This window comes from Pseudophryne corroboree, chromosome 6 (genome assembly GCF_028390025.1).
Source record: "Pseudophryne corroboree isolate aPseCor3 chromosome 6, aPseCor3.hap2, whole genome shotgun sequence".
In the NCBI taxonomy this organism is placed as follows: Eukaryota; Metazoa; Chordata; class Amphibia; order Anura; family Myobatrachidae; genus Pseudophryne; species Pseudophryne corroboree.
The window spans coordinates 67126140-67414497 of NC_086449.1; the positions used below are offsets into that span (position 1 = coordinate 67126140).

General features: G+C 44.4%; 3 protein-coding genes and 3 pseudogenes across 6 annotated transcripts; 2 read left to right on the forward strand and 4 right to left on the reverse strand.

Moving 5' to 3' along the window:
• The first annotated feature begins 15598 nt into the window (after positions 1–15598).
• LOC134934296 (oocyte zinc finger protein XlCOF7.1-like) lies at positions 15599–133544 on the forward strand. The gene is made up of 2 exons (XM_063929760.1): positions 15599–16657; positions 132614–133544. The coding sequence occupies exons 1-2, from the start codon at positions 15771–15773 to the stop codon at positions 133542–133544; spliced, it is 1818 nt and encodes a 605-aa protein (XP_063785830.1). The 5' UTR covers positions 15599–15770.
• Positions 80909–81495, reverse strand: LOC134933480 (gastrula zinc finger protein XlCGF71.1-like). Its single transcript, XM_063928719.1, has one exon. The coding sequence runs from the start codon at positions 81452–81454 to the stop codon at positions 80909–80911; it is 546 nt and encodes a 181-aa protein (XP_063784789.1). The 5' UTR covers positions 81455–81495.
• Positions 129875–129993, reverse strand: LOC134939188 (5S ribosomal RNA; annotated as a pseudogene).
• An 18988-nt stretch (positions 133545–152532) lies between the features above and the next one.
• On the reverse strand, positions 152533–152652 carry LOC134937893 (5S ribosomal RNA; annotated as a pseudogene).
• An 8447-nt stretch (positions 152653–161099) lies between these two features.
• On the forward strand, positions 161100–161219 carry LOC134937894 (5S ribosomal RNA; annotated as a pseudogene).
• A 38137-nt stretch (positions 161220–199356) lies between these two features.
• On the reverse strand, positions 199357–257768 carry LOC134936154 (zinc finger protein 300-like). 4 transcript variants are annotated; one of them, XM_063931073.1, is made up of 3 exons: positions 257610–257768; positions 229348–229636; positions 199357–204934 (listed from the first exon to the last, which is right to left on the reverse strand). In XM_063931073.1, exon 3 carries the CDS (start codon positions 204791–204793, stop codon positions 203843–203845), a length of 951 nt encoding a protein of 316 aa, XP_063787143.1. In that variant the 5' UTR covers positions 204794–204934; positions 229348–229636; positions 257610–257768; the 3' UTR covers positions 199357–203842. The 4 variants fall into 4 exon arrangements, with proteins under 4 accessions (XP_063787143.1, XP_063787142.1, XP_063787145.1 ...); XM_063931072.1 differs by lacking the exon at positions 229348–229636; XM_063931075.1 differs by lacking the exons at positions 229348–229636; positions 257610–257768 and adding an exon at positions 257536–257556.
• Between the last annotated feature and the right edge of the window lie 30590 nt (positions 257769–288358).

Here is a 288358-nt window from a genome sequence, read left to right on the forward strand (position 1 = left end):
GCTGAAATAGATCAAATGAGTAAAAAATTCTTACAAAGAGGATATTCTTTAAGGGATCTTGATATTGCTAAAACTAAGGTGATTAATCTATCACATACAAATTTGACTTCTATAAAAATGAAATGGTGTGAGAAAACAATTCCATTTGTTACGAAGTTTAATACCTCCAGCAAGTTTGTAAATACCACCACAAAAAGGCTGTGGCCTTTGGTGAACACAGCAAGAGATTCCATCATTATTGGGGATGAAAACCATGATGTGCCCATAAAAGAGGAAAGAATTTGAAAGATTGGTTGGTTCATAATGACATCAGTGAGAGAACTGATACTAATGAGGGTCAACACTTTTTGAGGAAAAAACCAGGTTGCTATCGCTGCACAGGATGCACCACATGTAGCTATCTGGAAGTGGATGGTTATAATGTGTATCCACGCTCTTGGAAAAAGATGCCAATACATCACATTTTGTCTTGTATGAGCAAATATGTAATTTATTATATAAAATGTCCCTGCAGTCTTCTGTATGTTGGCAAGACGGTGTGCACATTCAGAGAACGGATGACCCAACATCGCCCTGCCATTACAAAATCTTTAGCTGGACAAGATATAGATCAATCTGTGGCTCGCCACTTTAGGGAGAAGAGACACTCTCTGGCAACTTTATTGTATACAATAATAGATCATGTTCCAATTATGAAGCGTGGAGGAGTTCGAGAAAAATAGACTACTTCAGGTGGAATCCTATTGGATCCACACATTGAACACCTTAAGCCCATTGGGGCACAACGAGACCATCTCTCTGTCCTGCTTTTTGTAATAAGATGATCTTTTGTCTATATTTGTTCTAACTTTTTTCTTTCAGTTGCCGGCATGTGTTGATTTCTGTCTATATTTGTTCTAATTTGTTTCTTTCAGTTGATGGCATGTGCATCTTATGATTAGATTGCAGTTGGACAAACATGGAAGTACCAGATGTGATAGCAGTTAGCTGATGGTTCATCTTTCACTCTAGACTGGTCATGTGGTTAAGGCTTTTGAAGGCTAATGGGGTCTGATTAAGCTATATGAGGTCGTGCCTTCTTCTATTTTTCCTCTATGTTTACACACACTCTATGGGTTTAGGATGCAGGACCTTGGCGGTGGTTCTATTATACGTTAACAGCCAGGAGGTATCCGTCAGTGATCTGATGGAATGAGTGTATCCTGAATGCTTATGGGTATGTTTAAAGATGAATCTTGGGATCTTTCCTACTTGAGCTAATGCTCTCTGGACACAGGTAGGAAGTTAGTAAACAAAGATCTGATTTGGGACTTGATCTATGTATCATGAGATAAATGAGAAAAATAATTAAATATAAATGCGCTTTCTTAAGTACAGTATGTCCTGGTTATTTCTCTGTATTGCGGCATCATGGAGCGGCAATTTTAATTAGTTATCAGTTTTTGTCAATTTGATTTATTGTTTTGTAAATGTTTTTTCACTGTGGTTTTATTTTTCGCTGGGGATCGCTGTAACACCATGATACTGTTCTGTAATTGTTGGCTGTAGTGGCTTTACGTTTTGTTATGCTGTTGCCTAGTAACCCTGTTACACGAGTGAGGCCACCTCCCGGGGCTAGTCCACCTGAACTATGACACGGCTGGCCGCGCCCAGCGCTGAACAGCGCAGTGACGTTTTGTTTAAGAGTTTGCTATGGCAACGGACGCAGCTATGTGACGTCATCAGGAGGGGACGGACTGGCTGGCAGGCACACATGCGAAAATGGAGGGCTAAGGCGTGCATAAAAGGCATTTCTGTCTTTTGGTATGTATGTGGTTCTTGAAAAAGGTGATAAACCGAAACGTTGAACTGAACTGACTCAGACAGTCCTTCATTTGTGTACAGCAAGTCCCGTGAGTGCCACCTTATACACACCGGATAGATTGGGGTTCAGAAGACCCGGAGGGCACCAGGGGAAGTAAAGTGTTTGCAATGGAGTGCCGGCATTTGTGATTACATATATATATATATATATATATATATATATATATATATTTGTAATAGGCTAGCGGTGATTAATTGTCAAATTCCTACTGATATGTAGAACAGATCTTTCTACTAAAACTCTGCCTGGACAATAGGTGGCTCCTAAATAAAAGGTCCCTTTGGTGACATAACAGGAGGCCCGGGGCTGCTGTGATCTACTTAGAATACAAGGTGTTACCCCTGCCAGGGTGTAATTAGCATTTCCCATTGTAGTAAGTGACAATATGAATATTTACATCTCATTTACAAGACAAGGAGCTGGGCACGAGAAGCTGATGTGCTGAATGACTATATACTAATGTTATGAGACCCTAATTTACATGTCACCTCTCAGCATAAGAATTCCTTCTGGCTATCCTGGGAACTACTGGGGAGAGATGGAGGAGGAGTGACTATAAATAGGGTGTATCAGGCCACTGATAGCTGATGGAGGAGCTGCTGGATGAGTTGCTGGTTGGAGAGACAGATAGAAGAGTAATATAGATACAGATGGAAGAATCTCCAGAGTAAGGTAATTATATTATACATAATAATATATACTGATACCTTCACAAACATTTGTAGATATTATTTTGTAGATATTGTCTTGTTATATATCGTAGCAAGATTTACATTAGCAATAGCTAGTATAACAATATAATTATATTTAAAAGATAATCTACTGCAAACTATTTTCTATATTTTATATCATATATTTGAATTTATATCATAAATATTGAATTGCAAAAGAAAAACTAAAATAACAGATATTACACTGTATATTATATGATTGTACTTTATCCTGTAGGTAATATTGTAGTTAGATGTTCCTGAAACAATATAAATGTGGACGTATATTATTAGCTCCTATGGTTGTCAACTAAATTGTATGAGTCAGATAATTAGGGGCAGGAGTAATTTTGTTGTCTAATAATGGTGGTCATTCCGAGTTGTTCGCTCGGTAAATTTCATCGCATCGCAGCGATTTTCCGCTTAGTGCGCATGCGCAATGTCCGCACTGCGACTGCGCCAAGTAAATTTGCTTAGAAGTTAGTATTTTTACTCACGGCTTTTTCATCGCTCAGGCGATCGTAGTGTGATTGACAGGAAATGGGTGTTTCTGGGCGGAAACAGGCCGTTTTATGGGTGTGTGGGAAAAAACGCTACCGTTTCCGGAAAAAACGCGGGAGTGGCTGGAGAAACGGAGGAGTGTCTGGGCGAACGCTGGGTGTGTTTGTGACGTCAAACCAGGAACGACAAGCACTGAACTGATCGCAGATGCCGAGTAAGTGTGGAGCTACTCTGAAACTGCTAAGAAGTTTGTAATCGCAATATTGCAAATCTTTCGTTCGCAATTTTAAGATGCTAAGATTCTCTCCCAGTAGGCGGCGGCTTAGCGTGTGCAAAGCTGCTAAAATCGCCTTGCGAGCGAACAACTCGGAATGACCACCAATGTTACAAACCTAAATAAACCTTTTTGCTGAGCAATTGCTGATACAGGGCCCCATTCACGTTGGATCGCAGTGTGCAATCCATCCAATATTTTTTCGCTGAAAAGATGTGGGCGCCTGCACAGCGCCCGTCCTGCGCATGCGCCTACATTTTCTAAGGGGGGCCTCAGAAAATCTGATTGCCTCTGCCAGTCAATCAGGCAGAGTCAGTCAGGGAGGAGATGGAATGTTGCAAGGGCGGGGCTGGACAAACGGTGGGCGGTGACATCACATGCAGCCACTGCAATGGCTAAGATGGTGCCGGATTTACTGCAGGCGCAGCTAAGCTACATTAGTTTCTGCTTGTTGAACTGGGGGAGCTTCCGGTCAGCATGTGCGGCGGCCTTGCCCAGAGATGGGCAGTCCCCAGCATGTGGTCCAAAGGATAGCAAATTCTGCTGATTAGCAGAATTTGCTATCCTTACTGAATGAGGCCCACAGTATGTATTCCCTAAATTTGGGGTCATACTGCATGTGTAACATAGCAATATATTCTCTATCAGTACTATAGTATCATTTATGTATGATATATCTATGTATATTCTAGAGATGAGCGGGTTCAGTTCTCAGAGAACCAAACCTTACCGGACTTCACGCTCCGAGCCCGGATCCGAGTCAGTGCCAGATACAATGCCCCACAGTGCCGGATACATGCCCCACAGTGCCGGATACATTGCACCACCGTGCCAGATACATTGCCCCACCGTGCCAGTTACATGCCCCACCATGCCAGTTACATGCCACACAGTGCCAGTTACATTGATCCACAGTGCCAGTTACATTGCCCCACAGTGCCAGATACATTTCCTCACAGTGCCAGTTACATTGCCCCACAGTGCCAGATACATGCCCCACAGTGCCAGTTACATGCCCCACAGTGCCAGTTACATTGCCCCACTGTGCCAGTTGCAAGCCCCACTGTGCCAGTTACATGCCCCACTGTGCCAGATACATTCCCTACAGTGCCAGTTACATTGCCCCACTGTGCCAGTTACATGCCCCACTGTGCCAGTTACATGCCCCACTGTGCCAGATACATGCCCCATAGTGCCTGATACATGCCCCACTGTACCAGTTACATGCCCCACTGTGCTCTCTCTCCCCCCCCCCCCCCCGGTCACTCACCGCTTGCTCTGATATGTGAGAGGAGGAGAGCGCAGCGCAGCGCCTCTCCTTCCCCTCACCGCTCCGGCGGCTGTGTGGTGCCTGTTTGCTAGCCAATCAGAGCTCGCGGACCGGCAGCCAATCAGGAGCCGGTCCACAAGCTCTGATTGGCTAACACCGCCGGAGACCGGACACAGCAGCGCTGCTGGGCTTTCAGCGGCGGTGAGGGGAGGGAGAGATGGTGCGCTCTCCTCCCCTCACATTTCGTCTTGACGGGGGCGAGTGGGGCATGATGCCCTGGCCGCTGGCGGCGCCCCCCTCTCCTGGGCCTGCCAAGGCACCCAGGGCATGTGCCCCACTCGCCCTACCCGAGATACGCCTCTGCCAGTGATCCTGCCATATATGTCCAGCTGTACTGCTGTATATGTCCAGTGGTACTGCAGTATAAATCCAGCGATCCTACCGTATAATTCCAGCAATCCTGCCATATAATTTCAGTAATCCTGCCATATAATTCCAGTGATCCTGCCGTATAATTCCAGTGATCCTGCCGTCTAATTCCAGTGATCCTGCCGTCTAATTCCAGTGATCCTGCCGTATAATTTCAGTGATCCTGCCGTATAATTTCAGTGATCCTGCCGTATAATTTCAGTGATCCTGCCGTATAATTTCAGTGATCCTGCCGTATAATTCCAGTGATCCTGCCGTATAATTCCAGTGATCCTGCCATATAATTCCATATAAATCCATATAATTCACACTCCGAGCCCGGATCCGAGTCAGGTTCGGGTTTTCCCACCTGACTCGAAAACCAGAACGAGGCAAAACGTCATCATCCCGCTGTCGGATTCTCGCAGGGTTTGGATTCCATTCAAGAACCCGCGCGTACCCGCCATTTTCACTCCGGCATTGGAGAGTGTAGACAGAGGACGTGTCTCCATTCTCTGTTTCCTCAGTATCCGTGTCTTGTGCTGCATCTGCCCAGTCACAGTGGCTGTGTCCTCTGCTGCCATATGTCCAGTGCTTCTGTGTAGGGTGCTGTGTTGTGCTGCATCAGTTCAGTGGTGGTGTATTGTGCTGCATCAGTCCAGTCATAGTGGTGGTGTCCTCTGCTGTCATATGTCCAGTGCTGCTGTATAATAAGTCCCTTCCAGTGTCGCTGTGTGGTCCTGCATCAGACCAGTTGTAGTGTCCTGTGCATCAGTCAGTACAGTGACCAGTCACAGTGGTGTCCTCTGCTGCCATATGTCCAGCGCTGCTGTATAAATCCAGTCCATTGCAGTGGTGCCGTGTTGTCCTGCATCAGTCCAGTGATTGTTTCCCTGTGCTGCCATATATATCCAGTGGTACTGCCGTATATGTCCAGTGTTACTGCCGTATGTGTCCAGTAATCAGAGGCATAGCTAGGGTTTTCAGAGCCCAGGGCAAGATGGAAAATGGCGCCACCCCCCCACCTAAAAAAAAAAAAGACTGCAAAAGAAGCATGTGCGCGTCAAAGGCGCGCATGGTGAAAAAATGGGCATGGCCACACACCAGAAGGGGTGTGGCCACTCATCAGAAGTGGTGTGGCCACTGAAAATGGCCCACAGTGCCAGTTACATTGCCCCACAGTGCCAGATACAATGCCCCACAGTGCCGGATATATGCCCCACAGTGCCAGTTACATTGCCCCACAGTGCCAGATATAATGCCCCACAGTGCCAGTTACATTGCCCCACAGTGCCAGATAAAATGCCCCACAGTGCCAGATACATGCCCCACAGTGCCAGATACATGCCCCACAGTGCCAGTTACATTGCCCCACAGTGCCAGATACAATGCCCCACAGTGCCGAATATATGCCCCACAGTGCCAGTTACATTGCCCCACAGTGCCAGATACAATGACCCACAGTGCCAGACACAATGCCCCACAGTGCAAGTTACATTGCCCCACAGTGTCGGATACAATGCCCCACAGTGCCGGATACATGCCCCACAGTGCCAGATACATTGCACCACCGTGCTAGATACATTGCCCCACCGTGCCAGTTACATGCCCCACCGTGCCAGTTACATGCCCCACAGTGCCAGTTACATTGGTCCACAGTGCCAGTTACATTGCCCCACAGTGCCAGATACAATGCCCCACAGTGCCAGATACAATGCCCCACAGTGCCAGTTACATTACCCCACAGTGCCAGATACAATGCCCCACAGTGCCAGATACATGCCCCACAGTGCCAGATACATGCCCCACAGTGCCAGTTACATTGCCCCACAGTGCCAGATACAATGCCCCACAGTGCCAGACACAATGCCCCACAGTGCCAGTTACATTGCCCCACAGTGCCGGATACAATGCCCCACAGTGCCGGATACATGCCCCACAGTGCCAGATACATTGCACCACCGTGCCAGATACATTGCCTTACCGTGCCAATTACATGCCCCACAGTGCCAGTTACATGCCCCACAGTGCCAGTTACATTGGTCCACAGTGCCAGTTACATTGCCCCAAAGTGCCAGATACAATGCCCCACAGTGCCGGATATATGCCCCACAGTGCCAGTTACATTGCCCCACAGTGCCAGATACAATGACCCACAGTGCCAGTTACATTGCCCCACAGTGCCAGATACAATGCCCCACAGTGCCAGATACATGCCCCACAGTGCCAGATACATGCCCCACAGTGCCAGTTACATTGCCCCACAGTGCCAGATACAATGCCCCACAGTGCCAGACACAATGCCCCACAGTGCAAGTTACATTGCCCCACAGTGTCGGATACAATGCCCCACAGTGACGGATACATGCCCCACAGTGCCAGATACATTGCACCACCGTGCTAGATACATTGCCCCACCGTGCCAGTTACATGCCCCACCGTGCCAGTTACATGCCCCACAGTGCCAGTTACATTGGTCCACAGTGCCAGTTACATTGCCCCAAAGTGCCGTGATACAATGCCCCACAGTGCCGGATATATGCCCCACAGTGCCAGTTACATTGCCCCACAGTGCCAGATACAATGCCCCACAGTGCCAGTTACATTGCCCCACAGTGCCAGTTACATTGCCCCACAGTGCCAGTTACATTGCCCCACAGTGCCATATACAATGCCCCACAGTGCCAGATACAATGCCCCACAGTGCCAGTTACATTGCCCCACAGTGCCAGTTACATTGCCCCACAGTGCCAGATACAATGCCCCACAGTGCCAGATACAATGCCCCACAGTGCCAGTTACATTACCCCACAGTGCCAGATACAATGCCCCACAGTGCCAGACACAATGCCCCACAGTGCCAGTTACATTGCCCCACAGTGCCGGATACAATGCCCCACAGTGCCGGATACATGCCCCACAGTGCCAGATACATTGCACCACCGTGCCAGATACATTGCCTTACCGTGCCAGTTACATGCCCCACAGTGCCAGTTACATGCCCCACAGTGCCAGTTACATTGGTCCACAGTGCCAGTTACATTGCCCCAAAGTGCCAGATACAATGCCCCACAGTGCCGGATATATGCCCCACAGTGCCAGTTACATTGCCCCACAGTGCCAGATACAATGCCCCACAGTGTCAGTTACATTGCCCCACAGAGCCAGATGCAATGCCCCACAGTGCCGGATACATGCCCCACAGTGCCAGATACATTGCACCACTGTGCCAGATACAAGCCCCACTGTGCCAGTTACATGCCCCACTGTGCCAGATACATGCCCTACAGTGCCAGTTACATTGCCCCACTGTGCCAGTTACATGCCCCACTGTGCCAGTTACATGCCCCACTGTGCCAGATACATGACCCACACTGTGCCCGATACATGCCCCACTGTACCAGTTACATGCCCCACTGTGCTCTCTCTCCCCCCCGGTCACTCACCGCTTGCTCTGATATGTGAGAGGAGGAGAGCGCAGCGCAGCGCCTTCCCCTCACCGCTCCGGCGGCTGTGTGGCGCCGGTTCGCTAGCCAATCAGAGCTCCCGGACCGGCAGCCAATCAGGAGCCGGTCCACAAGCTCTGATTGGCTAACGCCACCGGAGACCGGACACAGCAGCGCTGCTGGGCTTTCAGCGGCGGTGAGGGGAGGGAGAGACGGTGCGCTCTCCTCCCCTCACATTTCGGCTTGACGGGGGCGAGTGGGGCATGATGCCCTGGCCGCTGGCGGCGCCCCCTCTCCTGGGCCTGCCAAGGCGCCCAGGGCACGTGCCCCACTCGCCCTACCCGAGATACGCCTCTGCCAGTGATCCTGCCATATATGTCCAGCTGTACTGCTGTATATGTCCAGTGGTACTGCAGTATAAATCCAGCGATCCTACCGTATAATTCCAGCAATCCTGCCATATAATTTCAGCAATCCTGCCATATAATTCCAGTGATCCTGCCGTATAATTCCAGTGATCCTGCCGTCTAATTCCAGTGATCCTGCCGTATAATTCCAGTAATTCTGCTGTATAATTCCAGTAATCCTGCCGTATAATTCCAGTGATCCTGCCGTATAATTCCAGTGATCCTGCCGTATAATTCCAGTGATCCTGCCGTATAATGTCAGTGATCCTGCCGTATAATTCCAGTGATCCTGCCGTATAATTCCAGTGATCCTGCCGTATAATTCCAGTGATCCTGCCGTATAATTCCAGTGATCCTGCCGTATAATGTCAGTGATCCTGCCGTATAATTCCAGTGATCCTGCCGTATAATTCCAGTGATCCTGACATATAATTCCATATAAATCCATATAATTCCATATTAATCCAGTCCAGTGGTGCTGCCATATAAATTCAGTGGTGCTGTCCTGTGCTGTATATTATTTACTCTAAATATAGGGGTTATTAATATTTAATCCAAATAATTTTTACAGGGTTTGCCCCGTGAGGTGTAGGGGTACGCTCTCCTGTGCCGCATATTGTTTTATATAACTCCAGAAAAATAATGGAGAACAAAAATTTGGAGGATAAAATAGGGAAAGATCAAGAACCACTTCCTCCTAGTGCTGAAGCTGCTGCCACTAGTCATGACATAGAGGATGAAATGCCATCAATGTCGTCTGCCAAGGCCGATGCCCAATGTGATAGTAGAGGGCATGTAAAATCCAAAAAGCCAAAGATCAGTAAAAAGACCCAAGAAAATAAATTTAAATGGTCTGAGGAGAAACGTAAACTTCCCAATATGCCATTTACGACATGGAGCGGCTAAGGCCCTGGCCTAAGTATATGAATAGTGGTTCAGCTTCACATGACGATGGAAGCACTCATCCTCCCGGTAGAAAAATGACAAGAGTTAAGATGGAAAAAGCACAGAAAAGAACTGTGCATTCTGAGATGGTATCACAAATACCCAAGGAGAGTCCAAGTGTGTCAGCAGTTGCGATGCCTGACCTTCCCAACACTGGATGGGAAGAGGTGGCTCCTTCCACCATTTGCATGCCCCTTACAAGTGCTGGAAGGAGCACCCACAGTCCAGTTTCTGATATTCAAATTGAAGATGACACCGTTGAAGTACACCAGGATGAGGATATGGGTGTTGCTCGTGCTGAGGAGGAAGTTGATGAGGAGGATTCTAGTGGTGATGTGGTTTGTTTAAATGAGGCACCTTGGGAGACACCTTTTGTCTGTGGAATGTTGTCATTGTAATGCCTGTGCAAAATACCAAAAAAGCAACTTCTTCATTGTGCCATTATTTCTCCACAAATCCGGACAACAGGTGTCAAGATGTGTGTTGCCTCTGTCAATCTGTAATAAGTAGAGGTAAGAATGTTAACCACCTAGGAACATCTTCCCTTATACGTCACCTGCAGCGCATTCATCAGAAGCCAGTGTCAAGTTGTGAAACTTTGGGTAAGAGCGTAAGCAGTCCACTGCTGCCTAAATCCCATCCTCTTGTACCCAAGCTCCTGCAAGCCACACTACCAACTTCCTCAATGTCAACTTCCTCCTCAGTCAGGAACATCAGCAGTCCTGCAGGCCATGTCCCTGGCAAGATTGAGGAGTCCTCTGCTAAACAGGATTCCTCCGGAGGATTCTTGAGTGGTATGCCTACTGTTGCTGCTGCCGCTGCTGTTGTTGCTGCTGGGAGTCGATCATCATCCCAGAGGGGATGCCGGAAGACCGCTTGTACTACTTCAAGTAAGCAATTGACTGTCCAACAGTCCTTTGTGATGAAGATGAAATATGACAACAGTCATCCTTTTGTAAAGCAGATAACTGAAGCCTTGACAGCTATGTTGGTGTTAGACGTGCATCCAGTATCCGCCATTAGTTCAGTGGGACTTAGAGAATTGTTTGAGGTACTGTGTCCCCGATATTAAAACCCATCTAGGTTCCACTTCTCTAGGCAGGCGATACTGAGAATGTACAGAGACGTCAGAAAAAGTGTCTTCAGTGTCCTTCAAAATGCAGTTGTACCCACTGTCCACTAAACCACTGACATGTGGACTAGTGGAACAGGGCAGACTAAGGACTATATGACTTTGACAGCCCACTGGGTAGATGTATGGCCTCCCGCAGCAACAACGGCAGCGGCAACAGTAGCAGCATCTCGCAAACGCCAATTAATTCCTAGGCAGGCTACGCTATGTATCATCGCTTTCTGTAAGAGGCACACCTCTGACAACCTCTTACGGAAACTGAGGGAGATCATCGCACAATGGCCTACCCCAATTGGATTCTCCTTGGGATTTGTGATATCGGACAACACCACCAATATTGTGCGTGCATTACATCTGGGCAAATTCCAGCATGTCCCATACTTTGCACATACAATTAATTTGGTGGTGCAGAATTTTTTTTTAAATGACAGGGACATGCAGGGGATGCTGTCGGTGGCCCAAAAAATTGCGGGCCACTTTCGGCATTCAGCCACCGCATGCCGAAGACACGCCTGAACCTGCCCTGCCATCAACTGAAGCAAGAGGTGGTAACAAGGTGGAATTCAATACTCTAGGGACCTCATTCCGAGTTGTTCGCTCGTTCTTTTTCATCGCATCGCATCGATTTTCCGCAAACTGCACATGCGCAATGTTCGCACTGCGACTACGCCAAGTAAATTTGCTATGGAGTTTGTTCTTTTACTCATGGCTTAACGAAGAAATTTCTTCGTTCTGGAGATCGCAGTGTGATTGACAGGAAGTGGGTGGTTCTGGGCGGAAACTGGCCGTTTTAGGGGAGTGTTTGGAAAAACGTTGCCGTTTTGGGGTAAAAATGCAGGAGTGGCTGGAGAAACGGGGGAGTGTCTGGGCGAATGCTGGGTGTGTTTGTGACGTCAAACCAGGAACGACAAGCACTGAACTGATCGCACTGGCAGAGTAAGTCTCGAGCTACTTAGAAACTGCAAAGAAAAATCTTTTCGCTATATTGCAAATACTTCGTTCGCACTTCTGCTAAGCTAAGATACACTCCAGAGGGTGGCGGCTTAGCGTGTGCACTGCTGCGAAAAGCAGCTAGCGAGCGAACAACTCGGAATGAGGGCCTATATGCTTCAGAGGGTGGAGGAGCCATTCAAGCCTATACATCCACCTACGATATAGGCAAAGGAGGGGGAATGCACCTGACTCAAGCGCAGTGGAGAGTGATTTCCGTCTTGTGCAAGGTTCTCCAACCCTTCGAACTTGCCACACGTTAAGTCAGTTCAGACACTGCCAGCTTGAGTCAGGTCATTCCCCTCATCAGGCTTTTGCAATAGCAGCTGAAGAAATTGAGGGATGAGCTAAGACAGAGCAATTCCGCTAAGTATCTGGGACTTGTGGATGGAGCCCTTCATTCGCTTTACCAGGATTCAAGGGTGGTCAATCTGTTAAATCAGAGCACTACATTTTGGCCACCGTGCTCGATCCTAGGTTTAAAGCCTACATTGTATCTCTCTTTCCAGCAGACGTAAGTCTGCAGAGGTTCAAAGACCTGCTGGTGAGAAAATTGTCAACTCAAGTGGAACGTGTCCCATCCACAGCTCCTCCTTTAGTTTCTTCCGCAACTTGGGCTGCGAGGAAAAGGATAAGATTTCTGAGCCCACGCGCTGACGGTGATGCTGGGCAGTCAGGGGCGAGTGCTGACATCTGGTCCGGACTGAAGGACCTGCCAACGATTATTGACATGTCTACTGACACTGCATATGATTCTGTCATCATTGAAACAATGATGGAGGATTATATGAGTGACAGCATCAAGTAGGCATGTCAGACAGTCCGTACATATACTGGCAGGAAAATTAGGCAATTTGGATGCCCTTGCACAAACTGGCTTTATTTTACCTAAGTTGCCCCCCCCCTCCAGTGTGTACTCCGAAAGAGTGTTTTGTGCAGCCGGTAACCTTGTCAGCGATCGGCGTAGGAGGTTACTTCCACAAAATGTGGAGAAGATGATGTTCATCAAAATGAATTATAAATTCCTCCAGGATGACCTTTACCAGCAATTGCCTCCAGAAAGTACACAGGGACCTGTGATGGGGGATTCCAGTGGGGACAAATTAATACTCTGTAAGGAGGAGGATGTACACAGGGAAAGGGGTGAGGAATTGGAGGATGAGGTCGACATCTTGCCTCTGTAGAGCCAGTTTGTGCAAGGAGAGATTGATTGCTTCTATTTTGGTGGGGGCCCAAACAAACCAGTCATTTCAGCCACAGTCGTGTGGCAGACCCTGTCACTGAAATTATTGGTTTGTTAAAGTGTGCATGTCCTGTTTATACAACATAAGCGTGGTCTTGCACCTCTTTTTCTTCTTTGCAAAATGTGCTGTTTGGGGACGAGTTTTTTAAAGAGCCATCCTGTCTGACACTGCCGTACAACTCCAGGAGTACTGCTGTATAAGTCCAGGAGTACTGCCGTATAAGTCCATTCCAGTGGTGCTGTCTTGTGCTGCATCAGTTCAGTGGTGGTGTCTTGTGCTGCCACAAGTCCAGTGGTGGTGTCCTGTGCTGTATATTATTCACTCCAAATAAAAGGGTCATATACATTACTTATATTATTATCCAAATTATTTTTACAGGGTTTGCCCTGTGTGGTGTAGGGGTACGCTCACCTGTGCTGCATATCATTATAATAGCTTCAAATAAAAGGGTTATTTATTTTCCAAATTAATTTTACAGGCTTTGACGTGTGTGTGTTTGGTTTAGGGGTACACTATCCTGTGCCACCAATATTGTGCATGTATTACATCTGGGCAAATTCCAGCATGTCCCATGTTGTTTGTGCCACACACTTGTGTCGCTTAGCTTAGTCATACAGCTACCTCATTGCACCTCTTTTACTTCTTTGCATGATGTGCTGTTTGGGGCCTAGTTTTTTAAAGTGCTATCCTGTCTGCAACTGCAGTGCCACTCCTAGATGGGCCAGGTGTTTGTGCCACACACTTGTGTCGCTTAGCTTAGTCATACAGCCACCTCGGTGCAACATTTAGGCCTAGAAACAATATTGTGAGGTGTTCAGAATAGACTGGAAATGAGTTGAAATTAATGTTATTGAGGTTAATAATACCATAGGATCAAAATTACCCCCAAATTCTGTGATTTTAGCTGTTTTTATATTTTTTTCAAATATCATCCAGATCCAAAACAAAAACACAAAAGGGTGGTTTTGGCATTACCAAGCCAAAACCAAAACACGAATGCGAAATTAGAACCAAAACACAAAATACAAAAAGTGCCCGCCGCACATCTCTAGTATATTCTATCAGTAATGTGAGGCTAAGTGGATAATATATATGTATTTATCTTTTGTCAGTACAATGAGTTCATGCATGTTATCTATCTATCTATCTATCTATCTACATCTTTATATACTACACTGAAGCAGAGTAATACGTATGAAAGTACAGTATGAAGGAGCTGCCACCTAGAAACCATTTATATATACTAACCTGCTGCACAGAGTAATATGTAAGATACTATGAAGGAGCTGCCACCTAGATACCCCTTTATATATACTAACCTGATGCACAGAGTAATATGTAAGAGACTAGGAAGGAGCTGCCACCTAGAAACCATTTATATATACTAACCTGCTGCACAGAGTAATTTGTAAGACACTATGAAGGAGCTGCCACGTAGATACCCCTTTAGATATACTAACCTGCTGCACAGAGTAATATGTAAGAAAGATACAATGAAGGAGCTGCCACCTAGATACTCCTTTTATATATACTAACCTGATGCACAGAGTAATATGTAAGATACTATGAAGGAGCTGCCAACTAGATACCCCTTTATATATACACTAACCTGATGCACAGAGTAATTTTTAAGATACTATGATATAGCTGCCACCTAGTGGCCCCTTTATATACTAACCTGATGCACAGAGTAATATGTAAGTTAATATGAAGGAGCTGCCATCTAGCATACCGTTTTTTTTCTAAGAAAATTTTTGGGAATAGCTGGCTGTAGATTAGAGGGATGTGTATCATTAGATCGACAGTGTCTAGGTCGACAATGTTTAGGTCAACTACTACAGGTCAACAATCACTAGGTCGATAGGGTTGGAAGGTCAACATATTTTCTAGGTCAACAGGTCAAAAGGTCGACAAGAGGGTTTTTTTGTGTCGTTTTCTCCGTACAGTGACCGGGAAGCCCAATTAGTGCACCGTGTCCCCTCGCATGGCTCGCTTTGCTCACCTTGCTTTGGGCAAGGTGCCTCGCACTGCTACCACTTCGCTCGGCACAGATTACCATTCCAATCGTAGTCCACGTGGATTGTTAAGTATGAAAAAGTTCAAAAAAAGAAAAATGTGAAAAACTCATGTCGACCTTTTGACCTGTCGACCTAGCACATGTCGACCTAGAGGCCCTGTCGACCTTCCAACCCTGTCGACCTAGTGACTGTTGACCTATAGTGGTCGATCTAAACATTGTCGACCTAGACAGTTTCGATCTTCAGACCCAATTAGAGTTGTCATTTCTAACCAGCAAGTCCTTCAGGAATTTGTCTTGAAAATGATTTTGGAATTTTTAGAAAATTGTAAAACATGATCCCATGACACAATTGGAAACAACTAATCTAACTTTTCTTTCCCACAGGACAAATAAGGAGCAGGATTCCCACTAAGAATATTAGAAGACATCGAGGAAAGGGACATTGTTCTCTGATCAAGTCAAATAATACATAATTGTTTCTTACAACTCTGGAGGATTCAAAAAACTATTTCCTTCTTCTGAAAACTTCTACAGCTATTTGTTTCTCATTTAATACATCATGAGTCCCACAGGAGATAAATCATTTGCATGTTCTGAATGCAGCAAATGTTTTTCAAGGAAGTCACGTCTTACTATACATCAGAGGAGTCACACAGGAGAGAAGCCATTTAAATGCTCTGAATGTAGCATGTGTTTTTTTACAAAGCAGCAACTTGTTAGACATCTGATGTATCATACAGGAGAGAAACCATTTACATGTTCTGAATGCAGAAAATATTTTTCCTATAAGTCACAACTTGTTATACATCAGAGGAGTCACACAGGAGAGAAGCCATTTAAATGCTCTGAATGCAGCAAGTGTTTTACAGAGAAGTGTCAACTTCTTAATCATCAGAGGAGTCACACTGGAGAGACACCATTTACATGTTCTGAATGTAGCATGTGTTTTTTTACAAAGCCGCAACTTGTTAGACATCTGATGTATCATACAGGAGAGAAGCCATTTAAATGCTCTGAATGTGGCAAGTGTTTTACTGAGAAGATGAGACTTGTTAGACATCAGAGGATTCACACAGGAGAGAAACCATTTATATGTTATGAATGCAGCAAGTGTTTTTCCAGCAAGCACCACCTTGTTAGTCATCAGAGGAATCACACAGGAGAGAAGCCATTTACATGTTGTGAATGCAGTAAGTGTTTTAAAACTAAGCAACAACTTGTTAATCATCAGATAATTCACACAGGAGAGAAACCATATAAATGCTCTGAGTGCAGCAAGTGTTTTAGCCGAATAACACATCTTGTCTGTCATCAGAAGATTCACACAGGAGAGAAGCCATTTAAATGCTCTGAATGTAGCAAATGTTTTAGTGAAAAGTATTATCTTGTTAGACATCAGAGGATTCACACAGGAGAGAAGCCATTTACATGTTCTGAATGCAGCAAGTGTTTTGCTGGAAAGACAACACTTGTTAAACACATGAGGAGACACTCTGAGGGCCTGAATGTAAAATGTATTTCTTAAATAAATTAACTTGTATCACTTATACGCTTATCACTGTTATGTTTACAAGTGTTTTTTCTGAATGTAACTTGTATTTCATATAAATCAAACATGTTAAAAACTAGAGGAGAAACGTCTATAGTTGATCCTCTGCACCTATGTAATGTAATATACAATATGTATGATGAAACCCCAAAAAACTTCCTGAAATGATTATTTATTTGTAAATATCATTTGTCACTATTCTGGCATAAGGAGGTGCAACTACTGACACCTAATATAATAGTATACAGCAAACTAGAGAGAGAGTATCAGTTGTCCTGGTGTGTTCCACGGTATAAACCATAAAACAAATTTTAAGTTTTTATTATGTAGCAAAGAAAAATACAAACATTTGTGCAGTCTCATTCGTCTTGAGGAAGTCTCCGTTGCTAGGAGACGAAACGCGTTGACGCCCCTTTCTACGAGTGCAGTGCAGTGGATATCAGTTACTCCACAGACGGGCTCCTACCATCTCGGTCCTGCTATTCCGGTTCCGTCCACATCTAAGCCAAGTGACCTACAGTAATTATACCTCCGCAGTGAGGTTAAAGGGAGTCCAGCTGCTAACGGCACTTCTACATCAGAATCCCGCTGCGACAAGCTGGATATAGACGGATCTCCGCTGTGAGACCAGTGCGGCGCCAGCCATCAGCGGTTTTGCCGTTCCATGCTGTTACCGATAGCCATACGGATCAGGTCCCTTGCTGGGAAACTCCCTACATGTCATCATCTGACGGTCAACTGACGGCTATTATTACGGAGAATAAACATTCCAACAAGTCTGTCTTTTAATTACCATTGTGGCAGCAACTACCAATCTTTACATTCTCCCCGTGCAAATGCATACAGGACTCTGCATTACATCTCAGGAATCAGCACGAGGGTAACTATTATTACTTGCTTTGCTTCTAATAATTTTATTGTGGAGCCATCTGTGGACATTTTATTTGATTCCACACTGGGACGCCAGTGTTAGAATCGATTGTTGCTCTTTGTATAGAGCCTCTTTCACTTAAGATATCCGATCTGCATTTTAGATACAGTGTATGCTGTTTAAACAGCACGTTTATAAAAGTTAGATACAGTGTTTCTATTTACACTTGCAAGAGGTGAAATACCTCCGGTTTTTATACTGCTATATATATATATATATATGTATTGTTTGTCTTATTTACTTTGTTTTGTGTCATTTAACTGTTTTATAAAATATTTTTCACTATAAAAAAGGTCAAGTTTCATTGAGTCAATCATTCTCCTTGCTAGACTGCACTTAATTAATCAATCAATCAATTCAAAGTGATTTTTGGTGCGCAGAGCATTTCTTTCTCCTTTGTATTTCAATTAGTTGTTCAGCCTAACCAGCTGTTTTTGCTCAGCAGCCCTAGAGATCACAATTTTCACTGATTACCATCTGGTAAATTACTACCATACATTATTTTAGCGCCAGATATATATACAGTTTGAGATTTATCTCTAGCTGTAGGTATATAACAGTCTCAGAGAAGAAACAAGGGATACAACGGAACAAGTCAATAAAAAAATAAACATAGACTACTGTATCCTGAAATAGAGAGAGCGCAGTATAAAGAGCATACAAATCCAGTATCTGAATAAACTCAGAGCAGAAACAGCAACAAAAACCGCAGGGATTCAGATACGTAATTAAGCAATATATCAGACATGCACAAATTGCACATATTATACGTCCCTAAAGTAGAGAACACAAACTTAAGAAAAGTACAAGAGAGAAGGTGCTAGAAGGGGAAGAGTGGGAGGGACATAGGGTACGGAGTCAGAGTCGGCAAATACATACACAGACTGTTTTGTGACAGGCGTACAACAGGCTGAGACCAGTAATGCGACAGGGCTCACAATATGTGAATGAAAACAAACGCTATTTGGACAGACAAGGAACTCTAAGGTGCAGTGGCAATCCGACGCATTAAGGACCAGTTAATGGAATCAAATAAGGATAACACATGCTGTTGGCGAGAGCAGTCCAAAGCTTCTATGATTGGGCCCCATTTTTTATAGAAGCTTATAACATTACATTCAACATTAGGTAAGGTGGACTGGCGATACATGTATAAAGTATGAATAAGGCGAGAACGAAGAGTATCAAGCCTAGGAGGGGATTTAATAATCCAATTAGTAAGAATCAGCTTTCCCCCAATGTTAGAATTACATATAACAGTGGAATAAGGTGTTTATTTTCTGATGGAATGCCCCAATCTGAAAAATGTAGACCAAGCATTGCTAACATCAACCTGAGATGAAACGTGGAATTAATGAACCATAAAACCTTGAACCAGAATTTCTTTATTTTGGGGCAGCTCCAAAAATAATGTAAGAATAAAGCATTGGAAGTTCCGCATTTCAGACATTTCCCAGATTCAGAAGGGACCACGGGGGTCATTCCGACCCATTCACACGCAGCGGTTTATCGCTGCGGTGTGAACGGGTGCGGAATGCGAATGCGCGGTGGCATGTGCGACGTTGCCCGGCAACAGGGGTCACCGGGTTACGTCGCGTCTTGAGAAGAAAGCAGTCACAGAGCGGATCGCAAAAAAGATGGAAAGGAAGAAGGCAGACCTGGGTGTCTCCACAGTGTTTGCAGCCATTTTCGGGGAGTGGATTGGAAAACGCAGGCATGTCCATAAGAACGGAGGGCGGATGTCTGACGTCAAAGCCGGCTCCTGCGTCGCTGAGATCGGCGCACAGAGTAAGTATGTCCAGGGCTGGTCTACTTGTGCTTGACATTTTTTAAGCTTATCAGGGCTGCACAAGTGATCGCAGCCCTGTTAAGCACAAATACACTCCCCCATAGGCGTGTGCTATTTGATCGCAGCAGCAGCAAAAAGTTGCTGGCTGCGATCAACTCGGAATGACCACCCATATGTTTTCTCTGCCCGGGTGTGATGTAGGCTCTGTGTGTAAATTTAATATGCATCTCCTGTAGCTGTGTTGAGTGGAGCGCTCTGAGAATATTTGTAAAATTAACCGTCAACTCCTTGTACATTATGGAAGAAAGTTAACCAGCTTCCCAACTCTTAACAGTCCGGGACCATAGTTTTGTTTCGAACCCTGATAAAATATCCCAATAAAGAGAAGAAGTCCTATAAGGTGAAAGCATTACCAAGGCGACAATATGTGTGATAGGGTCAATATCCAGGGTCGGGTAATGGGAGGGAGATAAGGAAAGGACATAATGTCTCAATTGTAGGTACATAAAGAAGTCTACACGCAGGACTTGGTACTTGTCAATTAAATCAGAGAAAGACAGAAATACACCCCCTGGGTCGAAGACATCTTTAATTAATGCAATGCCCTTTTGCTGCCATTGAAGGAACCGCACATTGTCTAAAGCCGCTGGAAAACATGGATTGCCACAAAAAGGTATAAATTTGGAGTGAGCCGGATTCCTCTTAAGGGATTTGCTTACAGACCACCATCCAAAGTAGACATCCCAAAAGAGAGGATTAGTACGAGCTGAGGAGAGCTTTAGGGGTATGAAGTAGAGCACGGAGATCATATGGAGCGCAAAGTGATTGCTCTAAAGTAAAATTAGCGTAGGTAGAGCGGGAGAGTAGCCAGTCTAATACATATCGAAATGCCACGGCTTTGGTAAAAGCAGATATATCTGGCACAGCCAGACCACCTGCATTTTTGCGTAATTTCAGTTTGGCCAAAGCCACGCGAGGCCTCTTACCGGTCCACAGGAATCTGGCAAAAAGTTTTTCACAGTAGCGGAGATCTAGCCCCGTCGGAGTGTATGGTAGCATCTGGATAAGGTAAGATAGCTTAGGAAAAATAATGTTTTTCAGCACAGCGACCCTTCCCATGAGGGATAAGGGCAAAGTTGACCAGGTAGTTAATTGAGTATCAATGTTTTGGAGTATGGGGTAAAATTAAGGGCATAGATGTCGGACAGAGAGGGTGGAATGTAGATGCCCAAATATTTCAATTTGGACATATTATATTTAAATGTAGACAGGACAGATGAAGAGGAAGAAGAAGATAACAGAATAGATGCAGAAGAGGTCAGAGAGAGGAGCTCAGACTTTTCATAATTAATTTTAAACCCTGAAAAGAGGCCAAACGAATTAATGGAATGAAGAATAGCTGGAATGGAGGTGAGGAGGTCAGAAGGGAACAGCATTATATCATCCACAAATAGCGCAACCTTGAGAGAGTGATGGGCTACCTGAATACCGTGGAATTCAGGAAGGGTGTGAAGAGCTATTACTAGAAGTTCAATTGCCAATGCAAATAAAAGTGGGGAGAGAGGACAGCTCTGTCTGGTGCCTCTACCTAAGGGTATAGGGGCTGACAGGTAACCATTACAAATAATTTGGGAATGGGAGTTATTATATAATATACGCAGGAGAGAGATTAATTGATCAGAGAATCCAAATTTACTAAGGGTGGTAAACAGGTGATCCCAGGAAACCAGATCAAATGCTTTCTCAGCGTCAAGCGATAGCAAGTACGAAGCGGTAGGGTCAGGAGTGGAACTCAGCCAATAGGAAGCAGCAATAACCTTACAGATGTTAGCTGAGGAATGCCTGCCGACTATGAAGCCCATCTGCAGTGCCGTAACTAGGGGGGGGGGGGCTAAGGGGGCATGTGTCCCGGGTGCAGGATTTGAGGGGGCGCCAAGAATTACAGAGGAGCAGGTTTTTTTTTGTTTCGTTTTTTTACCGGCAGTGCTGTGCTGCTCCAGTGAGACAGCAGACAGCTCCCAGGGCAAAGTATCTGACTGACCTGTTTGCCCGCAGCTGGGTCCGACGCTGTGTGGGTGAGCTCCAGTTCCTGGGATCTCTCCTATGTTGGCTACTGTCTTAAACTCTCTTCTTTGCCATGCAATGCTGTGACTAGCATGCGGTGCACCATACAAGCTACTATAGAAGCGCACTGTGCACCCAGTTAGCAGTATCAACCTACGCTTTGCCTCCCAGATGGGGGGATTTGGTGTAGCTTATAGCAGGGTGTAGTGCAGTGATGTAGTGTACCATATAGGGTATGTAGTGTGGTCATGTATTGCAGTATATAGGGGCATGTAGTGCACCGATGTGGTGTAGCATATAAGGGGATGTAGTGTAGTGATGTAGTGTAGCATATAGGGTATGTAGTGGAGTGCATAGGGGCATGTAGTGTAGTGATGTAGTTCAGCGTGTAGTGGATGTAGCATAGTGATGTAGTGCAGTGGATAGGGGAGTAGCGCAGTGATAAAGTGTTATGACATACTGCAATGTATGGGGACACACAGAAGAGCATGTAATTGAACACGCTGGCAGGGCATGTGACGCATAGTGCATTTGAGGCACATAGGGAAATATTGTCCAGTAGTATCCCCTTTTTTCAAAACATTTGATAATCTGATTATTTTAGTCTGATAGGGTTTGTTTGGCTTTTTTTTATGTGTTTGTGTGTGTGTGTGTGTGTGTGTGTGGGGGGGGGATAGGGGGGCTCCAAATTACTGCCTTGCCCCGGGTGATGAAAATTTTAGTTTCGGCCCTGCCGTGTGGTCTGAATGAACAACTCCAGGTAGCAGAAACTTTATCCTGTCCGCTAGGAGCTTTGTGAACAATTTATAGTCCACGTTGAGTAGAGATATGGGTCTGTAAGAACCAGGCAGGTGGGGGTTCCTGTCCGGCTTTGGCAGTAGGTAGACAACAGCATCTGTAAAGTATTTGGGCATAGATGAGGCGACAAGGAGAGCGTTAAAAACCGAGACCAATGGATCTATGAGTTTTGGGAGAAGAATTTTATAAATTTCCCCCGAGAATCTATCCGGGCCAGGGGACTTCACAGGCTTGAGATGTTTTATAGCTGCTTCTATTTGCTGGGACGTAAATGGTTTCTCGTGAGTCAGCCGGAATGGAAGGGGCGTCAATAGACTTCCAAAAGGAATACTCACCAGAGGTATCCCTAGACGGCTGGGTGTATATGTCTTTATAAAAATCCTGAAACAAGGAAGCAATATCTTTACCAGTGGAGGCGTAAGAGCTATCCGGTCGCTGGAAAGAATGTATAAGGGAGGCGGGGAGCAGAGGATTTTACTAAATTGGAGAGTAAGCGGACGGTTTTGTTACCAAATCTATACAATTTGTGATCTTTGTAAAACGTATGTCTATCACCCATAGAGGCGAGAAGGCCATCAAATTTGTGTTTAGCTAATACAAAACTAGATTTATTACTGGGAGTTGGGGTGGACTTATAAATTTGGTATGCCACCGTCAGTTGAGACTGCAGCAGCTTATATGAGGAACCACGTTCTTTTTGAGCCTGGGAGACGTATTGGATTATATGGTCCCTAATCACGGCCTTAGAGGTCTGCCAAAAAAGAATAGGGTCAGATTCCAGTACAGAGAGGTTGTCAAGTCTGAACTCCTCCAAGAACAGCTCATGCTTATTGCGGAAACCCAAGGAAGAGGCAAAATATGAGGGGAAGTGCCAGAGTTTATAGGAGCCTTGGTCTAAAGATGAAGAAAAGGACACCCAGGTAAGAGAATGGTCAGAGAGGAACATCGGCTCAATGCAAGCAGTAATTATATTAGGAAAAATAGAATCTGATACGAGAATATAGTCAATTCGTGAAAGCGAACCATGAGCAGCAGAAGGACATGTATAATCTCTTTCAACGGGGTGTAAGGCTCTCCATGCGTCAGTTAGCAGTGGTTGTTGAGCGATAAAAGGAATGCCGACCCTAGGAGGTGGCCTCCTGCAGGTAGAAGAATTGTAGTTCATGAATGGGGATGAAACTATATTAAAGTCACCCCCCAAAAGTAACCAGTTAGACATAAAGTGGGCCAATTTACGTAGTATCATGCAAAAAAAAGGGAACAGAATGGGAATTAAAGGCATAAATGTTATAGAAAGTATATCGAGAAGCAGAGAGGGTAAGGTCTACCAGTAAGTATCTACCATCAGGGTCAATATCAGTGTGTAGTTCTTCAATAGGGAGACTTCCTCACCAAAAGAACAACACCCCTAGCCTTAGAAGTATAGGGGGCAGCGCAAGGACCTTCCAACCAAGAGTGCACAATTTCAGTGTTTCTGGAAGTAATGAGTCTCCTGCAGTAATACTAAATCTAATACTAAGCTTCTTACGTTTAACTGGGGAGTGAATACACCCCACATTCTAAGAACCCACCTTAATCGATGCCATATATCACAAAATATACATAGTGGATAGGTGACTCAGACTCTGTATCAATCAAACCGAGGCAACACAAGGGGGGTGGAAAGAAGGGGGAAAAGAGAAAAACATTTAAGAAGGAGCATGAAACATACTCCAACAATTCTAAGAGAAAGAACTTCACGGTTCATATATTTGAAACAAGACAGGTTGCAGTTTCCTGAAAGACGGAGCTCCCAGCCGAAGCCACCCTATCCAAAAGCATGGGAGAGGGAGTAATAGTCCCTCTTAAAACCAAACCAGTGACCATCATGTATATAACAGAAACAAATAAAAATAAAAAAATAAAAAGAAGGTAGTCATGTCAACCCCTGAAAAAGGACAGAGACAGTGCAACAATACAGCCCAACAAAACAGCATAAAAACATGTGGCATAATAAACATTGAAATAAAAACAAAAATCAAGGCATGGGCGATACTTCACCACAATGGAGTAAGTCCCAATGGTAACAACAGCAAACGGTGGTGAGGAACTAGGAAGCAATCAAGTCCGGGCGCATCTCTCCGACAAAGAAGTGCAGTAGGAGTATGGAGTCAGTGAAAACCTACCGCAGCAGATTGTATGAAACCTCAAATAGGCCGGGATAGGCCAGGGTGATAGGAGTAGGAGACATCTTCAGGTGTCGTCCTCCGCCTGGGGATGCGATTGGTCCCGCACAAATGCTATGGCATCAGCGGCCGAAATATAATCCTTGAAGGATGTACCATTAAAAATCCTCAGATGCGCAGGGTAAAGGAGGGCGAACTTCCTCCCCTCCTGAGCCAATTGCGAGCATATTGAGGTGAAAGCTTTATGAAGCCTTGTCAATTCAGTGGAATAATGGAGCCATTCCACGTGAGATCCCTCTTCTGACGAGAGGCGGACCAGATGGTTTCCTTGTGTATATAGTTCAGGCATTTGAACAATACGACCCAAGGCCGAGATGAGTAAGAGTCACGCAGCTGCCCCCTCCGGCGGGCCCGTTCAATCACAAGATCCGAGCAAACATCTTGGATGTCAAGTAATTCAGGCAAGGTCTGCTTCAAAAAATGGTAGAGAGCTGGCCCTTTAAGGGATTCTGGCAGCCCCACTACCCTTAAGTTGTTCCTCCATGATCAATTCTCCAAGTCATCCAATTTAGCCCAAACCTGCATGTCAGATTGTTTCAGATGCGCAGTTAAATCCTGCATAGAGGAAATGGCCTGGAAGTTTTCCCCAGCTGTTTGTTCCACTGCCAAGACCCGTTTGGCCAGTTGCTTGCTCTGACTCTTAATGTCTGCAACAGCCTGTCTGTAATAGGCTGCACTGTCTCCCTCACAGTTTGTACCACATCAGCATAGGTAAGGGAGGAAGAGGGGGAAGCAGCAGGGGGGTGATGTAAATTAGCAGGGGTTGCAGAGGGTGGCTTGACCTTAGAGGAAGCAGCAGGGGGCAGTTGCACCTGTGGGAGGCTGATGGTGGATATCTCTGCACCAGTGTCCGTCCCAGCAACCATCTTGTGTGTATTGCTGCGATCCACATCCGGGTGTGGGCACAATTGTTTTCCAGGCATCGGGCTGGACAGAAATTTGTCCATAAGGTGCCACTGTATGAGAGGGTGTAATTAAATAGTGCCACCTGTCCCCGCCTCAGGGTAGAATTACCTTGCAGCCAGTGGGGTGATGAGATGTCCCTGAGAAGGCGCAGTCAGGCCTCAGGTGTGGCGGGCGGTACGGCCGTGGAGCGGGAGACGTCAGGGCTGTGCAGGTCGATAGCTTGTTGGGTCCGGAAGATCAGGACGCTGAGCAGCATGAAGCAGATGGCAGGGCAGGCCGCGGTGGAGATGCCGCTGTAACCAGTGGGTTGGCGAGTGAGGAGACTCCTCCGGGCAAGCGTCAGGCAGGGTCTGGGTGCGGCAGGCGGCACTGCTCGTGGCGCGGGTGACGGAAGTCTAGGAAAAGACACCCACACAGTGCCCGGGAGCTGCCGCGGCTTTGTGGATGGTCACTGGGTTGGTAGGGTGGGCCAGGGGGGCCTTAGCAGGGTAAATCAGGCAGTCGTCACCGGAGCTGAGGCGAGAGCCACCTCACATAAACCGCTCTGGAACCGGAACTCTAAACCATAACTTTATATTGTGTTTTCATAAAAGCAGGATAATCCACAAAAAAAATCTGTAAAATATTAGAATAGAAAATATAGTATGGGAATTATTATTATTATTATTATTATTATTATTATTAATAAATTATAATTATTATAGTTCTATATGCTTATATAGTGTTCTCAGAGCACAGTATGCCATAATGTAGTGCCATTCACTTCAAAATATGCTAAATTTTTGTGCCAAAGTATAGTGCCCCAAAATAGCAATGCCACAATGTATAGAGCCCAGTTCTCAATGTGTAAAATACTGTAGTAGTGCAACCCAGTCCTCTGTATGCCACCAAGCAGTGCACCTAGTGCTCTGTATGCCACCAAGTAGTGCATCCCAGTTCTCTGTATGCCACCAAGTAGTGCATCCCAGTTCTCTGTATGCCACCAAGTAGTGCATCCCAGTTCTCTGTATGCCACCAAGCAGTGCATCCCAGTTCTCTGTATGCCACCATGTATGTAGTAGTGCATTCCAGTTCTCTGTATGCCACCAAGTAGTGAAACCCAGTTCTCTGTATGTAACTATGTAGTAGTGTATTCCAGTTCAATGTATGCCACCAAGTAGTGCAACACAGTCTTCTGTTTGCCACCAAGTAGTGCTTCCCAGTTCTCTGTATGCCACCAAGTAGTGCAACCCAGTCCTCTGTATGCCACCAAGTAGTGCATCCCAGTTCAGTCTAATACACTGCAGTTTCTTTAGTTCTCAGTATGCTTTGTAGGGCCCGAGTTCACAGTAAACTATTTAGACTTGCCCATGCTCACAATATGCCACATAGTAGTGCCCTAATTCATAGAATGCTGCCAGATAGTTCCACCCCCTTTACAATATGGCAAATTATTTTGCCAACTAGTTTATATTATGTCACACTATAGTGCCCAAGGTAAAAATGCCATAATATAGTGCCTCCAGTTCTCATTATGTCACATAGTAGTGCCCCTGTTCACAGTATGCCACAATGTAGTACTCAAAGTACCTGATAACTACCCTTAGCCATGTCAATAAAATTTCCAACCACCAGCCCAACGCAGGAAACATCCTTGTTCACCCTTCTGAGACACCAATGCTACAGGGGCATTGTTCTGCCAAAGCATGCAGTTCACACTGTTTGTGAGCAGGATTCTGCATTAAAGGATGACATTCTTGGCTTTTGGAAGAGGTCTAGGGAATCCTTTGTGAATATGGTGACACATTTGAATTCCTTGAATAGTCCCATTAGGTTCACTTGGAACATCCAGACTAACTAGATACAATTTCTTGATATACTGATTTTTAAAAATAGAGGTTCCCTTGGCACAATTATGTAACGGTAGAGCACTGACAGAAAAGCATTGCTATTCGCCACTAGCCACCACACGAAGGCATTAGAAGAAGGCCTCCCAGTCCCTCAATTTGTTTGAGATTGTGCAATAATAGAGATGAAGTGAGAGCTGATTAACAATTGGAGGAAATGGCTAATAGATTTGCTGAAGAAGGCCATACTGCCAGGGTGATAAAAAGATGCTTAAGTAGGGCTCGACATATTTGTACAAGGGAAAGAGCCAGTGAAGCGACTACTAGAGATGATCATTTTGTTATCACCACCCATCTTGATATAAAGGCTTCTAATTTTGCCAGGTCGTAGAAGATGAATTGGCAAATTATGCGCTCAGCTGGTGCCCTAAAATCTATTGCCAAACAGCCGTTGGTAGCTTTTAAACATGGTCTTAATTCGGAAGGACATGCTGATGGAGCCATTGAAGGACTTTCAAAAATGGTCTGGAAATTCATGGTTACATAAAAAATGCCCTGGTTGTTTCAGATGTCTTGGGTGTACCACCTGCAATAGCATGTTATCTGCTAAAGAATTTGCACATTCGCATACTGGCAAGAAGATTCCTGTAAATCATTGGATCGCGTGCACTTCAGCTTTTGTTACATTTTTTAAGTGCCTGTGTGGCCTGTATTGTCACAACGGGTGGAGTTGGTGAATCCGGTTGCTGACCAGAGCTGGGTTACTGGACAGAGTCCAAAAAATTGGAGTCGGGCTGGCTGAATAAGGTTTCTGTGCATGTAGGTGCATGGTGGTGAGAGTGGTTAGTGGAAGTATATCCTTGTCCAGGAAGAGGTAGGGGTGAGGAGAACCACAAAAGCAGGTAACCGTCTGAACCAGGAAGGCCACAAAGGAACCGGGTTATCATTACCTAGGGGACTGCAAGGCAGGGCAAACTGGAGCGGGCAGTTTGGAAAGGCTGGAGGCAGAGACAGGTCTGGATGCTACCAGAGTGCAGGATACTAGAGGCAAAAGCAAGACTGAATACTACCGAAGTGCTGGGAATCAGGATAGGTAGAGTTCAGGAGCACAGATAATTACTACTAAGACTGGCTGTAGTAGCAGATACACTGGCAATTGGATTCCCTTCTGAGCCTCCCTTTATACCAGTTGCCTCCACCTGATTGGTTACAGGTTCACAGGCATCCAGCAAGACAGGAGAATCCCAACTAGGGACCGGATTGGCTACCAGAGTCACATGAGGTGCAAGCTCCTTGTGAGTGGTCAGAACCTGGTCAGCTGACCTGATCCAAGATGGCCACGCCCAGCTCCCAGCATGGACAGTGCTGCAGACCAGTGAACTCTGCCTCATAGCCCTGCACACACTGTTCCAGGAACCTGCAGGCCGTGCAGAGTACCTGATGCAGCGCCACAGAGCCGTGCCTCTGCCGGAGGACCCCCGCCAGAGCGCCTGGAGACGTAGGGCCACAGCTGCTCGTGATTCTCCCTGGGACCCCATGACATATATTATGTTAGAAAGACATCAACGAACTTCTGTGAGCAAATAGCGATCCATCGCTGCTTGATACAGCAAGCTATTGACTGTGGATCAAGTGACAAGCCTGTCGCCCATCATTTCATGGTTAATGGCCATCAGGTTTCCACAATAAAATGTATGTTGATTGACCATGTACCTGCATTGGAACGTGGTGGTGACAGAGACTGGGCTTTACTGCATAAAGAGGCAAAGTGGAATTTTGATTTGGGTACAGCTGTGCCAAGAGGACTGAACAAGTATATTAATTAAAATTTCTATGAAAAATATAGAAATAGACCTGTTGGTACCTTACACATGGAGTAGTATATTTAACAGAGCCCAATATTTGCAACCATTGCTCCTCAAACAGTTCCCAGATCCACCTCCCATTTAAGTCTAACAGAATCCAAAAGATGAGGATTTACATGCAAATTCAAAGTGGAATACACCTTAGAGTTATGACCCCTATCACCCAAACGAAGAAGTAGTGTTTTAATTGGAGAGACAGACATGGGGGAGGGTGGATCTTCCCAACTGTGCATACATGGCATGTAGCAATTGGAGATACCGGAAATAAGAAGAGTTGGGAATATTATAATCAGTACTTATTTGTTGTACTTAAAGAACTCTCGTTCAAACAGTTGATCCAGAGAGGTGACCCCTTTCATTATCCAAAGGTTTTAATGAGATAAGATTAACAGGTCTGGAAAGGAATTATTGAACCATAGGGGGGGAATCTGTGACTAAGTCATCCCCATTATATATTGAATGGGCAAAGTGCCACACCAGCAGTCCTTGACATAGCAAAGGAGGTAACAGAGAAACAGAAGAAATTGCAATAGGGTGAAAGAAGGACCCATCTGCTCGGCTACAAAGCCTGATAAAGTAGATGCAACATAAATATGACCCCAACTGGAGAGGTGAACTAATTGTGAGGTCATAAAATAAATACGAGAATTTGGAAGACTCAAGCCCCCATCAAATTTAGATTTGACTAAGGCTTTAAATGCTACCCTGGGTGGACAATGATCCCAGATAAATAAGGAGAAGACACTAACTATTGCTGAAAAAAACTTTCTTAGGTATGTATCCCCGGGGTTCCCGTTGCCATAAATAAAAGCATCTGGGTTGAACAGACATTTTAAAAAGATTAATCTGACCCATAACAGTAAGAGGAAGCATTTTCCAGGAAAGCATTCAGTTTTTAAAATCAGAAGTCATTGGGGTATATTTACTAAGATTCGTAATTTCCGAAAATAGGTCAAAGTTCAATCACGAATGACATCGGCAGTGTAAAACTGCAACTTTTTGAATTGATTACGACTAATTTACTAAGCTGTCGTATTCGTGTTTTTCTTTTCTTCCGATGTCGATGTCATTCGTGTTTATTTACCTAATTTAACGGCAGTGATTAGCAAAACACTGCCGTTTTTTTTTTACAATCAATCTCGGCCGGATTTGTGTGATCCGTGCTGGGGTTTTTTTTTTTTTTTTTTTTAAAGTAAACAATGTAATTTTTTAAAAAAAAATGCGTGGGGTCCCCCCTCCTAAGCATAACCAGCCTCGGGCTCTTTGAGCCGATCCTGGTTGCAGAAATATGTGGGGAAAAATGACAGGGGTTCCCCCATATTTAAGCAACCAGCATCGGGCTCTGCGCCTGGTCCTGGTCCCAAAAATACGGGGGACAAAAAGAGTAGGGGTCCCCCGTATTTTTAAAACCAGCACCGGGCTCCACTAGCTCGACAGATAATGCCACAGCCGGGGGTCACTTTTATACAGCGCCCTGCGGCCGTGGCATCAAAAATCCAACTAGTCACCCCTGGCCGGGGTACCCTGGGGGAGTGGGAACCCCTTCAATCAAGGGGTCCCCCCCCCCAGCCACCCAAGGGCCAGGGGTGAAGCCCGAGGCTGTCCACCCCCATCCAATGGGCTGCGGATGGGAGGGCTGATAGCCTTTGTTGTAAAATAAAAGATATTGTTTTTAGTAGCAGTACTACAAGTCCCAGCAAGCCTCCCCCGCATGCTGGTACTTGGAGAACCACAAGTACCAGCATGCGGCGGAAAAACGGGCCCGCTGGTACCTGTAGTACTACCACTAAAAAAATACCCAAAAAAACACAAGACACACACACCGTGAAAGTATAATTTTATTACATACATACACACATACATACATACATACATACTTACCTTATGTTCCCACGCAGGTCGGTCCTCTTCTCCAGTAGAATCCAAGGGGTACCTGTTGAATAAATTATACTCACGAGATCCAGGGGTCCAGGCTCCTCGGCAAATCCAGGGATAATCCACGTACTTGAATAAAACAAAAAAACGGTTGCCCGACCACGAACTGAAAGGTGACCCATGTTTGCACATGGGTCACCTTCCCACGAATGCCAGAAACCCACTTTGCCTTCTGGCTAAGTGGGTTTCTTCAGCCAATCAGGGAGTGCCACGTTGTAGCACTCTCCTGATCAGCTGTGTGCTCCTGTCTTCACTGACAGGCGGCACACGGCAGTGTTACAATGTAGCGCCTATGCGCTACATTGTAACCAATGATGGGAACTTTCTGCCCTGCGGTTGACCTAAAGTGACGTCACCGCTGAGCAGAAAGTTCCCATCATTGGTTACAATGTAGCGCATAGGCGCTACATTGTAACACTGCCGCGTGCTGCCTGTCAGTGAGGACAGCAGCACACAGCTGATCAGGAGAGTGCTACAACGTCGCACTCCCTGATTGGCTGAAGAAACCCACTTAGCCAGAAGGCAAAGTGGGTTTCTGGCATTCGTGGGAAGGTGACCCATGTGCAAACATGGGTCACCTTTCAGTTCGTGGTCGGGCAACCGTTTTTTTGTTTTATTCAAGTACGTGGATTATCCCTGGATTTGCCGAGGAGCCTGGACCACTGGATCTGGTGAGTAGAATTTCTTCAACAGGTACCCCTTGGATTCTACTGGAGAAGAGGACCGACCTGCGTGGGAACATAAGGTAAGTATGTATGTATGTGTGTATGTATGTAATAAAATTATACTTTCACGGTGTGTGTGTCTTGTGTTTTTTTGGGTATTTTTTTAGTGGTAGTACTACAGGTACCAGCGGGCCCGTTTTTCCGCCGCATGCTGGTACTTGTGGTTCTCCAAGTACAAGCATGCGGGGGAGGCTTGCTGGGACTTGTAGTACTGCTACTAAAAACAATATCTTTTATTTTACAACAAAGGCTATCAGCCCTCCCATCCGCAGCCCATTGGATGGGGGGGGACAGCCTCGGGCTTCACCCCTGGCCCTTGGGTGGCTGGGGGGGGGGACCCCTTGATTGAAGGGGTCCCCACTCCCCCAGGGTACCCCGGCCAGGGGTGACTAGTTGGATTTTTGATGCCACGGCCGCAGGGCGCTGTATAAAAGTGACCCCCGGCTGTGGCATTATCTGTCCAGCTAGTGGAGCCCGGTGCTGGTTTTAAAAATACGGGGGACCCCTACTCTTTTTGTCCCCCGTATTTTTGGGACCAGGACCAGGCGCAGAGCCCGATGCTGGTTGCTTAAATATGGGGGAACCCCTGTCATTTTTTTCCCCATATTTCTGCAACCAGGATCGGCTCAAAGAGCCCGAGGCTGGTTATGCTTAGGAGGGGGGACCCCACGCAATTTTTTTTAACAACAAAAAACACTTTCCCACCCCTTCCCATTGATATACATGCACGGATCTCATGGATCCCTGCATGCATCTCAAATCACGGATAAAAAAAGCAGGTCTGTTTTTTTTTAGGACTTTTTTGCGAATTGTAATTTTTCACGGCAGTGTTTTGTGTTTTTTTGCTTAGTAAATGACCGAGATTCGTATCTAAACAGGCGTAATTTGACCGATGGTGTATTCATTCGTAATTTTTTACCTGAACTAGCAAAAAATTACGAATGCCCTCATCACTGCCGTGATTAGTGTTTAGTAAATGACCGAGATTGACCGAGATGACACTTTGATGAAAAAACGGCATCTCGGTCAAAATCGGGAGCTTAGTAAATATACCCCATTGGGTCTATATTTTGAACCACATAATCGGTCGCACATGGTGTGATCCATAAACCCAGATACAGATGGAGCCTCCATTATTCAGGCTCCATCTGTGACTAGGTGCAGCCATCTGGCGCACCTAGTCACTGTGAGTGTCTTCGTACAATATTGTCATGTCTGTTATTGGGTGTAGTATGGTATGCCGGCGGCCGGGCTCCCGGCAACCAGCATACCGGCGCCGGAAGCCCGACCGCCGGCATACCGACACCGTGGCGAGCGCAAAGGAGCCCCTTGCGAGCTCGCTGCGCTCGCCACGCTATGGGCACGGTGGCGCGCTAGGCTATTTTATTCTCCCTCCAGGGGGGTCGTGGACCCCCACGAGGGAGAATATATGCCGGGTGTCGGGATTCCGTCACCGGTGTACTTTGCGCCGGGATCCCGACATTCGGCAAACTGAAGACCACCCCTGTTATTGTGTGCTGTTTGTATTATAGGTCACCATGTCTACGGGCGAGGGATGGTGACGAAATTGGTGGGCGTTGTCATACCGGAACCCGCGCTGCGCAGTGATTACACATGGTGTTGTAAGATATTTAAGGAGTCTTTTTATTGCTTTTCATATATCCTGATGACGAATAATAAACATTTTAAAAATTGATATAACACCTGCCTTTGGCTCCTGATATATATCTGAGTGTCGCCTCTATCTGCTATAGTTGGACCTTTGCCAAAGGGACCTAGGAGGGCACCGGAGCAAGCTGATTATTGTGAATGGGAGTGCTGCTTCAACTTTATATTATATATATATATATATATATATATATATATATATACACGGGTGTAGTAGTATATGCCGGCGGCCGGGCTCCCGGCGACCAGCATACCGGCGCCGGAATCCCGACCGCCGGCATACCGACAGCTGGGTGACCGCAAATGAGCCCCTTCCGGGGTCGCTGCGCTCGTTACGCTGCGGGCACGGTGGCGCGCTACGTGTGCCACGCTATTTATTCTCCCTCCAGGGGGGTCGTGGACCCCCAAGAGGGAGAATAACTGTCGGTATGCCGGCGGTCGGGATTCCGGTGCCGGGATGCTGGACGTTGGGAGCCCGGCTGCCGGCATACAGAAGACCACCCATCAGGGCCGGTGCTAGGGTGTTCGGCGCCCCCCCTGCAAACTATAAATTTGCGCCCTCCCATATTCATTTGGCGCGCGCCGGGAAAAGGGGTGTAGTCTCACAAGTAAGGGTCATAGCCACACAATAGTACCCCCATTCAAAATTACGCCACAATGTAGCACAATCTTATTCATCTTATACGTAATGCCCCACCCATAGTAGTAGCATCCTTATATGTAATGCCCCCCCAGTAGTAGTAGCGTCCTTATACATAGTGCACCCCCAGTAGTAGTAGCATCCTTATGCAAAATGCCCCCCCAGTAGTAGTAGCGTCCTTATGCATAATGCCCCCCAGTAGTAGTAGCATCCTTATGCAAAATGCCCCCCCAGTAGTAGTAGCATCCTTATACATAATGCCCCTCCAGTAGTAGTAGCGTCTTTATACGTAGTGCACCCCCAGTAGAAGAAGCGTCCTTATACGTAATTCCCCCTAGTAGTAGTAGCGTCCTTATACGTAATGCCCCCTCCAGTTGTAGTAGCGTCCTTATACCTAATGCACCCCCAGTAGTAGTAGCATCCTTATGCGTAATGCCCCCCCAGTAGTAGTAGCATCCTTATACATAATGACACCCCCAGTAGTAGAAGCGTCCTTATACGTAATTCCCCCTAGTAGTAGTAGCGTCCTTATACGTAATGCCCCCTCCAGTTGTAGTAGCGTCCTTATACGTAGTGCACCCCCAGTAGTAGAAGCGTCCTTATACGTAATGCGCCCCCAGTAGTGGTACCGTCCTTATACATAATGCCCCCCTCAGTAGTAGCATCCTTATACGTAATGCCCTCTCCAAGTAGTAGTATTGTTATACGTAATGCCCCCCTTGTAATAGTAGCGTCCTATACATAATGCCCCCAAGTACCCAAGTAGTAGTATCGTCCTTATACATAATGACCCCCCAGTAGTAGCGTCGTTACACACAATGGCCCACATTAGTAGCGTCGTTACACGTAATGCCCCCCTGTAGTAGTAGCATCCTTAAAGCACACATAAACGCACACAGACATACCACACACACCAGGGACGTGCAGTCAGGGGAGGCAGTGCCTCCCCTGTCATAATGATTAAAATAATAAAAAGAAGATATTTATAACAGAGTCTGTTCTCAATATCTTTTTTCATTATTTTAATAATTATCCCCCCCTGTGGCTGCTGTCAGTGCCCCAGATGTGATTGGCCCAGCGGATCCAGTGCTGGATCCGCTGTCCAATCACTAGCGTAGTGAGCCCCCTTCCCGGCTGCAGCAGGCACCGTGGGCTGTGTGGGCGCCCGCTGCAGCCAGCGCCGCTACTATGGGAGAGACGTCATGAGTCATGACGTCTCTCCCATAGTACAGAAGAGACGAGCCGGCGGACGGAGACGGAGGACAGCGCTGCAGGAGCGGTAAGTATGTGTGTGTGTGTTTTTTTTTTTTTATGTGTTTGTGTTGGGGGCAGCAAGAGGGGCACAGCAACTGGGGGGCACAACAACAAGGGGCACAGCAAGAGGGGCACAGCAACTGGGGGGCACAACAACAAGGGGCACAGCGACTGGGGGCACAGCGACTGGGGGCACAACTACAAGGGGCACAGCAAGAGGGGCACAGCAACTGGGGGGCACAACAACAAGGGGCACAGCAACAGGGGCACAGCAACTGGGGGCACAACTACAAGGGGCACAACTACAAGGGGCACAGCAACAGGGGCACAGCAACTGGGGGGCGCAACAACAAGGGGCACAGCAACAGGGGCACAGCAACAGGGGGGCACAACAACAAGGGGCACAGCAACAGGGGCACAGCAATTGGGGGCGCAACAACAAGGGGCACAGCAACTGGGGGGCGCAACAACAAGGGGCACAGCAACAGGGGCACAGCTATAAGGGGCACAAGTACAAGGTGCACAGCAACTGGGGGGCACAGCCACAAGGGGCAAAGGTACAGGGGGCACAGCGACTGGGGGCACAACTACAGGGGTCACAACTACTCGGGGCACTGCTACAGGGGACAAAGCTACTAGGGGTACAGCTACTAGGCTCACAACTATTGGGGGAGCCTGCTCCATCATCCCAGTTAGCAGCAGCACTCTCCCCTGTCTGTGCTAACGTCTTCCCGCGTCAGCGAGTGCATAATATTCATTAATTTCTCTCTCTCCTCCTGTGGATTACTTTGTTTGTAAGTATAATTTTCATTTTCTCTGACGTCCTAGTGGATGCTGGGAACTCCGTAAGGACCATGGGGAATAGCGGCTCCGCAGGAGACTGGGCACAAAAGTAAAAGCTTTAGGACTACCTGGTGTGCACTGGCTCCTCCCCCTATGACCCTCCTCCAAGCCTCAGTTAGATTTTTGTGCCCGAACGAGAAGGGTGCATACTAGGTGGCTCTCCTGAGCTGCTTAGAGTAAAAGTTTAAATTAGGTTTTTTATTTTCAGTGAGTCCTGCTGGCAACAGGCTCACTGCATCGAGGGACTAAGGGGAGAAGAAGCGAACTCACCTGCGTGCAGAGTGGATTGGGCTTCTTAGGCTACTGGACATTAGCTCCAGAGGGACGATCACAGGCCCAGCCATGGATGGGTCCCAGAGCCGCGCCGCCGGCCCCCTTACAGAGCCAGATGACGGAAGAGGTCCGGGAAATCGGCGGCAGAAGACGTCCTGTCTTCAATAAGGTAGCGCACAGCACCGCAGCTGTGCGCCATTGCTCTCAGCACACTTCACACTCCGGTCACTGAGGGTGCAGGGCGCTGGGTGGGGGCGCCCTGAGACGCAATAAAAACACCTTAGAGGGCGAAAAATACATCACATATAGCTCCTGGGCTATATGGATGCATTTAACTCCTGCCTGTTTTTCCTTAAAAAAGCGGGAGAAAGGCCGCCGAGAAGGGGGCGGAGCCTATCTCCTCAGCACACAAGCGCCATTTTCCCTCACAGCTCCGCCGGAAGGACGTCTCCCTGACTCTCCCCTGCAGTCCTGCACTACAGAAACAGGGTAAAACAAGAGAGGGGGGGCACTAATTTGGCAAATATTCAAATACAGCAGCTATATAAGGGAAAAACACTTATATAAGGTTATCCCTGTGTATATATATATAGCGCTCTGGTGTGTGCTGGCAAACTCTCCCTCTGTCTCCCCAAAGGGCTAGTGGGGTCCTGTCCTCTATCAGAGCATTCCCTGTGTGTGTGTGCTGTGTGTCGGTACGTTGTGTCGACATGTATGAGGAGGAAAATGGTATGGAGGCGGAGCAATTGCCTGTAATAGTGATGTCACCCCCTAGGGAGTCAACACCTGACTGGATGGTCTTATGGAAGGAATTACGTGATAGCGTCAGCACTTTACAAAAGACTGTTGACGACATGAGACAGCCGGCAAGTCAGTTAGTGCCTATCCAGGCGTCTCAAACACCGTCAGGGGCTCTAAAGCGCCCGTTACCTCAGATGGTCGACACAGACCCAGACACGGACACTGATTCCAGTGTCGACGGTGAGGAAACAAACGTATTTTCCAGTAGGGCCACACGTTACATGATCACGGCAATGAAGGAGGCTTTGAACATTTCTGATACTACAAGTACCACAAAAAAGGGTATTATGTGGGGTGTGAAAAAACTAACCGTAGTTTTTCCTGAATCAGATGAATTAAATGAGGTGTGTGATGAAGCGTGGGTTTCCCCCGATAAAAAACTGCTAATTTCTAAAAAATTATTGGCATTATACCCTTTCCCGCCAGAGGTTAGGGCGCGTTGGGAAACACCCCCTAGGGTAGATAAGGCGCTCTCACGCTTATCAAAACAAGTGGCGTTACCGTCTCCTGATACGGCCGCCCTCAAGGAGCCAGCTGATAGGAAGCTGGAAAATATCCTAAAAAGTATATACACACATACTGGTGTTATACTGCGACCAGCAATCGCCTCAGCCTGGATGTGCAGTGCTGGGGTGGCTTGGTCGGATTCCCTGACTGAAAATATTGATACCCTGGACAGGGACAGTATATTATTGACTATAGAGCATTTAAAGGATGCATTTCTATATATGCGAGATGCACAGAGGGATATTTGCACTCTGGCATCAAGAGTAAGTGCGCTGTCCATTTCTGCCAGAAGAGGGTTATGGACGCGACAGTGGTCAGGTGATGCGGATTCCAAACGGCATATGGAAGTATTGCCGTATAAAGGGGAGGAGTTATTTGGGGTCGGTCTATCGGACCTAGTGGCCACGGCAACGGCTGGGAAATCCACCTTTTTACCCCAGGTCACCTCTCAGCAGAAAAAGACACCGTCTTTTCAGGCTCAGTCCTTTCGTCCCCATAAGGGCAAGCGGGCAAAAGGCCACTCATATCTGCCCCGGGGCAGAGGAAGGGGAAAAAGACTGCAGCAGGCAGCCTCTTCCCAGGAACAGAAGCCCTCCCTCGCTTCTGCCAAGTCCTCAGCATGACGCTGGGGCCTTACATGCGGACTCAGGTACGGTGGGGGGTCGTCTCAAGAATTTCAGTGCGCAGTGGGCTCACTCGCAAGTGGACCCCTGGATCCTGCAGGTAGTATCTCAGGGGTACAAATTGGAATTCGAGACGTCTCCCCCTCGCCGGTTCCTGAAGTCTGCTTTACCAACGTCTCCCCCCGACAGGGAGGCGGTATTGGAAGCCATTCACAGGCTGTATTCCCAGCAGGTGATAATCAAGGTACCCCTTCTACAACAGGGAAAGGGGTATTATTCCACGCTGTTTGTGGTACCGAAGCCGGACGGCTCGGTGAGACCTATTTTAAATCTGAAATCCTTGAACACTTACATACAAAGGTTCGAATTCAAGATGGAGTCACTCAGAGCAGTGATAGCGAACCTGGAAGAAGGGGACTATATGGTGTCTCTGGACATCAAGGATGCTTACCTCCATGTCCCAATTTGCCCTTCTCACCAAGGGTACCTCAGGTTTGTGGTACAGAACTGTCACTATCAGTTTCAGACGCAGTGGCGGTTCTTGCCACGGGCAAGCGGTACTTTTGCCCGGGGCGCCGCCTTCTGGAGGGCGCCGGCGCCATCCGGAGGGCGCCGCACCAGGGCAAGAACCGCCACTGTGCCCCCCGCAGTGCCCTGCTGTGCCCCCCGCTTTGAAGGGAACCAGACGCATAGCGTCTAGTTTCCCTTCATTGAGAGGACCTTAGTTGTGCGGTGCGCGATGACGTCATCGCGCACCGCACAGCAAAGGTCCTCTCCATGAAGGGAAACTAGACGCTACGGTCTAGTTTCTCTTCGTCTAGAGGACCTTTGCTGTGCGATGCGCGATGACGTCATCGCGCACCGCACAGCATAGTGGCACAGACACTAGGGGGTCATAATTGACCTCTAGTGTCTATGCTGTTCTATGGAAGAGACGTAATAACGTCTCTCCCATAGATCGAAGAGAGGAGAGCAGAAGATCGGCGCCGCCGGCGGAGGGGGTCTGGATCAGGAACGGGGATGGTAAGTATTATTTTTATTTATTTGTATTTTTCTTTCAGCGCGTTGACCACGCCCCCAATTGAAGCCACGCCCCCCATATGTTGCCCGGGGCGCCACAAACCATAGAACCGGCCCTGTTCAGATGCTGCCGTTTGGATTGTCCACGGCACCCCGGGTCTTTACCAAGGTAATGGCCAAAATGATGATTCTTCTTCGAAGAAAAGGCGTCTTAATTATCCCTTACTTGGACGATCTCCTGATAAGGGCAAGGTCCAGGGAACAGTTAGAGGTCGGAGTAGCACTATCTCAAGTAGTACTACGACAGCACGGGTGGATTCTAAATATTCCAAAATCGCAGCTGATTCCGACGACACGTCTGCTGTTCCTAGGGATGATTCTGGACACAGTCCAGAAAAAGGTGTTTCTCCCGGAGGAGAAAGCCAGGGAGTTATCCGAGCTAGTCAGGAACCTCCTAAAACCAGGCCAAGTGTCAGTGCATCAATGCACAAGGGTCCTGGGAAAAATGGTGGCTTCTTACGAAGCGATTCCATTCGGCAGATTCCACGCAAGAACTTTTCAGTGGGATCTGCTGGACAAATGGTCCGGATCGCATCTTCAGATGCATCAGCGGATAACCCTGTCTCCAAGGACAAGGGTGTTTCTCCTGTGGTGGTTGCAGAGTGCTCATCTTCTAGAGGGCCGCAGATTCGGCATTCAGGACTGGGTCCTGGTGACCACGGATGCCAGCCTGAGAGGCTGGGGAGCAGTCACACAGGGAAGAAATTTCCAGGGCTTGTGGTCAAGCATGGAAACGTCATTTCACATAAATATCCTGGAACTAAGGGCCATTTACAATGCCCTAAGTCAAGCAAGGCCTCTGCTTCAGGGTCAGCCGGTGTTGATCCAATCGGACAACATCACGGCAGTCGCCCACGTAAACAGACAGGGCGGCACAAGAAGCAGGAGGGCAATGGCAGAAGCTGCAAGGATTCTTCGCTGGGCGGAAAATCATGTGATAGCACTGTCAGCAGTGTTCATTCCGGGAGTGGACAACTGGGAAGCAGACTTCCTCAGCAGACACGACCTCCACCCGGGGGAGTGGGGACTTCACTCAGAAGTCTTCCGCATGATTGTGAACCGTTGGGAAAAACCAAAGGTGGACATGATGGCGTCCCGCCTCAACAAAAAACTAGACGGATATTGCGCCAGGTCAAGGGACCCTCAGGCAATAGCTGTGGACGCTCTGGTAACACCGTGGGTGTACCAGTCAGTGTATGTGTTCCCTCCTCTGCCTCTCATACCCAAAGTACTGTGAATCATAAGAAGGAGAGGAGTAAAAACTATACTCGTGGCTCCGGATTGGCCAAGAAGGACTTGGTACCCGGAACTTCAAGAGATGCTCACGGAGGACCCGTGGCCTCTACCTCTAAGAAAGGACCTGCTCCAGCAGGGACCTTGTCTGTTCCAAGACTTACCGCGGCTGCGTTTGACGGCATGGCGGTTGAACGCCGGATCCTGAAGGGAAAAGGCATTCCGGATGAAGTCATCCCTACCCTGATCAAAGCCAGGAAGGATGTAACCGTGCAACATTATCACCGTATTTGGCGTAAATATGTTGCGTGGTGTGAGGCCAGGAAGGCCCCTACAGAGGAATTTCAACTGGGTCGTTTCCTGCATTTCCTGCAAACAGGACTGTCTATGGGCCTGAAATTAGGGTCAATTAAGGTTCAAATTTCGGCCCTGTCAATTTTCTTCCAGAAAGAACTGGCTTCAGTTCCTGAAGTTCAGACGTTTGTCAAGGGGGTACTGCATATACAGCCTCCTTTTGTGCCTCCAGTGGCACCTTGGGATCTCAATGTAGTTTTGGGGTTCCTAAAATCACATTGGTTTGAACCACTCACCACTGTGGACTTAAAATATCTCACATGGAAAGTGGTAATGCTGGTAGCCCTGGCTTCAGCCAGGCGTGTCTCAGAATTAGCGGCTTTATCCTATAAAAGCCCTTACCTGATATTTCATACAGATAGGGCGGAATTGAGGACTCGTCCTCAATTTCTCCCTAAGGTGGTTTCAGCGTTTCACTTGAACCAGCCTATTGTGGTACCTGCGGCTACTAGGGACTTGGAGGACTCCAAGTTGCTGGACGTAGTCAGGGCCCTGAAAATATATGTTTCCAGGACGGCTGGAGTCAGGAAATCTGACTCGCTGTTTATCCTGTATGCACCCAACAAGCTGGGTGCTCCTGCTTCTAAGCAGACTATTGCTCGTTGGATTTGTAGTACAATTCAGCTTGCACATTCTGTGGCAGGCCTGCCACAGCCAAAATCTGTAAAAGCCCATTCCACAAGGAAAGTGGGTTCATCTTGGGCGGCTGCCCGAGGGGTCTCGGCTTTACAACTTTGCCGAGCAGCTACTTGGTCAGGGGCAAACACGTTTGCTAAATTCTACAAATTTGATACCCTGGCTGAGGAGGACCTGGAGTTCTCTCATTCGGTGCTGCAGAGTCATCCGCACTCTCCCGCCCGTTTGGGAGCTTTGGTATAATCCCCATGGTCCTTACGGAGTTCCCAGCATCCACTAGGACGTCAGAGAAAATAAGAATTTACTTACCGATAATTCTATTTCTCGTAGTCCGTAGTGGATGCTGGGCGCCCATCCCAAGTGCGGATTGTTCTGCAATACTTGTACATAGTTATTGTTACAAAAATCGGGTTATTATTGTTGTGAGCCATCTTTTCAGAGGCTCCTCTGTTATCATGCTGTTAACTGGGTTCAGATCACAGGTTGTACGGTGTGATTGGTGTGGCTGGTATGAGTCTTACCCGGGATTCAAAATCCTTCCTTATTGTGTACGCTCGTCCGGGCACAGTATCCTAACTGAGGCTTGGAGGAGGGTCATAGGGGCAGGAGCCAGTGCACACCAGGTAGTCCTAAAGCTTTTACTTTTGTGCCCAGTCTCCTGCGGAGCCGCTATTCCCCATGGTCCTTACAAAGTTCCCAGCATCCACTACGGACTACGAGAAATAGAATTATCGGTAAGTAAATTCTTATTTTTACAGGTACCGGCCCTATTGGATTCTACTGGACAAGTGAACGTGACCGGCGTGGGATGTAGGTAAGTAATCTCTCATTTTTACAGGAACCACCTATTGGATTCTACATGGACAAGTGGACGTGACCGGCGTGGGATGTAGGTAAGTATGTGTGAGTGTGTAAGTGTGTCTTAATAAATTTTTACTTTCACGGTGTGTGTGTTGTGTTTTTATTTGGGTATTTTTTTTGTTGTAGAACTACAGGTACCAGCGGGCCCATTATTTCCCCGCATGCTGGCACTTGAGGTTCTCCAAGTACCAGCAAGCAGGGGAGGCTTGCTGGGCCTTGTAGTTCCACAACAAAAACCAATATTCTTTTTTATACACACTTATGGCTCCCACCGCCCAGGGGTGCTGGGGACAGCCTCGGGCTTCACCCCTGGGTGCCTGGAGGGGGGGACCTCTTGATTTAAGGGGTCCCCACTCCTCCAGGGAACCCCGGCCAGGGGTGACTAGTTGGGGGGTAATGCCACGGCCGCAGGGACCTACATAAATGTGTCCCCCGGCTGTGGCATTATGTCCCTGGCTAGTGGAGGCCGGTGCTGGTTTTAAAAATACGGGGGACCCCTACATCTTTTGTCCCCCGTATTTTTGGAACCAGGACCGGTCTAAGAGCCCGGTGCTGGTTGTCTAAATACGGGGAACCCCTGTCCACTGTTTTCCCAGTATTTAAACAACCAGGACCGGCTCAAAGAGCCCGAGGCTGGTTATACTTAGGAAGGGGGACCTCACGCATTTTTTTTTTTACATTTTTTAACCCATTCAGATCCTTCTCCATTAAGTTAATGGAAGCTCTGGACAACAAAATTGCATTCATGTCCTCCTCCCACTCCCTTCCCAAACAATATTTTTAATTTTTTTCTATAAAAATGTACAATATATCACAAGTATGATGAGCAGGCAGGCAGCGGGCATTGGCGGCATCGGACTGAGGTGCAAATTAGGGGAGGGCTGGGTCAGTTGATGGTGGGCTAGTTTGTAAGCCATTGGCGGTGGCAGCAGGCATCGGCTCAGTGGCAGTAGCGGGCATTGGCTCATGGGCGGTAGGGGTCATCGGCAGGATTCGGCGGACATTATGGCTGTAGTGCCTCACCAGCCTCTGACCTCACCGCACGCCACTGACACACACACACACACACACACACAGACACAATACACACACACACACATTTCCCTCTCACACTTCACTTACCTAAGCCAGTCTCCATACACTACAGCAGCCTGGTCCGTGTAGCTCAGCCCCTCCTTTCCTTTTTAGCCCGCCCCTTCCATCCGCTTAGCTCCGCCCCCTTCTGTACCGTGCACAGCGCTGTCCTGTCACACAGGTGAGGGAAGGGGAGGGAGGGGAGGGAGGAGGATTTTCATGCTGCAGGTGCCGCAGCCAGTGCCTGTCATACAGTGACAGGCACAGCAGCAGCAGCAGGGGGCACAAAACGGCGCAGCAGGGAAGGAATGCAGAGCAGGGGGAGCGCCTCTCCGTCCCAGCGCCTCCCTGTACTGCATCCCTTCGCTGAGCGGGTAGCGCCGGGCCTGCCACCCATATATACACACATACATACATACATACATACATACATACACATTATATATATACAATGGGATGAATACCAATTCACAACGTTATTGCATTACCTTGACGAAGGACGCATGTCTGAAACACGTTAAGCGTGGCTCTGGATCTCCTTGGCTAGTAACGTTGCTGTACTGTTTACCTGGATGGTTTTCAAGTGTCCGTACCTGTCAACCCATCCTCTCTTTTATTACATCTGGACTTTGAAGGATCCAGCACGCTGCTGTTCAGCCTCTGTGGTTACATGCTGTTTTTATCATTGCTGTTGTAAGTGCATCTTGTATTAAATGTGTTTTTTATTTGAGACACTCTGCACTATTTTGTTCTATATTTTTCTTCCATATATCGCTGTGGAAAGCACCTGCACCATTCATCTTTAAATCAGGTGGCTCATCTGGACTGATTTGTGGTTATACTACATGCCTGATCATATTCTCGTTATTGTAAGTGCAAACTTGCAAATAAAAGAGTGTGCTATTTGTGAAAACTTGTTGCACTATTTCCTTGTTCTTTTTTGTCTATATTATATATATATATTTCTATACATTTTACAGTAGGAAGGCACCGGGGCAACTGTTTAAACATTGGGAGTGCCGACCATACCAGTCTTGTATGTATGTATATGTGTATATATACACACACATATACATATATATATATACACACACACAAATATAAAATTCAGCACTCACCATAGCAAGCTCACTTGTCCTCACAACATCAATAAATAAATGATGGGGGTTTAGTTAGTGAATTGGCCAATGCACGGAAGTCTGCAAACTGCTCGCCAAAGTACCCCACCTTCATGCAGGTCCTACACTATCACAAAGCCTTAAAAATTAAAACCTGGCAACTGTATCACACATAATATAAATATAAACATAACATAATATAAATATAAATACACTGCACCCTGCTTCTGGGGTGGCGAGTGCTGTGGTTTTCTATATATGTATATATATATATATATATATATATATATATAAATATAATCGAGATATCCAATGATTCTAGGACTCCAATTCATTTAGGTGATATAAATCTATTATTTGTGGTGTTGTTCCATTGGTGTTAAAATGTGGTACTACCCTTTGCGCTGGGAAGTGTGTATTGTTTTCATTTCTATTACTGTCATTTAGGTATTCTGGGTGTATACCTTAAACACAGTATTCTAGCTGCATGTGTGGTTAAACTGCGCATTGTCTTAAATATTTTTTCTTCTTGGACACACCACAAGCTGCAAAATCTTTGTGGACTCAAATATAAGTCATCGTCGTGTGGGACTGATCTCATTTTGTTTTATCAGCAGACTTATCCTTTTGTTAATTCATATTCAGGGGGTGATTCAGAGCTGATCGTAGATGTGCTAAAATGAGCACATCTACTATCAGATTCTCTGACATGCGAGGAGATGCCCAGCACAGTGGCCAGGAGATGTAAAATGCTGTCTCTGGTTATAGAGCAACATAGTAAAAAAAAATTAGCGTCCGCTTATGACTCTGCTCTTGACAGACTTCTTTAAGGCTAGACAAGCTTATTTAGATGCTTAACATGCGTATGATGCGTTATGAATGGAACCAGCCCAATTTACTTATCATGTTGAACGTAGTAGATATTATCACGGTTGCAATAAATCTGGGAAGTTGCTTGCCAATCTGGTGCATTCCCATGCTTCCCCATCCCACATGTTACAGCTCTGGTTACTTACACATCAGGAATTTCAAAAATATTCCAAAATTATCAAATATTGTACAATGATTCTCCAGTTGAAGGCATGACATTTTTTCTCCAAATGGATTTGCCTGTGCTTACTGATGATGAAAGGGACTCTTTGACTGCCCCGGTGACTGACTTGGAACTGTCTCCCCTTATTATATCATTGACCAAAGGCAAATCGCCTGGCCCAGATGGCTTCGGGGCGGAATATTATCAAATGTTTCAGACACATTTATTACCACACCTTCTTACATTATTTAATTATATGCTTTCAGGTCAAAAGCCTCACCCTAATTTTGCTCAGGCTAGGATTGTTGTACAGGTTGAGTATCCCATATCCAAATATTCTGAAATACGGAATATTCCGAAATACGGACTTTTTTGAGTGAGAGTGAGATAGTGAAATCTTTGTTTTTTGATAGCTCAATGTACACAAACTTTGTTTAATACACAAAATTATTACAAATATACAAGTATTAAATGACCTTCAGGCTGTGTATAAGGTGCATATGAAACATAAATGAATTGTGTGAATGTACACACATTTTGTTTAATGCACAAAGTTATAAAAAATATTGGCTAAAATGACCTTCAGGCTGTGTATATAAGGTGTATATGTAACATATGTCACGATCCGGGTATCTGGACGCCATTTCTTACCCATCAGATGCCTCCTAAGGCTGGCTCAGCGCTCCAGGACCGGATCCCATCTGTTATCCTGATGTGTACATTCCTGTATCCTCTCCTGTCGCTCTGGGACGCTGTCACAGTAGACGCCATATTACACCTGGCATGGCGTCACCCGCGGCCTCCGCCGCCGTCCCTGAACTTCTGCATGCAGAGTGTCTGAGTGGCGATTACGTCAGCCGCGGCCTCCGCTGTGTCCGCGTGGTTGGATGTGCATCTGTCAGCCTGGCGCCTCCTGTCTCCGGTGGCCGGCGCCGCCATTACTGTTTTCATTACCACATGGATTGCAAACCAAACTTCCCTCCAAGTGTCTGCATGGGCGCAGCCATCTTGGATTCTGTCAGCTGATCATTTCCACCAATCTGTTCTCAGTATTGATAATCTGCATAATTGCCTAGCCAATCCCTTCCTTGCTGCAGGTATAAATACACTGTGCCTGAGCAAGGAAGGCGTCAGTGCTTTGGTTGTCAAACCTAGTTCCTGTTTGTCTCTCTCCTGTGATTGTCTTCCAGGTTCCAGCTCCTGTCTCAAGACTTCCACCATAGAGACCCGCACCAGCATTCCACCTGCGGTGTAGCCTGACTCTCCAATCCATTGTGGATTCATCTGTTTCCAGCTACAACATTACCTGCTTCCAGCTCAGCTTCCAGCAGAGTACAGCTTCCCTTAAAGGGCCGGTGTCCTTTCTACACTTTACCACTCTCCACCGGTATTATTATTTCTCCGCTCTCAAGTTCTACATTTCAGTTCATATTTCATCGCTCCCAAGTTAATTTATTATTTAACTGGTTCCAGCCAGTATCCACTCCGTGCTAACAACAGTCTGGTTCCAGCCAGTATCCACAGCAGCTGTTTTATCTTCAGCAACCCAGCTTTTCCTGGAACACCAGCTGGCACAATCCTGGGTTATCTCCATTGCTACAGTCGGGCCTGGTAAGGACTTTCCATCTAGAAGATCATAAGAACTATCTCACACTACCAGTGCCCTGTGGCTCCTGCCATCCTGTAGTACCCAGGAACTGTATTTATTCTTTGCTGACTTTTACGTTTTCTTTTACTGCTGCTGTGTTGCGGAGTTGTCATAATAAACATCATTGACTTTTATCCAAGTTGTCGTGGTCACGCCTTCGGGCAGTTATTATTCATGTTACTTACATGTCCAGGGGTCTGATACAACCTCCCAGGTTCCGGTACATCTCAGCCCCTACAACTGAGGCTGCCTCCCGTCAGCTCAGGCCCTCAGTTGTGACAGTAAGCACTGACCTAATGAATCCAGCCGGAGACCAGGATCAAGCGGCCAGGCCGATGCAAGAACTGGCAGCCCGACTAGAACATCAGGAGGCTGCACAGGGCCACATCATCCGCTGTCTCCAGGATCTCTCTACTCGGCTGGATGGGATTCAGACAACTCTCCGTGGATCAGGCGCGTCTGGTGCGTCAACCACAGTGACTCCAGCTATAACCCCACCCACCTTACCCATTTCTGCTCCACGTCTTCATCTTCCAACTCCAGCAAAATTTGACGGATCTCCAAGATTCTGCAGGGGATTTCTCAACCAGTGTGAGATTCAGTTTGAGCTACAACCTGGCAATTTTCCCAGTGACCGTACAAAAATTGCCTACATTATTTCTCTTCTCAGTGGCTCAGCCCTTGATTGGGCATCACCGTTATGGGAGAGGTCCGACACCCTGCTATCTTCCTACACTGCCTTCGTGTCAACATTCAGGCGCATCTTCGACGAGCCAGGCCGGGTAACCTCAGCTTCATCCGAGATTCTCCGTTTACGCCAGGGGTCACGTACTGTAGGACAATATCTGATACAGTTCCAGATCCTGGCATCCGAACTGGCATGGAACGACGAGGCCCTGTATGCTGCATTCTGGCATGGCTTATCTGAGCGTATTAAAGATGAGTTAGCTACCAGAGACTTACCTTCTAAGTTAGATGAGCTAATCTCACTCTGCACGAAAGTTGATTTACGTTTCAGAGAGAGAGCAACTGAGCGTGGAAGATCATCTGCTCCAAAATCTTCTGCTCCTCCTCCTCGTCAACTGTCACCATCTAAAGATGAGCCCATGCAACTTGGCCGTTCCCGTTTAACTCCTGCTGAGCGCCGAAGACGTCTCTCCGAGTCTCTCTGTCTCTATTGTGCAGCTCCGTCTCACACCATTAATGCCTGTCCCAAACGTCCGGGAAACTCCAAATCCTAGCTCGCCAAGGAGAGGGCCGGCTAGGAGTAATGATCTCCTCTCCATCTCCTCAAGATTGTAATCTCCCAGTCTCGCTTCAAGTTGCTCAACGTTATCGGAACGTCATTTCCCTCCTTGATTCCGGAGCAGCTGGGAACTTTATTACCGAAGCCTATGTTAAACGGTGGTCCCTACCCACCGAGAGACTTCCTTCGTCCATTTCTTTAACTGCCGTGGATGGCAGCAAAATTTTTGATGCCGTTATTTCTTTAAGGACTCTACCAGTTCGTCTGAGAGTGGGAGTTCTTCATTCCGAACTTATTTCTTTTTTAGTGATTCCAAGAGCCACACATCCTGTGGTCCTGGGCCTTCCATGGCTCCGTCTTCACAATCCTACAATTGATTGGACGACTACGCAAATCCTGGCATGGGGTTCCTCCTGTGCTGAGACATGTTTGTTTAAAGTATTGCCTGTCTGTTCTTCCTCCCCCAGGTCGTCTGATGTTCCACCTCCTCCATATCAAGATTTCACGGATGTGTTCAGTAAAGCTTCTGCTGATATCCTTCCTCCTCATAGAGAATGGGACTGTCCGATTGATCTCGTTCCAGGGAAGGTTCCACCTCGAGGCCGAACTTATCCGTTGTCTCTGCCTGAGACGCATTCTATGGAGGAATATATTAAAGAGAACCTAGCAAAGGGGTTCATTCGACCTTCTTCTTCTCCAGCCGGCGCAGGCTTCTTTTTTGTAAAAAAGAAAGATGGTGGTCTGCGGCCGTGCATCGACTACAGAGGTTTGAACGACATTACCATCAAGAACCGTTATCCTTTACCCCTGATTACTGAGCTCTTTGACAGAGTTAGCGGAGCTACCATCTTTACAAAGCTGGACTTGCGAGGTGCATACAATCTCATCCGGATCCGTGAGGGTGACGAGTGGAAGACCGCCTTTAACACCCGTGACGGACATTATGAGTACCTCGTCATGCCCTTCGGATTGAGCAATGCCCCAGCTGTCTTCCAGCATTTTGTCAATGAGATCTTCAGAGACATTCTATACCGTCATGTCGTGGTCTATCTAGACGATATCCTCATTTTTACCAACGATTTAGAGGAACATCGTTTTTGGGTTAAAGAGGTTCTGTCCCGTCTCCGTGTCAATCATCTCTATTGCAAATTAGAAAAATGCGTCTTTGAAGTCAAGTCCATTCCGTTTCTAGGGTACATTGTGTCCGGTTCCGGACTAGAGATGGATCCTGAGAAACTACAAGCAATCCAAAATTGGCCGGTACCCTTAACCCTCAAAGGGGTCCAGAGGTTCTTAGGGTTCGCCAACTATTACCGAAAGTTTATACGAGACTTTTCCACCATTGTGGCGCCTATTACTGCTTTCACTAAGAAGGGTGCTAACCCGTCCAAGTGGTCTGAAGAAGCCATGCAAGCATTTCATCTTTTAAAACAAAGGTTCATCTCTGCGCCTGTTCTGAAACAGCCTGACATCGACTCTCCTTTCATCTTAGAGGTGGATGCCTCCTCCGTTGGAGTAGGAGCGGTGTTATCTCAGAGGGCTAAAGATGGCCATTTACACCCTTGCAGTTTCTTCTCCCGGAAGTTCTCCCCAGCTGAGCGCAACTATGCCATTGGCGACCAGGAGTTGCTAGCCATCAAGCTCGCTCTAGAAGAGTGGAGGTATCTGTTGGAGGGAGCTTCTCATTCAATCACCATACTTACAGACCACAAGAACCTTTTATACCTGAAGGGCGCACAATGTCTCAACCCTCGTCAGGCCAGATGGGCACTTTTCTTTTCCAGGTTCGACTTTAAACTCCAGTTCTGTCCGGGCTCTCAGAATCGCAAGGCCGATGCCCTTTCCCGCTCATGGGAGCAAGAAAATGAGTCAGAGTCTTCAGACAAGCATCCTATTATAAATCCGTTGGCATTCTCCACGGTAGGGATGGACTCTACGCCCCCATCAGGGAAAAGTTTTGTGAAGCCGATGCTAAGGAAGAAGCTCATGCATTGGGCCCATGCTTCCCGTTTTGCCGGACATACAGGTATCCAAAAAACCCTGGAGTTTATCTCTAGGTCCTATTGGTGGCCAACTCTGAAAAAGGACGTCTTGGAGTTTATTGCATCTTGCCCAAAGTGTGCCCAACATAAAGTATCCCGCCAGTCGCCTGCGGGGCAACTGGTTCCACTATCCGTTCCCCGTCGACCATGGACCCACTTGTCGATGGATTTCATTACAGACTTACCCATGTGCAACAAGTTCAATACCATCTGGGTGGTAGTTGACCGGTTCACCAAGATGGCACACTTCATTCCTCTCACCGGTCTTCCGTCAGCTTCCAAGTTGGCTCAAGTATTCATACAAGAGATCTTCCGACTCCACGGTCTTCCTGAAGAAATTATCTCAGATCGAGGAGTTCAATTCACAGCCAAATTCTGGCGAAGTTTATGTCAAGTCCTCCAAATCAAGCTAAAGTTTTCCACGGCTTACCATCCTCAGACCAATGGTCAAACCGAGAGGGTGAATCAGGACTTGGAGGCCTTCCTCCGCATCTATGTGTCCTCCTCTCAAGATGACTGGGTTCAATTACTTCCCTGGGCCGAGTTCTGTCATAACAACCAGTATCATTCTTCATCTGCTTCAACACCATTCTTCACTAACTTTGGATTCCACCCTAAAGTCCCTGAGTTCCAACCGCTTCCAGCAACTTCTGTTCCCGCAGTGGATATCACCTTGCATCAGTTTGCCAATATCTGGAAGAGCGTACGATCAGCTCTGCTCAAGGCATCGTTCAGGTACAAGAAGTTTGCGGATAAGAAGCGTCGAGCAGTTCCTGCTCTCAAGGTGGGTGATCGGGTATGGTTATCCACGAAGAATTTGAGGTTAAGAGTTCCCAGTATGAAGTTTGCACCTCGCTATATCGGTCCTTTCAAGATTGAACAAGTCATCAATCCTGTTGCTTACAGACTCCAGTTGCCTCCCTTCTTAAAAATACCCAGGACATTCCATGTTTCCCTGTTGAAACCGCTGATCTTGAATCGGTTTCATTCCTCACTTCCTCCAACTCCGAAAGTCCAAACTCAACGAGGCGTTGAGTATGAAGTGGCCAAGATCCTGGACTCACGTCACCGTTACGGTCAACTACAATATCTTATTGACTGGAAGGGTTATGGTCCTGAGGAACGTTCATGGACCAATGCTTCTGATGTCCATGCTCCTGCCTTGGTCCGGAGATTCCATTCCAAGTTTCCTCAAAAGACAAAGAAGTGTCCTGGGGCCACTCCTAAAGGGGGGGTGCTGTCACGATCCGGGTATCTGGACGCCATTTCTTACCCATCAGATGCCTCCTAAGGCTGGCTCAGCGCTCCAGGACCGGATCCCATCTGTTATCCTGATGTGTACATTCCTGTATCCTCCGCCGCCGTCCCTGAACTTCTGCATGCAGAGTGTCTGAGTGGCGATTACGTCAGCCGCGGCCTCCGCTGTGTCCGCGTGGTTGGATGTGCATCTGTCAGCCTGGCGCCTCCTGTCTCCGGTGGCCGGCGCCGCCATTACTGTTTTCATTACCACATGGATTGCAAACCAAACTTCCCTCCAAGTGTCTGCATGGGCGCAGCCATCTTGGATTCTGTCAGCTGATCATTTCCACCAATCTGTTCTCAGTATTGATAATCTGCATAATTGCCTAGCCAATCCCTTCCTTGCTGCAGGTATAAATACACTGTGCCTGAGCAAGGAAGGCGTCAGTGCTTTGGTTGTCAAACCTAGTTCCTGTTTGTCTCTCTCCTGTGATTGTCTTCCAGGTTCCAGCTCCTGTCTCAAGACTTCCACCATAGAGACCCGCACCAGCATTCCACCTGCGGTGTAGCCTGTGATAAAGCTAAATATTTATCGTGTATATAACCCTTTATGAGGTCTAAGAACAATGTACGCTATCTACGTAAGAAGTACCGTAAGGGTACGCAAGTTGCGTATCGATCGCTTAGCCGTGATCGAGACGCTCAGGCGTCACGTTCACTCACGGCCAAGTGATCGCAGGCAGGCAGACTATTGGCTGTTGACTTATCGTAATGATTCGCTATAGCGTAGCAGCGCTCGGGACCACGAGGAGATCACCAGCGATGCAGACGCTCACAACGTTAAACCTTTATATCTATACCTTTAGCAATGAAATACACAGCAAACCTTAATGTAGAGACAAAGTGTAAGTGCAACCTTGTGTAACCTGATTAACTACAAAGCTGCTTGAGTGTCACCGATGCTCAGGGAGTACTTAACACTATAAAGAATACGCAGATACCTGGGCTTAGGGTCCGAAACCTATTATGTGTATTATGACTATTATACTTGCAAAAGGAATCACAGTACAAAGCATACACTACAATATAACATAAACCAACTAACCAGATAACTACACAGGAAATACAATACAATACAATTCAAGTCTAATCAAGGAAAAATACGAGAGAACGAGAAGAGAGGGAGAGAGAGAAATGGCTCACAGTAAGACAATATGATTACGGAGAGAACTTACGCACAAGGGGAACGATCGCATGCGCCTCGATATCCAGCTCCCGATTATCAGCAATGAGAACCGTTGAAGAGAGTGAAGTTGGATATGGTCGGCCTGCTATTTATGCCCCACACACAATACAATTCAATGGTCCCTACAATCTCATTGTTCATTGGACACAGGAATTCGGCTTCGCATTATAACAAAAGGTCATAGGTTGATTCATACAGGTGGGCTGTGACTATTTCCAACTGCTCAGGTGGGAGGGAAACTGGGTTTCCCGCCGCATGGGTAATAAAGTGCAAATAAAGTAAATGTTCATAAACTTCTTATGTCCATAACTATTCGCACGAGCGATTGATCTGCTTCAAACCAACACCGGAATATTTCTAATTAAATATTCTTCCGATGGATACTAAACACCACTGTATTACTCCTATCTGACCCTTCGTATCAAACAAAGAGGGATTCCTCTGTTCATAAACATTCTATATTAACCAAACTTTCAGAATCTATCAAAGGGACCATGATCTATAAAATACATTATTTGTGAAAAATATGTAACGATTGAGTCGCACGCTACGGCTACACAAACTTTACCGTAAATACGCATACCGTGCACCAGCGGGTGCACGCAACAGCGGGTATGCGCCTTCACGGGAGAGCGCACGCATGCGCAGCGCGGACCAGTGTGAGGTGCAAATATGGCAGTGTGTATAGAGATATTTTTCTGACTTTGACAGTCCACCCTTTGGCAGTCAATAATAACTGCCACCTTCTAAAACATTTCAAAAAGGAGAAAAATATATGTCAGGGGTTAATTCATTTCCATGGTTGGGTGAGGGAGAAGAGAGGAGTAGGTGTGAAGAAGGTATGACCTAGTGTGATAGCAGAAGCATGTGTGTATGAGTCCATGTTTGGGGGGTCATGTATCATCGTGCCGTACGTGTTGTAAATCAAGCTTCGAGGTATTGCGAAGTATACATTTGAATTCCTTCTTATCCCGTGGTACAGGTCTGTGGATGGGCTGTCAAACTTTACCGAGCTCTTTTCGGATTTTGAACAAAATGGGGAGCACATTTTAGTTGATGATACATGAATGGGGGAATATGTGATTGCTGATATCTGTGCCTGTATTCCCTATACTATGTGTGTCATTACCTGAGGGTTGTAGAAATGAAGAAAAGACATAATTACGGTAAATGCGGTGGTATTCTATGTCAGGTTAATGTACATCTGTCGGTTGAAGTTTTGTTCGGTATCAGTTGAAAGTCGTCTTCTTTGCGCTGTTTTGCTCATTAAGCGTGAGCAATAAGCTTTGTCAATGCCATTAGATTTACAAAAAATGTTGGGCTAGCGTAATTTTAAGAATTCTAGGGAAACTGGGGATCCATGGCAAAGTTCATCAAGTGTCCATATCTCAAGTGGTCAAAACTTCTTCTTTGGTCTATCCGTTGTCTGTATAGCGTCTCATCAACTTCCTCGTCCAAGGGGGTCTTGTTATCTTGGAGAAAAACCAGAAAAACAGGTGAAAGAAACGGACCGTAGAAATCGCATTTTCATCACATCATTGTTTCTATCGTTGGGTCGTAAATCAAATCCAGGTTAATTACAGTTTCCTCACTCCTCAAACTCATCACTCTGGTACTTTGTTTGCACCTCATTAAAGCCTGCCCGCATCTAAATATCAATCCAATCGATATAACGACACCTAAGATACATAGTAGAAACTTCCCAACATCCATTATGACTCCTTGAGCCCAGTCTCCTAAACCAGAGAACCAATTTTGCGGGTTCAACCATGACACCCAACCAGTCAGCTCATTACCTACAGCAGCAAGAGTGAGATTGTGTTTTCGGCGAAATTCCCACTTTAATTGGAGAATATCGTCCATCTTTTGGTCTATGACCTCTACCGGATCCTCGGTGCTATTTGTGATATACGTGCAACACTTCACGCCGTACTGTGTTGCCAATGTAACACAATATCCGCCTGTCACTGCTGTGAGGTAATTAAGAACCATTCAATGCTGTACCAGTTCTGTTTTATAAGCTTGAAGTTCTCTTCCAGTGTATCTAAACGTGTCATCATACATTTCAGTGATATTATCTAACAAATTGGCGAGTGCGGAAATGTATCTATAATTCATCACTCCTCGAGCGGTGCGAGTGAAATCTAACGCCACCAGAACCTGAATCCCGGTGGATTCATGGATCAGATCAGAGGCCGGATGCTCTAACCTTTCTGACAGTTGTCTTTTAACGAGGTGCTCGTAATGAGTGTGAGTATAAGGAGCTTGGGCACCACGGTGTATGTCTTTAATTTTATCATGAGTTACAGTCATTACTTCAGGCAATACTCTTCCAATATAACACAATCCTTCAGAGTTTGGGGCAAGCCACTTGTACGCCTTTCTCCCGCATATGAAATATGCATCATCGGGGAGAACATATGGGACGGAGAAAGACATTACCATATTACACACCTTCCAGGTGAAATCTCCTAGCCCTAATTCTTCCATCTGCTTAATGCACGTATCAGGTTGTACGATATGTGCACAGTATCCTGGTGATACTTCTCCAACTCTAGTAATCCTATTTCCTAAGGTGTATCTATACCGGAAAGATTTTCCTCTACTGGCTATGTGGCGTACAAGCTCTGTATCTGTAGGCATTCTATCTGCTCTATGTGAAAAGGTCATGGTGTGGTTACTCCATGATACTTCCCAATTTCCCGGCTTTCTGGGATTGGAGATGTTAAAACATAATAGGGACCTATCCACGTGGTATTGGTGGAGCTTCAAACTAGGAGGGCTGGAGATATTAAACCTCCGGTCCACCGGTCTCCCACCATTTAACTCAAGTACCTCCCCTATCGTTAAAGGAAATGGTACTAGCCCTGATTTGCTATGACCCTGAGGTACTTGAGAGCATACCCAACAATCTGTTTTGTTTAATACATTACCCACTAAGGAGTGATAATCACTCAATGGATGCCGGTCCATATGGATATTAAAACTGGATTGGCATTTCTTAATGCACCCATCTTCAATGACATTGTTACAGAGCCTACAGATACAATTTTCTTCAGCTAACAATCCGTCACAATTTCTTCTATGGTCAATGTTATCGGATCGTTTTCTGATACTCGCCTTTGCTAGTTGGTTAGGTTGATCTTGGAAAACTACGCCTCCATCTTTATCATCAGAACTCATTCCAGAACCTCTATCGACCTCCATGGTACTCTCGCCGGAACAGACTGCTCTGGTCAACATCATGGTCAACAGGAAAATCCGGATCACAGTCTCTTGGGGCAATTCCATCTTTGAGGAGGAGACGAAGAAGAATGAGAAGGAGGAAAAATACATTTGAGGGAGAGGGGATGGGAAGTGGAAAAAAAACAATAAAAGGGAGTGGGGAGTCGACAACAGCTCTCGGTCTTCAAGGCTCAGGTGCCGCCTCAGTCCTCCTGGAACAGACACTCCAGTGATACAACCTCTACCGTCTGTTCCTTATCACGGGACTTCTCTGGATCAGCAACCTTCTTGCAGTGGGATGAATGGACCCAAGTCTCTCTCTCAGCAACCTTCAATGCTGTAGTGCTAGTCAATAAGACCTGGTATGGTCCTTCCCATCTGTCAATAAGGCAACCTGAGCGTAGAAAATTTCGTATCATTACATAATCCCCAGGTTCAATGTCATGACAATTACTATCAGGTAGATCAGGAATCACCAACTTTAGATTATCATTTTGATTCCTTAACTGTTTACTCATGTTAATCAAGTACTTTACAGTTACTTCATTGTTACATTTCAAATCATCCTGAGGGTTAATCATGACATGCGGTTGTCGACCAAATAAGATTTCAAAGGGGGACAGATTAAGAGGGGACCTGGGAGTGGTTCTGATACTGTACAATACAATGGGTAAAGCTTCTGGCCATGTCAATCCTGTCTCTGCCATCACTTTACTCAATTTATTTTTAATAGTGCTGTTCACTCTTTCGACCTTCGCACTCGCCTGTGGACGGTACGGAGTGTGCAGCTTGCTATCAATTCCCATCAATTTACACATTCCTTGAAAGACATCACCTGTAAAATGGGTACCCCTATCACTTTCGATTATTCTAGGGATACCATATCTACATACAAATTCCTGCACAATTTTCTTAGCTGTAAACATAGCGGTATTTGTAGCTGCAGGAAATGCTTCGACCCAATTCGAGAAAACATCTATACAAACAAGTACATATTTCAAATTCCGACAAGGGGGTAATTGAATGAAGTCAATTTGTATTACCTGGAAAGGGCCGCCGGCAGGTGGGATATGGGATGGTTCTGTAGGTATTGCCTTTCCAATATTCTTTCTCAGACAGGTAAGGCATGACATTGCTCTTTTACTCGCATGAGAGGAGAATCCTGGGGCGCACCAATAGGCTCTTACCAATTTGCACATTCCCTCCTTGCCTAGATGAGTCAGCCCGTGAGCTGCTTCAGCCAGACATGGAAGATATGCTCTGGGGGCCACTGGTTTACCATGTCCATCCGTCCAGAGTCCTGAGGACTCTTGGCCACATCCCTTTGCCTTCCAGACTGCCTTTTCCTGTGTGGAACACAAATTTTGCATTTTACACAACTTCTGTGTGTTGATGGTATTGAATACCATCAGTTGTGTGGTGTCTGTCTGTATGGGGGTAGCAGCTGCTAACTTAGCAGCTTCGTCTGCTCGGCTGTTACCAAGTGATACCGGGCCTTGGCTATATGTGTGTGCTTTACATTTGATAACAGCCACTCTGTCGGGTTCCTGTATCGCTGTTAGAAGCCTTTTTATGTGAGCTGCATGCGCTACCGGTGTACCAGCTGCCGTCATGAAATTTCTGAGGCGCCATAGGGCTCCGAAATCATGGACTACCCCGAATGCGTATCTAGAATCGGTGTAGATATTGGCTGACTTACCCTTAGCCAATTCACATGCTCTGGTTAGGGCGACCAGTTCAGCAACCTGGGCTGAGTGAGGTGGGCCTAGCGGTTCCGCTTCTATGGTGTCTTGGTCATCTACGACTGCGTATCCAGTACACAAGTCTCCCGAGTCTGACTGTCTGTGACAACTACCGTCCGTGTAGAACGTGAGTTCTGCATCTTCCAGTGGGTTGTCACTGATGTCAGGCCTTGCGGTAAAATTTTGGGTCAAATATTCCATACAATCATGTGTATCTTCCTTTGTATTAAATCCTCCTTCCCCAGCACTCTCACCTTCCACCCTTTGTGCCTGACCAGGCACACCTGGGAGATATGTTGCAGGATTTAATGCACTGCATCTCCTTATGGTGATGTTTACGGGGGCCATTAGTGCTAATTCCCATCTTGTAAACCTCGCTGATGAGACGTGTCTGGTTTGGGCAGAATTCAATAAGGCTGATACCGCATGTGGCGTATGGATTGTGAGGTTGTGGCCTAGCACGACATCTTCGCTTTTTGTCACTAGCAATGCTATCGCAGCAACGCTTCGCAAGCATGTGGGGAGGGATCGCGCTACCGTATCTAGCTGAGCGCTGTAGTATGCAACTGGCCTGCTGGCATCACCGTGTTTTTGGGTTAGTACGCCTGCCGCGCAACCAGCACTTTCTGTTCCGTATAGTTCAAAGGGTTTCCCATAGTCTGGCATACCTAGTGCTGGTGCCTGCGTTAGGCACTGTTTGAGTCTCTCAAATGCTGTTTCGGACTCGTCTGTATGCGAAATCCTATCAGGTTTGTTCGAGGAGACCATTTCCTGCAAAGGTAACGCTAAAATGGAAAACCCTGGGATCCAATTACGGCAATACCCACACATTCCTAAAAACGTTCTGATCTGTTGCTGGGTTTGTGGCAGGGTCATGTCTCTAATTGCTTGGATTCTATCAGCGGTCAGGTGTCTCAGTCCTTGTGTTAGACAGTGTCCCAAATATTTTACCTTAGTTTGGCATAATTGCAACTTGTCTTTGGACACCTTGTGTCCGGTGTCTGAAAGATGAAACAGGAGCTGTTTCGTATCCTTCAGAGATGCTTCCAGTGAATCTGAACACAGTAATAAATCGTCCACATACTGTATCAATACTGATTCACTGTCTGGTTGGAAAGACTGTAAACAATCATGCAAAGCCTGAGAAAATATACTTGGACTATCTATGAAACCTTGGGGCAATCGAGTCCACGTGTATTGGACTCCTCTGTATGTGAATGCAAACAAATATTGGCTGTCAGGGTGCAGAGGTACCGAAAAGAAAGCGGAGCAGAGGTCAATAACAGTGAAAAATTTGGCAGTGGGAGGGATTTGCATTAGGATGACAGCTGGATTTGGCACTACGGGGAACTGACTCTCAACTATTTTGTTAATCCCCCTTAGATCCTGCACTAGCCTGTAACCCCTCCCCCCACTCTTCTTAACAGGGAAGATGGGACTATTGGCAGTGCTGGACGTTCTTACCAGAATGCCCTGTTGTAGCAAGCGCTCTATTACTGGGTAAACTCCTAACTCCACCTCTGGCTTCAGAGGATACTGTGGGATTTTTGGAGCTATCCTACCATCTTTTACTTGTACAACTACTGGAGCTACGTTTGCCATTAATCCAGTGTCCTGTCCGTCTTTTGTCCAAAGTGACTCTGGTATCTGAGATGTCATCTCTTCTACTTGGGATGGATTCCTATTTGTCATAATGGTATGTGACATTAATTTTGATGGGGAGTCTAACGTGTCTCGCACTTCCTGAGCGTGATTCTCAGGTATGTCCAAGAATACACCTTCAGGAGTACAATAAATGACGCACCCCATTTTACACAGTAAGTCTCTTCCCAGGAGATTGGTTGGTGCCGATGCAGCCAGCAAAAAGGAATGCTTGGTATGCAAAGGCCCTATTGTAATCTCGGCTGGTTTGCTAACAGGGTAGTGCTGGACTACTCCTGTTACTCCCATGGCTGGAATTGTCCTACCAGTGGTTCTCATGCCCACTGTCGAATTTATCACTGACTTGGCCGCCCCTGTGTCTACAAGAAAGTTTAAAGTTTTACCAGCTACATTAATTGCGACCTCGGGTTCACTTTCAAGGTTGGCAATCAATTTCACTGGCTGCAGATTACAGGTATGGCCACACCCCTATTGGGTATGGTGACCTCCCTGAATCCCGCTGGCAGCAACTATTTGTGAGGGAGATAGTTGGGAACTACCAGAGGCATGCCAGTCTCTGTTTGGGGGATATCTTTTTGTTTCCCCTGTATGTGGCTCATAACTCCGTTTCTGCGGACCTTGCTCCCAATGTCGTGTGTCGTGTCGTTGTCTAGGGGGTTGGTATGATCTTTGCGAATTTTTCGCTCTACAGTCTCGTGCATAGTGTCCCTGTCTTTGACAAGAATAACATGTTATCATAGTTGACTTACCCACAGGGTTGGATGGTACATACGCAGGCTGCTTTGTGGTCAGAGCCTGTATACTTACTGACATTAGCTTATTACTCTGCGACTCCCTGTGTCTGGTGATGTTTCGGTCGTGATCATTAGCAGCCTCTCTCAAAGTGGACACTGACAGACCTCGCCAACATGGTTGCGTGGTCTGTACCCTTGCCTTTAATGTTTCCTTCAAACCATCCATTAGTACAGATACTGCTACTTCTCGATGGTTTGGATTTGTCCTAATGTCCTCTATACCAGTGTACTTTGCCATTTCTAATAGTGCCCGGTGAAAATATTCTGCAGCTGTTTCTGACTCTTTTTGTTTAATGGAAAATATTTTGTTCCATTTAACAACTGCTGGGAAATGCTCCTTTAACTGTAAGTTTATCCTTCTTACGTTATCTTTGTTGTACACATCTGTAAGAGGTACATCCAGATCTAGTCCACAATCAGCTAAAAATTGAGCTGAGTCGACATTGGAGGGTAAACAAGCTTTTAGCAATATCTGCCAATCTTTATTATTGGGCTCTAAAGTGTTTCCTAAGTCTGTGATGTATTTTTGGCTGGCAACTAAATCTTTTCTAGGGTCAGGGAATTCAGACACTATGGTCCTTAATTCCATTCGGGAAAATGGGCTGTACATGGCAATGTTCCTTATGGGAGTGGCTCCTGATACATCTGTTTTCCCATTGGGAACTGCTATTACCCTAACAGGAGTAATTCTAACAACCTCATTCTGTGTAGATTCTACAGCTTGTGGTGAAATAGTCTCAGCATAATGCATGGTGCCGTACTTACCAGTTGATACGACCTCACCTATCCCTCCGCTAGGGGCCTTTACTAATCTCGTGGGTGTTGCTGTGCCTACTGTGGTCTCTGCTATGGTGGCTGCTAGAGAGAGCGCTGAAATCGTTGTCGCTTCGTCCTCTTGATCACACTCCTGAGGAAAGTTCAAAACAGGGTACAACTTGCACGGGTTAATACTTGCATGGGTTAATGGGTTAACATTATCATTAACATTTACACAGTTACTAAGTGATTTTGTGTTACACCTTAGTGCGTCTCTCTCCGTAATCAACTTCTCTCCTGATATATATGGTGGCGGCGGGGCCGTGGCAATCAGTTTTCTGTTAGAGCCAGATCCCGCCGCCTGAGCCAAACCTCTCTGTATCTCACCTTCCTGTTGCCACAACTGTAAATAATCATAATGCTGAACTCGTCTCTTTGTTGATTTTATGAGACATATACTCCTCCTTAAATTTTGTAACACCTCTGGGCTGAAGCTACCTATTCTTGGGAATTTCTCCCGGTCTTGTACCGTCATTCTCTCCCATTCATCACATAAAACCTCTGTGTGACTTCCATATTTCTCACACATGATATACCTGGCCGACCCAATTGGTCGGACCACTGAATCAACCCGAACCGAGGTTGATCGCCCCCTACCTGAACAACTGGCCCCCATAACTTTGCAGGCGTTGCTTGCTCTACCTCTGATCTCTATATCAAGGTCTTCAGCGAACCCTTACAGAAAACCAGATTGTTCACAATAGGCTGACGGTGGCGGTTTACCGAGTACCCCACTCACTCGCCCACGCCGACCATTGCGACCTGATCACACCGATATGGTGCTGGCGCACTCGACCCAGGGCACCTATAAAAACCGTTGTTTACTGGAACATGCGAGGGTTATCCGCAGAACACTTACTCTTTCCAGTAAAGGTGAGGTTTGTCAGATAGTTCCTGAGTGACCAGCGAACTTCCCTTTTTGAAAAATAAAAAATTACACAAATCACGTCAGAATGTACAAATAGCGTTTGTGACCCCTTTACTCTAATGGTACTAGGTCAGATTACTAACTACTGTACACAATTACGTGCGGTCCAGTCGTTCAGTACACAAACAACTAAGCTTGTGTACGGAAAGACCAATGGAATCGAAACTTACGACTGCGAATTCCTTCAGCCAGAGCTTGTACGGCCTATATGGGTCTTGCACCAACCCTTCTCTTGGTGTTGTGCCTCTGAACTGTATAGCGGACTTCCCTGTTTACTGTACCTGGACCTGCTGGTCTACTATGACCTCCTGGTCTTGTTCTGTACGACCTCCTGGTCTGACCTCCTGGTCTTGTTCTATACTGGTCCGCTATACTCTAATGCTCAAATATTATGTTTAACCAAGGATGCCTCCCTAGCCACCGTGCACGTCACTTACACGCGTGTACCTCACGAGTACTCGACTTTTCTTGTGGTTCAACCTTTAAGTTATATAAACTTATGTAATACAAAAACACTCACTCATCACATGTACACTTTTGCTTCTATTTCTATTTCTGCGCAGAAATTTTTTCTTTAGCCCAGCTGTGTTACCAATTAGGAGCAGGATCTGTTAATTTAAATTTTGGATTTCCAAAAATAGACTTGCGTTATTTATCGCCTGTGGCGCTATTTACCGCTTTGCGTTACTTACCGCGTTGCGTTAAAAATCAACTTATCGTGACTTGAGCTACGTGGGTGTAACCGGACGCTCCGTTGCGTAATGTACGCTGCGTGCGTCCGCCTTTGGATTGCGTACACAAGTCTTTTGTTAGGGACACGTGTACGCAAAGCAAAGATCCACCGTAACACAATTTATATTTTTATCAATGTAGATGATCCCTGGTCATCTACCACACAACACACTGACTTCGCCTTATCTCCCAGGCAAAACTGTGTGTTTGTCTATCTTTTAACTATATTACCTTTACTCTTAAACTATGAAATAACAGCAAATCTCTTTTGGCACTTTTTTTATCAACTATAAAACTGGCAGACAGGAGAATGATATACGAAAATGAAACGGAAATGCAGATATATATGTGTGCGTGCGTGTGTACGCAAGACAGAAAAATAAACAGTTTTAAAAGACACTAGCGTTTTGTTCTTACCTCCGGTTCCTGGATTCCTTCAGCACTCTTTTATCTAAGCGAAGCAGACGCTTATCCCGTCAGCACTACGAGACAACCTCCCGCCCTTTGCTGAGGGATAATGTCTGCTGATCTACCTAGTGCAGATATGTGAAGGACAGGACGAGCCGCCAATTGATAAAGCTAAATATTTATCGTGTATATAACCCTTTATGAGGTCTAAGAACAATGTACGCTATCTACGTAAGAAGTACCGTAAGGGTACGCAAGTTGCGTATCGATCGCTTAGCCGTGATCGAGACGCTCAGGCGTCACGTTCACTCACGGCCAAGTGATCGCAGGCAGGCAGACTATTGGCTGTTGACTTATCGTAATGATTCGCTATAGCGTAGCAGCGCTCGGGACCACGAGGAGATCACCAGCGATGCAGACGCTCACAACGTTAAACCTTTATATCTATACCTTTAGCAATGAAATACACAGCAAACCTTAATGTAGAGACAAAGTGTAAGTGCAACCTTGTGTAACCTGATTAACTACAAAGCTGCTTGAGTGTCACCGATGCTCAGGGAGTACTTAACACTATAAAGAATACGCAGATACCTGGGCTTAGGGTCCGAAACCTATTATGTGTATTATGACTATTATACTTGCAAAAGGAATCACAGTACAAAGCATACACTACAATATAACATAAACCAACTAACCAGATAACTACACAGGAAATACAATACAATACAATTCAAGTCTAATCAAGGAAAAATACGAGAGAACGAGAAGAGAGGGAGAGAGAGAAATGGCTCACAGTAAGACAATATGATTACGGAGAGAACTTACGCACAAGGGGAACGATCGCATGCGCCTCGATATCCAGCTCCCGATTATCAGCAATGAGAACCGTTGAAGAGAGTGAAGTTGGATATGGTCGGCCTGCTGTTTATGCCCCACACACAATACAATTCAATGGTCCCTACAATCTCATTGTTCATTGGACACAGGAATTCGGCTTCGCATTATAACAAAAGGTCATAGGTTGATTCATACAGGTGGGCTGTGACTATTTCCAACTGCTCAGGTGGGAGGGAAACTGGGTTTCCCGCCGCATGGGTAATAAAGTGCAAATAAAGTAAATGTTCATAAACTTCTTATGTCCATAACTATTCGCACGAGCGATTGATCTGCTTCAAACCAACACCGGAATATTTCTAATTAAATATTCTTCCGATGGATATTAAACACCACTGTATTACTCCTATCTGACCCTTCGTATCAAACAAAGAGGGATTCCTCTGTTCATAAACATTCTATATTAACCAAACTTTCAGAATCTATCAAAGGGACCATGATCTATAAAATACATTATTTGTGAAAAATATGTAACGATTGAGTCGCACGCTACGGCTACACAAACTTTACCGTAAATACGCATACCGTGCACCAGCGGGTGCACGCAACAGCGGGTATGCGCCTTCACGGGAGAGCGCACGCATGCGCAGCGCGGACCAGTGTGAGGTGCAAATATGGCAGTGTGTATAGAGATATTTTTCTGACTTTGACACCTGACTCTCCAATCCATTGTGGATTCATCTGTTTCCAGCTACAACATTACCTGCTTCCAGCTCAGCTTCCAGCAGAGTACAGCTTCCCTTAAAGGGCCGGTGTCCTTTCTACACTTTACCACTCTCCACCGGTATTATTATTTCTCCGCTCTCAAGTTCTACATTTCAGTTCATATTTCATCGCTCCCAAGTTCATTTATTATTTAACTGGTTCCAGCCAGTATCCACTCCGTGCTAACAACAGTCTGGTTCCAGCCAGTATCCACAGCAGCTGTTTTATCTTCAGCAACCCAGCTTTTCCTGGAACACCAGCTGGCACAATCCTGGGTTATCTCCATTGCTACAGTCGGGCCTGGTAAGGACTTTCCATCTAGAAGATCATAAGAACTATCTCACACTACCAGTGCCCTGTGGCTCCTGCCATCCTGTAGTACCCAGGAACTGTATTTATTCTTTGCTGACTTTTACGTTTTCTTTTACTGCTGCTGTGTTGTGGAGTTGTCATAATAAACATCATTGACTTTTATCCAAGTTGTCGTGGTCACGCCTTCGGGCAGTTATTATTCATGTTACTTACATGTCCAGGGGTCTGATACAACCTCCCAGGTTCCGGTACATCTCAGCCCCTACAACTGAGGCTGCCTCCCGTCAGCTCAGGCCCTCAGTTGTGACAACATAAATGCATTCTGTGCTTAGATTTAGGTCCCATCACTATGATATATCATTATGGTATGCAATTATTCCAAAATACGGAAAAATCCCATATCCAAAATACCCCTGGTCCCGAGCATTTTGGATAAGGGAGACTCAACCTGTATTCCCAAAACTGGATAAGGACCCCACCCAGATACAATCTTATAGGCCTATATCTCTGTTAGCCAAGAACTGAAATTGTTTACCAAATTATGGGCCCAATGCATGCACACCATTTTACCTCCGATTTTGCATCCGGCTCAGAATGGTTTTGTAAAGGGCCGTACTTTGGTACACAATGTGCGCATGCTAGTAGCTGCTATGCACCATCTTCAGCAATTGGGTAACCAAGAGGACATTGTGGTCAGCTGTGGCACTGACAAGTCTTTCGATTGTGTTTCCTGGTTACATATTCTGCCGTTACTACATGTTCAACAGTTTGGCCCTGGCTTTTTTGGAATATTTAGAATATTATATTCTCAACTGGTGGCGCATTTAATGATTAATGGTTTGACATCTCTTCCTTTAACACTGTTCAAGGGGATCCGTCAGGGTTGTCCCCTCTCTCCATTGTTGTTTAACCTTGCGCTTGATCCATTGATAAATACTTTTTTTTAAAAGAAGCCACCTGGGAGGGGATTTTACTCGGTAATATGTAGACAAAAGGTGCCAGCTTTTGCGGATGATTTGCTCTTGTAGGTTAGTAATCCAAAAATAGCACTACCTAGTTTCACTGCATTCTGAATGAATTTCGGGCAATGTCAGGTTTTATAGTTAATTTTGATAAGATGGAAGCTTTGGTGCTGCTTGCTAACTTGGGGTGGGGTTCCTCATTCCCTTGCTGTTGGGTTTAGGACTATTTGGTATACTTGGGATTAGGATTTCATAGTGATCTACGTAACCTTTATTCAGTAAATCTTTCTTATTATATATCTCAAATGTTGGCTGATTTTGATAAGTGGAATCACCTACCGCTCTCTTATGTTGGTGGTCGTCATTTATTTATTATTACATAGATAAGTGAATACACAAAAATGGAAGCTGGATGTCAGTTTGTCTATTGCTTAAAATAAACTGTTGCTTTAAATGTGATTCTTTTATGTTTGCAGAAGCTTTGATATTAGTAGCAATTAAGGAAGTTATTGTAGCTGTACAGTATTTCATAGACTGTGGTTACCTAGTATCCTATAAGGGGAGTATAGAAATTATAATATATTCTGATATTTGAAATGTAATTGGACTATGTATATGATTGACCTGTTGATTGGATTGGTTTATGTAATACTGTCATTAAGGTATATAAGATGAAATCATTATGTATGTGTTCACTTCACAATTAATTTTATTGTGATCTTCGGTGTACGTTACATGCAATAAATCTACAAAGAGACTTTATTTTTCTTCTTTTCCCTGGCTTCTCTACCCAATCCAGATGCTTCCTTGTCTTCTAGCCAAGGGGGTCATTCCGACCAGATCGCTCACTGCAGTTTATCGCAGCACAGCAATCGGGTCGGATCTGCTGGACGGCCGAAGGCCATTGTACCGTAGCAATTGCCTCTGCCTGATTGAGGTCATGGTCTGGCCAAAGCAAGCGTGGCCGGACCGTTGGGTGGGGTGAGCCGCGGCGGCTGCGTGACATCACACGCAGCAAAGAGGTTCACCCCAGCCAGCCACAGGACCTGCGCTGGCCGGGAGTTACTCCTGAAATGCAAAAGCATCGCCGCTGTGTGATGCTTTTGTATTTCTGCGGGCGGGGGGGGGGTGCAGCGCTGACATGCGGGGTGGACTAGCCCTATGCTGGGCGTCCCCCCGCATGTCTGAGTGCCTGATCGTAGCTATGCTAAATTTAGCATAGCTATGATCAACTCGGAATGACCCCCCAAATGTGATGTCACGTCCATTAATAGGTTGTTGACCAAATATATATGGGCCGGTAAATGTCCCAGGATATCATTATTGAGGTTACAGCAACCATTGTTGTTGAGTGGTATTAACCTCCCAAATGCTCAATATTATGCTCTGGCATCAAATTGAAGGTACAGTATACATTGGATTGGGAAGGCAATGCTAATAATTTTGTCCATCCATCCATTGACCAGGCATTTATCCCAGTTAGTTCTCTGGCTGCTTTATTGCACATGTCAGCTTCTTCTCTTCCAGTAGAGGTGAGGGATAATCTGTTGTTATATACACCTTGTTTGGCCCTGCGTAATGCTCATAGATGATTGTACTTATCACATAACCACTCTCTGTTTCTGCCACTGGTATGTTACTGTGATTTTCAGATGGTAATGTGGCTGTGGTTTTTAGGACTTGGCATCTTCATGACCGTAGCTCTGTGCACCAGTTACTAGATGATGACCTTTCACCCGTCCTCAGCCTATCTAGCCTTAAGGAGTTATTGCCTTATGTTCTCTCCTTCCTGTTTGCCAATTTTCAGGCCCATAGCTATATTTAGAAGCCCAATATACAGTATAATGTTTGCATCTCCCAGTGATCGTGATGCGTGGTTGGGAGTACAGAGAGGCTGATAATACTATCTATATGATAAGGCAAGACGTAGGCTATTGTTTACTAGACATGTACAATATTTTCAAGCAGAAATTTGGCTTTTTTGGCTAGAGAGGATCACAATAATAGTACTATTCAATGCATTCGTAACCCTTAAGGGCAGGAATGTTATTTTAGGTGTGAAATTGCAGAGGTGTTGAGGAATTACTATTCATCATTGTATGCTTCCAGGGTTTCATACGATACAGAACAGCTCCAAAATTATATGGGACATACTGTACTGCTCACGTTGTCTCGGGAAGCAGTGGAAATTCTAGACTGAGGTGCTAATTAAGTCACCTGTGGCCAAGCATGGATACATTTAAAACCTGGACCGTTGGGGTGCCTTGAGGTCCGCATTTAGGAACCTCTGGTATAGACCTATCTCACTCTTGACAACAGATGTTAAGATAATTGCAAAGATCTTAGCAATTCGGCTAAACTCAGTAATATCGACGATTATCCATCCTGACCAAATGGGCTTTATGCCAGGGAAATCTACAACACAGAACTTGCGTACATTGTTTTTCCATGTGCAGTTTGGTGATGTAGCAAGGTCTGGGTAAGTTGTCTTATCAGTGAATACTCAATAGAATGGGGGTATTTATGGGCAGTATTAGAAAATGTTTTATATGAACCCCGGTTTATTAGATGGGACCAAGTGCTGTATGCCCTACCAACAGCATGGGTATCAGTTAATGGATACATGTCAGAGTTGTTCCCCCTGACTAGGAGCACGCGTCAAGGGTGTCCATTGATGCCCACACTATTTGCATTAGCAATTGAGCCCCTTGCTTGCCTTATAAGAGTAGACCCAGGAATACGTGGTATTAGGCTGGGACAGAGGGAGGATGTGATAGCACTATACGTGAATGATATGCTTTTATTTCTGAAGGACTCACAGAACTCAATAGAAAATATGTTACAAATGTTTAATACACTTGGGGGGTTTTCGGGCTTACTTATAAACTGGGATAAGTCGATCATCTTTGCTATCTCAGGTCAGATCCCGGATATGCAGCAGGTTTCTTGTCCTTTGCAGTGGGCAGTTCGATTTAAATACCTTGGTATATGGAGTACACCCCAGGCCAAATAATTTGTTTGGGAGCTTTTGCAGAGATACATTCATATGTGATTTATTGTTATATAATGACTATCTATCTACACTGGCTAAAGTAATTATTGCTTGTGGCTGGTTCTCATGCAACTCTCCAGAATTTGGCAAGTGGAGGGTTTTGGTAAATGAATCAGGCACGAGAGATTTATGTTTGCCTTCGGAATGCCATGGGTAAATTTATAATGAAGGAGTAAATTAATAATGTAGGATGCACATGTAAGTAAAAGGAATGTAAACTTAATTCACTATGAAATGCATGAAGACAGTATGAATAGAAAAGGTAAAACTATTTTATAACCGCAACATAGTGCGTGGAGTGATTAATATTAGATGTTTTTAGACACAAATTGGGAAAGGGAAAAGTTATTCCCTAATATATAGGGTTACCAATTAAAGATAGATAGATAGATAGATAGATAGATAGATAGATAGAAACGAGCACAAAAACTGCGGCACTCAGAGGCTTGATGCAAAAGTTATGATGTATTCAAAATAACACCTGAACTCCAACGTTTCGGGGTTGGCACACCCCTTTGTCAAGGAAAAGCAGCATGTGTTCTGGAGGCACCGGAGCAACTCTCCAGACTTTCACATCCAATAATCATATGAGTTTAATAGAAAAGTGAAGAAAAGTGAAAAAAACTCAAACAGTCCCAAAATTATAATAAAGAAGCTCTCCGATGTACCGGTCCCCAACCGGGACCTTTCTCAAGGTGATGCAGCAAGATAGCAGTGTCAACCAATTACAGTCAAGTCAAGGAACCTCAATGAGGTATACGGCATGGAACTGAAAGTGTGTGTGTGTGTGTGTATATCTATCTATATATATATATATATATATATATATATATAGTTGGATCGAACAGATGTAATCTGGTGATGCTGTATTACTGTTTCTTATGTTTTTTTAACACTTAATAAAGATGAAATAATATTGGTGGGGGAATAGGGGGGAGGGGTAGGAAGGGGGAATAAGGATGTATATAAAGTATAACCGGTAAAAGTAAACTGATCGAATGAAGGTCTATCAATGATGACATAGAAAAGAATGCCCAATGGAGTGAAAAAGGCAAATTTAGGATGAAGGAAAGTATGGGAAATCAGGAGAGAGAAAATCTATCAAAATGTATTATGACATAATGAGATCTCCTTGCCAAGAGAAGAGGTGGAACGGGGGAGAAATTAGTATATATTTTTCATGTTTGTTGGGGGGTGGTTGATGCATACATGTATCATATATTAAATGAATATTTATATTGTATAAGAATGTGAAGATGTGAATTTGTGTTTCTATAAACAAAGAAAAGTTTAATAAAGAATTTCTCAATTAAAAAGTCCATAGCTGTACCATAAAACTACTGTCTGAACTCTGACGAACTGATAAACTGACTTCTCTAGATGTCTTAATACAATGTCAAAGGGGTGGTCCATTTTCCACTTGATTACTATGTGAACTGGTTAGGAAAAGGTTGGATCTTACCAGTATTACTACTTGGAAAAGGGGGAGACCTGGACTGCACATCCTATTACTAAAGATATCAAGATGTGCTATCATGCTGAGGCTTCTAATACTATGCTGGAGGAAGAGAGATGCAGATGCACACTCCTAGCACTAAGAACACGGATAGTAAAAATAATTTAAATAAACCCTCACAATTAACATGGAGTATAATTGAAGTTCTTAGCACACATTTGCGCACATATGCAGGCCCATGTACTGTGGCCAGGTGACGGTCTGAACTCTGATGAACTGACTTCTCTAGATGTTTTAATAAAATGTCGAAGGGGTGGTCCATTTTCCACGTCATTACTAAATGAACTGGTAGGAAGAGGTTGGATCTTACCAGTATTACTACTTGCTTGGCTATATGGAAAAACTCTATCCCAGAGCTATCAAAACAAACTATAGTTTAATCCTCAGTACTGTTAAACAAGCAGTTGTTATCCTCATATTTTGTAGAGATGCAATACAAAGTACTACACAAGGCTTACAACACACCAAAGCTGTGATATATTTGTCGAAGTCGAAAAATATTGCAGTACATACATCACGTACAAACTACACACAGATGGCCTCTGTGCGCGTACTTGTTCTGCCGTGCGTGCACATATTCGCAATTTGCATATGGTCTCTCCCGCGGTTCTGTGTATTAGTTGTGATATATTACAGGTGTCAAAGTCGAAAAATATTGTAATGCATACACCATGTACTAACCCCATACACATGCCCGCTGCGCGTGCACTTATTCCGCCGTGCGTGCACATATCCGCAATTTGCGTAGGATCGCTTCTGCGATCATGCGCGTGGTATGGGTATTTACGGTGGAGTTTGTGAGCGCATAGAAGGTTATCAGAACATTACATATTTAACCCAAATAGTGCACTTTGTACACATAGTTCCCCTACACCACATCAGCAATTATCAACAGTTTCAATGATTCCAGGACTAAGGGATTCGCCTTTGCATGATAGGAGGGGACAGACGAAGGTTATAAGGTTATGTCTAGTATACAGCTGTAGGGTATTTTAAGGGTAACATTCCGGTATTGGTTAGAGAAAGATTGCATGTTCCTGCGTATAGTTATGTACAAAAGTAGAATATAGACATTAACTGTATTTACTGTATATTATGTATGCGGCGGGAATCCAGAGGATACCACCCACAAGAGCGGTTGAGAAAGACATCGCCCACCTTTTCAAATCAACCTATGACCTCTCCTGTAATGTAAAGATGGATCTCAGTGTCCAATAGACAAAGGGATTACAGTGACCATTGTATTGTATATGGAAGTTGTGTATAAAAAGCCTGTTGTTGCCTGTCCGGTCAGAAGACTCTGAACGCTTTCTACCTGACAAGCGGAGGACCGGCCAGGTTGCGCTTGCGAACATTCTCACGTATGTACATTGACTGTAGCCATTATTCTGTTGTAGATTTATCTTGTTAGCCTGTAGTGTATAATTTGTACTGTTTTACCTTTTGAAATAATCCACTGTGGCCTTAGAACCATGTGGTTCAACTACACATCGGTGTTGTGTCCTCATTTCCCTGCTAGGGTTTAAAGCATATTTAACTGTATAAGGTTTATAAGTATTGATAAGGTGTACGCACTGCTGGTACTTTATACCGTCAGCGCTACTTAAGGTTTAAGGTATAACATCATTGCAGTGCTTTGCTGCATAAAAGTTAAAAGTGTAACCATATTATTACATTGTATTACTAATAAGGTTTAAAGGTTATCAAGTATGTGTGCACGCGCTGTGCGTACTCTGTACACTCAGCGCGGCGGGACTCTGTACGCAAATAGCGTACAAAGTGTGTAGCGCGTGTATTCAGGTAAAAGTGTATCTAGAGGTATAGCTTTATGGTTTAAGATAATATCAACATTATCACAGGTGTATCAGATCACTCTAATTGCTTCAAGTGCCATTTGCCAGATGCGGATATCATCCACTGCCTGTGGTCCTGTGATATTGTTCACTCATTTTGGATTGATGTCCAATCTTATGTGAATACATGTTCCGTTTACGGTGACTATTCCCTGGGCCTTGTGGAATCATTATAGGGCATCTATGTTTCCAAAAACCTACTGCGGGTAATTGATTATTACTAACAAAAATAGCAGCTGTGGCCAAGTAGACTATCTTGTCTAAATGGATCCAGGCTGACCCTATCTTGCTGTCACTTATTCTCACCAGACTTGCTTATGGTTACCATATGGATTGGGTCAAATGTTCCTTAGATGCCGAATCTAGAGCACAAAATATCTTTGATATTTGGCTGCCCTATATCCTTTCTCTGTCCACAGTGGAAAAAGATCATATTCTCTTTTTGTACTATGTTTAGCTCTATATAAATATATAAAAAGGAAAAAAACCTTGATATACATATTTGACGTTTTCTATCATGTCCTTCCTTTTCCTTCTCTGTTCCAAACTAAGGAAAGGATGTAATAGGAGCTGAAAACGGCAAAATGTCCAATGTTTGTGGCAATAGCCGCAAACTCCGGACATTTTGCAAAGTCAACTAATGTATTAGCATTCATAAAGTGGATTTTTCAGGGGCTTTCTGCTCTAAAGTAAATCACCCAATAAAAAGTCAGATACAGATGTTTTGCCCGTGTTAAGTATACAATTCGGCCAATGTAATGGAGTCTGATATTGTAAGTCGGACACACAACAGCTCTAGAAATATAGAAACATAGAATTAGAAAGCAGATAAGAACCACTTGGTCCATCTAGCCTGCCCCTTTTTTTACCATAGGTTTATCTCAAACCTTATTTGATCCTTATTTCTTTGTAAGGATATCCTTATGTCTATCCCATGCATGTTTAGATTGCTCTGTCTTAGCCTCTACCACCTCCCATGGGAGGATATTACACTTGTCCACTACCCTTTCTGTGAAGTAAAACTCTCAAAGAATTTAGAGGTGTTGTTTTGGTCGAGTTGGTTATAAAAATGTTGGAAACAGTGTAATTTCCATAAAGACTCATTTGTCAGCAGCAGCAGCCCGACAGCCATTTCAACCACATCATCAGCCCCTGAGGGAAACTATTGTATTGTGGTTGAAATGGCTGTCGGGCTGACTTTTGGGACCAATGTAGGACCCACTTTCACAAATGATGGCGTTGCAGGGGATGCGTTCTTCAACCAATGCAGCTTTTATATGACTGTCCCACCATCCTAACAGTGAATACTTTTGTCCCAATTGCTGGGAGGTATGTCATGCTCCTGTGAGTGGATGCTTCTCATGTTCTAAACATGCCCCTCAAAAAGGTGCAGCCATGTAACAAACAGGTTGTGGCCACACCCCCTCTAGGGGGGCCCTGGGAAGTTGCTGTACCAGGGCCCAAGACTTCTCTTGGCATCCGAGGGCATGCTGCATATCATTTTAAACAGCAGGAGTTGCTTGTGCGTCCTATTTACATTATTTCTCTTATGTCCTAGAGGATGCTGGGGACCACATTAGTACTATGGGGTATAGATGGGTCCACAAGGAGCCATTGGCACTTTAAGAGTTTAAGAGTGTGGGCTGGCTTCTCCCTCTATGCCCCTCCTACCAGATTCAGTTTAGAAAACGTGCCCGGAGGAGCTGGTCACAGCTAGGGGAGCTCTCCTGAGCTTTCCTAAAAAAGTTTAGTTCGAATTTATTATTTTACAGGGAGGCTGCTGGCAACAGCCTCCCTGCAGTGTGGGACTAAGAAGGGGAGCAGTATCCACCCTGCGGGTTCTGAGCCACTGACTCCGCTGACTGGACACTGAGCTCCAGAGAGGTCCAATTAGTCTCCGCCACAGGGGAACCGCTCGCCCCAGCAGCCTGCCACCGACACCTTACAGAGCTGAAGCAAGTGGTGAGTTAGTCACCGACACCCCTAGCAAGCGACCGGCCGGTATGAATATGGCAGAAACAGGGGATGGAGTACGGTATTAACCGCACTCCAGGACAGTACCAGAGGCACACTGTGCGGCGATGTGAGGAGCGCCCTGGGCCAGCACTTACCCCTCACACTGGTCAGCAAGCATGTCAGCGTCCAGGGATCTCAGCCAGCACAACTCCTCAGGCCAGTTTAAACTTCAGAAGAGCGGGAAGACAGTGCCATGAAAGGGGCGGAGCTTCTCCTCAGAGCGGACCCTGCAGCTTTCCAGCGCTATTTTCCTGCATGCAGTAGCTGAAGGAAGATTCTGGTCTCTCCACAGCATCTCCAGCTTACTGTATAATGGTACCAGGGGGTTGTAGAAGGGAGGGGATGCTGATATATTGACTGTGTGTCCTATTAAGGAGCACAAGTCAGCGCAGATAAGGGGTTTCTCCTTGTGATAAAGCGCTGGTGTGAGTTTGCTCCAATCTCTGTCTCTCTCTTGCCATTCTTGGGGGGGAACTCTGTCTTACCACAACCTGTGGGTGTGTTTGGTGGTCACCTGCAGCAATGTTCAGGGATACAGTGTCATATGCTGCAGAGGATTTATCCTCCCAGGAAGATCCCATTACATGTAATCAGGTTAGCACTGGTTTAGCGCAGATTCCAGCAAGGGAACAAGAGTGGTTCTCCTCTATCAAGACTTGGATTTCTTAAATTTCTGACAGGGTTGCCAGTAATGAATCTGTAACCCAGGTATTGCAGTCCTCTGTGGCTGTATGGCCCTTGTCAGGTACCTCGGATCAAACCGCTATATACCCCCACAAACGTGCGCTTGTGCAGGTAACACAAGATGACACGGATACCGATTCTGACACTACAGATGGTGACAGGGATGTTTTGCGAGGGTCCGCATCTCTTGCAAGGGGGGTGCAGTTGTTGATAGAGGCTATCAGGGATGTGTTAAATGGTAATGATACCACACCTGAGCAGGTTGAGGAGGCTTTTTTTACTGAAAACAAGAAAGCCTCGCTAACCTTCCCTGCGTCAAAAGAGCTGAATGCTATATTTGAAAAGGCCTGGGTGAACCCTGAAAAGAAGTTTCAGATCCCTAAGAGGATTCTGGTAGCTTTTCTTTTCCCTGAGGAGGATAGGAGAAAGTGGGAAAACCCGCCGATTGTTGACGCATTTGTATCCAGACTCTCAAAAAAGGTGGTTTTGCCTGTACCGGGATCTACCGCCTTAAAGGAGGCGGCAGATAGGAAAATTGATAATACTCTGAAATCAATGTACACTGCTTCGGGGGCCATATTACGTCCCACTATTGCTAGTGCATGGATTGCAAAGGCAATAGTAAAGTGGTCGGCTGCCTTAATGGAGGATTTGGATACGATGGATAGGGATGACGTTGCATTGTATTTGCGCAACATTCATGATTCTGCAGGTTTTATGGTAGAATCCATGAAAGACTTGGGTTCCATGGCTGCGGGAATTTCTTCCATGCCTGTTTCAGCTCGTCGGGGACTGTGGCTCCACCAGCGGTCGGCCGATGCGAAATCCAGAAAAAGTGTGGAGTCGCTACTCTATGCAGGCCAGGCTCTCTTTGGGGAAGCCCTAGATGTGTGGATATCTACCGCTACAGCGGGTAAGTCTCCGTATCTTCCCTCAGCAGTACCTGCTCCGAAGAGATCCTTATCCTCAGCTACGCCGCAGTCCTTTCAGTCTAACAAGCCTTTCGGTCTAACAAGCCCAGAAAGACCAGATCATCCAATACCTTCTTCAGGGGAGGTAAGGTTAAATCCAAGAAGCCTGCCACTGCAGGTTCCCAAGAACAAAAGCCTGCTTCAGGTACCCCAAAGTATTCTGCATGAATGTGGATGGGAAGGCCCGGAGGTGGGGCCTGTGGGAGTGAGACTCAGACAGTTCACTCATGTCTGGGTATCGTCCGGCCTGAATCCCTGGGTGATAGATATGGTATCGCAGCGATATAGGCTGGAATTTCAAAGTCTCCCCCCTCATAATTTTTTCAAGTCGGGCTTACCGACTCAGTTGGAGGACAGCACAGTGCTTCAAGACGCTGTCCAAAAGCTGGTGGACGCACAAGTCATTGTGCCGGTACCACCGCACATGTTGACAAAGGGTTACTATTGGATCCTTTTTGTGGATTCGAAACCGGATGGTTCGGTCAGGCCCATTCTGAACCTAAAATCATTGAACCCCTTTCTAAAGGAGTTCAAGTTCAATATGGAGTCTCTCAGGGTGGTGATATCAGGTCTGGAAGAGGGGGATTTCCTGCTATCACTGGATATCAAAGATGCGTACCTTCACATTCCGATCTGGCTGCCGCATCAAGCTTATCTCTGCTTTGCATTGCTGGACTGTCATTTTCAGTTCCAGGACCGGCCATTTGGCCTCTCAACAGCACCGAGGGTGTTTACCAAGGTGATGGCGGAAATGATGATGCTACTCTGCAAGCAGGGTGTGAACATCATTCCTTTTCTGGATGATCTCCTGATAAAGGCATAGTCCAGGGAGAAGCTGCTGCAGTCCATTGTTCTCACAATGCGGCTGCTCCAGAGTCATGGATAGATTCTGAATTTTCCAAAGTCACATTTGGAACCAACCCAGAGATTGTCATTTCTGGGAATGATCCTGGATATGGAAGTGCAGGGTTTTTTTCTTCCGTGGGACAAGGCGTTGGTGATCCAATCCATGGTCCGGTGTGGCTTCAAGACATCCCGGACCATGGATTAGATCACCAATGCCTTGTACATCAATGCATTTGCCTATTGGGAAAAATGGTGGCCTCCTACGAGGCTCTCCAGTACAGAAGGTTTCATGCTCGGACCTTCCAACTGGACCTCCTGGACAAATGGTCGGGATCTCACCTCCACATGCATCAGAGAATTTGCCTGTTGCCAAGGGCAAGGATTTCACTCCTCTGGTGGCTCCAATTGCCTCACCTCCTGGAAGGTCGCAGGTTCGGGATTCAGGACTGGGTCCTGCTAACAATGAATGCGAGCCTCCAGGGCTGTGGAGCAGTCACTTAAGGGGTGACCTTCCAAGGATGGTGGTCAAGCCTGGAAGCTGGCCTGCCCATGAACATTCTGGAACTAAGAGCCGTCTGCAACGGTCTTCTTCAGGCGGCCCCTCTTCTAAGAAACAGGGCCATTCAAGTACAGTCGGACAACATAACAACAGTGGCTTACATAAACCAACAGGGCAGAATGAAGAGCAGAGCGGCAATGTCAGAGGTCACAAGAATACTCCTCTGGACGGAAAAGCATTGCGCTGGCGGCCATCTTAATTCCGGGAGTAGACAACTGGGAGCAGACTTCCTCAGCAAACACGATCTCCATTCGGGAGAGTGGGGTCTCCATCCGGAGGAGTTCAAGGAGGTAACAGATATTTGGGACCTACCGCAAATAGAGATGATGGCCTCTCGTCTCAACAAGAAGCTTTGGCGTTATTGTTCCAGATCGAGGGACCAACAGGCAGTGGACGCCCTGGTGTCTCTGTGGGTTTTCCAGTCAGTGTACATGTTTCCACCTCTCCCACTAATCCCAAGAATCCTAAAGCTCATAAGGAGAACAAGGGTTCAAGCGATTCTCATTGCCCCAGACTGGCCAAGAAGGGCTTGGTGTGTAGACCTTCTGAATCTACTGCAAGAAGAGTCGAGGCCCCTTCCTCTTCAGGAGGACCTGCTACAGCAGGAGCCATTCACCTATCAAAACTTACCGCGGCTATGTTTGACGGCATGGAAGTTGAGTGCCTGATTCTTGCTCGGAAGGGTATTCCAAAAGAGGTCATTCCTACCCTTATACAGGCTAGGAAAGGGGTAACGTCAAAACATTACCATCCTATTTGGAAGAAATATGTTTCTTGGTGTGAGTCCAAGAAGTTTCCTGCGGTGGAATTTCAACTGGGACGTTTCCTCCTCTTACTGCAGGCAGTAGTGGATATGAGGCTGAGGTTGGGATCTGTGAAGGTCCAGATTTCAGCTCTATCCATTTTCTTTCAGAAGCAATTGGCTGCCCTCCCTGAGGTTCAGACCTTTTTGAAGGGAGTTCTGCATATCCAACCTCCCTATGTACCGCCTACAGCACCATGGAACCTTAACGTGCTGTTGCGGTTTCTCCAGTCAGATTGGTTTGAGCCTCTACAGGAGGTGGAGCTCCAGTTTCTTACATGGAAGGTGGTCACTTTGTTGGCCTTAGCTTCGGCTCGGCGTGTCTCTGAGCTGGGGGCTTTGTCATGCAAAAGCCCTTACTTGATCTTCCATGAGGATAGAGCTGAGCTCCGGACTTGTCAGCAGTTCCTTCCAAAGGTTGTGTCGGCATTTCATATCAACCAACCTATTGTGGTGCTAGTGGATGTCGTGAGGGCTCTGAAAATTTATGTGAAGAGAACCTCTCATCACAGGAAGTCAGACTCTCTGTTTGTCCTATATGATCCAAAGAAAATTGGGTGTACTGCTACTAAGCAGTCTAATTCTCGCTGGATTAGGTTCACTATCCAGCACGTCTATTCTACGGCAGGACTGCCGTGTCCAAAATCTGTTAAGGCCCACTCTACTCGTAAGGTGGGGTCTTCCTGGGCGGCTGCCCGGGGTGTTTAGGCAGTGCAACTTTGCCAAGCTGCAACTTGGTCTGGGTCGAACACGTTTGCAAAGTTCTACAAGTTTGATACTTTGGCCTCTGATGATCTGAAGTTCAGTCAATCAGTTCTACAGGAGCCTCCACGCCCTCCCTCCCGTTCTGGGAGCTTTGGTACATCCCCATGGTACTAATGTGGACCCCAGCATCCTCTAGGACATAAGAGAAAATAGGATTTTGGTACCTACCAGTAAATTCTTTTCTCGTAGTCCGTAGAGGATGCTGGGCAACCACCCAGCGTTTCGTTTTCCTGCTGTTGTTATTTGATTCAGTACCACTTCATTTGGTTGAGTACTGCTTTGTTACTTGGTAAGTAATGTTTCAGCTGTTGCTGAATAGATCAAGCTAGTTGTCTTGACGTGCCTTGTATGTGTGAGCTGTTATGAATCTCACCACTATCTGTGTTAAGTCCTTCTCTCGAAGTATGTCATCTTCTCGGGCACAGTTTCTAGACTGAGTCTGGTAGGAGGGGCATAGAGGGAGGAGCCAGCCCACACTCTTAAAGTGCCAATGGCTTCTGGTGGACCCGTCTATACCCCATGGTACTAATGTGGACCCCAGCATCCTCTACGGACTATGAGAAAAGGATTTACCGGTAGGTACCAAAATCCTATTTTTGCTTCTAAAACGAAATGATGCAAATAGGACATACAAGCATCTAAAATGTAGAAGAATGTAAAAAATGATTAAATACTTACGATTCTGTTTTTTGACTGCAGAATATATCATTTCTAAAGATCACTTTGTATTCAACTACATGAATTATAGGAACAGCTACTAGTAATATAAACAGTAATTACTGATATTGTTTGATCATGGTCATTAAGTCATAAAAAATAATTGTGAAGGATTTTTATTATAAACTTGGTACACAATATACCGTACTTGGTATTTCCTAAATAACATGGTGTGAAAAGCAAGAATACACTATAACTCGTAGAAACCAGATATCACCTATCAAATGTCTAATGTCAGCAAGCTAACAAATGTTTTAATGATTAATATATTATACATGGGGCTTTATTTGAAACAGATGTCGGTGAGACAGCAATAGCAATGCATGAGGGAAAGAATAAGCAGGTATATTAGAGACTGAGAGGAGCTGCTGGAACGCTGTACCAGACAGAAAGTCCTTTCTACTGCAAATCCCAGAACCTGGATAAGCAAAACAGCTGTATATTACAGAGAACAATAATTGTAGTCCCATCAGCATTGTCTGTTCTTATACTGCAGCTCTAGTTCCTAACACAGAGACTGTCACAGGTGGAAAATCACCATCAAACATAACTTGTTAGAGCTATCCAGTCTTTGACAAGATTGAGATAGATAAACCACTTGCCAAAGTCATAAGAATTGACCTCCTGGAGCGCCTAATGTGGTTATACACCTTACTTATAAAACACATGCTATATTCAGTCCCTCAGAGTGACTCTTTCTGTGATTAATAAGTATTATCTTTGTAGTAAAACTCTGTGTGACTCATCTGATGTTTAACAAGCTGTGACTTATGGGTAAAACACTTGCTACATTCAGAGCATGTAAATGGTTTCTCCCCTGTGTGACTCCTCTGATGATTAACAAGAGATGCCTTTTGGGTGAAACACTTGCTACATTCAGAGCATCTAAACGGTTTCTCCCCTGTGTGAATCTTCTGATGATTAACAAGAGATGCCTTTTGGGTGAAACACTTGCTACATTCAGAGCATGTAAATGGCTTCTCTCCTGTGTGACTCCTCTGATGTATAACAAGATATGACTTATAGGGAAAACATTTGCTACATTCAGAGCATGTAAATGGCTTCGCTCCTGTGTGAATCCTCTGATGCACAACAAGTTGTGACTTACTGGTAAAAGACTTGCTGCACTCAGAGCATATAAATGGCTTCTCTCCTGTGTGAATCCTCTGATGTATAACAAGATATGACTTATAGGGAAAACATTTGCTACATTCAGAACATGTAAATGGTTTCTCTCCTGTGTGACTCATCTGATGTGTGAGAAGATGTGATTTATATGTAAAGCGTTTTTCACACTCATAGCACAGATGTGGTTTGTCTCCTATGTGACTCCTCTGATGTGAGAGCAGCTCTGATTTATATGTAAAGAGTTTGTCACACTCAGAGCACAGATGTGGTTTCTCTCCTGTGTGACTCCTCAGATGTCTAACAAGATGTTCCTTTTGGGTAAAACACTTGCTGCACTCAGAACATGTAAATGGCTTCTCTCCTGTGTGTCTCCTGTGATGCATAAGAAGTTGTGATTTATAGGTAAAGCTTTTGTCACACTCACAGCACAGATGTGGTTTCTCTCCTGTGAGACTCATCATGTATTAGAAGAAACAAATTAGCTGTAGAAGGTTTCTCCTATCCAGAAAATGAAAATAGTTTCTGTGAATTCTCCAGAGGTGGAAGGAGAAATGATGTCTGTAGTTGTCTTGATCAGAGAACAATGTCCCTTTCCACAACGTCTTCTAATATTCTTAGTGGGAATCCTGCTCCTTAACTGACCTGTCAAAAAAGTTAATATTTACATTACAATGATTACTTGGGTAATTTTACTATTACTGTAATAGTGTCTTTAGCATAAGAAACCTGCTATATATGTAAAAACAAATACCATTTATCATTATTGTTATATTTGTGTAGTTTGTCTTATTTCTAGTTAGGTGAGCAGTACAGAAACCATCTGCAGCAGATGACAATACATAGTAAAACACATGCGATCTATCAATGTTTCCATAAACATCATACAATCCTGAAAAACTAACCTCAGAGTGTGCAGATGATACATCACCCCCTGCACTGACCATAGATGGGTCACACATACTGTCAGCTGATGCACCAGGATGCCACCATTATCTCTGCACACACCATGGGAATGGGGATAAAGTGATCATCTCACAGTCACTCAGCTCAGTGTAATGTGTGCCAAGATTTTAAAGGGTAAATTGAACATTAGTAAATAAGACTTGTGGGTACATTCAGTTACAGTGTTTAGGGCTGGTGTTCCCAACCATGGCCCTCAGGGAATTGTAACAGTCAAAGTTTGAATGATAGACATACTTGAGCTCAGGTGGCTTACTTAGTAAATAATATATTTGATTTAACAAACTGTGCTCAAGCAGGGATATCACAAAAATATTGATCTGTTACTCTGCTTTCAAATTATAATAAAGACATTTTGAATACATTTGTATTATGGAACAAATATGCATGTGTCTTGCTGTGTAGGGGTTAGTGTTGTTTCTATTTTAGTAAATCAGAACTATTGGCGGGATGCAATGGAGTCCAAGATTGCCAAAGGTGCAGGATGACGGCTGATCTCTGATGTTTTTTTAAAAGGGCAATCACTTACAAGGCATGTAAGTGATCGCCCCTTTAAAAAAAATTCTTAGAATGACCGGCATCCCGCACCGCCAGTGATCTTGCACTCCAATACATCCCGCCGTATATGTAAAAGAAAAAAATCTTAACAGATGCACAGAGTAATATAATATACATTTATTGGCAAGCTGCTCAATCAGATTGTGATGTCACTCAGGTGCTAAAAGGGAGAAATAAATCTGTGTAAGAAAAAAACATTTTGTTATCCCTAATGCACACTGAGTGGAAAATAATACTACATAATAATTACATAATACGGAGAACTTAGTTGCGTATATCTGCAGATATAGGGTTATGCCCCCAGGCCGATCGGCAATGCGTCTCCATCACTGGGGGTCCCTAATACTAGGTATGGGTCCGGGGTGCAGGACCCTACCACGTCGGCACAGGTTGGCTACCCCAGGTCAGCACACAGGTGAAGATGAATAAGGGTTAATAAGAAGTACATAATGCTATGTAGGTGAAGTGTGATTAAAATAATACAAAAATATATACAAAGTGATAGAGAAAATCATAAGTGTTAATAAAGTGTTAGAGTGTGCCGACCTGAAGCCACCCAGCCATACCGACACAGGGGCCACCGCACCCCACACCCACCCCATAATTAATTACACATATGTCTGGGTCTGAATGCCCAGTGTAAGGCCACATGATAATAGCTCCTACAGCATCTGAGAGCCAGCTTACCTGGAGATACCCCTAACTTCTCCAATGGCACTCTGGAGTCAGCAATCTCTCCTAATGCTGACCCATCCATGCCTCTCTGAAATACAATATACATTTATTGGCAAGCTGCTCAATCAGATTGTGATATCACTCAGGTGCTAAAAGGGAGGGGTAATTCTGTGTAAGAAAAAACATGTTATCCCTAATGCACACGGAGTGGAAAATAATACTACATAATAATCAGATGTAAGATAATATGAAAGAGCAGCCACCTAGATACCCTTTTATATATACTTACCTGATGCAGAGAGTAATATGTAATATACTATGAAGGAGCACCCACCTAGATACCCCTTTATATATACTAACCTGATGCACAGAGTAATATGTAAGATACTATGAAGGAGCAGCCACCTAGATACCCCTTTATATATACTAACCTGATGCACAGAGTAATATGTAAGATACTATGAAGGAGCTGCCACCTAGATACCCCTTTATATATACTAACATGATGCACAGAGTAATATGTAAGATACTATGAAGGAGCTGCCACCTAGATATCTCTTTATATGTACTAACCTGATGCACAGAGTAATATGTAAGATACTACGAAGGAGCTGCCACGTAGATACCTCTTTATATATAATAACCTGATACAGAGAGAAATATGTAAGATACTATGAAGGAGCTGCCACCTAGATACCCCTTTATATATGTTATGCACACCAGTGCCTGCAGGAATGTACTGGTGTCTGAACTGTTATGCACACCAGTGCCTGCAGGAATGTACTGGTGTCTGAACTGTTATGCACACCAGTGCCTGCAGGAATGTACTGGTGTCTGAACGGATAGGGATGCAAAACAAATGAACTCACAGACAGACTGGGGAATATGACATTACGCACACAGAAGGTGATAGGGTAACAAAATAAACACAAAGTGAACAGAGAAGCCCAGAGGCTAAGAAACTGGGTGTCTCCCTAGTATAAGGAATGCTCAGATGGAAAAAGCAAGATGTTGTGTTTTAATACATAGAGAACCCGAAATGCTGTTGCTAAGGGCAACAGCAAAACCCTAAAGGGTTACCAACGGGTGTGGCAGTAAACTCCTTGGTCAGAGATGGAATGATAGACACAAGGAGAGTTTCCACAATCCTAATCCTCACTTGCAGTGCACAGGTTCAGTTTACTGCCACTAAACTGACACCTGAACACATTGCACAGTGAGAAAGGATTTAGGCAGGCAAGTCTGAGAATACAGCCGCAAACTTGCTAAGTTCACAGAGTAGCAAAAGAACCCCAGCAAGTTAAACGACTGACTCCAGTTTTACTGCTAGGTCTGGATTGGCAGAGTGTAGTACCAAACCCCAAGGCCTATTTGCAGTAAGCAACAACAAATACAAAGCTACACAGTACTGGCTAACTTTCAGGAACTGACTAACAAACAAAGATTCAGCAGCATCTGCTTAACCTGAGAAGAGGCCTTATATAGCAGGTGCTGTCCACGCCCCACTCAGACCTCACAGACTGTGAGCACAAAAACCAGCCCCGGATCCCCTGCCATGCACAAAGCCTGTAACCACTGCACAGCAAAAGACCCGAACCGGAGTATCAGCTGCGCTCAGGCCACTCCGCTAGCACTTGTCTCCCGGTTGCCATGACGACGTGGCAGCACAGGGCAGGAGACCCTAACAGTACCCCTCCTCTGACGAGGGATCAAAGAACCCCTACCACCGGGTTTATCGGGGAACTGCGAGAAGAAAGAGCGTATCAGTCTGGGGGCATGAAGATCACAACTGCGCACCCACGACCGCTCCTCCGGGCCATACCCCTTCCAGTGCACCAAAAATGACAGCCGACCCCGAACCATCTTGGAGTCAAGAATCCTTTCAACAACAAACTCCCTCTGGCCACGTATCAGAAGAGGGGAAGGTCTTCCACTGGAAGAAGGATTACTAATCGCCCGTTTTAAAAGGGAACAATGAAATGTTTTATTGATACCCAAAGAACGGGGCAGATCTAACTGAAATGCCACCGGATTGATAACCCTGGTGATCTTATAAGGGCCGATGAACCGGGGGCCTAACTTATGAGATGGCTGTCTCAACTTCAAATTCTTGGTAGACAACCAGACGAAGTCTCCTAATTTGAAGCTGCAGGGTCTTTTCCGCTTATCAAAAACCCTTTTGGTCACTAATGACACAGACACAAGGGCTTTCTTCACTTTCCTCCAAATACATCTAAGGACCGAAACCACGGAGGAACCACCAGGCGTGGAGTCCAGGGGGTCAAAAGAATTGGCCTTAGGATGATGCCCAAACACACAAAGGAAGGGAGAGATCCCTGTAGCAGAGTGAGCCGCGTTGTTATAGGCAAACTCCGCCATGGACAGATGAGCAACCCAGTCAGTCTGACACTTGGAGACATAACACCTGAGGAACTGCTCCAAGGACTGGTTCACCCTTTCAGTCTGCCCATTAGACTGCGGATGGTAGCCTGACGACAAGCTGACAGAAATCTGGAGATCGGAACAAAATGCCCTCCAGAATTTGGCCACAAACTGGGATCCGCGGTCAGAGACCACATCAAGTGGCAACCCGTGGAGACGCACAACATGCAGCATAAATAATTCAGACAGGCGTCTGGCCGATGGCAGCCCAACCAGTGGAACGAAGTGCGCCATCTTCGAAAACCTGTCAACGACAACCCAGATGGCTGTCATCCCCGAGGATTTGGGCAAGTCCACCACAAAATCCATTGAAATGTGGGTCCATGGTTTAGATGGAATAGAGAGTGGATGTAATGGGCCAACAGGAACCCCTCTAAGAGTCTTATTTCGGGCACAGATGTCACATGCCCGAACCCACTGATCCACATCCTTAGCCACCGAGGGCCACCACACCGCCCTAGATAGCAACTCCCGAGTTCTGGCAATACCCGGGTGACCTGCCGACTTCTTGGCATGGAATTCCAGGAACACTCGCTGTCTTAACCTAGGAGGCACAAACAAAAGACCTACCGGAAGGTCTGGAGGAGCCTGCTCCTGTGCTCTAAGGACTAATGAAAGAGGTCCTGGGTAATGCCCACTTTAATACATGATGGGGACACAATGGGCAACGGCTCCTCAGTGGTCTCCTGGATTGGAGCAAAACTCCGCGAGAGCGCATCAGCCTTGATGTTTTTTGACCCAGGGCGATATGTTATCAAAAAATGAAAGCGAGCAAAAAACAAAGCCCATCGTGCCTGCCTGGCATTGAGACGCTTCGCTGACTCTAAATATGCCAGATTCTTATGGTCGGTGAGAATTGAGACCACAAACTTAGCCCCCTCAAGCCAGTGTCTCCACTCCTCGAGTGCATCCTTAATAGCCAACAATTCCCTGTTACCCACGTCATAATTCATCTCGGCAGGCGAAAATTTACAGGAAAAGTAAGCACAGGGATGAAGGCGATTATTAGACACTCCCATCTGAGAGAGCACTGCCCCAATACCCATCTCAGAGGCATCCACCTCCACCACAAAAGGACGCTCTGGATCTGGGTGTCGCAGCACCTTGGCCGAGACAAATGCCCTTTTGAGATGGGCAAAAGCCGCTTTAGACTCACAAGACCAGTGAGCAACATCCGCCCCTTTCTTAGTGAGTGCCACCAAGGGCGCCACTATAGACGAAAATCCAGCGATAAATCGTCTATAAAAATTTGCAAAGCCCAGGAAACGCTGAAGTGCCTTCAAACTAGTGGGCTGCACCCAATCCAGGACTGCCTGTACCTTGGAACCCTCCATTTGGAAACCTTCTGGGGAGATAATATATCCTAGAAATGCGATTTGCTGAACTTCAAATTCGCACTTCTCCAGCTTCGCCCCAAGCCGGTGGTCTCTGAGTTTCTGGAGGACTAAGCGTACATGCTTCCGATGTTCCTCCAGGGAATGGGAGAAGATTAGGATGTCATCTAAGTAAACAACTAAGAATCTATCCAAATATTCCCTGAGCACATCGTTCATGAAATCCTGGAAGACTGCCGGGGCATTACAGAGCCCAAAAGGCATCACCAAATATTCATAATGCCCTGAGTGGGTATTAAAGGCAGTCTTCCATTCATCCCCCCCTCTTATTTGGATTAGATTGTACGCCCCGCGTAGGTTAATCTTAGAAAAAATGGTGGCAGTACAAAGCTGGTCAAACAAGACCGAAATGAGAGGCAGTGGGTATGAGTTTTTAATCGTGATATTGTTCAATTCCCTGAAGTCGATACAGGGTCGCAACGAACCGTCCTTTTTACCCACGAAGAAGAACCCCGACCCAACTGGAGACTGTGAAGGTCTGATAAATCCCTTAGCCAAGTTCTCCTGAATGTACTCTGCCATAGCCTGAGTCTCAGGACGTGACAGGGAGTACAACCTGCTCTTGGGAAGCTTAGCATTCGGCAACAAATTAATGGCACAGTCATAGGGGCGATGGGGAGGTAGTACCTCTGCAACTTTTTTGGAGAACACGTCCGCAAAATCTGCATAACATCCTGGCAATCCTGGCAAACTTAGCTGCGAAAGCCTGACTGGAAGGCTCAAGCAACTTCTGAAACAATCAGTACCCCAACTAAGAATCTCCCCAGAGACCCAGTCAAATTGAGGATTGTGGGCCCTTAACCAGGGTAACCCCAACACCAATGGGGCAAAAGTACAGACAGTCACATAAAAGGACAATTTTTCAGAGTGTGTGGCTCCAATAAACAAAGAAATCTGGCTAGTGCAAGAGGTAATTTTACCCTGGGATAATGGTTCCCCGTTTAACCCACAAATATCAATTTCCGATGCCAAGGGTACTAAGGGAACAGAGTATTTCAGGGAGAATTGGCGGTCCATAAAAACCCCGTCGGCCCCACTGTCCACAAAGGCCTCAGTCTTGACAGTTTGACCGAGGATCTTCAAGGTCACAGGAATGATAAAAGTCTTCTTGGGAAATTCTGACTTCTGGCCTGACAGGATATTTCCCATCACCCTCAGGCCCTGAAGTTTTCCGGCTTTTCTGGGCAGGATACTACCACATGACCTTTATTCCCACAGTACAAACACAACCCCTGCTGTCTCCTCCGCGTCTTCTCACGCGAGGAGAGGCGGGTAGCCCCAATCTGCATAGGCTCCTCCGGAAATTCCTCAGAGTCTGAGGTTCCCTTGGGAAAGAAGGAAACCTCTGTCTCCCTTTCAAGCCTACGCTCTCTCAGCCGTCTATCCACCCGGATGGATCACTGCATGAGCTGATCCAAGCTATCAGGCAAGGGATATTGTACCAGTTGGTCTTTTATCTGGTTAGAAAGACCTCTTCGGTACTGGTGTCTCAGGGCTGGGTCATTCCACTGGGTATCATGGGCCAACCTCCGAAACTCCATACAGTAAACCTCAACTGGCCTTCGCCCTTGCTTAAGGATCGAAATCTGAGCCTCGGCTGAGGCCGTCTTGTCAGGGTCATCATACAACATGCCCAGTGCGACGGACAGTCAGGCTGCAACCCATATGCCCAGACCTGTGGGTCTCCTTGTAGCAAGGAAATCACTATGCCCACCCGCTGAATCTCCGACCCAGAAGACTGAGGCCTAAGCCGGAAGTATAGCTTGCAGCTCTCCTTGAAACAAAAGAACTGCGAGCGATCTCCAGAAAAACGATCCGGGAGATTTACTTTCGGCTCCTTAACCCCTGAAGGTGCTGCTGCTGCGGGAGCTCCGCCAGCGGCCTGGGAGGTGTGCATTTTAATGGACAAATCATTAAATTGTCGAGTCAGGACCTGCACCTGATCAACCACCTGTTGCAACGTATTTTGAGGGGTATGCTCCATATTCCCAAAAAATTTCAACAGGAGTATTAGGCTGCTGAATATGTTATGCACACCAGTGCCTGCAGGAATGTACTGGTGTCTGAACTGTTATGCACACCAGTGCCTGCAGGAATGTACTGGTGTCTGAACTGTTATGCACACCAGTGCCTCCAGGAATGTACTGGTGTCTGAACGGATAGGGTTGCAAAACAAATGAACTCACAGATAGACTGGGGAATATGACATTACGTACACAGAAGGTGATAGGGTAACAAAATAAACACAAAGTGAACAGAGAAGCCCAGAGGCTAAGAAACTGGGTGTCTCCCTAGTATTAGGAGTGCTCAGATGGAAAAAGCAAGATGTTGTGTTTTAATACATAGAGAACCCGAAATGCTGTTGCTAAGGGCAACAGCAAAACCCTAAAGGGTTACCAACGGGTGTGGCAGTAAACTCTTTGGTCAGAGATGGAATGATAGACACAAGTAGAGTCTCCACAATCCTAATCCTCACTTGCAGTGCACAGGTTCAGCTTACTGCCACTAAACTGACACCTGTACACCTTGCACAGTGAGACAGGATTTAGGCAGGCAAGTCTGAGAATACAGCCGCAAACTTGCTAAGTTCACAGAGTAGCAAAAGAACCCCAGCAAGTTAAACGACTGACTCCAGTCTTACTGCTAGGTCTGGATTGGCAGAGTGTAGTACCAAATCCCAAGGCCTATTTGCAGTAAGCAACAACAAATACAAAGCTACACAGTACTGGCTAACTTTCAGGAACTAACTAACCAACAAAGATTCAGCAGCATCTGTTTAACCTGAGAAGAGGGTTTATAAAGCAGGTGCTGTCCACGCCCCACTCAGACCTCACAGACTGTGAGCACAAAAACCAGCACCGTATCCCCTGCCGTGCACAGAGCCTGTAACCACTGCACAGCAAAAGACCCGAACCGGAGTATCAGCTGCGCTCAGGTTACTCCGCTAGCACTTGTCTCCCGGTTGCCATGACGACGTGGCAGCACAGGGCAGGAGACCCTAACATGTATATTGTCACATGAGATACCAGGAGTGACGATCCACTCTGCTGTGTTCCTTATTAGAGAATTATTATGATCAAATGTCACCACAAAGGCATTCTTTATGTCTGTAATAAAGACACATTTACAATTCCCTTTGCAATGTAAGTACACTTATATTATATGATGTATAGAGTGATATTTTATGAAGGGCTGATTGTGTCACTATTCTCATAATCCACCTCATTACCCTTTTCTTTTCAGGAGGAATGTATTAAAAGTTATGTATTAATGTAACATTATTTGCCGTTATGACAATATCAGAGTACCCACAAAGGAATTTTCTTTTTGTAACTAGCCTACAACTGACCACACACCTAAATGTTTATTGTCAGATCTGGCTGGTTGGAATGAAAACCTGGTAATGGCTGAGACCAAATGCCAACTGACCATTTGCTCCCAAACACTGGAAAACAAACAAAAAAGGACAATCAGACAAATTGGTTACATTTATTAGATTTAACCAATTTGTCTGGATGACCATTTATGTCAGTTTTACGACATTTAGGAGCAAATGGTCAATTCTCATTTGCTCTCATCCATTACCAGATTTTTATTCCAACCATCCAGATCTGACAATAAATATTTAGGTGTACGGCCAGCTTTAGGCTAGTCACACCCCTCATTGAATAAATTGTATTAAATTCCTGGGAACACCTCCAGCAAGTAAAATACTGTTAATAAGAATGGTAGTTCTCCGTTACCTGTGACAATATTGCTGGTTACACTATAAGCCTCGGATCTTAGTCCTGTGCGGGATATGATATTCAGGTTTTGTACAGAGTAAAATGTAAGATATTATGAAGAAGCTCCCATCTATATATACCAGTATATTTACTAACCTGCTGCACAGAGTGATATGTAAGATGCTATGAAGGAGCTGCCACCTAGATACCCCTTTATATATACTAACCTGCTGCACAGAGTAATATGCAAGACACTATGCTGCAGCTGCCACCTAGATACCCCTTTTTATATATATATATATATATATATATATATATAAACCTGATGCACAGATTAATATGTAATATACTATGAGGGAGCTGACACCTAGATACCCCTTTATATATACTAGCCTGATGCACAGAGTAATATGTAAGATAGTATGAAGGAGCTGACACCTAGATACCCCTTTATGTATACTAACCTGATGCACAGAGTAATATGTAAGATACTATGAAGGAGCTGTCACCTAGATACACCTTTATATATACTAACCTGATGTACAGAGTAATATGTAAGATACTATGGAGGATCTGCCACCTAGATACCCCTTTATATATACTAACCTGATGCACAGATTAATATGTAAGATACTATGATGCAGCTGTCACCTGGATACCCCTTTATATATACTAACCTGCTGCACAGATTAATATGTAAGATAGTATGATGCAGCTGTCAGCTATAAACCCCTTTATATATATATATATATATATATATAAACCTGATGCACATATTAATATGTAAGACACTATGAAGGTGCTCTCGCCTAAACTGGCACAGTTTAAGATATAAGATACTATGCAGTAAATTTACAGTACTAAAAGTCAGTTTCTAGAAATTTTCATTACCGACCAAGAATGACTGATATTGATAGGAAAAAGTTACTGCAAATTCATCTTCCATTGGGTTTCAGCTTCAGTTTAAAACCAACACTGATGTCATTTGGATATTTCAGATGTACATGTAATCAGTTTTGAACTTTTAAGGTAAAATACAACTGTAAACCTATCAAAAAAGCATTGCTCAGATCAATATGACCTGTGATTCTTAGGGATAGAAGTAAGTAAAGCGTTGAAAGTTAAAAAAAATATGTGTGGGATCATTCCCCCTTCCTGCCCCTCCCCACACCACCCCCAACCCCAGTTCCTAACCAGGGCTGGACCTTTCAGCCTGTTCTGAACATTAGCCATCACTAGGTGGATCCAGCTCGGGGAGATTACACCATAGCAGTGAGACACGCACCATGGGGTCCTCCTGCCATCTCTTCAACCAACAACAAACTGGTCAGTCCAGGCCTGGAAATTCTTGGAAAGTTGGGATCACAAAAATAAAATAATGGTCCCTCTCCTTTATTTGCATAGCAATTCTTGTGCTGGATGATGCAGGTTTCATGGTGTAATAATAGATTTAAAATAGTTCTTTACAGTGAAACTACAGGTCCCAGCAATCCTGCCCCAGCATGACATCAATGAAGAAGAACAAGTGCCAGCATGCTCAAACTTAAAGGCCCCACTGACACCTAGTACTTCACGTTGGTTTTTCTCCTAATGTTCCATAACCAGAACTGGTAGAAAGTTCCAGGGCTAGATTTGGATTAAGGGTGGGAGTACATGCAACTTAGTTTTACTTTTTACACTTTCTTTACTTTTGTAATATAATATTTATTCATAGATAATGTTCTTTACAGAATAGAAATATCTCAGCAAAGTAACTATTAAACATAATTTTATTGTTATATTGTCTATATAACAATTATTAAGGTTAAACGTTTTAAGTATTGATAACAACAATGCAAAATATTATTTACAGATGTTTTTGTAGGTATCAATATTGTCTTATGTATAATATAATTACCTTACTCAGGAAATTCTGCTGTCTGTCTCTTACTCCTCCATCCGTCCAGCTCTCCAACCAGTAACTCATCCAGCAGCTCCTCCATCAGCTATCAGTGGCCTGATACAGCCTATTTATAGTCACTCCTCCCCATTCTCTCCCCAGTAGTTCCCAGGATGGCCAGAAGGAATTCTTACACTAAGAGGTGACATGTAAATGAGGGTCTCATAACATTAGTATATAGTCATTAGCCATCACTAGGTGGATCCAGCTCGGGGAGATTACACCATAGCAGTGAGACACGCACCATGGGGTCCTCCTGCCATCTCTTCAACCAACAACAAACTGGTCAGTCCAGGCCTGGAAATTCTTGGAAAGTTGGGATCACAAAAATAAAATAATGGTCCCTCTCCTTTATTTGCATAGCAATTCTTGTGCTGGATGATGCAGGTTTCATGGTGTAATAATAGATTTAAAACAGTTCTTTACAGTGAAACTACAGGTCCCAGCAATCCTGCCCCAGCATGACATCAATGAAGAAGAACAAGTGCCAGCATGCTCAAACTTAAAGGCCCCACTGACACCTAGTACTTCACGTTGGTTTTTCTCCTAATGTTCCATAACCAGAACTGGTAGAAAGTTCCAGGGCTAGATTTGGATTAAGGGTGGGAGTACATGCAACTTAGTTTTACTTTTTACACTTTCTTTACTTTTGTAATATAATATTTATTCATAGATAATGTTCTTTACAGAATAGAAATATCTCAGCAAAGTAACTATTAAACATAATTTTATTGTTATATTGTCTATATAACAATTATTAAGGTTAAACGTTTTAAGTATTGATAACAACAATGCAAAATATTATTTACAGATGTTTTTGTAGGTATCAATATTGTCTTATGTATAATATAATTACCTTACTCAGGAAATTCTGCTGTCTGTCTCTTACTCCTCCATCCGTCCAGCTCTCCAACCAGTAACTCATCCAGCAGCTCCTCCATCAGCTATCAGTGGCCTGATACAGCCTATTTATAGTCACTCCTCCCCCATCTCTCCCCAGTAGTTCCCAGGATGGCCAGAAGGAATTCTTACACTAAGAGGTGACATGTAAATGAGGGTCTCATAACATTAGTATATAGTCATTCAGCACATCAGCTTCTCGTGACCAGCTCCTTGTCTTGTAAATGAGGTGTAAATATTCCTATTGTCACTGACTACAATGGGAAATGCTAATTACACCCTGGCAGGGGTAACACCTTGTATTCTAATTAGATCACAGCAGCCTCTGGCCTCCTGTTATGTCACCAAAGAGACCTTTTGTTGAGAAGTCACCTATTGTCCAGGGAGAGTTTTAGCATAAAGATCCATTTTACATATAAGCAGGAACTTCATAATGTTTTAAATTGTAACATACATAAATATATATAGCACCCAAAGAAGTTGTTTTCATTTAAAACATTAGTAAAAGTTAGTGATGGAAAATGTTGAGACACAATGAATTAATTATACAGTTTTGCCTGACAGGGATCTATTCATGAAGCAGTGAAAAGTGTGGAGAAGTGAGCCAGTGGAGAAGTTGCCCATGGCAACCAATCAGCATTTGCATATGCATATAATAATATATATTAAGAGATGAAGCTCAGACAATGCAGGAAATTGGCACAACTGTGAAAGTTTCAGCAAGTGCTGCAGCAATCACCATACAGAGCTATGATGTCACAGGTTCCCATGAGGATCATCACAGCAATCATCTAGAAATAGCATCTCAGATTGGAGGTCAAATAAATGCTTCACTGAGTTTAAGCAGCAGCCACATCTCACCACCAGCCGTGCAAAGTCAACACTACTGTAGGCCCAGTGCCGGCGCTACCCGCTCAGCAGAGTCTGCAAAGCAGGAAGGCGCCGACTTAGAGAGGCGCTCTCCCTGCTCTGTGACTCTGCTGCTAGGCACTGTTGCTGCCGGCTGACACAGCGCCTGTGAAACTGTAAAGTCATTGGTAGGCTCCAGTTCCTCCAGCAGGTCTCCCCTCCCTCCCAGCAGAGCATGCAGGAGGGGTCTCACTCCATCTGCACGGGCTGTCTGCTTTTGCTTTCTGTTCCTGGCTGCTGGTGATTTATGTAGAGAAGCAAAGAACATTTCTCCGTGCAATCGGGGTCCCTGAGCCCTCACCCTCTACAAGCAGATGCACGGAAACTTGAGCTTAAAAGGTTCAATTTGACTTAACCATTTAACAGACAAACTTTTTTTTTCAAAAACTGCTCAGAAATTGTCATTTTTTTAATGAGTGTGTTAGGTGAAGACTTTTTGACCTGCTGACAATTTAAATGTCGGTATTTTGACCTTGTCGGTATTGTAAATATAGGTATTTTGACCATGTCTGGATTTTGACCTTGTCAGGATTTTGATCGTCAGTATTTTGATTGTAGGTAAATTGACTGCATCCCGCTAGGATCCCGGCGGGCAGGATACCGGTGCTGGAATCTCGACAACTGGTTATTCCAACAGCCGGAATACCGGCGTGTCAGGCCTATTCCCATTTATGGGTGTCCACGACACCAATAAAGTGGGAATAGAACCTGTGGTGAGCACAGCGAGCCACCAAGCCCGCAAGGGAAATCATAGCGCTCGCCTCGTTTCTGGCTTTCTGCCAGGCGGGATGTCGCTGTCGGGATACTGACAGCCAGCATCCCACCTAGCGGGATTAAATATGTATTCCATAGATACATATGTACATACATACACATGAGTGACATGCGGTAGGTGTGGCAGAGCCTTTTCTGTCATACTCCAGTATACCAAAGAAAACTGGGTGAGATCCCGCACAGACGTACGCTCTTTTGGTATCAGGTCATCTATCAAACAATAAATGAAACCAACATATTGTAATATAACTCAATTCAAAATGTCATTGCTGGGGCCTGGCGCTCCCTGAGAGTCAGAACATGTAACTAAACTGAGGATAGAGAAGGAAACTCTCTTTATTGGAGCACTCTTCTGTACTTAAAAATATTCTGCATTGAAAATCAAATTAAAATAATAAACATGCAATTTCTTGGTTCACATAAATCACGATATTCATTACAAACACGGAATACCTAAACGGAGAACAATGACGATGAATTTTACCGTTTGACAATAATTCAATTATAACAACACATTGCTTTCACTGTGTATCACTCATGTCAGAGATTAAGTAGTCTTGGTGCTTTTTTGTATGGTGTATAAATACAATCAACACAAGTGTGAATAAAGGAATATATGAAAATAAATAAAATGATCCAGCCAATGATTTTTATGATTTAATTTTTGGACAATAAATTATCTATCAATCATATGTTGTCAAGGCTGTGTTTATTCAACAATTGTTGCAGAGATTATATTCATTCAAGAGAAAGTGAGTCTGCGCTGGTAATGGAAAAACAATTGTGATAAGAGGAATTACATAACCAATATGTTTACATTGTATTTATAAATTTATCACAGTATTCTATTGGTGGTGCTCCCGGATTATTTTGTAGATCCAAACTACACAATTCAAAGGAAAGAACAGACAAAAAAGTCTCCAGGATCACTCTTATTTGAAGTAATCATCTAATTTATCATTTATTTGGTGTCCAATCTCCCCATCACAGAGGGAAATATAGGTAAATATTATAAAACATAACCTTTAATTAAATCCACAGTTAAAACACTTAATCAAATAATCCATTCATTTAAATGGGGCACAATCGCCCCTGGTTCACACCTGTAATTCTTATGGTGCCCATACACTTGTGAGATTATCGGTACTATCCTTTGATTTTGACCACATCTGTCAGAGAAATCGGGGGATTGTATGCACATTTAAGGTACCTTTCGATACGATGCGCGGGCACGCCGGACGACTGTCGCGTCTCAAGATATTATGTGCTGCACTTAATATTTATAGAATCGGGGCGTGATCGCATGCTATTTTTTACCACTTTCGATTTATCACGTCGCGATGTGCGAGAACAGGAGATGACTTCCTGGCCACCACTCTTCCCCTCACCCGATTTCCGGTCATAAGGGGCATGAGATAAACCTCAGGATTGTATGCGCATCAAATGCAGTAAAAGTGCACTTTCGATGAGATTTGTCTCAAAGTGAGCTTCAAGGGAAATCGCCCCAGGTTCACACCTGTAATTCTTGGTGTCAGTAAGCCCTTTAAACTGGGTGAAAATGTAACGTATTCATCATACAGAGACTCTTTACAATTCTTCCTATATTATGTATATGGGGGAGTCTCTACTCCACCAGGTAGCTGACTTCTTGAAACTCAAATTTGTATGACTGCGATATTCACAAAGATACAAGTTCATATATGTTGAAATGCTCAGGATAAGCAAACAAATAGAAATATGGAAAATAGTTGTGAATCTGCTTTCAACGTTTTACCTTGTGTTCATCTATTTCAGATGAACCCTACAACACCTGGTATTCCCATGGAACCTACATGGTACTGACCAGGCCCTGCAATTTATTGCTTCCAAGATCGGACGGAATTGGGCAAATTCAATGAGGTATGGTTGTAGGATGTAAGTTTAAACCCAATGAATCATTGATGAGGAAAAAGATGTAGATTAGAGTTGAGTCTCCCCACTAGATTATAGGGAAAACGAGGGTCCAAATCATCTGGGCATCACTGATCCTTGTGCACAGGATTAGCTCCAAAGCACTGTTTATCTGATAAGTATTATAAAAAAGAATTTCTGATCTTTTTCTAAAACACTGTATTTTCTCCATTGGAGACTACCAGCTTCATCTCTTTCCATTTGAATATATCTCTATCCTCTGTTTACACTCCAGTATATGCCACAGTTGGTGAGAACCCATAGCAACTAAGCCCACTCAGTAACCAATGTCCAGGACAGAACACTAGACCCCAAGCTTGTGGGTACTATATGAGTGTGGGTGTTTGCCCATCTATAATCCGGACTGGATTGGAGTGATTTACTAACCCTATGCTTATTATAACCTAGGTTATGGACATTGCTGGCTAACTAACAAATTAACCCATTGATATATGGATGTACATGTGCTAAGCGCTTGAATCGATACTTATGGACATAACCTTGACAGATCAGTGGATACTATATGGTGTTGAGATTCAATACATAATTGCTCTGACTGTTACAAAGTGACTGATGAAATAAGCTTACCAACAAAGAGGCCATTAGTCATCTATTTAATTGGTGGTCTGATTAGTGTTGTACCAATTATTGGTCATCGAATAGAGGTTAACGTATGATTTATGAAATTTGCATGAGGTTATAGTGTTTTTAATTTTTAATGCAATTGTCATTTTAATACCGGCCGGGTGTGTGTGTGTTGTGTATATGTTGTAGGTCATTGTATTGTATAATAAAGCATTTAATTTAACTCATTCTGGTTGTGCAGCGCTTTATATCATTTTTTCTTGTGGTGATTTGTATTGGTTGGAGATTCAGTGATCTCCTTTGTAGAGCTGCAGCACACCCAGAATATTAGTGGTGACGTACAGGAGATTCCTTATTTTGTTACCATCTTTTTCTTTTTTAGTCTACTTAGGTGATATGTGCTGTTTCTTAATTGCTAATTTCTCAAAAGTACTGAAAATTTTATTTATTCCCATTAAACTTTGCATTCATTACCAAGACATTTTATTCTTTTAAATTCCCCTATTTCAGATTAGAAAAGGGTGAATTTGCATTTTCTTTTATACAATGTGACAAAAATCATTATATGAAAACATATAAAGTTGTACAAACGTAACCACAGAAGAATTAGAATGGAGTAGCTTTTCAAGATTTATGATTATACAGCAGATCACTTTCATGAATCCAGATGTAGTCTCCATTCATATTCTCATTATACTGTCCTTGGTAGCGGCATTCAAACTCCAGTATATACTGGTGGAAGTGCTCACCTTGCCTCTACAAGTGCACTTCCATGTTCTACTTGAATTTCTCAAGAGGAGCATCAAGAATATGGACTTTGAGGGACATCCTGCACCCAATTGTGATCTTCACTAAAGTCTCAACCAACTTAGTATTTGCCCTGAATCACTGCAAAAAAACTGGTACAAGCAGCTTTCTCTTCCTAAACGAGCATCTTTGGGAATTCCTTGCACTGTAGAATCTTCCTAATCTGTGGTCCCACAAAACACTGTCTTGAAAGAAGAAAGTTCTAAGAGTTACATCCAGTAAATTACAGTCACTTCCCATTGGCTGTCTGACAGTGACACGTGATACTGGGGGGGGCAGATACATCAGGGATGCAGCTGAATGCTCCTGGTGGTGGATGTGATTTACTCCCAGATGATCCCCGGTGAGTTTACCTTTCCTGCACACTCCCGAGAATATGAAGCAGCATTTGAAGGTACAGTCAGAGGTATTTGGCTTCCCTCTGGCAGAGTTGGAATGCTCTGCAGACCCCACACTGCAACTTCACTAAAGTATCAGAAATGTCGTGGAAAATAAGAACACTTCTAAATATTTCTGTCCAGGTCACAAAAGGGAATAATTGGTATATGGGGAATAATTGGTATTATCTTTAGGGGCATAGGCAATTAGGAATTGACACTTCAAACACAAGGACAAACATATAAATAAAATGTGTTACATAGTGTAGTCTTCCTTTTATGAGAATACAATAAAAGTAATGTTATTAACCAGTGCACTACACCAAGAAAACTGCTATTCTCCGTATTTGTGTTGTATATTACTGTATTATTTGTCAGTAGTAGTGCCCCCTTATTAAATTGCTTATTACGTTGGTGCACTGTGCAGGGGAACTACGTAGAGGAGTTTCCTCTGTAGTTTTTAGTAATATTGATTTCTCTAACACAATTGTCATATACAGGAAAAAAATGTTCTAATTTGTATAGATATTATTCTACAAGCTAACTTTATTGAGAAACAGACAATGCATTCAGGCCCTCAGTGTGAATCCTTATGTGATTAATAAGTGATATGTTTCTAGTAAAGCATTTGTTGCATTCAGGGCATTTATATGGCTTCTCTCCTGTGTGACTCCTCAGATGTCTTACAAAACTTAACTTAAGAGAAAAACATTTGCTGCATTCAGAACATGTAAATGGTTTCTCGCCTGTGTGACTCCTCTGATGTGTAACAAGAGATGACTTAAGAGAAAAACATTTGCTGCATTCAGAACATGTAAATGGCTTCTCTCCTGTGTGACTCCTCCGATGTCTAACAAGACCTAACTTAAGAGAGAAACATTTGCTGCATTCAGAACATGTAAATGGCTTCTCTCCTGTGTGACTCCTCTGATGTATATCAAGACTTGACTTAAGAGAAAAACATTTGCTGCATTCAGAGCATGTAAATGGCTTCTCTCCTGTGTGACTCCTCTGATGTATATCAACACTTGACTTAAGAGAAAAACATTTGTTGCATTCAGAACATGCAAATGGCTTCTCTCCTGTGTGACTCCTCTGATGTATAACAAGATCTGACTTATGGGTAAAACACTTGCTGCACTCAGAACATGTAAGTAACTTCTCTCCTGTGTGACTCCTCTGATGTCTGAGAAGCCGTGATTTATATGTAAAGCATTTGTCACACTCGGAGCACAGATGTGGTTTCTCTCCTGTGAGACTCATCATGTATTAGATAAGTAACAAGTAAGCTGTACAAAGTTTCTTTGATCCAGAAAATGAGAATAGTTTTTGTGAATCCTCCAGAGGTATAAGATAAGAGGATGTCTGTAGTTGGATTGATCAGAGAACAATGTCTCTTTCCACAATGTCTTCTAATATTCTTAGTGAAATTTCTGCTCCCAAGTCGTTCTGTAAAAAAAAAAGTTAATATTTAAAAGAATAAAGGTGACCTGGGTAATTTAACTTTTACAGTAATAGTGTTATTATCTATAAGGAACGTGATATATTTATGTACACTAAGACATATGACCCAAACAATTAAAGTTATTTTAATATTTGTATAAGTTGTCAAATTGCTGTATCCCCCTTTCCAGTCAGATGTGCAGCACAGAGACCTCTACCCTCCTGCAGCAGATAACAATACATAATATTATACACACAGTATATTAATGTTTCTATGAAAATTGTATAATCCTCATAGTCTTACATAATATATATTACTCACCCCAAGTGCTGACCACAGATGCAGGGCTGTATGTAAGGAAGTATGATCCATGGCACCACACAGAGCACAGGGCTATGTGTGTGGCACTGTCAGGGCCATGATAACGTATAGACACAATGGACAACTATTCAGGCACGCAGGTAAAGAATGCTACTGACTGCTCTTATAGTGAGTTATACACCTTGCAGCCAGACAGTGAATGGCTGTCAGTATGCTGATTGGTGGATTACTGTAGTTATCCACCAATCAGAGTGATGATATCCAGTCACTGAATAACCCTGCATGGGTGGGTAGGGGCCCCAGTGCATTTGCCCAGTGCCTACAATGCTGGTAAGATGCTCTGGGCACTGTCACTGCCCCATGGCCCTTGCTGCTGGTTAGCTGGGCGCCTGGAATTGTCATTGTGACAGTACTCACTAAAGCATCCTTGTGCAGCTGCTCAAAGCATGCTACTGCTGATCCTGTCACACGTACTGTCAGCTGATGCACCAGGATGTCACCATTGTATCTGCACACACCATGGGAATGGGGGTAATGTGATCATCTCACAGTCACTCAGCTCAGTGTAATATGTGCAGAGGAAACAGTGTATATTGTCACATGAGATACCAGGAGTGACGATCCACTCTGCCCTGTTCCTCATTAGAGAATTATTATGATCAAATGTCACCACAAAGGCATTCTTTATGTCTGTACTAAAGACACATTTACTATTCCCTTTTCAATGTAAGTACACTTATATTATATGATGTATACAAGGGATATTTTATGAAGGGCTGATTGTGTCACTATTCTCATAATCCACCTCAATACCCTTTTCTTTTCAGGAGGAATGTATTAAAAGTTATGTATTAATGTAACATTATTTGCCGTTATGACAATATCAGAGTATCCACAAAGGAATTTTCTTTTTGTAACTAGCCTACAACTGACCACACACCTAAATGTTTATTGTCAGATCTGGCTGGTTGGAATGAAAACCTGGTAATGGCTGAGACCAAATGCCAACTGACCATTTGCTCCCAAACACTGGAAAACAAACAAAAAAGGACAATCAGACAAATTGGTTAAATTTATTAGATTAAACCAATTTGTCTGGATGGCCATTTCTGTCAGTTTTATGACACTTAGGAGCAAATGGTCAATTGTCATTTGCTCTCATCCATTACCAGATTTTTATTCCAACCAGCCAGATCTGACAATAAATATTTAGGTGTATGGCCAGCTTTAGGCTAGTCACACCCCTCATTGAATAAATTGTATTACATTCCTGGGAACACCTCCAGCAAGTAAAATACTGTTAATGAGAATGGTAGTTCTCCGTTACCTGTGACAATATTGATGGTTACACTATAAGCCTCAGATCTCAGTCCTGTGCGGGATATGATATTCAGGTTTCGTACAGAGTAAAATGTAAGATATTATGAAGAAGCTCCCATCTATATATACCAGTATATTTACTAACCTGCTGCACAGAGTGATATGTAAGATGCTATGAAGGAGCTGCCACCTAGATACCCCTTTATATATACTAGCCTGATGCACAGAGTAATATGTAAGATACTATGGAGGAGCTGCCACCTATATACCCCTTTATATATACTAACCTCATGCACAGATTAATATGTAAGACACTATGATGCAGCTGTCAGCTAGATACCCCTATATATATATATATATATATATATATATATATATAAACCTGATGCACATATTAATATGTAAGACACTATAAAGGTGCTCTCGTCTAAACAGGCACAGTTTAAGATATAAGATATATGCAGTAAATTTACAGTACTAAAAGTCAGTTTCTAGAAATTTTCATTACCGACCAAGAATGACTGATATTGATAGGAAAAAGTTACTGCAAATTCATCTTCCATTGGGTTTCAGTTTCAGTTTAAAACCAACACTGATGTCATTTGGATATTGCAGATGTACATGTAATCAGTTTTGAACTTTTAAGGTAAAATACAACTGTAAACCTATCAAAAAAGCATTGCTCAGATCAATATGACCTGTGATTCTTAGGGATAGAAGTAAGTAAAGTGTTGAAAGTTAAAAAAAATATGTGTGGGATCATTCCCCCTTCCTGCCCCTCCCCACACCACCCCCAACCCCAGTTCCTAACCAGGCCTGGACCTTTCAGCCTGTTCTGAACATTAGCCATGGGAGATTACACCATAGCAGTGAGACACGCACCATGGGGTCCTCCTGCCATCACTTCAACCAACAACAAACTGGTCAGTCCAGGACTGGAAATTCTTGGAAAGTTGGGATCACAAAAATAAAATAATGTTCCCTCTCCTTTATTTGCATAGCAATTCTTGTGCTGGATGATGCAGGTTTCATGGTGTAATAATAGATTTAAAATAGTTCTTTACAGTGAAACTACAGGTCCCAGCAATCCTGCCCCAGCATGACATCAATGAAGAAGAACAAGTGCCAGCATGCTCAAACTTAAAGGACCCACAGACACCTAGTACTTCACATTGTTTTTTCTCCTAATGTTCCATGACCAGAACTGGTTGAAAGATCCAGGACTGGATTTGGATTAAGGGTGGGAGTACATGCAACTTAGTTTTACTTTTTACACTTTCTTTACTTTTTTAATATAATATTTATTCATAGATAATGTTCTTTACAGAATAGAAATATCTCAGCAAAGTAACTATTAAACATAATTTTATTGTTATATTGTCTATATAACCATTATTAAGGTTAAACGTTTTAAGTATTGATAACAACAATGCAAAATATTATTTACAGATGTTTTTGTAGGTATCAATATTGTCTTATGTATAATATAATTACCTTACTCAGGAAATTCTGCTGTCTGTCTCTTACTCCTCCATCCATCCAGCTCTCCAACCAGTAACTCATCCAGCAGCTCCTCCATCAGCTACCAGTGGCCTGATACAGCCTATTTATAGTCACTCCTCCCCCATCTCTCCCCAGTAGTTCCCAGGATGACCAGAAGGAATTCTTACACTGAGAGGTGACATGTAAATTAGGGTCTCATAACATTAGTATATAGTCATTCAGCACATCAGCTTCTCGTGCCCAGCTCCTTGTCTTGTAGATGAGGTGTAAATATTCCTAAAGTCACTTACTACAATGGGAAATGCTAATTACACCCTGGCAGGGGTAACACCTTGTATTCTAATTAGATCACAGCAGCCTCTGGCCTCCTGTTATGTCACCAAAGGGACCTTTTGTTGAGAAGTCACCTATTGTCCAGGCAGAGTTTTAGCATAAAGATCCATTTTACATATAAGCAGGAACTTCATAATGCTTTAAATTGTAACATACATAAATATATATAGCACCCAAAGAAGTTGTTTTCATTTAAAACATGAGTAAAAGTTAGTGATGGAAAATGTTGAGCCACAATGAATTAATTTTACAGTTTTGCCTGACAGGGATCTATTCATGAAGCAGTGAAAAGTGTGGAGAAGTGAGCCAGTGGAGAAGTTGCCCACCGCAACCAATCAGCATTTGCATATGCATATAATAATTTGCATATTTTTATTTATTTATTAGCGGTTTCTTATATAGTGCAGCATATTCCGTTGCGCTTTACAATTAGAACAACAATTACAGAACAATACTGGGCAAAGACAGACAGACAGACAGAGGTAGAAAGGCCCTGCTCGCAAGCTTACAATCTATAGGGAAATAGGCATAGATACACAAGTATAGATGCTACCCGTTACATAATGGTTCCCCAGGTTGCTAGGTTCTTAATGGGTTGTATATGATATGATCACCCAGCAATGTTGGAAGACAAAATGTGAGTTCATGTGGACTGTACAGAGGGGATGTAACTTGATAGGGAAGCTGTTAAGGTTAATTTGGTAGGCTTGTCTGAAGAGATGAGTTTTCAGAGAACGTTTAAAGGTTTGGAGACTAGAGGAGAGTCTTATTGTGCGTGGGAGTGCATTCCACAGAGTGGATGAAGCCTGGGTAAAGTCCTGTAATTTTGAGTGGGAACAGGTAATACATGTGGATGAGAGACGCAGATCTTGTGCAGAGCGGAGAGGTCTGGTAGGGAGATATTTTGAGATGAGTGAGGAGATGTATGATGGTGCAGTTTGGTTAATAGCCTTGTATGTAAGTAAAAGTATTTTATATTTGACACGGTAGAAAACCGGTAACCAATGGAGGGACTGACAGAGCGGACCAGCAGATGAAGAACGTTTGGCGAGGAAGATTAGCCTCGCAGCTGCATTTAAAGTGGATTGAAGTGGTGAGAGCCTATGTTTGGGAAGACCAGTAAGGTGACTATTACAATAATCAATGCGGGAGATGATGAGTGCATGGATTAGAGTTTTTGCAGTGTCTTGTGTAAGATAAGGGCGTATTTTGGATATGCATACTATACAATTGTACAGATCAGCTGATTGGTTGCCATGGCCATCTTCTCCACAGGCTCATTTCTCCACTCTTCACTGCTTCATGAATAGACCCCTTAATGCCTAATGACAATCAGTTGTACTATGAAAGAATATGCTGGATATTAAATGTATGTAAAACTATCTTTTCTTCATGTAGAACTGATTAATAAATAAAGAACAGCTCAAGATATGACAGATAACGCACACTCCATCATTACTTTAAGAGATGAAGCTCAGACAATGCAGGAAATTGGCACAACTCTGAAAGTTTCAGCAAGTGCTGCAGCCATCACCATACAGAGCTATGATGTCACAGGTTCCCATGAGGATCATCACAGCAATCATCTAGAAATAGCATCTCAGATTGGAGGTCAAATAAATGCTTCACTGAGTTTAAGCAGCAGCCACATCTCACCACCAGCCGTGCAAAGACAACACTACTGAAGGCCCAGTGCCGGCGCTACCAGCTCAGCAGAGTCTGCAAAGCAGGGAGGCGCCGACTTAGAGAGGCGCTTTCCCTGCTCTGTGACTCTGCTGCTAGGCACTGAAGCTGCCGGCTGACACAGCGCCTGTGAAACTGTAAAGTCATTGGTAGGCTCCAGTTCCTCCAGCAGGTCTCCCCTCCCTCCCAGCAGAGCATGCAGGAGGGGTCTCACTCCATCTGCACGGGCTGTCTGCTTTTGCTTTCTGTTCCTGGCTGCTGGTGATTTATGAAGAGAAGCAAAGAACATTTCTCCGTGCAATCGGGGTCCCTGAGCCCTCACCCTCTACAAGCAGATGCACGGAAACTTGAGTTTGTCCAGGGCAGCTCCAACCCTGACATCAGTGAGTTTAACTCTTTGAAAACCTTTTTTACTACTCCTCCTGCTGCACGTGTGTGCTTCAATATTTGTTGTTTACCAGACCTATATATTACATATAAGTGTATTTATGATATATATAAACCAGGGAAGGGGGGTGGGGCATTTATTTTATGTATAATCAGCACTGATACTGTGGGTATTATTATGTGTGTAAATGTCACTGATACTGTGAGTATTATTATGTGTGTAACTGTAACGGATACTGTGGGTATTATTATGTGTGTAAATGTCACTGATACTGTGAGTATTATTATGTGTGTAACTGTAACGGATACTGTGGGTATTATTATATGTGTAAATGTCACTGATACTATGGGTATTATTAGTAGAGATGTGCACCGGACATTTTTCGGGTTTTGTGTTTTGGTTTTGGATTCGGTTCCGCGGCCGTGTTTTGGATTCGGACGCATTTTGGCAAAACCTCCCTGAAATTTTTTTGTCGGATTTGGGTGTGTTTTGGATTCGGGTGGGTTTTTTTTTTTTTCAAAAGCCCCTCAAAAACAGCTTAAATCATAGAATTTGAGGGTAATTTTGATCCTATAGTATTATTAACCTCAATAACCACAATTTCCACTCATTTCCAGTCTATTCTGAACACCTCACACCTCACAATATTATTTTTAGTACTAAAATTTGCACCGAGGTCGCTGGATGACTAAGCTAAGCGACCCAAGTGGCCGGCACAAACACCTGGCCCATTTAGGAGTGGCACTGCAGTGTCAGACAGGATGGCACTTAAAAAAATTGGCCCCAAACAGCACATGATGCAAAGAAAAGAGAAAAAGAGGTGCACTGTGGTCACTGAATGGCAGAGCTAAGTGACACAAACACCTCAATATCACAGGAATTATTTTTGTTCTAATCAATGGTATTATTGGTCCAAATCACTGGAAGAAAATTACAAAATCACTGGAATCATTCATTCTAATCAATGGTATTATTGGTCCAAATCACTGGAAGAAAATGACAAAATCACTGGAATTATTTGTTCTAATCAATGGTATTATTGGTCCAAATCACTGGAAGAAAATGACAAAATCACTGGAATTATTTGTTCTAATCAATGGTATTATTGGTCCAAATCACTGGAAGAAAATGACAAAATCACTGGAATCATTCGTTCTAATCAATGGTATTATTGGTCCAAATCACTGGAAGAAAATGACAAAATCACTGGAATCATTCGTTCTAATCAATGGTATTATTGGTCCAAATCACTGGAAGAAAATGACAAAATCACTGGAATTATTTGTTCTAATCAATGGTATTATTGGTCCAAATCACTGGAAGAAAATGACAAAATCACTGGAATTATTTGTTCTAATCAATGGTATTATTGGTCCAAATCACTGGAATTATTTGTTATAATCAATGGTATTATTGGTCCAAATCACTGGAAGAAAATGACAAAATCACTGGAATTATTTGTTCTAATCAATAGTATTATTGGTCCAAATTACTGGAAGAAAATGACAAAATCACTGGAATTATTCATTCTAATCAATAATATTAGTGGTCCAAATCATTGGAAGAAAATGGAATGGATGGATACTTGCAGTGACACAGAGCTGCAAGATACAGCAATGGCCTACTGTACTGTACTACTATAATTATTATATAGATGACAGATATAAAGTTACATTGTGGGGGAATCCAGTATACGTTCTGTCAACAGGTACCAGTGAATGACCACATCATGTATATAGGTGACAGATATAAAGTTACATTGTGGGGGAATCCAGTATACGTTCTGTCACCAGGTACCAGTAAATGACCACATCATTTATATAGGAATGGACACATCATGTATATACTTATACTGGTGGTCCCCAGTCCCCACAATGCAGCACACTGATCAGATATTTGCAGCACCCTGAGGACAGATTACGGAGCTTTTCAGGGAGAGAACGCTGCCACGTCCTCTCCGTTCAATCTCCAATGCATGAGTGAAAATGGCGGCGCCGCGCGGCTCCTTATATAGAATACAAATCTCGCGAGAATCCGACAGCGGAATGAGGACGTTCGGGCGCGTTCTGGTTAACCGAGCAAGGCGAGAAGATCCGAGGCTGCCTCAGAACCGTGTAAAATAGGTAAAGTTTGGGGGGGTTCGGATCCCGAGAAACCGAACCCGCTCATCTCTAATTATTAGGTGTGTAAATGTCACTGATACTGTGGGCATTATTATGTGTGTAAGTGTCGCTGATACTGTGGGCATTATTATGTGTGTAAGTGTCGCTGATACTGTGGGCATTATTATGTGTGTAAGTGTCACTGATACTGTGGGTATTATTATGTGTGTGTCGCTGATACTGTGGGCATTATTATGTGTGTAAGTGTCGCTGATACTGTGGGCATTATTATGTGTGTAAGTGTCGCTGATACTGTGGGCATTATTATGTGTGTAAGTGTCACTGATACTGTGGGAATTATTATGTGTGTGTCACTGATACTGTGGGCATTATTATGTGTGTAAATGTCACTGATACTGTGGGAATTATTATGTGTGTAAATGTCACTGATACTGTGGGTATTATTATGTGTGTAAGTGTCACTGATACTGTGGGTATTATTATGTGTGTAAGTGTTGCTGATACTGTGGGTATTATTATGTGTGTAAGTGTCACTGATACTGTGGGTATTATTATGTGTGTAAATGTCACTGATACTGTGGGTATTATTATGTGTGTAAGTGTCACTGATACTGTGGGTATTATTATGTGTGTAAGTGTCACTGATACTGTGGGTATTATTATGTGTGTAAGTGTCACTGATACTGTGGGCATTATTATGTGTGTAAGTGTCACTGATACTGTGGGTATTATTATGTGTGTAAGTGTCACTGATACTGTGGGTATTATTATGTGTGTAAGTGTCACTGATACTGTGGGCATTATTATGTGTGTAAGTGTTGCTGATACTGTGGGTATTATTATGTGTGTAAGTGTCACTGATACTGTGGGCATTATTATGTGTGTAAGTGTCACTGATACTGTGGGCATTATTATGTGTGTAAGTGTTGCTGATACTGTGGGTATTATTATGTGTGTAAGTGTCACTGATACTGTGGGTATTATTATGTGTGTAAGTGTCACTGATACTGTGGGCATTATTATGTGTGTAAGTGTCACTGATACTGTGGGCATTATTATGTGTGTAAGTGTCACTGATACTGTGGGTATTATTATGTGTGTAAGTGTCACTGATACTGTGGGCATTATTATGTGTGTAAGTGTTGCTGATACTGTGGGTATTATTATGTGTGTAAGTGTCACTGATACTGTGGGTATTATTATGTGTGTAAGTGTCACTGATACTGTGGGCATTATTATGTGTGTAAGTGTCACTGATACTGTGGGTATTATTATGTGTGTAAGTGTCACTGATACTGTGGGTATTATTATGTGTGTAAGTGTCACTGATACTGTGGGCATTATTATGTGTGTAAGTGTTGCTGATACTGTGGGCATTATTATGTGTGTAAGTGTTGCTGATACTGTGGGCATTATTATGTGTGTAAGTGTCACTGATACTGTGGGTATTATTATGTGTGTAAGTGTCACTGATACTGTGGGTATTATTATGTGTGTAAGTGTCACTGATACTGTGGGTATTATTATGTGTGTAAGTGTCACTGATACTGTGGGCATTATTATGTGTGTAAGTGTTGCTGATACTGTGGGTATTATTATGTGTGTAAGTGTCACTGATACTGTGGGCATTATTATGTGTGTAAATGTCACTGATACTGTGGGCATTATTATGTGTGTAAGTGTTGCTGATACTGTGGGCATTATTATGTGTGTAAGTGTCACTGATACTGTGGGTATTATTATGTGTGTAAGTGTCACTGATACTGTGGGCATTATTATGTGTGTAAGTGTCACTGATACTGTGGGTATTATTATGTGTGTAAGTGTCACTGATACTGTGGGTATTATTATGTGTGTAAGTGTCACTGATACTGTGGGCATTATTATGTGTGTAAGTGTTGCTGATACTGTGGGTATTATTATGTGTGTAAGTGTCACTGATACTGTGGGTATTATTATGTGTGTAAGTGTCACTGATACTGTGGGCATTATTATGTGTGTAAGTGTTGCTGATACTGTGGGTATTATTATGTGTGTAAGTGTCACTGATACTGTGGGCATTATTATGTGTGTAAGTGTCACTGATACTGTGGGCATTATTATGTGTGTAAGTGTCACTGATACTGTGGGTATTATTATGTGTGTAAGTGTCACTGATACTGTGGGCATTATTATGTGTGTAAATGTCACTGATACTGTGGGTATTATTATGTGTGTAAGTGTCACTGATACTGTGGGTATTATTATGTGTGTAAGTGTCACTGATACTGTGGGTATTATTATGTGTGTAAGTGTCACTGATACTGTGGGTATAATTATGTGTGTAAGTGTTGCTGATACTGTGGGTATTATTATGTGTGTGTCACTGATACTGTGGGCATTATTATGTGTGTAAATGTCACTGATACTGTGGGTATTATTATGTGTGTAAGTGTTGCTGATACTGTGGGCAGAGCCGGATTAAGGGGGGGGCCCGGGGGATACGTACCCCAGGCCCCCCTTTCCAAAAGTGCTCCCTGCCACACCGCAGATCGGATCTCTCTTCCGATCCGATTTGCGGTGCTGTGCTCCCCGGCTCCCGTCCTCACTGCAGCAGCTGCGCACAGACAGGACAGCTGAGCTGAGCGACGGCTCAGCTGTCCAATAATGTATCAATGAAACAGCCTGCATGCCCAGCCAATGACTGAGCGGCAGGCTGCTTCATTCATACTTTATTGGACAGCTGAGCCGTCGCTCAGCTCAGCTGTCCTGTCTGTGCGCCCGCTGCTGCAGAGGGGACGGGAGTGCAGGGCACATACATCCCATAGCGCTCTAGCCCCCAACATACCCTACTCCAGTCCCCGCATACAATACACCCCATAACCCTCTACCCCTGCCACACACCCTATTCCCCCACATACACCCCATAATCCTCTACACCCCACACACAGCCTAGTCCCAGTGTTCACCCCACATACACCTAAATTCTCTAACCCCATCACACATCCTACTCCCACTGTCTCCCACCTTCACACCCCATAAACTCCCTCCTAACCCCCGCACCCGCACCTGGGAAGGGACCTCCTCTGGGATATACAGTGGAGGGACGGGGACCAAAGGGGTGTCAGGTACAGGAGGCACAGGGGAGTGGGTATGTGAGGCTGACAAGGGGCATGGTATACAGCCGGCTCTAGGCTTGTGTTGTACCCCACTAGTCCCTGCGAGGCCCTGGGTGTGTGTGTGTGTGTGTATATATATATATATATATATATACATACATACATACATCAAAGGACTCGGCACTCCCATAGACGAGAGAAACTTGGTCCGGTGCCTTCAGCACTGCATGGCAGCAGTATATAATCAAAACTTGGAAGTGGCACTCAGGACACAAACACAGCGATATACATGTGTAGATCAACGTTTCAAACCTTTATTGGTTTGTCATCAGGATACATAAACATACATGAACAAGTGACTTACCTATATACCCGCCACCACATGAATAGGAGAGGGCCCGCTCGTCGGCGCCGCATGCAGCTTCCGGAGCTTGGCGCCCGCTGATGACGTCATCACACCAACGTGAGGACGTTACCAAGGTAACTTAAACACCACAGTGACAGAACATGCTGGGAATGCAAAATAAACAGAACAATGACGAGTACTTGCAAATCTGATTTGACAGAGTATAATGCTTTAGAATATAATAATTACTGCAAATGTTTGCTAGCAATCCTTTAAATAGAGAATACTCATCATTCTAATATATAAAAAAAAGGCATATATAGGAAAAATATTAAACGTTAACCCTGAGATAGCTATATCAAAAACACGTCTAAATATGGCCCTAATAATCAATCAAAAATGCTAGAAACAATTATTAGATAAACATAATTAATTGAAACAAGAGAGGGGAAGCATTTCATTAAGCCCTTTTGGAGCTAAAACATCCAGCTTATTGATCCAGAAGGCTTCCTTCCTAAGGAGTAATTTTCCCCGATCACCACCTCTACGTAGTGGTGGGATATGATCAATCATTCGATATTTCAAACTAGCAAGGCTGTGCTTTGCTTCCGCAAAGTGCCTTGCCACAGGCTGTTCTCTACTACCTCCTGTCAGCGCTGCCCTAATCGCTGAGCGATGTAGGGTCATGCGCTCCTTGAATTTCCTGATCGTTTTCCCCACATATGACAACCCACAAGGGCAAATTAGCTGATAGATGACATGTGTGCTATTACAAGTTAAATGGTATCGAATGGAAAACCTTTTACCCGAATGTGGGTGAAAAAAGGAATTTCCTGGTATCATAAAACCACATGTGGTACATGAACATTTAATGCAACCCTTTTTCGGCTGTGGCAAAAAAGTATGCATTGTAGATGACTTTACATTAGGGAGATCAGTTTTTACTAAGAGATCCCTAAGGTTCTGACCCCGAAAGTAGCAATTCATTAATGAATGATCAGGGATCCCTACTTCGCGATCACTCCTAACAATTGGCCATAATTTCTTTGCTATGTGGCTAGTATCTGAAGATGTTGTATTATATTTGTTCACCCAAATTACTCTGGTAGATTTACCTTTATTAACTTGCTTCTTTAAAAGATCATTTCGATTCAGTGTCAGAATCTTTCTTTTTGTGTCTAGTAGTAATTTGCGTGAATAGCCACGTGCTATAAATTTCTCAATCAGTTGGTCTATCTGAATAATAGCAGCATCCTTATTAGAATTAATTCTATAAATCCTAATCATTTGGGAGTAAGGTAGTCCCATTTTAAGTGATCTTGGATGACAACTATTATAATGAAGGACTGAATTACGATCAGTATCCTTAACAAAAACAGTAGTAGAAATCTTGCCATCCCTATTTGTAATACAGACGTCTAAGAAATTAATGGAGGATTGACTCATGTCAAATGTAAATTTTATAGGTGAAATTGAATTATTATGTTCCTCCATTAACCTCACGAACTCTTGTCTCGTACCACTCCAAAAAATTAACAAATCGTCTATAAAACGAGTATAGAAAAAAAATTTTGACAAAATTTCTGCTTTTGAAAAAAAGATCTAATTTTCTACAGCAAACATGTACGTATTTGCATACGCCGGTGCCATGGCAGAACCCATCGCACAACCGGTCGTTTGCAAATAATAGGTACCCTCTGACATAAAGAAATTTTTTGTTAGAAGTAACTCAAGCATATGTACCACAATCTCAATGTGGGAGGCATCAAATGCACCATGATCACTCAGTAATTTTCTAGTTGCACACAGACCCTCAGAATGTGGTATAACTGTGTACAAACTAGAAACATCAGCCGTAATCAGCCATAAGTTGTCAGGAGAGACAGGGAGCTGCGAAAGTTTGTTTAGTAATGATGTAGTGTCCAGAAGAAAGTGCTTCTGTAACTGAACGACAGGTTGAAGTAAGGAGTCGATGAAGATAGCAGTCGGTTGCAGTAGGGACCCACGGGCCGAGATAATAGGACGTCCAGGGGGAGGATTTAGTCCCTTATGAATTTTAGGGAGTGTATACATTATCGGAGTGATTGGGAATTCTGGAACCATCACCTCCATCATTTCTGTAGATATTAAACCCGAATCACAAGCTGCTAATAATACCTCCAATAGATCTTTTTTGACAGCAGCAGTAGGGTCACCCCTTAATTTAATGTATACATGACTATCCCCTAGATGTCGATGAATTTCCTTTCTATAGTCCTCCACATCTTGCAAGACAATCCCTCCACCTTTGTCTGCTGGACGTATAATTAATTCACTGTTCTGTGATAATGAACGAAGTGCTTGTTGTTGTTCCTTTGTTAAATTTGAATGTTGATTCATACTAAAGTCACGTTTCTCTGATGATTCAGTTTCAAGCAGTCTCATATAGGTTTTTATGGAGGCATTAGATGATATAGGTTCAAACGTTGATTTTTTGCAGAATTGTTTCAATTTGTCTGGCATTGGTAAAACTTCTTTATTTGAAGCTATATTGATGTTTTTATTATAGAATTCTCTTAATTTGAGACTACGTTGTAGCTGGTGTTTCTCAATTTTCCAGCGTAAGTCATCAAAGGGTACTGTCGGTACAAAGGATAGCCCCTTGGAGAGCAATTCTTTTTCAGATTTATTCAAAATATATGAAGACAAATTGAAAATCACTTCTTCTTGTTGCTTCTGTTGGTTGGTGGTTTGCTTGCAACAGTTTTTTCTGCGTCCTTGCCCGCCACGTCTATTGGATCGCCTGCTCCTACTTTGGTACGAGTAGTCACACCTAAAGGGATTTTTTTTCCTCGTTGCCTAGAAGTTGATGGGCCAGGTGTGTCTGAATCACTTCTGGAAGGACTATAGTCTTGGGAGGAATCCGTATCCAGATTTTTTGGAAAACGGGGTCTACGAAAGAATGTTTTTTTTCTTTTCAGCTCTATTACCATTATAATTTTTGCCCCCAGATAACCATTGGTAAACCTGATGATTCTCATAGTCCTGTTTGACTTTAATTAATTTTTCCCTTTTAAATTTTATCAGATCTTTCTTATGCAACAGTAGTTGTTGATCCAATTTATTGATCCAGTCCTGATCTTTCTCAGCTTGCAATGTCTCTAAATGTAGAGTTTCAAATTTAGAGATTTTTTCCTTCAAGCGAATTTCCTCCTTTTTGGACTGATCAATAACTAACAAAATTAAATCAAAGGAACATTTATTCATGATACCTATCCATTTTTGACAAAATGTGGAGTCATATCTGCCGATGGTCGGGCAGTTTTTTACACGAAAGCCTTGTGGAATTTGTTTAGATCTAAAATAATCACTTATTCACTTATATCCCAAAGGACTGTATCTGACTAAGGCACCCATCGTTATTATTCATCATTTTACCATTGGATACTCGCTGGCTTCTTACCATGTGTTGGAGCTTATGTTTTTATTGAGAGACTGGGACTTTGATTTAAACAGACTTGGCTATATATGCGTTTTGCTTGTAAGTGCAGCATTATCCTGTTGATCATTGTCTGAAACACCTCTAACATGGCTGAGAGGGCTGAATTGGGTGCTGACATCTTTAATCCTCTATTGGTCTCAGCTAATGAAATTTTTAGCTATTCAGAAGCTGAAACTGACGACATTCTGGTTAATGAACAGCTGTGTGATGCAATTGACTCTATGCCTACAGACGTGATTTTTAAAGAGCTGTTATTTCTGAAGAAAAAGGCCATTGATTTTCATTTGCATGCGGTTTGTTTAAGTGATTATTTTAGATCTAAACAAATTCCACAAGGCTTTCGTGTAAAAAACTGCCCGACCATCGGCAGATATGACTCCACATTTTGTCAAAAATGGATAGGTATCATGAATAAATGTTCCTTTGATTTAATTTTGTTAGTTATTGATCAGTCCAAAAAGGAGGAAATTCGCTTGAAGGAAAAAATCTCTAAATTTGAAACTCTACATTTAGAGACATTGCAAGCTGAGAAAGATCAGGACTGGATCAATAAATTGGATCAACAACTACTGTTGCATAAGAAAGATCTGATAAAATTTAAAAGGGAAAAAATAATTAAAGTCAAACAGGACTATGAGAATCATCAGGTTTACCAATGGTTATCTGGGGGCAAAAATTATAATGGTAATAGAGCTGAAAAGAAAAAAACATTCTTTCGTAGACCCCGTTTTCCAAAAAATCTGGATACGGATTCCTCCCAAGACTATAGTCCTTCCAGAAGTGATTCAGACACACCTGGCCCATCAACTTCTAGGCAACGAGGAAAAAAAATCCCTTTAGGTGTGACTACTCGTACCAAAGTAGGAGCAGGCGATCCAATAGATGTGGCGGGCAAGGACGCAGAAAAAACTGTTGCAAGCAAACCACCAACCAACAGAAGCAACAAGAAGAAGTGATTTTCAATTTGTCTTCATATATTTTGAATAAATCTGAAAAAGAATTGCTCTCCAAGGGGCTATCCTTTGTACCGACAGTACCCTTTGATGACTTACGCTGGAAAATTGAGAAACACCAGCTACAACGTAGTCTCAAATTAAGAGAATTCTATAATAAAAACATCAATATAGCTTCAAATAAAGAAGTTTTACCAATGCCAGACAAATTGAAACAATTCTGCAAAAAATCAACGTTTGAACCTATATCATCTAATGCCTCCATAAAAACCTATATGAGACTGCTTGAAACTGAATCATCAGAGAAACGTGACTTTAGTATGAATCAACATTCAAATTTAACAAAGGAACAACAACAAGCACTTCGTTCATTATCACAGAACAGTGAATTAATTATACGTCCAGCAGACAAAGGTGGAGGGATTGTCTTGCAAGATGTGGAGGACTATAGAAAGGAAATTCATCGACATCTAGGGGATAGTCATGTATACATTAAATTAAGGGGTGACCCTACTGCTGCTGTCAAAAAAGATCTATTGGAGGTATTATTAGCAGCTTGTGATTCGGGTTTAATATCTACAGAAATGATGGAGGTGATGGTTCCAGAATTCCCAATCACTCCGATAATGTATACACTCCCTAAAATTCATAAGGGACTAAATCCTCCCCCTGGACGTCCTATTATCTCGGCCCGTGGGTCCCTACTGCAACCGACTGCTATCTTCATCGACTCCTTACTTCAACCTGTCGATCAGTTACAGAAGCACTTTCTTCTGGACACTACATCATTACTAAACAAACTTTCGCAGCTCCCTGTCTCTCCTGACAACTTATGGCTGATTACGGCTGATGTTTCTAGTTTGTACACAGTTATACCACATTCTGAGGGTCTGTGTGCAACTAGAAAATTACTGAGTGATCATGGTGCATTTGATGCCTCCCACATTGAGATTGTGGTACATATGCTTGAGTTACTTCTAACAAAAAATTTCTTTATGTCAGAGGGTACCTATTATTTGCAAACGACCGGTTGTGCGATGGGTTCTGCCATGGCACCGGCGTATGCAAATACGTACATGTTTGCTGTAGAAAATGAGATCTTTTTTTCAAAAGCAGAAATTTTGTCAAAATTTTTTTTCTATACTCGTTTTATAGACGATTTGTTAATTTTTTGGAGTGGTACGAGACAAGAGTTCGTGAGGTTAATGGAGGAACATAATAATTCAATTTCACCTATAAAATTTACATTTGACATGAGTCAATCCTCCATTAATTTCTTAGACGTCTGTATTACAAATAGGGATGGCAAGATTTCTACTACTGTTTTTGTTAAGGATACTGATCGTAATTCAGTCCTTCATTATAATAGTTGTCATCCGAGATCACTTAAAATGGGACTACCTTACTCCCAAATGATTAGGATTTATAGAATTAATTCTAATAAGGATGCTGCTATTATTCAGATAGACCAACTGATTGAGAAATTTATAGCACGTGGCTATTCACGCAAATTACTACTAGACACAAAAAGAAAGATTCTGACACTGAATCGAAATGATCTTTTAAAGAAGCAAGTTAATAAAGGTAAATCTACCAGAGTAATTTGGGTGAACAAATATAATACAACATCTTCAGATACTAGCCACATAGCAAAGAAATTATGGCCAATTGTTAGGAGTGATCGCGAAGTAGGGATCCCTGATCATTCATTAATGAATTGCTACTCTCGGGGTCAGAACCTTAGGGATCTCTTAGTAAAAACTGATCTCCCTAATGTAAAGTCATCTACAATGCATACTTTTTTGCCACAGCCAAAAAAGGGTTGCATTAAATGTTCATGTACCACATGTGGTTTTATGATACCAGGAAATTCCTTTTTTCACCCACATTCGGGTAAAAGGTTTTCCATTCGAAACCATTTAACTTGTAATAGCACACATGTCATCTATCAGCTAATTTGCCCTTGTGGGTTGTCATATGTGGGGAAATTCAAGGAGTGCATGACCCTACATCGCTCAGCGATTAGGGCAGCGCTGACAGGAGGTAGTAGAGAACAGCCTGTGGCAAGGCACTTTGCGGAAGCAAAGCACAGCCTTGCTAGTTTGAAATATCGAATGATTGATCATATCCCACCACTACGTAGAGGTGGTGATCGGGGAAAATTACTCCTTAGGAAGGAAGCCTTCTGGATCAATAAGCTGGTTGTTTTAGCTCCAAAAGGGCTTAATGAAATGCTTCCCCTCTCTTGTTTCAATTAATTATGTTTATCTAATAATTGTTTCTAGCATTTTTGATTGATTATTAGGGCCATATTTAGACGTGTTTTTGATATAGCTATCTCAGGGTTAACGTTTAATATTTTTCCTATATATGCCTTTTTTTATATATTAGAATGATGAGTATTCTCTATTTAAAGGATTGCTAGCAAACATTTGCAGTAATTATTATATTCTAAAGCATTATACTCTGTCAAATCAGATTTGCAAGTACTCGTCATTGTTCTGTTTATTTTGCATTCCCAGCATGTTCTGTCACTGTGGTGTTAAGTTACCTTGGTAACGTCCTCACGTTGGTGTGATGACGTCATCAGCGGGCGCCAAGCTCCGGAAGCTGCATGCGGCGCCGACGAGCGGGCCCTCTCCTATTCATGTGGTGGCGGGTATATAGGTAAGTCACTTGTTCATGTATGTTTATGTATCCTGATGACAAACCAATAAAGGTTTGAAACGTTGATCTACACATGTATATCGCTGTGTTTGTGTCCTGAGTGCCGCTTCCAAGTTTTGATTTTATATATATATATATATATATATATATATATTCTGCCTTCTCTATTAGCGGCCCCACTCTCTTAAGTGCCCCGGGCCCCCCATGGTCTTAATCCGGCTCTGACTGTGGGCATTCTTATGTGTGTAAGTGTTGCTGATACTGTGGGCATTATTATGTGTGTAAGTGTTGCTGATACTGTGGGCATTATTATGTGTGTAAGTGTTGCTGATACTGTGGGTATTATTATGTGTGTAACTGTCACTGATACTGTTGGCATTATTATGTGTGTAAGTGTCACTGATACTGTGGGCATTATTATGTGTGTAAGTGTCACTGATACTGTGGGCATTATTATGTGTGTAAGTGTCACTGATACTGTGGGTATTATTATGGGTGTGTCACTGATACTGTGGGTATTATTATGTGTGTCACTGATACTGTGGGCATTATTATGTGTGTAAGTGTCACTGATACTGTGGGAATTATTATGTGTGTAAGTGTCACTGATACTGTGGGTATTATTATGTGTGTAAGTGTTGCTGATACTGTGGGTATTATTATGTGTGTGTCACTGATACTGTGGGCATTATTATGTGTGTAAGTGTTGCTGATACTGTGGGTATTATTATGTGTGTAAGTGTTGCTGATACTGTGGGCATTATTATGTGTGTAAGTGTTGCTGATACTGTGGGCATTATTATGTGTGTAAGTGTTGCTGATACTGTGGGCATTATTATGTGTGTAAGTGTTGCTGATACTGTGGGTATTATTATGTGTGTGTCACTGATACTGTGGGTATTATTATGTGTGTAAGTGTTGCTGATACTGTGGGCATTATTATGTGTGTAAGTGTTGCTGATACTGTCGGCATTATTATGTGTGTAAGTGTTGCTGATACTGTCGGCATTATTATGTGTGTGTCACTGATACTGTGGGTATTATTATGTGTGTAAGTGTTGCTGATACTGTGGGTATTATTATGTGTGTGTCACTGATACTGTGGGCATTATTATGTGTGTAAATGTCACTGATACTGTGGGCATTATTATGTGTGTAAATGTCACTGATACTGTGGGCATTATTATGTGTGTAAGTGTCGCTGATACTGTGGGCATTATTATGTGTGTAAGTGTCGCTGATACTGTGGGTATTATTATGTGTGAGTCACTGATACTGTTGGCATTATTATGTGTGTAAGTGTCACTGATACTGTGGGTATTATTATGTGTGTAAATGTCACTGATACTGTGGGCATTATTATGTGTGTGTCACTGATACTGTGGGTATTATTATGTGTGTGTCACTGATACTGTGGGTATTATTATGTGTGTATATGTCACTGATACTGTGGGCATTATTATGTGTGTGTCACTGATACTGTGGGTATTATTATGTGTGTGTCACTGATACTGTGGGCATTATTATGTGTGTGTCACTGATACTGTGGGCATTATTATGTGTGTGTCACTGATACTGTGGGCATTATTATGTGTGTAAGTGTCACTGATACTGTGGGCATTATTATGTGTGTGTGTCACTGATACTGTGGGAATTATTATGTGTGTGTCACTGATACTGTGGGTATTATTATGTGTGTGTCACTGATACTGTGGGCATTATTATGTGTGTGTGTCACTGATACTGTGGGAATTATTATGTGTGTAAATGTCACTGATACTGTGGGAATTATTATGTGTGTAAATGTCACTGATACTGTGGGAATTATTATGTGTGTGTCACTGATACTGTGGGAATTATTATGTGTGTAAATGTCACTGATACTGTGGGCATTATTATGTGTGTGTGTCACTGATACTGTGGGCATTATTATGTGTGTGTCACTGATACTGTGGGCATTATTATGTGTGTAAATGTCACTGATCCTGTGGGTATTATTATGTGTGTGTCACTGGTACTGTAAGCATTATTATGGGTATAAGCGTCGCTGATACTGTGACCATTATTGTGTGAATAAGCGGAACTGCTATATTGGTCATTGTGTATAAGGAGCACTACTCTGTAGCATAACGTGAGCACACTTGAGCACAGATATTTGCAGCACACTTGAGCACAGATATTTGCAGCACACTGAGCACAGATATTTGCAGCACACTGAGCACAGATATTTGCAGCACACTGAGCACAGATATTTGCAGCACACTGAGCACAGATTATGGAGCTTTTCAGGGAGAGAATGCTGCCACATCCTCTCCATTCAATCTCCAATGCACGAGTGAAAATGGCAGCGACGCGCGGCTCCTTATATAGAATACGAATCTCGTTAGAATTCGACAGCGAGATGATGACGTTCAGGCGCGTTCTGGTTAACCGAGCAAGGCGGGAAGATCTGAGGCTGCCTCGGAACCATGTAAAATAGGTGAAGTTCGGGGGGATTTGGATCCACTTATCCACTCACTTTTCATCAAAAGATCTTACTACATATCAATGAAGTTTGTGATATTTGATCTTTATATAGATTTTAACAAATATATATGGAATTTGAACCATACAAATGCATTTTCTACAAAAAAAAGGGGTTGACATTATTATTATTATCCTTTATTTATATGGCGCCACAAGGGTTCTGCAGCGCCCAATTACAGAGTACATAAATAATCAAACATAAATAATCAAACAGGAAAACAGCAACTTACAGTTGACAATATAGGACAAGTACAGGGTAAATAAACATAGTTACATCAGCAGATGACACTGGAATAAGTATCATGTGACAGAAGACTGCTGGATGTGGTACAGTTGAAGATGATTAAAGTAAGAAAAAGGATAAGCACATGAGGGAAGAGGGCCCTGCTTGTGAGAGCTTACATTCTAAAGGGGAGGGGTAGACAGACAGGGGGGGACACAGATGGGGTACATAGAGAACGTGGAACAGAGGGTTAGGATGAGATTTAGCTGGGTTTGGTGAAGAAGTGGGTCTTAAGAGCCCGTTTGAAGTTTTGTAGAGAGGTGGAGAGTCTGAGGCGGAGAGGTAGGGAATTCCAGAGAAGTGGAGCAGCACGTAAAAAATATTGGAGGTAGGAGTGGGAGGAAGTAATCCGTAGGCAGGAGAGTCGTCGTGCATTAGCAGAGCAAAGAGGACGGGTGGGTGTGTAAAGGGAGATAAGATCAGAGATGTAGATGGGAGAGGAGTGGGTGAGGGCTTTGTAAGCAAGTGTGAGAAGCTTGAAATGGATTCTGAAAGGGAAGAGGAGCCAGTGAAGGTCTAGTAAGAGAGGAGAGGTAGATGTAGTTTGTTTGGTGAGGAAAATGTGCCGGGCAGCAGCATTGAGGATAGATTGGAGTGGAGATAGGTGTTTGTCAGGAATGCCAGTCAGGAGGAGATTACAGTAGTCCAGTCTGGAGATGACCAGTGAGTGGATAAGAGTCTTAGTAGCTTCCTGGGTCAGAAAGGGTCTGATCCTGGAAATATTTTTTAGATGAAAACGGCAGGTTTGTGAGAGGTGCTGAATGTGTGGTTTGAAGGAGAGGGAGGAGTCAAGGATTACTCCAAGACAGCGCACTTGGGGGCTAGAGGATATAGTAGTGACATCAATAGATAAAGAGGTTGTAGGAGGTGAGGTTATGCGGGAGGGAGGGAGGGAAGATGATCAGCTCGGTCTTGGACATGTTAAGTTTAAGAAAGCGCTGGGACATCCAGGAAGAGGTAGCAGAGAGATAGTTGGAGATATGAGTTAGGAGAGCTGGGGAGAGGTCAGGAGAGGAAAGATAGATTTGGGTGTCATCAGCATAGAGATGATATTGGAAACCAAAAGAACTAATGAGCTTACCTAGTGAGGATGTATAGAGAGAGAAGAGAAGAGGACCAAGGACAGAACCTTGGGGTACACCTACAGTTAGTGGAAGTGAGGGGGAGGTGGAGTCATGTGAGGAGACAGAGAATGAATGGTCAGAGAGGTAGGAAGACAGCCAAGAGAGGGCAGTGTCACGCAGTCCAAGAGAGTGAAGGATTTGCAGTAGGAGAGGATGGTCCACAGAGTCAAAAGCAGCAGAGAGATCAAGTAGAATAAGTAGAGAGTAGTGTCCCTTAGATTTAGCAGCATGGAGGTCATTGCATACTTTTGTAAGGGCAGTTTCAGTGGAGTGGAGAGGACAGAAGCCAGACTGGAATGGGTCAAGTAGTGAGTGTGAGGAAAGAAAGGAAGTAAGGCGGTTGTAGACAATACGCTCAAGGAGTTTGGAGGCGAAAGGGAGGAGAGAGATGGGTCGGTAGTTGGAGAGAGTGTTTGGATCAAGGGTAGGTTTTTTAAGAATAGGAGAGATGAGTGCATGCTTGAAGGCAGAGGGGACAGTGCCTGATGAGAGGGAGAGATTGAGAAGGTGGGAAAGATGGGAACAAGCAGAAGGAGAGAGGTAGCAGAGGAGGCGGGATGGGAAAGGGTCATATTGACATCATCACCGATGTGTGGCTTGCGTTGCATGAACAATAACGTCAAAGTAGACAACTGGATCAAAACTTGGATTGCACCTCCAGTGTGTAGAATCTAATAAACTATAAAAAATGCTCCCATCACTTTTTACCGTACCTGCTATGGGTGCTCCTCGAGTAACACCAAGAACCATGGATTAAAATTTACCTACATTAAGACATCTCAAATTTACATCTCTATAGATTTCCCACATTTTTAACACTCATTTATATTTGCAACCATGAATATCAGAAACTCTTGTTCGAAGAAAGGATAGAACAGCTAATATATATATATATATATATATATATATAGTTTAACAGTGAATCATTGGCCCATTCCTGCTGTTATACAGAACAGGTCATTCTGCTGAATCTGCCTAGACAATAGGTGACCCCAAAACAAAAGGTCCCTTTGGTGACATAACAGGATGCCAGAGGGTGCTATAATCTAATTAGGATGCAAGGTGTTACCCTTGTCAGGGTGTATTATCATTTCCCATTGTAGTAAGTGACTTTAGGAATATTTACACCTCATTTACAAGACAAGGAGCTGGGCACGAGAAGCTGCTGTGATGAATGGCTATATACTAATGTTATGTGACACTAATTTACATGTCACCTCTCAGTGTAAGAATTCCTTCTGGCCATCCTGGGAACTACTGGGGAGAGATGGGGGAGGAGTGACTATAAATAGGCTGTATCAGGCCACTGATAGTTGATGGAGGAGCTGCTGGATGAGTTACTGGTTGGAGAGCTAGAAGGATGGAGCAGTAAGAGAGAGACAGAGGAAGAATCTCCAGAGTAAGGTAAATATATTATACTTAATAATATATACTGATACCTTCATAAACATTTGTAGATATTATTTTGTAGATATTGTCTTGTTATATATACTAGCAAGATTGACATTAACAATAGCTAGTATAACAATATAATTATATTTATAAGATAATCTACTGAAAACTATTTTCTATATTTTATATCATATATTTATAAATACACTGTATTGAATTGCAAAACAAAAACTAAAAAACAGATATTACACTGTATATTATTTGATTCTACTTTATCCTGTGGGTAACAGTGTAGTTAGATGTTCCTGAAACAATATAAATGTGGACGTATATTATTAGCTCCTATAGTTGTCACCTAAATTGTATTAGCCAGATAAGTAGGGGTAGGAATAATTTGGTTGTCTAATAATGTTATAAATAAATATTTTGCTGAACAATAACTAAAATGTATTCCCTAAATTTGTGGTCACATGTGTAACATATCGATACATTCTCTACCAGTACTATCTTATCATTTCTGTATAATATATATGTATTCTCTATTAGTAATGTGAGACTAAGTGGGTAATATATACTGTATGCATTTATCTATTGTTAGTACTTGGGGATCATGCATGTAATTTATCTATCTATCTATCTATCTATCCTTCTACATCTTTATATACTACACTGAAGCACAGAGTAATAAGCATGAAAATATGAAGGAGCTGCCAGCTAGAAACCCTTTATATATACTAAGTTGATACACAGAGTAATATTTATTTATTATGAACAGTTTCTTACATAGTGCAGCATATTCCATTGTGCTTTACAATTACATACTAGAACAAATCTGTGCAGCATCAGACAGACACAGGGGTAGGAAGGTCCTGTTTGCAAGCTTATAATGTATATGGAATTATGCATTAATGCACAAGGATAGGTTCAAACTAATTGTATAATGGGCCAGCCAGATTGCAAAGTTTCATAGTAGGCTCTATGATATGGTCACACAGCAATGTTGGCCAAGGGTCAAGAGGATGTGAAAGTGAAGAAAGAGACAATATTTGAGGACTGTATAGAGGGGATGGAATTAGATAGGAAATGTTATGAAGATTATGTGGCCAGTTCTGGAAACTGTTAAGCTTTTCTGAAGATGTGAGTTTTCAGGGAACACTTGAAGGTTTGGAGACTAAAGGAGAACCTTATTGTGCATGGTAGGGCATTCTACAGAGAGGGCGCAGACCAAAAGAAGTCCTGTAATTGTGAATGGGAGCAAGTAATGTGAGTGGATGAGGGATGCAGATACTGCGCAGATCAGAAGAAAAGAGATATATGTTGGTGTCGTTTTGTTAATAGCCTTATGTGTAAGTGAAAGTATTTCATATTGAATACAGTAGAATATAGGTAATCATTGGAGGGACTGATAAAGCGGATCAGCAGACAATGAACATTTAATTACAAAGATCTGTTTTACAGCTGCATTCAAAAGTATTGTAGTGGTGAGAGTCTGTATTGGTGGAAACCAGTAAGAAGGTAATTGCAATAATCAATGCAGGAGACAATGAGAGCATGGATGAGAGATTTTGCAGTGTCTTATGTAATATGGTCATATTTTGGATATGTTTTTTAGATGAAAATAATATAATTTTGAAACAGTTTAATGTGGAGAACAAAAGACAGTTCAGGGATGACCCCTAGGCAATATTATCAGGTTGGAAAATAATATTGGCTGGTGGAACTAAAATTTATTCTGTTTTGTAAATATTAATATTGAGATGGAGAGATGACATCCTAGAAAAATAAGAGAAAGGCATTCCATGATGTGGACATTTACAGATGGTGACATATCTGGGGAGGATAGGTACATTTGGGTATCATCAATGTACCGATGATACTAAAATCTGATAGAGCTGAATAGTTAGCTAAGAGATTAGATATAAAGTGGGAAAACTAGGATATAGGATGGAATACTGCATTACTCTAATTGATAGAGGTAATGAACAGGAGGTGGATTCAGAGAAATTAACACTGAAAGAGCAATTAAATTAGAAAGATGTAAACCAATGGCAGTTTGAGAAACTATTAATGAACTAGATACCCCATTATATATACTAACCTGATGCACAGAGTAATATGAATTATACTATGATGGAACTGACACCTAGATACCCCTTTATATATACTAACCTGATGCACAGAGTAATATGTAAGATACTATGATGGAACTGCCACCTAGATACCCCTTTATATGTACTAACCTGATGCACAGAGTAATATGTAAGATACTATGAAGGAGCTGCCACCTAGATACCCCTGTATATATACTAACCTGATGCACAGAGTAATATGAATTATACTATGAAGGAGCTGCCACCTAGATACCCCTTTATATATACTAACCTAATGCACAGAGTAATATGTAAGATACTATGAAGGAGCTGCCACCTAGATACCTCTTTATAAGTACTAACCTGATACACAGAGTAATATGTAAGATACTATGATGGAACTGACACCTAGATACCCCTTTATATGTACTAACCTGATGCACAGAGTAATATGTAAGATACTATGAAGGAGCTGCCATCTAGATACCCCTGTATATATACTAACCTGATGCACAGAGTAATATGTAAGATACTATGATGGAGCTGCCACCTAGATATCCCTTTATATGTACTAACCTGATGACCTGATGCACAGAGTAATATGTAAGATACTATGAAGGAGCTGCCACCTAGATACCCCTGTATATATACTAACCTGAGGCACAGAGTAATATGTAAGATACTATGAAGGAGCTGCCACCTAGATACCCCTTTTATATATACTAACCTGATGCACAGAGTAATATGTAAGATACTGTGAAGGAGCTGCCACCTAGATATCCCGTTATATGTACTAACCTGATGCACAGAGTAATATGTAAGATACTATGAAGGAGCTGCCACCTAGATACCCCTTTATATATACTAACCTACTGCACAGAGTAATATGTAAGATACTATGAAGGAGCTACCACCTAAATACCCCATTATATATACTAACCTGATGCACAGAGTAATATGTAAGATACTATGATGGAGCTGCCACCTAGATACCCCTTTATATATACTAACCTGATGCACAGTGTACTATGTAAGATACTATGAAGGAGCTGCCACCTAGATACCCCTGTATATATACTAACCTGATGCACAGAGTAATATGTAAGATACTATGATGGAACGGACACCTAGATACCCCTTTATATGTACTAACCTGATGCACAGAGTAATATGTAAGATACTATGAAGGAGCTGCCACCTAGATACCCCTTTATATATAATAACCTGATGTACAGAGTAATATGTAAGATACTATGAAGGAACTGACACCCAGATACCCCTTTATATATACTAACCTGATGCAAAGAGTAATATGTAAGATACTATGATGGAACTGAAACCTAGATTCCCCTTTATATATAATAACCTGATGCACAGAGTAATATGTAAGATACTATGAAGGAGCTGCCACCTAGATACCCCTTTATATGTACTAACCTGATGCACAGAGTAATATGTAAGATACTATGAAGGAGCTGCCACCTAGATACCCCTTTATATGTACTAACCTGATGCACAGTGTACTATGTAAGATACTATGAAGGAGCTGCCACCTAGATACCCCTTTATATATACTAACCTGATGCACAGAGTAATATGTAAGATACTATGAAGGAGCAGCCACCTAGATATCCCGTTATATGTACTAACCTGATGCACAGAGTAATATGTAAGATACTATGAAGGAGCTGCCACCTAGATACCACTTTATATATAATAACATGATGTACAGAGTAATATGTAAGATACTATGAAGGAGCTGACACCCAGATACCCCTTTATATATACTAACCTGATGCAAAGAGTAATATGTAAGATACTATGATGGAACTGAAACCTAGATTCCCCTTTATATATAATAACCTGATGCACAGAGTAATATGTAAGACACTATGAAGGAGCTGCCACCTAGATACCCCTTTATATATAATAACCTGATGTACAGAGTAATATGTAAGATAAAATGAAGGAGCTGCCACCTAGATACCCCTTTATATATAATAACCTGATGTACAGTGTACTATGTAAGATACTATGAAGGAGCTGCCACCTAGATACCCCTGTATATATACTAACCTGATGCACAGAGTAATATGTAAGATACTATGATGGAACTGACACCTAGATACCCCTTTATATGTACTAACCTGATGCACAGAGTAATATGTGTACAGAGAGGGGTTTTTGATCCTGCACCGACCTAGATTCAAAATACAAGAGTGATAATGACAACCAGGGATGGACAATAAGTTTAGGCGATTCCTATCCGTCCGTATGGCGGTGCGCCCAGAGTCAAAAATGGGGGAAACAACAATGTAAAGAGAAAAGTAAGGAAGGATAATACAGTTGAATCTAAGTGATGCAAATTGCATATCAAAACGCTGGATATGTCTGATACCTTTATTAGATGCAGTTTTCAGCAATATCTATTGTAAGAGGTTCTATCTAATGCACCGTGCCTAGGCAGACACTGGTGATATTATCCGGAGGTCGTCTATGGACAAAAATGTGTGTGTAAGTCCTATAGACCAATGTATGAGGCGGAGTGACTATCACCTATGCGGACATCGTTTTGGTGATATGTCCCCAAAGAGACAAAAACACATAATACATACAGTTTGCAAAAAACACTATGGCAGGCTATAAGGCGGGATTACATAACATCTGTAAAGTATTTTAAATGCAAGAAACAATGTGTTCCTGTAGCGAAAAGTGGGCAAAAAATATATATTAAAGAATAACCGTGGGTATTATAAGCTCGTTCACTGAAAAATATATCTGAGAGTCTATCAAAGGTTCTCCCAATAACCAACATATAGCATTTTTTTGCTGGAATGGAGAAACTGAGCTGTCACAGATAAGTAATGGATGTCGTTCATTCAATTAGTAAGTGAACAGGATGCCTGTACCTGGGGCTGTACCAGTTATAAAAGTATGACTCTTGTTTGGGCGCACTCTTCAGTTAGCTAGATGTAGAGAAATAGTATCTAAAAATTGATTCAATCTTTATTTCAACTTTCTAAAATGCACTAAGAACAAGAAGCAGAACTAACAAAAAGATGTTGGGACAAGTATAACTGTCCCTACTGGGGAGAGAGATCTCCCAGGATGGGAATAAAAATGTTCAGATCTCAGTTATGCCTGGATAACAGCATATAGGAAGATGGCTACATATTAAGCTACTTCCGTCTGCTCAAGATCTGTACAAACTGTGTTTGTATTAATGCAGCCCTGAGAAGGGTTAATTCGTGAGTGGGAGCACCCAAACACTGAATGACAATTCTATTTGGCGCCTCTGTTGTATTGATGTAGCCCCTAATTGGTTTAATTCATGCGTGGGAGGACCCAAACATAGAATGATAGTTTTCTTGAGCACCACTGTCTGGGTAAAAGGAGAAAGAGTAAAAAAGGAAGAGAATAAGGTGTGAGTGGTGATACTGCTGTTGGTGTGGTTTTCACAGGAAAAGGAGTCTTCCTACTTCACTGGGTATTCCCTAGTGGTCACCCATCTAGGTACTAACTCAGCCCACCTAGGTTTAGCTTCCAAGATCGGACGAGATTGGGCGTGAACGTAGGGGTATGGTCGTAGGAATGTAATCCTATGACACCAATGAGAGTGCACCGAATAGGAGGATGGATTCCTCCTGGGAGACGGAATGCTAAGAATGCATGAGGAAGGAGAAAGATGAGGACTAGATAAGTAGGTGTGAATCTGCTGTCCACGTTAGACTGGAGAAATGTGTCCCCAGGGGGACACGCACCCCAGAATTATGGATGAGAGTTCACAGAAGGAAGGAAAGTGGGAAAAATTAATTGGAAAAAATTAGGAGAGTGAGGACAAGTGGTTATCACAGGGCCGTAATGTTAGATTGAGTCCCTTTGGGTCACCTCTATTATTGGAAAATAACGGATCCAGGTTGAAACAATAACAGTGTAATTAATATCCGCAACGAATTCACAGGAAGGATAATACAGTTGAATCTAAGTGATGCAAATTGCATATCAAAACGCTGGATATGTCTGATACCTTTATTAGATGCAGTTTTCAGCAATATCTATTGTAAGAGGTTCTATCTAATGCACCGTGCCTAGGCAGACACTGGTGATATTATCCGGAGGTCGTCTATGGACAAAAATGTGTGTGTAAGTCCTATAGACCAATGTATGAGGCGGAGTGACTATCACCTATGCGGACATCGTTTTGGTGATATGTCCCCAAAGAGACAAAAACACATAATACATACAGTTTGCAAAAAACACTATGGCAGGCTATAAGGCGGGATTACATAACATCTGTAAAGTATTTTAAATGCAAGAAACAATGTGTTCCTGTAGCGAAAAGTGGGCAAAAAATATATATTAAAGAATAACCGTGGGTATTATAAGCTCGTTCACTGAAAAATATATCTGAGAGTCTATCAAAGGTTCTCCCAATAACCAACATATAGCATTTTTTTGCTGGAATGGAGAAACTGAGCTGTCACAGATAAGTAATGGATGTCGTTCATTCAATTAGTAAGTGAACAGGATGCCTGTACCTGGGGCTGTGCTGTCAAAGAAGCCCTGCCCCTGTCACTGGATTAGATCACAATGTGCCTAACTGGCAGCTACATATACATGCAATATAATTGGGCTGGAGCCACCAGCATGTAAATAATTTCTAATATAAACAGGTATGAACTTTTTGAGTTAGAACAGGTACAATGAAATATTGAATACGTATCAAATATCACCCAATCGGTTGTCAAATCGGTAAGGTGCCCATAGAGAACAGATGTAAGGTAGGTAGAGTGCCCGCTAGGAAAACGCGTTTCACCCGATTCCGGGCTTGTTCACTTCCATTCTGAGCTGCTGATGGAAGTGATGGAACGGACACCTAGATACCCCTTTATATGTACTAACCTGATGCACAGAGTAATATGTAAGATACTATGATGGAACTGCCACCTAGATATCCCGTTATATGTACTAACCTGATGCACAGAGTAATATGTAAGATACTATGATGGAACTGCCACCTAGATACCCCTTTATATATAATAACCTGATGTACAGAGTAATATATAAGATACTATGAAGGAGTTGCCACCTAGATACCCCTTTATATATAATAACCTGATGCAAAGAGTTATATGTAAGATACTATGATGGAACTGACACCTAGATTCCTCTTTATATATATAATAACCTGATGCACAGAGTAATATGTAAGACACTATGAAGGAGCTGCCACCTGGATACCCCTTTATATATAATAACCTGATGTACAGAGTAATATGTAAGATACTATGAAGGAGCTGCCACCTAGATACCCCTTTATATATACTAACCTGATGTAAAGAGTAATATGTAAGATACTATGATGGAATTGACACCTAGATTCCCCTTTATATATAATAACCTGATGCACAGAGTAATATGTAAGACACTATGAAGGAGCTGCCACCTAGATACCCCTTTATATATACTAACCTGATGTACAGAGTAATATGTAAGTTAATATGAAGGAGCTGCCACCTAGATACCCCTTTATATATACTAACCTGATACACAGAGTAATATGTAAGTTAATATGAAGGAGCTGCCACCTAGATACCCCTTTATATATACTAACCTGATGCACAGAGTAATATGTAAGTAAATATGAAGGAGCTGCCACCTAGATACCACTTTATATATACTAACCTGATGCACAGAGTAATATGTAAGTTAATATGAAGGAGCTGCCACCTAGATACCACTTTATATATACTAACATGATGCACAGAGTAATATGTAAGTTAATATGAAGGAGCTGCCACCTAGCATCCCGTTTTTTTACTAAGAAAAGTACTGGGAATAGCTGGTTGTAAATTAGAGTTGTCATTTCTATCCAGCAAGTTCTTCACACATTTTTTTCTTGAGAAAGATTTTGGAATTTTTAGAAATTTTAAAACAGGATCCCATCAGACAATTGGTAATAACTAATTGAATTTTTCTTTACTACAGGACAAATAAGGAGCAGAATTTCCACTAAGAATATTAGAAGACTTTGAGGAAAGGAACATTGTTCTCTGATCAAGTCAACTAAAGACGTAATTTTTTTCTTACAACTCTGAAGGATTCACAAAAACTATTTCCATCTTCTGAAAACTTCTTATAGCTATTTATTTCTCATTTAATACATCATGAGTTCCACAGGAGATAAATCATTTACATGTTCTGAATGCAGCAAATGTTTTTCAAGGAAGTCACGTCTTACTGTACATCAGAGGAGTCACACAGGAGAGAAGCCATTTAAATGCTCTGAATGTAGCAAGTGTTTTACAGAGAAGCAACAACTTCTTAATCATCAGAGGAGTCACACTGGAGAAAAACCATTTACATGTTCTGAATGCAGCAAATGTTTTTCAAGGAAGTCATGTCTTACTGTACATCAGAGGAGTCACACAGGAGAGAAGCCATTTAAATGCTCTGAATGTAGCAAGTGTTTTACAGAGAAGCAACAACTTCTTAATCATCAGAGGAGTCACACTGGAGAGAAACCATTTACATGTTCTGAATGTAACAAATGTTTTTTTACAAAGCAGCAACTTGTTAGACATCTGATGTATCATACAGGAGAGAAGCCATTTAAATGCTCTGAATGTGGCAAGTGTTTTACTGAGAAGATGAGACTTGTTAGACATCAGAGGATTCACACAGGAGAAAAACCATTTATATGTTATGAATGCAGCAAGTGTTTTTCCAGCAAGCACCACCTTGTTAGTCATCAGAGGAATCACACAGGAGAGAAGCCATTTACATGCTGTGAATGCAGTAAGTGTTTTAAAAATAAGCAACAACTTGTTAATCATCAAAGAATTCACACAGGAGAGAAACCATATAAGTGCTCTGAGTGCAGCAAGTGTTTCAGCCGAATATCACAGCTTGTCTGTCATCAGATGATTCACACAGGAGAGAAGCCATTTAAATGCTCTGAATGTAGCAAATGTTTTAGCAAAAAGTGTCATCTCGTTACACATCAGAGGATTCACACAGGAGAGAAGCCATTTACATGTTCTGAATGCAGCAAGCGTTTTGCAAGACAGACAACACTTGTTAAACACATGAGGAGACACTCTGAGGGCCTGAATGTAAAATGTATTTCTGAAATAAGTTAACTTGTATCACTTATACGCTTATCACTTATATGTTTACAAGTGTTTTTTCTGAATGTAACTTGTATTTCATATAAATCAAACATGTTAAAAACTGGAGGTGAAACGTAATGTAATAAACAATGTGTATGGTGAAACTCAATATAATTGCCTGAAATGATTATTTATTTGTAAATATCATTTGTCACTATCCTGGCATAAAGGGTGCAACTACTGGCAAATAATATAATAGTATACAGCAAACAAGAGAGAGAGAGAGTATCAGTTGTCTTGGTGTATTCTATAGTATAAGCCATAACTTTTATTGTGGTTTCATAAAAGCAGGATAAACCACAAGAAAAAAAATCTATAAATATTAGAATATAAATTATAGTTTCAAAATAATGAAAATCAATTATAATTACTATTGTTCTATATGCTTATATATAGTTTTCCCAAAGCACAGTATGCCATAATGTAGTGCCATTCACTTCAAAATATGCTACATTTTTGTGCCAAAGTATTGTGCCCCCAAAATAGCGATGACACAATGTAGAGAGCCCAGTTCTCAATGTGTCAAATACTGTAGCAGTGTATCCCTGTTCTCTGTATGCCACCAAGCAGTGCATCCCAGTTCTCTGTATGCCACCAAGTAATGCATCCCAGTTCTCTGTATGCTACCAAGTAGTGCAACCCAGTTCTCTGTATGCCATCAAGTAATGCTTCCCAGTTCTCTGTATGCCACCAAGTAGTGCAACCCAGTTCTCTGTATGCCACCAAGTAGTGCATCCCAGTTCTCTGTATGCCACCAAGTAATGCATCCCAGTTCTCTGTATGCCACCAAGTAGTGCAACCCAGTTCTCTGTATGCCACCAAGTAGCGCATCCCAGTTCTCTGTATGCCACCAAGTAGTGCATCCCAGTCCTCTGTATGCCACCAAGTAGTGCAACCCAGTTCTCTGTATGCCACCAAGTAGTGCATCCCAGTTCTCTGTATGCCACCAAGTAATGCATCCCAGTTCTCTGTATGCCACCAAGTAGTGCAACCCAGTTCTCTGTATGCCACCAAGTAGCGCATCCCAGTTCTCTGTATGCCACCAAGTAGTGCATCCCAGTCCTCTGTATGCCACCAAGTAGTGCATCCCAGTTCTCTGTATGCCACCAAGTAGCGCATCCCAGTTCTCTGTAGTGCATCCCAGTCCTCTGTATGCCACCAAGTAACGCATACCAGTTCTCTGTATGCCACCAAGTAGTGCAATCCAGTTCTCTGTATGCCACCAAGTAGTGCATCCCAGTTCTCTGTATGCCACCAAGTAGCGCATCCCAGTTCTCTGTATGCCACCAAGTAGTGCATCCCAGTCCTCTGTATGCCACCACGTAGTGCATCCCAGTTCTCTGTATGCCACCAAGTAGCGCATCCCAGTTCTCTGTAGTGCATCCCAGTTCTCTGTATGCCACCAAGTAGCGCCTCCCAGTTCTCTGTATGCCACCAAGTAGTGCATCCCAGTTCTCTGTATGCCACCAAGTAGTGCATCCCAGTCCTCTGTATGCCACCAAGTAGTGCATCCCAGTTCTCTGTATGCCACCAAGTAGTGCATCCCAGTTCTCTGTATGCCACCAAGTAGCGCATCCCAGTTCTCTGTAGTGCATCCCAGTTCTCTGTATGCCACCAAGTAGTGCATCCCGGTTCTCTGTATGCCACCAAGTAGCGCATCCCAGTTCTGTGTATGCCACCAAGTAGTGCATCCCAGTCCTCTGTATGCCACCAAGTAGTGCATCCCAGTCCTCTGTATGCCACCAAGTAGTGCATCTTAGTTCTCTGTATGCCATCAAGTAGTGCATCCCAGTTCTCTGTATGCCACCAAGTAATGCATCCCAGTCCTCTGTATGCCACCAAGTAGCACATCCCAGTTCAGTCTAATACACTGCAGTTTCTTTAGTTCTCAGTATGCTTTGTAGGGCCCCAGTTCACAGTAATCTACTTCAATTTGCCCATGGTCACAATGTGTCACATAGTAGTGCCCTAATTCATAGAATGCTGCTAGATAGTGCCAACCACTTTACAATATGGCAAATATTTGCCAACCATTTAATATTACGTCACACTATAGTGCCCCAAGGTAACAATGCCACAATATAGTGCCTCCAGTTCTCAGTATGTCACATAGTAATCCCTCTGTTCACAGTATGCCACAATGTAGTACCCAAAGTAACATAATTCCTGATTTACTGCTGCACTGCTGACATACCTGATTACTACCCTTAGCTACGCCAATAAAATTGCCAGCCAACAGCCCAACCCAGGAAACATCCTTGTCTACCCTTCTGAGCCACCAATGCTACAGGGGCATTGTTCTGCCAAAACATGCAGTTCACACTGTTTGTGAGCAAGATTCTGCATTCGAGGATGACATTCTTGTTTTTTGGAAGAGGTCTAGGGAATCCTTTTTAAATATAGTGACACATTTGAATTCCTTGAATAGTCCCGTAAGGTTCACTTGGAACATCCAGACTGACCAGATACAATTTCTTGATATACTGACTTTTAAAAATAGGGGTTCCCTTGGCACAATTATGTACTGGTAGAGCACTGACAGAAATGCATTGATATTTGCCACTAGCCACCACACAATGGCATTAAAAGAAGGCCTCCCAGTCCCTCAATTTGTTCAAGTTTGCACAATAATACAGATGAAGTGAGAGCTGATGAACAATTGGAGGAAATGGCTAATAGATTTGCAGAAAGAGGCTAAACTGCCTGGGTGATAAAAAGATGCTTAAGTAGGGCTCGACATATCTGTACAAGGGAAAGAGCCAGTGAAGCAACTACTGGAGATGATCGTTTTGTTATCACCACCTAGCTTGATATAAAGGCTTCTAATTTTGCCAGAGTGGTGAAGACAATTGGAAAATAATACGCTCAGATGGTGCCCTAAAATCTATTGCCAAACACCGTTGGTAGCTTTTAAACATGTTCCTAATTCGAAGGACATGCTGATGGAGCCATTAAAGGACTTTCAAAAAATGGTCTGGAAATTCATGGTTATGTAAAAAACGCCCTGGTTGTTTTAGATGTCTTGGGTGTACCACCTGCAATAGCATGTTATCTGCTAAAGAATTTGCACATCCGCATACTGACAAGAAGATTCCTATAAATCATTGGTTTGAGTGCACTTCAGCTTTTGTTAAAGTTTGTAAGTGCCTTTGTGGCCTATATTATGTTAAAAATACATCAACGAACTTCCATGAGTGAATAGCGAACCATCGCTACTTGATACAGCAAGCTATTGACTGTGGATCAAGTGATAAGACCATCGCCCACCATTTAATGCTTAATATCCATTAGGTCTTCACAATAACATGGATGTTGATCGACCATGTACCTGCATTGGAACACGGTGGTGACAGAGACTGTTCTTTACTGCACAAAGAGGCAAAGTGGATTTTTGATTTGGGTACAGTTGTGCCAAGAGGACTGAATGAGTATACTAATTAAAATGTCTATGTAAAATATAGAAATAGACCTCTTGGTACCTTACACATGGTGTAGTATATTTAACAGAACCCAATATTTGCAACCATTGCTCCTCAGAAACAGTTCCCAGATCCACCTCCCATTTAAGTCTAAAATAATGCAAAAGATGAGGATTTACATGCAAATTCAAAGCGGAATACACCTTAGAGTTATGACCCCTATCACCCAAACTAAGAAGTAATTTTCTAATAGGAGAGGCAGACATGGTGGGGTGGAACTTCCTAACTGTGCCCACATGTAGCAATTGGAGATACCTGAGAAAAGAAGAGTTGGGAATATTATAATCAGTACTTATTCATTGGAAGTACTTAAAGAACTCACCTTCGAACAGTTGATCCAGAGAGGGGACCACTTTCATTATCCAAAGGTTTTAATGAGATAATCTTAACAGGTCTGGATAGGAATTATTGAACCATAGTGGGGAATCTGTGTCTAAGTCATCCCAGTTATATATTGAATGGGCAAAGTGTCACAACAGCAGTCCTTGACACAGCAAAGGAGGTAACAGAAACAGCAGAAACAGAAGAAACTGCAATGGGGGGAAAGAAGGACCCACCGGCTGGCTAGAAAGCCTGATAAAGTAAATGCAACATCAATATGAGGCCAATTGGAGAGGTGAACTAATTGTGAGGCCATAAAATAAATACGGGAATTTGGAAGACTAAATCCCCCAACAAATTTAGATTTGACTAAGGGTTTAAAGGCTACCCTGGGTGGACAATGATTCCAGATACAGTAAATTATGAGATGACACTATCTATTGCTGAGAAAACATTCTTAGGGATGTATCCCTGAGGTTAGTGTTGCTATAAATACAAGCATCTGGGTTGAAAAGACATTTTAAAAAGATTGATCTGATCCATAACAGTAAGAGGAAGCATTTACCAGTAATGCATTCAGTTTTTCAAATCAGAAGTCATTGGGTCTATATTTTGAACCACATAATCTGTCACACATAGGGGGTCATTCCGAGTTGTTCGCTCGTTATTTTTTTGTTGCAATGGAGCGATTAGTCGCTAATGCGCATGCGCAATGTCCGCAGTGCGACTGCGCCAAGTAAATTTGCTATGCAGTTAGGTATTTTACTCACTGCATTACGAGGTTTTTTCTTCGTTCTGGTGATCGTAATGTGATTGACAGGAAGTCGGTGTTTCTGGGCGGAAACAGGCCGTTTTATGGGAGTGTGTGAAAAAACGCTACCGTTTCTGGGAAAAACGCGGGAGTGGCTGGAGAAACGGAGGAGTGTCTGGGCGAACGCTGGGTGTGTTTGTGACGTCAAACCAGGAACGACAAGCACTGAACTGATCGCACTGGCAGAGTAAGTCTCGAGCTACTCAGAAACTGCACAGAGAAGTCTTTTCGCAATATTGCGAATCTTTCGTTCGCAATTTTGATAAGCTAAGATTCACTCCCAGTAGGCGGCGGCTTAGCGTGTGCAAAGCTGCTAAAAGCAGCTTGCGAGCGAACAACTCGGAATGACCCCCATGGTGTGATCTATAAACGCATATACTTCAATCTAGGGGTCCACTTCAATGGACAGGGAGATAAGAGCGTCGTGGGGAGGTGACCAGAAATGGGAAAAATACTAGACTTGTCCCAGTTAATAAGTCAACCAGAAAATGTCCGAAAGAGGTTAATAGTTTATAGCATTGAGGTTGAGAAGGTGTCAGAATCTTAACGTCAACCAACTCTCCAACCCAAAAGCCAGAAATACAAGGAGCAGCACGCAATATACAGGCCAAAGGTTCCACTGCTAGGGCAAATAAAGCTGGGGAAAGGGGACATTTTTTGAGGACATCTTGTGTACATAAAGTTGAATGCAATTAGGCTAAAAAATAGAGACAATGGGGCACTTCAAATGGATGAAAGGTTTTCACCACAAAGAAAACTCCCACCCATTGCACCCAGTTTTGGATTACCATGGGTATTTGCACTCCTGATACCCACAGTATTCAATTAAAAATAAATGGTTGTGAGATTTTCAGCTCTGAAAAGCCTGCAGTGCATGAAAAAAAATGATATTCACTTGTCCAGTGGTCTCCATGGCTTCCGGTAGTCTTCCCTCTATCTTCCCAGTGGGGAGGGGGCTGCTGGGAGATGTAGTTCTCCCAACTGCTTCCACCAAGGGGGAATACGCTCACTCAGGCAGGTCATACACACAGACACTCATGTACACACTCACAGACACTCATACACACTTGCCACACTCATACATACTTTACACTTACCGCTGCTGCAGAAGATACAAATCCCAACACTGGAGGAGAAGACACTGCTTCAGAAGGTGAGTAATTACAGACTAAGCAAAATAAATGGAAACAACAAATTGCTTAATTAGTCCTCAGGTTGGAGATAGAGGTGCAGCCTGTGTGACAGTGTAAATCCTGGTGAAAAATGTGACATTCTCTGGAGGTGTGTGAAAAAATACATGATTTCTTTAGAAATAACTGCATCTGGACTTACGCTAACAGCTCCGCCATGTGAGCAGCGCAGCCACACGCCACCGTCATGCGCTATTTCTCAGCTCCTAGAGCCTCCTGTTGGTACCTTACGCATGGTGTAGTATATTTAACAGAGCCCAATATTTGCAACCATTGCTTAGAAACAGTTCCCACATCCATCTCCCATTTAAGTCTAAGAGATACCAAAAGATGAGGATTTATACATGAATTCAAAGCATCATACACCTTAGAGGTGTGATCCCTTTTGCCCAAATTAAGAAGCAACATTTTAATCGGAGAAGCTTTCATGGATGGCAAGTAGCAATTGGAGATACCTGAAAAAAGCAGAGTTGGGAATATTATAATCAGTACTTATTTGTTGGAAGTACTTAAAGAACCCCCTCAAACAGTTGACCCAAAGAGGTGACCCCTTTTATTATCCAAAGGTTATTATGACATAAGCTTAAAAGGGCTTGATAGGAATAATTGAACCATAGGGGGGAATCTGCGTTTAAGTCATCCCAGTCATATAATGAATGGGCAAAGCAACACAAAAGCCGTGCTTGACATAGTAAAGGAGGTAACACGGAAAGAAATAACCAGATAGAAGAAATTGCAAAGAGGAGAAAGAAGGACACACCTGCTCGGATACAATATAACCCCAACTGGAGAGGTGAACTAATTGTGAGGCCATATATTTACGGCAATTTGGAAGACTTAAACCCTTAGGTTTGACTAAGGCTTTAAAGGCTACTCTGGGTGGACGATGACCCCAGATAATTGAGGGGATGACACTATTTCAGAGAAAACTTTCTTAGGGATGTACACAGGGGAGTGTTGCAATAAATACAAGTATATGGGTTGAACAGACATTTTAAAAAGATGAATTTGACCCGTAACTGTAAGAGGAAGCTTTTAGTTTTTAAAATCAGAAGTCACTGGATCTATATTTTGAACCACACAATCTGTCACAGGTGGCGTGATCCACAAACCCAGATATTTGAATCTAAGGTTCTATTTCAACAGACAGGGAGATAAGGGCATAGTGGGGAGGTGACCAGAAATGGGAAAAACCCTAGACTTGTCCCAGTTAATAAATAAACCAGAAAATGTCCCAAAGAGGTTAACAATTTGTAAAATCAAGGTTAAGGAGGAGTCAGAATTTTCTAAAAAAGAACCATGTCATCTGCATATAATACAATAACATCAACCGACTCTCCAAAACTGAAGCCAGATATACTAGGAGCAGCACGCAATATACAGGCCAAAACTTCCACTGCTAGGCAAATAAAGCCAGGGAAAGACATCCCTGTTGAGTACCCCTACTAAGCGGTAATGAAGGTGTTACATACCCATTAACCCTGATATTGGCCGCCGGTGAAGTATATAACAATTGAATCCACCGAATGAACCTAGGACCAAAGGCAAATTTATGAAGAGCCTTCCATAAGCATGGCAATTCCACAGAGTCGAAAGCATTGGCAGCATCCAAGTATACCACCACTACCTCCGACTCTGCACTGTTCTCTCTGCAGATGATAAAACAACCTACAAAGACTTTGCACAGTGGATTTACCTGGCATGATCAGCATGCACTATGGATAAGATTACTTAGCCGCATAACTAAAATCTTTGCCAATATCTTTACATCGGTGGAGAGAAGGGAGATAGGTCTATAGGAATCGGTAAAAGGCAAAACACAACCGTACATGTTTTGTGTTCGTATTATAATACTCTTAGAGAGCACCACCATTTTCCTTAAATACATGTATTATACACCCACTTACATTTATATGAATTGGTTATACTGATCCACTCTTTATTCATACCTGAGACTACACACACACCTGTGCGGTTGGTTGATTCCTTTTTTCCTGCATAAGGAATCAGGAAGATTAGGGTCCTTTCCAGGTTTAACTAAGACTATAATAATGGCCTCAGCCATGGAAGAAGGAAGCAAGCCACAGTCAAATAAAGAAATAAAAAGTTTCAGTAAGTACAGGACAAAAAATCCTCTAAATTTCTTATACACCTCCACCGGCAGGCCATTGCAACGAGAGGCTTAATTATAAGTAAGGAAAGAGGCAATGAAACATAACCATGACAGCATGAAAGTTACCTGTCTCTTATGTGTACTCTCCTTTGTTTTATTTTTGTGTTTTTATCTTGACTTATTTTTGATCTTACACCAAAGTGGAATGCTGTGAAGGTGGGTCTGATAGAGCTGTCATGGGATATAGAAGAGGAGCTAGCAAAGATCATGGCACGGCCTAACTTCATTTAAAACTAAGGAAAAGTTTATAAGTCAGAAAAATACTGGTAAACAAAATGTAGAACATTTGTTTTAGGGAGTATAGCTCACATGAGGTATACAAGAAAGATACTATTGGGACAGACACAGTCTAAGTTTTGATACAGAAGTGAACATGCTTTAAGCAGATGGGGGTGCTATAATTTGACAATTGGTAAAACAAAATACAAATCAAAGGAGCTAGAAAAGTAGATTGCACCAGTGAGAGATAGGTTACAATAAAATACAATCTGTGCTAAGATTTTCACAGAAAACGGCTTTTCTTTAAAAACGTAAATGTATTGTGCATTACATAAGACACACCTATACATAGACACAAGTATAAAATCATAATTCACATTTAGGTGATATAAAAATTGGTTACATTCTGCTGACTTTACCACAATAGCAAACCACTTACACTATCCTAGGTTAGGGTAACCTGATGCTTCATTGAAAATGCTGTGCATAAATATCCAACAGGTGGAAATTAATGAAAGTTCCTGGGAGTACTATGGTGGCAGAGTAGCTCCCAAACCATACTCCAGCATCAGCCTCGTGCTATTGTGTTGTTCGTGAATACTCCATTCTGATTCCAGGTTACCTGTTCAGCTCTGGATTCCAGTCCATTGTGCTCCATTACAGTTGCCGCTCCAGTGTCTGCACACCATTCAGCATACTGCTCCAGTGCATATCAGTTCCTGTACTTGGGAACCCAGACTGAGGGCCATGAGCTGTGTGTCAGGCACAGCTAAGTCCAAATCTCCTTGGGGGTCTGGTGAACACCACCAGCATGTTAGACTCCACACCTCAGTTTAGGGTATCCACCAATACCATGGTACAAGTATGCATCTACATCCATCCGTGACTTTGTGACAGCATGGAAGCTGTGCATATTTGGAAGGAACCATAGAAAGGAACATAGGGCCTTATTCAGTTTTGTTAGGAAATCAAAAAAGCACACTGATGGGCAAAACCATGTTGCAGTGCAGGTGGGGCAGATGTAACATGTGCAGAGAAATTTAGATTTGGGTGAGGTGTGTTCAAACTGAAATCTTTAGATTGCAGTGTAAAAAAAAAACAAAAAACAATATTTACCATGCACAGAAAAAAAATAACCTACCCAAATCTTGGGGGGCAATTCAGATCTGATCGCAGCAGCAAATTTGTTAGCTACTGGGCAAAACCATGTGCACTTCAGGTGGGGCAGATATAACATTTGCAGAGAGAGTTAGATTTGGGTGGGTTATTTTGTTTCTGTGCAGGGTAAATACTGGCTGTTTTATTTTTACACTGCAAATTAGATTTCAGTTTGAACACACCCCACCCAAATCAAACTCTCTCTGCACATGTTATATCTGCCCCCCCCCCCCCTCAGTGCACATGGTTTTGCCCATTAGCTAACAAATTTGCTGCTGCGATCAGACCTGAATTAGGCCCTAAATCCTTCTGCACATGTTACATCTGCCCCACCTGCAGTGCAACATGGTTTTGCCCATTAGTGTGCTTTTTTGTTTTACTAAGAAACCATAACCCCTGTAGTTCTAAAAGCAATTGGAAATAACAAGAGTTATGGTTGACTTACCATGGTTTACTCTTTGTCTTAAAGGTCCATAGGATCCACAGTCCTTACATTGGGGTGTAGGTAACAGAAGTCGACTGGGCACCACACAGTTAAGCTTTTAGCTCCCAGGATGCTCTGGTCTCCCTCCCCATATACCCCACCACTGGCCCAAGGAAGCCAGTTTTGTAAACAAGTCCAAGGCAGGAGTAGGATTTTCAGGAGAGAAGGAAGACCTGAATATACAAGACACACTCCCCACACAGCAGAGGAAACATCAAAAAGGGAAAAAAAAATATTCCCCCATGACAGGTGCATCAGGGTGGGCACCCTGTCTATTCTAAGGACCTCAAAGAAAACGAGTTAACCATGATAAATCTACCATAACTCTTGTTTTCTTCATCAGGGTTCATAGTGATTCACAGTCCTTACATCGGGGATGTCCTAAATCAGTTTCCCCTAAGGGTGGAGGCGTTCCTAAGTAGACAGGAGAATCTGATGCCCAAAGGAAGCACCCTGAGAGGCAAAGGTATCAAAGACATAAAACCTCAGGAACGTGTTAATAGAAGACCATATAGCTGATTTGTAGAGTTGTTCAGCAGTAGCACCTCGGTGAGTCACCCATGAGGGACCTACTGAATGTGCAGAATGAGCAGAGACTGTATCCAGAACAGGTAGATCAGCTTGAATGTAAGCCTCTGCAATTGTAATGCGAAGCCACCTGGACAGTGTTTGTTTACTAGCTGGCCAACCTCACTTATGGAATCCATACAGGACAAATAGAGTATCCGTTTTCCTTATCATGCTGGTATGTACCACGTTAATCCTTAGTGCATGAACCACATTCAATAAGGCCTCTCCAGCCGACAGATCTAGGGACTGAAAGGCTGGAACCACTTTCTCCATATTTGGATGAAACTTAGACACCACCATAGGAAGGTGACCAACCATGGTCCGGAGAACTGCCCAATCTTGATGGAAGATCAGAAAGGGAGGATGACAGGAAAGCACTCCCAAATCAGACACCCTTTTTGCTGAGGCAATAGGAGAAATAACACCTTTGCCGACAGTGGCTTATGATCCACTGACTCTAAAGTGGCTAAAGCTAAAGGCTCAAATGGGGAAGCCTTATGAGTTTGCAGGAACAGGGATAAATCCCAGGGGGCCACTGGATGTACAAAGGGAGGCTGGATATGGAGTATTCCTTGAAAAAAGGTATGCACATCTTGCAACAGAGTAATCTTTTGCTGAAACCACACTGATAGTGCAGAAATCAGAATCAGAATTAGCTTTATTGGCCAGGTATACTTGTGTATACTAGGAATTTGTCTTCGGTTTGCTATACAACAGCCAAGTAGGTAACAGATAAGCAGGTGGGGGGGGGGGGGGTAAGCAAAGTCACACAGATAGGTATACAGTAGGAACACAAGTGAGTTACATGTACGTCTAGTCAGTCAATGTTCAGGAGTTCAGCAGGCGGACCGCTTGGGGAAAGAAACTTTTGAGGCTTCTGGTGGATCTGGCGGGAACAGCCCTGTAACGCCTGCCTGAAGGAAGCAAGTTAAACATGCTGTGGCCGGGGTGTAGCTGGTCTTTTACTATCTTCATTGCCCGCTTTTTAGCTCTGGACAAGTACAGGTCCTGGACTGAGGGAAGGTCGGCCCCGATGATCTTCTCTGCGGTTCTGACCACCTTTTGGAGCCTGCATCTGTCTCTCGCGCTGGTGATGCTAGGCTAAGACCAAGGTCTAACTCTGCTTGCAGATAAGCCAGTACCCTAGAGACCCTAATGGAACAATGGTCATAGTGCCTAGGAGCACACGACAGAAAATAAGCATGCCAAATCCATTAATAGATGTAGGCTGAAGATGGTTTTCGAGCCCGCAGCATTGTCTGTATCACTGCATCTGAGTACCTCTTAGCTCTGAGGACTGATAACTCAAAAGCTAAGCTTACAAAGACAGTCAAACCAGGTCCCAATGCAGACAGGGACCCTGTCTGGTCACTGTAGCAATAGGTATGACATGTCCATTGATATATTTTGTAGATCGGCGAACCAATGACACCTGGGCCATGTACGAGTGATCAATTTCACAGTGCCTCCTTCCTGTTTGAACTTGCAAAGAACTCTGGGTAATATCAATACCAGAGGAAACAGGCAACCCTGATGGAAGGTCAACCGTACTGCTAGAGCATCCAGGGGGGCTGCCTGTGGATCTTTGGTCCTGGATCCATAGATTGGGACCTTATGATTGTGATGAGAGGCCATCAGGTCTACATCACATCTGGTGGATCCCAGATTTTTACCAGGTTCTGGAATACTTCGGGGGATAGAGCCCATTTGCATACTCCACCATATCACCATCTACACCATCAAAGGTGTAGCCCATGGACCCCAGAACCTGCATTGCCAAATGTATGGACACTCAGAGATTGTGCAGTAAGTTGTGGACCCTTGATCACAATCTGGCAACTTTGCTGGCAAGAAGAGCCTCTGTACTTGCGAATCCAGGAGAGCCCCTAGATGCAACATCCATTGTGAAGGGACAGGGGAGGACTTTTCAAAATTGCTCAGCCACCCATGGGTTTGTAGAAAAGCAAGGGTTATTTGAAGATGGTGGTGCAAAACTTCCTGAGATTGTGCCAGGAGCAACAAGTCATCCAAATATGGGAGCACCCTGATCCCTTGATGATGTAGCTGAGCTACCATAACTGCCATCAGCTTGGTAAATACCCATGGAGCCATAGCCAGCCCAAAGGGTAGTGCCTGAAACTGGTAATGCTGTTGCAGAACTGCAAAGCAGAGGAATCTCTGATGAGTAGGCACTATAGGGACATGTAGGTAGGCATCCCGAATATCCATGGATACCATAAAGTCCCCTGGCTCCTATGCTAGAGCAATAGACCAAAAGTGTTTCCATATTGAATCTGAGCATCAGCAAAAACTTGAGATTTCAGATTGGGTTTCCCGAATCAGGAAAAGGGAGTAGTAAAAACCCTTCCCCTGTTGTTCTCGGGGAACAGGGATAACCCCCACATTCAGTAAAGACTAAACAGCTCCTTGGAGCACCATGGCTATGCCTGAATTTGTTGGAGGATTGGTGCAAAAAAACTGCTGGGGAGCCATCCCACAAATGAGAGGGCATACCTGTGGGTGCCCACTTCTCACACCCGGGTGTCTGTAGTTAACTGGCACCATGAGGCTGCGAATCGCAAAAGTCGGCTTCCCACCCAGGGTCCCCCAGGAGGAGGCCCGCCTCATCAAGTGGAGGGCTTATCCCTCTGCTTGGTGGTCAGGCGTCTGGCCGTCCAGGCTTGCTTAGTCTGCGATTTAGCAGCCTTGCTGGAGACAATCTGTTATGGAAAAGCCTGCCTTTCGCTTTGCCTTGAACCCGAAAATTCTGAAAGGAAGAAGTCCCAGCCTTCGGGTTAGATTCTGATGGCAAAACAGCAGATTTAGAAGCTGCCAGCGTAGCCACAATCTTATCAAAATTTCAATGCCCTTTTAAACTCTGAATCCGCCTTCCAGGAGTGTAACCAGAGCACAAGGCAAGCTGCCACTGATGTAGCTGAGGCACAGGAAGCAAACATACTCATATCCAAGGATGCCTCTTTTATATATCGGGCAACTTGCTAGATGTTAGCAATAAGAGACACCTAGTCTCTAAAACCATCCAACTTCAGACTGTCTTCTAGTGCATCAGCCCAAATCTCTACAGCTTTTGCGACCCACGCTGAAGCTAACACTGGTCTAGTAATAGCCCCTATAAGGGATTAAATAGACTTAAGACCTGCTTCAATTTTCCTGTGTCGTACCCTTAAGGGAGAAAGCCGATGGTATAGGTAATGTAGAGGAGTGCACCAGGCATGCCACATGAACATCCACCGAAGGGGGAATTTTCCATTTAGCCCACTCTCTTTGTGGTAAAGGGTATTGAGACACCAGTCTCTTAAGCATCGGGAACTTCTTACTAGGAGCATTCCAAGCTTCCTGCATGAATTCAGCATAATACTCAGAGTGAGGGTACTCAGCCTTAACCACCTTCTGAGGCTTAAACAAAGAAGTTTTAGGTGCAGGCCCTGGTTCTTCCTCCTCAAAAACCAAAATAGACTTAACTGCCCTCACAAGGGTTGTCAAATCCACCGAGGGAGACCCAGGAATAGAGGTGTCCAACTCTTCCTCTGAGGACTCCACAGAGGCTGACCGCAGTGTAGGCTGTGATGATGAGCTGAGGAAGCCGCTGAAGGAGTATCAAGGCGGAGAAATGCGTATTCGAGTGACTGTGTCAAGGGACTTTCACCTCCAGAACGCTGTATTACGGGGTCAATACTACTGGTACACAGTGTAAATTGCAATACGGGCAATCACCATCGGAGGGAGCCTGAGCACTGTGAGTGGAAGCACTGGACCATTGACGCCTTCATTTGCTAAAGGAGGACCGTAACAGCAAAGAGTCCAATTACTGGAGGTGATATTATAAAGAGTCTACATGGTAATACCTGTGAAGGTAATCTAATGTGTGCACACATAAGTTAAAAGGGATCCAAGTAAAGTTGGGACAATCTGAAGATTATCTTATTCATGAGTTGAATCAGTTTTGGATCACAGAAATCATGTCCAATGTGAGAGAGAACATTAAGTAAAAATTCCTTGCACTTTACTGGGACATATTGATGTAATGGGGATACTATCCAGCTGAATTGTTTTTAATATAAGCCTGAGATCCGGATACTAGCAAGCCTCTAGGGATTTTAGATGCAATATTAATGGGGAAGTAAATTGTATTGTCTTTTATTTTTTATGCTGCAGCATTCATTGTATATGATAAAATTCTTTTTATTTGTGTACGTATAGAGGAAGATTCCTATTTGAATAAAAAGACTGAATATAAAATCAGTTGTAAAAGTAAATAATAATATAGAAATTGGGGTGGAAGCAGCGCTCTTGGTATACTTCTGGGATTAAATCCCGGTGGGTGTGTATATATCTTTGTTAATACTATAAGGAATGCAATTATCCTTATTAGCTAAGAGCAGCAGCATCCACTAATTACAAATATCTCCTCCACTGGTTAGTCCCAGCGCCCTTTATTGCACACACTGGGGTCCTTGTGAGAGAGCAAGGAACACGGTGTGTGTGATTATATGTGTTTGGTGTGATGATAACACGAGCGCTTATGCGCCGTACTCATCTGAGGATGGTTTGCCTGCAACAACTGCTGAGAGGCGGCCACCATGTGGTCGGAGTATGTAAATGGGTTCATCCATGGAGAATACCCCGGGGCCTGTAATGCATGAGGCAATTGCTGCGAGAAACCCCATATTAGGCAGCAAAGCAGGAAGCGCCAAGCGGTCCGTGTTAACACCTGTGCAAATGAAGCCACCCAGGGTGTTTCCTGCACAGGAGCTGGTTGAAGCAGCTGTTGTGGGTTTGGCACATAGCATTTAACACACAAATTGTCCTTCACAAGGTACTGTGGAGATAAAAAAAAAATCATGAAAAACTCATGTCGACTTTTTGACCATGTCGGTATTTTAAATGTTGGTATTTTGACCATGTTGGGATTTTTAATTGTAGGCAAACTGACCGCATCCTAAGTAAACCAATTGCAATGGGGAGTGAAGTCAACTACTCACACCACAGTGGTAGGTAGGACTTGTGCATGTATAAACTTGCTGCTTTGGGGAAAGGTATACAAGGAGACAGAACACAGCCCTGCAGCACACCCATTCCCATTTGGAATGTGGCTCAGAGACTCTTATAAGGGAAGCATGTGGGGGAAGGGCAGCTCAGAAGCGGGAAATGCAGCTGTAGAATCCGGCTCTGGGTTGGGGGAGGGTACCTACTTCCCCTGGCTGACATAATCCACAAGGAACCCTGGCCTCCATTATCCAAAGTGCCTATATATATATATATATATATATATATATATATATATGGTACCCTGTCCGCCATTATCCAAAGCGCATATATATATATATATATATATATATATATATATATATAATGAACACAGACACTCTCTGCATGCAGACGCACCGGTCATACAGACGCCTGTACTGTGACCCGGTCTCCTCGCAGTAGCGCTTAGTGTACACAGATGCAGCGGCCTATGCTGCGACCGAGACCCCTCGTGGTAGCATCTGAGACGGAAGTGAAGCGGCGGAAACTGGTCATGAACTAGGGGGAGGGGCGACCAGCAGAGTGTCTAACTCCCCACACTGACATCAACCCTAGGGATCGCAGCCTCATACTAATCCTGGTGCCTTATGATCCCTAAGGCCTAGCGCTGGAGCACCCGTGGTGGCCAGGGACGTGCGGTGAGCTAAAAGGCTAAGGAGACACGGGCTAGCACCAGAGCCAGATTTCCACACAAAATATGAGCCGAAGGGTACATCTGGGCATTATACACAGGCACAGCAGTATAAACTCCTGGAAATTTGGTGAGTTTTGATCAGAGATGTGCGGAAAAGATAAGCAGGGGAGGCACTGCCTCACCTGCCATAGACTTTTTATTCCAGAGTTTTGACTATAAAAATGGTTAGAATAATGCAAAGAAGATATTTCAATCATATTCTTTGTACTTTTCATATAATATATAGAGTCAAAACTCTGGTACAAACGTTAGTATGACAGGAAAGGCTCTGCCTCACCTGCCTCACCCCACCGCACGTCACTGGTGGTGGTGGCACGCCAGCTACTGTTTGGTAGTCTCCTCCCAATACAGTGCGGCTGTGTCCGTTATTCCCCTTCTAAGTGGAACCGTTGCTTTACCTTCTCCCCATCCTCCGGCCACAGCCTGGTAACGTCTGCTGGACCTGCTAGTTATATCCGACACAGACGCCTGTCGAGACAGCACTTGTACCGTGGGTAAGTGTTGTTGCGACCCGGTGGAGAGTTAATAGAGCGACTCTTTCCAATATGCGTATAAGACGCTGTTAGGAAAGATCACTCAGAAAACATAGTAAGACTATAAAAATAAAATAAGAAACCTTAGGGCTGCCAAACACAGCAGCCCTGTGACCATGGTCCGGCTCCTGCCGCACCAAACAAAAAACTGATCTGCCTGAACAAATGGGCGGGGATATATGGACGAGCCCGTTGCATCCAAGGAGGACTGAAAGCTTGTGATCGTTTGGTGCCAATCCGCTGTCGCTCCATCATATCCCATTGTTATCCTGTGGATAACCTGTGGACCCTGCCGGAGAAATATATATACAGGTTGAGTATCCCATATCCAAATATTCCGAAATACGGAATATTCCAAAATACTGACTTTTTTGAGTGAGAGTGAGGTAGTAAAACCTTTGTTTTCTGATGGCACAATGTACACAAACTTTGTTAAATACAAAAAATTATTGCAAATATTGTATTAAATGACCTTCAGGCTGTGTGTATAAGGTACATATGAAACATACATGAATTGTGTGTATGTATAACCACTTTGTTTAATGCACAAAGTTATTAAAAATATTGGCTAAAATTACCTCCAGGCTGTGTGTATAAGGTGTATATGAAACCTAAATGCATTCTGTGCTTAGACTTGGGTCCCATCACCATGATATCTCAGTCTGGTATGCAATTATTCCAAAATACGGAAAAATACGATATCCAAAATACTTCTGGTCCCAAGCATTTTGGATAAGGGATATTCAACCTGTATATATATATATATATGAAACCAGTAGACACATGCAGCGGCACTCAGAGACTCCTCCCAACACGTTTAAAGTGTAAACGGTGATTTAATGCATCATGAAAGTGACCAACGTTTCGGGGCCGTAGCGCCCTTTGTCAAGGTGATACAAACAGGGTACACAGCAACGTACCTTAAATACAGTGAGAAGACCCGCGAACAGGATGAACGCCGGCGGAGAGGGGGTGGGAACGGCTTCCGCCCCTAACGCCCCTGGCCGTGATGACGTAAGTGCGCCCATGCGTCATAATCCGTTGTTGCCTGGAAAATGAAGCTGACACGGTAGCCGTGGCAACCGGCGCTATCATGATATTCAGGCCTGGGATATACGCTGGCGCCTCTACGTAAAAAACAAAACACACACAAAACGACTACATAGTATATACAACAATAAACTGTGAATTACGACAATATACAAGTTACTTGTGCGGGATCTGCTACGAAAACAAATATGTTAATAGCAAACAAAGCATTGCTGGGGGACATGCGTTAGCAGGGAACACAAAACCCATCATGCCATGCTGTTTTCCACACAGGATAAACACACTCTATAATAAGTGTATACTGAGCTGCTCTGCAAAAAAATTCCTCATATACAACTATAAACGTGAAACCATGCTATGGCTGTAACAACTCGCCTATATTGTGTTAAACCACCTGGCCAATTATCCTGCTATAAATTTGACACCCACTACTATTCTGCAGGCGGCTAGCTATACGTGCCTGTTATGCCAGAAGCCCAGGCAGCATGATCAAATACTACCTTTGGTGACCAAATACAACACCTCCAGTCCGGTTGTACCTAGAGCTCTGAAAGCCATGTGGCCTATAGTATCCTCGGACAAGAAGTTACCTACATTCAAAAATAAAAGGCCTCTTACATGTTACAAAAAAATGGATTGGGAAATGGATTTAGAGGGGAACCGCACCAGTCCAAACAATAATATATAAACAGTTAGTAACCTCTGAAAAAACTGAATTTAAATAGAATTTCTTCTGTATATGGCAAATATAGATGTTGTGGGAATTTTTCAAACACCAATGTTGCTTTCAGTGGTGCTCCCTAGAGTCAGAGAGTATCAAGTACCAAAAATAACCAGAGAAGGTTCAAAGAAAAAGACTCTTTTTTGGGAGCACTCTTGATTCAGAGGAAAATATTATAATTAATAAATTTTCACAAATAACAATTTAATTGATATAAATCAAATCCTAGGAGTAAATGTGTGTGAAAAACATAGCTTAGCGAAAATATAAATAATTCTAATTATTCGTGATCTCAGATTCACGATTGATGAATTACCGGAGAGTAGAATTCTGTGATGCCAATGCCATAAAGAATTTTGCATCGTATTTATTGAAATGTATGACCATCATTTATACTGCTGATATCCATTACGGATTATATAGGTGCAGAAAGTAAAATCATTGGTCATGCGAATCCCAATATTGTATGACATAAAGTTGAGTGCCACTGTGTCCAATAGTCAGATTTTTTGCAGTACCAGGGTGTTCAAAGGAGGTCTCCCTTCCTTGTACTAACCCGGCCTTTCACTGCTTAGCTTCCAAGTTCGGAAGAGATTGGGCATCTCCAGTGAAGTATGACCGCAATTATTGGACTTTCCTCCTTGGTCACTCCAAATATATGTCAAATGGTTGCTGTATGTTAGGAATGGAAATAGCAAGTGATTCGTAACAAATGTGTTACAAAAGAAATTTACATGCAATCAGCTAAATCATCGACATATGACACAGTGGTCACAAGGGTTAATTGCATCTGCGTGACACGGCGGTCATAAGAGTACATACATATGATTATGAATAATCAGTAGATGCAATGAAAACAGTCACAAAGAAGGGGAAGGAGAAAATTGACGTATACAGTTATCCTAACAATCACCAGCTGGTTAATCAGCATAAGACACAATGGTCACAGAAAAAGATAATTATACGTACACCCCCTGATTATGTGACTGAGTTTTGTTGATTGACCTATAATTAGCTGACAAACAAGTATATGACACAGCGGCCATATAAAGAAATTATATGCATGTAATAAAATAATCATAGAATAATTAATTGGTATATGACACAATGGTCACCAAGAGATGATTATAAGCACAATTCCTTGATTATACAGCATGTGATATCAAAATCACAAAAGACATCTAGTTAAGGATAGTGACTGTGGAAAATTCACAAATGCCACGTATGATTACTACAATGGTCACCAAGAGATGATTATAAGCACAATTCCTTGATTTATACAGCATGTGATATCACAATCACAAAAGACATCTGGTTAAGGATAATGACTGTGGGAAATTCACAAATGCCACGTATAATTACTAAATAATTATCCTTATATCTGGGCTCAGAACAAATTATCAGTACGGCCGTACCAATTGAAATAGTTACTTTAAATTGTGCTGTAAAAGACAGCATATATAAGTAGAAAAATAGCTGACAGACGGGCATAAATTATCAGGATACCCGTTCTTTATGACAGACCTGTGTGGCGTAACAGCAAGCAAACGGAATAAGTGTAGCAGCAGGTTAAAGTTAAACCTGCAGACTCTATTAAATAATTTTGTGGAGAGAGGGGGATAGCTGCAATTGACAGTTTAAGGCGTTGCAATTAGGTAATGAAAGAGTAGTTAAGTTTTCTCATTGTCGTATATACGATACCAATGCTGTCATTTGTGATGTAGGTCCGTTTGTAGCTGAGTGGAAGCTCCGGAGATTGCAGCGGCGTGTGTTCGTGTTGACGCTCCAGGGGAGCGGTAGTTAGGAGCCGTTGCTATGGGAATACTTCAGGAGCCGCTGCCGCGTCTGTCCGTGGTCTCTCTGAGGAGAGCGATGGCTAGGGCCGTTACCTGGTGAAGGTCTGAGCGCTCCGGCTGGCGCGGTCACGTGTGCGCATCACGTGATCGCTATTCCTCCTGACGTACGTTTCGCATGAAAAGCTTGGTCACAGGACGTGATGAGGTCACTGGGGATTTCAGTTTATGTAGAGCAAGGCTCATAGTTGATTGGATGAACATAATGATGGACATGCTGATCCCCCAATAATGATTAAGTTGAGTAATTCTCTCAAATTAGGTATCGTGACTAATTATAACCGCCTGGGTTTAATTAATTTAACATACTAATAAATTAGCTGGGTGAGCTTGAGAAAAATACATAAGGAAAAGCTATGTAGAAGAAAATATATGTAGAGAAAAATATATATATGTAAAGAAAGGGAGAAACTTGTGGTGAAATAGTAAGCATTAAAATTGTAAATATATATAGTTGATTGTGCATCTATTAGTGTTAGTTGACTGTGTCAGTGATGAAGATACTTAATTGATGAATTATTGGATAATATAGTGTAGTTAATAGATAGGTGGTTATTAAGGTATGTTATATCATGTTTAGAGTGAGAGGGATGAGATGAATGGGATATGAAAGAGGGAGTGGGGTGGAAAAGGTGAGTAAGGAACAAATTTAAGGAGTGGAAAGTATTAAATAAATTGAGGAAGGCAGGTGTAGTGCTATTTCGTGATAAAAAGGAGAGAGAAAGGAGAGAAAAAAAGAGATGTGATTTTGCACTGGTGTGAATGTGTAAGGTGTTAGGAAAATTGTATATATATTTATTTTTTATACACATATCAGTATTTTAGGTTGACTGTGAAGAGATGAGAAGGGATACTGTATGGGATACCAGAGGTTATAGTATGAGGACATTAATTTAAATATACCCCATAATTTATGTGTTCATTCATGCCAGCTGGTTGTAAAGATCCCATTTTAAAGATCCATTCACTTTCTCTTTGCAGTAAGGTCTCAGTTAGGTTGCCTCCTCGTATTCCGAGTTTGATTTTCTCCAAGCCGAAAATTTTAAGCTCCTCCCATCTGTTTTCATGATGGGTATGGAAGTGGCGAGCGACTGAGGTTAATTGTTTCATCTTTGCCCTGTCTGAAATGGCGTTACGTATAGATCCTACATGTTCTAGGACTCGCTGTTTAAGCGGACGGGTTGTCATGCCAATATAGTTTAGGTTACAACTGCATTTTAGGCAATAGATAACCCCTTCGGTCTGGCAGTTCATGTAGTCTTTGATTTGTATCTTCTTTCCGAATTTATCTTCTACTTCCTTTGTTGGGTGCATGTATCTGCAAGCTTTACATTTGCCACAGGGATATGTTCCAGTGACAGTTGGTTTTTTTGTAGGAAGTTTTTGAAAATGACTGCTTACAAGTCTGTCTTTAAGGTTTGTGGATCTGCGCCAACTCATGGCGACCTTAGGACCCAAATTTTCGGATAAAGTGGGGTCTGCATGCAAAATGTGCCAATGTTTTTGTATTGCCGTATTCACCTTCTTCCATTCTCGGCAGAAATTTCCGACAAAACGAATGGTATTGTCAGTGTTAGAACTCTTGGGTTTTCTCTTAAAGATTAGGTCCTCTCTCTTAATAGTTTTGACCGTTTTTAAAGCTTTTTTTATGGAGGTATTACTATATCCCCTTTCACATAGTCTGTTTGTCAGTTCTTTACTTTGTGTTATAAATTCCTTATCATCTGAACAGTTCCTACGGAGTCGGAGAAATTCCCCTTTTGGGATATTTTCTATAGTTGGAGGGAAATGGGAACTGGTTTGGTGTAGTAGGGTATTTGTTGCTGTGCTCTTCCGAAATAATTTTGTGGCAATCATTCCTTCAGAATTCTTGTAGATCATTAAGTCCAAAAATGAAAGTTCTGATTGGCTTATACTGTGTGTTAGATGGATATTCAGATCATTCTTGTTAAGATGTTCTATGAATTGGTGCAGCAGGTGTAGATCACCCTCCCAGATCATGAAAATGTCATCTATATATCTGTTCCACATGACGATATGAGACGTAAATCGATCATTATGGTCTTTGAAGATAATTTCCTTCTCCCACCAGCCAAGAAATATATTGGCATATGTGGGCGCACAGGCCGCCCCCATGGCCGTACCCCTTGTTTGGAGGTAGTATTTATCATTGAATGTGAAAAAATTGTAATGTAATACAAAATACAGTAACTTAATCAGAAAAGGATGAAAATCATTCTTAGGTTTGAAAATTGGGAGAAAGACCCTCAATTCCAACGGTGTTTTGAGAAAAACAAATTGGAACTCCAAACTTATGAACAAACCATCATAGACAGAAAAAAGACCAAATTTGTGAGAGACAAAAGAGATTTTGCATCTGGGAAAATCTTCAAATGGCAAAAACCAACTTGGAGAAAAGATCCTCCCAAATACACAGGCCAATATTCATCATCTGAGGCGGAGATCTCGGGAACAGAAGATACCCCAGACTACACCAAAGAAGGACGTTCCAACTCCAGAAGTGACATTCCTTCCAACCCTCAAAACTCAGCGTCTTTTTTAGGCGATTCACGAATAGGAAGAGGAAGACAAAGAGAAGGAAGACGAGGCGGGGGCGCAAAAAGAAGAGGACAGCGACAATGGGATTCCTCACCACCAACGACCCGCAACACATACAGACGACAACACCAACAGGAGCGGTGGTAACTCAGAACTGTGACCAAGATTCAAAATTAAAAATTATTAATCTCTCAGATCATGAACTTACACAAGCTCAAGAATCCGTACTTCAAAAAGGTCTGACTTTCTCGCCTACAGAGCATTTCGACAGATTCAAGTGGGAAAAAGACCTGAAGTTATTTGGTAGGAAACTGCTATTAACTAAATTATACGCTGATAAGGAAACAACATCACTATTATCTTTAGAATCCCAATCTTCAGATATATCACAGATGGAGCAAGAAGCACTAGACGCATTGCAGGAACTCGAACAAGAACAACATCAGCAAATGGAAGTGGATCCTACTACCAGACCGAGATGTAAAAAGAAGTCTACCTTCTTCCCACAGGAACAAATCTGTCCAGAGGTATCAGTATTCATGAAACTGGTAGCGAAAGAATTTGACCTCATCCATATCAACAAACATAAATGGCGGGGTAATTCTAATCTTACCCGACAAGAAAGAACTGCTCTAAGGGAAATACAGACATGGCAAGATGTCGTTATCAAATCCTCGGACAAAGGAGGTAATGTTGTCATCTGGCCTATAACGGAATATATTAAAGAAGCACATCGACAACTCGACACTACCAACTGCTATAAAAGGATACTACTCAATCCCCTCCAAGATTACAAAAGAATTTATGAAAATATTCTCAATCAAGCACTAGCACAAGGAACAATTACAAAACAGGAATATGATTATCTATTGACACCGAACCCCAAGATTCCAACCTATTACCTACTACCTAAAGTACACAAAAATATCGAAACTCCCCCAGGGAGACCCATTGTGTCTGGGTTAGGAGGATTAACAGAAAAGGCCAGTACCTTTCTTGATTTACATCTCAGGCAATATGTCCTGAACCTTCCCTCATATGTCCAGGACACAACCGATATATTGAGGAAACTGCATGATTTAAAATTGGAAGAAAATCAATATCTGGTGTCACTTGATGTTGAAGCATTATATACATCAATAGGTCATAAAGATGGAATAAGAGCAGTAGAACATTTTCTACATAATGAACCTAAGAATGATTTTCATCCTTTTCTGATTAAGTTACTGTATTTTGTATTACATTACAATTTTTTCACATTCAATGATAAATACTACCTCCAAACAAGGGGTACGGCCATGGGGGCGGCCTGTGCGCCCACATATGCCAATATATTTCTTGGCTGGTGGGAGAAGGAAATTATCTTCAAAGACCATAATGATCGATTTACGTCTCATATCGTCATGTGGAACAGATATATAGATGACATTTTCATGATCTGGGAGGGTGATCTACACCTGCTGCACCAATTCATAGAACATCTTAACAAGAATGATCTGAATATCCATCTAACACACAGTATAAGCCAATCAGAACTTTCATTTTTGGACTTAATGATCTACAAGAATTCTGAAGGAATGATTGCCACAAAATTATTTCGGAAGAGCACAGCAACAAATACCCTACTACACCAAACCAGTTCCCATTTCCCTCCAACTATAGAAAATATCCCAAAAGGGGAATTTCTCCGACTCCGTAGGAACTGTTCAGATGATAAGGAATTTATAACACAAAGTAAAGAACTGACAAACAGACTATGTGAAAGGGGATATAGTAATACCTCCATAAAAAAAGCTTTAAAAACGGTCAAAACTATTAAGAGAGAGGACCTAATCTTTAAGAGAAAACCCAAGAGTTCTAACACTGACAATACCATTCGTTTTGTCGGAAATTTCTGCCGAGAATGGAAGAAGGTGAATACGGCAATACAAAAACATTGGCACATTTTGCATGCAGACCCCACTTTATCCGAAAATTTGGGTCCTAAGGTCGCCATGAGTTGGCGCAGATCCACAAACCTTAAAGACAGACTTGTAAGCAGTCATTTTCAAAAACTTCCTACAAAAAAACCAACTGTCACTGGAACATATCCCTGTGGCAAATGTAAAGCTTGCAGATACATGCACCCAACAAAGGAAGTAGAAGATAAATTCGGAAAGAAGATACAAATCAAAGACTACATGAACTGCCAGACCGAAGGGGTTATCTATTGCCTAAAATGCAGTTGTAACCTAAACTATATTGGCATGACAACCCGTCCGCTTAAACAGCGAGTCCTAGAACATGTAGGATCTATACGTAACGCCATTTCAGACAGGGCAAAGATGAAACAATTAACCTCAGTCGCTCGCCACTTCCATACCCATCATGAAAACAGATGGGAGGAGCTTAAAATTTTCGGCTTGGAGAAAATCAAACTCGGAATACGAGGAGGCAACCTAACTGAGACCTTACTGCAAAGAGAAAGTGAATGGATCTTTAAAATGGGATCTTTACAACCAGCTGGCATGAATGAACACATAAATTATGGGGTATATTTAAATTAATGTCCTCATACTATAACCTCTGGTATCCCATACAGTATCCCTTCTCATCTCTTCACAGTCAACCTAAAATACTGATATGTGTATAAAAAATAAATATATATACAATTTTCCTAACACCTTACACATTCACACCAGTGCAAAATCACATCTCTTTTTTTCTCTCCTTTCTCTCTCCTTTTTATCACGAAATAGCACTACACCTGCCTTCCTCAATTTATTTAATACTTTCCACTCCTTAAATTTGTTCCTTACTCACCTTTTCCACCCCACTCCCTCTTTCATATCCCATTCATCTCATCCCTCTCACTCTAAACATGATATAACATACCTTAATAACCACCTATCTATTAACTACACTATATTATCCAATAATTCATCAATTAAGTATCTTCATCACTGACACAGTCAACTAACACTAATAGATGCACAATCAACTATATATATTTACAATTTTAATGCTTACTATTTCACCACAAGTTTCTCCCTTTCTTTACATATATATATTTTTCTCTACATATATTTTCTTCTACATAGCTTTTCCTTATGTATTTTTCTCAAGCTCACCCAGCTAATTTATTAGTATGTTAAATTAATTAAACCCAGGCGGTTATAATTAGTCACGATACCTAATTTGAGAGAATTACTCAACTTAATCATTATTGGGGGATCAGCATGTCCATCATTATGTTCATCCAATCAACTATGAGCCTTGCTCTACATAAACTGAAATCCCCAGTGACCTCATCACGTCCTGTGACCAAGCTTTTCATGCGAAACGTACGTCAGGAGGAATAGCGATCACGTGATGCGCACACGTGACCGCGCCAGCCGGAGCGCTCAGACCTTCACCAGGTAACGGCCCTAGCCATCGCTCTCCTCAGAGAGACCACGGACAGACGCGGCAGCGGCTCCTGAAGTATTCCCATAGCAACGGCTCCTAACTACCGCTCCCCTGGAGCGTCAACACGAACACACGCCGCTGCAATCTCCGGAGCTTCCACTCAGCTACAAACGGACCTACATCACAAATGACAGCATTGGTATCGTATATACGACAATGAGAAAACTTAACTACTCTTTCATTACCTAATTGCAACGCCTTAAACTGTCAATTGCAGCTATCCCCCTCTCTCCACAAAATTATTTAATAGAGTCTGCAGGTTTAACTTTAACCTGCTGCTACACTTATTCCGTTTGCTTGCTGTTACGCCACACAGGTCTGTCATAAAGAACGGGTATCCTGATAATTTATGCCCGTCTGTCAGCTATTTTTCTACTTATATATGCTGTCTTTTACAGCACAATTTAAAGTAACTATTTCAATTGGTACGGCCGTACTGATAATTTGTTCTGAGCCCAGATATAAGGATAATTATTTAGTAATTATACGTGGCATTTGTGAATTTCCCACAGTCATTATCCTTAACCAGATGTCTTTTGTGATTGTGATATCACATGCTGTATAAATCAAGGAATTGTGCTTATAATCATCTCTTGGTGACCATTGTAGTAATCATACGTGGCATTTGTGAATTTTCCACAGTCACTATCCTTAACTAGATGTCTTTTGTGATTTTGATATCACATGCTGTATAATCAAGGAATTGTGCTTATAATCATCTCTTGGTGACCATTGTGTCATATACCAATTAATTATTCTATGATTATTTTATTACATGCATATAATTTCTTTATATGGCCGCTGTGTCATATACTTGTTTGTCAGCTAATTATAGGTCAATCAACAAAACTCAGTCACATAATCAGGGGGTGTACGTATAATTATCTTTTTCTGTGACCATTGTGTCTTATGCTGATTAACCAGCTGGTGATTGTTAGGATAACTGTATACGTCAATTTTCTCCTTCCCCTTCTTTGTGACTGTTTTCATTGCATCTACTGATTATTCATAATCATATGTATGTACTCTTATGACCGCCGTGTCACGCAGATGCAATTAACCCTTGTGACCACTGTGTCATATGTCGATGATTTAGCTGATTGCATGTAAATTTCTTTTGTAACACATTTGTTACGAATCACTTGCTATTTCCATTCCTAACATACAGCAACCATTTGACATATATTTGGAGTGACCAAGGAGGAAAGTCCAATAATTGCGGTCATACTTCACTGGAGATGCCCAATCTCTTCCGAACTTGGAAGCTAAGCAGTGAAAGGCCGGGTTAGTACAAGGAAGGGAGACCTCCTTTGAACACCCTGGTACTGCAAAAAATCTGACTATTGGACACAGTGGCACTCAACTTTATGTCATACAATATTGGGATTCGCATGACCAATGATTTTACTTTCTGCACCTATATAATCCGTAATGGATATCAGCAGTATAAATGATGGTCATACATTTCAATAAATACGATGCAAAATTCTTTATGGCATAGGCATCACAGAATTCTACTCTCCGGTAATTCATCAATCGTGAATCTGAGATCACGAATAATTAGAATTATTTATATTTTCGCTAAGCTATGTTTTTCACACACATTTACTCCTAGGATTTGATTTATATCAATTAAATTGTTATTTGTGAAAATTTATTAATTATAATATTTTCCTCTGAATCAAGAGTGCTCCCAAAAAAGAGTCTTTTTCTTTGAACCTTCTCTGGTTATTTTTGGTACATGTTACAAAAAAAGCAAGAGCATAAAAGACCATCTGGTGCATACTGACATTACAGACTTTGAACATCAATCTACGTCTAACTTTTTGGCCAAACCGCCTGGTTGCTACAAATGCCTCGGATGCAAGACATGTACCAATATGCTACCGGGTGCTTTCTTTGTCTCTTCCGTCACTGGCAAAAGATTTTCCATCAGGCACGTTGTGACGTGCACTACTACACATATCATATACCTTATTACCTGCCCCTGCAAATTGCAGTATGTGGGCAAGACTGTACGTACGGCCCGTGAACGTCTAGCCATGCATAGGTCAGCACTTAAGTATGCCATCTCCGGGAAGTCGTCGGACCAACCAGTTGCCAAACACTATGCAGAACTTAAACATTCTCCTCACGAATTGAACTTTCAAATAATCGACCACATCCCCAAATCCATACGAGGGGGTGATAGTGGTGGACAACTTCTTCGCATGGAGGCTAGATGGATATACACTCTGGACACTATACGACCCAAAGGTCTCAATGACAAAATAATGTGGAGCATATTCCAGTGACTGTATCTTCATCTGGCTGTGTCACGTATAGCTAGCCGCCTGCAGAATAGTAGTGGGTGTCAAATTTATAGCAGGATAATTGGCCAGGTGGTTTAACACAATATAGGCGAGTTGTTACAGCCATAGCATGGTTTCACGTTTATAGTTGTATATGAGGAATTTTTTTGCAGAGCAGCTCAGTATACACTTATTATAGAGTGTGTTTATCCTGTGTGGAAAACAGCATGGCATGATAGGTTTTGTGTTCCCTACTAACGCATGTCCCCCAGCAACGCTTTGTTAGCTATTAACATATTTGTTTTCGTAGCAGATCCCGCACAAGTAACTTGTATATTGTCGTAAGTCAGTTTATTGTTGTATATACTATGTAGTCGTTTTGTGTGTGTTTTGTTTTTTACGTAGAGGCGCTAGCGTATATCCCAGGCCTGAATATCATGATAGCGCCGGTTGCCACGGCTACCATGTCAGCTTCAGTTTCCAGGCAACGACGGATTATGACGCATGGGCGCACTTACGTCATCACGGCCAGGGGCGTTAGGGGCGGAAGCCGTTCCCACCCCCTCTCCCCCGGTGTTCATCCCATTCGCTGGTCTTCTCACTGTATTTAAGGTACGTTGCTGTGTACCCTGTTTGTATCACCTTGACAAAGGGGCGCTACGGCCCTGAAACGTTGGTCACTTTCATGATGCATTAAATCACCGTTTACACTTTAAATGTGTTGGGAGGAGTCTCTGAGTGCCGCTGCATGTGTCTACTGGTTTCATGTCAATTCTCTCCAGAGGGCACCGGAGCGTAAAATCAAATAGGGTGAGTGCCGGGTCTAATACCCTGTATATATATATATATATATAAATATACACACACTGCTCAAAAAAATAAAGGTAACACTAAAATAACACATCCTAGATCTGAATGAATGAAATATTCTTATTAAATACTTTGTTCTTTACATAGTTGAATGTGCTGACAACAAAATCACACAAAAATGATCAATGGAAATCAAATTTATTAACCCATGGAGGTCTGGATTTGGAGTCACACTCAAAATTAAAGTGGAAAAACACACTACAGGCTGATCCAACTTTGACGTAATGTCCTTAAAACAAGTCAAAATGAGGCTCAGTAGTGTGTGTGGCCTCCACGTGCCTGTATAACCTCCGTACAACCCACACAAGTGGCTCAGGTAGTGCAGCTCATCCAGGATGGCACATCAATGCGAGCTGTGGCAAGAAGGTTTGCTGTGTCTGTCAGCGTAGTGTCCAGAGCATGGAGGCGCTACCAGGAGACAGGCAAGTACATCAGGAGACGTGGAGGAGGCCGTAGGAGGGCAACAACCCAGCAGCAGGACCGCTACCTCCGCCTTTGTGCAAGGAGGAACAGGAGGAGCACTGCCAGAGCCCTGCAAAATGACCTCCAACAAGCCACAAATGTGCATGTGTCGACTCAAACGATCAGAAACAGACTCCATGAGGGTGGTATGAGGGCCCGACGTCCACAGGTGGGGGTTGTGCTTACAGCCCAACACCGTGCAGGATGTTTGGCATTTCCAGAGAACACCAAGATTGGCAAATTCGCCACTGGCGCCCTGTGCTCTTCACAGGTGAAAGCAGGTTCTCACTGAGCACATGTGACAGACGTGACAGAGTCTGGAGACGCCAAGGAGAATGTTCTGCTGCCTGCAACATCCTCCAGCATGACCGGTTTGGCAGTGGGTCAGTAATGGTGTGGGGTGGCATTTCTTTGGGGGGCCGCACAGCCCTCCATGTGCTCGCCAGAGGTATTGACTGCCATTAGGTACCGAGATGAGATCCTCAGACCCCTTGTGAGACCATATGCTGGTTCCGGTTTGTCCTGGGTTTTTCCTAATGCAAGACAATACTAGACCTCATGTGGCTGGAGTGTGTCAGCAGTTCCTGCAAGACGAAGGCATTGATGCTATGGACTGGCCGGCCCGTTCCCCAGACCTGTAACCAAATTGAGCACATCTGGGACATCATGTCTTGCTCCATCCACCAACGCCACGTTGCACCACAGACTGTCCAGGAGTTGGCGGATGCTTTAGTCCAGGTTTGGGAGGAGATCCCTCAGGAAACCATCCGCCACCTCATCAGGAGCATGCCCAGGCTTTGTAGGGAGGTCATACAGGCACGTGGAGGCCACACACACTACTGAGCCTCATTTTGACTTGTTTTAAGGACATTACATCAAAGTTGGATCAGCCTGTAGTGTGTTTTACCACTTTAATTTTGAGGGTGACTCCAAATCCAGACCTCCATGGGTTAATAAATGTGATTTCCATTGATCATTTTTGTGTGATTTTGTTATCAGCACATTCAACTATGTAAAGAACAAAGTATTTAATAAGAATATTTCATTCATTCAGATATAGGATGTGTTATTTTAGTGTTCCCTTTATTTTTTTGAGCAGTATATATATATATATATATATATATATATATGCTGTGGTGGTCTAGTGTAAACAAAAGCTGCAGCCAGAATTCACATCAGCACCTGCAGTCCATCTCCCAGGGACCGGAGGTATTGACTGCATATATCATGGATCCTGTGAATGGGAGCTCACCTTACCTGTTCCCCCCTCTCCGGCTCCAGTCCGGGGCCCTGGACGCAGTACTAGCACGGCCTCCAGAAAGTAACCCCGCTGAAATCAGTCTCTCAGCCTCACTAATGTTGCATCATAGTGAGGGATCATTGGAGTGGCAGCGTTGGCACTCAAAAAGGCTCCCAGCACTGCTCCCTCATTCATGCTTAGTAAAAAAAAAAAAAAGGATTTTAATTACCTACTTGTAAATCCTTTTCTCGTAGTCCGTAGAGTATACTGTAGTCCACATTAGTACCATGGGGTATAGAAGGGTCCACTAGGAGCCATGGGCACTTTAAGAAATTGATATTGTGGGCTGGCTCCTCCCTCTATGCCCCTTCTACCAGACTCCGTCTAGAAACTGTGCCCAAGGAGACAGACATACTTTGAGAGAAGGATATAAAAGGATAGTGGCGAGATTCGAACCAGTACACACAAACCAAGAAGAAACCCATGCTAACCAAACTTGAACAGGAAAAGCAGCAGCTGAACCAACAATACTTAACCAAGTAACTGTGCAGGAAAACACAAAGCACTGAGCGGGCGCCCATTATCCTCTACAGACTACGAGAAAATGATTTACTGGAAGGTAATTAAAATCCCAGGAAGAACCCACCGACCTATTAGAGTGGGCCTGAACAGATTTTGAACATGGCAAACCTGCCGTGGAATAAGCATGCTGTATAAAAAGCCTGATCCAGCATGCAATCGGCTGCTTTGAAGCAGGACACCGAATCTTATTGGGATCATAGAGAACAAACAGCGAGTCAGATTTTCTGTGACAAGCTGTCCGCTTCACATAGATCTTCAAAGCTCTCACAACATCCAAGGACTTTGAAGTAGCAGAGGTGTCGGTAACCACCGGTACCACAAAAGGTTGGTTAATATGAAACGCAGACACCACCTTTGGAAGAAATTGCTGATGAGTTCCGAGTTCAGCCCTATCTTCATGAAAAATCAAATAGGGGCTTTTGTGAGACAACGCCCCCAGCTCCGACACACGCCTGGCTGAAGCTAAGGCCAACAGCATGGCAGCCTTCCACGTAAGAAACTTGACGTCAACATCCTGTAAAGGCTCAAACCATTCCGATTTCAGGAACTGCAACACCACATTGTGATCCCAAGGTGCAATAGTAGGCACAAATGGCGGTTGGATGTGCAGAACCCCTTCAAAAATGTCTGAACCTCAGCGAGAGAAGCCAATCGTTTCTGGAAGAAAATGGATAGGGCCGAAATCTGGACTTTTATGGAGCCCAAACTTAGACCCACATCCACACCAGACTGCAGAAAAAGGAAAAAAAAGTCCCAGTTGAAACTCCAACGCAGGAAATTTCATGTTCTCACACCAAGAGACATATTTTTTCCAAATACGGTGGTAATGTTTAGACGTTCCCCACTTTCTGGCTTGGATCAGGGTCGGAATAACCCTATCCGGGATACCTTTCTGGGCTAGGATTTGACGCTCAACCTCCATGCTGTCAAACGTAGCCATAGTAAGTATTGATAGACGAATGGCCCCTGTTGGAGAAGGTCCTCGCGAAGAGGCAGAGGGCACAGGTCCTCTAGGAGCATCTCCAGTAGATCCGCATACCAGGCCCTTTTTGGTTAGTCCGGAGCAATGAGAATTGCTTGAACCTTTTCCCTTTTTATTCTTTTGAGAATCCTCGGGCTTAATGGGAGTGGTTGAAACATGTACACCATCTGGTAGACCCATGGAGTCACCAGAGCATCCACCGCCACTGCTTGTGGGTCCCTCGACCTGGAGCAATACCGCTTGAGCTTCTTGTTGAGACAAGAGGCCATCATGTCGATATGTGGCATTCCCCACCGACGTGTCAAGCACCCGAACACCTCCGGGTGAGGGCCCCACTCTCCTGGGTGGAGGTAGTGTCTGCTGAGAAAGTCTGCTTCCCAGTTGTCTACTCCCAGAATGAAGATTGCAGACAATGCCACAGCGTCTTTCTGCCTTGTCGGTTTATGTACGTTACTGACGTCAAATTGTCCAACTGAACCTGATTGGCTTGAACTAGAAGAAGATGCGACACCTGTAGAAGAGTGTTGTATATGGCCCTTAGTTCCAGAATACTGATCGGAAGAATGGCTTCCTGACTTGACCATTTTCCTTGGAACTAATCCCCTTGGGTGACTGCTCCCCAACCTCTGAGGCTTGCGTCTGTGGTTAGCAGAATCCAATTTTGAATCCCGAACCTTCGGCCCTCGGTCAGGTGAGAAGTCTGAAGCCACCACAGAAGAGAAATCCTGGCTTTTGGCGATAGACAGATCCTCTGGTGCATGTGAAGATGCAATCCGGATCATTTGTCATACAGATCCAGCTGGAAGGGCCTTGCATGAAACCTTCCATACTGCAGTGCCTCGTAAGCGGCTACCATCTTTCCCAGAAGACAAATGCACAGATGCCCCGATATCCAGGTTTATCTTAGAACATCCCGCACTATTGACTGGATCACCAATGCCTTTTCCAACAGAAGGAATACCTTCTGCACCTCCGTATCTAATATCATCTCCAGGGACGGAAGCCTCCGTGTGGGTTCCAGATGAGATTTTGGTAGGTTCAGAATCCCCCCGTGATCCTGGAGGAGTCGTGTTGGGAGGACAATGTTGGTCAACAACCTCTCCCTGGATGGTGCTTTTATCAGCAGATCGTCCAGGTACAGTATTATGTTCACTCCGTTTGCGGAGGAGAAACATTTTCTCTGCCATTACCTTGGTGAACACCTCGGTGCCATAGAGAGGCCAAAAGGCAGAGCCTGGAACTGGTAGTGACAGTCCTGTAAGGCAAACCTTAGATAAGCCTGGAGGCGGCCAAATCGGAATATGAAGGTACACATCCTTGATATCCAGAGACACCAAGAATTCCCCCTCCACCAGACCAGAGATCACCGCTCTCAGAAACTCCATTTTGAATTTGAACACCCTTAAGTACGGGTTCAACGACTTTAAAATGGGCCTTTCCGATCCGTCCGGTTTCGGAACTACAACAGGTTGGAATAATAACCCTTGTTCTGCAGCTGAAGTAAAACTGGAACAATGATCTGAGTCTATACCAGTTTTTTAATTGCTTCCTGTAAAGTCATACTTGCTTCTTGAGAAGCTGGTAAGCCTGATTTGAAGAATCTGTGAGGTAGGAGTTCCTGAAACTCCAGTCTGTAGCCCTGAGCTATAAGATCATTGACGCAGGGATCCTGGCCTGACATTGCCCATATGTGACTGAAGAATCTCAAATGGGCTCCTACCTGCCTGTCCTCCAGGCAGTGCGGTCCACCGTCATGCTGAAGGCTTCGAGGTAGCAGAACTGGGGTTCTGTTCCTGTGAACCTTCAGCTGCTGGTTTTCTGGGTTTACCTCTATTGCCTTCGAAGGCCGTAGAAGAACCTTTGGTTTTGTTTTTAAACTTCGCTGTCCGAAAGGACTGGAGAGTTGGAGCAGAGTAGGATTTTCAAGCCAGGGGGAGCTGCGGAAAGGAAGGTATGTAGACTTACCTGCCGTAGCCTTGGATATCCACTTATCTAGTTCATCTCCAAAAAGGACTTCACCTGTGAAAGGTAGGCTTTCCATGCATTTCCTGGAATCCATGTCCGCAGTCCACTGGCGTAGCCACAAGCCCCTGCGTGCGGACACTGCCATGGCAGTGGTGCATGCATTGAGTAAACTAATTTCCTTTATGGCCTCCACCATAAAGATAGCAGAGTCCTGTATATGTTGTAGGAGTATAATTATCTCCCCCCTGGATAAGGAATCTAACCCGTCAATTAGATTACCTGACCATTTTGTAATGGCCCTAGAGATCCATGCACAAGCAATAGTGGGTCTCTCGGCCACCCCTACAGCTGCGTAGAGATTTGAGAGTGGTCTCAATCTTGCTGTCTGCTACCTCCTTCAATGAAGCTGCCCAAGGAACAGGTAAAACTATCTTACTAGACAGTCTATAAACCGATACGTAAACTATTGGTGGGTTTTCCCATTTTTTCCTATCATCCTGAGGAAACGGAAAGGATGTGAGTAACCGTTTTGGGACCTGAAACTTCTTGTCAGGATTTACCCAAGTTGCTTTAAATAAGGAATTTAATTCCTTAGATGCAGGGAAAGTAGCTGAGGACTTCTTTTTCACATTAAAATAAAATTTCCCCTCTTCTGATACCTTATCAGGGATGTGCAGGACATCGCTAATAGCTTCTATCAGGAAATGTATTCCCTGTGACAAAGCTGCATTCCACCCCCCCACCCCTCCCCCACGAGTCCACCTCAACCTCCTCTGGGTCTGATCTGATACATCATCGGTATCAGCCTGCATGATTTGGGCCAGAGTACACTTCTGTGGACAAATGGCAGGGATATGAGACGTTGGAATGACCACTGAATCTCTATTCATCAGGTCATCAACAGATTGCTTTAAGTAATGCGTCTCCTCATTCTGGGATAATTTAGACTAAATATTTGAAATCATCCCTTTTAATGAATATAACCATACTGGTTCAGATCCACTAGGCTGAGAATGTGTACTATCCTGAGTACATGGCAGTGAGCCCCCAGATTGAGAAAAGCACTCTGATGTGGATGAAACACACTCCATTGACATAGTAAATGTAAAAGAACACACACACAACAGTGATGAATAGGTCAAAAGCACAGTTAATCCACACAGAGCGCACTAGGGAGACAGAGTATGATGGAGCCAGCCACACAGCGCCCTTATAGCTAAATTGTAGCTGGGTCGCAAACTAAGCATTTGTAATAAATGCTCAGTATTCTAATACGGCTCCCCCCCCTTTGCTATGACCCCCTGGTACTGCTGAGGCAAGCTGGAGTCCTTGTGGAAGGCTGCGCTTCCCTGCCAGTCTGTTTGTGTAGAGCTGCAGAGGGAAAATGGTGCTGGTGAGCTGCTGGATCCGCTCATAGTGAAGCCCCGCCCCGTAATTGTGCACTGTTTTCCCAGATTTTTATACTGGCTGATGTATGTTTGTTGCTTAATAGTGGGTTAGAACCCCTATAAGCAAGTTTGCCAGTGTGGGTATTTCATTAGTGGCTCAGCGCACCCCTCACAGCGGGACACAGGCACCGCATGTCATACTGAGCCCCGAAGCGCAGCCTGCATGTCAGCGCTGTGCTCCATACCCTTATGCCGCCATTAAAGCCGGTGACCCACGATCTGGCAATCTACTTACCACTCTTCTTTCTGGCACTGTTAGGGGTGGCAGCGTGCTGTGGGTCTGTACGATGGCCGTGATGGGGCTTGCGAATAGGACCCTCTCTCGTCTGCTGGCAATGTCACCGCATCCTTTTTTGAGTGGAGTTTCCAAAATGAAGGCACCACAAATAAGCACTTCTATTATCAATGCAGTAATTTGCAAAGCATTATTAGGGAGGTGTGATTAAAAAATATCTGGATTTTTTTTCACAGCAATTACCAGGTGTGTGGTAACCTGCCTACTAGCTATTTCTATTGTTATTACAATTTATTTATAAGGTGCCACAAGTGTTTTGCTGCGCCGTACATACATCACACATTAAAACAATACATGGTATACAGAACTTCACATCACAGCTTCACTACTTCCTGAGAGCCAATACTATGGGATGCACCAAAGCATAATACACGGAGGGGTAATAATAGGATTTTAATTACCTACCGGTAAATCCTTTTCTCGTAGACCATAGAAGATGCTGGGGTCCACATTAGTACCATGGGATATAGACGGGTCCCTTGGGAGCCATGGGCAATTTTAGAGTTTAATAGTGTGGGCTGGCTCCTCCCTCTATGCCCCTCCTACCAGACTCAGTCTAGAAACTGTGTCCGAGGAGACGGACATACTTCGAGAGAAGGAAATACACAGATAGTGGTGAGATTCACACCAGCTCACACTTAACAGAAAACCAAGCCAACCAGCTTGAAACAAGTCAGCAACGGCTGAACAACAGTACTTAACCAAGTAACAATGCAGTACTTAACCAAGTAACAAATGCAGGAAAACGAAGCGCCCAGCATCCTCTACGGACTACGAGAAAAGGATTTACCGGTAGGTAATTAAAATCCTATTTTCTCTTATGTCCTAGAGGATGATGGGGTCCCCATTAGTACCATGGGGATGTACCAAAGCTCCCAGTATGGGAGGGAAAGCGCGGAGGCTCCTGCAGAACCGATTGACCAAACTTTAGGTCCTCAGAGGCCAAAGTATCGAACTTGTAGAACTTAGCAAACGTGTTTGATCCTGACCAAGTGGCCGCTCTGCAAAGTTGTAAAGCCGAGACACCCCGGGCAGCCGCCCAGGAAGAACCCACTTTACGAGTAGAGTGGGCCTTAACAGATTTTGGACACGGCAATCCTGCCGTAGAATAAGCATGCTGTATAGTAAACCTGATCCAGCAAAAAATCGTCTGCTTAGAAGCAGGACACCCAACCTTGTTGGGATCATAAAGTACAAACAGAGCGTCCGACTTTCTGTGACGAGAAGTTCTCTTCACATAAATTTACAAAGCCCGTACAACATCCAAGGATTTTGAAGTAATTGAGGAGTCAATAGCCACTGGCACCATAATAGTTGATATGAAAAGCTGACACAACCTTCGAAAGAAATTCCTGACACGTCCTGAGCTCAGCTCTATCTAAGATCCCAAGGTGCCATAGGAGGCACAAATGGAGGCTGGATGTGCAGAACCCCTTTGAAGAAAGTCTGAACTTCAGGGAGGACAGCCAATTGTTTCTGGAAGAAAATGGACAAGGCCAAAATCTGGACTTTTATGGAGCCCAAACGCAGGCCCACATCCACACCAGCTTGCAGAAAGAGAAACCGCCCCAGTTGAAACTCCACCATAGGAAACAACTTGGATTCACACCAAGATACGTACTTTTTACAAATTCGATGGTAATGTTTAGACATTACTCCTTTCCTAGCCTGTATCAGGGTAGGAATAACCTTGTTCGGAATGCCCTTCTGAGCTAAGATCTGGCGTTCAACCTCCATGCTGTCAAACGTAGCCGCGGTAAGTCTTGATAAGCAAACTGCCCCTGTTGCAGAAGGTCCTCGCAAAGAGGAAGAGGCCTTGGATCCTCCAGCAGTAACTCCAGAAGATCCGCGTACCAAGCCCTTCTTGGCCAGACTGGAGCAATGAGGATCACCTGAACTGAAGTTCTTTTCATTAGTTTGAGAATCCTTGGGATAAGTGGAAGTGGAGGGAACACATAAACTGACTAGAATACCCGCGGAGTTACCAGGGTGTCCACCGCCACTGCCTGTGGGTCTCTTGACCTGGAACAGTACCTCTGAAGCTTCTTGTTGAGGTGGGAGGCCATCATATCTATTTGAGGTACGCCCCAAAGACTTGTCACCTCCACGAACACCTCCAGGTGGAGGCCCCACTCTCCTGGATGGAGATCGTGTCTGCTGAGGAGGTCCGCTTCCCAGTTGTCCACTCCCGGAATGAAGATTGCTGACAGCGCCACCGACTCCTTTTCCACCCAGAGGATGATTGTTGTTACCTCTGACATTGCAGCTCTGCTCTTCGTTCCGCCTTATTGGTTTATGTAGGCCACTGTCGTTACATTCAAATACAAACATATAGGATACCACTGAACCAGCGCTGTGTGGAGGTCAATATAGTCGTATTCTTGTAGTCTCTTAGTTTTAAATATGCACCGAAAAAGGAAAGAGATATGCAGAACATAGTGTAGTACCTTATGTTAAATAGTTTTAATCACTTAAAATCACCATACATAAAATCACAGAACATCAGTGGAAGCTAGATGGATAATAGCTATGGAGTCACCACTGCTTAACAATACAATTTATACAGCATGTGCTGTTTAGGCATTCTTCAGTGGACTAAATCCTGAAAGGTAGGGCAATGGGTAATTACCACGAGCCGGTGAGAACTGATAAATGAGTTCTAAAAGTGTGTGAACATCAGGCTTTCCAGCTGCAGCATGGAGAGTTCTCTGGTGTCAGTCAGCCTTGCAGATCTGGCATTGATCATACCACGTCCTCCTTCAGTCAGGTCAGTCCACAGGGGCACCCACGCGTTCCGACCCTGCCTGGGTCTTTCTCAAGGTCAGCTCCTTTTGTGAATGCCTTATCTGTCTCTCAAACTGATTTATAAATCCATCCTTCGCTCCTGATTGGTCCTGGCACAGCTGGTCCCTATACAATAATATTCCTATAAGTCTTTGACACTCGTGTGCCAGGAACACCTCTTTATGACGTCTCTAATCCCCTTCTCCACTTACGATCTCACAGTCCGGTCACGTAATCAAAACAAAGGAAGCGTCATCTGATCATGTGTTCGCTTCCCCTCCGTAGCTACGTCTCTCCCATATTCACAGTGAGAACCCGTCTTCTGGTCACATGCTGAAGCATACGTCATCACGGTCTCCGGTCACATGACCGCTATCCTGTGTATTATCGTTACCATGGGAACCTTCCTCTCCCGCAGTCACTTAGCGTCGATGGTTGTTATAGTAACCAGATTTACTTATGATCCCGGACCGTTTTGATCTTTTAATATTTGTGGAGACCGTTCATAATTAGGAGTATTCTTGGCTTCTACTCCATTGTGAACATGAATATGAATAAAAAAATAGAGTATAAGAATCAATTGCTACTATCAAAGTATACATTAGATAATAAGAATAAAATTCCAAACAATAAATATGTTATGCGCTACAGAAACCACTTGACCTCAAAATCTATGTTCAATCTGCATGGGTTTCCAGACCCTTTTTAATGTTCCTAAGGTGCTCTCCTAGTCTGACCTTCAGAGATCTGGATGTTTGCCCTATATATATCAGCTTGCACTCGCACTCCACTGCATATACCACATTTTTTGTGGCACATGTTATGAACTCCTTTTATCTCAAATGATTTCTAATTTCTTACATACATCTGTAAAAGCCCTTCGATTTAATCCTTGAAGGGTCTTTTACAGGCGGGTACTTCTTACAAGGCTATTTCCTATATTTGGTGCTTTTCGATTGTTACACACTGGTTTGGTGGGCAACGATAATCCTATCACTGGGTCCTTTTTTAAGACATTCCAGTGTCGTGTCATAATTCTTTCAATTGATCTATATTGGTCATTGTAAGTTGTCACAAAGGCCCATCCAAAATCTTTCTTCTTAGTCTTATTACCTTTAAGGTCATTTCTCCTATCCACCAATAAAGCTCCTCTATCTAGGGCTTCTACATCCCTAGTGGCCTTTTCTATCCAATTTTTATTGTAACCACATGCCGTGAAATTTTCTTGCATCTCCCCTGCCTGTACCTGATATAGTTCATTTCTAGAGCAATTTCTTTTTACTCTTTTTAATTGCCCTACAGGGATCGATCGAAGCCAGTTAGGGTGGTGGCAACTTGCTGCATTAATATAGCTCAAAGAATCTGTATTTTTGGTATATGTTTTTGTCTGTAGTATATTATTTTCCACATAAATAGTGATGTCCAAAAAATTTATTAGCTCCCGACTGCTAGTGAAGGAGAATTCTATATTTAGAGAATTATTATTCAGATATAAGCAGAAGTTCTTGAGGAACTCCTCGTCTCCACCCCAGAAGAATAGAACATCGCCCAGGATACCAGGCTCGCCCCGAATTGATGGTCAATCCAAATGTGCTCATCTTCCCATGAACACATTGGCGTAACTCAAGAACTTCTGCTTATATCTGAATAATAATTCTCTAAATATAGAATTCTCCTTCACTAGCAGTCGGGAGCTAATAAATTTTTTGGACATCACTATTTATGTGGAAAATAATATACTACAGACAAAAACATATACCAAAAATACAGATTCTTTGAGCTATATTAATGCAGCAAGTTGCCACCACCCTAACTGGCTTCGATCGATCCCTGTAGGGCAATTAAAAAGAGTAAAAAGAAATTGCTCTAGAAATGAACTATATCAGGTACAGGCAGGGGAGATGCAAGAAAATTTCACGGCATGTGGTTACAATAAAAATTGGATAGAAAAGGCCACTAGGGATGTAGAAGCCCTAGATAGAGGAGCTTTATTGGTGGATAGGAGAAATGACCTTAAAGGTAATAAGACTAAGAAGAAAGATTTTGGATGGGCCTTTGTGACAACTTACAATGACCAATATAGATCAATTGAAAGAATTATGACACGACACTGGAATGTCTTAAAAAAGGACCCAGTGATAGGATTATCGTTGCCCACCAAACCAGTGTGTAACAATCGAAAAGCACCAAATATAGGAAATAGCCTTGTAAGAAGTACCCGCCCGCCTGTAAAAGACCCTTCAAGGATTAAATCGAAGGGCTTTTACAGATGTATGTAAGAAATAAGAAATCATTTGAGATAAAAGGAGTTCATTACATGTGCCACAAAAAATGTGGTATATGCAGTGGAGTGCGAGTGCAAGCTGATATATATAGGGCAATCATCCAGACCTCTGAAGGTCAGGCTAGGAGAGCACCTTAGGAACATTAAAAAGGGTCTGGAAACCCATGCAGATTGAACATAGATTTTGAGGTCAAGTGGTTTTTGTAGCGCATAACATATTTATTGTTTGGAATTTTATTCTTATTATCTAATGTATACTTTGATAGTAGCAATTGATTCTTATACTCTTTTTTTATTCATATTCATGTTCACAATGGAGTAGACGCCAAGAACACTCCTAATTATGAACGGTCTCCACAAATATTAAAAGATCAAAACGGTCCGGGATCATAAGTAAATCTGGTTACTATAACAACCATCGACGCTAAGTGACTGCGGGAGAGGAAGGTTCCCATGGTAACAATAATACACAGGATAGCGGTCATGTGACCGGAGAGCATGATGACGTATGCTTCAGCATGTGACCAGAAGACGGGTTCTCACTGTGAATATGGGAGAGACGCAGCTACGGAGGGTAAGCGAACACATGATCAGATGACGCTTCCTTTGTTTTGATTACGTGACCGGACTGTGAGATCGTAAGTGGAGAAGGGGATTAGAGACGTCATAAAGAGGTGTTCCTGGCACACGAGTATCAAAGACTTATAGGAATATTATTGTATAGGGACCAGCTGTGCCAGGACCAATCAGGAGCGAAGGATGGATTTATAAATCAGTTTGAGAGACAGATAAGGCATTCACAAAAGGAGCTGACCTTGAGAAAGACCCAGGCAGGGTCGGAACGCGTGGGTGCCCCTGTGGACTGACCTGACTGAAGGAGGACGTGGTATGATCAATGCCAGATCTGGAAGGCTGACTGACACCAGAGAACTCTCCATGCTGCAGCTGGAAAGCCTGATGTTCACACGCTTTTAGAACTGATTTATCAGTTCTCACCGGCTTGTGGTAATTACCCATTGCCCTACCTTTCAGGATTTAGTCCACTGAAGAATGCCTAAACAGCACATGCTGTATAAATTGTATTGTTAAGCAGTGGTGACTCCATAGCTATTATCCATCTAGCTTCCACTGATGTTCTGTGATTTTATGTATGGTGATTTTAAGTGATTAAAACTATTTAACATAAGGTACTACACTATGTTCTGCATATCTCTTTCCTTTTTCGGTTGAATATTGAGAAATAAGAAAGACTACAAGAATACGACTATATTGACCTCCACACAGCGCTGGTTCAGTGGTATCCTATATGTTTGTATTTGTCTGTTGGATTTGGAGGGTGGAGAAACCTCTATTATAGTGACACCTAACTAGCAGCTGTTAGCAGCGCACTGTCACCTGTCTATATATTTTTGATTGTACACTGTCATTACATTGTCCGACTGAACTTGAATGGCCTGATCTTTCAGAAGATGTGCCGCTTGTAGAAGACCGTTGTACACAGCCTTTAGTTCCAGAATGTTTATTGGAAGGATGGATTCCAGACTTGACCACCTTCCATGGAAGTTTGCCCCTTGGGTGATGCACCCCAACCTCTGAGACTTGCATCCGTGGTTAGGAGGATCCAATTCTGAATCCCGAACCTGCGGCTCTCTAGTAGGTGAGAAGTTTGCAGCCACCAGAGGAGCGAGATTCTGGCTTCCGGTGACAGACGTATCCTCTGGTGATGTGAAGATGAGATCCCAACCATTTGTCCAGGAGATCCAGTTGGAAAGACCGTGCATGAAATCTTCCGAACTGTAGAGCCTCGTAGGAGGCAACCATCTTCCCCAGAAGGTGAATGCACTGATGTACCGATACCCGGGCTGGCTTCAGGACGTCCCGGACCATTGTTTGTATCACCAATGCTTTCTCAGTCGGCAGAAACACTCTCTGTACTTCAGTGTTGAGGATCATCCCCAGGAAGGACAGTCTCCTTGTTGGCTCCAAATGCAATTTTGGAAGATTCAGGATCCATCCATGATCCTGGAGTAGTCGAGATGAGAGAGCAATGCTCTGTAACAGCTTCTCCCTGGAAGATACTTTTATCAGATCGTCCAGATAAGGAATTATGTTCAAACCCTGATTGCGGAGTAGCATCATCTCCGCCATGACCTTGGTGAACACCCTCGGTGCCATGGAGAGGCCAAACGTTAGTGCCTGGAACTGATAGTGACAGTCCAGCAGCGCAAATCTTAGATAAGCCTGGTGAGGCGGCCAGATCGGAATGTGAAGGTACGCATCCTTGATATCTAGGGATACCAGAAATTCCCCCTCCTCCAGACCTGAGATCACCGCTCTCAGAGACTCCATCTTGAATTTGAATTCCCTCAAATAAGGGTTCAATGACTTTAGGTTCAATATTAGCCTGACCGAACCATCCGGTTTCGGTACCACAAACAGGCTTGAGTAAAAACTCTTGTTTGTGAGGTGAGGGGGAACTGGAAGAATGACATTTGCTTTTAGCAATTTTTGAATGGCTTCCTGTAGGATAGCACTTTCTGTCAGCAAAGCTGGTAAGCCTGATTTGAAGAATCTGTGAGGTGGGAGTTCTTGAAACTGCAATCTGTATCCATGGGTAACAATATCTTGTACCCAGGGGTCTAGCCATGATGACACCCAGACATGACTGAAATTTCGGAGTCTTGCTCCCACCTGGCCAACCTCCAGGCTCGAAGGTCCACCGTCATGCCGAGGATTTTGAGGAAGCAGAACCAGGTTTCTGTTCCTGGGAACCTGTTGGAGCAGGTTTTCTGGATTTCCCCCGACCGCCTCTAAAGAAAGTGGAAGGGGGTTAACTTTCGCGGTCCGAAAGGGCTGCATAGTAGACGTAGGATAAGATTTCCTAGTCAGGGTGTTGCTGAGGGGAGAAAGGTTGACTTACTCGCAGTTGCCGTGGAGATCCACGCATCTGATGCTTCCCCAAACAGAGCCTGACGTGTGAAGGGCAGGTTCTCCACACTTTTCTTGCATTCCGCATCCGCAGACCATTGGCGCAGCCAGAGTCCCCTGCGTGCCGAGTCAGCCATGGAAGAAGCCCTTGCATTAAGATGGCCAAGGTCCTTCATCGCCTCCACCATGAAACCTGCAGAATCCTGTATGTGACATAAAAATAATTCAATGTCACTTCTATCCATAGAATCCAATTCCTCTAGTAATGTGTCTGACCACTTTACTATGGCTTCAGAAATCCACGCACAGGCAATAGTGGGTCTTAAAGCTACGCCAGTAGCTGTGTATAGTGATTTGAGCGTACTCTCAATCTTGCGGTCAGCCGGCTCTTTTAAAGCGGTGGACCCAGGGACAGGTAAAACCACCTTCTTTGACAACCTAGATATGGAAGCGTCTACTACAGGCGGGATTTCCCACTTTTTCCAGTCCTCAGGGAAAGGAAAAGCAATGAGAACCCTTTTTGGGATCTGGAATTTTTTTCTTTGGGTTTTCCCAGGATTTTTCAAAGTTCCTTAGATGCAGGGAATGTAAGGGAAGATTTCTTATTGTCAGTAAAGTAAGCCTCCTCTACTTGCTCAGGTACCTTATCAGTAATGTGTAAAATGTCCCTAATAGCCTCAATCATGAGTTGCACCCCCTTAGCAAGGGATGCATCTCCCCATCACTGTCCCCTGTATCAGAATACGGCATCCAAAACATCCAAAGCATAATGGCTTGAGAAATTATGAACAGATAACCAGGTAGCTGCACAAATGTCTTTCACAGCCTTCTTAGCTCATATATTTGCAACATCTTCTTAGGGAATTAAGTGCTTGATTGTGGCTATGTTTCTCAGATGAAAGAATGAAGATTTGATTGTGGCAAATACCTGATGTTTAAGTGTCAGATGCCACTATCCAGGACAACACCAAGATTCTGCACATGTCCAGTGTTGTGTAGTTCTGACCCCCAAACCGAAGTCCTGTTTGTTGGCTATGTTGCAGTCTTGTCTTGTGACCTATCATAAGGACCCCTGTTTTATCAAGGTACAGCCAACTGCCACTCATCAACTCCTGGAGCTCAGCAAGACAGCCATTTAGAGTTATTGGTTTCTCAGTACCTGGGGCAAAGGACAGGTACAGTTGTATACCATATGGATAGTTGTAGACCAGACAACGATGTTGGATTATTTCACCAAGTGGTAGCATGTATATTGCAAAAAGCATGGGAGATAGTATAGATCCTTGTGGGACACCACATGGTAGTGGCACTGGTGATGATGAGTATGGGCCTAATTCAGATCTGATCGCAGCAGCAAATTTGTTAGCTAATGGGGAAAACCATGTGCAGTGCAGGTGGGGCAGATGTAATGTGCAGTTAGATTTAGTTGATTGTGAACAGATTTGCAGATGTCCGCTGTCTGCCAGTTTTTGTACTGCATATGTATGCATTCACACACTTGCGCGGGGGCGGGTTTTCTTTCTCTGTGGGCGGTGGCTATCTGATGGAAGACCTCTGCAATAATGCAGAGGAGCGATCAGGTCTGAATTAGGCCCTTTATCTGCAAACAAAATTGCAAACTCATTGCATCTTGACTGGGAGAGGGCTTCATCATGCTGGTTTGCAAAGCATCTCTACTGTCTGGAAAATCTGAGCTGGCCTATTGTTTGCTGCCATGATCTCATTTGAAAGGAACTCTGTTTTCTTGATGGTGATTGTTATTCTCCAGTACATTTAATTAGTTTAATCTTTTCCTCTATCAGGTTTGTCTTCTTCCATCGTCTTTCAAGTAGGTTTGTCTTCTTCCATCATCTTTCAAGTCTATGAATCTTTTTCTTGAGTTCACTAACACTCTTGTCAAACCAAGAGGCATGACGGTGTGGTTTGCAGGTTGCACTTTGAACTATACATGACAAGTGCAGGGATGGGTCAAGCATAACTCTGTGATTTCCAGTGCTTACAGCTTCCTCCCTGCCCTGCCTCTTTAAGGCCCTACACACTGGCCGACATCAAAGATATGAACAATCTCGTTCATAAATGAACGAGATACCGTTCATATCTTTGAGTGTGGAGGCTCCAGCGATGAACGATGCGCGGCCCCGCACTCGTTCATCGCTCGTGACCCGTCAGCTGTACATGCAGGCCAATATGGACGATCTCGTCCATATTTGCCTGCACTTCAATGCAGCCGGCTGACGGGGGGAGTGAAGAAACTTCACTCCCCCGTCACTGCCCCTCCGCCGCCGGGTCGCCCGTCAGCCGTATCTGCTGTCGGGCAGCTCAGCGGCGGATCGGCTAATGTGTAGGGCCCTTTAGAGACATTATCTGACTGCAATCAGGGCTTTGAATCGTACTACACTGTGTTTCCCCATCACATATAGGGGGTCATTCCGAGTTGTTCGCTCGTTGCCGATTTTCGCAACGGAGCGATTAAGGTAAAAATGCGCATGCGCTAAGTATTTTAGCACAAAACTTAGTAGATTTACTCACGTCCCAACGAAGAATTTTCATCGAGTGTGATTGACAGGAAGTGGATGTTTCTGGGCTGAAACTGGCCGTTTTCTGGGAGTGTGCGGAAAAACGCAGGCGTTTCAGGGAAAAACGTGGGAGTGTCTGGAGAAACGGGGGAGTGGCTGGGCGAACGCTGGGCGTGTGTGTGACGTCAAACCAGGAACGAAACTGACTGAACTGATCGCTATTTGTGAGTAGGTCTCGAGCTACTCAGAAACTGCTAAGAAATTTCTATTCTCAATTCTGCTAATCTTTCGTTTGCTATTCTGCTAAACTAAGATACACTCGCAGAGGGCGGCTGCTTAGCGTATGCAATGCTGCTAAAAGCAGCTAGCGAGCGAACAACTCGGAATCACCCCCATAGTCCTTCTGTGCTATTACCTGTGAAAGCTTTATAAGGTAGACAATGCTCATTGATTCTAGGATCAGGGATTCAACTTGTCAATAACAGGTGTACCCTAAAGGAGACGTGAACGGTATACTGTTTGTTACAAGCATTTAAGAATTAGCCCTTTTATGCACATCAAAATGATTGGATCCAACTGAATTAAGTAATTTATAAACAAATGGTGATTATAAACGCTCCTTATTCATTATAGGAGTTATAGTTTTTATTGCCATTGCAGAGTAATATTGTATGTAATTTTTTACTGTGCGTGTCTGTATTTTAAACTGTGCAATTTTTATGGAAATTTATTGATATAATAAATTGCTAATGCGTTCTCTTGATAAATTAATCTATTGATCTTGTTTATTAATTTTTTTCTAGTAATGGACTAGGGAACAAAGATCTTCAGAGGCCCCCATTACCGTAGAGAGGTCCAGGTTTGCTGCAAGAGCCTGGGGAGTCATACCCCTCCTTGGACAATAACTGGTCAATTCCATGGGCACAGTTCTTTTTCGTGGAGATTGCAACTGTCCAAATTGAGTGGTGTACTGATCATGTGACTGGGTTTATTTTTAGGTCAGAGACTTCTAATCCACTCTAGAAAACAAGATCATGAGTGTGACCACTTTTATGTGTAGCAGTGGGAATGACTTGTGTGAGGCCAAGAGCATTCATTGCATAAGGTGTGAGAGCTCATCTTTGAACCATGCATTGAAATCCCCAAGGATTAGTCAGTTTTGATGAATAAATGAGTGAATAATCTACCAGCTTTATTGCCACGCATGTGGAAGTGATAATTACATTGGAAAGCAAAATGATCACCAATCTGAGAAAGAACATTATAAAATTCTAGCTCAGTTCGCAAATAAATGTCTTTATTTAAAGGATTAGGCATGTGCTTAAATGTCTCATAGGCCTCCATAAGCTTACACAGCACTGCAATGTAAGAAGTTGTAATATTTTTAGAGTGACGTTTGACAAAGGACATGATAGCAACTCAAAGTACTGGTTTAGACGCTTGCCTGAATAGTTGTGGGTACTGCCGAACATGGTCCATATTGTCATGTAAATAAGTCTACCAAGCCAATTCTACCATGCTTCTAATTTGGAAAAAAAAAAAAAAGTCAAATTGGTTGGAAACGCCATCGTGAGAGAGAATGCGTGGTCTGAAATACAGATTGATTCAATAACAGAGGCTAAGACTCTAAGAAAAATTAGTAATGACATATAGCCACCCAGGAAGAGGGGCAGAGAAAATAAGAATTTACTCACCGGTAATTCTATTTCTCGTAGTCCGTAGTGGATGCTGGGGACTCCGTAAGGACCATGGGGAATAGACGGCTCCGCAGGAGACTGGGCACAACTAAAGAAAGATTCAGGACTATCTGGTGTGCACTGGCTTCTCCCCCTATGACCCTCCTCCAGACCTCAGTTAAGATACTGTGCCCGGAAGAGCTGACACAATAAGGAAGGATTTTGAATCCCGGGTAAGACTCATACTAGCCACACCAATCACACCGTACAACTCGTGATATGAACCCCGGTTAACAGTATGATAACAACGGAGCCTCTGAACAGATGGCTCACAATAATAACCCGATTTTTGGAACAATAACTATTTACAAGTATTGCAGACAATCCGCACTTGGGATGGGTGCCCAGCATCCACTACGGACTACGAGAAATAGAATTAACGGTGAGTAAATTCTTATTTTCTCTGACGTCCTAGTGGATGCTGAGGACTCCGTAAGGACCATGGGGATTATACCAAAGCTCCCAAACGGGCGGGAGAGTGCGGATGACTCTGCAGCACCGAATGAGCAAACTCAAGGTCCTCCTCAGCCAGGGTATCAAATTTGTAAAATTTAGCAAAAGTGTTAGACCCTGACCAAGTAGCCGCTCGGCAAAGTTGCAGTGCCGAGACCCCTCGGGCAGCCGCCCAAGATGAGCCCACCTTCCTTGTGGAGTGGGCTTTTACGGATTTTGGCTGCTGTAGTCCTACCGCAGAATGCGCAAGCTGAATAGTGCTACAAATCCAGCGAGCAATGGTCTGCTTAGAAGCAGGAGCACCCAGCTTATTGGGTGCATACAGGATAAACAGCGAATCAGTTTTCCTGACTCCAGCCGTCCTGGAAACATAAATTTTCAGGGCCCTGACTACGTCCAGCAACTTGGAATCCTCCAAGTCCTTAGTAGCCGCAGGCACCACAATAGGTTGGTTCAAGTGAAACGCTGATACCACCTTCGGGAGAAACTGAGGACGAGTCCTCAACTCTGCCCTATCCATATGGAAAATCAGATAAGGGCTTTTACACGACAAAGCCGCCAATTCTGATACACGCCTGGCCGAAGCCAGGGCCAACAACATGACCACTTTCCACGTGAGATATTTCAAATCCACGGTTTTAAGTGGCTCGAACCAATGTGACCTCAGGAATCCCAAAACCACATTGAGATCCCAAGGTGCCACTGGAGGCACGTAAGGAGGCTGAATATGCAGAACTCCCTTGACAAAAGTCTGAACTTCAGGCAACGAAGCCAGTTCCTTTTGAAAGAAAATCGACAGAGCGAAATCTGGACCTTAATGGACCCCAATTTGAGGCCCATCATCACCCCTGCTTGCAGGAAATGCAGGAAACGACCGAGTTGAAATTCCTCCGTTGGGGCCTTCCTGGCCTCACACCAAGCCACATATTTCCGCCAGATGCGGTGATAGTGGGTTGCAGTCACATCCTTCCTGGCCTTGATCAGGGTAGGAATGACTTCCTCCGGAATACCCTTTTCCTTCAGGATCCGGCGTTCAACCGCCATGCCGTCAAACGCAGCCGCGGTAAGTCTTGGAACAGGTAGGGCCCCTGCTGCAGCAGGTCCCGCCTTAGCGGTAGAGGCCATGGGTCCTCTGAGGGCATCTCTTGAAGTTCCGGGTACCAAGTTCTTCTTGGCCAATCCGGAACCAGGAGTATAGTTCTCACTCTTCCCCTTCGTATTATTCTCAGCACCTTGGGAATAAGAGGCAGAGGGGGGAAACACGTAAACCGACTGGTACACTCACTGTGTCACCAGAGCGTCCACAGCTATCGCCTGAGGGTCCCTTGACCTGGCGCAATATCTTTTTAGCTTTTTGTTGAGGCGGGACGCCATCATATCCACCTGTGGTCTTTCCCAACGGTTTACAATCAATTGGAAAACTTCTGGATGAAGCCCCCCCTCTCCCGGGTGAAGGTCGTGTCTGCTGAGGAAGTCTGCTTCCCAGTTGTCCACACCCAGAATGAACACTGCTGACAGTGCTAGCACGTGATTTTCCGCCCATCGGAGAATCCTTGTGGCTTCTGCCATGGCCCTCCTGCTTCTTGTGCCGCCCTGTCTGTTTACATGGGCGACCGCCGTGATGTTGTCTGATTGGATCAGAACCGGTTTGTTTTGAATCAGGGGTCTTGCTTGGCTTAGGGCATTGTAAATGGCTCTTAGCTCCAGGATATTTATGTGTAGTGAAATCTCCTGATTTGACCACAGTCCTTGGAAATTTCTTCTCTGTGTGACTGCTCCCCAGCCCCGAAGGCTGGCATCCGTGGTTACCAGGACCCAGTCCTGTATTCCGAATCTGCGGCCCTCTAGGAGATGAGCCCTCTGCAGCCACCACAGTAGTGACACCCTGGTCCTTGCCGACAGGGTTATCCGCTGCTGCATCTGGAGATGCGACCCGGACCACTGGTCCAACAGGTCCCACTGGAAAATCCTTCCGTGGAACCTTCCGAATGGAATTGCTTCGTACGAAGCTACCATTTTTCCCAGGACTCGCGCGCATTGATGTACCGACACCTGTCCTGGTTTTAGGAGGTTTCTGACTAGAGATGACAACTCCTCGGCTTTTTCCACTGGAAGAAACACTTTTTTCTGGTCTGTGTCCAGAATCATTCCCAGGAACAGAAGACGTGTCGTCGGGACCAGCTGTGACTTTGGGATATTGAGAATCCAGCCGTGCTGCTGCAGCACTTCCCGAGAAAGTGCTACCCCCACTAACAACTGTTCCTTGGACCTCGCCTTTATCAGGAGATCGTCCAAGTACAGGATAATTAAAACCCCCTTCTTCCGAAGGAGTATTATCATTTCGGCCATTACCTTGGTAAAGACCCTCAGTGCCGTGGATAACCCAAACGGCAGCGTCTGGAACTGATAGTGACAGTCCTGTACCACAAACCTGAGGTACTCCTGGTGAGGAGGGTAAATGGGGACATGCAGGTAGGCATCCTTGATGTCCAGGGAGACCATGTAATCCCCCTCGTCCAGGCTCGCAATAACCGCCCTGAGCGATTCCATCTTGAACTTGAACCTTCTGATATATGTGTTCAAGGATTTTAAATTTAAGATGGGTCTCACCGAACCGTCCGGTTTCAGTACCACAAACATTGTGGAATAGTAACCCTTTCCTTGTTGAAGGAGGGGTACCTTGACAATCACTTGCTGTGAATACAGTTTTTGTATAGCCACCGACACTGACTCCCTGGCAGAGGGAGTTGCTGGTAAGGTAGATTTTAGGAAACGGCGGGGGGGAGACGTCTCGAATTCCAGCCTGTACCCCTGAGATACTATTTGAAGGATCCAGGGATCCACCTGTGAGAGAGCCTACTGTGCGCTGAAATTTCTGAGACGGGCCCCCACCGTACCCGGGTCCGCCTGTGAAGCCCCAGCGTCATGCTGTGGACTTACCGGACGCGGGGGAGGACTTCTGCTCTTGGGAACTGGCTGTATGCTGCAGTTTTTTCCCTCTACCTTTTCCTCTCGGCAGAAAGGATGCGCCTCTAGCCCTCTTGTTTTTATGGGGCCGAAAGGACTGTACTTGATAATACGGTGCTTTCTTTTGCTGTGGGGTAGCCTGTAGCAAAAATGACGATTTCCCAGCCGTAGATGTGGAAACGAGATCTGAAAGACCATCCCCAAACAGTTCCACCCTCCTATAAGGCAAAACTTCCATGTGCCTTTTTGAATCGGCATCACCTGACCACTGCCGAGTCCATAACCCCCTTCTGGCGGCAATGGACATTGCGCTTATTTTTGATGCCAGCCGGCAAATATCCCTCTGTGCATCACGCATGTATAAGACAGCGTCTTTTATATGCTCTATTGTCAGCAAAATATTGTCCCTATCCAGAGTATCAATATTATCCGACAGGGAATCTGACCACGCAGCAGCAGCACTGCACATCCATGCCGATGCAATCGCTGGTCGCAATATAATGCCCGTGTGTGTGTATATATAGCTTTAAGGGTAGCCTCCTGCTTTCTATCAGCAGGTTCCTTTAGGGCGGCCGTATCCGGAGACGGTAGTGCCACCTTTTTTGATAAACGTGTAAGCGCTTTATCTACCCTAGGGGGTGTTTCCCAACGTGACCTATTCTCTGGCGGGAAAGGGTACGCTGCCAATAACCGTTTAGAAATTATCAATTTCTTATCGGGGGAAGTCCACGCTTCCTCACACACCTCATTTAATTCCTCAGATGCAGGAAAAACTACTGCTAGTTTTTTCTCACCAAACATAATACCCTTTTTTGTGGTACCTGGGGTACTATCAGAAATGTGTAATACATTTTTCATTGCCTCAATCATGTAACGGGTGGCCCTATTGGAAGGTACACTAGTCTCATCGTCGTCGACACTGGAGCCGGTATCCGTGTCAACATCTGTGTCTGCCATCTGAGGTAGCGGGCGTTTTAAAGCCCCTGATGAAATTTGAGACGCTTGGACAGGCACAAGCTGAGTAGCCGGCTGTCCTATGTCGTCAAACCTTTTATGTAAGGAGCTGACACTGTCACGTAATTCCTTCCATAAGTCCATCCACACAAGTGTCGACCCCGCAGGGGGTGACATCACATTCACAGGCATTTGCTCTGCCTTCACATCATTTTCCTCATCATACATGTCGACACAGCAGTACCGACACACAGCACACACACAGGGAATGCTCTGACAGAGGACAGGACCCCACAAAGCCCTTTGGGGAGACAGAGGGAGAGTATGCCAGCACACACCAGAGCGCTATATTACAGAGGGATATCACTATACAGAGTGTTTTCCCCTATAGCTGCTTGTATTATATATATATATATATATATATATATATACTTATATACTGCGCCTAAATTTATTGCCCCACCTTTTTTTACCCTTTCTGTAGTGCAGGACTGCAGGGGAGAGCCAGGGAGCGATCCTTCCAGCGGAGCTGTGAGGGAAAATGGCGCCAGTGTGCTGAGGGAGATGGCTCCGCCCCTTTTTCGGCTGGCTTTCTCCCGCTGTTTGTGTAAATCTGGCAGGGGTAATTTACACCTATATAAACTCTAGGGCTATATATGGTGTCAGTTTTGCCAGCCAAGGTGTTAATATTGCTGCTCAGGGCGCCCCCCCCCAGCGCCCTGCACCCATCAGTGACCGGAGTGTGTGGTGTGCATGAGGAGCAATGGCGCACAGCTGCAGTGCTGTGCGCTACCTTGGAGAAGACAGAAGTCTTCAGCTGCCGATTTTCCGGACACTTCTTGCTTCTGGCTCTGTAAGGGGGGCGGCGCGGCTCCGGGACCGGACGACGAGGTCGGGTCCTGTGTGCGATCCCTCTGGAGCTAATGGTGTCCAGTAGCCTAAGAAGCCCAAGCTACCACCAGTTAGGTAGGTTCACTTCTTCTCCTCTTAGTCCCTCGTTGCAGTGAGCCTGTTGCCAGCAGGTCTCACTGTAAAATAAAAAACCTAAACTATACTTTCTTTCTAGGAGCTCAGGAGAGCCCCTAGTGTGCATCCAGCTCGGCCGGGCACAGAAATCTAACTGAGGTCTGGAGGAGGGTCATAGGGGGAGGAGCCAGTGCACACCAGATAGTCCTGAATCTTTCTTTAGTTGTGCCCAGTCTCCTGCGGTGCAGTCTATTCCCCATGGTCCTTACGGAGTCCCCAGCATCCACTAGGACGTCAGAGAAAACATGCAAAGTAAATTTGTAAAAACATACTTATATCCAAATATCACCACCATAGGATAGCAGACAATCACAAAGAGAAAGTACAGTAAAAACAATACAAAAACAAATCAGGATACAATAACAGGATCATACCAGACAGCGGGATCAATCGCGAGAATAATAGATGGTCTGAAGCATATGGCACAGTGGTAGAACAGTTCTAGAGTCCCACAAAAGTAAACAAGAGACGTTTGAGAGTTGGCTAAATAGGTATAGCAGCATCCAACTAAGAATTGCTCACAGAAGTAGCTTTAGGTGGACCTGAGTCTTGCAAAGATGCAGCAGCATTATTAGCCAAGGTAGAGCCATCAAAAATCTGCAGCTTGGCAGGAAACACAAGAAAAACAAGGCTGGGACTGCGCAATTCACTCTGATATGGATATTTATTATCACATAAAATTAATCTCTAAAAATATTTAAACACATACAAACACATACAATACTAGATGCCGGCCAGCATCACATAAAAATTATAATATAAAACCAATTAATATATCGCTAATGGGTCTAATAATAGAGGATATACTACTTGCTTCCAATATATGCCTAATACACTTTATATCCTAAATTTATACGCTAAAAATGAACCATTAATAACTTTCTCTTGAAATATTAGTTATATCACTTCCAATAGATTTAAACCAAGATAGATTGTCCAGCGCTTTTTTTTGGTTTGTGACATGCAACCATGCCGAGTATTTTTCCTTTTAGATAGTGATATTTTATCCCAGCATAAATTCAGTTAATAGCTCGGTCCAAACCAGAAAGTCTTTCTCCTCAATTAAAAGACATCCACATTCAATTATGCACTTAGAACCGCATTATCCACATTTCGGGCTTCTGCCGTTTAGCTAGGCAGATCATACATGGTTAAAGCCTCTTATAAAGCAATTATAGCATTCCACTTTTTCAGGGTGTAATACTATGCCTGTGCAAAGTTATTGGATAAACCCCTCCCGGCTGGTTTTAGCCTTATCTGGAGCCTCCGGGTTCTCACTGCGGCGTGCTTCTCTTCCCAACCTCAGTGGGGTTTCTTATGCCTGCGGCCGGCCGGCCCGTTAGTGTCTCCACTGCTAACTCCTGTAACGACAGACGCGTTTCCCCGCCTTCTATTGCGTCGGCGGCTTCTTCAGTGTCAGATACTCACACTTTGATTCATCTGGTTTAAATACCCAACCGCGCCAATCGCGCGTGCGTGTTATCGCTGCGGATCAAGCCTCGTTATCATTTTGGATTCCAATGCATGTCTTAGTATCTTTACATTCCAAATCTTAATAATGGTTCATATATGTGTTATATAATATAATAATATAAGGTCATACCTATAACCCCATTTATATTATTACTATTTTTGGAGCATACAATTAATTCTAACTATAAAAAAATAATGAAATATAATTAATCAATTGTCGATAATTAATTACTAACCAATATCTTATCATATCTTAAATTCATCATTGGTATCGCTCAAGACGTAATTTATTTTAGATTCTCCATTCTCACCACCCATTGGTACTACATAGTAATATTATATTCAACATCCACATTACTTGATATTATCTGTATATATATATGTGCAATAGTATATTTCTCTGCTTATATAATAATAGGCATTTTTCCATTTAGGTAATCAGTCCTATGTATAAATTTCTATCTTAATTCACTTGTTCTAGTAAATTAATTATAAAAGTATATAAATACCCCCTACCACCTCTAACTAAGGAACAGATCTTCTAAACTATATATAGAGAGAAAACCACAAGAACCCTCCACATCACTTTCTATAGAATAAAGACCCATCTATATCCCATTCAATTCCACCGTATCATTAAGACCCGATGGTACCAATGTGTATATTTCTCTGCTTATATAATAATAGGCATTTTTCCATTTAGGTAATCAGTCCTATGTATAAATTTCTATCTTAATTCACTTGTTCTAGAACATGTGTGGGGAGGCGAGCTCGGGGCGGATCTGGTATACTATGGTCGATATATAGATAATTTATTTATAATTTGGGGGGGGACTTTAGAAGCACTTCAGAAATTCACTAATGGTTTAAATAATAATGATTTTGGTTTAAAATTCACATCAAGTTATAGCACTAATAAGTTATGTTTCCTAGATATAGAACTATCAGTAGAGGATGAAGGGTTAGTAACAAAAACATACATCAAACCAGTAGATAATAATCGGTATCTAGACTACAAGAGTGCACATAAACGTAGTTGGAAAGATAATATCCCTAGGGGACAGTTGGTCAGATTACGTCGTAATTGTAGTTCGCTTCCTATGTTTCATACACAGGCAAGGACAGTGTTGGAGTCCTTTCAGGAACAGGGATATCCACAGGGGATTCTGGCGAAAGCTTACCGTGAGGTGGAGGTTATGGATAGGGAAACTTTATTAAGACCCAAATTTATTAATAATAAAAATAAAAATGAGATGGGGAATGTGGGAGAGAGAAGTGAAGCATTTGTCACAAAGTATAATAGTTGCGCGTATTAAATTAGTCAGGTAATTAAGAAGAACACGTCACTGTTACTTTTAGATGAAGTGTTAAAAACATGTATAGACCCTAGAGGTCACACTATCTTTAGAAAAGCAGATAATTTAAGGAAGAAATTGGTGCCAAGTCATTTTCAGAAGGAAAGAGGGGGAAAAGGGGTTATATCAAGTACATGGCTGCCTGTGAGACCGATGGGATCTCATAAATGTGGGAAAATGGATTGTCTTTCATGTGGTAATATACCAAGAAAGAGTACGACTTTTCAGTCATTTATCACTGGTGAGATTTTTCCTATTAAAGAGTTTATAAACTGCATGTCTACTTACATCATTTATCTCATTACCTGTAAGTGTGGGACACAGTATGTGGGACGAACCACGAGAACTTTACATATTCGCTATATGGAGCATCGGAGGAACATAATTAAAGGGGCGAGACATCCATTATCGGATCATGTAATACATTGTCAAAAAGCGAATGTGAACAGCATCATAATGGTTGGAATAGAGCTAATAAACTCCACCAACCGAGGGGGGGATAGATTCAGTAGGCTACAAAGACGAGAGGCCTACTGGATCTATAGATTAGATACATTGGTACCATCGGGTCTTAATGATACGGTGGAATTGAATGGGATATAGAGGGGTCTTTATTCTATAGAAAGTGATGTGGAGGGTTCTTGTGGTTTTCTCTCTATATATAGTTTAGAAGATCTGTTCCTTAGTTAGAGGTGGTAGGGGGTATTTATATACTTGTATAATTAATTTACTAGAACAAGTGAATTTAGAAATTTATACATAGGACTGATTACCTAAATGGAAAAATGCCTATTATTATATAAGCAGAGAAATATACTATTGCACATATATATATATATATACAGATATCATCAAGTAATGTGGATGTTGAATATAATATTACTATGTAGTACCAATGGGTGGTGAGAATGGAGAATCTAAAATAAATTACGTCTTGAGCGATACCAATGATGAATTTAAGATATGATAAGTTATGGGTTAGTAATTAATTATCGACAATTGATTAATTATATTTCATTATTTTTTTATAGTTAGAATTAATTGTATGCTCCAAAAATAGTAATAATATAAATGGGGTTATAGGTATGACCTTATATTATTATATTATATAACACATATATGAACCATTATTAAGATTTGGAATGTAAAGATACTAAGACATGCATTGTAAGCCAAAATGATAACGAGGCTTGATCCGCAGCGATAACTCGCACGCGCGATTGGCGCGGGTGGGTATTTAAACCAGATGAATCAAAGTGTGAGTATCTGACACTGAAGAAGCCGCCGACGCAATAGAAGGCGGGGAAACGCGTCTGTCGTTACAGGAGTTAGCAGCGGAGACACTAACGGGCCGGCCGGCGGCATAAGAAACCCCACTGTGGTTGGGAAGAGAAGCACGCCGCAGTGAGAACCCAGAGGCTCCAGATAAGGCTAAAACCAGCCGGGAGGGGTTTATCCAAGAACTTTGCACAGGCATAGTATTATACCCTGAAAAAGTGGAATGCTATAATTGCTTTATAAGAGGCTTTAACCATGTATGATCTGCCTAGCTAAACGGCAGAAGCCCGAAATGTGGATAATGCGGTTCTAAGTGCATAATTGAATGTGGATGTCTTTTAATTGAGAAAGACTTTCTGGTTTGGACCGAGCTATTAACTGAATTTATGCTGGGATAAAATATCACTATCTAAAAGGAAAAATACTCGGCATGGTTGCATGTCACAAACCAAAAAAAAAGCGCTGGACAATCAATCTTGGTTTAAATCTATTGGAAGTGATAAAACTAATATTTCAAGAGAAAGTTATTAATGGTTCATTTTTAGCGTATAAATTTAGGATATAAAGTGTATTAGGCATATATTGGAAGCAAGTAGTATATCCTCTATTATTAGACCTATTAGCGATATATTAATTGGTTTTTTTATTATAATTTTTATGTGATGCTGGCCGGCATCTAGTATTGTATGTGTTTAAATATTTTTAGAGATTAATTTTATGTGATAATAAATATCCATATCAGAGTGAATTGCGCAGTCCCAGCCTTGTTTTTCTTGTAGTTCTATAGTAAGGGTTAAAACCAAAGACCCTTTTGGGATTGCTGCATTCGTCTGTAGTCAATCACAGCGCCAGGTGTTTTTGGCTTTTTATTTGGCAGGAAACAGTAAGGAAAATTTATTTCCTTGCTTCATAGGATGAGAAGAAAATAAGAATTTACTTACCGATAATTCTATTTCTCGTAGTCCGTAGTGGATGCTGGGAACTCCGTAAGGACCATGGGGAATAGCGGCTCCGCAGGAGACTGGGCACAAAAGTAAAAGCTTTAGGACTACCTGGTGTGCACTGGCTCCTCCCCCTATGACCCTCCTCCAAGCCTCAGTTAGGATACTGTGCCCGGACGAGCGTACACAATAAGGAAGGATTTTGAATCCCGGGTAAGACTCATACCAGCCACACCAATCACACCGTACAACCTGTGATCTGAACCCAGTTAACAGCATGATAACAGAGGAGCCTCTGAAAAGATGGCTCACAACAATAATAACCCGATTTTTGAAACAATAACTATGTACAAGTATTGCAGACAATCCGCACTTGGGATGGGCGCCCAGCATCCACTACGGACTACGAGAAATAGAATTATCGGTAAGTAAATTCTTATTTTCTCGGACGTCCTAGTGGATGCTGGGAACTCCGTAAGGACCATGGGGATTATACCAAAGCTCCCAAACGGGCGGGAGAGTGCGGATGACTCTGCAGCACCGAATGAGAGAACTCCAGGTCCTCCTCAGCCAGGGTATCAAATTTGTAGAATTTAGCAAACGTGTTTGCCCCTGACCAAGTAGCTGCTCGGCAAAGTTGTAAAGCCGAGACCCCTCGGGCAGCCGCCCAAGATGAGCCCACCTACCTTGTGGAATGGGCTTTTACAGATTTTGGCTGTGGCAGGCCTGCCACAGAATGTGCAAGCTGAATTGTACTACAAATCTAACGAGCAATAGTCTGCTTAGAAGCAGAAGCACCCAGCTTGTTGGGTGCATACAGGATAAACAGCGAGTCAGATTTTCTGACTCCAGCCGTCCTGGAAACATATATTTTCAGGGCCCTGACTACGTCCAGCAACTTGGAGTCCTCCAAGTCCCTAGTAGCCGCAGGTACCACAATAGGCTGGTTCAAGTGAAACGCTGAAACCACCTTAGGGAGAAATTGAGGACGAGTCCTCAATTCTGCCCTGTCCGTATGAAAAATTAGGTAAGGGCTTTTATAGGATAAAGCCGCCAATTCTGAGACACGCCTGGCTGAAGCCAGGGCTAACAGCAGTACCACTTTCCATGTGGGATATTTTAAGTCCACAGTGGAGAGTGGTTCAAACCAATGTGATTTTAGGAACCCCAAAACTACATTGAGATCCCAAGGTGCCACTGGAGGCACAAAAGGAGGCTGTATATGCAGTACTCCCTTGACAAACGTCTGAACTTCAGGAACTGAAGCCAGTTCTTTCTGGAAGAAAATCGACAGGGCCGAAATTTGAACCTTAATGGACCCTAATTTTAGGCCCATAGACAGTCCTGTTTGCAGGAAATGCAGGAAACGACCCAGTTGAAATTCCTCTGTAGGGGCCTTCCTGGCCTCGCACCACGCAACATATTTACGCCAAATACGGTGATAATGTTGTACGGTTACATCCTTCCTGGCTTTGATCAGGGTAGGGATGACTTCATCCGGAATGCCTTTTTCCTTCAGGATCCGGCGTTCAACCGCCATGCCGTCAAACGCAGCCGCGGTAAGTCTTGGAACAGACAGGGTCCCTGCTGGAGCAGGTCCTTTCTTAGAGGTAGAGGCCACGGGTCCTCCGTGAGCATCTCCTGAAGTTCCGGGTACCAAGTCCTTCTTGGCCAATCCGGAGCCACGAGTATAGTCCTTACTCCTCTCCTTCTTATGATTCTCAGTACCTTGGGTATGAGAGGCAGAGGAGGGAACACATACACTGACTGGTACACCCACGGTGTTACCAGAGCGTCCACAGCTATTGCCTGAGGGTCCCTTGACCTGGCACAATATCTGTCTAGTTTTTTGTTGAGGCGGGACGCCATCATGTCCACCTTTGGTTTTTCCCAACGGTTCACAATCATGTGGAAGACTTCTGGGTGAAGTCCCCACTCCCCCGGGTGGAGGTCGTGTCTGCTGAGGAAGTCTGCTTCCCAGTTGTCCACTCCCGGAATGAACACTGCTGACAGTGCTATCACATGATTTTCCGCCCAGCGAAGAATCCTTGCAACTTCTGTCACTGCCCTCCTGCTTCTTGTGCCGCCCTGTCTGTTTACGTGGGCGACTGCCGTGATGTTGTCCGACTGGATCAGCACCGGCTGACCTTGAAGCAGAGGTCTTGCTAGGCTTAGAGCATTGTAGATGGCCCTTAGCTCCAGGATATTTATGTGAAGTGATGTCTCCAGGCTTGACCACAAGCCCTGGAAATTGCTTCCCTGTGTGACTGCTCCCCAGCCTCTCAGGCTGGCATCCGTTGTCACCAGGACCCAGTCCTGAATGCCGAATCTGCGGCCCTCTAGAAGATGAGCACTCTGCAACCACCACAGGAGAGACACCCTTGTCCTTGGTGCCAAGATTATCCGCTGATGCATCTGAAGATGCGACCCGGACCATTTGTCTAGCAGATCCCACTGGAAGGTTCTTGTGTGGAATCTGCCGAATGGGATTGCTTCGTAAGAAGCCACCATCTTTCCCAGGACCCTTGTGCATTGATGCACTGAGACTTGGCCTGGTTTTAGGAGATTTCTGACTAGTTCGGATAACTCCCTGGCTTTCTCCTCCGGGAGAAACACCTTTTTCTGGACTGTGTCCAGGATCATCCCTAGGAATAGAAGTCGTGTCGTCGGGATCAGCTGCGATTTTGGAATATTGAGAATCCAACCGTGCTGGCGCAGCACTATCTGAGATAGTGCTACTCCGACTTCCAACTGTTCCCTGGATCTTGCCCTTATCAGGAGATCGTCCAAGTAAGGGATAACTAAAACTCCCTTCCTTCGAAGGAGTATCATCATTTCGGCCATTACCTTGGTAAAGACCCGGGGTGCCGTGGACAATCCAAACGGCAGCGTCTGAAACTGATAGTGACAGTTCTGTACCACAAACCTGAGGTACCCTTGGTGAGAAGGGTAAATTTGGACATGTAGGTAAGCATCTTTGATGTCCAGAGACACCATATAGTCCCCTTCTTCCAGGTTTGCAATCACTGCTCTGAGTGACTCCATCTTGAATTTGAACCTTTGTATGTAAGTGTTCAAGGATTTTAGGTTTAAAATTGGTCTCACCGAGCCGTCCGGCATCGGTACCACAAATAGCTTGGAATAGTACCCCTTTCCCTGTTGTAGGAGGGGTACCTTGCTTATCACCTGCTGGGAATACAGCTTGTGAATGGCTTCCAATACTGCTTCCCTGTCTGAGGGAGACGTCGGTAAAGCAGACTTTAGAAAACGGCGAGGGGGAGACATCTCGAATTCCAATTTGTACCCCTGGGATACCACCTGAAGGATCCAGGGGTCCACTTGCGAGTGGGCCCACTGCGCACTGAACTTCTGGAGATGGGCCCCCACCGTGCCTGAGTCCGCGAGTAAAGCCCCAGCGTCATGCTGAGGACTTTGCGGAGGCGGGAGAGGGCTTTTGTTCCTGGGAACTGGCTGTTTGTTGCAGCCTTTTTCCTCTCCCTCTGCCACGGGGCAGAAATGAGGCGCCTTTTGCCCGCTTGCCCTTATGGGGACGAAAGGACTGCGCCTGATAATATGGCGTCTTCTTAGGTTGAGAAGCTACCTGGGGTAAAAATGTGGATTTTCCAGCCGTTGCCGTGGCTACCAGGTCTGATAGACCTACCCCAAATAACTCCTCCCCCTTATAAGGCAATACTTCCATGTGCCTTTTAGAATCCGCATCACCTGACCACTGCCGCGTCCATAAACCTCTTCTTGCAGAAATGGACAGCGCGCTAACTCTTGATGCCAGTCGGCAAACATCCCTCTGTGCATCACGCATATATAGAAATGCATCCTTCAAATGCTCTATAGTCAATAATATACTGTCCCTATCTAGGGTATCAATATTTTCAGTCAGGGAATCCGACCACGCCAGGCCCGCACTGCACATAATAATACTTTATTGTCATCAATAGTTCAGAAAGAAATGCATGAACAATCAACGAAACTAGAAAGCAAGCATATACAGAGACCATAAGAACAGAACAAAAGAGCACTCCAGGCTGAGGCGATTGCTGGTCGCAGTATAACACCCGTGTGAGAGTATATACATTTTAGGATATTCTCCAGCTTTCTATCGGCAGGTTCCTTTAGGGCGGCCGTATCAGGAGGGTAGTGCTACCTGTTTAGACAAGCGTGTGAGCGCTTTATCCACCCTAGGGGGTGTTTCCCAACGTGCCCTATCCTCTGGCGGGAAAGGGTACGATGCCAATAACCTTTTAGGAATTATCAGTTTTTTATCGGGGGAAACCCACGCCTCATCACACACTTCATTTAATTCCTCGGATACAGGAAAAACTACAGGCAGTTTTTTCTCACCAAACATAATACCCTTTTTAGTGGTACTTGTATTATCAGATATATGCAATACATTTTTCATTGCTTCAATCATGTAACGTGTGTCCCTAGTGGAAGTCACGGTTGTCTCCTCATCATCGACACTGGAGTCAGTATCTGTGTCTGCCATTTGAGGTAACGGGCGTTTAAAGCCCCTGATGGCGTTTGAGACCCCTGGACAGGCACAAGCTGAGTAGCCGGCTGTCTCATGTCGTCAACTGTCTGTCGTAAGGAGCTGACACTGTCACGCAATTCCTTCCACAAGCTCATCCACTCAGGTGTCGACTCCCCAGGGGGTGACAACTGTATAATAGGCAATTGCTCCGCCTCCATCTCATTTTCCTCCTCAAACATGTCGACACAATCGTACCGACACACCGCACACACACAGGGAATGCTCTGATAGAGGACAGGACCCCACTAGCCCTTTGGGGAGACAGAGGGAGAGTATGCCAGCACACACCAGAGCGCTATATATATACAGGAATACCACTATAAAATGTGTTTTTCCCTTTATAGCTGCTGTTAGTATAAACTACTGCGCCAAATTAGTGCCCCCCTCTCTTTTTTACCCTTTTCTGTAGTGCAGGACTGCAGGGGAGAGTCAGGGTGACGTCCTTCCAGCGGAGCTGTGATGGAAAATGGCGCCCGTGTGCTGAGGAGATAGGCTCCGCCCCCTTCTCGGCGGCCTTTTCTCCCGCTTTTTAGGTGAGTTCTGGCAGGGGTTAAAATATACCCATATAGCCCTGGGGGTTATATGTGGTGTATTTATGCCAGCCAAGGTGTTTTACATTGCTGCTCAGGGCGCCCCCCCCCTAGCGCCCTGCACCCTCAGTGACCGGAGTGTGAAGTGTGCTGAGTAACAATGGCGCACAGCTGCAGTGCTGTGCGCTACCTTGTTGAAGACTGATGTCTTCTGCCGCCGATTTTTCCGGACCTTTTCTTGCTTCTGGCTCTGTAAGGGGGCCGGCGGCGCGGCTCCGGGACCGAGCTCCGAGGCTGGGCCTGTGTTCGGTCCCTCTGGAGCTAATGGTGTCCAGTAGCCTAAGAAGCCCAATCCACTCTGCACGCAGGTGAGTTCGCTTCTTCTCCCCTTAGTCCCTCGATGCAGTGAGCCTGTTGCCAGCAGGTCTCACTGAAAATAAAAACCTAAAACTAAACTTTTCACTAAGAAGCTCAGGAGAGCCCCTAGTGTGCACCCTTCTCGGCCGGGCACAAAAATCTAACTGAGGCTTGGAGGAGGGTCATAGGGGGAGGAGCCAGTGCACACCAGGTAGTCCTAAAGCTTTTACTTTTGTGCCCAGTCTCCTGCGGAGCCGCTATTCCCCATGGTCCTTACGGAGTTCCCAGCATCCACTAGGACGTCAGAGAAATACAGCCGATTTCCTTGCAGGCTTTAGTTACTTCAGAAGAACAGTCCTGATAGAGCAGTCATTTAGAATCATTCCCAGACAGGTCGCGATGCTGATGCCTCTTTATGAACATAATTGAAGCAGAAAATCACCACATGGAGGCGCTTATTATGTTGGTCTTGCAGAGGACCAATGTAACAAGCACACTCAATAACTAAATTGGTACAAACATCAGTAATCTCCAGCAAGGAAGGTCACATTCAGAAAATTATACCGTGCAGGTCCCTTTAAGGATTCTGGAAGCCCCACTACACACAGATTATGTGTGAAAAAAAATCTCCAAATAAGGTTAGAGGAGAGTCTACCGCCTGGATATCATGAAAGTTAGCACCAACTTTGCTTTCTGGGGTGTCCATATCCTGTCCCAGTTGAGTGACCTGAGAGGTAACTTAGAACTGGGCTGCCTCTTTCTGCAGTAATGGCTTCATAGTATCTGTTATAGCCTGAACAAGAACAGAATAGGTGATAGGAGGGTCTCCTGCAGATCAGGTCTAAGGTAGAGGAGAGTCTGGAGCCAGTAGCAGTGCATGGTGTTAGTTCCCCAGATGCTGCCGCCTTACTGGAATCCTGGCCCTTCCCAGCATTTATTCTGTGACTTGGGCAGCATGTAGAGGGAAAGGAACATTTCTATAAATGTCCCAGGGGGAGCACTGGGGTATTAGTGGCTGCAGGAATATGGATGCCAGATTCTGGCGGTATGAAAGTAGAGAACTGCAGAGGTAACATAATTCTAGGATCAGGCGTTCTTTACCACGAATGCCGGAACCGGAAGTCATCCCCCATAAATATAACATAAATGGAATGAAATTAGAGATTTGCTATTTACATACATGGCTGAAGTTTAAACATTAATAACAGGCTGAAATAAATACCTTTATTTAATAGACAGTATCAATCTGCTCACGTGATATAAATGGCAGGATGCATGTCAATATTGATTACAAATAAGGATATTAATCAGGAAACACATTACACTTTAAGATCAGTGTTTAATTCTGATTTGAATTGTATTAATTTCTGTAGATAGTTGAATACAATGTACATCCTGATGTCAAGTTCAGACTGAGTAATATTTATAGGTTTCATTTGGCAGAGAGCTAGCTATTTTACTGATAACTATTTAGACCAGAGGTCCTCAAACTCAGTCCTCGGGGGCCCACACGGTGCATGTTTTGCAGGTAACCCAGCAGGTGCACAGGTGAATTAATTACTCACTGACACATTTTAAAAGGTCCACAGGTGGAGCTAATTATTTCACTTGTGATTCTGTGAGACCTGCAAAACATGCACTGTGTGGGCCCCCGAGGACCAAGTTTGAGGACCTCTGATTTAGACAGATTCAAGTGAATAAGTATTGGAAGAGTAAAATATGAATCAAAATAATGTCTGAACACTAATTTATATAACGCCAATACAAGAATAAAGATTATTATGTTGAATCCTATGGGTGAGGATAATTGGGTCAACCTGTAAAATGTACAGTGTCTAGGTCGACCTTAAAATGTCAACATGGGAAAAGGGTCTACACGGAAAAGGTCAACAAGAGGGTTTTTTGGTTGTTTACTTAAATGATTGGAAACCACAATTAGTGCACCACGTCCCCTTGAATGGCTCTCTTCGACCTATTGACTGTTGACTTATCATCCGGATACCAAATCCTATTATTTGGTATCCGGATGATAGGTCAACAGTCAATACGTCGGAGAGAGCCATGCAAGGGGACTTCCATTGCACAGGTAAGGTATCATATAGTATTTAATACCTAATTAATCTCTATATGTTTATATATTTATTGAAATGGAATGCGTTTACCAATCGCATATTTAATACCTGCTAATCATATGGTGTCCCAATTGTACTGTGCAGGAACCCCCAATAAATAGAGACATAAAACTACCAAAGACCTGTAAGGGAATATAAATGTGACCTCATACCTTGATGGGAGTAAGACATGACTGATTTTTTTTATACAGCATGGATTTCAACATTCATCAATGGCGATATGTAATATTTTATCTTTTGACATTTAGATGTATGTCATTGGAACACTAATTCTCATATGTTCCATTTATGTATCGGACAGATTGTACATTATTGAAATGCTTATATGATGGAATAGATGACAAATAAAGAGTTTCTGGAAAAAGTATTATTCACTTTTTCACAATGTTTTCTATAATATAATATTTTGCTGGCCAGCTCTATATTGATTAGTATTTTAACCTAGTATTTTAAAATAGTGCACCCCTTGTGTACACTTCTTTCATTGTGATGTAACTGGTAAACTCGGACCCTATTACATACAGCCCTATATCCGAGATGAATCGTTAAATGTAAGAGGGTTGTGACTCTCCTTAAATAGGCGTATTCAATCCACCAACATTCCATGATATTATTTGTAGAGGATTAGGACGGGGGAATAAATTGGGGCTGAAATTGAAGACAGCATGGCTACTCACACCCCGACCAAGGGCAGAACAAACATGACAATAATAACTCAAAGGTTTCAGAGAAAAGGTCAGCGTCCTCCCTCCAGCCCCAAACTGCATTAGCAGTTTTAAATAAAGACACAGTAAACGTACAGGTGAATAGTGAAATATATTGCAACCATTTTTGCGAATAACTCAACACCATTTTTAAAAAGTTTCTTGAAAAACCAGAACAGTGGTGGGCACCATCTAGGTTTAGAGGTGCACACACAGAACATAAATCAATATGAATTGAACAAAACTATTACATCGTGGAAGTGCAACCTTCTGTGAACATTACCAGTTCTAACCCACTCAGGAGAATTAATCCCCATTCTTTCTAATAATAGATCTAAGAAATAAAAGTTTTTCTTGGGATCGTAGTGGTGACATATGGGACATAAAATATGTTTTTACCACTGAAAGGTCCGTGAAAAACAACAGAGTATCACTATCCACCACCCTGTTTTGCTGGGTAGAGCAAGGCAAATCTGATATTCTTGTTATGCAGGAATGTACAAATATCAGAGAATTGTTTGCATTTCTGAGTTACCATAGCAGAAAAGTCCTGAAAAATATCAGAGAATATTGGAGAGTGTGGTGCAGCGTTTTTGGAGGAAGCTTTTGCTTTTAATGCTTTATTGAAATAACTGGGAGGTTTAGGAGTCATGGCTTTGATAATGTATTTGTCCATGCCCGTTAAGTATTAACAACCCTGAAAAGACGAAGTGAAAGTCACCAGTACATTTTAGTACATATAAAATAAAACTTGGGTGGGTATAGTGAAAGCAAATTACCTAATACAGCGGTTACAGGAGCTGGGCCTTGTGAGAGGTACAGCTATGCGCTAAAGCGCAGTAGTCTACAGCCAAATGTCCCAGGCTATCTCAATAGAAAGGAGGGGTGTAGAGAAGAACCGGTTGGGTAAGAGACAGGGTAAGGAGTGAATGTTTAGATAGGGAAGGGACCACATACACGGAGTGGAGGTAAAAAGGGAAGTGAAAGACTCCAGGACTTCGTTGCCCCGTGGCCTGCTCCATCAAGAGGAGTAGGTAGGACAGATACCAGCCCAGCAACAGGATCCAGCCAGCTGCCATCCACCAGGTCACAGAAAGCTGCACAGGTGCAAAAGAGCTCTTATCTGTTCCAAGAAGCCCTGGACACCCCCTCGGTCTGCAGCAAAGAGTCAGAATCCTCCCATTCCGACCTCCTCACACAATCTCACTGCAGTTGAAAGAAACTGCACTGCCTGACACCAGGTGAGATATCCAGACAGTGAGACCACAAAACAGTCCTACGAGCACTTGAAAGCGATCATGCAGAGGCAAAACAGGTGCCACAAGCTCAGTAGGAGGTCGGTCAGCTTTCACTCTGCCGGGAAAGCTTAGGACTGCCACCTATTGCCCGAAAGCCGATAAGCATCCCTTTTTCCATCTCTGGTAAATTGCTTCTTTAACTCATGATTGCAACAAGTGATATATGGGCTTGGTAAACAATGTGCCCTCCTTGGGCTTATTTCATAACATGGAGTTAAAATCAACAATATGCTGTAACACATAGTAACCTGATATCAGCTAGTAGCAATCTACTGCTAGCAAATGCTATAATTTTACTGGTTGCTATAGTATACAGACAATCAGGGTTTTACTTCCACCATTTTACTAGAGCATATATTACTCATGATAGAATATATAGATATTAGGAAAAGAATAAGTAGGTGTAAAAGTGAAAAGATAAAGATGAAGGGGTATTTTGACTAAAGGTTATTTTAGTCAAAGTTACTGATTCACAATACCTTGAGTTCTGCATTTAAAAGGGCAATAGCCTTAATAGTCTGATTTTGTGTATTACTACTGCCCTTTAATATCAAGCGCTCAGACACAGAGAATCCATGGCTTTGAAAATTTGATGTTTAGCTAAAATAGGGCCCGATTCAACAAGGATCACTTGCTGGGGCTGGCCATCACAGGGAAAGGCCGCCCAGCATGTGACCTGCCGCCTCCACCCCCTTTGATGCAGCAGAAATTGCAATCACCTCGCAATTTCTGCTTCATTGCAGAAATTATGGATGCCTCTTGCCTGCGCCCACAGGAGGCCTGCCGCAATATTTTTGATCATGGTGGCTGCGTGACGTCACTCAGCCACCGTGATCACGCGCTGTCATACCCCCCGTTTACAGGCAACACCCCCGCAATGCTCTGTCTCCGCCTAGGATTGCCGGATTTGCGATCCAACCTGAATTAGCTCCATAACCTGTACGGTGAATGGGAGCAGCATACAATGTTCCTCTAAAAATATCCAGTACTTAAACCTGTATCTCTGCCAGTCATAGAGAGAGTACCAGTACGGATAGCAGCTGCTGAAACTTTCTACTGGACTCTACTAGTCCCAGTATCTGCACGAGTACTACAGCTGTATCTTACAGAGCTCAGTAATGGCAGCACTAACAGTTCCTAACAGAAGGACATTCCCAAAAGGAAAATGCCCAAAATTCATGTTGGCATTCCTCTCCTGACTTTAATAAAGGGTATGAGCTTCTACAAAACACTTGTAATAGTAAGAAAATTAAAATTACCTTTCTACGAAACATAATGGGGACAATTCAGAGTATAGAGTACAGCAAAAATAATTGAAAAAGTAACTTTTCAACTTGGCAAAAATAAATGTATTTGCACCCCTTGCATTGCAACATGGTTTGTCCAAGTGCAAAGTTACCTGCTTTCTCATGCTATACTCCCATTGCAGAATCAGGCCCATTGTCATGAAACAAGTTAACTTGTGAAACACGGGCCATATTCAAAGCCTCAGCGACTCCTCACGTGAGTAATGTGTTCTCTTCTAAGTAAAATACTACATACGCTCAGAACATGTTAATGCTTCTTTTTCCTGTGTATCAACTGATGTCTAACTAAATTTGAGCGATTGGTATAATACTTTCTACACACAAAACATTTAAAAGGCTTCTCTCCTGTGTGACCCCTTTGATGTCTAACAAGATTTGACCTCTCTGAAAAACACTTGCTGCATTCTGAACATTTATATGGTCTTTCTCCTGTGTGACTTCTCTGATGACTAACAAGCTGTGCCTTCTGGGAAAAACACTTGCTGCATTCAGAGCATATAAATGGTTTCTCTCCTGTGTGAATCATCTGATGTCTGTCAAGCTGTGACTTCTGGGAAAAACACTTTCTGCATTCAGGGCATATAAATGGTTTCTCTCCTGTGTGTGTCCTCTGATGACTAACAAGTTGTTGCTTCTCGGTATAACACTTGTTGCATTCAGTGCATTTAAATGGTCTCTCTCCTGTGTGACACCTATGATGACTATCAAGATGTGACTTCTGGGAAAAACATTTGCTGCATTCAGAACATTTATAAGGTTTCTCTCCTGTGTGTTTCGTCAGATGTATAACAAGTGGTTTCTTTTTGGTATAACACTTGCTGCATTCAGTGCATTTAAATGGTTTCTCTCCTGTGTGACTCATCTGATGTATAATAAGTTGATCCTTTCTGTTGAAGCACTTGCTGCATTCAGAGCATTTAAATGGTTTCTCTCCTGTGTGAATCATCTGGTGACTAATAAGAGTAAATTTCCGGGAAAAACTCTTGCTACACTCAGAACATTTAAATGGGTGCTCTCCTGTGTGATTCCTCTGATGGATGACAAGCTGTGATTTACGTGTGAAGGTTTTGTCACACTCTGAGCACAGATATGGTTTCTCTCCTGTATGAATCCTCTGATGTATGAGAAGATGTATTTTAGCTGCAAAGCGTAAGTCACACTCTGAGCACTGAAGTGTTTTCTCTCTTTTGTGCTTCATTTCTTTGAAGAGTAACAACTTAGTTACAGGTTCCTCCTATACTCTAAATAAATATGGCTTTTGTGAACCCTCCAGAGGCGTAAGACGAAATTACGTCCTTAGTTGGCTTGATCAGAGAACAACGCCCCTTCCACAATTCACCTGCAAAAAAATAAAAGTATGTTAACATTAAAAAGCCTGAAACTTACTGGCACAAACCTAATTTTTAGTAGAAAGTTTATACTGTATAAGAAACTTGATGTATATTTACATACCACAGCAAATATGACATAGTAACTTCGCATTATTTTTATTATGTTTACAAATTGTTGGGACCCCATTTCCAGTCAGATGTGCAGTATAGAGAACTATCTTCCTGCAACACTTTCAATCTTTATACAGTATAATCGACTGCTAAGGAAAATTATGTCATCACACTGGAATGTATCAACAGTTGGCATGAACTCTGACTTCCACCCCCTGTGTTAGAGATACACAGAAGAGTGATTGGTCAGTTACAGTCACAGGAAGGGGGTTGGTGGAACGTTTTGGGGTGGAGGAAGAGAGAAAAAGAGAGGGATGGTGGAGACACATGGGGGGGAAAAAAATCAAGGCAACACCGGCCATTACAAATAGTATATAACATAATACACACATTCTATTTATGTTCCATAAAGAACCACAGATGATAATAAATGCTACCAATCTGGTCACATCTGTTGTTATCTGATGCTCCAAAATGACCAGCATTTTCTATATAGAAAACCTTCAAATCATTCTGATCAGTATAAGGTGTGTAGAGGAAATATTTGAGATCACATAGAAGATTTTGATGTTAGAAAGACGGGCAGGTTTGGTTTTTGTGCTTAGGGAATATCAACAAAAATAGGAATTTAATACCTACCGTTAATTCCTTTTCTCCTAGTCCGTAGTGGATATTGGGGTCTTGTATTTTAGTACCATGGGGTAAAGATCGGGTCCACTGGAGCCTGGCACTTTAAAACATTATAGTGTGTGTGTGTGTGCGTGCTGGCTCCTCCCCTCTATGTCCCTCCTACCAAACTCAGTCTAGGAAAACTGTGCCTGAGGAGACGGACATAACATGAGAAAAGAAACAATACAACAGCGGTGAGGCAGAGGGTGCTAACCAGAACAGAGGATAGCAACACCAACCTAACCAGGATAGCACAGCTATCCCAACATAACGGGACCGTAACGCCGGTCCAACCAAATACTTACACAGGTAAGCAGGAACGAAGCACTGAGGCGGGCGCTCAGTATCCACTATGGACTAGGAGAAAAGGAATTACCAGTAGGTATTAAATTCCTATTTTCTCTTACATCCTAGTGGATACTGGGGTCTTGTACTTAAGCTCTATGGGGAAGTCCCAATGCTCCCAAACGGGTGGGTGAGTACTGAGACCCCTGTAAAACCACCTGACCAAACTGAAGGTCATCCTTGGCCAAGGTATCAAACCTACATAATTTGAAAAACATGTTCGAACAAAACCAAGTTGCAGCTCGGCACAATTGAAGGGCCAAGACACCCGGGGAAGACCCTACCGACCTCGTTGAGTGGGCCTGAATAGACGGCAAAGGCAGAGCCGCCAAAGTATAGGCCTGTTGAATGGTCAACCTGAGACAGTGAGCAATAGATTGCTTAGAAGCCGGCCGACCAATCTTGGAAGCATCGTAAAGAACAAACAGCGAGTCAGATTTCCTATGACGGGCCGTCCGTTTGACATAAATCTTTAGAGCCCTAGCCACATCCAAGGATTCAGTACCAACGGAAGCGTCAGACAACACTGGAACCACAATAGGTTGATTCACACTTTTGGCAAAAACTGAGGACGGGTTCGAAGTTCTGTCCTGTCTGCATGAAAAATCAAATAAGGGATCTTACAAGATAAGGCCCCAAATTCAGAGACACGCCTGGCAGACACTAATGCCAATAACATCACCGCCTTCCAGGTGAGAAATTTTAACTCCACCCTATGCAAGGATTTAAACCAGTCCAATTGGAGAAAGAATAGAACCACATTGGAAGTCCCACGGAGCCGCGGAAGGGCGGTTGCAGATGATGGACTCCCTTTAGGAAAGTCTGTACTTCAGGCAACATGGCAAGTTGTTTCTGGAAGAAAATAGAGTGCGCAGAAATCTTGACTTTGATTGAACATAGGCCCATAAGAAGAAAAAAACCAATTCTTAATTCCACGGGAGAAAACTTTCTACCCTCACACCAGGAAACATACTTTTTCCAGATACGATGATAATGTTTTGACGTAACCATCTTCCTGGCCTGGACCATGGTGAAAATGACTCGGGATGGAAGACCCTTTCTAGCTAGAATTTCCCTCTCAACTTCCAAGCCATCAAACGCAACCGCAGTAATTCTGGATTAACGAATGGACCTTGCTGAAGGAGATCGTTTCATAGAGGCAGAGGACAGGGATCCTCCAGAGCCATGGTTAGGAGGTCCGAGTACCACGCCCGTTGAGGCCAATCTGGGGTAATTAGAATTGCCTAAACGCTTTCCCTTCTTAGTCTTTTGAGAATCCTTGAGATAAGCGGTAGAGGAGGGAACAGGTAAACAAACTGGTACATCCACAGAGTCATCAGTGCGTCCACTGCAACAGCCTGTGGATCCCTCATTCTTGAACAGTAACGGCATAGCTTCTTGTTGAGACGAGAAGCCATCAGGTCTATCTGCGTACAGCCCCACCGATTAATTAACTGTTGAAACACCTGGGGATGTAGGCCTCATTTCCCCAGATGAAGGTCATGCCTGCTGAGGAAGTCTGCTTCCCAGTTGTCCACTCCTGGAATGAATGTGGCTGAGATGGCCCATGCGTTGGCCTCCACCCAGAGGAGAATTTTTGACACCTCTTGCATCGCCGCTCTGCTTCTTGTTCCCCCTTGTTGGTTTATGTACGCCACCGCCATGGCATTGTCCAACTGAAATTGGATCGCCTGATCCTCCAGTAGATGAGAAGCCTGCAGAAGTTCCAGGATGTTTATCGGCAGAGCAGATTCCTGTCTTGACCATGTCCTCTGGAAATGAGCCCCTTGGGTCACAGCCCCCCAACCCCGGAGGCTGGCATCCGTCGTCAGAAGAATCCACGAGTGGATGTTGAAACTCCTGCCCTCTACCAGGTGAGGAACTTGTAGCCACCACAACAGAGAAATCTGGGCTTTCGGAGATAATGTCACTACCTGATGCATGTAAAGGTGAGACCCCAACCATTTGTCCAGCAGGTAAAGCTGAAATACAATACAAGAATGGTAGGCCTCTACTGCACACTCAGCGCAATAACAATATATGAATATATACACACGTCCCTTTGTTCTTTTTCTTATTCTTAGATGCTGATGAATTCTTCTTAAAGATCTTCTGAAGACTTGATCTCTGTTTCGTGGACTCCAAAAATGTGAAATGGAAAATAAAAAATAACAGACACCAATGTGTAGTATTCTCTAATTTATATCAAGTTCTATGTTAATTGTCTTTATATTGTAGTCTTAACTCCAGCGTACCAAGACTCACACAGAATCAGAGTAGTATGTGCTCATAAAGGTATCTTTTATCTCTTTCAATCATCCAGTGTTCAATTCACCTTACAATGTGACAATACTGTGAAGTGCTATAGTGAAGAGCAGTCTGACTGGGAGCGTACCCTCAGACTCGCATAAAAAGTGCAGATTGCACACACATCTAGGTTTCTTTAGGGTGTCGCGTACTGCGTACCCGAACTCACACTGCCCGAAGAAGGATGACTCTCATAAAGGTATCTTTCAAAAATTGTAGACCCTCAGTTTCTTCTCCTCCCAGAATTCTTGTACATCAGTGTTACCGTGAAAAAATAAATACAGAAATACAATAATGTGTAGAACGTCCTTTATAGAATTTTTGAACAATTCTATAAGGCCAAAACCAACGTACCTAAATACAAAATTTATGCCAAAAGGAAGGACCCAGTTATGTCCTTCCTTATATTCCCTTTGTGTATAAAGCTCTATCGCAATGTGTAAAACCAAACAGTGAAAAAGGGATTTGTGAAAAACCAGGAGTCATATGGGATGCGTACCCCAAAACTCACAGAAACAATTCAGATGGTAAGTACATCAGAGTATCTTTCAGGTATTTGTGTAGCGTACCAGAACTCACACAATAGGATGACAAGTGACTCCTATAAAGGTTTCTTTTTGTCTTCTATTCTCCTCCCGTTCATATGCCTCCGTCCCTTCCGATTACATATGGGCTCAGTGGAACAAGGGAAAAGAAGAGAACGCAAAATTTGTGTAGAAAGTTCTGGGATATGTAAATAATATCACCGAAGATAATTCAATCAGAGCGTACCCCACTCACATAGATAGAGAGAGGTATACACATATCAAGGTATCTTTCATGTATTCTTAATCTCAAACAGATCAGATTTCATATGTAAGAAAAGGGACCTTCCATAAAGAATTGTTCACTCAAAGGATGCGTACCACAACACTCACAGAGGCAGGACAGGAATCAAACACATAATGGTATCTTTAGTGTGTATAATATCCCAAGAAATTCCGTACCCAGACTCACACTCTGAAGTGGAAGGTAGCTCCTATCAAGGTATCTTTTACTGTGTATTCAATGGGGTATATCTCCTTTCAGCTTATATCCACCCGAGAGGCATATATCCATAGGTTTTCCATAAAAAACAAATTTATTGATACAAACGGTAAAAGTCCATAGGATGGAGAACCATCCACATAAAAAACAGTCAATAGAAAAATAAAAAAATAAAAAATAAATAAAAAAATCGCAAATGTTCCAAAGAAATATATATGCAGGTAAAGATGGAAGTTGGCTACTCACACTCCTCGTGGCAATATCATCAACGCGTTTCGGTCATGTGACCTTTATCAAGATAATGTGGAGTGTGTAGGAGCCAAGTATTTAAAGAAGGAGTAGCCAATAGAATTCAGACAGGAAATGACATCAAGCAATTAATATAAACCGTATAAATTTCCCCTTTCAGAGATATAAAACAATTTCATTTATACTTCAAGGTGTTAGATTCAAACTATTAGATGTTCTTATACAGATACGATTCTTTGTCTTGACTTGCAATCCTCCAAATTGCAGTTTAATTGAAAAGATCGCGCCGGCCGGAAGTGTCTAACCGCCAGGACTGCTGGGAAACGTAGTTTTCTTGTATGTGTCCAGAATTTCAATGTTGTTTGACACGTGCGTTATCCGGAAGTGACGTCACACTGATGAATGCAAACATCCTGTTTCCGGGACTGCTGGGAAATGTAGTTTGGCCGTATTTATTTTGAGTGGCTTCACAGTCCCCGGAAACTCAGCTACGGGTGACAGCGGAAATGACGTCCATCGGGATTCTGGGAAGTGTAGTCCGGGCTATATGAATAATATAACTCAGATGATCCAGATCAAAGTTATCCCGTTCCGGTATCGCAACGTCCCAAACAGCTTAGACGAAAGGCATCATGGAACATGTAGTTTTATCGGAATTTCTACAATGAAATATATTATCAATATCATGTGGGATTTTTATACATAGAAGTATCACATTTCACATTAATTACAAGCCCCTGGTTATTATAAAGGACAACTTGAATATGATATATTAATATGAAGTAATATATATTATCGGTATCGTGTAAAATTTTTATACATAACGATATCACATTTCATATTAATTATAGACCCCTGATTATTACAACAGACATCTTGAGTATGTGGTAACAAAGCAGATAACGTCTTGTCCTTAAAAATATTCTTAAAAATATTCATTTGGACCATTCTTGCAAGTACTACTGGACTGATCACATGTTGCTGAGGTATATAGATATTAGATCTAAATTTATACAGAGGTGGTTCAAAAAAGTTTAGAAGTGGCTCAGAAAGGATAAATATTGGGATGTACACATGAAATCCTTATCTGGACATACATAACTAGATAATTTTACAAGAACCATTTTAGTTCGAAGTCACAGTTTAGTCCATTCGGACTTAGAGTATCATAGTTATATATACAGTTCATTTCCATTTTAGCTAAACTGTTTACTGTATCACTATTCCTCAAAGTGCTTTGCACGTGTCTTATGCCATAGAACCCAGTGATGCCAGAAATCAACGAATCATGTTTATTTTTACAATGAAGAGACAGGGAGTGTGTCTCTAATCCCTTCTTAATATTCCGGATATGCTCTCCCATCCGTACCTTAAGAGGGCGGGACGTCCTCCCTATGTAAAAAAGATTACATTTGCACCGAATAGCATAAATAATATTTTTAGTATCACATGTGATGAAATTTTTAATCTCCACATCTTTATTATTGATAGAGATTTTTTTAATATTACTGACCCCATCTCCCTTCACATTCCTACACCCTATGCAGCACCCACATCTAAAGAACCCTTGTGAGGTGATTCTTGTTGATGGGGGAGAGGGTTGAAAAGCACTTGATACTAACTTATTTTTTAGATTAGGGGCTTTACGGTATATATGAATCGGACTATTAGGTATCAAGGTACCAATCACAGGATCCTTTTTTAAAAGTTTCCAGTGTTTTTTCAACACCTGTTCAATTGATTTATGCTGTACATTATATTCCGTAATAAAGGCCCATTCAAATTTTTCATCTTTATGTTTCCGTTGTTTTGTTTTTGACAAAAGAGCTTTTCGTTCTAAAGTGCTACTTTTTTCCATGGCCTGATTCACTCTATCTATGCTGTAACCACATGTCTCAAATTTCTTGGACATATCTGCCGCCTGGATATGGAAGGTATCGTCTTTGCTGCAGTTCCTTTTTAGCCTGGTGAATTGGCTTATCGGAATGGAGTTTAACCAATTATCATGGTGACAACTCGTGGCCATGATATAAGTGCCACAATCTGTGGGCTTGGAAAAAGTTTTGGTATTAATTCTCTGGTTTTCTATGTATACTGTAATATCCAGAAAATCGATGGTTTGTTTATCCCGAACAAAGGTAAGTTTAATGTTTCTATCATTGGTATTTAAGAGTGTACAGAAACTATCCAATGAGTCAATCCCACCTCTCCAAATAAAAAAGATGTCATCTATATACCGCGCATATGTCACCAGGTTTGCCCCGAGCCCATCATTAGACCAGATGGTATCGGTCTCCCACAGCCCCATAAAGAGGTTTGCGTAGCTCGGGGCGAACCTGGTGCCCATCGCAGTACCCGTCTTTTGTACAAAAAACTGTTCTTTGAACAGGAAAAAGTTATTTTCCAGGATAAATTGTATCCCGTCCATGACTAGATCTAGTCATGGACGGGATACAATTTATCCTGGAAAATAACTTTTTCCTGTTCAAAGAACAGTTTTTTGTACAAAAGACGGGTACTGCGATGGGCACCAAGTTCGCCCCGAGCTACGCAAACCTCTTTATGGGGCTGTGGGAGACCGATACCATCTGGTCTAATGATGGGCTCGGGGCGAACCTGGTGACATATGCGCGGTATATAGATGACATCTTTTTTATTTGGAGAGGTGGGATTGACTCATTGGATAGTTTCTGTACACTCTTAAATACCAATGATAGAAACATTAAACTTACCTTTGTTCGGGATAAACAAACCATCGATTTTCTGGATATTACAGTATACATAGAAAACCAGAGAATTAATACCAAAACTTTTTCCAAGCCCACAGATTGTGGCACTTATATCATGGCCACGAGTTGTCACCATGATAATTGGTTAAACTCCATTCCGATAAGCCAATTCACCAGGCTAAAAAGGAACTGCAGCAAAGACGATACCTTCCATATCCAGGCGGCAGATATGTCCAAGAAATTTGAGACATGTGGTTACAGCATAGATAGAGTGAATCAGGCCATGGAAAAAAGTAGCACTTTAGAACGAAAAGCTCTTTTGTCAAAAACAAAACAACGGAAACATAAAGATGAAAAATTTGAATGGGCCTTTATTACGGAATATAATGTACAGCATAAATCAATTGAACAGGTGTTGAAAAAACACTGGAAACTTTTAAAAAAGGATCCTGTGATTGGTACCTTGATACCTAATAGTCCGATTCATATATACCGTAAAGCCCCTAATCTAAAAAATAAGTTAGTATCAAGTGCTTTTCAACCCTCTCCCCCATCAACAAGAATCACCTCACAAGGGTTCTTTAGATGTGGGTGCTGCATAGGGTGTAGGAATGTGAAGGGAGATGGGGTCAGTAATATTAAAAAAATCTCTATCAATAATAAAGATGTGGAGATTAAAAATTTCATCACATGTGATACTAAAAATATTATTTATGCTATTCGGTGCAAATGTAATCTTTTTTACATAGGGAGGACGTCCCGCCCTCTTAAGGTACGGATGGGAGAGCATATCCGGAATATTAAGAAGGGATTAGAGACACACTCCCTGTCTCTTCATTGTAAAAATAAACATGATTCGTTGATTTCTGGCATCACTGGGTTCTATGGCATAAGACACGTGCAAAGCACTTTGAGGAATAGTGATACAGTAAACAGTTTAGCTAAAATGGAAATGAACTGTATATATAACTATGATACTCTAAGTCCGAATGGACTAAACTGTGACTTCGAACTAAAATGGTTCTTGTAAAATTATCTAGTTATGTATGTCCAGATAAGGATTTCATGTGTACATCCCAATATTTATCCTTTCTGAGCCACTTCTAAACTTTTTTGAACCACCTCTGTATAAATTTAGATCTAATATCTATATACCTCAGCAACATGTGATCAGTCCAGTAGTACTTGCAAGAATGGTCCAAATGAATATTTTTAAGAATATTTTTAAGGACAAGACGTTATCTGCTTTGTTACCACATACTCAAGATGTCTGTTGTAATAATCAGGGGTCTATAATTAATATGAAATGTGATATCGTTATGTATAAAAATTTTACACGATACCGATAATATATATTACTTCATATTAATATATCATATTCAAGTTGTCCTTTATAATAACCAGGGGCTTGTAATTAATGTGAAATGTGATACTTCTATGTATAAAAATCCCACATGATATTGATAATATATTTCATTGTAGAAATTCCGATAAAACTACATGTTCCATGATGCCTTTCGTCTAAGCTGTTTGGGACGTTGCGATACCGGAACGGGATAACTTTGATCTGGATCATCTGAGTTATATTATTCATATAGCCCGGACTACACTTCCCAGAATCCCGATGGACGTCATTTCCGCTGTCACCCGTAGCTGAGTTTCCGGGGACTGTGAAGCCACTCAAGATAAATACGGCCAAACTACATTTCCCAGCAGTCCCGGAAACAGGATGTTTGCATTCATCAGTGTGACGTCACTTCCGGATACCGCACGTGTCAAACAACATTGAAATTCTGGACACATACAAGAAAACTACGTTTCCCAGCAGTCCTGGCGGTTAGACACTTCCGGCCGGCGCGATCTTTTCAATTAAACTGCAATTTGGAGGATTGCAAGTCAAGACAAAGAATCGTATCTGTATAAGAACATCTAATAGTTTGAATCTAACACCTTGAAGTATAAATGAAATTGTTTTATATCTCTGAAAGGGGAAATTTATACGGTTTATATTAATTGCTTGATGTCATTTCCTGTCTGAATTCTATTGGCTACTCCTTCTTTAAATACTTGGCTCCTACACACTCCACATTATCTTGATAAAGGTCACATGACCGAAACGCGTTGATGATATTGCCACGAGGAGTGTGAGTAGCCAACTTCCATCTTTACCTGCATATATATTTCTTTGGAACATTTGCGATTTTTTTTATTTATTTTTTATTTTTTTATTTTTCTATTGACTGTTTTTTATGTGGATGGTTCTCCATCCTATGGACTTTTACCGTTTGTATCAATAAATTTGTTTTTTATGGAAAACCTATGGATATATGCCTCTCGGGTGGATATAAGCTGAAAGGAGATATACCCCATTGAATACACAGTAAAAGATACCTTGATAGGAGCTACCTTCCACTTCAGAGTGTGAGTCTGGGTACGGAATTTCTTGGGATATTATACACACTAAAGATACCATTATGTGTTTGATTCCTGTCCTGCCTCTGTGAGTGTTGTGGTACGCATCCTTTGAGTGAACAATTCTTTATGGAAGGTCCCTTTTCTTACATATGAAATCTGATCTGTTTGAGATTAAGAATACATGAAAGATACCTTGATATGTGTATACCTCTCTCTATCTATGTGAGTGGGGTACGCTCTGATTGAATTATCTTCGGTGATATTATTTACATATCCCAGAACTTTCTACACAAATTTTGCGTTCTCTTCTTTTCCCTTGTTCCACTGAGCCCATATGTAATCGGAAGGGACGGAGGCATATGAACGGGAGGAGAATAGAAGACAAAAAGAAACCTTTATAGGAGTCACTTGTCATCCTATTGTGTGAGTTCTGGTACGCTACACAAATACCTGAAAGATACCCTGATGTACTTACCATCTGAATTGTTTGTGAGTTTTGGGGTACGCATCCCATATGACTCCTGGTTTTTCACAAATCCCTTTTTCACTGTTTGGTTTTACACATTGCGATAGAGCTTTATACACAAAGGGAATATAAGGAAGGACATAACTGGGTCCTTCCTTTTGGCATAAATTTTGTATTTAGGTACGTTGGTTTTGGCCTTATAGAATTGTTCAAAAATTCTATAAAGGACGTTCTACACATTATTGTATTTCTGTATTTATTTTTTCACGGTAACACTGATGTACAAGAATTCTGGGAGGAGAAGAAACTGAGGGTCTACAATTTTTGAAAGATACCTTTATGAGAGTCATCCTTCTTCGGGCAGTGTGAGTTCGGGTACGCAGTACGCGACACCCTAAAGAAACCTAGATGTGTGTGCAATCTGCACTTTTTATGTGAGTCTGAGGGTACGCTCCCAGTCAGACTGCTCTTCACTATAGCACTTCACAGTATTGTCACATTGTAAGGTGAATTGAACACTGGATGATTGAAAGAGATAAAAGATACCTTTATGAGCACATACTACTCTGATTCTGTGTGAGTCTTGGTACGCTGGAGTTAAGACTACAATATAAAGACAATTAACATAGAACTTGATATAAATTAGAGAATACTACACATTGGTGTCTGTTATTTTTTATTTTCCATTTCACATTTTTGGAGTCCACGAAACAGAGATCAAGTCTTCAGAAGATCTTTAAGAAGAATTCATCAGCATCTAAGAATAAGAATAAGAAAAAGAACAAAGGGACGTGTGTATATATTCATATATTGTTATTGCGCTGAGTGTGCAGTAGAGGCCTACCATTCTTGTATTGTATTCTTTGTTTTAAATGTGGTGACATTTACTTGGGCCTTTTACACCTTAGCTGCATTGCGCCCAGCTAGTCATCCCTCCAAAACCCATTTGAAGGTAAAGCTGAAATGGTCGTGCATGAAATCTGTCATATTGAATTGCCTCGTAAGCAGCCACCATCTTGCCCAGTAATCGGATGCAAAGATGGACGGATATCCTGCGAGGACTGGATAGTCAAGGCCTTGTCCATCGGAAGAAACACCTTCTGAGACACTGTATCTAGTATCATCCCCAGGAACTAAAGACGTTGGGTCGGTGAGATTTTTGAAAATTCAGGATCCACCCATGATCATTAAGCAGGCAAGTCGTCAGATTGATGCTGTGCAGCAGACGTTCCCTGGACACAGCCTTTATCAGGAGATTGTCCAATTAGGGTACTATGTTCAATCCCATTGCAGTTGCAGCATCATTTCCGCCATGACCTAGGTGAAGACCCTCTGAGCTGTGGATAATCTGAAGGGTGAGGCTTGAAACTGGAAATGGTCATCCAATACGGCAAACCTGAGGTAAGCCTGATGAGGGGGCCACATGGGAATGTGTAGGTAAGCATCCTTGATGTCTAGAGACACCAAGAACTCCCCCTCCTCCAGAGCAGACACCACCGCCCGCAGGGATTCCATCTTGAATTTGAACACCCGCAGATACGTGTTGAGAGACTTTAGGTTCGAGATGGGGCGCACCGAACAGTCTGGTTTGGGAACGACAAAAAGACTGGAGTAAAAACCTGTTGCGTAGTGGAGATGGTACCGGAACCACCACCGTCTGCAGAAGTTTTTGAATAACCTCTTGCAAGGTAACTCTTGCTGCGGGTAAGCCCGACTTGAAAAAACTGAGAGGAGGGAGCATTTGGATTTTCATCCGGTATCCTTGGGAAATGAAGTCCCTCACCCAAGGATCCCAGGAGGACTCCGCCCACACGTGGGCGAAGTGTTGAAGGCGAGCACCTACCTGAAAATTGCCTTGCTGCTGGGGCCAACCGTCACGCAGAAGGCTTTGCGGCAGGGGATCCAGTTGTCTGATCCAGGGAGAAAGCAGGTGTAGATTTTATGGGACTTACCACGAGATCCTCTGGAAGTGGTGGAGACCCTGCAGCCCCTGCCTCTGAACCTTGCCACACGAAAGGACTGCAAGGATCCTGTGTAAGAACGTATAGCAGGCAGCACAGCAGACGACAGATAGGTAGATTTACCCGCCATTGCTTGGGAAATCAATTTATTTAATTCGTCCCCAAATAAGGCGTCACCTGTAAAGGGAAGATTTTTTTACACCTTTTTGGAATCAGCGTCTGCTGAAAACTGACGTAACCACAAAGTTCTACATGCCGAAACAGCCATAGCAGTAGTACGGCCATTAACCCTACACAACTCCCTAATAGCCTCGCTCATAACATTTGCAGCATCCTGTATATGTTGCAGTAGAGTAACTACCTCATCCCGGGGCAAATTGTCTAAACTGTCAATAACGTTATCAGACCATTTTACAATTGCCCTGGAAATCCACCTACAAACAATCGTGGGGCGTTGAGCAGCACCCTTCCGCCATGTAGAATGCCTTAAGCGTGGTCTCAATCTTACGGTCAGCTGGCTTTTAGGGAAATAGCCCCTGGCACCGGCAGCACCAATTTCTTTGACAGTCTGGACACAGATGTATCGACTGACGGAGGGTTTTACCATATCTTCCTGTCTTCATCAGGGAAGGGAAAGGTAGTTAAAAAGCTCTGGTGAATTTTACATTTCTTATCAGGGTTTAACCATGCTTCCCTGGCCAGGGAGTTTAACTCTTGAGACACAGGAAAAGATGCTGAGGTCTTTGGTCTAACTTTAAAATACAAATCCTCATCCGGTTCAGATACCTGATCCGGTATGTGAAGAACCTCTCTCACAGCACAGATGAGGGCCTCCACTCCTGGAGACAGAGAGCTGTCCTCATCCATATCATCATTATTATCTACATCGGGCTGATCAGAATCAGACTGGAAAACCTGTGGCAGTGAGCATTTATGTGAAACCACTAGATGGGACTGAGAAGCCTTCTTGGTATCTGCTGCCTTGGCCACACAACCAGTAGAATGCTATAAAACCTTTCTTTTTTAGCAGCAGCTAATTCTGAATTGACATTCTGAATCATGCTTGTAAAGCTATCCAACCAGTCAGGTGCTTGTGAACTGTGTCCTTGTGGAGATAAGGAACATTGTTCACATGAGTGACCCCGCTGAAGACGGGGTTGTTACATGCAGTACACTTAACCATGTCCACAGACATCCTTTACAAATGCAACACAGCGCAGCCCACTGACCAAACACCTCCACACAGACCCTAGAGAGCCCCTGGAGTGACACTAAGGAGCAGACACCAGCACACAGAAAACACAGCAGTATGTGTAAATAAGTGTATGACCTGATAGTATGTGCAGCGGCACTACCGCTGGCGTGCTCCCCCTGTCTATGACCCCCTGGTACCAGTACAGAGTCCTGTAACAGCGTGGGTCTCTGGAGGAGGAGCGTGTATGCAGCCTTAATCCGCAGCAGCAGGAAATAGCACCTTCCCGCCTCTGGTCCCACTCCGGGAAACCCCGCCCCCTGTAATGGCAGGCGGTCCCTGATGAAGCTTTATACTGGCCATGTTCAGAAATAATCATTAGAAGTATGAAAACAGTACACACAAAGCCTTTTATGACAGTGAGCACTGTGGGGCTTCTGCCCTTTGCCAGTTTGTCCACAGCAGGGACCGCAGCTCTGGGCCCGTGACCACCGCGCAACCTGCCAATACTGCCCTGGGGACCCGCTAACCGGTGTTAATGCCAATGATAATTATCAATAAGAATAATAAGAATTGGGAGGTCTCCGTTGTGATGATATTCAGCATATAGAATTATCCTCAAATCGGGAACCACACCTATTATTCTGCGCAGAGAAGCGTGGACCAAGACAGAATTCATCAATGAGCCTGTGCTTTTAGGGCACTCAGCTGTACATAATTATACAATAATTCATAACTGATTTACTAATAAGGCGTACATACAGATAAAATGGGAAACATTGATTGATTGATTGATTGATTGATGAGCAACAATAGGAAGTGCCCAATATGGTCAGATGAGCTAACTGTAGTGAATAATCTTTTCCCAAAGATGGCAGACTGGTTCTATGAATCTTGGATCTCCTATACACATCCGTTGGGTTCTTTATTAGGCTTCGTCAGCATAAGGGTCATTCTTGTTCATAATGGCATGTTGTTTGCCCAAAGCAAAGGTCCATCAGAAATTCATTATCATGTCCTCTTTGTCCTGACATAAAACCTCATAAAATGTCATTAAGTTCTGGTTATCTAAATACAAAGGTCTTTACTGATAGAACACAAACATCACTTCAGGAGAATTAGCTCTATATGGGAATTAAGATACCAGTTACAGATGCTAGAAGCTATAGGTTTAAAAGCAACACAGATGTATATTTAATTTTACTTCATCACCGGGACCCAGGTGTAACACTCTACTGCTGACGATCTTCGGCATCTGTTAGAGGGTGGCGGCTAGCTGCTGGATTGGGCACACATACTAACGATGTGTGATCAGTACCTCAGGAGCTCAGTGTCATATCAGCTGGGATTACAAACCATTAACCCACAGGAGGTTGGTTCGGTTCCCCCTCTAAATTCCACGAAGCAGGTAGTCTGGTTGCAAACCAGATCTACTTGAAAATAATAAAAGTAAAGAAAAAAATCTCTGGAGCTCCAGAGAGGTGCACCCGGCTCCTCGGGCACATTTTTCTAAACGGAGTCTGGTAAGAGGGGCATAGCAGGGAGGAGCCAGCACACACACTAAAAGGTTTTAAAGTGCCAGGCTCCAGTGGACCCAATCTATACCCCATGGTACTAAAGTACAAGACCCCAGTATCCACTAGGACGTAAGAGAAATCATAATATTTAATGTACTTGCCATAAAACCTGTTTCACAGATGATAATACATGCTACCAATCTGGTCACATCTGTTGTTATCTGATGCACCAAATGACCAGTATTTTCTATATAGAAAACCCTCCAATCATTCTGATCAGTATAAGGTGTGTAGAGGAAATATTTGAGAGCACATAGAAGATTTTGATGTTACAAACACGGGCAGGTTTGGTTTTTGTGTTTAGGGAATATAAACAAATATCAACAAAATCATAATATTTAATGTACTTGCCATAAAACCTGTTTCTTGATGTCCAACTGGGGGACACTGCTTACACTGGGCATAGAGGCTAGTGACTAGTCACTTGCTGAAGGCATTTGATTAACTGAAGCAGAAATGAAGGTTTGTTGGCGCTGTGTAGGCAAGTGTAGATTCGTCCCTGTGGAACAACAGCCACCTGGTGAAGAGGTAGCCGGCCTCTTCCGTATAGTAAACATTAAGAAACTGTAAATTGTACCTGGTAGGCGCTCATAACATGAGGAATCAGGAGCAGTATCCCCTGGGGTCACCGCTGGGGTTTACAGAAAGCCGGCTGTTTGTAACACCTTGGATCCCATCCCGCCGCAGTCACGTTCTCCGTGCCGCTGTCCACACTGCCTGGCGGCTAGCAGATACGTCCAGCGGCTCCCGGCATCACCAGATCAATCACTGCAGTAACGGTATCTCCTACTGCTGTTACCATCGCCAACCAGTGAGCGGTTCTGTACGGCGGCTTCGCTTACAACTAGCTAGCCGCTGACACCGATATCCGGGTGACAGTGCCAAGATCAGCGGCTGTTAGGGACACTGAAATTACCGCCAGCGCTACATACAAAAGTCCCGTGCCCTGCAAGCATCAGCTGAAAACAGACCGGTACATCCAGTGGCCTCTGGCAAGATCACCCGTTGTTCCTTTAACTTTTTGCTGTAACCAACAATTTCTATTACTGCATAAACTGCTCATTACTTACGAATACATCTGGCAGCCTTCATTTGGCACTATTAAAGCTACTTACCAATTATTAATATGGAACATTTAATATACGGATGCAACTTCATAATTCTTGCCACTCCTCTGTATTGAGAAGAAAGTGACGGTGGATGAATTCACCAATACAAATACACACATCTGGTACTCCAGTACTAATTCATATATTACTGCGTAGCGGCACTATACAAGTGTTTGACACTGAACTAAACTGAGAGTCTCCGCTTGCTCCATATAATCGGTGGTAAATATACTTGCCTCCATATATACAGTGGTGTCCAAAAATGGGGACACTTTTTGAAATTTGAATGTTTTTTAACTTCGAATGCTTATAAAAACTGTTACACTTAATGCAGTGCAATGATTCATATATCAAATGAAAAGAAATGTAATGCTGAATTCAACACAATAAACAGAGGTCAAATATTTGCATTACAAGGGAAGTTATGCACTGAAAACAACACCCCTATTAGTATTTCGTTGGGTATCCTTTACTTTGCAAGACAGCAGCACAGCGACGTGGCATTGAGACAACGCCAACCAATCTTTGAGCTCTTCCTTCTTTATTATGTGGTGCCATGAGACAGTTATAGCATCAATTAATTCTCTTTTATAGGATGGACACCTCAGATGTACCAGTTTTTTCAAATGGAACCACAAATGTTCTATGGGGTTCAGGTCTGGGCTGTTTCCTGGCCATCCCAGGTCCTGTATGTCATTCTCCGTGAACCACTGTTTGCATATCCATGCAGTGTGGCAGGGAGCGGAATCCTGCTGGAAATAAAATGTGGCATTATCTGGAAAAAGATCCCTGATAGAAGGTAGAAGTTTTTGTTGTAGGATGGTGTCAATGTACTCTCTGCTGTTCAGTGTGCCATTTATGACTTGAAGGCGGCCTACAGCACCTGCTGTCATACACGCCCAGATCATAACACTTGTAGGATTCTTTGTTGTTGCTTGAATGCAATGTGGATGTACCTCTTCCTCGATGCGACGCAGTGATCGCAATAAGCCCAAAAAAAAGTGGGTCCCAGGGACCCCTCACTTTGAAAAATTGGGGTCCTGCCTGTCCTTTTTTGGGTTCCATCGGAATAAAGGTTCTTATTAATCTTATTAATGATTCAAACATAAAACACAGACTTGATTTTGACGCTACAAAAGTGCTGCAAGGGGGAGTGACAGTGCTGCTGGGCTGTGCAGCATACAGGACACTCTGCAACAGGGCTTTAACTAGACATTTTGGTGCCCTTTCGCAGAAACTGAACTGGTTCTACCCTTCCTAGTATGTGAAAGAAGGAACGGACTGTGCGCGCCGTAGGCGCGCCGCAAAAATTTAGGTTCATGTTTTCGTGGAGAAGGGGCATGGCCACATCATAGTAGTGCCGCTTGTACACATTGCACCAGGTAGGACCTCCTATACATGTTATACACATTGCGCCAGGTAGAGCACGTTACAAACATTGCACCAGGTAGAGCACTTTACGCACATTGCGCCAAGTAGAGCACGTTACACCCACTGTGCCAGGTAGAGCACGTTACACCCACTGCGCCAGGTAGAGCACGTTACGCACATTGCGCCAGGTACAGCACATTGCGCCAGGTAGAGCACGTTACACCCACTGTGCCAGGTAGAGCATGTTACACCCACTGCGCCAGGTAGAGCACATTACACCCACTGCACCAGGTAGAGCACGTTACACCCACTGCACCAGGTAGAGCACCTTACACACATTACGCCAGGTGGAGTACGTTACACACATTACGCCAGGTGGAGTACGTTACACACATTACGCCAGGTGGAGTACGTTACACACATTACGCCAGGTAGAGCGCGTTATACACATTGCGCCAGGAAGAGCACTTGTATAAAATAATCCATCTTTCAGAAGATATGAGGTAGTAAATAAGAATTTACTTACCGATAATTCTATTTCTCGTAGTCCGTAGTGGATGCTGGGAACTCCGTCAGGACCATGGGGAATAGCGGCTCCGCAGGAGTCTGGGCACATCTAAAGAAAGCTTTAGGATCACCTGGTGTGCACTGGCTCCTCCCCCTATGACCCTCCTCCAAGCCTCAGTTAGGATACTGTGCCCGGACGAGCGTACACAATAAGGAAGGATTTTGAATCCCGGGTAAGACTCATACCAGCCACACCAATCACACTGTACAACTTGTGATCTGAACCCAGTTAACAGCATGATAATAGAGGAGCCTCTAGAAAAGATGGCTCACTACAGCAAAAACCCGAATGTTTTGGTAACAATAATTATGTACCAGTATTGCAGACAATCCGCACTTGGGATGGGCGCCCAGCATCCACTACGGACTACGAGAAATAGAATTATCGGTAAGTAAATTCTTATTTTCTCTGACGTCCTAGTGGATGCTGGGAACTCCGTAAGGACCATGGGGATTATACCAAAGCTCCCAAACGGGCGGGAGAGTGCGGATGACTCTGCAGCACCCAATGAGAGAACTCCCGGTCCTCCTCAGCCAGGGTATCAAATTTGTAGAATTTTACAAACGTATTTGCTCCTGACCAAGTAACTGCTCGGCAAAGTTGTAAAGCCGAGACCCCTCGGGCAGCTGCCCAAGATGAGCCCACCTTCCTTGTGGAGTTGGCATTTACAGATTTTTTGGCTGTGGCAGGCCTGCCACAGAATGTGCAAGCTGAATTGTACTACAAATCCAACGAGCAATAGTCTGCTTAGAAGCAGGAGCACCCAGCTAGTTGGGTGCATACAGGATAAACAGCGAGTCAGATTTCCTGACTCCAGCCGTCCTGGAAACATATATTTTCCGGGTCCTGACAACGTCTAGCAACTTGGAGTCCTCCAAGTCCCTAGTAGCCGCAGGCACCACAATAGGTTTGGTTCAGGTGAACGCTGAAACCACCTTAGGGAGAAACTGAGGACGAGTCCTCAATTCCGCCCTGTCCGAATGGAAAATCAGATAAGAGCTTTTACAGGATAAAGCCACCAATTCTGACATGCGCCTGGCCCAGGCCAGAGCCAACAGCATGACCACTTTTTCTGTGAGATATTTTAACTCCACAGATTTAAGTGGGTCAAACCAATGTGACTTTTGGAACCCAAAAACCACCTTGAGATCCCAAAGTGCCACTGAAGGCACAAAAGGAGGCTGTATATGCAGTACCCCTTTAACAAACGTCTGAACTTCAGGGACTGAAGCTAGTTCTTTTTTGGAAGAAAATCGACAGAGCCGAAATTTGAACCCTAATGGACCCCAATTTCAGGCCCATAGATACTCCTGTTTGCAGGAAATGTAGGAATCGACCCAGTTGAATTTCCTCCGTCGAGCCTTACTGGCCTCGCACCACGCAACATATTTTCGCCAAATGCGGTGATAATGTTTTGCGGTTACATCCTTCCCGGCCTTGATCAGCATAGGGATGACTTCATCCGGAATTGCCTTTTTCCTTCAGGATCCGGCGTTCAACCGCCATGCCGTCAACGCAGCCGCGGCAAGTCTTGGAACAGACAAGGTCCCCGCTGAAGCAGGTCCCTTCTTAGAGGTAGAGGCCACGGATCCTCCGTGAGCATCTCTTGAAGTTCCGGTTACCAAGTCCTTCTTGGCCAATCCGGAGCCACTAATATAGTGCTTACTCCTCTCCATCTTATCAATCTCAGTACCTTGGGTATGAGAGGCAGAGGAGGAAACCCATACCCCGATTGGTACACCCACGGTGTTACCAGAGCATCTACAGCTATTGCCTGAGGGTCCCTTGACCTGGCGCAATACCTGTCGAGTTTTTCCCAACGGTTTATAATCATGTGGAAGACTTCTGGGTGAAGTCCCCACTCTCCCGGGTGGAGGTCGTGCTGAGGAAATCTGCTTCCCAGTTGTCCACTCCCGGAATGAAAACTGCTGACAGTGCTATCACATGGTTTTTGCCCAGCGAAGAATCCTTGCAGCTTCTGCCATTGCCCTCCTGCTTCTTGTGGCACCCTGTCTGTTTACGTGGGTGACTGCCGTAATGTTGTCCGACTGGATCAAGACCGGCTGACCTTGAAGCAGAGGTCTTGCTAAGCTTAGAGCATTATAAATGGCCCTTAGCTTCAGGATATTTATGTGAAGTGATGTCTCCAGGCTTGACCATAAGCCCTGGATATTCCTTCCCTGTGTGACTGCTCCCCAGCCTCGCAGGCTGGCATCCGTGGTCACCAGGACCCAGTCCTGAATGCCGAATCTGCGGCCCTCTAGAAGATGAGCACTCTGCAACCACCACAGGAGGGACACTCTTGTCCCTGGTGACAGGGTTATCCGCTGATGCATCTGAAGATGCGACCCGGACCATTTGTCCAGTAGGTTCCACTGGAAAGTCTTGCGTGGAATCTGCCGAATGGGATTGCTTCGTAGGAAGCCACCATTTTTACCCAGAACCCTTGTGCATTGATGCACTGAGACTTGGTTCGGTTTTAGGAGGTTCCTGACTAGCTCGGATAACTCCCTGGCTTTCTCCTCCGGGAGAAACACCTTCTTTCTGGACTGTGTCCAGGATCATCCCTAGGAACAGAAGACAAGTCGTCGGAACCAGCTGCGATTTTGGAATATTGAGAATCCAATCGTGCTGCCGCAACACTACCTGAGATAGTGCTACACCGATCTCCAACTGTTCCCTGGATCTTACCCTTATCAGGGAATCGTCCAAGTAAAGGATAACTAAAATTCCCTTCCTTCGAAGGAATATCATCATTTCGGTCATTACTTCAGTAAAGACCCGGGGTGCCGTGGACCATCCCTACGGCAGCGTCTGAACTGATAGTGACAGTTCTGTACCATAACCTGAGATACCCTTGGTGAGAAGGGTAAATTTTGACATGAAGGTAAGCATCCTTGATGTCCCGAGACATCATGTAGTCCCCTTCTTCCAGGTTTGCAATCACTGCTCTGAGTGACTCAATTTTGAATTTGAACCTCTGTATGTAAGTGTTCAAAGATTTTAGATTTTAGATTTTAAAATCGGTCTCACCGAGCCGTCTGGCTTCGGTACCACAATAGTGTGGAATAATACCCCGTTCCCTGTTGCATGAGGGGTACCTTAATTATCACCTGCTGGGAATACAGCTTGTGAATGGCTTCCAAAACTGCCTCCCTGTCAGCGGGAGACGTCGGTAAAACAGACTTTTGGAAACGGCGAGGGGAATACGTCTCGAATTCCAATTTGTACCCCTGAAAATATTACCTGAAGGATCCAGGGGTCTACTTGCGAGTGAGCCCACTGCGCACTGAAATTCATTGAGAACGGGCCCCCACCGTGCCTGAACTTGTAAAGCCCTAGCGTCATACTGAGGGCTTGGCAGAGGCAGAAAAGGGTTTCTGTTCCTGGGAACTGGCTGATCTCTGCAGCCATTTTCCTCTCCCTGTCACGTGCAGAAAAGAGGAACCCTTTTGTCCGCTTGCCAACCAGAACTGCGCCTGATAATACGGCGTCTTATTTTGAGAGGCGACCAGGGGTACATCCCCTTTTTTTAAGGCAATACTTCCAAATGCCGTTTGGAATCCGCATCACCTGACCACTTTACTGGTAGAATTGGACAACGCACTTATACTTGATGCCAGTCGGCAAATATTCCGCTGTGCATCATGCATATAAAGAAATGCATCTTTTAATTGCTCTATAGGCAATAATATACTGTCCTTATCTAGGATATCAATATTTCCAGTCAGGGAATCCGACCACGCCAACCCAGCACTGCACATCCAGGCTGAGGCGATTGCTGGTCGCAGTATAACACCAGTATGTGTGTAAATACATTTTAGGATACCCTCCTGCTTTCTATCAGCAGGATCCTTAAGGGCGGCCATCTCAGGAGAGGATAGAGCCCTTGTTCTTACAAGCGTGTGAGCGCCTTATCCCCCCTAGGGGGTGTTTCCCAACGCACCCTAACCTCTGGCGGGAAAAGGTATACTGCCAATAACTTTTTAGAAATTATCAATTGTTATCGGGGGGAAACCCACGCATCATCACACACATCATTTTATTTCTCAGATTCAGGAAAACTACAGGAAGTTTATCCTCACCAAACATAATACCCCTTTTTTGGTGGTATTCATATTATCAGAAAAGTGTAAACATTTTCCATTGCCTCAATCATGCAATGTGTGGCCCTATTGGAAATCACGGTTGTCTCTTCACCGTCGACACAGGAGTCAGTATCCGTGTCGGCGTCTGTATCTGAGGTAACGGGCGCTTTAGAGCCCCTGTATGAGACGTCTGGACATGCACAAGCTGAGTAGCCGGCTGTCTCATGTCAACCACTGTCTTTAATACAAAGCTGACACTGTCACGCAATTTCAACAGTACATCCACTCAGGTGTCGACCCCCTAGGGGGTGACAACACTATTACAGACACTCTACTCCGTCTCCACATCATTTTTCTCCTCATACATGTCGACACAAACGTACCGACACACAGCACACACACAGGGAATGCTCTGATAGAGGACAGGACCCCACTAGCCCTTTGGGGAGACAGAGGGAGAGTTTGCCAGCACACACCAGAGCACTATATATATACAGGGATAACCTTATATAAGTGTTTTTCCCTTTATAGCTGCTGTATTGTTTATACTGCGCCTAATTTGTGCCCCCCTCTCTTTTTTAACCCCTTTCTGTAGTGTAGTGACTGCAGGGGAGAGCCAGGGAGCTTCCCTCCGAGCTGTGAGGGAAAATGGCGCCAGTGTGCTGAGGAGATAAGGACGCTGAGAAAGGGGCGGAGCCTATCATCCGTTTTTCTGTATGTTTTGGCAGGGGTTAAATGCATCCATATAGCCCAGGAGTTATATGTGATGCATTTATTTTAGCCATATAAGGTTTTTATCGATTTATTGCGTCTCAGGGCGCTGCCCCCCCCAGCGCCCTGCACCCTCAGTGACCGGAGTGTGAAGTGTGCTGAGAGCAATGGCGCACAGCTGCGGTGCTGTGCGCTACCTTATCTGAAGACAGGATCGTCTTCTGCCGCCGATTTTCCGGACCTCTTCGCTCTTCTGGCTCTGTAAGGGGGCCGGCGGCGCGGCTCCGGGACCCATCCAGGCTGAACCTGTGATCGTCCCTCTGGAGCTAATGTCCAGTAGCCAAGAAGCCCAATCCACTCTGCACGCAGGTGAGTTCGCTTCTTCTCCCCTTAGTCCCTCGATGCAGTGAGCCTGTTGCCAGCAGGTCTCACTGAAAATAATAAACCTAAACTAAAACTTTCACAAAGAGCTCAGGAGAGCCCCTAGTGTGCACCCTTCTCGTTTGGGCACAGAGATCTAACTGAGGCTTGGAGGAGGGTCATAGGGGGAGGAGCCAGTGCACACCAGGTGATCCTAAAGCTTTCTTTAGATGTGCCCAGACTCCTGCGGAGCCGCTATTCCCCATGGTCCTTACGGAGTTCCCAGCATCCACTAGGACGTCAGAGAAATGTACATTGATAATATGCTAATGCCATCATTCAATACAGTAGGACTAAATAACATTAAAAAAAAACACTTAGATTTCTAGGTGACCAGCACTATGTTACATCAGTGATAGTTATGGTAAAGACACTGCAACAGCAAGGTTTTCAGGAACACAGTGTAATGTATAGGGATTTTCTGCTCCCTCAGAACAACTCACACACTTTGGAGGAAGGCACTGAGAAAGGGGTGCTGAACGGGAGCGGCCTGAGACTACCCTGCTGTGCCGCCTCCCGCTGGCCGGTGCTGACCCCGGCGCTTAGTAGCACTGCAGACCGTTCTTCTTTCCATCCCCCTGATTGTCCGCCACGGAGTACTGGGCGGACGCCGCTCACACTCGGACCCGCTGATGCACAGGCCGGGCTGCAACGGGGGGGGGGGGGGGGGGGGGGGGGGGAGCGCTGATTTCCGCCACTGCCAGTTACGCGGCAATACATGGAAGCGGACACGGAGCAGACAGAAGGGGGTGGGGCCGGTGAGGCTAAGTGGGAGGTGCCGGCAGGAGAGGGAGCGGTGTGCGCGCAGAGCAGACAGTGAGGGGAGGCGGGAGTGAACATACTCTCGATCTCCTCCCCTTCCAAGTTCCTCCCTCTGCTGCCGTGGAGACAAAAACTGACTGACAGCACAGGACAGCGCTGTTAGTCAGAGCGCGTCCTGGGGGACCCGGCGGTTTTTTATTTTTGAGTCCCCACCATCAATAATGGGGTAAAATACGCGCCATAGCGCGTTTTTGCGATCACTGCGACGTCTCACATATTTTCTCCCATCACTACCAAATTACGATATCTTAGCTTCGTCACTCCATATCATTTGTTACCACTGACCTTCTGTCCACGTAATGTGTTCTTTTGCCCACTGTATTCGTTTCTGCCGCTGCTTTTTATTCAGGAATGGCTTTTTTTCGGGGAATCCTACCTTTTAGGCCAACCCCCGTTAGTCTTCTCCGTAGTGTTCTTGCACTGACAAAAACACCAGTTGCACTCAGTTCACTGCTAATGGCCGCAGATGACATCCATCTGTCACCGACGCAAATTTGTTTTATTCTCCTGTCATCAACAGCTGTTGTGCACTTTTCTGGCCTTTTCCTTCTTTGTTTTGTATAGATTGTGTTTCCTGATGGCGTAAACAAAACTTTTTGTAACTTCTTTTGCAATTGCTGCATGCGAAAGAGCATTTTCACGTAACACCGCAATCCTGGATCTCTTCCTGGTTGACCAGTCACCACTTTGCCTGGACGACATTGTTGTATTTATTTTTTAATGGCCTTTAGATTTAGAAGTGCCCAGATCATTTACTACTTTAGTCTCCGTGGAGTGTTGGGAACAAAAGCCTGACTGAAGTGGCTCATGTTGTGGGAGTTAAGAAAGTGTGTAAGGCGAGTACAGGAAAGGAGGGATACTTCCTACCAACATGCGACACTGAAGCAGTATACTCAAATATTCCACATCAGTTAGAAATAAGTGCAGTTAAATATTATCTGGATAGAGACTCCGATGTCAGATGCCCTGCGTGGGTTTGTATTAGATTCAATTAAATTTATTTTGAAACACAATTACTTTTTGACACCAAAGATCATTTACAGACACAGGGTACTGTGATGCGGACGAGATTTGCCCCGAGCTTCACCAACCTATACATGGGGAGGTGTGAAGAGGGATTTGTATAGGGCAGGAAGTTCGGGGCAAATCACGTCCTCTATGGCAGGTTTATAGAGGACTTATTTTTTATTTGGGATGGGGAAGCACCTTCTATAGATTCTTCACAGTTTAAATGAGAGCCAATATGGTCTGAAATTCACTTCTAACTATAGTAAAACTAATAAGCTTTTTGGATATTGCAGTATCAATAAGGGGAGAAGAAATATTAACAGACATACATTAAACTGGTGGATCAGAGCTAATATCTATATTTTAAGAGTTATCACGCAAAAAATAAGAATTTACTTACCGATAATTCTATTTCTCGTAGTCCGTAGTGGATGCTGGGGACTCCGTCAGGACCATGGGGAATAGCGGCTCCGCAGGAGACAGGGCACAAAATTAAAAGTTTGACCACTAGGTGGTGTGCACTGGCTCCTCCCCCTATGACCCTCCTCCAAGCCTCAGTTAGGATACTGTGCCCGGACGAGCGTACACAATAAGGAAGGATTTTGAATCCCGGGTAAGACTCATACCAGCCACACCAATCACACTGTACAACCTGTGATCTGAACCCAGTTAACAGCATGATAACAGAGGAGCCTCTGAAAAGATGGCTTCCAACAATAATAACCCGATTTTTGTAACAATAACTATGTACAAGTATTGCAGACAATCCGCACTTGGGATGGGCGCCCAGCATCCACTACGGACTACGAGAAATAGAATTATCGGTAAGTAAATTCTTATTTTCTCTGACGTCCTAAGTGGATGCTGGGGACTCCGTCAGGACCATGGGGATTATACCAAAGCTCCCAAACGGGCGGGAGAGTGCGGATGACTCTGCAGCACCGAATGAGAGAACTCCAGGTCCTCCTCAGCCAGGGTATCAAATTTGTAGAATTTTACAAACGTGTTCTCCCCTGACCACGTAGCTGCTCGGCAGCGTTGTAATGCCGAGACCCCTCGGGCAGCCGCCCCAGGTGAGCCCACCTTCCTTGTGGAGTGGGCATTTACAGATTTTGGCTGTGGCAGGCCCTGCCACAGAATGCGCAAGTTGAATTGTGCTACAAATCCAACGAGCAATCGTCTGCTTAGACGCAGGAACACCCAGCTTGTTGGGTGCATACAGTATAAACAGCGAGTCAGACTTTCTGACTCCAGCCGTCCTTGAAATATATATATATATATATATATATATATATATATATATATATACACACACATTTTTAAGGCTCTGACAACGTCGAACAACTTGGAGTCCTCCAAGTCGCTAGAAGCCGCAGGCACCACAATAGGTTGGTTCAGGTGAAACGCTGATACCACCTTAGGGAGAAACGGAGGACGCGTCCGCAGTTCTGCCCTGTCCCAATGGAAAATCAGATATAGCTTTTGTACGAAAAAGCCGCCAATTCTGACACTCTCCTGGCCGAAGCCAGGGCCAGTAGCATGGTCACTTTCCATGTAAGATATTTCAAATCCACCGATTTGAATGGCTCAAACCAATGGGATTTGAGGAATCCCAAAACTACATTGAGATCCCCCGGTGCCACTGGAGGCACAACCGGGGCTGTATATGTAGTACTCCTTTGACAAAAGCTTGGACTTCAGGAACTGAAGCCAGTTCTTTCTGGAAGGAAATCGACAGGGCCGAAATTTGAACCTTAATGGACCCCAATTTGAGGCCCATAGACAATCCTGTTTGCAGGAAATGTAGGAATCGACCCAGTTGAAATTCCTCCGTCGGAGCCCTCTCCTTCAGGATCCGGCGTTCAACCGCCATGCCGTCAAACGCAGCCGCGGTAAGTCTAGAGGTAGAGTGCACGGATCCTCCGTGCGCATCTCTTGAAGTTCCGGGTACCAAGTCTTTCTTGGCAAATCCGGAACCACGAGTATCGTTCTTACTCCCCTTCGCCTTATAATTCTCAGTACCTTGGGTATGAGAGGCAGAGGGGGGAACACATACATTGACTGGTACACCCATGGTGTTACCAACGCGTCCACAGCTATTGCCTGAGGGTCTCTTGACCTGGCGTAATACCTGTCCAGTTTTTTGTTGAGGCGGGACGCCATCATGTCCACCTTTGGTTTTTTCCCAACGGTTCACAATCATGTGGAAGACTTCTGGATGAAGTCCCCACTCTCTCGGGTGGTGATCGTGTCTGCTGAGGAAGTCTGCTTCCCAGTTGTCCACTCCCGGAATGAACACTGCTGACAGTGCTATCACATGATTTTCTGCCCAGTGAAAAATCCTTGCAGCTTCTGCCATTGCCCTCCTGCTTCTTGTGTCGCCCTGTCTGTTTACGTGGGCGACTGCCGTGGTGTTGCCCTACTGGATCAACACCGGCTGACCCTGAAGCAGAGGTCTTGCCAGGCTTAGAGCATTGTAAATTGCCCTTAGCTCCAGTATATTTATGTGAAGTGAAGTCTCCAGGCTTGACCACACTCCCTGGAAATTTCTTCCCTGTGTGACTGCTCCCCAGCCTCTCAGGCTGGCATTCGTGGTCACCAGGACCCAGTCCTGAATGCCGAATCTGCGGCCCTCCAAAAAGGTGAGCACTCTGCAACCACCACAGAAGAGACCCCCTTGTCCTTGGAGACGGGGCTATTCCGCTGATGCATCTGAAGATGCGATCCGGACCATTCGTCCAGCAGATTCCACTGAAAGGTTCTTGCGTGGAATCTGCCGAATGGAATCGCTTCGTAAGAAGCCATCATTTACCCAGGACTCTTGTGCATTGATGCACTGACCCTTTTCCTGGTTTTAGGAGGTTCCTGACTAGCTCGGATAACTCCCTGGCTTTCTCCTCCGGGAGAAAAAACTTTTTCTGAACTGTGTCCAGAATCATCCCTAGGAACAGCAGACGTGTCGTCGGGCTCAGCTGGGATTTTGGAAAATTTAGAATCCACCCGTGCTGTTGCAGCACTACTTGGGTTAGTGCTACACCGGCCTCTAACTGTTCTCTGGATCTTGCCCTTATCAGGAGATCGTCCAAGTAAGGGATAATTAATACACCTTTTCTTCGAAGAAGAATCATCATTTCGGCCATTACCTTGGTAAAGACCCGGGGTGCCGTGGACAATCCAAACGGCAACGTCTGAAACTGATAGTGGCAGTTTTGTACCACGAACCTGAGGTACCCTTGGTTTGAAGGGCAAATTGGGACATGGAGGTAAGCATCCTTGATGTCCAAGGACACCATAAAGTCCCCTTCTTCCAGATTCGCTATCACTGCTCTGAGTGATTTCATCTTGAACTTGAACCTTTGTATGTAAGTGTTCAAAAGATTTCAGACTTAGAATAGGTCTCACCCAGCCGTCCGGCTTCGGTACCACAAACAGCGTGGAATAATACCCCTTTCCCTGTTGTAGTAGGGGTACCTTGACTATTACTTGCTGGGAATACAGCTTGTGAATAGCTTCCAACACCGTCTCCCTGTCGGAGGGAGATGTTGGTAAAGCAGATTTCAGGAATCTGCGAGGAAGAGACGTCTCGAATTCCAATCTGTACCCCTGTGATACTACCTGCAGGATCCAGGGGTCGACTTGCGAGTGAGCCCACTGCGCGCTGAAATTCTTGAGACGACCCCCCCACCGGACATGAGTCCGCTTGTAAGGCCCCAGCGACATGCTGAGGACTTTTCAGAAGCGGGGGAGTGCTTCTGCTCCTGGGAAGGAGCTGCTTGCTGCAGTCTCTTACCCTTTCCTTTGCCTCGGGCAGATATGAATGGCCTTTTGCCCGCTTGTTCTTATGAGAACGAAAGGACTGAGGCTGAAAAGACGGTGTCTTTTTCTGTTGGGAGGTGACCTGAGGTAAAAAAGGTGGATTTTCCGGCTGTTGCCGTGGCCACCAAGTCCGATAGACCGACCCCAAATAATTCCTCCCCTTTATACGGCAAACTTCCATATGCCGCTTGGAATCCGCATCACCTGACCACTGTCGCGTCCATACACTTCTTCTGGCAGAAATGGACAGCGCACTTACCCTTGATGCCAGAGTGCAAATATCCCTCTGTGCATCTCGCATATAAAGAAAATGCATCCTTTAAATGCTCTATAGTCAATAAAATATTGTCGCTATTCAGGGTATCAATATTTCCAGTCAGAGATTCCGACCAAACCCCCCCAGCACTGCACATCCATGCTGGGGCGATTGCTGGTCGCAGTATAACATCAGTATGTGTGTATATACTTTTTAGAGTATTTTCCAGCCTCCTATCAGCTGGATTTTGAGGGCGGCCGTATCAGGAGACGGTAACGCCACTTGTTTTGATAAGCGTGTGAGCGCCTTATCTACCCTAGAGGGTGTTTCCCAGCGCGCCCTAACCTCTGGCGGGAAAGGGTATAATGCCAATAACTTCTCTGAAATTAGCAACTTCCTATCGGGGGTAACCCACGCTTCATCACACACTTCAATCAATTCATCTGATTTCAGGAAAAACTACAGGTAGTTTATTCACACCCCACATAATACCCATTTTTGTGGTACTTGTAGTATCAGAAATATGTAACGCCTCCTTCATTGCCGTGATTATGTAACGTGTGGCCCTACTGGAAAATACGTTTGTTTCTTCACCGTCGACACTGGAGTCAGTGTCCGTGTCTGTCGACCGACTGAGGTAATGGGCGTTTTAAAGCCCCTGACGGTGTTTGAGACGCCTGGACAGGTACTAATTGGTTTGCCGGCCGTCTCATATAGTCAACCGACCTTGTAGCGTGTTGACACTATCACGTAATTCCATAAATAAAGCCATCCATTCCGGTGTCGACTCCCTAGGGGGTGACATCCCATTACAGGCAATTGCTCCGCCTCCACACCAACATCGTCCTCATACCTGTCGACACACACGTACCGACACACAGCACACACACAGGGAATGCTCTGATAGAGGACAGGACCCCACTAGCCCTTTGGGGAGACAGAGGGAGAGTTTGCCAGCACACACCAAAGCGCTATAATTATACAGGGACCACCTTATAGTAAGTGTTTTCCCTTATAGCAGCTTAATATATAATATCGCCAAAAAATGCCCCCCCCTCTCTGTTTTAACCCTGTTTCTGTAGTGCAGTGCAGGGGAGAGCCTGGGAGCCTTCCCACCAGCGGATCTGTGTGGGAAAAATGGCGCTGTGTGCTGAGGAGATAGGCCCCGCCCCCTTCACGGCGGGCTCTTCTCCCGGTTTTTTCTGTAATCCTGGCAGGGGTTAAATACATCCATATAGCCCAGGGGCTATATGTGATGTATTTTTAGCCAGTAAAGGTAATTACATTGCTGCCCAGGGCGCCCCCCCCCAGCGCCCTGCACCCTCAGTGACCGCGGTGTGAAGTGTGCTGAGAGCAATGGCGCACAGCTGCAGTGCTGTGCGCTACCTTAAGAAGACTGGGAAGTCTTCAGCCGCCGATTTCTGGACCTCTTCTCTCTTCAGCATCTGTAAGGGGGCCGGCGGCGCGGCTCCGGTGACCCATCCAGGCTGTACCTGTGATCGTCCCTCTGGAGCTAGTGTCCAGTAGCCTAAGAAGCCAATCCATCCTGCACGCAGGTGAGTTCGCTTCTTCTCCCCTTAGTCCCGCGTTGCAGTGAGCCTGTTGCCAGCAGGACTCACTGAAAATAAAAAACCTAACAAACTTTTATTCTAAGCAGCTCTTTAGGAGAGCCACCTAGATTGCACCCTTCTCGGCCGGGCACAAAAACCTAACTGAGGCTTGGAGGAGGGTCATAGGGGGAGGAGCCAGTGCACACCACCTAGTGGTCAAACTTTTAATTTTGTGCCCTGTCTCCTGCGGAGCCGCTATTCCCCATGGTCCTGACGGAGTCCCCAGCATCCACTTAGGACGTCAGAGAAATATGGAAAGAAAATATCCCTAAGGGACAGTTTATAAGGATGAAAGTAATTGTTACACAACGGAGTCATTTGATAAGCAGGCTGAAATAATCGGGATCAGTACGAAATCCCGCCGGACAGGATCAACGGCAGTCGGAATACCGACACCGGGATCCCGACTGGCACAATCCTGACAGGGGGTTGAGCGCAACACAGCCCCTTGAGGGCTCGCTGCACTCGCAAACGCTGCGGGCACGGTGCCTCGCTATGCACGGCACACTAATTTATTCTCCCTCTATGGGTGTGGTGGACACCCACAGAGGGAGAATATGTCGGGTTTGTGCCGGTCGGGATCCCAATGTCGGTATTTCCACCACCGGGATTCCGTCCGGCGGGATCTTGACCGCATCCCGAACTAATCTTTAGTTCATTTCTGGAACAAGGTTATACGAGAGAGATTCTGCAGAAAGCCTTGAAATAAGTGGAAGGCATGGAAAGAGATGAACTATTAGACATGGAGAAAAAGGAAAGGAAACAAATAAAAGGTGGGGGAGGAAATACAGTTGATAATAGTAAAGAAAAAGATGATAGATCGTCATTCATAACTAAATGTAACAACTATTTATATGACATTAAGAAGATTATTAAAAAGAACTCTGAGTTGTTGAAACTAGACACACTGCTAAAAGAAACGGTGAATCTTGATGGAAAAAAGTCACTTTTAGAAAATATGAGAATTTAAAACAGAGATTAACAACCAGTCACTTTAAACAGAAAATGGAACCATCACAGTTAAACACTTGGATACCCACCAAACCTTTGAGTTTCCACAGTGGGAATCCTATATGTAATATATGTATACATGCAAATAAAAAATAAATTGAATTCACCTTGTATCAAAGTCTGGAAAGAGTCAAAATAAAAAGCTTTATTAATTGTAGAGCGATAATTGTGATTTATGTTGTGCAACGTGGCTGTGGTCAACAGTATGTGGGACGTACTACTCGAATGCTGCACACTAGATTCATAGAACACTGGAGGAACATAAATAAAGCTGTTAAAACCCATTCTTTACCCAGCCACATTGCACAATGTAGTAAATGCACACTGAAGGATATAAGAGTGATGGGAATATATACGTTATGGTAAGAACTTACCGTTAATAATGGTATTTCTCCTAAGTCCACAGGATTTACAGGATAACATTGGGATATGATGACACGACAGCGGATTTGCACCAAACGGTCCAAGTTTTTCAGCCTCCCAGCATGTAACGGGCCCGTCCATATATCCCCGCTTCCTGGCTCAGGCAAATCAGTCGTTTTTCCAAAGCTCAAGGCAGGAGCATCATAGAGTGCCTTAATCAGGTGAGAAGAACACACGTGCACACCCTTCCGTACAAGAAGGAAGAGGTTAGTGAGTAAAAGGATCCTAAAATCAGGTGTGTCAGGGTGGGATCCCTGTGGACTTAGGAGAAAAACCGTTATCAATGGCAAGTTCTTATCATAACGTATATTTCTCCATCAAGGTCCACAGGTTATCCACAGGACAACATTGGGATGTCCCAAAGCAATTTAATGGTCCTGAGAGGCAAAGATATCAACGGCATAATGTCTAATGAATGTGTCAATGGAAGACCATGTGGCTGCCTTACATATCTGTTGTGCTGCCCATGATGGACCTACCTTACGAGTAGAGTGAGCAGAGACATTAGCCGGAACGGGGAGATCAGCTTGAGACTATGCTTCTGAAATTGTTATCCGAAGCTACCTCGCCAGTGTCTGCTTACCAGCAGGCCATCCTCTCGTGAAATCCGTAGAGAATGGAGAGAGAATCTGTCTTTCTGATGGTACTGGTACGATCTACGTAGATACTTAAGGCACGGACTACGTCCAACGATGCATCTACTGCAGAAAGGTCCAACTTCTGGAAAGCTGGGACTACAATTTCTTCATTATTAAGGTGGAATTTAGACACCACCTTAGGAAGATACCCAGATTTAGTTCTGAGAACTGCTCTATCTGGATAAAAAAAAAATCAGAAAAGGAGGATGACATAACAATGCCCCTAATTCTGAAACTCTTCTAGCTGAAGCCATGGCCAGTAGAAATAGAACTTTAGCTGTCAACCATTTAAGATCCACTCTTTTAAGTGGTTCAAATGGAGCAACTTGAAGGGCCTTTAGGACAAAACTTAAATCCCAAGGCACTGTAGGAGGAACAAAAGGAGGTTTAATGTGCAGCATTCCCTGGAAAAAAAAAAAAGTGTGCACATCCTGTAGGTTAGCAATTTTCTTTTGGAACTATACAGTCAATGCTGACACTTACACTCTCAAGGAAGCCACCTTTAAACCTTTATCTATTCCTGCCTGAAGGAATGCGAAGACCCTGGAAACTCTGAAAGACCTAGGGTCAAATTTCCGTTCACTGCACCATAGAATATAGGTTTGCCATAGTCTGTGAAAAATGCGAGGTGAGGAAGGTTTCCTTGCTCTGAGCATTGTTTAAATTACCTGTTGTGAGAATCCTCTTGCCTTCAGGATGGAAGTTTCAAGAGCCACGCCGTCAAAGACAGTCGATCCAGGTGTCTGTGATAACAGGACCTTGAGACAGTAGTATCTGGACATTGAGGGAGTAGGAATGGAGCATCCATCGACATCCTCTGCATATCTGTGTGCCAATGTCTTCTGGGACAAGCCGGAGCTATTAGTATCACTGCAGCCCTTCCTTGTTTCTTTTGCTATGTGACTGAATATGGTAATGCAGTAATATGTTTCTCCTACATACTTGAAATGTATTAGTAGTTGATTATGTGCTCATATTGCTTATTAAAGTATAACCTGTGACTGATTTCTAGTGTGATTGCTGACTTTATTATTATTCTGTCAGTCTTTTCTGTCTGTTCCGATCCTCAATGCTGGTGCAAAGTAAGGTAGGATTCGGATTGTATAGGACTTTAACAAGATTTAAAGTGATTACAGTCACAAACTGTGTAGTGCACTGTGAAAGTGTGTGATTATTATGTCTAAGAGCGACAATGGTGAGGAGAATACACTCACAGCAGCACCAAAACTCATGTCATGTTTGTCTTGCAAAGCTGGGTTAACCTCTCAGGATCTGGTTCAGAATGGTTTATGTTTAAATTGTTTTAGCTTTCACCAAAGTCTCTTGAAAAATCCAAGGCAGACACAGGTGCAAGAACCCCCATGGGCTACGTTTGCACAGAAATTATCCAGTATAGCTGAGCGGATAATTCCAAGTTCTGTACCTGGGATAGTTTACACTATTAATCCTTACATGCAGCATTCCACCTGGGGTTTATCACATCCAGCAGGGGAAGCAGCAGCATCTCAACAAAAACATGCTGAAAGGCCAGTGGTAAGTAAATCACATAGACATGAAACATCTTCACAGTCTACATGTTTCAGATGAGGATTCGTCGGAGGATGAAAACTCATTTCGCTCCGGTTCTGCATACGGAGACAAGGATGAAGGCCTCAGCTCAGTTAACATATCTGAGTTAATTAATGCGATGAAGGCCATTCTATCCTTAGAAGAGTCAGCAGAGACTGTTTTAAAATCCAAGGCACCTGTGTTTAAACATCCCAGAACAGTTAGGACTCAGTTTCCTGGGTCAGAACAGCTGACGGAAATTATGGAAGAGGCTTGGGCTACGCCCAGTAAGAAATTTAGAATTCCAAGGAAATGGAATTCCAATTATCCTCTTCCAGCTAGGGACTGTTTAAAAAGAGGTGGCCCCCAAAGTAGATACGCATATCATTCGATTAGTGCAAAAATCGACATTACCTCTGCCTTCGACATTAAATAATGTCACGGATGTGAGAGTTGATGGTTTTCTAAAAACCCTTTTTTCCCTGTCTGGGGCAATCATAAGACCAACCATGTCTTCAGCCTGGATGGCAAAAGCAGTGGCATGTATTGGAAGGGGATCTTTCAATGGCATCTAGAGAGCAAAAATCCCATTTTGCACTTTTGAAAAAGGGTGCAATGTTTTTGGAAGAAGCAGCCTTGGATATGGGTACAGTTGCCACTCAGTCATCAGCTTCAGCAGTAGCCGCTCGCAGAGCAGTTGGCTATGTACATGGAAAGCTGCTTCAGATTCCAAGAAGGTTCTGGAGTCTTTGCCTTTTTTACTGGAGATATTCTTTTTGGTAAAGAATTAAACAGTATTTTGGAGTCAGAAGCAGACTCCAAGAAGGTCAAGTTTCCTTCCACATACAAATTTAAGCCTAGAATTCCAGCTTTTCGGTTTCAAGGGAAAGCAAAAGGTGATAGCAAACAGTCCCAATACAACAAGACTAATAAGACTAAAAAGCATTGGGCTACCAGAGGACCGGCTTCTAAAACAAAAGATAAGCCATCAGCCTGATGGCGCGGGCCTCCACCTGGGGGTTCCCAGGGTGGGAGGCAGACTTCTTCAATTTGCACAGATCTGGCAGCAGTCTACCACAGATGTCTGGGTGCAAGAAGTGGTATCTCTCGGTTATGCGTTTGCTTTCAAAAAACACCATTCTCAAAGGTTTTTTTGTACCAGCCCGTTTTTAGTAAAGATGAATGCCAGGGCTTTGCAAGAGGCAGTTCAGAAATTGCTTCAGTCAGGAGTAATCATTCCAGTTCCTCCTACACAACAGGGACAGGGTTTTTACTCCAACCTGTTTCTAGTCCAGAAGACCAGTGGGTCGTTCCGGCCCATACTCAATCTCAAAGTGCTGAACAAATACATTTGGGTACCTTGGTTTCATATGGAGTCTTTACATTCCATCATTTTGGCGATGGAGCCAGGGGATTTTATGGTATCCCTGAATATCCAGGATGCTTACCTACATGTTCCTATAGACCTGTCCCATCAGTGCTATCTCAGGTTCGCTATCCTCCAACAACATTTTCAGTTCCAGGCCCTTCCATTTGGATTGGCCACAACCCCCAGAGTATTTACCAAGATTATGGTGGTAATGGCAGTTTATCTCCGCCAGCAGGGGATAAGAATTATTCCATACCTTGATGATCTTTTAATCCTGGCACAGTCTCAGGAATTGCTTCTATGTCATCTGCAACAGACAATAGTGTGTCTGCAGAAGCACTGTTGGCTCATAAATTGGGCAGAATAATCTCTGGTTCCGTCACAGCGGACGGCTCACTTGGGGGCTATATTGGATTCGAGCCTTCAGATAGTAACTTTACCTCTGAACAAAATAGCCAAAGTTCAGTCAAAGATTCAAGAGCTCATACACAGTCGAAAGGTATCCATTCACGCAGCAATGCGAGTGACTGGATTGATGGTGTCAACATTCGACATGGTGGAGTATGCTTCGTTCCATTCGAGGCCTCTAACATCTGATCCTTACCAAATGGAATGGTTTTCATCAGACAATAAAAATGCAGACTATGGTCCTTACTCTGGAAGTAAGATCATTAGCCTGGTGGCTACAGACATCCCATCTGGACAAAGGGAGACCATTTTGGATATCAGACTGGGAAATTCTGACAATGGATGCCAGTCTTCAGGGCTGGGGAGACGTCTCAGGAAGGATTTGTTTCCAGGGGCAGTGGGCCAAGGAAGAAAGTTGGGGATTTCTACTTCAAGATCCCATCATCAGAAGTTATTTAACTGAAAAGCCTCGTTTTGTATACCGTAGAGCTGATAACAAAGAAAAAAGTGGTTAGGAGTGCATTGGAAGTAACAAACAGAACCATGACCATCCGGTGCAAGGAATTCTACAGATGCAGCACTTGCCAGATGTGCAGAAATGGCAAAAGCCGAGACTCTACCATCACCAAGTACATTTCTGCTACTAATAAGAAAGAATTTGATATTACGGATTTCATCACCTGTGACAGTAAGAACGTCGTTTATCTGATACAATGTACATGTAATAAACAATATATGTCGCTGAAACTGATAAAAAAAGGTTGAATGAACACTTATGAAACATTAAAAAAGGCCTCGATACTCATGAAATATCTGCACACTTTAAAAAAGAACATGTGTAAAACTACAGAGAAAAAAAAAATAAGAATTTACTTACCGATAATTCTATTTCTCGGAGTCCGTAGTGGATGCTGGGGTTCCTGAAAGGACCATGGGGAATAGCGGCTCCGCAGGAGACAGGGCACAAAAAGTAAAGCTTTAGGATCAGGTGGTGTGCACTGGCTCCTCCCCCTATGACCCTCCTCCAAGCCTCAGTTAGGATACTGTGCCCGGACGAGCGTACACAATAAGGAAGGATTTTGAATCCCGGGTAAGACTCATACCAGCCACACCAATCACACTGTACAACCTGTGATCTGAACCCAGTTAACAGTATGATAACAGCGGAGCCTCTGAAAAGATGGCTCACAACAATAATAACCCGATTTTTGTAATTATGTACAAGTATTGCAGATAATCCGCACTTGGGATGGGCGCCCAGCATCCACTACGGACTCCGAGAAATAGAATTATCGGTAAGTAAATTCTTATTTTCTCTATCGTCCTAGTGGATGCTGGGGTTCCTGAAAGGACCATGGGGATAATACCAAAGCTCCCAAACGGGCGGGAGAGTGCGGATGACTCTGCAGCACCGAATGAGAGAACTCCAGGTCCTCCTTAGCCAGGGTATCAAATTTGTAGGATTTTACCAACGTGTTTGCCCCTGACTAAATAGCCGCTCGGCAAAGTTGTAAAGCCGAGACCCCTCGGGCAGCCGCCCAAGATAAGCCCACCTTCCTTGTGGAATGGGCATTTACATATTTTGGCTGTGGCAGGCCTGCCACAGAATGTGCAAGCTGAATTGTATTACACATCCAACTAGCAATAGTCTGCTTAGAAGCAAGAGCACCCAGTTTGTTGGGTGCATACAGGATAACAGCAAGTCAGTTTTCCTGACTCCAGCCGTCCTGGAACCTATATTTACAGGGCCCTGACAACATCTAGCAACCTGGAGTCCTCCAAGTCCCTAGTAGGCGCAAGGCACCAAAATAAGCTGGTTCAGGTGAAACACTGACACCACCTTAGGGAGAGAACTGGGGACGAGTCCGCAGCTCTGCCCTGTCCAAATGGACAACCAGATATGGGCTTTTTGAGAAAAAAAACCACCAATTTGACACTCGCCTGGTCCAGGCCAGGGCCAAGAGCATGGTCACTTTTCATGTGAGATGCTTCAAATCCACAGATTTGACTGGTTTTAAACCAATGTGATTTGAGGAATCCCAGAACTACGTTGAGATCCCACAGTGCCACTGGAGGCACAAAAGGGGGTTGTATATGCAATACTCCCTTGACAAACTTCTGGACTTCAGGAACTGAAGCCACTTCTTTCTGGAAGAAAATCGACAGGGCCGAAATTTGAACCTTAATGGACCCCAATTTGAGGCCCATAGACACTCCTGTTTGCTGGAACAGACATGGTACTTGCTGAAACAAGTCCCTTCTTAGCGGCAGAGGCCATAAGTCTTCTGTGAGCATCTCTTGAAGTTCCGGGTCTCTTGAAGTTCCGGATTGGTTCTTGGCCAATCCGGAGCCATGAGTATAGTTCTTACTCCTCTACGTCTTATAAGTCTCAGTACCTTAGGTATGAGAAGCAGAGGATGGAACACATACACCGACTGGTACATCCATGGTGTTACCAGAACGTCCACAGCTATTGCCTGAGGGTCTCTTAACCTGGCGCAATACCTGTCCCGTTTTTTGTTCAGACGGGACGCCATCATGTCCACCTTTGGTATTTCCCAACGGTTTACAATCATGTGGAAAACTTCCCGATGAAGTTTCCATTCTGCCGGGTGGAGGTCGTGCCTGCTGAGGAAGTCTGCTTCCCAGTTTCCATTCCCGGAATGAAACACTGCTGACAGTGCTATCACATGATTTTCCGCCCAGCGAAAAGTCCTTGCAGTTTTTGCCATTGCCCTCCTGCTTCTTGTGCCGCCCTGTCTATTTACGTGGGCGACTGCCGTGATGTTTTTCCCACTGGATCAATACCGGCTGACCTTGAAGCAGAGGTCTTGCTCAGCTTAGAGTATTATAAATTTACCCTTAGCTCCAGTATATTTATGTGGAGAAAAGTCTCCAGACTTGATCACACTCCCTGGAAATTTTTTCCTTGTGTGACTGCTCCCCAGCCTCTCGGGCTGGCCTCCGTGGTCACCAGCATCCAATCCTGAATGCCGAATCTGCGGCCCTCTAGAAGATGAGCACTCTGTAACCACCACAGGAGAGACACCCTTGTCCTTGGATATAGGGTTATCCGCTGATGCATCTGAAGATGCGATCCGGACCATTTGTCCAGCAGATCCCACTGAAAAATTCTTGCGTGAAATCTGCCGAATGGAATTGCTTCGTAGGAAGTCACCATCTTTACCAGGACCCTTGTGCAATGATGCACTGATTTTAGGAGGTTCCTGACTAGCTCGGATAACTCCCTGGCTTTCTCTTCCGGGAGAAAACACCTTTTTCTGGACTGTGTCCAGAATCATCCCTAGGCACAGCAGACTTGTCGTCGGGATCAGCTGCGATTTTGGAATATTTAGAATCCTCCCGTGCTGTTGTAGCAGTATCCGAGATAGTGCTACTCCGACCTCCAACTGTTCCCTGGACTTTGCCCTTATCAGGAGATCGTCCAAGTAAGGGATAATTAAGACGCCTTTTCTTCGAAGAAGAATCATCATTTCGGCCATTACCTTGGTAAAGACCCGGGGTGCCGTGGACAATCCAAACGGCAGCGTCTGAAACTGATAGTGACAGTTCTGTACCACGAACCTGAGGTACCCTTAGTGAGAAGGGCAAATTTTGGACATGGAGGTAAGCATCCCTGATGTCTCGGGACACTATATAGTCCCCTTCTTCCTGGTTCGTTATCACTGCTCTGAGTGACTCCATCTTGATTTGAACCTTTGTAAGTGTTCAAATTTTTTTAGATTTAGAATAGGTCTCACCTAGCCTTCTGGCTTCAGTACCACAATATAATGTGGAATAATACCCCTTTTCTTGTTGTAGGAGGGGTAATTTGATTATCACCTGCTGGAAATACAGCTTGTGAATTGTTTCCCATACTGCCTCCTTGTCGGAGGGAGACCTTGGTAAACCAGACTTCAGGAGCCTGCGAAGGGGAAACGTCTCGACATTCCAATCTGTACCCCTGGGATACTACATGTAGGATCCAGGGGTCCTGTACGGTCCCAGCGTCATGCTGAGAGCTTGGCAGAAGCGGTGGAACGCTTCTGTTCCTGGGAATGGGCTGCCTGCTGCAGTCTTCTTCCCTTTCCTCTATCCCTGGGCAGATATGACTCTTATAGGGACGAAAGGACTGAGAATGAAAAGACGGTGTCTTTTTCTGCAGAGATGTGACTTAGGGTAAAAACGGTGGATTTTCCAGCAGTTGCCGTGGCCACCAGGTCCGATGGACCGACCCCAAATAACTCCTCTTCCTTTATACGGCAATACACCTTTGTGCCGTTTGGAATCTGCATCACCTGACCACTGTCGTGTCCATAAACATCTTCTGGCAGATATGGACATCGCACTTACTCTTGATGCCAGAGTGCAAATATCCCTCTGTGCATCTCGCATATATAGAAAATGCATCCTTTAAATGCTCTATAGTCAATAAAATACTGTCCCTGTCAAGGGTATCAATATTTTTAGTCAGGGAATCCGACCAAGCCACCCCAGCTCTGCACATCCAGGCTGAGGCGATCGCTGGTCGCAGTATAACACCAGTATGTGTGTATATACTTTTTATGATATTTTTCCAGCCTCCTGTCAGCTGGCTCCTTGAGGACGGCCCTATCTATAGACGGTACCGCCACTTGTTTTGATAAGCGTGTGAGCGCCTTATCCACCCTAAGGGGTGTTTCCCAACGCGCCCTAACTTCTGGCGGGAAAGGGTATACCGCCCATAATTTTCTATCGGGGGGAACCCACGCATCATCACACACTTCATTTAATTTATCTGATTCAGGAAAAACTACGGTAGTTTTTTCACATCCCACATAATACCCTCTTTTGTGGTACTTGTAGTATCAGAAATATGTAACACCTCCTTCATTGCCCTTAACGTGTGGCCCTAATAAGGAATACGTTTGTTTATTCACCGTCGACACTGGATTCAGTGTCCGTGTCTGTGTCGACCGACTAAAGTAAACGGGCGTTTTAAAACCCCTGACGGTGTTTCTGAGACGTCTGGACCGGTACTAATTGTTTGTCGGCCGTCTCATGTCGTCAACCGACCTTGCAGCGTGTTGACATTATCACGTAATTCCCTAAATAAGCCATCCATTCCGGTGTCGACTCCCTAGAGAGTGACATCACCATTACAGGCAATTGCTCCGCCTCCTCACCAACATCGTCCTCATACATGTCGACACACACGTACCGACACACAGCACACACACAGGGAATGCTCTGATAGAGGACAGGACCCACTAGCCCTTTGGAGAGACAGAGGGAGAGTTTGCCAGCACACACCAAAAACGCTATAATTATATAGGGACAACCTTATATAAGTGTTTTCCCTTATAGCATCTTTTATATATTTCTAACGCCAAATTAGTGCCCCCCCTCTCTGTTTTAACCCTGTTTCTGTAGTGCAGTGCAGGGGAGAGCCTGGGAGCCTTCCCTCCAGCCTTTCTGTGAGGGAAAATGGCGCTGTGTGCTGAGGAGATAGGCCCCGCCCCTTTTTCGGCGGGCTCGTCTCCCGCTCTTTAATGGATTCTGGCAGGGGTTAAATATCTCCATATAGCCCCCGGAGGCTATATGTGAGGTATTTTTAGCCAAAAAAGGTTTTCATTTGCCTCCCAGGGCGCCCCCCTCCCAGCGCCCTGCACCCTCAGTGACTGCCGTGTGAAGTGTGCTGAGAGGAAATGGCGCACAGCTGCAGTGCTGTGCGCTACCTTAAGAAGACTGAGGAGTCTTCTGCCGCCGATTCTGGACCTCTTCTCGTTTCAGCATCTGCAAGGGGGCCGGCGGCGAGGCTCCGGTGACCATCCAGGCTGTACCTGTGATCGTCCCTCTGGAGCTAATGTCCAGTAGCCAAAGAAGCCAATCCATCCTGCACGCAGGTGAGTTCACTTCTTCTCCCCTAAGTCCCTCGTTGCAGTGATCCTGTTGCCAGCAGGACTCACTGTAAAATAAAAAACCTAAGCTAAACTTTTCTAAGCAGCTCTTTAGGAGAGCCACCTAGATTGCACCCTTCTCGGCCGGGCACAAAAATCTAACTGAGGCTTGGAGGAGGGTCATAGGGGGAGGAGCCAGTGCACACCACCTGATCCTAAAGCTTTACTTTTTGTGCCCTGTCTCCTGCGGAGCCGCTATTCCCCATGGTCCTTTCAGGAACCCCAGCATCCACTAGGACGATAGAGAAAATTGGAGGAAAAATAACGTTGAGGAAAGATTAGCGAAAACAGAAATGTGCACCATCTTCAATTTAGGGACTCTACATCCTAAGGGAATGAACCTGGATTTTGAAACAAAATGGTTTCTTTTAAGTGTTCCAGGATGTCTGTAGTATATAGATTTCAAGGAATAGCTACATCTCACCTAACAAGGTTCACTTCCAGTAATTGTTACCTTCTTACGTCCTATATTTGCTTTACATCTCTAATATCTGTAGAATATACCCTTGGTTATAGTTATTACGTTCATCAGTCACATGGATTGGATTGATTATGCACCAGATGTAATATATATTGATGGATTGTTGTTTATATTCATATATATGGACTGCCCGCTGATTATAAGAAGAATCACATCTCTTAATTCCTTTATTGTTTTGAGTACCTTATTATTTATATTAAACCGTCTGGTAAATGTGTTTTGTAAGTCTCTATCCGCCCCATTCGTTCAGCTGGGAGCAGATGGAAAGCATGAATCCCCGGCACATTACAAGAGGGAATTGAAGTTGGGAAAGTCGTGCGTTCCACTGCGGACTGGTGGAGCGCACGATACATCACTTCCGGCAGGGGAAATAGACCTATACTGCTGCCAGCTGCTATGCGCTTCACCGTGGTTGGGTACAGCACGTAGCGGATCATCTGACAGCGCTGGGGAGATCATCACTTCTGCCGGAAGCTGTGCATTCCACTGCCGGGAGGTGGAACGCACAGCGGGAGAATGTCCCCTTTTCTATTTGTATACCTATTCTGATTAGGATTTTATGTGTATTTTATTTGAACATTATATATAAGAATAGGAGTTCTTGAAATGTGTAATTTTTATTTATTATACAAATGATGTCATGTAATTGATCCTGCCTTACAGGGAGGACTTCCTGTTTATGGGTATAAATACCTGTAATTATGCCCTCATTAGACACCTTGAAAAATTGGTATGAGAGCTGTGGACACCAGAGGACTTTCTAGGTAATTATCTTTTGGAGGTGAGGTAATCCGGATACTACCCTTATGGGCCCTACACATTGGCCGACCCGCCGCCGAGCTGCCCGACGGCGGATACGGCCGACGAGCGACCCGGCGGCGGGGGGGCAGTGACGGTGGGAGTGAAGCTTCTTCACTCCCCCCGTCACCCGGCTGCATTGAAGTGCAGGCAAATATGGACAAGATCGTCCATATTGGCCTGCATGTACAGCCGACGGGGGACCAGCGATGAACGAGCGCGGGGCCGCGCATCGTTCATCGCTGGAGCCTCCACACTGAAAGATATGAACGAGTTCTCGTTCACTATGAACAAGATCGTTCATATCTTTCTAACAAATCGGCCAGTGTGTAGGGCCCATTACTCTCTGAAAGTGTGTTTAAGATCTGCCCAGAAGGACTCTGGTGGTTGAGTCCATTTGTTTTAATATCATCCTGTGGATATACTCTCATATTACCACGCAACTTCTGATATATTATCTCCTTCACATACGTGCCTTATACTTATGAGATTGGGAAGAACTACATGTTGTAATTGAGGACCAGAGGCGGCCTACAAGAAACAGTTATGGACGTATCTCCATACAGAACACTGTGAGTAGGGTACGCCCTCATCTTGCAGTGTCCTCTCATTTGCCGTTGTCTTTCGATTTTGGGTTGGGACCACATTGGGTGACTTATTAAAGAAACCGTTATGGGTGTTTACCGGTATTTACGGATGTAAGTACGTTATGTTTTTATGCCTACCCTGAAAGGGACTGTAAGAGAGGTAACAGACTTTTAAGAGACCAGTGCATCTGATTGGTTTGTTTCCTTGATTCCTTCCCCCATTTCATGAGATCTCGTGGGATTAGACAGTGTGTGTGACCCTTTGTTCCAGTGGGAGGATTCAAGAAATAAAGATACCTTTATAGGAGGAGAAGTACACGCTAAGACGTGAGTACGGTATGCATGATTTAACCACCTGCAAGAGAATACTTCGAAGATAAAGAATTGGAGTCAGATTGCACAATTTTGCTGTTTCATTGTTTTCTTTTGAGGAACATTGGACTTCAGGAGGACAACAATTCATTCACTGTGATGAACTAAGAAAGATCCAGAACGTAGTGGTGTTGTTGATCTCTTCACTCTTAGGCTTTTCTGGACCATTCTCCACCCATTTATATAGATAGCAGGTTGTGCGCGTCAGAGGTACTCTCAATTTGTTCCCTTCGAGGAAGAAAGTTGCCCAATAATAAATATATTGCAACTCCGTGCCATATACATGGCACTGATTCAGGCAAAGGACATCCTTCAGGGGAAACCAGTTCAGATCCGCTCAGACAATGCCACGGCAGTAGCTTACCTCAACCATCAGGGAGGGACTCACAGCCAGAAAGCAATGAAGGAGGTAAGTCACACGTTAAAGTGGGCAGAATATTATTATCCAGCCTAATCCGTAGTGTTCGTTTTGGGAGTGCTAAACTGGGAAGCGGATTTTCTCAGTCGACACGCCATTCATGCAAACGAATGGGCTCTACACCCCGAGGTCTTCCAGAACCTGGTCGACAGGTGGGGGTTGCCAGAGATAGATCTCATGGCGTCCCATCAGAACGACAAAGTTCTGTCATATGGGTCAAGAACAAAGGATCCAAAAGCGATCTTTGTGGATGCCCTGGCAGTGAGATGGGACTTTCATCTGGCCAATGTGTTTCCACTAATCGCCCTGTTACCCATGGTAATGAGAGAGGTAAAAACTATTAATTATCAGACTCATATGCATTAGGCACTTATCCAACTATTCGTACTCAAAAGATAGAGACTTAGGGGGTCATTCCGAGTTGATCGTAGCTGTGCTAAATTTAGCACAGCTACGATCATGTTCTCAGACATGCGGGGGGACACCCAACACAGGGCTAGTCCGCCCCGCATGTCAGTCCGGCCCCACCCCCGCACAAGTACAAAAGCACCTTTGTACTTGTTGAGTAACTCCCGGCCAGCGCAGCTCCTGCGGCTGACCGAGAGTTGCTCGTCGCAGCGGCTGCGTGACGGCCCGCCCCCGCGCGGTCCAGCCACGCCTGCGTTGGCCGGACCGCACCCCCAAAATGGCAACCAAACGACGCCGTGTTGCCCCCTGCCACCCAGTGACTGCCTCAACTGCAGTGAGCGATTGGGTCTGAATGACCCCCCTAGTGCTGTATTACCCGTGCTCAGTAGAGTGGGATACAGGAAGACTCGCCTCACTTCCAGGACCGATCAATATGTTAGCGAACGCTGAGTGGATCAAGATGCTATTTGTGTACACAATCACCCCGTGAAGCTACAGTGAACACAGACGCCCAAGTGAACACTGACGCACCAGCACCTATGATGCGACTGGGTCCTCTTAGATACACAGCGTCTCGGACGGAATCGGGAAAACAGTTCATGGCGGGAGACTCGGAGAAAACTGGTCATGAACCGGGGGAGGGGCGACTAGGGGAGCGTCTAAGCGGGAAAACAGTTCATGGCGGGAGACTTGGAGAAAACTGGTCATGAACTGTGGAGGGGCGACCAGGGGAGCGTCTGACTCCCCACTGCTGACATCAACCCTAAGGATCGCGGCCTCATACTACCCCCCTGGAGCCTATGATCCCCAAGGCCTAGCGCTGGTGCACCCTAGGTGGCAGCCGCATCAGCGACTGTTTGGTAGTCTCCTCCCAAAACAGTGCGGCTGTGTCCGTGTTCCCCCTCTAAGCGGAACAGATGCCTTACCTTCTACCCGTGCTTCGGCCACAGCCTGGTAACATCTGCTGGACTTGCTAGTATATCCGACACAGATATCCGCTGAAACAGTACTGTACTCAAGGGTAAGCGTTGTCGCGACCCAGCGGGGAGTTGTTGGAGCAACTTTCTAAGGTACGTATAAGACGCTTTAAAGACTTTTAAAAAAAAATAAGAAAGCTTATGGCTGCTAAAAAACAGCAGCCCTCTTGAACATGGTCCAGATCCTGCCGCACCAAACAAAAAACTGATTTGCCTCAGCCAGGATATGGACGGGCCCGTTGCATGCAGCAAGGCCGAAAAGCTTTGACCGTTTGGTGTAAATCCACTGTCGCGTCATCATATCCCAATGTTATCTTGTGGATAACCTGTGGACCTTGCAGGAGAAATCCCTGTATTTAGCACCATCCATATTTCCCTCAACTCTAAATAGTTTCCCAGTCCCTGCTGCTGAAAAACATCCCCACAGTATGATGCTGCCACCACCATGTTTTACTGTGGGGATGGTGTCCTTGGGGTGATGAGATGTGTTGGGTTCGCGCCAGACATAGCGTTTTCCTTGGTGGACGAAAAGTTCAATTTTAGTCTCATCTCACCAGAGTACCTTCCTCCATACATTTGGGGAGTCGTCCACATGCCTTTTAGCAAACTCAAAAATGTGCCTTCTTATTTTTAGCACTAAGTAATGGCTTTTTTCTGGCCACTCTTCCATAAAGCCCAGCTCTATGGAGTGTATGGCTTATTGTGGTCACATGCGCAGATACACCAGTCTCTGCTGTGGAACTCTGCAGCTCCTTCAGGGTTACCTTTGGTCTCTGTGCTGTCTCTCTGATTAATGCCCTCCTTGCCCGGTCTGTGAGTTTTGGTGGCCAGCCCTCTCTTGAAGATTATGGATTTGATGGCGATCCGGAGGATCATCAAAGATTTGGATATTATTTTTATAATCCAACCCTGACTTGTGCTTCTCAACAACTTTGTCCCTGACTTGTTTGGAGAGCTCCTTTGTCTTCATGGTGTGATGACTCTTGCTTAGTGGTGTTGCAGCCCCTAGGGTCTTTCAGAAAAGGTGTATTTATACTGACAGATCATGTGACACTTAGATTGCACACAGGTGGACTTCATTCACTAATTATGTGACTTTTGAAGGTAATTGGTTGCATCAGATTTTGAGGGGCCTCATAGCAAAGGGGTGAATATATATGCACATGCCAATTTTCAGATTATTTATAAAAATATTTTTGTATATAAAAAATTTTCTCATTTCACTTCACCAACTTAGCTTATTTTTGTGTAAATCCATCACATAAAATTCAGGAAAAGAAAAATTACAGGTTGTAATGTAGCAAAATAGGTAAAAAGCCAAGGGGGAGAGGGTGAATACTTTAGTAAGGCAATTATATATATTTGACTTGGACAAATTATATATTAGTATCCAAATGATCCGGCACTCTTATTAATGTCCAGCTGCCTGGGTGCCATTGTCAAACATTATACAAATGGTGGGAGTCAGAGCAATATATGCTCAAGACAGAAACGGCACTCCAGGACTACTAATAAAGATATTTAATGATCCAGCTTAAACAACGACCTGCATACCATCCAGTCCAAGGTACATATATCCACAAGGACCAGTGGCGCAAAGTGTATAATCAAAGCACAAGCATGTTACAATGCGGCATTTCGGACCATGCAAGGCCCTTCATCAGGTAATGCTGGTGCTGGCAACAAACGGTCAAACAAACATACAACAAATAACTTACCTATATAGCGTCCCCATGCCGGCGTCCTCGGTCCAGGAGCAGCGTGGAACTTCCGGTCAGGGTTAGACGCCTGAAGATGACATCATCGGGAAGCGGCGGTAACCACAGCAACCCGACGCTCGGAGTCACAGACGCTGTCCCCGGCTGTGTTGCCTGGCAGGGGGAGGCTATATACTGAAAAAACATTTAGCAAAGTGTGAGAAACCAAAACAGGGGAAAATCCACTTGAAAAAAAAGGAGATTAAAGTGCTAAAGTGCCAGGGTGAGCCATAATCTAATGGCTCCATCCTAAAAAACACTACTAATCACATCATCATATAATAAAAGCTGACATTTGAACGAGGAAAGCTAATGCATCATGGTACATGCACAAAAATAAATGGTGTCTGTGTGGATACCATATGTACCTCCCAAAACATTTAATCTAAACCCTCATTCAGACCTCACCTAATCTTAGCTTATTCTTCAAGTAAATGAGTAAGAACTATTTGTATTGTAGATAGTTCCAATTAATCTTTTCATTAAGTCCTAAAGGATGCAATGTATTTAACCTAATGATCCACTTAGCCTCTAGTCTATGAAGGGCTAACACTCTATCACCTCCTCTAGGTAATTAGCAGGTAACGTCAATGAACAACCAGTGTCCAGACATTGTTGCGAAAAAGCTCATACATTATCAGAGCTTCGTTATCAGATCATTGATCACATTCCTGAATTTGAACTTGAAGAATAAGCTAAGATTAGGTGAGGTCTGAATGAGGGTTTAGATTAAATGTTTTGGGAGGTACATATGGTATCCACACAGACACCATTTATTTTTGTGCATGTACCATGATGCATTAGCTTTCCTCGTTCAAATGTCAGCTTTTATTATATGATGATGTGATTAGTAGTGTTTTTTAGGATGGAGCCATTGGATTATGGCTCACCCTGGCACTTTAGCACTTTAATCTCCTTTTTTTCAAGTGGATTTTCCCCTGTTTTGGTTTCTCACACTTTGCTAAATGTTTTTTCAGTATATAGCCTCCCCCTGCCAGGCAACACAGCCGGGGACAGCGTCTGTGACTCCGAGCGTCGGGTTGCTGTGGTTACCGCCGCTTCCCGATGATGTCATCTTCAGGCGTCTAACCCTGACCGGAAGTTCCACGCTGCTCCTGGACCGAGGACGCCGGCATGGGGACGCTATATAGGTAAGTTATTTGTTGTATGTTTGTTTGACCGTTTGTTGCCAGCACCAGCATTACCTGATGAAGGGCCTTGCATGGTCCGAAATGCCGCATTGTAACATGCTTGTGCTTTGATTATACACTTTGCGCCACTGGTCCTTGTGGATATATGTACCTTGGACTGGATGGTATGCAGGTCGTTGTTTAAGCTGGATCATTAAATATCTTTATTGGTAGTCCTGGAGTGCCGTGTCTGTCTTGAGCATATATTGCTCTGACTCCCACTAATATATATATATATATATATATATATATATATATATATATATATATATATATATATATATATATATATATATATATATATAGATAGAGAGAGAGAGAGAGAGAGAGAGAGAGAGAGAGAGAGAGAGAGAGAGAGAGAGAGAGAGAACAAGCTTATTGGCCATCACCCCTTGGAATGGCCAGTTTAGCCCAGGGCCCTTGCCAGGTAACAGCCATAGATGAAATGTTCTATGTAGTGTTCCCACCAGGAATTTCGATGGGCATGCCAGCGGCTTGCCTGAGGCAACATGCCCGCCCTCGAAAACGGAGGGGGGCGTGGCCCTATCAGCATCACTAATGGGGGTGGGGCCGACCATCTCAATGTCACCAATGGGGGTGTGCCAACCGCCGAGATGCCACTAATTGGGTGTGCTACACCTTGCGATGTCACTGATGGGGAGTACCCCACCCTTCGGCATCCCTAATGGGGGTGTATCCTATACCTACGGCGGTGCTGGGTTTCCCCCAAGCTCTATCTACATTGTGAATAGATGCTGTATGCAAATGCGCGGCATCTATTCACGCTGGCGGCAGCTGGCTGTTTTAGCAGATCACAGCTAAAGGGGCGGGGCAGGGCACGTTGCCCTGCTAAATCAGCCTAGCGTGAACACGAAGCAATGGGACAGCACTATCTGCACTATTAAATACGCACAAACCCCAAATAAAGATTCAGGACTGTTTAATACTTTCTTTACATAGTAATACAAATAATGTGTGACAATTACATACACACAAACCCCATGATGCAAACAAGCATCTTCCCCAGGCGTCAGCAATGAACCAGGTGAGCATCTCTCTACAATACTATATACGGAATCTCAAGATCCACTTCTTCATAAACCCAGCCATCTCTTATCCAAACCCTCTGCCCCATGCGCACTGTCTACCCCATCTGAGTCACCACGTCTGCCCATCCCCCTTACACTGTTATCTCTCACAAGCAGGGCTCTCCCCTCTCATATGCTTTGGCTTCCCTTACTTATACCGCTTTCACATCGCAAATGCCGGGTCCTTCCCGGCATTGGACCCTTTTCTCCTGGCTCCCTGGGTTGCCATGGGGAGTGGGGACAGAGGCGGCATTGGGGGTAGGTGTGGAAGTGGCACTGGGAGATGAGATCTCTGCGCTGCCTCTGAATATACTGTAAAAGGGTCCCGAGTTGCATCAACCCGGCAACCCACTCACACTGCACCTGACCTGTTAATAACCCTTCTTAATTCCCGGGTTGAAATACGGGGTATGGGGAACCGGGAATTTGGGAGTGAGCCTTTCACACCGCACAGCAAGCCGCGTCGACACGGCAATATACCGGGTTATTTGGGTGGTGTGAAAGGGGTCTTATACTATCATCTACTCCAGAGGTGGCCAACCAGTCAGAGGTGTGGCCAAAAAATGGGGGTGTGGCCTAGCTGTCACAAGGTCACACCTTTCGGTGTGACGTTTGTAGGAGTATGACCTTGTGTCATAACCCCGTTTTTAGTCATGTTGTACAGTGCCACATATACAGGGGTGTATCTACGGATGACGGCTGGCTGGCAGCGCAGTTAGTGCTCTGAGCACTAGAGGGACTCGGGCACAGTGCCAGAGTCTCTCTAGTGCTCAAAGCACTACCTGCAGTCTCTCTAGTGCTCAGAGCACTAACTGCGCTGCCAGCTACGGAGAAGGAGGGGGCCCACACGTGGAGACGCCGATGGATGCCAGAAAGGTAAGTATAGACGAAATGGTTGCAGTGTGTGCGGTGAGGGCCTCCTCTGGACCCAGGGGCCCATGTGCACCGCACACACTGCACCCATTATAGATACGCCACTGCACATACATATAAAAACGCCAAAAAATGGGTGCCTCCACAGTGCCAGATACACATGTCCCCAGTGCCAGCTATGCCCCTAGTGCCAGAAACACAAGTCCACAGTGCCGGATACACATGTCCCCACAGTGCCAGATACACAAGTCCCCACAGTGCCAGCTATGCCCCCAGTGCCAGATACACGTCCCCACAGTGCCAGCTACAGATATGGCCCCAGTGCCAGATACACATATGCCCCCACAGTGCCAGCTATGCCCCCAGTGCCAGATACACGTCCCCACAGTGCCAGCTACAGATATGGCCCCAGTGCCAGATACACATATGCCCCCACAGTGCCAGCTATGCCCCCAGTGCCAGATACACATGTCCCCACAGTGCCAGCTAGATATGGCCCCAGTGCCAGATACACATATGCCCCCACAGTGCCAGCTATGCCCCCAGTGCCAGATACACATGTCCCCACAGTGCCAGCTACAGATATGGCCCCAGTGCCAGATACACATATGCCCCCACAGTGCCAGATATGCCCCCAGTGCCAGATACACGTGTCCCCACAGTGCCAGCTATGCCCCCAGTGCCAGATTCACATGTCCCCACAGTGCCAGCTAAGATATGCCCCCAGTGCCAGATACACATGTCCCCACAGTGCCAGCTATGCCCCCAGTGCCAGATTCACATGTCCCCACAGTGCCAGCTAAGATATGGCCCCAGTGCCAGATACACGTCCCCACAGTGCCTGCTATGCCCCCAGTGCCAGATACCCATCCCTACAGTGCCAGATACCCATCCCCACGGTGCAAGATACCCGCCCCCACTGTGCTCACCCTTCCAAGTGCTGCTGCTGTTTATGAGGGGAGGAGAGCGCAGCGTGCGCCTCTCCTGCCCCTCACTCTCCAGTGGCAGTGTCTCTCTTCAATTAATCGCCGATCCGAAGCCAATCAGGAGCCTTAGCTGCCAGTCCGTGAGCTCTGATTGGCTCACGGGCCGGCGCCAAAATGAAGTGAGACACTGCCGCCGGAGAGACGTTTTGTGTGCCCGGCAGTGGTGGCCGGGAGCCGACCAAGCTGCATGCGGCGGATGAAAGAGCCGCATACAGCTTGAGAGCCGCGGGTTGGCCACCACTGATCTACTCTATACTCCCTTCAATGGCACCTAATCTTTTAACACAGACATAACTATACAGAGGATACAGTGTGAACAACACATATTTTAGAGGGGCGCTACTTTTTAATGTGCTGAGGCTGGAGGTGATGCTGCTGTCACTATACCCCTCAGGCTGGCAGTGAGTACAGCTGGGTGACGTCATCCTGTGGGGTATGACGTGCACTTTATTATGACGCACCAGCACAGACACAGGCCGCAGCCGCACATCCCCCGCCCGCCGCTCACTCACCCCCCATCCCTGTGCGGGAAGCCGCTCACACACACCAAGCATGGCGGCTCTGATACACCGGGCACAGCGCTCACCTCACTGCCGGTCACCGTCACTCCCGCGTCCCGCCACCAGCTCCGGTCAGAGGGGAGGAGACTGGACGGAGATGCAGGAAAGGGGGAAGAGACTCGGCTGTCACTCAGACTCTCAGAGTCCATGAGAAGACGGGGCGGGGACACGAGAGATGGGGAGGAGGCTGGATAGAAACAACAGGATGAGGGGGAGGAGAGTGGGCGGGACACTGAGGAGGTGGAAGGGCGGGAACACGTGACGGACAGGTCTCTCAGTAGCTAAGAGCTGGGGTCCTCGCTGGGGCTTCCCCTGACGTCACCAGGTCATGTGACTGCTGAGTAACTGGTTTGAAAGAGATGTTGTTGTTTTTTATGGAAGTACTGTATATAACGGCCTCCACTAGCTGGCCATCCGTCACACGCCCCCTCCCGCCCAACTCCAACGTGTCCTTCATGCACACCCTCCTGTATGTCTAGCAGAGCATTCTGTCCCTCCTGGAGAGGGTCATGTTGGGAGGTATGCACACCCCCTTCTGCTCACCCTCAGTCACATACTTGCCTACGGCAGGCTCCCGAAAGAGTAGGTAAAGGCCCGTACACACTGGCCGATATATCGGCCGTTCTCTTGAACGGCCGATATATCGCTGGTCCGTCGGCCAGTGTGTACGCCCGATACGTCTGTGAACTCTGTCGTTCACAGACGTATCGCGTCGGCCCCGCAGCACAGCCGACGGCCAATATATCTACCGATATATTGGCGCGTCGCTGTGTGTGTACGGCGGTCGGCCGACCGCCCGTACACATGCTGCGGCGGCCGGCGGTGATTGACAGCTGAACTGGGCGGCCGTGTGTGTGACAATAATACAAAGATTCCTACGCACTTTTAAATAAGTTACACTTTAACCGCAGTTGTTCAGATGATAATAATCATCACTATTCATCATTACAGGTTAAGTATCCCTTATCCAAAATGCTTGGGACCAGAAGTATTTTGGATATCGGATTTTTCCGTATTTTGGAATAATTGCATACCATAATGAGATATCATGGCGATGGGACCTAAATCTAAGCACAGAATGCATTTATGTTTCTCTGACGTCCTAGTGGATGCTGGGGATTCCGTAAGGACCATGGGGAATAGCGGCTCCGCAGGAGACTGGGCACAAAAGTAAAGCTTTAGAACTACCTGGTGTGCACTGGCTCCTCCCCCTATGACCCTCCTCCAAGCCTCAGTTAGATTTTTGTGCCCGAACGAGAAGGGTGCACACTAGGTGGCTCTCCTGAGCTGCTTAGTGAAAAGTTTAGTTTTAGGTTTTTTATGTTCAGTGAGACCTGCTGGCAACAGGCTCACTGCATCGAGGGACTAAGGGGAGAAGAAGCGAACTCACCTGCGTGCAGGATGGATTGGGCTTCTTAGGCTACTGGACATTAGCTCCAGAGGGACCGATCACAGGCCCAGCCATGGATAGGTCCCAGAGCCGCGCCGCCGGCCCCCTTACAGAGCCAGAAGACAGAAGAGGTCCGGAAAATCGGCGGCAGAAGACGTCCTGTCTTCAACAAGGTAGCGCACAGCACTGCAGCTGTGCGCCATTGCTCTCAGCACACTTCACACTCCGGTCACTGAGGGTGCAGGGCGCTGGGGGGGGGCGCCCTGAGACGCAATAAAAAACACCTTGGGTGGCAAAAAATGCATCACATATAGCTCCTGGGCTATATGGATGAATTTAACCCCTGCCAGAATACACAGAAAAACGGGAGAAAAGGCCGCCGAGAAGGGGGCGGAGCCTATCTCCTCAGCACACTGGCGCCATTTTCCCTCACAGCTCCGTTGGAGGGAAGCTCCCTGGCTCTCCCCTGCAGTCACTACACTACAGAAAGGGTTAAAAAAGAGAGGGGGGCACTAATTACGCGCAGTATTAAAAATACAGCAGCTATAAGGGGAAAAACACTTATATAAGGTTATCCCTGTATATATATAGCGCTCTGGTGTGTGCTGGCAAACTCTCCCTCTGTCTCCCCAAAGGGCTAGTGGGGTCCTGTCCTCTATCAGAGCATTCCCTGTGTGTGTGCTGTGTGTCGGTACGTTTGTGTCGACATGTATGAGGAGAAAAATGATGTGGAGACGGAGCAGATTGCCTGTAATAGTGATGTCACCCCCTAGGGGGTCGACACCTGAGTGGATGAACTGTTGGAAGGAATTACGTGACAGTGTCAGCTCTGTATAAAAGACAGTGGTTGACATGAGACAGCCGGCTACTGAGCTTGTGCCTGTCTATACGTCTCATAGGCCGTCAGGGGCTCTAAAGCGCCCGTTACCTCAGATGGCAGATATAGACGCCGACACGGATACTGACTCCAGTGTCGACGGTGAAGAGACAAATGTGACTTCCAGTAGGGCCACACGTTACATGATTGAGGCAATGAAAAATGTTTTACACATTTCTGATAATACGAGTACCACCAAAAAGGGGTATTATGTTCGGTGAGGAAAAACTACCTGTAGTTTTCCTGAATCTGAGAAATTAAATGAGGTGTGTGATGATGCGTGGGTTTCCCCCGATAACAACTGATAATTTCTAAAATGTTATTGGCATTATATCCTTTCCCGCCAGAGGTTAGGGTGCGTTGGGAAACACCCCCTAGGGTGGATAAAGCGCTCACACGCTTGTAAGAACAAGGGCTCTACCCTCTCCTGAGATGGCCGCCCTTAAGGATCCTGCTGATAGAAAGCAGGAGGGTATCCTAAAATGTATTTACACACATACTGGTGTTATACTGCGACCAGCAATCGCCTCAGCCTGGATGTGCAGTGCTGGGTTGGCGTGGTCGGATTCCCTGACTGAAAATATTGATACCCTAGATAGGGACAGTATATTATTGCCTATAGAGCATTTAAAAGATGCATTTCTATATATGCGTGATGCACAGCGGAATATTTGCCGACTGGCATCAAGTCTAAGTGCGTTGTCCATTTCTGCCAGTAGAGGGTTATGGACACGACAGTGGTCAGGTGATGCGGATTCCAAACGGCATTTGGAAGTATTGCCTTATTAAGGGGAGGAGTTATTTGGGGTCGGTCTTTCAGACCTGGTGGCCACGGCAACAGCTGGGAAATCCACGTTTGTACCCCAGGTCGCCTCTCAACATAAAAGACGCCGTATTATCAGGCGCAGTCTTTTCGTGGGCAAGCGGGCAAAAGGTTCCTCATTTCTGCCCCGTGACAGAGGGAGAGGAAAAAGGCTGCAGAAATCAGCCAGTTCCCAGGAACAGAAGCCCTCTCCCGCCTCTGCCAAGCCCTCAGTATGACGCTGGGGCTTTACAAGCAGAATCAGGCACGGTGGGGGCCCGTCTCAATGAATTTCAGCGCGCAGTGGGCTCACTCGCAAGTAGACCCCTGGATCCTTCAGGTGATATCTCAGGGGTACAAATTGGAATTCGAGACGTCTCCCCCTCGCCGTTTCTTAAAGTCGGCTTTACCGATGTCTCCTTCTGACAGGGAGGCAGTTTTGGAAGCCATTCACAAGCTGTATTCCCAGCAGGTGATAATCAAGGTACCCCTCCTGCAACAGGGAACGGGGTATTATTCCACACTGTTGTGGTACCGAAGCCGGACGGCTCGGTGAGACCAATTCTAAATCTAAAATCTTGAACACTTACATACGGAGGTTCAAATTCAAGATTGAGTCACTCAGAGCAGTGATTGCGAACCTGGAAGAAGGGGACTACATGATGTCTCGGGACATCAAGGATGCTTACCTTCATGTCCCAATTTACCCTTCTCACCAAGGGTACCTCAGGTTTATGGTACAGAACTGTCACTATCAGTTTCAGACGCTGCCGTATGGATGGTCCACGGCACCCCGGGTCTTTACCAAGGTAATGGCCGAAATGATGATACTCCTTCGAAGGAAGGGAATTTTAGTTATCCCTTACTTGGACGATTCCCTGATAAGGGTAAGATCCAGGGAACAGTTGGAGGTCGGTGTAGCACTATCTCAGGTAGTGTTGCGGCAGCACGATTGGATTCTCAATATTCCAAAATCGCAGCTGATTCCGACGACTCGTCGTCTGTTCCTAGGGATGATCCTGGACACAGTCCAGAAAAAGGTGTTTCTCCCGGAGGAGAAAGTCAGGGAGTTATCCGAGCTAGTCGGGAACCTCCTATAACCGAGCCAAGTCTCAGTACATCAATGAAAGGGTTCTGGGAAAAATGGTGGCTTCCTACGAAGCAATCCCATTCGGAAGATTCCACGCAAGAACTTTCCAGTGGGACCTGCTGGACAAATGGTCCGGGTCGCATCTTCAGATGCATCAGCGGATAACCCTGTCACCAAGCACAAGAGTGTCTCTCCTGTGGTGGTTGCAGAGTGCTCATCTTCTAGAGGGTCGCAGATTCGACATTCAGGACTGGGTCCTGGTGACCACGGATGCCAGCCTGCGAGGCTGGGGAGCAGTCACACAGGGAAGGAATTTCCAGAGCTTATGGTCAAGCCTGGAGACATCACTTCACATAAATATCCTGAAGCTAAGGGCCATTTACAATGCTCTAAGCTCAGCAAGACCTCTGCTTCAAGGTCACCCGGAGTTGATCCATTCGGACAACATCACGGCAGTCACCCACGTAAACAGACAGGGTGACACAAGAAGCAGGAGGGCAATGGCAGAAGCTGCAAGGATTCTTCGCTGGGCGGAAAATCATGTGATAGCACTGTCAGCAAGTGGGGACTTCACCCAGAAGTCTTCCACATGTTTATAAAACTCGACAAGTATTGCGCCGGGTCAAGGGACCCTCCGGCAATAGCTGTAGACGCTCTGGTAACACAGTGGGTGTACCAGTCAGTGTATGTGTTCCCTCCTCTGCCTCTCATACCCAAGGTACTGAGAATGATAAGATGGAGAGGAGTAAGCACTATATTCGGGCTCCGGATTGGCCAAGAAGGACTTGGTAACCGGAACTTCAAGAGATGCTCACGGAGGATCCGTGGCCTCTACCTCTAAGAAGGGACCTGCTCCAGCAAGGACCCTGTCTGTTCCAAGACTTACCGCGACTGCGTTTGACGGCATGGCGGTTGAACGCCGGATCCTGAAGGAGAAAGGCATTCCGGATGAAGTCATTCCTATCCTGATCAAAGCCAGAAAAGATATAACCGCAAAACATTATCACCGCATTTGGCGAAAATATGTTGCGTGGTGCGAGGCCAGTAAGGCCCCGACTGAGGAATTTTCAACTAGGTCGATTCCTACATTTCCTGCAAACAGGAGTGTCTATGGGCCTGAAATGGGGGTCCATTAAGGTTCAAATTTCGGCCCTGTCAATTTTCTTCCAAAAAGAACTAGCTTCAGTCCCTGAAGTTCAGACGTTTGTGAAAGGGGTACTGTATATACAGCCTCCTTTTGTGCCTCCAGTGGCACCTTGGGATCTAAATGTAGTTTTTGGGTTCCAAAAGTCACATTGGTTTGAACCACTTAAATATGTGGAGTTAAAATATCTCACATGGAAAGTGGTCATGCTGTTGGCCCTGGCCTGGGCCAGGTGCGTGTCAGAATTGGCGGCTTTATCCTGTAAAAGCCCTCATCTGATTTTCCATTCGGACAGGGCGGAATTGAGGACTTGTCCTCAGTTTCTCCCTAAGGTGGTTTTCAGCGTTTCACCTGAATCAACCTATTGTGGTGCCTGCGGCTACTAGGGACTTGGAGGACTCCAAGTTGCTAGACGTTGTCAGGGCCCTGGAAATATAGGTTTCCAGGACGGCTGGAGTCAGAAAATCTGACTCGTTGTTTATTCTGTATGCACCCAACAAGCTGGGTGCTCCTGCTTCTAAGCAGACTATTGCTCGTTGGATTTGTAGTACAATTCAGCTTGCACATTCTGTGGCAGGCCTGCCACAGACAAAATCTGTAAAAGCCCATTCCACAAGGAAGGTGGGCTCATCTTGGGCGGCTGCCCGAGGGGTCTCGGCTTTACAACTTTGCCGAGCAGTTACTTGGTCAGGAGCAAATACGTTTGTAAAATTCTACAAATTTGATACCCTGGCTGAGGAGGACCTGGAGTTCTCTCATTTGGTGCTGCAGAGTCATCCGCACTCTCCCGCCCGTTTGGGAGCTTTGGTATAATCCCCATGGTCCTTACGGAGTCCCCAGCATCCACTAGGACGTCAGAGAAAATAAGAATTTACTTACCGATAATTCTATTTCTCGTAGTCCGTAGTGGATGCTGGGCGCCCATCCCAAGTGCGGATTGTCTGCAATACTGGTACATAGTTATTGTTACCAAAAAATCGGGTTATTGCTGTAGTGAGCCATCTTTTTTAGAGGCTCCTCTGTTATCATGCTGTTAACTGGGTTTAGATCACAAGTTATATGGTGTGATTGGTGTGGCTGGTATGAGTCTTACCCGGGATTCAAAATCCTTCCTTATTGTGTACGCTCGTCCGGGCACAGTATCCTAACTGAGGCTTGGAGGAGGGTCATAGGGGGAGGAGCCAGTGCACACCAGGTAGTTCTAAAGCTTTACTTTTGTGCCCAGTCTCCTGCGGAGCCGCTATTCCCCATGGTCCTTACGGAGTCCCCAGCATCCACTACGGACTACGAGAAATAGAATTATCGGTAAGTAAATTCTTATTTTCATATACACCTTACACACACAGCCTGAAGGTCATTTTAGCCAATATTTTTTATAACTTTGTGCATTAAACAAAGTGTGTGTACATTCACACAATTCATTTATGTTTCATATATACCTTATACACACATCCTGAAGGTCATTTAATACAATATGTATAATAACTTTGTATATTAAACAAAGTTTGTGTACATTGAGCCATCAAAAAACGAAGGTTTCATTATTTCACTCTCACTCAAAAAAGTCCGTATTTTGGAATATTCTGTATTTCGGAATATTTGGATATGGGATACTCAACCTGTATTATCATCTGAACAATTGCGGTTAAAGTGTACCTTATTGAAAAGTGCGCAGGAATCTTTGTATTATTGTCCTTATATAACCGTCTGTTCTGGCGGGCGCCGTTTACTAGTGCCCTGAGGAAGCCTATACAAGCGAATGCGCATTGGCTCTATAGCGATGTGCTCCCCGTGTTATATATGATTAAATTGTTATCTAATACTGCAAACATGACCTAGCAATATATGAATGTATGTGGATGTTTTTCATGTATGCTACCAGATGAAGAAACACTTTGAGAATATAATTAAAGCACACATGGTTAGCTGCTCCGCGATTACAGTGTGGAATGACGCACAGCACTAATTTCTGCTGAAAATGGGTGACCGACGGTCACATGACCTCCACCAAAATCTCGCCCCCTCACTATCCCGATGGTCGGCATGCCGACCAACAGGGACTATTTCCACTCGTGGGTGTCCACGATACCCAAAGAGTGGGAATAGAACCATCGCCACCGAGTCCGCAGGCGCAGCATGGCGAGCGCAGCGAACCCGCAAGGGGCTTGCTGCACTCACCCCTCTCCGCCGGGATCCTGGCATCGGTATGCTGACTGGCGGTCTCCTGCCCGCCGGTCAGCCATACTACACCCGCTGAAAATAACTGCCCATATAAATGAAAGATCACTGTGATCGTGAAATAATAGGTCTACTGATATTAACCGCTAAATACTAGGATCTGCTGCTATAGTCCTGTAAAAGCACTCAACGGACATGGTTTAAATCGAGTCTACCCCATTTCTCTGACGTCCTAGTGGATGCTGGGGACTCCGTAAGGACCATGGGGAATAGACGGGCTCCGCAGGAGACTGGGCACTCTAAAGAAAGATTTAGGACTATCTGGTGTGCACTGGCTCCTCCCCCTATGACCCTCCTCCAAGCCTCAGTTAGATTTCTGTGCCCGGCTGAGCTGGATGCACACTAGGGGCTCTCCTGAGCTCCTAGGAAGAAAGTGTTTGTTAGGTTTTTTATTTTCAGTGAGACCTGCTGGCAACAGGCTCACTGCATCGAGGGACTAAGGGGAGAAGAAGCGAACCTACCTAAGTGGTGGTAGCTTGGGCTTCTTAGGCTACTGGACACCATTAGCTCCAGAGGGATCGAACACAGGACCCGACCTCGTCGTCCGTTCCCGGAGCCGCGCCGCCGTCCCCCTTACAGAGCCAGAAGCAAGAAGGTGGTCCGGAAAATCGTCGGCTGAAGACTTCTGTCTTCTCCAAGGTAGCGCACAGCACTGCAGCTGTGCGCCATTGCTCCTCATGCACACCACACACTGCGGTCACTGATGGGTGCAGCAATACTGACACCTTGGCTGGCAAACTGGCACCATATATAGCCCCAGAGGCTATATAGGTGCTTTTTAACCCCTGCCAGAATCCATAAAAATGCGTGAGAAAGTCCGCAAAAAAGGGGCGGAGCTATCTCCTTCAGCACACTGGCGCCGTTTTTCCCTCACAGCTCCGTTGGAGGGAAGCTCCCTGGCTCTCCCCTGCAGTCAATACACTACAGAAAGGGTTAAAAAGAGAGGGGGGGCACAATTTAGGCGCAGTATACAATATATATAGGCAGCTATAAGGGAAAACACTCTTTATATGTGATATCCCTGTGATATATAGCGCCCTGGTGTGTGCTGGCATACTCTCCCTCTGTCTCCCCAAAGGGCTTTGTGGGGTCCTGTCCTCTGTCAGAGCATTCCCTGTGTGTGTGCTGTGTGTCGGTATGGCTGTGTCGACATGTATGAGGAGGATAATGATGTGGAGGCGGAGCGAATGCCTGTAAATGTGATGTCACCCCCTGCGGGATCGACACCGGTGTGGTTGGACTTATGGAAGGATTACGTGAAAGTGTCAACTCCTTACACAAAAGGTCGACGACACAGAACAGCCGGCTATTCAGCTTGTGCCTGTTCCAGCGTCTCAAATGTCATGGGGGGGCTCTAAAAACGCCCGCTACCTCAGATGGCAGAAACAGATGTCGACACGGATACCGACTCCAGTGTCGACGACGATGAGACTAGTGTACCCTCCAAAAAGGTCCACCCGTTACATGATTGAGGCAATGAAAAATGTATTACACATTTATGATAATACCCCAGGTACCACATAAAAGGGTATTATGTTTGGTGAGAGAAAACTACCAGTAGTTTTTCCTGCATCTGAGAAATTAAATGAGGTGTGTGAGGAAGCGTGGTCTTCCCCCGGTAAGAAATTGATAATTTCTAAACGGTAATTGGCAGCGTACTCTTTCCCGCCAGAGGATAGGTCACGTTGGGAAACACCCCATAGGGTAGATACAGCGCTTACACGCTTATCAGAAAAGGTGGCACTACCGTCTCCGGATACGGCGCCCTGAAGGAACCTGCTGATAAAAAGCAGGGGGTTACCCTGAAAGATATAGTCACACACCCGGGCATTATATTGCGACCAGCCATTGCTTCGGCATGGATGTGCAGTGCTCCCGCTGCGTGGTCAGATTCCCTGTCGGAAAATAACTATGGATAGGGACAATAGTTTGCTGACAATAGAGCATATAAAAGACGTGGTCTTATACATGCGTGATGCACAGAGGGATATTTGCCGGCTGGCATCAAAAATAAGCGCTAGGTCCATTGCCGCCAGACGGGGGTTATGGACTCGGCAATGGTCAGGCGATGCCGACTCGAATCGGCACATGGAAGTTTTGCCCTATAAGGGGGTAAAACTGTTTGGGGATGGTCTTTCAGACCTCGTTTCCACAGCTACTGCTGGGAAATCGACTTTTTTGCCACAGGCTACCCCACAACAAAAGAAAGCACCGTATCATCAAGTACAGTCCTTTCGGCCCCAGAAAAGCAAGAGGGCTAGAGGCTCATCCTTTCTGCCGAGAGGCAAAGGTAGAGGAAAAAGCTGCAGCACACAGCTAGTTCCCAAGAGCAGAAGTCCTCCCTGCGTCCGGTAAGTCCACAGCATGACGCTGGGGCTGCTCAGGCGGACCCGGGTACGGTGGGGGCCCGTCTCGGAAATTTCAGCGCCCTGTGGGCTCTCTCACATGGATCCCTGGGTCCTTCAAGTAGTATCTCAGGGGTACAGGCTGGAGTTCGAGACGTTCTTCCCCCCGCCGTTTCCTAAAATCTGCCTTACCGGGCACCTCCCTCTGCCAGGGAGACGGTGTTGGTGGCTATTCAACACTATAATCACAACAAGTGATTGTCAAGGTGCCCCTCCTTCAGCAAGGAAGGGGTTACTATTCCACAGTGGTTGTGGTACCAAAACAGAACGGTTCGGTGAGACCCATCTTAAAATTAAAATACTTGAACTTTTATATCAGAAGATTCAAGTTCAAGATGGAATCGCTCAGGGCGGTTATTACGAGCCTGGACGAGGGGGATTACAAGGTCTCCCTGGACATCAAGGATGCGTACCTGCATGTCCCCATTTACCCTCCTCACCAGGAGTACCTCAGATGTGTGGTACAGGACTGTCACTATCAGTTCCAGACGCTGCCGTTGGAGTTGTCCACGGCACCGAAGGTCTTTACCAAGGTAATGGCCGAAATGATGATACTCCTTCGCAAGAAGGAAGTTTTTATTATCCCGTACTTAGACGATCTCCTGATAAAGGCGAGGTCCAAAGAACAGTTGGTAGTGGGGGTAGCACTCTCTCGGGAAGTGCTACAACAGCACGACTGGATTCTCAATATTCCAAAGTCACAGCTGGTCCCGACGACACGTCTTCTGTTCCTGGGAATGATTCTGGACACAGACCAGAAAAGAGTGTTTCTTCCAGTGGAAGCACACGAGTCCTGGAAAAAATGGTAGCTTCGTACGAAGCATAATTCCATTCGGAAGGTTCCACGCAAGGACGTTCCAGTGGGACCTGTGGGACAAATGGTCCGGGTCCCATCTACAGATACAACAGCGGATAACCCTGTCGGCAAGAAACAGGGTGTCGCTGCTGTGGTGGCTGCAGAGGGCTCATCTACTAGAGGGCCGCAGATTCGGAATACAGGACTGGGTCCTGGTGACCACGGAGGCCAGCCTTCGGGGCTGGGGTGCAGTCACACAGGGAAGAAATTTCCAAGGAGATTTCGCTTCACATAAATATTCTGGAGCTAAGGGCCATTTACAATGCCCTAAGCCAAGCAAGGCCCCTGCTTCAGAACCAGCCGGTACTGATCCAATCAGACAACATCACGGCGGTCGCCCATGTAAACAGACAGGGCGGCACAAGAAGCAGGATGGCGATGGCAGAAGCCACAAGGATTCTCCGATGGGCGACCTACACCCGGGAGAATGGGGACTTCTTCCAGAAGTTTTCCAAATGCGGGTAAACCGTTGGGAATGACCACGGGTGGACATGATGGCGTCCCGCCTCAACAAAAAGTTGAAAAGATATTGCGCCAGGTCAAGGGACCCTCAGGCGATCGCTGTGGACGCTCTAGTGACACCGTGGGTGTACCAGTCGGTTTATGTGTTTCCTCCTCTACCTCTCATACCCAAGGTACTGAGAATAATAAGAATGCGAGGAGTGAAGACCATACTCGTGGTTCCGGATTGGCCAAGAAGAGCTTGGTACCCGGAACTTCAAGAGATGCTGGCAGAGGACCCTTGGCCTCTGCCGCTCAGACAAGACCTGCTGCAGCAGGGACCCTGTCTGTTCCAAGACTTACCGCGGCTGCGTTTGACGGCATGGCGGTTGAACACCGGATCCTAAAGGAAAAGGGAATTCCGGAGGAAGTCATCCCTACCCTGATCAAAGCCAGGAAGGATGTCACCGCAAGACATTATTACCGCATTTGGCGGAAATATGTTGCTTGGTGTGAGGCCATGAAGGCCCCGAGGGAGGAATTTCAACTGGGTCGATTCCTACACTTCCTGCAAGCAGGGGTGACGTTGGGCCTCAAATTGGGGTCCATCAAGGTCCAGATTTCGGCTCTGTCGATTTTCTTCCAGAAAGAACTGGCTTCACTGCCTGAAGTTCAGACTTTTGTCAAAGGAGTTCTGCATATTCAGCCTCCTTTTGTGCCCCCAGTGGCACCTTGGGATCTCAATGTGGTTTTGGCATTCCTGAAATCACATTGGTTCGAACCACTTAAGACTGTGGTATTAAAATATCTCACGTGGAAAGTGGTCATACTGTTGGCCCTGGCTTCGGCCAGGCGGGTTTCAGAATTGGCGGCTTTGTCTTGTAAAAGCCCTTATCTGATTTTCCATATGGATAGGGCAAAATTGAGGACTCGTCCTCAGTTTCTCCCGAAGGTGATCTCAGCTTTTCACTTGAACCAACCTATTGTGGTGCCTGCGGCTACTAGGGACTTGGAGGATTCCAAGTTGCTGGACGTAGTCAGGGCCCTGAAAATTTATGTTTCCAGGACGGCTGGAGTCAGAAAAACTGACTCGCTGTTTATCCTGTATGCACCCAACAAGCTGGGTGCTCCTGCTTCTAAGCAGTCTATTGCGCGCTGGATTTGTAGCACTATTCAGCTGGCGCATTCTGCGGTAGGATTACCGCAGCCTAAATCAATAAAAGCCCATTCCACAAGGAAGGTGGGCTCATCTTGGGCGGCTGCCCGAGGGGTCTCGGCTTTACAACTTTGCCGAGCAGCTACTTGGCCAGGGGCAAACACGTTTGCTAAATTCTACAAATTTGATTCCCTGGCTGAGGAGGACCTGGAGTTCTCTCATTCGGTGCTGCAGAGTCATCCGCACTCTCCCGCCCGTTTGGGAGCTTTGGTATAATCCCCATGGTCCTTACGGAGTCCCCAGCATCCACTAGGACGTCAGAGAAAATGAGATTTTACTCACCGGTAAATCTATTTCTCGTAGTCCGTAGTGGATGCTGGGCGCCCATCCCAAGTGCGGATTGTCTGCAATACTTGTACATAGTTATTGTTACAAAAATCGGGTTTTGTTGTGAGCCATCTCTTCAGAGGCTCCAATTGTTATCATACTGTTAACCGGGGTTCCTATCACGTGTTATATGGTGTGATTGGTGTGGCTGGTATGAGTCTTACCCGGGATTCAAAATCCTTCCTTATTGTGTCAGCTCTTCCGGGCACAGTTCCTAACTGAGGCTTGGAGGAGGGTCATAGGGGGAGGAGCCAGTGCACACCAGATAGTCCTAAATCTTTCTTTAGAGTGCCCAGTCTCCTGCGGAGCCCGTCTATTCCCCATGGTCCTTACGGAGTCCCCAGCATCCACTACGGACTACGAGAAATAGATTTACCGGTGAGTAAAATCTTATTTTATGATCAAATGCACAGCTCATGCGGAGCACAAATTACATGGTATATGAGTTATAAGATTTCATGAGGTGTAAGGCAGTCCATATTGTTATATGTGCTGTCTGCAGCTCTGTTCTGTCAGTTTAATTGCAGCTCTATTCTGTCGGCTTAATTGCTATAGAAGCACACCTGTTGGGGAATGCTTTGTTACATGACTACAGCCTGTTCTTGTGAAAGTCAGGAGTCTAGTGCACAGCTGTATAGGATCACTAATTAAAGGGGACTTGGCTGCATTGAACCTTGTCATTGGTTGGTGCTTTCTTTATATTCCCAGTCTGCTCATTACTCCTTGCTGGTCATAGATCCTGGTTGCAGCGGAAGCCTGTGGCTTTGTATCATATTCCAGTCACGTGAAATCCCGTGCTAAAGTATTCTTGCTGAACCCAGTCCTGTCTGGTTCCTGTCTGTCTGATAATTAACTGCAGTGTGGATTCCTCCACACTATACTTGTTAGTTTGTCTTGTCTGCATCTTTGGTCTTTCTGTATGTTATCCATTATCATTTTATATGCATACAACTGCTTACACACAACCACTGCATTTGTCTCTTTTACTACAGTCCTATTTTACTACAGTCTCTCTTTCAGGCCTTCTTATCCATGTACATAGTCACAGTTCTATTAGTCTGTCTTCAGACCAATTCCTGGTCTCTGTCTGTCCTTGTTGGTAATACAGTATCATCTCCTAACAGTAGTATTGCTCCTTGGTGTCTGTCTCTGCAGTTGCCAGCAGTAACATCCACTGGACTGGAGAATTCTGTGTCACTACGTATTAGTTTATATTTGCTCCCTGCCAGTCTCTTTAATATGTGTATCCTGCCTGTCAGTCGGATATTGCCAGTCCTAGTCCTGTCTGGATCCTGTCTGCTTAGCTTCAGGTGTAGTGTGGATTCTTCCACACTGCATTTATTGTTTGTCTTGTCTTTTTCTTTGGTGTATCTGTTATAGTCCATCATCATTGTTATTTACATCCAGCTGCTTCATACATAACTACCACATTAACCCTTCATCACCACAGCTCCTTGCATAACAGTGTCTCTTGCATACCACTTAGTTCCTGTACTTAGGGGGTCATTCTGACTCGTTCGCACGCAGCGGTTCATCGCTGCGGTGCGAACGGGTCGGGACTGCACCTGCGCGGCGCCCGCAATGCGCACACGCGTCGTTGCCCAGCGCCGCCGCCAGCGGAAAAAGTAATCGCAGTGGCGATCTCAAGTAGACTGACAGGCGGGAAGCATTACGGGGCATCAACTGACTGTTTTCCAGGCGTGGTGAGGCAAACGCAGGCGTGTCCAGGCGTTTGGAGGGCAGATGTCTGACGTCAATTCCGGGACCTTCGTCGCTGGATCCGTCGCACAGGGTAAGTAAGTCTCACCCTGGTCTTGTTTTGCAGGAAACTTTTTAAGCATAGCAGGGCTGCACAAGCGAACGCAGCCCTGCTATGCTAAAATACACTCCCCCTATAGGCGGCGTCAAGTTGATAGCACAAGCAGCAAAAAGTTGCTACGTGCAATCAACTCGGAATGACCGCCTTAGTCTCCTCTCTGATAGCCAGTCCTCTGACCCAAACTTGGTCTAAGGGGTATATTCAATTAGCAGTGATAACGGACTTTTCACGTGAAAAACCGGACTTGAAACGCAATTACAGCCTATTCAATTTTCCAGGAAAATTTATCGGTCATAAGTTTTTCACTAATTTCACTTCACCTACTCTGAAGCAGGTGAAAAGTTGGGAAAAGTCACTATTTTTTAAGGTAAAAATGTTTGGATATGGTACAGAACTCCTGGGACACCCCCCTTAATGACTAATTAGGCACGTTGAAGTTTTTAATTATTTTTAATTGGCCAATAATGACATGTCATTTTTGGGGTGAAAAAGTAAAAAGTGATGGAAATTGGGGTTTAAGGTATGGGACAGGTATATTGGGGTGCTTTATGAGTGGGACAGGTGTTTTTTAGGCTTGCAGATGGGAGTAATCGGTCTGTTTCCACTTTTTTCCACCCTAAAATGACCCAAATATATACTTATACCCATTTTCATGTACCCCAAATTTAATGAGAGCATTTATTTTGCTCAAAAAAACTTGCTTTCTATCATTTTTTTGCATTTTTTAAAAAAATGCATATAACAGCCATTTCACACAATTTAAGTCCCCCAAAACTCTCTAATGTGATCTCTAACACACTTCTCTTCTGTTTTCCTATATTAGTTTAGCATTTTTTGGGGTACAGGATGATTTCCTCATTTTCACCTGCACTTTTCACTGCAAGAATTTTCACGTGAAAAATTGCCGCGAATTTGCAGATAATTGAATACCCTAGTAAGTCTTTCTCTCTCTGTCTTCTTCCGACTTATAACTCTGGTCATCTCGGGGGTAAGCTTGTACTGTCACCAGGGGCGTAAGTCCTAGTGGGCATCCCAGTACCGTTAGACATATAAAGTCTTATGGGAAAAGCGCCTCTTATAGGCATAAAGAGCTGCTGAGTGTTACTCTACGAGTCTTACACCCAGGCATCTGGGGTTATCATCAGAAGATTGACTGCGTGTCAAGCTCATCACCATTCTACGTGTCAAGTTATCTATTCATCACCTCCTAGTACCCAGTTCTCTGCAACACTCCATACAGATATATCCCCCAGATCATAACACATATGATATCATTATAAGTGGACGGGTGGAATATTTTTAGGGGGAATAAACCAACTGCAATACAGCTAATTTACAGTATCTAATTAGAGCTCCAACAGGGATAATTATCCTGCAGAGGTTACAATTTATAGACAGTATTGCAAAAATTCTATTAAAACAGCTTAACAGTGGTACATTACTGAGTGCAACAGATGTACACTGTTGAGTATAGTTGATAATGTTGATATATCCAGAATACTTTAAAAAGGTGACTAATTATAGCTATATATCATATTTGTAATATACTGGTTACAAATACATGGTACCTACATATACAATAATTATAGTTGTGCATAAGTCAGCCTTAGAATCAGGGCAAAAGCATACGTGAAAGCATCCATTGTTATTCCTGCTTATCGTTTTTTTAACACATATCATTCATGTTAAACATTAAATTATAATCAATATATACACTGTGAAAGTATCCTTTATAAAATGGGCCCTACACACTCATCGATCCACTGCCCGATGGGTGACCCGGCGGCGGTAGGTGACGGGCAGAGTGAAGTTCCTTCACTACCCCCGTCACCCGGCTCTATAGCAGTGCAAGCTAATATGGACAAGATTGTCCATATTGGCCTGCATGCATAAGCGACCTGGCACCACCGACGAACGAGCACGGGGCCGCGCATCGTTCGTCGTTGGTGCCTACGCACTGAACGATACGAGCGAGTTCTCGTTCATTAATGAAAGAGAACGTTCATATCATTTAGTGAAATCTATAAGTGTGTAGGGCCCTTAAGCCAGTTGAGGAGTGTCTAATACCACACTTACTCATGTACAAATAATATCCTTTTTGGAGAATATCAGTAGCAATAAGAAACTGTTACATCATTCTGACACATTTGTATCAACTATACTGCAACATTGTAAAAGCACACCTGACATGGGGATAAATATTTAAAACAGTGGTCAGGGAGCAGGGGTAAATTACCCCAAATGGGGTAAAAATGAAATTCCTGGGGGTAATGGACGGGCATGCTGCCAAGACACAGCCCCGTCCAGCGCCGGCCGGCTCGTGGTGTGGCGTGCTGATGTCACACCGCACTCCCTCCTGCCCACCCTGTGCTGTACTCCTGGCCGCCCTGTGATTTCTTACATTCATTCTGGTGTTTTGGGGAGAAAGTGTTAACCCATTCATTGCCAAAAAATAATTGGCGAAAATAATAATAATAATAAAAAAAAATAATATATATATACAGGTTGAGTATCCCATATCCAAATATTCCGAAATATGGAATATTCCCAAATACGGACTTTTTTTAGGGAGAGTGAGACAGTGAAACCTTTGTTTTTTGATGGCTCAATGTATACAGTACAAACTTTGTTTAATACACAAAGTTATTATACATATTGTATTAAATGACCTTTAGGCTGTGTGTATAAGGTGTATTTGAAAATACCTCTGGTCCCAAGCATTTTGGATAAGGGATACTCAACCTATATATATATATATATATATATATATACGAAAACAGAAATGTCAGGCACCCATGCTTAATCAGATGCAAAAGTCCAGTGCACAACCTCTCCTAAGAGCATATGGTAGAACAGATGTGGGCGGCACTCAGAATAAAAGAACAGACGACATCACCACTGGTACAGTCGACGTTTCGGGGACTTCTCCCCTTTATCAAGACACCACCAGCACAGTTACAACCAACATGTATAAATACAAAAAATAAGTTTACCTAACACCAATCGCGGAGCCCGGCCCGCTCATTCCAGACGCCCAGCTGTGACGTCACCCGCCCGAACCTGTGCGGGGAATCACAGACAGCTGGAGTAAAGGCGCGGCTCCAACACTACACGTCGCGGTTGCCGACCAACCACCCTGCGGGAACAGGCCGTGTAGCACACCTCGGTGCCCAGTGTCATACACGTACACCTACGTCAGATGCACGAGCAAAGCAGCCGAGAGGCATCACCTGACCATCCGCTGGTAACCATGGTTGACCCCCCAAAATGAACTAAATGAACAAAATCATTTAAGTATTTTTCTCTGAATATCTAAATTGGACATTTGTTTCTAATAGTTTTTGCTAGCATTACTTTAATATTTTGGATTATGTCTATTTTGGGGGGTCTACCATGGTTATCCAGCGATTCAGTCTATTAGTAGGGATATTTTAATATTGTTCTGTCTATATATGTTTGTATATATGTGTATCGTTTACTAAGCTTCTACTTTGTTGCTTTTTGCTATTTGGATATGGAATCGGTGTGGAACTACAAGTGCCAGATTAGGTTGACTGACTTATTAGGATCAGAATAGGTGATATATTAAGGTTAAATACCGCTAAAGCTATATTTATTTGATTGACACTATTATTATGTAGACTACGATGACTTATGAGCTTACTACAGCGCAGCGTGTCACGCGGAGTTCCAGTGTTTACTTGCGCAGCCGGAAGTTGTAATACTCTGTCTAGAGACAGCGGAAATGCTATGCGGGTCACCCGCGGCGTGCGTTTCACCAGTCGGTGAATGGATACTGGAGAAAGAAGTGAGCGCAACTTCATGGGCTATGTAGTTCTAATGTGACATCTGTGACTAGTTGTATTATTCTAATAGGAAGAGATGTGTGCTTTGGGTATTCTCTGATTACACGATCCTTAGGATAAGGATTTGATTGGTTGATGAGTTAACGGGCGGGACCTGAGGGGTACTTGTAGTTCCATACGGAGGGTCATTTGATTTGTGATTCGGATTATTGTACATTCTGGTCTGGAAAAAGGTCCGGCTTGGGACCGAAACGTCGACCAACTATGATTAAGCTGCTGATGTGAGGTTTGATAAACATATTTATTTGCAATTCATTTTAAGTCTGGTGAGTGCTTTATATCAAATTGATTATAATATGGGACCTTGTGGAAACAAGTCTTTTCCCTGGAATTCAGGCACCCCAGCAGTTGCTATTGAATATATTGTGAGTGCCACTTCAACTTCTCTGTGTATATATATATATATATATATATATATATATATATATATAGTCTCTCAGAATTGCCATATAAACAGTGATAACCAATATATATGCACAATAATATATGATTTCCTTTCTTTCAAATCAAGGGGGCAACGTTGGAGTATCTAAATATATTTTGGGGTAAAAGGTAAAAAAGATCCCTGACCCCTGATTTAAAAGGATACATTTGACTGGTGTGGATTATAGGGTCGACAGTAACTAGGTCAACAGTCAATAGGTCGACCACTATTGGTTGACAGTGACTAGGTCGACACCTGAAATAGGTCGACACGGGAAAAGGTCAACATGAGTTTAAAAAAAAAAAATGGGTGTAGTTTTCTCCATAAAGTGACCAGGAACCCCAATTAGTGCACCGTATCCTCTTGCATAGCTTGCTTAGTTCGCCATCCTTCGGGCAAGGTGCTATGTTCCACTACCGCTGCACTCGGCATAGGTTACTATTCCCAATCGTAGTCCACGTGGATCGTAAAGTATGAAAAAGTTCAAAAATGGGAAAAGTTAAAACCTCATGTCGACCTAATGAATGTCAACCTTAAGACCGGATCCCCATTTGACAGTGCTTTCAAACATAGAAAGTAGCTGGACAATCATACATTTCTCTTGCGTCCTAGATGATGCTGGGGTCCACATTAGTACCATGGGGTATAGATGGATCCACCAGGAGCCATTGGCACTTTAAGAGTTTGAGAGTGTGGGCTGGCCTCGCTAACCTTCCCTGCGTCAAAGGAATTAAATGCTATTTTTGAAAAAGCATGGGAAAACCCTGAGAAAAAAATTCCAGATCCCTAAAAGGGTCCAGGTGACATTTCCTTTCCCTGAGGAGGATAGGAAAAAATGGGAAAACCCGACGATTGTTGACGCCTCTGTGTCCAGACTCTCAAAGAAGGTGGTTTTACCTGTTCCAGGATCTACTGCCTTAAAGGAGCCGGCTGATAGGAAAATTGATAACACGCTTAAATCAATGTATACTGCTTCAGGGGCAATATTACATCCCACTATTGCTACTGCATGGATTGCAAAGGCAATAGTAAAGTGGTCGGCTACCTTATTTGAGGATTTGGATACGATGGATAGGGATGACGTTGCATTGTATTTACGCAACATACATGATTCTGCAGGTTTTATGGTAGAATCCATGAAAGGCCTTGGTTCCATGGCTGCGGGAATATCTTCCATGTCTGTTTCAGCTCGTCTGGGACTGTGGCTGTGCCAGTGGTCGGCCGATGCGGAATCCAGAAGAAGTGTGGAGTTCCTACCCTATACAGGTCAGGCTCTCTTTGGGGAAGCTCTAGATGCGTGGATATCCACCGCTACAGCGGGTAAGTCTCCGTTTCATCCCTCAGCAGCACCTGCTCCGAAGAAATCTCTCTCTTCATCTGCAACGCAGTCCTTTCTGCCTAACAAGCCTAGAAAGGCCAGAACTTCCAATACCTTCTTTAGGGGAGGTCGGGTTAGGTCCAAGAAACCTGCCGCTGCAGGTTCCCAGGAACAAAAGCCTGCTTCGGGTATGCCAAAGTCCTCCGCATGATGGTGGACTGCATGCCCCGGTGGTGGGGTCAGTGGGAGTGAGACTCGGACACTTCAGTCATGTCTGGGTATCGTCCGGCCTGGATCCCTGGGTGGTAGATGTTGTGTCTCAGGGATACAGGCTGGAATTTCAAAGTCTCCCTCATCGCTTTTTCAAGGCAGGCTTGCCAACTCTGTTGGAGGACAGCACTTTACTACAAGACGCTGTCCAAAAGCTGGTAGAGGCACAAGTGATTGTGCCAGTACTACCTCACATGCTGAACAATGGTTACTATTCGAACCTTTTCGTGGTACCAAGACCGGATGGTTTGGACAGGCCCATTCTGAACCTAAAATCATTGAACCGCTTTCTAAAGGAGTTCAAGATCAAGATGGAGACTCTCAGGGCGGTGATATCAGGTCTGGAAGAAGGGGAATTCCTGGTATCCCTGGATATCAAGGATGCATACCTCCACATTCCAATCTGGCTGCTGCATCAGGCTTATCTCCACTTCGCATTGCTGGACTGTCATTTCCAGTTCCAGGCACTGCCATTTGGCCTCTTTACAGCACCAAGGGTGTTTACCAAGGTGATGGCGGAAATTATGATTCTCCTCCGCAAGCAGGGTGTGAACATCATTCCATATCTGGATGACCTGCTGATAAAGGCATCGTCCAAGGAGAGGCTGCGGCAGTCCATTGTTCTCACAATGCAACTGCTGCAGAGTCACGGTTGGATTCTGTACTTCCAAAGTCACATTTGGAACCAACCCAGAGGTTGTCATTTCTGGGAATGATCCTGGATACGGAAGTGCAGAGGGTGTTTCTTCCACAGGAAAAGGCGTTGGTGATACAAGCCATGGTCCGGGATGTCCTGAAGCCACCCCGGGTGTCGGTTCATCAATGCATTCGCCTATTGGGAAAGATAGTGGCCTCTTACGAGGCTCTCCAGTACGGGAGTTTCCACGCTCGGACCTTCCAACTGGATCTCCTGGACAAGTGGTCGGGATCTCACCTCCACATGCACCAGAGAATTCCTCTGTCACCAAAGGCCAGGATTTCACTCATCTGGTGGCTCCAATTGCCTCACCTTCTGGAGGAACGCAGGTTTGGGATTTAGGGCTGGGTCCTTCTAACCACAGATGCGAGCCTTCAGGGCTGGGGAGCAGTCACTCAAGGAGTAACCTTCCAAGGACGGTGGTCAAGCCTGGAAGCCGGCCTGCCCATCAACATCCTAGAACTAAGAGCCGTCTACAACGGTCTTCTTCAGGCGGCCCCTTTTCTGAGAAATTGGGCCATTCAAGTGCAGTCGGACAACGTAACAACAGTGGCTTACATAAACCGACAAGGCGGAATGAAGAGCAGAGCGGCAGTGTCAGAGTTGACAAGAATACTCCTCTGGACAGAAAAGCATGCGTTAGCGCTGTCAGCCATCTTCATTCTGGGAGTAGACAACTGGGAAGCAGACTTCCTCAGCAGACACAATCTCCATCCACGAGAGTGGGGACTCCATCCGGAGATGTTCAAGGAAATAACAGATCTTTGGGGTTTACCCCAAATAAACATGGTGGCCTTTAACGTTATTGTTCCAGGTCGAGGGACCCATAGGCAGTGGACGCCATGGTGTCTCCATGGGTGTTCCAGTCAGTGTACGCGTTTCCACTACTCCCACTCATTCCAAGAATCCCAAAGCTCTTAAGGAGAATAAGGGTTCAAGCGATCCTCATTGCCCCAGACTGGCCAAGAAGGGCCTGGTACGCGGACCTTCTGAATCTACTGCAAGAAGAGCTAAGGCCTCTTTCTCTTTGGGAGGACCTGCTGCAGCAGGGGCCGTTTGCCTATCAAGACTTACCGTGGCTACGTTTGATGGCATGGAAGTTGAGCACCTGATTCTTGCTCGGAAGGGCATTCCGAAGAAGGTTATTCCTACCCTCATACAGGCTAGGAAAGGGGTAATGTCTAACCATTACCATCGTATTTGGAAGAAATATGTCTCTTGATGCGAGTCCAAGAAGTTTCCTACGGTGGAGTTTCAACTGGGACGTTTCCTCCTCTTCCTGCAAGCAGGAGTGGATATGGGCCTGAGTTTGGGTTCTGTGAAGGTCCAGATTTCAGCCCTATCCATTTTCTTTAAGAAACAATTGGCTGCCCTCCCTGAGGTTCAGACCTTTTTGAAGGGAGTTCTGCATATCCAACCTCCCTTTGTACCGCCTACGGCGCCTTGGGACCTTAACGTGGTGTTGCAGTTCCTCCAGTCAGATAGGTTTGAACCTCTACAGGAGGTAGAGGTCAAATTTCTTACATGGAAGGCGGTCACTTTGTTGGCCTTGGCTTCTGCTAGACATGTGTCCGAGCTGGGGGCTTTATCCTGTAAAAGCCCTTACTTGATTTTCCACGAAGATAGAGCTGAGCTCCGGACACGTCAGCAGTTTCTTCCGAAGGTTGTGTCGGCATTTCATATCAACAAACCTATTGTGGTGCCAGTGGCTACTGACTCCTCAATTACATCAAAGTCCTTGAATGTCGTAAGGGCTCTGAAGATTTATGTGAAGAGAACTTCTCATCACAGAAAGTCGGACTCTCTGCTTGTCCTCTATGATCCCAAGAAAATTGGGTGTCCTGCTTCTAAGCAGACTATTTCTCGCTGGATTAGGTTCACTATCCGGCACGCTTATTCTATGGCAGGGCTGCCGTGTCCAAAATCTGTTAAGACCCACTCTACTTGTAAAGGTGGGGTCTTCCTGGGCGGCTGCCCGGGGTGTCTCGTCAGTGCAACTTTGCCGAGCTGCAACTTGGTCTGGGTCGAACACGTTTGCAAAGTTTTACAAGTTCGATACTTTGGCCTCTGATGATCTGAAGTTTAGTCAATCAGTTCTGCAGGAGCCTCAGCGTTCTCCCTCCCGTTCTGGGAGCTTTGGTACATCCCCATGGTACTAATGTGGACCCCAGCATCCTCTAGGACGTAAGAGAAAATAGGATTTTGGTTACCTACCAGTAAATCCTTTTCTCGTAGTCCGTAGAGGATGCTGGGCGCCCGCCCAGCGCTTCGTTCTCCTGTAAATGTTATTTGGTTCAGTACAACTTCATTTTAGTTGAGTACTGCATTGTTACTTGGTAAGTAATGTTTCAGCTGTTGCTGAGTAGTTCAAGCTAGTTGACTTGATCTGCCTTGTATGTGTGAGCTGGTATGAATCTCACCACTATCTGTGTATAATCCTTCTCTCGAAGTATGTTGTCTCCTCGGGCACAGTCTGGTGGGAGGGGCATAGAGGGAGGAGCAAGCCCACACTCTCAAACTCTTGAAGTGCCAATGGCTCCTGGTGGACCTGTCTATACCCCAGCATCCTCTACGGACTACGAGAAAAGGATTTACCGGTAGGTAACCAAAATCCTATTATCTCTACAGGTAGAGTGTTATTATAGTACCAACCTGATTTATGAATAATAGATGCTCATGTATGTGCAATTAATAAAGACACAAGAACACATCAAGGAGCACTTCAGCTATTGTTTTTAAATCTTTATTCACTTCATTATCTTTCAAACCTTTTCACATTTATTATTGTTTCCTTATTAAATGTTAACACTTCGCTTGAATGCATAATATAGAGGATCTTTGGAATCCAAAAATAATAATTAAATACATACATAGCTGTACTCATATTATATTTGGGCATTGAAGCTAATATTTTATACTTGTACTGGGGATTTTGAACTTTAATAAAATTGATATGTTAATGTATTTATAAATTGGGTTTGTGTGCACCCAAATTGTAACTAGCTTCTTTTCTCTTTTCCTCTCTCTTTGGGGATTCAGTAATACAGGAGGGTGTACTGGAATTTTAATTGGTGCAGTTATATTTATTTTTTGACACCGGGGAGTGTCCATCTTTGGACATGGTGGAGTACGCCCAATTTCACTCCAGACCTCTTCAATCATATTGGAGGTCCGGCTCTCATGCTTGCGGTGGCTACAGATGTCCCACTTAGAAAAGGGTAATCCTTTTTGGGTTTTGGAGTGGGTACTCTTCACCCCCGGATGCCAGCCCCCATGGGGGGAAAGCTGTGACCAGTCACGGGTCCCTTCAGGTGCAAGACCTTCTCCACAGTCAACCTGTTCAGGTCCAATCCGAGAGCATAACCATGGTAGCCTACCTAAACCTTCAGTGAGGCACGTAGAGGCTGACCACCATGAGAGAAATTATGCGCATCCTCACTTGGGCTGAACGTCATCTTCCAGCTACATTGGCTGTGTTCTTCCCAGGAGTCCTCAACTGGGAAGTGGACTTCCTGAACTGACAGAATGTACACTCCGGTGAGGGGGCTGTACATTCAGAGGTATTTCAGGTCCTCCTGGACAAGTGGGACCTACCAAAAGTGGTTCTCATGTTTCACATCACAACCACAGGCTGCGTGTGTATGGGTCTAGAATCAGGGATCCCGCAGCCACCTTCATTGACACTCTGGCAGTGCGGTGGAGCTTTAATCTGCCATACATCTCATACTTTGTATGTTGCCCTTAGTCATAAGCTGCATTACTCTGCTTGTTAACATTTTTCTCATGTATGCATGTATGTAATTGACTCACTGCCAATTTTTAATGTACCAGTGCTTATGCTTAAATAAAAAGTATTTAAAAAAATAATATATATATATATATATATATATATATATATATATTAAAATAAGTGTCTGAACACTAGTTTATATATCTCCAATACAAGAATAAATTTTACATGTTGAATATGGTATTTAATGCCTGATTCTTCTCTATATATGATAGATATAATTTATTAAAGTGTGAATAATAGTTAGGTACTGAGTAATACCTCTGGGAATTAGCCATTATTTATTTATTAACAGTTTCTTATATAGTGCAGCAAATTCCATTGCCTTTAACAATCAGAAACAATGACAAAAAACAAAACTGTGTAATAACAAAGAGTCATAGAGGTAGGAAGGCCCTGCTCTCAAGCTTACAAAAACCATGCAGAATAACTATTGAAAGTGGAATGAGTAGTCATGTGAGAAGGGGCGTGGCCGTGGAGCTCTCCAGCTCGAGTGGTCCTACCAGCTACCCAGTAGATTTACAGGAACACTGCACAGCTTGGCGACCTTGGTATAGAATTGCAAAAGCTGTGGCAGCAACTACGGACTGTGTACCCCACTTTACAAGATAATGCTGTGGTTACTCTATGCATGTTGAGCTGGCTGTCTGTGAAAATACATAAGAACAGAGTCGACTTCCTGCTATATTTTGGCTGAGTACGCTGTGTAAAATTAAAGTTGCCATCTGACCCGTGGTAAGAACGGCTTTGTTCCACTGATACTGTCCATGTGGCACACTTTCAAGTGTCAATATATTTCAACAATTTATTCAAATTAGCTGTACTATGCATCTTCCACCAGATGAAACATTATGTTTGCTGGATAGTAATGTGGATACATAAAGCCAGTTACATCTACTAATTTTAAAGGTGGCCATACACTTATGTGACTTCTCTGAGGGAGAAGTCGCATAAGATTTCCCTTGAACCGTCCAGCAGCTTCCCATCGTATGCGGTCCTTTTGCAAATGATGTGTCGTATGCAATCTCAGCCATGCCTGCGGGATCCGATATCTATAGTGCAGTACTTCTGATCTAGGGGCTCCGATCCGATGCTCACAGGATCGCGCATCAGATCCGAGGGAAAGCATATGCGATTTGCAAGTTTTGAGCCGATTTATCGTCCTGAAACATCGGAATCAGATGAAATCGGGCAAAATCGCACTAGTTTATGGGCATCTTAAGATTCAGTACCCAGATACTATAGCACTGGTTCTGGACACTGTGCAGCTGTTACTGATCTGCACCCTAATTAGCCTTGCTCTGTGGATTTAGCACTGATGTGCAGATGTATTTATAGGCCCTACACGCTCGTCAATCTGACTGAAAGATATGAACAATCTCGCTCAATAGTGAATGAGATACCGTTCATATCTTTCAGCGTGGAGGCAGCAACGATGAACGATGCGCGGCCCTGCGCTCGTTCATCGCTGGTGCCCCGTCGGCTGTGCATGCAGGCCAATATGGACGATCTCGTCCATATTTGCCTGCACTGCTATGGTGCCGGGGGAGTGAAGAAACTTCACTCCCCCCGTCACTGCCCCCCCGCCGCCGGGTCGCCCGTCGGCCGAATCCGCCGTTGGGCAGCTCGACGGCCGATTGTTAAATATGTAGGGCCCTTAAGCCTGGAGAACAGATCAAGAAGTGATAAGTGGAAGGTAATAACGCACTAGCAAATCAGCTCCTGTCATTTTTTCAAATCTGTAATGATTGGCTGGTTCATTATCACCTTCCACTTATCACTTCTCCAGGTTAACACATCTGCCCCTATGTATTCTAGTCTGCAATAAGGGGATTGCTAGTAATCTCTGTGTGACATACCAGCAAATTGCAGATATAAATTATATTCACAGTACTAGCTGTCTGCTGGGCACTGTCACGATCCGGGTATCTGGACGCCATTTCTTACCCATCAGATGCCTCCTAAGGCTGGCTCAGCGCTCCAGGACCGGATCCCATCTGTTATCCTAATGTTCACATTCCTGCATCCTCTCCTGTCTCTCTGAGACGCTGTCACAGTAACGCCTTATTACATCTGGCATGGCGTCTCCCGCGGCCTCCGCCGCCGTCCCTGAGCTTCTGCATGCAGAGTGTCAGAGTGGCGATTACGTCAGCCGCGGCCTCCGCTGTGTCCGCGTGGTTGGATGTGCACTTGTCAGCCTGGCGTCTCCTGTCTCCAGTGGCCGGCGCCGCCATTACTGTTTTCATTACCACATGGATTACAAACCAAACTTCCCTCCAAGTGTCTGCATGGGCGCAGCCATCTTGGATTCTGTCAGCTGATCATTTCCTCCAATCTGTTGTCAGTATTGTTAATCTGCATAATTGCCTAGCCAATCCCTTCCTTGCTGCAGGTATAAATACACTGTGCCTGAGCAAGGAAGGCGTCAGTGCTTTGGTTGTCAAACCTAGTTCCTGTTTGTCTCTCTCCTGTGATTGTCTTCCAGGTTCCAGCTCCTGTCTCAAGACTTCCACCATAGAGACCCGCACCAGCATTCCACCTGCGGTGTAGCCTGACTCTCCAATCCATTGTGGATTCATCTGTTTCCAGCTACAACATTACCTGCTTCCAGCTCAGCTTCCAGCAGAGTACAGCTTCCCTTAAAGGGCCGGTGTCCTTTCTACACTTTACCACTCTCCACCGGTATTATTATTTCTCCGCTCTCAAGTTCTACATTTCAGTTCATATTTCATCGCTCCCAAGTTCATTTATTATTTAACTGGTTCCAGCCAGTATCCACTCCGTGCTAACAACAGTCTGGTTCCAGCCAGTATCCACAGCAGCTGTTTTACCTTCAGCAACCCAGCTTTTCCTGGAACACCAGCTGGCACAATCCTGGGTTATCTCCATTGCTACAGTCGGGCCTGGTAAGGACTTTCCATCTAGAAGATCATAAGAACTATCTCACACTACCAGTGCCCTGTGGCTCCTGCCATCCTGTAGTACCCAGGAACTGTATTTATTATTTGCTGACTTTTACGTTTTCTTTTACTGCTGCTGTGTTGCGGAGTTGTCATAATAAACATCATTGACTTTTATCTAAGTTGTCGTGGTCACGCCTTCGGGCAGTTATTATTCATGTTACTTACATGTCCAGGGGTCTGATACAACCTCCCAGGTTCCGGTACATCTCAGCCCCTACAACTGAGGCTGCCTCCCGTCAGCTCAGGCCCTCAGTTGTGACAGTAAGCACTGACCAAATGAATCCAGCCGGAGACCAGGATCAAGCGGCCAGGCCGATGCAAGAACTGGCAGCCCGACTAGAACATCAGGAGGCTGCACAGGGCCACATCATCCGCTGTCTCCAGGATCTCTCTACTCGGCTGGATGGGATTCAGACAACTCTCCGTGGATCAGGCGCATCTGGTGCGTCAACCACAGTGACTCCAGCTATAACCCCACCCACCTTACCCATTTCTGCTCCACGTGTTCATCTTCCAACGCCAGCAAAATTTGACGGATCTCCAAGATTCTGCAGGGGATTTCTCAACCAGTGTGAGATTCAGTTTGAGCTACAACCTGGCAATTTTCCCAGTGACCGTACAAAAATTGCCTACATCATCTCTCTTCTCAGTGGCTCCGCCCTTGACTGGGCATCACCGTTATGGGAGAGGTCCGACACCCTGCTATCTTCTTACACTGCATTCGTGTCAACATTCAGGCGCATCTTCGACGAGCCAGGCCGGGTAACCTCAGCTTCATCCGAGATTCTCCGTTTACGCCAGGGGTCACGTACTGTAGGACAATATCTGATACAGTTCCAGATCCTGGCATCCGAACTGGCATGGAACGACGAGGCCCTGTATGCTGCATTCTGGCATGGCTTATCTGAGCTTATTAAAGATGAGTTAGCTACCAGAGACTTACCTTCTAAGTTAGATGAGCTAATCTCACTCTGCACGAAAGTTGATTTACGTTTCAGAGAGAGAGCAACTGAGCGTGGAAGATCATCTGCTCCAAAATCTTCTGCTCCTCCTCCTCGTCAACTGTCACCATCTAAAGATGAGCCCATGCAAATTGGCCGTTCCAGTTTAACTCCTGCTGAGCGCCGAAGACGTCTCTCTGAGTCTCTTTGTCTTTACTGTGCAGCTCCGTCTCACACCATCAATGCCTGTCCCGAACGTCCGGGAAAACTCCAAACCCTAGCTCGCCCAGGAGAGGGCCGGCTAGGAGTAATGATCCCCTCTCCATCTCCTCATGATTGTAATCTCCCAGTCTCGCTTCAAGTTGCTCAACGTTATCGGAACGTCATTGCTCTCCTTGATTCCGGAGCAGCTGGGAACTTTATTACTGAAGCCTATGTTAAACGGTGGTCCCTACCCACCGAGAGACTTCCTTCCTCCTTTTCCTTAACTGCCGTGGATGGCAGTAAAATTTTTGATACTGTTATTGCTCTAAGGACTCTACCAGTTCGTCTGAGAGTGGGAGTTCTTCATTCCGAACTTATTTCACTTTTAGTGATTCCAAGAGCCACACATCCTGTGGTCGTGGGCCTTCCATGGCTCCGTCTTCACAATCCTACAATTGATTGGACGACTACGCAAATCCTGGCATGGGGTTCCTCCTGTGCAGAGACATGTTTGTTTAAAGTATTGCCTGTCTGTTCTTCCTCCCCCAGGTCGTCTGATGTTCCACCTCCTCCATATCAAGATTTCACGGATGTGTTCAGTAAAGCTTCTGCTGATATCCTTCCTCCTCATAGAGAATGGGACTGCCCGATTGATCTCGTTCCAGGGAAGGTTCCACCTCGAGGCCGAACTTATCCGTTGTCTCTGCCTGAGATGCATTCTATGGAGGAATACATTAAAGAGAACCTAGCAAAGGGGTTCATTCGACCTTCTTCTTCCCCAGCCGGCGCAGGCTTCTTTTTTGTAAAAAAGAAAGATGGTGGTCTGCGGCCGTGCATCGACTACAGAGGTTTGAACGACATTACCATCAAGAACCGTTATCCTTTACCCCTGATTACTGAGCTCTTTGACAGAGTTAGCGGAGCTACCATCTTTACAAAGCTGGACTTGCGAGGTGCATACAATCTCATCCGGATCCGTGAGGGTGACGAGTGGAAGACCGCCTTTAACACCCGTGACGGACATTATGAGTACCTCGTCATGCCCTTCGGATTGAGCAATGCTCCAGCTGTCTTCCAGCATTTTGTCAATGAGATTTTCAGAGACATTCTATACCGTCATGTCGTGGTCTATCTAGACGATATCCTCATTTTTGCCAACGATTTAGAGGAACATCGTTTTTGGGTTAAAGAGGTTCTGTCCCGTCTCCGTGTCAATCATCTCTATTGCAAATTAGAAAAATGCGTCTTTGAAGTCAAGTCCATTCCGTTTCTAGGGTACATTGTGTCCGGTTCCGGACTAGAGATGGATCCTGAGAAACTACAAGCAATTCAGAATTGGCCGGTACCCTTAACCCTCAAAGGGGTCCAGAGGTTCTTAGGGTTCGCCAATAATTACCGAAAGTTTATACGAGACTTTTCCACCATTGTGGCGCCTATTACTGCTTTCACCAAGAAGGGTGCTAACCCGTCCAAGTGGTCTGAAGAAGCCATGCAAGCTTTTCATCTTTTAAAACAGAGGTTCATCTCTGCGCCTGTCCTGAAACAGCCTGACATCGACTCTCCTTTCATCCTAGAGGTGGATGCCTCCTCCGTTGGAGTAGGAGCGGTGTTATCTCAGAGGGCTAAAGATGGCCATTTACATCCTTGCAGTTTCTTCTCCCGGAAGTTCTCCCCAGCTGAGCGCCACTATGCCATTG

Coding starts and splice junctions, on each gene's coding strand:
- LOC134934296 (XM_063929760.1), top strand. CDS start 15,771: ATGAGTCCCACAGGAGATAAATCATTTGCATGTTCTGAATGCAGCAAA. Junction 16,658..132,613: donor ACATGTTCTGAATGCAGCAA/GTGTTTTGCTGG, acceptor TTCTGAATGCAG/CAAATGTTTTTCAAGGAAGT.
- LOC134933480 (XM_063928719.1), bottom strand. CDS start 81,454: ATGAGTCACACAGGAGAGAAACCATTTACATGTTCTGAATGTAGCAAA.
- LOC134936154 (XM_063931072.1), bottom strand. CDS start 204,793: ATGAAGCACAAAAGAGAGAAAACACTTCAGTGCTCAGAGTGTGACTTA.